A 245,362-nucleotide genomic window follows, 5' to 3' on the forward strand; every position below is an offset into this window, starting at 1 on the left:
AAGAGCCAGATGAGGCGGAGAAGCAGCTCAGAAGTAAACCAAAGTCTAGTACCTGAGCATTTTTAAGAACTCGACTATGAAAGCTTGGAGTGAGTCTGTACAGACAGGAATCGAGTGTGAACATGTGGGCATGGGGTTCGGACTGGCCACTGAAAAGAGGGCAGCTGAGCAGCCTGGACTTGACCGGCCGTCAGGACGCACAGTTGCCAGTGCTGCTGGTCAGAGCCTAGGCTCCTGCCCACAAGCTGCTCCTGGGCGCCAGGTCCCGCCTGGCAGAGCTGGAGCCATTCACACACTCCCTTCCGCTACCAGAGGCTGCTCTGACTAGCCTGGCGCCCTCACAGCAGCCACCAGGGGAGTCCTTTTTCTTTTTGGCAGGCCTGGGGTGGAGGGGTCAAATCTATGCAGGATGACTGGCAGCTGTGCCCAGGGAATGGAGGAAAGGGGCTCCCTGTACAGCCTCACTGGGTGGTCCCTGAACTTCATCAAAGCTTATCTATCACTGACCGTCAAGGGCGGGACACAAGTTACATTCAGAATGATGGGCAGAGAGCTACAGCCCTCCAACTGTTTAACTTTCTCTGAAAAGCATTATATATGACAAAATTAGAAAATTACATGTTTTCTTTCCTTACAAATAATAGAGTTTAAGGGAAACAAAATGAGTGAGTTATCCATGCAGTTTTGAAAGCTTTCCAGCGTTCCATTATTGCTGATATTGCCATTATGACTAATCTAATATTCACTCTAAGACAAATGTGTCAGACAGGAATTGCATTAGTGCTTTTAAAAGCTCAGAACAACTAAATCCAGAGTGTGCTGTAATTTTTTTTGCATTCAGTGTGGATTAGCCTACCATGATGAAAACTGTTCTGAAGCATTTATTTAAAATTAAAAAATCATATTCACAATGTCGAACAAATTTATAAAACTGGTGCGCAGGTACTGTGAAAGGATGAACACTATTTGTTTAGAGACCAGCAGCCTCCCACGGTCACACTTCCTTATTCCTGATATAAACTGGAGGCATATACTATTTAAAAATAACACTTTTTAAATAGTAAAATATACAAGATTCCTGAGCATAACAAAAATATCTTGGAAATATGTGGCCATCAGAAGTATAAAAGAGTGAGTGTCATGATTGTAAAATTACGGTGGGAAGGGCTAGAAACAGTAGAAAACGCTCCGCCTTCCCGAGGACGTAATTACACGTCAATGCACACGAAGCGGCTTGTTTAATGGCTACACGGGGCGGAGGTGCGCGGAGGAGCGCAGGACGTGGAACTTCTTCAGCGTCATGCGCACCGAGCCCAGCTCGCGGTTAATCCGCTCCAGGCGGTCCTCCAGGGCTTCCTGGGCGGAAAGACGGGAGAAGTGTCATTAGAATGTGCACCAGGTTCACTGGCTCGTTACCATGAGATGGGCCTTCTTTTTGGCAAAAGAACAATCCTGTATATTAAAGGCTAATATGCAAATCAACCGAACAGCAAAACAACCGGTCGCTATGATGTACACTGACCACCAAGGGGCAGACGCTCAATGCAGGAGCTGCACCCTGGAGGGTGGTCCGTGTGCTCCCACAGGGGCATTACCACAGCCAGAAGCCGGGCTCACGGCTGGCAAGCGCAGCAGTGATGGCGGCTGCTGCAGTTGGACATCCCCCAAGGGCTCCTGGACTGCAAGAGGGTTGCAGGGCGGGCTGAGGGACCCCCCTGGAGTACATGAATTTCATGCACAGAGCCTCTAGTATAAACATAAAACTGACTATTTTATTCACATCTTTATGTCACTTTTTTAAAACTGCACAATGTGAAAACTTTTCCACCACCCGAGTAACTTCGGCTCCATACCCTCAGCATGGTCACGATGTGGGAGTTCTAGCAACAGTGACACAGGGATGGGAAGGAGCCCTAACCAACCATGCTGAGCTGAGAAAGCACAGCCCTCCCCGAGTTAACAGACACCCGGCGGGCCGGTGCTGGGTTCCAGGTGCTCACACAAACAGGTAACTTTCTTCTGACAAAAATGTCGAAGTTAAAAGGAAAAACAACATCTGGAGGAGACTTTTCCAAGGAACAGATTTCACAGTGAGTCGATGAAACAACTGTGACTATTAAAATTATCTGGAATATATAGGGTGTTCCCCCAAAATGTATCCACACTTTAGCAGTGGATAGCTCAATCCTAAAAAGGAAATATATTTAATAAACACTGCCTTTAGAATTATTCAAAGTGTGGGTCTACATTTTGGGGGGACACCTATGTACTTATTATGTTCGATACTTTATTTAGTATTAACTCCAATGGCATTCTGCAATAAAACTTTAGGATTTTCTCCTTAACGACTTTTATTATAAGAGGACTACTTGTTCCTTATAGAGTATTTAGCAGACAGATGAGCAAAAAGCAAGAAATGACTACTGTTCTCTTTACTCTTTTCCTGCAGATATACTCCCATCTTTAAGAAAATTTTAAAAAGAATTCATCTCTCCACTTCCAAATGTTTTGCAATCGAACTGGTCTTGTTATATCGTTCTACAACACTGTTTTAAATTAAGTGCAACATTCCATCCGATGGACCATATTTAACCTAGGAGCTTCTAGTAGAAATGTAGGTGACTTCTAATTATAGCTATCACAAACAAGGCAGCCATAAATACCCTTACACATCTCTCCTTGGTGTATCTGTGCGTACTGCCTTAGGAACCATTCCCAGACATGAAAGCGCCAGGTCCAAAGGGAGGCAGAGTCCCACCACTTAGGACAGCTGTCAGCCGTGTTCCGGGGAGTGGGACACCGCCCACTGCCCCTGCAGGGTGTGCCAACATGCTCTCCCCCCATCCAGGCACTGTTTTTAAAAAATACCTGCCAATGCTGGTGCTTTTGTTTAGATGTGTGGGTTTTTTATTCATTGCTGAGGCTGACTACTTTCCACATATTTTATTTTGTTGCCCAATTTAACTTTCTCACAAATCAGATACAAGCATCCTCAGCCCTTTTGGCTGCCCTTTGGCTTCACCTGGAGCTGAAAGAGCTCTGACATACGGGTGGGCAAAGGAGGCTTACAGCTGTTCAAATGGAAAATACAATAATAATAAGAGAAGAAGCTGCTCCGCATACCATCCCATATGAACAGAAACTGGAGCCCTTCGAGTCTCACTTTAAGAGCTCACGACCACTGCACAAAGATACATTAGGTAAACGTTTCAGACAGACTTAGGATCGGAGCACCAACGTTTCTCCCGCCTTCCCAGCAAACTATTTTAAGAAGTGTTTTGGCCGGGACCGGTTTGGCTCAATGGATAGAGCGTCGGCTTGGGGACTGAAAGGTCCCGGGTTCGATTCCGGTCAAGGGCATGTACCTTGGTTGCGGGCATATCCCCAGTAGGGGGTGTGCAAGAGGCAGCTGATCAATGACTCTCTCTCATCGATGTTTCTGACTATCTCTCTCCCTTCCTCTCTGTACAAAATCAATAAAATATATTAAAAAAAAAAAAAAAAAAAAAGTGTTTTGTGTGTTGCGTCTTACAAATCATTGAATAACAACTTTCAAGACAGCAAAACCAATAAAAAGACTTAAAAGTCAGGTAAAAGGAGAAGTTAGGGCTCCAGGCCCTGGAAAGAGCCCGTGGCTGTTCTGTGTCCAACTTCCTTCCGGTGTCGCAGTGCAATCTGGTGACGAGCTTCCCCTGAAGCAAGGCCCGGAGGAGCCGACAGGCCGCTCCACAAGGACACACAGTGCCTGCCGTGTTTACATGTTACAACGTGAACAGTCTGACTGCCCTGTGGCTCATGCACTTCCATTCTTGGCCACGCGCTGTCCACCTTCTCAGCGATGGAACCACACCACCCCCTGTGGCGAGACCATGTGCTCCCACATTCGTTTCTCTAAAACATACGTGTGCGGTTTTCTTGAAGTGCAAAGGTAAAATCAGTTTTTAATACTGAAAGCTAGCATGCAGATATGAAATATGCTATGATCACCAAACGCTTCCTGCAGAGGCTGAGTTCTGACCACCTATGTCCATGTGCCTAAAAGCAAGATTTAAAACCATCTGGTCAATGGGGCGGCCGGCCTCCGAAGCAGACTTAAGCTGAGACACCTCACCTGATTTAATCTCGTCTGCAAAGTGACTCGTCCTCCCATTGAAGGCATCCGACTGAGGGCAGCCTCAATCTGTCAACACAAAAGGCTTAATAAAGACCGGGAGAACTCGAATTGCTGACAGGAGCTTATCATAGAGCGAGGGCAAGACCTCAGCCTCCGAGTCCTTGTCCGACTCTTCCGGAGTCCCGCTGCCACGATGCGCAGCGCCACCTCGGCTCACAGCTGTGGCTTTGGTGTGAAATGCCCAGCAAATTCCTGGGGTGGGTGTCCCTCACGGACTCCTCTGACCAGACCTTAGCCACAAGCCTTAAGTTCAGAAAAAGAGGTAAGCAATATTTTGTTGCTTTTACCTGGTCTTTTTCTTTTGTAAGTTCATCAAAAAAGCGTTCTGTTTCCGCCAGGGTCCTGATCTTCGCGGTGTACTCGAAGTCGTGGGCGCGCGCTCCGGCAGCCGGACACTGTGCACCGCCCAGCTCGCCGGACCCCTCGGTGCCCTTCGCTCTGCTCGGCGGCAGGTCAGGGGAAGAGCTATGGCTTGCATGGGTGTCGGTGGCTTTTTCTGAATATTTTTTTTCTGTCAGAGAGAAAAGTGCCTTTGATTTCTTATCAAGTTTTCAAATAGCTTGTATACACACTTTCCCTTCACTTTCTGGGAAGAGCTGCTATGGGGCCAAGCAGCAATGAGGAGCCAAGCCCTCCACAGAAGGTTACTCAGAGCTGCTGCTCCACAGAAGCCAGAGCTCTGCCCTCGCTGGGCCAGGCCTCCTTAAACGAGCCCGGAGACTCCCTGTAACCCTAACTTCAGCACACTTCAGAAAGTTTAAAACTGAACAGCACACATATGGCAACACAAAAGGGCGAACCAGGTGACTCCATCTACACTATCTTACACCTTTACTCCAAACTAAGATATAAATGAGAAAAAGGAAAAGATTACCCAAAGCCAAAGCTGTCTTAAAAACCAGGCTCTCTGTGGAGAGGAAGTGAGGACAGGTAGCAGCCCCGCCCCTCCGTGTCCCAGCGTCTCACAGAGGACACCACACTGACACAGGTGAGCGCTGGGAATGCTTATCTTTACCAACATACTTAAAGGCAGGATATTATCGTATTAGAAACTTGGGAAGATACCAACACTCACAGAACGAATGACTAAAACCAAAACTAAGAATTTTGTAGGAAAAGATACCTTCCGAGTCATCTAGAGGAAGAAACTGGAGTTGTTTTCTTGGATTGGTACGTGGTAACGCAGACACGGGAACAGTATCTAAATCATCCAAAAGTATATCAAATCTATTGAATGAAGCAAGTTACTTGTGAGAAAACACTGTCAACTCATGTTCCCTATCGCCACTAGAGACGAGCTGGCATCCAGGTAATCACTCACTGACGTATTTTTAGAAACAAACTGGTCATATAATTTTTCAAAACTGAAATCTAGTTTGTTTTCTAGTACAAATCCTAGTGACATACCCAGACTTCCAGGATGGCCTCCTGTCTGACCTCTCTAACCCCCTCATGGAATCAGCAGGGCAGCTGTTATCATTCCTGTTCTACAGAAGAGGAAGCAGGCCCACTCGCTCGAGGAATTTCCCAGGAGCCTCTGGGGCGGGCTCAGCAGGAGCCAGTGGCCGCCCCAGAGCGCACCCTGCTGACCACATCAGTGAGGTCACCTCTCAGGAGCCCAGGTAAACTGACGCCCAGGGCCAGAGCCACACCGGGACAGCCCACGATCTTGTACCATAAACCTTTTCAGGAAAACAAACAAGTACTGTTCTACAGCCAAAGCCGGGAGGAAGGGGCTCTGAGATGGTGCTGAACTTAGGAGTAGCCAGTTTACACTGTTACAAACTGTAAACTGTACATAGTATTTTTAATTTTTATATGACATTCATTGATATGATTTAAAGCCAGAGAGTTCCCATTAACTGAAAAATTAATGATAGCTAGAGGTATATGTTGACATTTTTTTTAAAAAAAACACACAATATATACATATTTTATGCTACAATTTTAGAGGACTTACCGAATTGGACTGCCTTCGGTTTTGCTAAGCAGGTGGCTAAATCCTGGGGACAAATTTTCTTTAGGGGACCGCTTTGGACTATAAGCCACAGTCACTGGTGTTAACATAATCTCTCTTTTCGCTAGAGAAGAAAACGAAGAGGAAATATTCTTTTCCTTCTCTATAATACATGTGTCATATTGGCAGAACATATTCTTCAAAGAAATATCATTTCATTGAAAGACAAATAAGAGCACGAAGAATAAAAATGAAATAACTCCTGACCCTGACACCAAAGGGGCCCAGAGCCAGCATTTCCTACAGCAGACTGTAGCTGCGGCACGGGCTCAGAACTGGTTTTTCAGGATTTTGGAAGTGGACTGGAAATAAGATGGAAGCCAGAGCCCGGTGGACTTCCCCATAACATAGTTGCATAGCACGCTCCTCAGCTGCTATGAAAGTGAAAATTGAGGACGGAAATCCAGTGTTCAGACTTGACAATCATCCCTGTCATTGGCCGAAGAGAAAGGTGACTAGTGGGAGTAACCTTAGGTAAATGATGCAGAGAAGCATCACTCTGCGGTTGGCTTCCATTTGTGTTTGAGCTAATGTTTAATTAGATATTTATCAACTCTCTCAAAACTGTGCAGTGGCATTAGTTGCAAAAAATTTGCTGGACACTCCAACAATCTCACAAAATAAACTTAGCATTTTTTCAGGTACAGTCGAGATCTGTTATTCTTGGACAAGGTCACAGGTCACATTTAGGGACCTGTATTCAGAGATCTGGTGCAAGGGAGCGTGTAAAGGAGACGGGGAGTGTGCCCGAGTGTGCGGCCCGAGTGGCACCTGGCTCTTACTTGGAGTGCTGGGCTTGCGGTTGGAAGGCGGCAGGGAGGACGACCTCTGCGCGGCGCAGTGAGGCCTCCGGTGTCTCTGCTGGGCGCTTTTCTCCGGGGACCCACTCGCACCGACAGTCGTTTCAGTTTGCCGAGGATTCACCAGTTCTGAGACAAGAGTAAAAAAAATCAGCAAGATAAGCCCAGCTTCACTCATCTGCCTTTATTAACAGATGTTCACCGGCAACAATTCTTCTCACTGTGTAGGTTACAATGATTATTTGCAAAAGCACCACGTTATAAATAACAATGCCTGATGAAGAAAATGTGGGCGTTTGTAATGCATTCATTCTGGCTCCCTGTTTACAATTCAAGGTGATTTTTCAAGAGTTTATTTTTAGAAAGCAGGTCACTAATTTATTTACGAGGAGATACAGTTTTGGACGCTACACCGAAGATGTCAATGATGTGATTACCAGGCCTGACCAAGTGAGCAGAGAGGAAGCATGAGAGGAGCTGCAAGAACCTGGACCCATGAAAACCAGCATGAAGATGCTCTGGCCCCTCTGCTGGGTGCTCGGGAGCCTAGGAAGGCAGAGAAGGAATGGCCTGCTCACTATGAGCATCAGGCGCCTGTCACAGCTTCCTGACGTGTGCAAGTCAGACAAACTGATGCAGAAATTTTCCACGTCATTAAGAATGCCACAGAAATCTTTAATAATCAGAATATAGCACATAATCTGCTTTTATAAAAGGTAAATGTTATGCCATGACTGTGATAAATTATTCACTAGGGATTTTATTATCTATGAAATGGAGGTGAAGCAGCAATAAACTAAACTAATCTTATTTCATCACTGGGGGAAATCCCATTTTAAAGAGAAAGTAATATAGTTACAAGGAAAGGGGAAAAAAACTAAATCTCTATAATCTATCTATCTATATAAAAGCCTATGCAACCATTAGGACCAATGGACTGCTCAACTAATGGCTATGGTGATGCACTGACCACCAAGAGGCAGACACTCAATGCAGAAGCTGCCCTCTAGTGGTCAGTGTGCTCCCCCAGCCAACCTCCCACACGGTCCCTCCCTGACACTGGCCGCCCTGATCTGCCCCAATCACCCGCCAGGCCAAGGGACCCTGCCCGTGCACAAATTCGTGCTCTGGGCCTCTAGTATAAATGAGAAATAAAATACTTACTATTTGAAGTGTCCTCTCTCTCTGTCTGTGTGCCCCAATTTTTAAATATTTTTCCTTCTTCAAGTTCTTTTAAAGCTCTCATGATTGGTGCATCTGAAGTCTCTCTTTGTTTTTTTACCAGTAAGTTTGTTGGTGAACTTCCAGGTGAAGAATCCTTTTCCGGAGGAGAATGGTACCTAAATAATAATTGTAAGACACATAGTGCTATGGACAGAATATTGTGCCCCTGCCCCCCAACTCATACAGAAGCCTCAGTCCTCAGTGTGATGCTGTTTGGAGGTGGGGCCTATGGGAATTAATGGAGTTTAGATGAGACCAAGAGGGGGTCAGTGCGCCAGTAAAGAAGAATAGACAAGATCCCTCTCTCATGTGCCAGGAGCACAAGAGGGGAAGCTCTGTACAGCCCACAGAAGTGAACTGTCCAGAGGGCACTAGTCTCTCAACTAAAAATAAAAACCAGGTCCTTAAAACTGAGACATTAGGGGACAAGGAGAAGGCTCTAGGAAAACACCACAGCCCCAAAACATGACCTTGGAGAGTCATCTCACCCAGGAGCGCCCGTTTCCTCCGCTGCCGTCCTGTCCAGCACGTCCAGGGGCTGGCCAGTGAAGATCGAGTACTCCGCTCCCGGGATCAGCCACTTCCGCCTGCTGACGTCAGAGGTGGTCAGTGTGCTGTAGGGGGAGGAGTCTTGTGGGCGTTACAAGGTTTGTGCTTCCACTTAAGCTGAGTACAGATGGAACACCTGGCTTCAAAGAGTACTCCCATGCTTCCACGGAAACTTAAAAACCGCAGGTAGCATCTCTTGATACATGAATTCTACATCTCGGTTCTAAGACCATTTCACGTTTCTGTTATTGCTGATCATAACTGATCCTCGGTTGAGACTCAGGGGCTCGTACACCCACACAGCTCCGCACACCCCACCGGAGAGTGCCCTCTGCCTCCCACCAGCCCCGGGACAGAATTTCTGCTCCTACACTCTGCTACTGAACACCGAAACGGAGCTACTACGACTGAAAAACCAACTTTTAAAGGTGTCTTCATTTTAATGAGTTGAGTGGTCTCCTTTCTCCACACCTTCTCTGCCCTCGTTCTGGGAGGGCCACACGCACAGGCTGTCCTGGCCTTGCCAGGGGCCTGCTCTGCTCCTCCAGTGAGTCCAGCACCACCGGCCTGGTCTCCACAGGAATCAATCCTCCAAAGACTCCTCTGGCGCCCTGTGCGAGCTCGGCCTCCCTTCTCCTGTGTCTCAACCCCTCCCAGAGTCTCTAGTCCCGCTCTACCCACCCTGGGATGCATCCCGACTCCCTTCCCAGCTCGCCCTCAGTCACAGCTGACGGCAGCCAGCACCTCGGCCTGGGTGACGACACTGACTTCTCGATATGTGATATGTCGCTACAAAATCACTCTCACCATCTCAGCTGACACCCAACACGGCTGGCAACAGAGCTCCCTGTGATGGGCGACTGTCTCCCGCCCTCTCCTCTCTCCTCTCACTGCTCAGCCCAGCCTAGACCACCAAAGATAACCTCGCATGGCACTCCAGAGAACCCGAAACCGGGAGACCAAGCTGCCTTCCTCTCTCTGCTCGCCTCCCGCCACACTTTTTAGGAGTTGCCTCTTTTACCTATTTACATTTTAACCCCAGACACTCCTTTCCCTCAACTTTTTAATATATATATTAATTTCAGAAAGAAAGAGAGAACATCAAATGAGAGAGAATCATTGATCAGCTGCCTCCTGCACGCTCCACAGTGGGGATCGAGCCTGTAACCTGGGCATTTGTCCTCCTGGTTCACAGGTCCATGTTCAACCACTGAGCCATGCCAGCTGGGCAAAACTTTTACAATAAAAAACATGTCAAACAGTCTTAGAAGATTACAAAGAAAACTGTAACAAACACCCGCCCACACTCAGTTTTAACAAATGCTAACATCTTCCCCTACTTGTTTGTAGTTGTAAAACATTGATACATGGTATGCTTGTATTTTTTAAGTTACAACCAAGTTATAATGCACACATCCCTGAGTGCTGCTGTTTACTCGGTATCACCTTTGAGGCTGATCCCTGTGAATCAGAAGGCACTGTCGTCTTATTTACCCACAGGGTGGATGAACCACATCACGCATCCCCCCTCTTGGTGGTGGGTGCTTCCCTTCTAATGGATTCCTTCAACAATGCTACAGTTAACAGGTGTAAAAATTGTTCTCAGTCTGAAACAGGTTTGGCTCAGTGGATAGAGCGTCAGTCTGTGGACTGAAAGGTCCCAGGTTCGATTCCGGTCAAGGGCATGTACCTTGGTTGCAGGCACATCCCCAGTAGGGAGTGTGCAGGAGGCAGCTGATCGATGTTTCTAACTCTCTATACCTCTCCCTTCCTCTCTGTAAGAAATCAATAAAATATATTTTTAAAAATAAGTAAATAAAAATAAAAACATAAACAATTTCCAGCCTGCAGACAGTACTTAGGCACCAACCATACGCATTAGAAAACCTTGCTTCTTCACTTCCTCTCTCAGATTTTCAGAGTGGACTCTCCAGATACAAGTGGGATCCTCTGGTGCCTCTTCCGTCTCACACTCCCCAAAGCTGCTGTTGGTTCTCTCTCAATGTTCAACTTCAGTTATTTACATAATTTTTCTTTATTAATTCACTATGTTCTACCAGCAAAGATCTAGGAAAAGTTTCTCATTTGACAACTGACTTAGGTTAAAATTCACAATTTAACAATCTTTTTCAAGTAACCATAGTTACAAAGTTATGATCTACTCATTTTTAAAAAAACATATTTTATTGATTTTTTTTATAGAGAGGAAGGGAGAGGGATAGAGAGTTAGAAACATCGATGAGAGAGAAACACTGATCAGCTGCCTCCTGCACACCCCCTACTGGGGATGTGCCCGCAACCAAGGTATATGCCCTTGACCAGAATCAAACCTGGGACCTTTCAGTCCGCAGGCCAATGCTCTATCCACTGAGCCAAACCGATTTCGGCTGATCTACTCATTAACACACTTTATTTACCACCAAAATCATCAATTTAAAAAAAACACAATTCTAACATGGGAAACGTATTCTGTAAATGTATCAAGAGAATGCTGAGATGATAGCAAAGCTCATTTTGAAGAAGTAATAAGAAAAATTCACATAAGCTAATGAAAATCTACTGTCACAGGTCTCTCCACTAATGTGGGAAGAAAATACCTGTCTTTTAGGGCTAAAAGATGGTTTGAGATACTTCAATCCAATGTCCTTGTTTCCACAGATAATAAAATTGGGCTCAAAAAAAAATTCAAGGATTTGCCTAAGGTAAATTTCCCTAAGCTGGGCGGAGTGAGAAACAAGAAACAAAAAAAAAGTTGTTACAATGGCAAATTAAAAAAAAAAAAAAACATAAAAAAAAGAAGAAGAAGAACAGCCTCCTCTCCTCGCTCCCAGAGTCTCTCCCTCCTCCTCCAGGAAAGGCATCTGCAGGAGCCGGTGCGCTGGCTGAGAATGAGACGATTTTAAACATCAAATTCTCTGTGACATCAGCCCCAACGTCCTCATGGTTCCGGCAGAGGAGCTTCCGAGGGCGACAGAAGGGCGCACCTGTTTCCAGCTCTGCAGAGATTGAACAAAGTCACTTACTTGCCACGTGTGGGTCCCACGGGAGCCCTAGAAGTATGACGAAGACTTAACATATTTTCATGCTCCACTTGCTTGACCTGAGCTTCAAGTTTTGAGATCGTTCTGATTCAAAGCAATAAAATAAATGTAAGTACATTTCAACAAATTTAAACAACTCAATTACAAATTACTGATGTAATAGGTCCTTCTAGAAAAGGGGAGACAAAGGAGCTGCAAGTCCATAAACCTTTCCCAGTAAAATTCCATTGTTTAACTTTACAAAGTTGACAAAGTAAAGGAGAGTAAGTAGAAAGGCAAGTGCATTCAACTCTACAGAGGAGCACTCTTCCTACACCTGAAGGAAAAGGAACAAAATAGATGGACTTAATTTAGCAAGTAAAAAAAATTATAAATTTAACTATAGATCAACACATACAACAGATAAATATAAATTATAATATTCAAATAAACTGCAATCCTAACATGTTTAATATGTACACATACAAGCACATGAAATATATATAGGTAACACTTCCAAGGAAGAGGAAGCAGGCTTAATTCCCAATAACAGAGCCACTAAAAAGAACTCCTAGTTTTGCCAAGACCGGTTTGGCTCAATGGATAGAGCGTCGGCTTGGGGACTGAAAGGTCCCGGGTTCGATTCCAGTCAGGGGCATGTACCTTGGTTGCGGGCATATCACTGGTGGGGGGTGTGCAAGAGGCAGCTGGTCGATGACTCTCTCTCTCATCGATGTTTCTAGCTCTCTATCTCTCTCCCTTCCTCACTTTACAAAATCAATAAAATATATTTAAATAAATAAATAAATAAATAAATAAATAAAAAGAACTCCTAGTTTTAAATTATGTATCTCATTGAATTTGTGCCATCTTCAGAATAAAAGCCCATTTTCAAATTACCACCAGAAAATAAATACTCTAGCCAATTTTTTTGAACATGTCTTAGTTCTTTTAAATTTTGCACATGTCCTCATCTTATCTTTTTTTCTTTTTTTAATCCTCACCCAAGGATATTTTCCCATTGATTTTTAGAGAAAGTGGAAGAGAGGGAAAGACAGAGGGAAATATGTTTCTCTCACATTGATTGGTTGCCTCCTGTACATGCCCTGACCAGGGCCCAGGCCAGGGAGGAGCCTGCAACAGAGGTATGTGCCCTTGACTGGAATCAAGCACGAGATCCTTCAGTCCACAGGCCAACGCTTTTTTTCTTTTTTCTTTTTCTTTAAATAACATATTTTAGCCGAAACTGGTTTGGCTCAGTGGATAGAGCGTCAGCCTGCGGACTGAAGGGTCCCGGGTTCGGTTCCCGTCAAGGGCGTGTACCTTGGTTGCGGGCACATCCCCAGTGGGGAGTGTGCAGGAGGCAGCTGATCGATGTTTCTCTCTCATCGATGTTTCTAACTCTCTCTCTCTCTCCCTTCCTCTCTGTAAAAATCAATAAAACATTTAAAAAATAAATAAATAAATAACATGTTTTGCTCAAGAGCTTTTATTTTATTTATTTTCATATATTTTTATTGACTTTGGAGCAAAAGAGAAATGGAGAGACAGACAAAAACATCAATGATAAGAACCATTGATAGGCTGCCTCCTGCACACCCTCTATTGGGGATCAAGCCCACAACCCAGGCATGTGCCCTTGACTGGAAACGAACCTCAGAACCTTTAGTCGGCAGGCCAACACTCTATCCACTGAGCCAAACCAGCTAGGGCTGATCTTTTTTTTTTATTTTTTAATATTTTATTGATTTTGTACAGAGAGGAAGGGAGAGAGATAGTTAGAAACATTGATGAGAGTCATCGATCAGCTGCCTCTTGCACACCCCCCACTAGGGATGTGCCCGCAATCAAGGTACATGCCCTTGACCGGAATCGAACCTGGGACCCTTCAGTCCCCAAGCCGACGCTCTATCCATTGAGCCAAACCGGTCCCGGCTGATCTTTTTTTTTTTTTTTTTTTTTTTAAGGTAAGAGTTTCGTACATTTAAAAAAAAAATTTTTTGATTTTTAGAGATAGAGGAATGAGAGGGAGAGAGATAGAAACATCGATGAGGAGAGAGAAACATCAATCACCTGCCTCCTCACACCCTCTATTGGAGATCAAGCCCCAAACCTGGGCATGTGCCCTGACTGGGAATCGAACCAGCGACCTCTTGGTGCTTGGATCAAAGCTCAACCACTGAGCCACACCGGTACAGCCTCATCTCATCTTTTAAACTCAAATTCTTACCTTTCCCATTGGAAGGAAGGTTTGAGAAAAACTTCAGATAAGGCCACTAACACTGGAACTGAATGAGCAGAGAAAGTCAGACAGCAATCCTGTCCTCTCTACAGGAAGTCCTGAAGAGTGAGGTAAAAATCTCCAAATGAGGGACATTACTATCCCCAAATATAGAAACATGCTTAAAAGCCAATTAGTAAGTAATATGGAATCATTTGCCACTGGGACAATTTGATTCTATTCCTACCTAATTAAGCAAATCAGATCATGAATATAGTCCCCAAGACAGGTCTTTAAGAAAGCAGATGACCACAAATAGGTGGAAATGCTGTTTTGGGGGAGCATAAAAATATTCAGAGAATTAGACTGCTTCTTAAAATTCTTTTCAATGTTTTAATATCAATTCGATGTTATCTAGCCTGTGAAAATACATAATATTTGGGGAAATGTGCACCTCTCAGGAAAAACCATTGATATATTCTAATCATTTAAATATCTTCGGCTACCTTGGGCAGTGTGGCTTAGTGATTGAGTGTCAACCTATGAACCAGGAGGTCACAGTTCGATTCCCAGTCAGGGCAAATGCCCAGGATGTGGGCTCAGTCCCTGGTAGGGGGCAGCCAATCCATGATTCTCTCTTCTCATTGATGTTTCTATCTCTCCATTTTTCTTCCTCTCTGAAATCAATTTTTCAAAAAAGTTTAAAAATATTTGGCTAATATCAAATATATTTCAATGTCAGAAAGATTAGATAAGATCTAATCTCAAAATGCTTGCAAATCCTCAAGAAAAACTTTATTTTCATCACTTTCAATATTGACACTTAGTTAAGTGCTAAAAAATAATCAGAGGTGTTTGGTTAGTAAGACAATGCATTTACCTTTTCAAATCAGAAATCTGAGTCTGTGCATCAAGCAATTTGTTCTCGGTTGTATTTAATGTATCCTATGAAAATAAAGGAAAAGTTCAGAAAACTGAAGTATTCCAATGTAGTCCTTTTATTTAAAAATGCAAAACACAGAACCAACCTAAGGCTGCACCAGAGAGCTACAAAGAAAATCATGCAGATACTCAGCAATGGCCTCCACCAAGCCAGGCAGACCTCCCGGAAGAGGAGGGGTGAGTGGATGCTGGTTCACAGACGGCTGTGGGGCCCGGAGGGCCATGTGCCCTGCTTGACTGGAAACCGTCCAGTGTTAAATGGACACATTTTAACCACAAACCTGACTGAAGTCTCAGTAAGTGGAAAAAATCCCTGTGATAATGAGGTTTCCAAAGTAAGGCCTGGCCCCTGACCCCCAGAATTCTTGGTGGCTGGGCTGGGCAGGCCCTTTCACTAGCCGTGACTAATCTCAAGCCGCACTTTCCGCAGCAGAAATACTGGGGTCCCACTTACAGCATCACTGTGGGTTTCACTGCATACAAATGGTAGTTCCCCAACAGAGCTTTAGTCAAGAGTTCAAACATAGTAAGTTCAACCCCACAAAAAGCCAATGCTTTGAGAAACAAAACTCTATATTTAAGTAGTATTAATTATTTGCATCTGCATGGCCTCTTACTCTTCTAAAAATTCCATCTTACCTCAAATGCAACAGCCATCCGATAAGTATTTGTTAAATGAACAAACCCACCAGACTGCAAGTTACAAGTAGATATCTAAAAATAAGCCTACTGACCCAGAGAAGGTAAGTCAGCGCCAACAGCTACGGGGGACAGGGCAAGGGAGCAGGGGGAGGCCAGGGCCCTTGGCTTCCAGACCAGTGCTCTGCCTCCACCACAGCCCAGAACATAAGCAACGAACCGCTATTACCTTTACTCTTTCGTGTTCTCTTCCCAGGGACTCATACTCTCCTAAAAGCTGCAGGAAAAACAAAGAATTGCACCAGAAAATTAACATAATATCCACTGAAGGATACGCTGTAACAGTGGCTCCCAATGTGGGATACACACTCCACAGGGGGGCAATTTGACTTTTAAGGGGACAATTTAATTTTAAGGGGGACAATTCAAGAATGAGTTATTAACAGTGATTTTTTTTTGCATTTCTTATTATTCTAGAGGCCTCATATAGAGTATATATCTATCTATCTATATATATATATATATATACATATATATACACATACATACTTACATACATACATACATATATACATACATACACACACACACACACACACACACACACATATATATATATATATACTACTAAAAGGCTAAGTAACTGTAGCTAGTAACTAATAACCGTCTGACCAGCAGCTTTGACATGCAATGACCACCAGGGGGGCAGACATTTAACGCAGGAGCTGCTGAGCTGCGGTTCCTTGGCAGTGGTGGTTCTTGGGTAATGCACCCGGAACTAGAGAAGAAGGAGCCTGTTTTTGGGGTGCAACAGCCCTTTCACAATCCGGGGATGTCAGAGAGCCAGTTTCGGCCTGATCCCCACAGGCCAGGCCAAGTGACCCGACTTGCCAGAGGGACCCCACTCACTCTGCAGACACCCTTCGATCCGGAGCACCGCTCCAGATGCCCATGGGTGGTTGGCTCTGGGGCCCAGTTCTCCTGGTCCCACCCCACCAGCCACCTTCTAATTAATTTCCTTTCAACGTGCATGAATCCGTGCACTGGGGCACTAGTAAATATATATTGTGACATATTTATACGTTTCAGTTCTCTATTGTTTTGAAACTTTATTTGCTATTTTTTCATATCACTTCATATTATTGTTTAAATGTTTTTATCACTGAAACCGGTTTGGCTCAGTGGACAGAGCATCGGCCTGCGGACTGAAGGGTCCCAGGTTCAATTCCGGTCAAGGGCATGTACCTTGGTTGCAGGCACATCCCCAGTAGGAGGTGTGCAGGAGGCAGCTGATGGATGTTTCTCTCTCATCGATGTTTCTAACTTTCCCTATCCCTTCCTCTCTATAAAAAATAAATAAATAAAATATTTATTAAAATAATAATAAATAAATAAATATGTTTTTATTGATTTCAGAGAGAGAGAGAGAGAGAGAGAGAGAAAGAGATAGAGAGAGGTAAATTTCAATGATGAGAATCACTGATCAGCTGCCTCAAACTGCTGCACAGTAAAAACAGGGCAACTATCACTCCTAGGAAAAAGAAAGGTTGTAAGAGAAAGGAAATGTACCACTGTACACGGCAGCAAAGATGTAGAAATGCTGAATACTGATCTAACTATAAACAACAACACACGTATTTCAAATTGAAGACAGCTAACTAGAAACCATACCATCGCTTGTTTACTACAGGAGGAAGAATGCTGCTGATTAAAATGAGACACGTGGGGTAAAACTGCCCAGTTCCAGAGCCGTTACCACAGGAAAGAGAAGGCGCCTTCGCATCAGTTCAGTATGTGAATCACATTGGGAGCAAATGGTGCAAGAACGCTAAACTGTCACCGTGCACAGAAGGAAGCCATATACTGTCTGCTTCGACAGGGGAAAAGCAAGAATAATCTAAGTTTCCTATTTAGAAACATGGAGGAAAGTGCTGGAAGAAACAGCTAAAAGAGCTGACGGTAATGGCCTCCAGGGGACGGAACTCCAACGTACAGAGAGGGGGGAGGACTTGTTTTTCATTTCCAATTTCGCTATTTAAACCATTTACCCGTGTCTCATGAAAATAAAATTTAAAACCAATTTGCAACAGCATGGATGGACCTAGAGAGCATTATGCTAAGCGAAATCAGTCAGTCAGAGAAAGATAAATATCATATGATCTCACTCATTTGTGGAATATAATGAACAACAAAAACTGATGAACATAAACAGATCCAGAGACAGAGAAGCATCGATCAGGTGGTCAAACCTCAGAGGGAAGGCAGGGGAGTGTGGGGGTAAAGGGAAGAGATCAACCAAAGGACTTGTATGCATGATATAAGCATAACCAATGGACACAGAGACCAGGAGGTGAGGGCATGAGCTGGGGGAGAGGGAAGGGAATGGAGGGATAAGGACACATATGTAATACCTTAATCAATAAAGAAGAAGAAAAATTTTTACACCAAAGCAACAAGCATCAAACCTAAAGCTACCAGGAAGAAGTTCAACAGTCAAAATACTTTTAGATTTTTAGGTACCATGACAAGGGATATTAAGAAAAACTTAGAGGGGAAAAATACAACCTGAAACCTACTCCCACATCAGTGCCACACAAATGCAATTTTAAGTGAAATCAGAGTGAAGAAGTGTCAGCAAACCGGTTCTCAATCTTTGCCCTGCCAGACAACAGATGTTGGTTTCAGACTGCTCCCAGTGGGCCGCCAGAGACAAAGGCATGCGTGGGAGGGAGTGACAGCATGGTCTCAGAGTTCACTTCCTGCTTTGAGACAGACCCACCCTACACCGTGGGAAGGTATATATTTGCAGCAAAAGCAAAGTTATGTAAAATAAACTAAAATCACAAGAGCCTGTAAAAGACACCACCTAGTTACTTTAGCGAGCACATCACCAAGCACTTACATCTTGAAACATTTTGTTTTCCTGTTTCAGTCTGGCATCTTTGTCATCTGAGAGTTTGTATGCGTTCTCAAAGGCTTCCTCCAGATCCTGCAGCCTACACTTCAGTCGCACGATGGTGTTGTCCTTTTCTCTGTTACTTGTTCTCATTTCCTCGATGCGTTCTTGCAGAATTTTAGAGGCACTGCTGGCTGCACTGAGGCGCTCTCTGAAATCACTCTACAAAACAGACAGGATAATCAATTGTCTTTAATAAAAAACAGATGTCTCACCTGTTGGCATAGCTCAGTCGACCTATGAACCAGGAGGTCAAGGTTCGATTCCTGGTCAGGGCACATTTGCCCAGATTATGGGCTCGATTATATGCCCCAGTGTGAGGCATATAGGAGGCAGCCAATCAGTGATACTCTTTCATCATTAATGTTTCTATCTTTCTCCCTTTTCCTTTTTCTCTGAAAAAATTTTTTTAAAAAATATAATATATATATATATATATATATATATATATTATATATAAACTAAAAGAAAAAGAAATATATATATATTTCTTTAAAAGAAAAAGAAATATATATATATATATATATATATATAACTAAAAGAAAAGGAAATATATATACTATATATATATATATATATATATATATATATATATAAAACTAAAAGGAAAAGAAATAGATGTTTCAATAGCAGCTAATAAACTGTGGGCATTAAAATATAATAAGGCAGCCGAAACTGATTTGGCTCAGTGGATAGAGTGTTGGCCTGCAGACTGAAAGGTCCCAGGTTCTATTCCAGTCAAGGGCATGTACCTTGGTTGCGGGCACATCCCCAGTAGGGGGTGTGCAAGAGGCAGCTGATCGATGATTCTCTCATCGATGTTTCTAGCTCTCTATCCCTCTCTCTTCCTCTCTGTAAAAAAGTCAATAAAATATATTTTAAAATATTTATATATAATAAAGCAAAACATAAAATGGAAATCAGCAAATTTAATTTTTTAAAATATTTTTATTAATTTCAGAGAGGAAGGGAGAAGGGAGAGAGATATAAACTTTAATGAGAACCATTAATCGGCTGCCTCCTGGATGCCCACCACTGGGAATCAAGCCAGTAACCTGGGCATGTGCCCTGACCAGGAATGGTACACAGTTTGATGCTCAACCACTGAGCCACCCTGGCTAGGCAACAAATTTACTATTTTGCTATAGCCTGGGGTGGAGACCAGAAAGAATTACGCTACCATGAGTTGATCATAAAATGTGAACTGATGCCCTAACCTGTTTGGCTCAATGGATAAAGCATCAGCCTGTGGACTGAAGGGTCCCAGGTTCGATTCCAGTCAAGGGCATGTATCTTGGTTGCAGGCACATCCCCAGTAGGCGATGTGCAGGAGGCAGCTGGTCGATGTTTCTCTCTCATCGATGTTTCTGGCTCTCTATCCCTTTCCTTTCCTCTCTGTAAAAATTCAATAAAATATCTTTAAAAAATAAAATAATAAAATGTGAACTGAAAGCCACTGTTCAAGGCATTTGGATTGTAGAACTTACCTGTGGATCGCTTTAGTGAGGAAAAATAACCATGGCTATTAGAGAAATGATTCTGAAAGTATAGCTGAAATTTGTTGCCCTACATTCACAGTTAAAGGTTAAAAAAGTGCATTCCTTAATAGGAAAATAAAATTCAAGATGTATGTTAATATTCACTCAATCATTTCTTGAATACCCACTAGGTACTTCGCACCAGAGTGACTAGAAATGAAGATTAACATGAAGGACAAGTTCTGACTTCATGAAGTTTAGAGTGTAGGAGGAGACAAAGATGACTAACAAACATCAAAATCAAAGAAACAGCATGTAAAATATAACCGACACTTTCCACCAAAACAATGTTTATAAGGTTGTGTGTAGAAGAACAGAACTTGGCACTATATGAAAAAAAATTATATAGTTAAAAGCAAAAGTTTATGCATTTCTTATTATTTATATAAGAAAATGAAACCCTGGGCTCAGCTGGTTGGAGCATCGACCCATTAAAAAAAAAAAAAAAAAAAAAGGCTATGGATTTGAATTCGGTACAGGGCGCATACCCAGGTGCGGGTTCGATCCCTAGTCAGGAGAGTACGGAACACAACCATTGATGTTTCTCTCTCAACTGATGTCTGTCTGTCTGTTTCCCTCTTTCTCTTTCTCTCTCCCCACCCCTCCTCTAAGCATGTCCTTAGATGAGGATTAAAAAAAAAAAAAACAGCCCTAGCCAATTTAGCTTTGTGGACAGAGCATCAGCCTGCCATTGCTCTGGTTTTGGGACTCAATCCCCAATACGGGGTGTGCAGGAGGCAGCCAATCAATGATTCTCTTTCATCATTGATGTTTCTCTCTCTCCCTCTCCCTCCATCTCTGAAATTGATATATTTTTTAAAAAGACACTAGAACAACAAAAAATAGAATACTTACTTACCACTTCTCTTTCTAGTAGGTTATTCTTATTTTCAAGTGTCCTCACACGGCTGGTGGCTTCATTCAGAGCACCATCTAACTGACCACATCTAAGACCATAAAGTGAAATGAAACAGTTGGAAGGTCAAGCCCTCTGCCTGACAAGTGTTCCATAAACCTAACCGACTCCCTCGTGCATACAGCACATAACAAACACCCGCTCTCCACGTCAGCCGAGACTCAGGATGCCGTGTTAGTAAAACGCATATGTGACCTGATGACAGCACAGTGTCAGAGAAGATAACGACGTAGAAAGACCCCTAAGAAATATTAAGTCTCCAAAGCAAGGCATGAACAGATAGCTCCTTGCACACCCATGTTCACAGCAGGAGCATTCACATGGCACCAGGAGGAAGAAGCCCAAGTATCCACCAGGGGATGGATGTAAGCATCCCTAGAGCAGGGCCATTCTCCCCTGTGTTCCTAGGATAATTGTCTGGGTACCATTAACAGGATAATTGTCTGGGTACAAAAAAGGGTTGAGCACTGCCCAAGGGCACTAGTCATCCACCACCTTCTCATCAGGGATCCAGGTGTAGCACTAATTCCCCACAGTGACATTCCTTGACACATACAGTGTCTGCTCAATTGTTTTTAGCATTCAGCCCATAGGAAGCACCTGCGTGCATGTCAGTTGTTAGTGTGTTCTAAGAGGATGGTTCAAATCTGTAAAAATAATTACTTAGGAAAACATGTTTTTGGTATTAAATTTTTAAAATCTGCCCGGCCAGTGTGGTTCAGTGGTTGAACGTTGACCCATGAACCAAGAGGTCACTGATTTGATTCCAGGTCAGGGCATATGACCGGTTTGTGCTCAATCCCCAGGAAGGGGTGTGCAAGAGATGGCCAATAGATGATTCTCTCTGATCAGTGATGTTTTGATCTCTCTCTCCCTCTCTCTTTCTCTTTGAAATCAATAACAATAAATTATTTTCAAATCTAAGGTACATGATTTAGAAATGATTTATCATCACAATATACTATACTTTGAGGAAAATAATATATCCAAGTTGGGGAAGCACTAACAGTTAAATTATATTTTTAAAACTATAGTTAAACTTCGTTTTACCTGTCTACAAGAATTTGATTGGTTTTCTTCCAATCTTCAACTGCAGACATTTCTTTTGCCTCCAGCTTCTGTTTCAAGCTACTTATTTCTGATTCATAATAAGCTCGAAGATCTGCTATGTGCCGGGCCTGCTTTTCCTTCAGGTTCTGCCTGACGCTGTCGGCAGGAGGGAAAGGCTTGTTAGGAGAGTGTCTCCTCACTCTCTGTCCCAAAGGAGCAAGAACAGTCATTCTCATGAGCAAAAACACAGTCTTTTCCCTCTGCACTCAGAAAATATAGACAATACACAAGTTGACCACTAACGAAGTAAAGAAGAAAACAGACATGGATTATCTACTTTTTAGATGGTCTACCTTAGAAATGCTATCTCTTTTTTTTTAACTTAAGATTTTATATATTACTAAAATTCAATAAAAATCACTTTCATCATTTAAGCAGACACTACAGAAAATAGATTAGCATTACAGGCCATCCACTGAAATACATACTTAGACAATAGCACAGGATCTTCCAGGGAAGTCAATGAAATGCATTCTGGGACACTGTTGGCTGTACCTGGAAGCTGGGACTGACTGACTGAGGCTGCAGTTACCATGACAGTGTTTTCTCCTTCCGCGGTGCTGACCGAGAGGTCGTTACTAGTGACAGTATAGACTGAGGGGAACGTGGAGCTGGTCCTGCTCTCGTTTGGGAATGTGTGATTTTTCCAAGAGGCCATTGGCGAAGCTTTTGCACGTGAAGGGCATTTGGGCAGCCCAGACAGCTGGGAGGTGGCATTACTTGCTTGCGAGAACGAGTCTATGTCAGAGTGACTGGACACACTGGGCTCCAGCACAGAGTCTGGCGAGAAGGAGATCCTGTCCTGGAGGGTGTTCAGAAAGCCCGGCAGCTGAGTCCCCGCCGTCTGCTCACTTGGCTTCATGTGCAGCGTTGGGTCCAGAGTCAGCACCTGGAAAGAGGCAGAGGGACGGTGGCTCTCCCTCCGCACGGCTGCTGTGGAGGTGAGCGGCCAGACCTCCGGGAAACGCGCTAAAGCCCAGGGGGGGGAAGCAGCTTCGCTCCACCCCGCAGTGCTGACCACGTTACCTCGGGCGGATGGTTGGGGCTGGAAGAAGTGAGATTCCTCTCGGGTAACTGCTTGTTTTCCCTTTGCTTTTTATGATAAATATCCTTCAGTGACGGAAGCTTCATTTCATTACTAGTATTAGACTTGAAGACACGAAACAAAATTATTTCAATGCTATTAGCAAAGAAGAAAAAGTTTTCTGAAATCAAGATCAGCACCATAAGAGATTTTTTAAAGATTGTCAAGAAACTGAGCTTTGTGCTGTCAGATTTATAAGAAAGGTTTGGAAGTCAAAACCTATTACAATGAGTCTCCCTCACAATGAGAAAGTTTTCCTATCCCGCCAATAATAAATACTAAGGGGATCATCTGAACCTAATTACTTAATGGCCTAGAATACTTTCAAAGAATAAAATCATTGGAGAGCGAGGTTCTGAGATAAGACAAGACTTCAGAAAGAAGGGATGAGGCAGGACAAGGACCCTTCTCTCCAGACTGGTTTCCTGTGGCTCACGGGGACAGCTGCCAAGAGGTGCAGCTCCTGTCTGTGTGGTTATGTCACCGTAGGGGCTAGCAGACAGGAAAAGGGTGTTTCTACAGCTTGACATCGGGGCAGCTGATCGATGATTCTCTCTCAATGTTTCTAGCTCTCTATCCCTCTTTCTTTCCCTCTCCCTTCCTCTCTGAAATCAATAAAAATATGTTTTTTAAAAAGAGTATTTTTTAAAAGAAAGCATTGCATCAGTTTAATTGATAAATTCTTTTCTTGATACCCTATCACACAGAAAATCTTCAAATGGGTGGCATCTTAGAGTCAACAAATACAGTGTTAATTACTGAGGTTGAGATAAGGAACCAGGCAGCCCTGTGAGCAGAGCCCACTCAGCCTCCCAGCCCCTCACAGTCACAAGCTCCCACCCTTCTCCCTCCCTGGGGCATCTGGCTTTTTGCTCCTTCCTCTGAAGATCCCGTCCGCCACACTATCGATGGCTGTCACTCAGGCTCAAGCTCTCCTGTTACTTTAATGGTCCCTCTCCTTTCCCCAACCTACTCTGCTCTCATCACCCAATCAAGACAAGAAGTGAGGTGTGTACCTCCTTGTGCACATATTGGAGAGTTGTATTTCTTTGCTCTGAAATAAACAAAGCATTTACATTTCTTGCTCAAAGAAAATGAATACCAATTAAATTGTTCAGAATTAGAATACAAATAGATTAGTGGGAGGGTGTAATAGGGTACAAAGTCAAACCAGGCCTGAGAGCAGGAGAAGTTTATCTATGGACTTACTGTATTTAAATAGTAGGCACAAAACCACTTCATTTAATTTCACAAAGCACTCACTGGGCTTTTTTTTTAATCTTCACTTGAGGACATGTTTTGTTGATTTTTAAAAAGGACATGTTTATTGATTTTTAGAGAGAGGAGAGAAAGAGAGAAACATCAATTGGTTGCCTCCCACATGTGCCCCTGCTAGGGATCAAACCCAAAACCTAGGTATATGCCCTGACCAGGAATTGAACCCTGGACCCTTTGGTGCATCTGATGATGCCTAACCAACTGAGCCACACCAAGCAGGGTCACTGGGCATTTTTAATCCCGCTCTTAAGTAACTTTCCTAAGATCACACAGGCAATGACAGACAGAATCTGAGAGCGGATGACTGTGATTTAATGCCATGCTTTCTTCTCTGCTTCGGACAGTGGAAAACACAAAGTGTATAATGAAACCGAGTACTTATCCACCATGGACAATGCAAACACACACGCTCTGACTTACCGGGCTGGCTGACACTTGCGGGCAGGAGGACGGGGCAAAGGGCTTGTCTGTGACCTCGGGCAGAGAGGGGTACGTGTCCTTCTCCTCCAGTCTCCAGTGCGTCAGGCCTGCGCAGGCACACGGAAGAGAAGTGAGGAGAGAGAGAACAAATGTGTTTCTAGAGTAACATTTCTACCTCAAGAAAATGAAATGCGGGAAGTAACTAGCCTTTGACGAAAACAGTTCACATGGTAAGACACATGCCTTACCATGTAAGAGTCCTGCCTTCATGATCCAAGTATTTAAAGTTGAAATATATTACAAGTCAAAATTAAGTAGCACAATTTAAAAAATTAAAAGACAACAATTTCTTTGTGAATAGTACAGGCTTATATGAAAGCAATGTAAAGAATTCAATAATTTAAATATTTATTGAGCATCTACTGTGCCAGGCTGCGCACAGGGAGATTGAGACCAAACAATAGGAAAGTCACAGAAGTCAGAGGGTGGTGAGACTCTAATTGGAAAATTTAAAAATCAGATAGAAGGGAATATGAAATTGGGGGAGGGGCAGGTGCTAGTTTTGGACAGGGCAGTCAGGGTTGGCTCACCTCAGAGTACCAACTAAGAAGGAGGTGGCCATTTTAGCCACATATGAGGCAGTTCCCATACAGGGAGCAGAACATTCCAAGTTCAGGAAGCAGCCCATGCAAAAAGCCCTCCAATGAGAACTCTGTGGACCAACAGCCTCCCTGCCCCAAGCAGAGAAAGGCAAAGAGCGGAGAGCATGAGGAGAGGCCGGAGCGTGAGGTCAGAGTGTGCAGGGCAGGCTCTCGTGGGCCTCCATAGGCCTCACAGACACTCCAAGGCCTCACAGAGGTTAGCGACGAGGAGTCAGTGCTCTGACTCATCTGTAACAGGATGAAGGAGCAGGTGGCTGGCTACTCGCTGAGCACAGATGGAAAGGTGAGCGCGGGGAGGCTGGGAAGAAGCTGCAGGAGCCCAGGTGACAGGTGATGGGGCTCCATCAGGGTGACAGCGTGAAGGTGGTTGGGACAGCACAATTTCCAGAAGGCAAAGCTAATTCCTCCCGATGAACTGGTGTCGGAGTGTGGAAACGGAGCCACTATGTAAAACCATTAGAACTAAAGGAAGGCTACCACAGCGAGTGGAGAATGGCTCCCAGAGTTTGCCTTTCATTCATTTTAAGGCACTGGGAAAACGCTGAGGTCATTTCTGCGCTATTTGCAAATACCTGCAGGCTCTTCCCCTGGCCCCAGGCACACGTGGCGTGTGTGGGAGGCAACCAACCCATGTGTGTCTCTCCCTTCCCTTCCACTCTCTCTGAAAATCAATGGGAAAATGTCCTCTGGTATGGATTAACTACAAAAGAACAACAAAAAAAGAAAGAAGGAAATACCTGCAGAAACACATCTATCCTGACAGCATGCAACCAAGTAAGGAAGCTACAGCTACCACGTGTTCACTTACAGAAACCACTCTCACCCACTGCACGGGAGTCTCCCTGCTGGGAAATGCAGTTGTTAAAAAAGAAAAGAAACTGTTAAAAATGTAAGTTTCATACCTGTTCCTGAATCAGACATCCACAAATTCGGGCTTTCATCTGGCTTACTGAGGTAAAAAGCACGAGGTGGTGTAGCAGCAGCGAACTCCAACTGCAATTCAAGAGGACAACTGTGAGCCGACAGCTAAGCACCCGGGCTCACACTGCTGACCAGGCGGAAGGGCACAGAGACCCTCCAGGGGTCCGTGCACATCGCCTGGCTGGCCCTCTGGTTGCAAGAATGCAAAAAAATGGGAATTAAATGGCAAATAATTCTCTTTTCCTACATAATTTACAAACGTTAAATTGGGTTTTCGGTGGAGTCTAGAGGAGAAAACGGGGAGCAGGTGTTATTCAATGAGTTTGGAACAAAAATGTGTTAATAATTTGCCGTCTACTTGCAAAAGAAATGTGAGATGCCTAGAATTAAAGTCCTTTGGTATAAAAATGAATGCAAAAGCTATAATAATTTGTCTTATCATTCAAACTACATTAAATCAAATCAACTCTGAAAACCACAATAATTAATATGAACTTCAAATAGTAGACTACATCTTTTTTAAAATATATTTTTATTAATTTCAGAGAGAGGAAGGGAGAGGAAAAGAGATATAAACACCCCTACTTGGGATTGAGCCCGCCAACTAGGTATGTGCCCTGACTGGGAATCAAACCGGGACCTCCAGGTTCACAGGTCAACGCTCAACCACTGAGCACACTGACCTGGCTGAGGGTTTTTGAGAAACAATTAAATGAATTACTCTCTGTTTAAATGTGACATTTGCAGTTGAAAAAGAATTAGGGCTTTTAAGAAACAGTTCATTTTTTACTAGTATTTTTCCCTTATTAGTTTTGTTTTCTGGGAAAGAAGCAAGACTGAGGGCCAATCCCTGTTCCCCTCCTCTGTGCCTCCAAAGGCAGAGATGGCAATGGGACAAGCTGACCGTGAGCTTGTGCGGATGAGCGGGCAGGAAACCCGGAGTGCCGTGCGCATCACCCACCTTCTCCACCGGCACTCTCTGGGGCTGCTCGGTTCCTGGTGTGGACCTGGGACACTCCTCTTCGGCATGGGCTCCCTTTGGGTGGTTCTGCTTCAGCTTCTGCGCCCATGATGTTATCGCTTTGCTACTTAAAAAGAGAAAACCAAAATGACTCTTTAGATGTCGACCTTCCATGTGAAAATACACGACAACACCGCATCAGGGGAAAGGGCTCTGAGTTGTTTTCTAAGAGCAAAGAACGGAGGGACATTATGGATTCACCTAATTTCTTTTTCCAGTTTCTCATTCCCAAAGGCAAAATGAACTAAAAGACCGACAGCAACCAGCGTGCATACAGTCAATAGCGTCAGCCAAAGCAAAACCACGCAGATGCTTCAAGCTCTCTCTCTCCACGTTTATTCCCGTGGGCTCATTACTGCACTGTGTGTGCACAAGACACCCTCTCTGTGGCAGATTTCAGAGATACAAAACTGAAATTGAGGGGAATCTACATAATTTTCAATGGTTTTTTTGTTTTACGAACATTCAGCTGCAGTTTCCTTTACTAAAAAGACCCTGGGTCGCCAAAACGGGTTTGGCTCAGTGGATAGAGCGTCGACCTGTGGACTGAAAGGTTCCAGGTTTGATTCCGGTCGAGGGCATGTACCTTGGTTGCAGGCACATCCCCATTAGGGGGTGTGCAGGAGGCAACTGGTCGATGTATCTCTCTCATTGATGTTTCTAGCTCTCTATCCTTCTCCCTTCCTCTCTGTGAAAAATCAATAAAATATTTTTTTTAAATAAAATAAATAAAAAGACCCTGAGTCAATCAAAATGTTGTTAAACTTACAAATCTCTTCTTATATATAAAAAGGCACACAAAAGCAAGTATGTTTGTGAATGGTTTTTTTTAATAAGATATAAACTTTATATCTTATATTATGCCTGGAAGCAAGATCTCAACAGACGCAAAAATGCTTCTTGCTTGTGTATAATTTTTTTTAATATATTTTATTGATTTTTTACAGGGAGGAAGGGAGAGGGATAGAGAGCTAGAAACATCAATGAGAAACATCGACCAGCTGCTTCCTGCACACCTCTTACTGGGGATGTGCCCACAACCAAAGTACATGCCTTTGACCGGAATCGAACCTGGGACCTTTCAGTCCACAGACTGATGCTCTATCCACTGAGCCAAACCAGTTTTGGAGCGTGTGTATAATTTTTTTATTTCCAATTACATGAACATGTGTAATAAAATCCCACTGTTGGCACAGTCATATCCTGCCATCTGAGCAAGTGGTTGAACATTGACCTATGAACCAGGAGGTCAGGGTTCAGTTCCCAGTCAGGGCACATGCCTGGGTTGTGGGCTCAATCCCCAGTGTGGGGCATGCAGGAGGCAGCCGATAAATGATTCTCTCTCATCATTGATGTTTTTCTTTCTCTCTCTCTCTCTCCCCCTCTCCCTTCCTCTCTAAAATCAATAAAAATATGCTTTAAAAAAAATAAAGGAAATCATTAGTATATACTGTGGTTTGTTTATTCCAACTTCCACAGGCACTAAATGAAAGACTTTGGTAAAACAGATAAAATGTTCAAATGCATCTCATTCTATTACAGTCCAACTAAAAGGAGCTTTGTCTGCTAGATTCTAAGTGTATTAAATAAGTAAACGCCTCTCCAATGATGCAGAAACTCTACTTACCTATTTGTTTTTCCGCTGTATACTTCCAAAATCTTACTTTCACCGAGGAACTTGTGTTCAAAATCACCAGGAAAAATGGGAATGTCTTCCTTCATCGAGTCACTGAACTCCTGGGGAGAATGGATGTAGAAACGCTTGTGCTTTCCACCATCCACAGGAGACGAGGTCTGCACGGCCGGCGCCCCGCGCTGCCCCGCCGAGGCCTCCGTGTGCTCCATGAACTCCTGCGGGCCCTTCGACGTGTAGGTGTTTAACTCGGAGACACAGAAGGTCCCATAGCCGCTGCTCACTGAGCTGCTGTCCGCGTTGCAGTCTGGCTGGGACGGCGAAGTTTCCTGCTGCATTTCAGGTTCTTGAGACTTTGGGTAACGGAGGACAGATTCATTTCTGTCACTGTTTTCAGAGAAGAACCCCATCTGCCTTTCTGAAGAGCGGTGTTCACTTAGAGAGCTTCTGTCATAGGGAGCCCACGAAGCATTGCTGCTCTGTAACTTGACTAGATTCTTTATTTCCTCCTGTACCCGCTAAAAATAAAAAGTAACAGGTTTAGGTAAGAAAGTATATTAAACATCACACTGTTATAAATGGTATGAAAATAGTGTTCAAAAAATGGTATTACTCTAAAGACAATCCTTATGTTTTACCTTCAGTTTATAAACGAACTTGATATAAATACTAATTGGTTCTACAGATCTCCCAGCTAATGAGACGCCTGGGGTAATAACAACTTACTTGGACTTGGTTGTGGAACTGCTCCTGCTGGGCCGCTATGTGTTCTTGGCACTGCTTTTCCACCAAGTTGAATAGCTGTAACCACCTGGCCTAATAATTACACAATATTTTAGTTAAAGATCATTTTTAACCTAATATTTCACAGAAAAATTGCTCCAGTAGGAAAGGGTCTTTTTTTTTAGTGTAAAATTTGTAAGTGGAATTAAATAGTTGTAAAATCATATTTAATGCAAAAATACAACTTCATAGGCGTGGGGATCCCTTTCTTATGGGATAAATCTGTTTTCCAACTGGCATCTTAATCTGATGTTCTCTGTTATCATTTTGGATTAAACAAGAATGGGTAGAGGCCACCTTACAGTTGTCTCATAACAACTAATGATTTTCTTAAACAGTGACTTATACCTCCAAAAATGAATCCAACATCTTAAAACAATAAATTATTTGGTATTATGATATTTTAACCCCTAATTTATTTGTTCTTAAAGTAAAGACACTGTCTTCAAGTCGGGTATTGAAGAATTTAAAGCTGTACAGCTGAAACAGGACTAAAAACCCCCGAGCTGGCCTGCGACCCCTTCCCAGCCTGTTTAGTCCTGACCCACCCCCCTCCGCAAGCAGTTAGTGCTCCTGTAACTGAACGGCGCTGTGCTTTCAGTCACGGACTACATGCAATAACCTACAATGTCACAGGCGCGGCCATGAACGCGGGCTGCCCTGGGTACAGCCTCCAGTGTCTTTCCTACCATTCCTTCCCGGCCCTGCAGGATCTAGCTCCCACACCTCCACCTCTTCTCCTCCTCTCTGCCCCTTGCTCAACACACTCCAAGACATTGGCTTTTCTGTCTAATCACGAATATGTTGTTAAGCCACAGTTCTGGCTCTAGCTAGTTTGGCTCAGTAGATAGAGCTTCGGCCTGCAAACTGAAGGGTCCCAGGTTCGATTCCAGTCAAGGGCATAGGTATGTCTGGGTTGTAGGCTCGATCCCCAGTGGGGGGCGTGAAGGAGGCAGCCATTCGATGATTCTCTGTCATCATTGATGTTTCTATCTCTCTCCCTTCCTCTCTGAAATCAATAAAAATAAAAAAAATAAAAAAAGACTCACTTCTGACCGTCTTTTTCACACTCATTCAATATCCGGTTAATCTGTCCAGTCACTTTAGCACTAACTTCAGTGTCATGCTCTACAGATATCCATTTCTAACAATTCAGACTTAAGTAGAGGCAAGTTTATAGTTACTTTAAATTTCCAAAAAATAAAACAAAACTAGATACCTCGCAGTTCTTCCAAAGTTCCGAGTCAGTCCTTCCGCTGTGCTGTAGCTCTTGCATGAAAGAGGTGAGGGCTTCGCCGGTGCCTTGAATTACAGCCAGTCTGGTCTTCCCTGAGAAAGAGGATACCCCATTTGTACTAAGGTGGGGGCTACTTCTGTTGAAACATAAATAATTCAAATGGTTTTCCTCATTCTACCAGAGTGGTGAATAATTCAGCAATTCAAGATTTAGCAGAGCAGTACAAACCACTGATATTTAATCCTTCTTAATGGCACTTCATTTGTTGCAAATCTGATCACAAGTTTACCCATGAAAGAAAAATAGCAGTAAAAAAGACAGACAGCATTTAATTTTTTTAAAAGAACACAACAAAAAGGCCTTTTTCAAAAGGGAGAGGATACTCGGAAGTCGCAGCGGAAAACAAAAGTTTCTCTTAACCAATAATAAGCAACACCTCAGCCCCTCTGATCTGAGTTATTGCAGAGGACTGTCTGGCCCTTTAAGAACAGCCCTCCGGTGTAATGAAATTCTCTCCCCGCTGCCCAGAACGACAGTGGAGTCTTGTTCAGTGGATCCCTCTAATTTGGCGTGATAAGCGGATGCTTATCTCTGCACATCTTTGAATAAAAGTTGTGCCAAGCAAATTAGCACCCAATATTGAGGCCGAATTTAGCCTATTCAGTGTGTAAAATACACCGATTCTCTCCAGGAGGACGGCCTTTCCAAACTGGAGATGAGTTCGTTTCAGATTTGTTTCAAACACAAACAGCATAATTAAGGACATTAACATTTATTTAAATTCCCATCGCTGAAAGGCCATTTTCACTTCTTCACTGGTACTCTGCTTTGTTTCACTAAGAATGTGTGAGAGAGAGGACACTAATGAAAATAACAGCAAAACAGAATTAGAAGCAGAGAAAATATTAATGAAAATTCAAAGGAGAGGAGGACAGAACCTGCTGTCCATCGAGGATTTATAGTAACCCAATTTAGATGTGGCCAGTTGGGCTGCAGTCACAGGGAGTAGAGGTAACTTTCACTAGAAAGCCACATGTGGGTTCGGGCAGCAAACCCAGCACCAGGCTCCGGAGTGGCTTCCCGGGCCGGGCGGCACCGGAAACCAGCACAGGCCAGCTTCTGGCGGAGGGACTGGCTTATCCCGCAGACATCTCTCTGGACCACCTCCCAGGCCCGGCCTGTTTCCTTTCGCCCTCCTTTAATTTATGCTTCCGCCTATTGTGGTGAAGGCATTCGCCCCTTACCAGCAGGCCCCGGACTGCCTTTTACACTTGGTTGTGCTGCTTTTTATAGCTGACCTCCTCTGACAGCCCCTGCCTCTTTGTTGGTTTTCAGGTACTGTGAATTTAGAAACCAAGTAATCAAGCTTGTCAGACCATGTACACAATCAGAGTGAACAGGCTCTGATTAAAAACAAACCAAACATGGGGTCGTTTTAAAAATAAAATGCATTGTTTGACGGAATCTATTTTGTCTGCTTGGTATGAGGTGTTTTGTTTTGTTTTTTCTTCCTAGTATTCAACTTTAATTGCTACTTCCTTTGCATTGTTAAACATTATTGATCATGTTAACTTAAAAATGTAGAAATAGCCCAGCCAGCATGGCTCAATGGTTTGAGTGACAACCTTAAACCAGGAGGTCATGGTTCGATCCCTGGTCAGGGCACATGCCTGGGTTGAGGGTTTGATTCCCAGTGGGGGTCGTGCAAAAGGCAGCTGATCAATGATTCTCTCTTGTCATTGATGTCTCTATCTCTTCCTTCTCTGAAATCATTTTTTTTTTAAAACTGAAATAATATTTAGGCAACTAAATTTTAAAGATATTCTCGTAATTTACTGAAAACCAAAAAAGGTATAAAGATCAGTGCAACTAGCAAAAACAAGTTCTTTCTCACAGTTCCCCATGCAAAAGCACATACCTACCTCTGGCAAAAATAAAAAACATGGAAGCGCTAAAACTATTCTTATCTGTCCCTGAACAGTTACTGATCATAATTGTTCTATTTTTTAGTGCAAATCAGTAACTATACTATTTGAATAAATTGATAATCTATGCAAATAAATTTATTTTTGTTAATACATTTTTTTAAACATATCTATCCCATTCTTACCTATTAGTACTTAAGTTCAGTCCAAGAGAATAGGGAGAATTTTTTATATCAGATTCTACAGAAGATGAAGTTTTTTGTAAGGTTTTCACCAGGTCAACATCTTCCATAGTGTACAGAAACTGTTATGCTCTCTCATTTGAAAGTGTAGGTTCTGTCACTGTCTGAAGGAAGTGAATCCGGGTCATCTTCAGAAGCTTCATCGCCTACAGGCATTTTCAGTTGCTAACATTCAGAACTGTGAAATATCCTAAGTTCCCAAGACTCTGAAAATGAATGGGGGAAAAATACTACTAAAAAGCCACTAAACCTGGCAACTATCTCTTCATGACTTCGGCAATTGTGATCCTTTATACAGGTCTGCACTAAGGAGAGCAACATCATTTCCAATAGCCAAAATGCAGAAACTCAAATACCCGTCAACTGATGAATGCATAAGCAAATGTGGTATGTCCATATAAAGGAATCTTTGTAGCCATAAAAAGGAATGAAGTGCTAAAAAAGGAATGAAGTATGGAGATATGCTACAATATGGATGAACATGCTACAATGTGAACAATGAAAACATTACTGTAAAAAGCTCAGTAAAAGACCACATATTGTATGATCCCATTTATACAAAATATCTAGAATAGTCAAATCTACAGAGACAGAAAATAGATGAATGTTTGCCAGAGCTGAGGAAAGGGGAGAGTAGGAGAGACCAAAACAGGTATGGGTGTCTTTTGGGGGCAATGAAAAGTTCTGGAATTAGATAGTGGTGATAATTACACAACTCTATGAATATACTAAAACCCAATGAACTGTATACTTTAGAGAATGAACGCTATGGTATGTGAATTATATCTCAATAAAAATTTACAATAGGGGTGGATTTGCAAAACAGCATCGTCTTTTCCAGGTAAGAATTCAGAACTGTATGTGTTTAATAATCAAGGTTCTAGACACAATGCTACTAGGTTACAACTTACATGTCCATTTGTTTAATAAATTCTGCAAAGTATCTATGTATATGGATTTACACAGTGAGTAGATGAAAAAGAACTGCTTAGTATGTAACTTGGTATTAAAAACAGCTGAGCCGAAACCGGTTTGGCTCAGTGGATAGAGCGTCGGGCTGCGGACTGAAATGTCCCGGGTTCGATTCGGTCACGGGCATGTACCTTGGTTGCGGGCACATCCCCGGGGGGGGGGTGCGGAAGGCAGCTGGTCAATGTTTCTCGCATCGACGTTTCTAACTCTCTATCCCTCTCAATTCCTCTCTGTGTAAAATCAATAAAATATATTTTGTTAAAATAAATAAATAAATAAAAACAGCTGATCAAAAGGCTCACCATGCTGGCTGGAAGGTGAGGTGGAAGGAATGCATTTTGCGCTCCACAGCCTCCTGTACCCTGTGCATGCATTACTTCTTTAAAAATAAACTATTTGCCAGATCACCTAAAACTGAGCTGACACTAGGTATATAGAGTCAAACAATATGCCTCCTTCTTGGGAAATTCGAGTATTTTAAAAACACCAAGATAAAAAGATATTCCTTGCTGCTTACAAAATGTTAAGTTGAGGGAGTGAAATAGAGAAAAATGACCTAGGATTCTGGTTCCTCTAGGTTCCCGCCTCCTAGGGCCTGGTGTTTACAAAGCACAACCTCAGACACATCATCTCATAGAGGAACCACATCCTTGGAGGACAGGTGTGGAAGCCACGGGTAACCGGACCTCACTCGCTGGATTTCTCCCCAGTGGCGGCGGCCCATCACCAACGACAAATGGGGCATTGAAAACCTCAGGGGCCGCACCTTTCCACCTGGCAACGAAAGCTCCTGGATTCAAATCACCTCGCTCTTGTACCAGGAAGAACCACAAGCTCCCTGGGGACCGGGACCATCTATTCTTCCCCCGCTGGCTGAGATCATCCGGATGCAGGAGATCCAGACGGAAAACCACTTTGAATGCGAGGATGCTTCTCCACCAGCGGGGTGAGGGGTGAAGATTACAGGGGCGGGGCGTGGGGGGGAGGGAGGGGAAGAAAGATACCCCGATATACAATGCAAAAAAAAAATTATTTTTTAAGAAAACGTCATGGGGAATAGATAGTACAAAGACAGTTTTATATTTCACAGCAACAAAATATCATGCTTTTGGTCCCCCCGACCCCTAGCAAAAAAAGAAAAAAGAAAAAAGATTTGGGGGAGAAGCGAAGGGCTGATGGGGGGTCTGATGCTGCTATAAAAGGGAACGTGCAGTTTTGCTTTGCTGCGAGCCCGAGGCGGGAAGGAAGGAAGGAAGGGGGAGGATTACAGAGGTCGGGAGGCCAGACCCCAATGGCTGGTGCTGGCTCTCGGGTCAACGTGAGGCGGCGAGGGAGGACGCACGAAGCCGCCTGCATGCAAGACCATCCATCGTCCCGTCCACGACGACCGTGATTGCTCAAGTGAGCCACGAAAAGGAAAAGGGGAATCCCCCAAGCCCCCCGCCCCTGGGGAGAGGAACTCCGCCCCCGGGCCGCGCGGGTGTCACTCAAGGGCACCGGAGCTGGAATGGGCGCCGGGCCGCAGGCAAAGCCCCCACACGCCCGCCCGCGGGCTGGGGGAGGGCTGCGGCGTGTGGCCGCCGTCCCCCTGTACCCTCGGGGCCGACAGCCCGCGCAGGGCTCCTCTAAGGCTGTGTCCTCTAAGTCTCGTCCCCTCTGTCCCCCCCCGAGACCGGCAGCTCCTCGCAGGCGGACGCGGACGGCCGCTTACCTGGCCGCCGACTCAATTCAGCGTCGGGCGAGCGGGCGGGCGGCCTCTCGCGACCGTTAAACTTCAGGGAGCGTGCGCGCGCCCGGCGCCTCGCCGGCGATTGGCCGCCTCGGGAGGGGGGCGGGGACACAGGGCGGCTGCGCGCGCCGCCACCTCCCCCTTCCCTTCCCGCGGCTCGCGCGCGGATAAACGGCGGTCGGAGGCCTGGGAACTGGTGCGGGGCGTGGCCATTGTCAAGCCCTCTCGTCTGATTGGTTCGCTGGCCTCAGCTTCCCGCATGCGCAGTTGGTAAGCAGGCGGTTCGGAGCCGCGGCTGAGGCACGGCGCATGCGCAGACTCGAGACCGCCGTTGCGATTCCCTCCTTCCTCGGTGGTGACTCGGGTTCCCACCAGAACTTTGGGGGCGGAGGCCAATCGCGGGGTCGGGTAAGTGTCCGCGGAGAAGTCAGGCACCCCACACGGTTACCCACGATTGTCAAGGGCTCCGGAAAGGGGACGGCGAGTTTGCGACCCTGAGTCGCACATCCTGTTGGCCTGAGTCCCTGCAGCCGGTCCAGGCACCTGAGCTGTTTTCCCTGGACCTGGTGTGTCCTAGGCTGCGGGGCTTCTGCGCTCTTCAAAGGGGGATTTGGGGGACAGGAGAGGGAAGCCCGTGCCCTGGAGAAAACAGGACAAATGGACCGATCCCCGTGGACTTGTCCAGCAGAGTCTTATAGCGCCCGTAGCACGCAGCAGGGCTGTTTGAGGCCTGGCACATAGCGGGTGTCCGCGTCGCTCTTGTCAGATCTTTCAAAGGACTAGAGAGATGCCGCTCCATGGGCCCCAGGCCCCTCTCATTAGCTCCGTCCTTGTTCTTCAAGCTAGTTCAACCTCTCAGGTACCCGCAGCTTTGAGATTTCCCTCCAGGTGCCCCGAGAGCTGTACACAGCACAGGGACTTTGGTTGTCACTTAGAGGTGCCTGTGCAGGCAGGACTTTGGAGGTGTGTTTGCCCTTGGCATGGGGCAGCCCATGGCATCCGAGCCTCCCAAGAATCCCTGGCAATAATGTCTCAACTGTAAAACATCGGTCTCTCTCCAAGACCTCATGCGTGCCTGGAAGATGTCAAGCTTACCTAAATCGAGCCCACCCACCCCAAATTATGTTAATCCACCTGTGGAAATTATGCTCATGTGATACCCAACCGAAGTCCAATTATTTTTTTATTTCTTTAATATATTTTATTGATTTTTTTACAGAGAGGAAGGGAGAGGGATAGAGAGTTAGAAACATCAGATGAGAGAGAAACATCAGTCTCCTACTGGAGATGTGCCTGAAACCAAGGTACATGCCCTTGACTGGAATCGAACCTGGGACCTTTCAGTCCGCAGGCCGACGCTCTATCCACTGAGCCAAACCAGTTAGGGCCCAATTATTTTTTTATCTAGAGGCCTGTTGCACAATATTCACGCAAGAATAGGCCTTCCTTCCCTGGCTTCAGACCTCTCTCCCAGTGGAACCTCACTCATATTGCTTCCTCCACCACCTCCCCCTCCTCGTCATAGCAGGTGTCCAGCCCCTCTGCACCTGAATATGCAAATTAACTCACCATCTTTGCCTGGTTAATTTGCATACTCCTGATTGGCTGTGGGCATAGCATAAGTATGGTCAGTTTACATTAGGTAATATGGTGCTTTTATTTCATTCTTTTAAATATGTTTTTTTTTTTTTTAATTTGGGGGAGAGAGGAAGGGAAAGGGATAGAAACATCAAGAGAGGAACATGGATCAGCTGCCTCCTGCACCCCCCCAGGTATGCGTGGGACTAGGAATGGAACCAGCAACCTCCTGGTTCATGGGTCCATGCTCAACCACTGAGCCACACTAATAGGGCGAAGTCTTTAAATTGACAGCTTTATAGCGGAGATCTTTCCATCTCGTACATTGACTGGGATAAGATCAGGCTATTCAGTAACAGTGGCCGCTAATAGCTTGAAAAACTTAGTGCCTTTTATCCGGGGGTTATTTTGTGTTGTTGGTTTTTATATCCAGAGTTTGTCATCGGGGGACCAGTTCTCCACAGCAAAAGAGGAGGAATCTAAAACTTTACATCTAAGTTTATCCATTAAATACGGAAGGAAGTGATAAGTTATACATTTAAATATGGATTTTTCTCATCTTTCCCGAGCTTTGTGACTTTTCTTACCATATTAGGTAGCCCCTGAAGATCTCTAAGTTTGAAGCAAGGCTTGTTTGATGAGGTGGGTTTTTATCTTTCCATTTGAACCTGCCGGGAAGTCCAGCTGTGCCCTTGACATCACAATTTGTTCCTTGGCACCTGCTTTCCTGGACCAGAATTATGACCTCACCAAACAGTATGTCTTTGGTTCTTTCAAGGTTTCCAACTACTTCTTGAATGGGACCATCCCCAGTAAAATAACTAGCAGGTCACTGTTCTAGAAGCCTTTTCACTATGACCTCTAATCAGATAAACGCCCATGAAATCGTAGGTTTGCAGAGTGGGTCTGAGCTCTGAGATCACAGTGTGTGTGGTGTGTCAGAGGTTCCTGAGCTCCATAGTTTAGGGATCCGAAGTGCTCACTGCTTCACATTTGTCGCAACATGGGATTTTTCTCACCCCAGCTGTTATTATTACTACCTCCATTTACAGATGAGCAAATGTGGCCAGAGTTGCATAGAGAGTTGAGACATTGACACAGGTCCCGTTGACTACAAAGCAATATAGCCTTTCAGGGGCCAAAAAAAATGAAAGGAAGTGTCAAGAAGAGAAAGTGGAGGAAAATGAGCTACCACTTTAAGAAGCTCGGGAAAGATAAAGAAACAAGCTGTTGAAAGGACCAATTTAGTTTTAAAAATGGACCAGCTGCCCTAGCTGGTGTGCTCAGTGGTTAGAGTGCTGGCCTTTGAGCCCACTCAGGGTCGGGAGTTCGATTCCCGGTCGAGGAAGCGTACCTGGGTTGCAGGTTCCATCTTCTGCCCTGGTCAGAGTTTGTGCAGGAGGCAACAAATCAATGTGTTTCTCTCACACTGATGTTTCTCTGTCTTTCTTCCTCCTCCCTCCCTTCCACTCTCTCTACAAAATCAATGGAAAAATTATCCTCAGGTGAGGATTGAAAATAAAAGGGGGGTGTGGGGGGGGAGTACCAGCTAATGTTCTTCCAAGATAAGTATGAAATAGCCCATGTAGTAGGCATCACTTTATTTGTATCAAGCACACTCCTACTTGGAAGTGCTTTGAAGACATTTGAGTCCCAAACATTAGCCATCATTATGGCAATAGTGGCGGGGAGAATTTTTTAGGAGAAAATGTAGAGGATTGTTATTGCTGATTTTTCATGTGCTTCTGTCATTTTAATATCCTGGGTGTCAGTTATAAAGTTCCTGTCAGATGCCATAAATACAAGACCATCATGGTGATGCTCATGAACAGGATGGGTGTTCTTCTCCATGGGTTCAGAGTTTTCTGCTTAAAAGAAAAACTGAACGGATGTTAAGGGATGAATGGAAAGTTTTTCTCTTTGTCTGCTTTCCTTGTTGCCTCTTCAACTGGGCAGCAAGAAGCCTATTAAGCTTTGACCGGACCTCTTTCCCCCCCAAATCCAAGATAACTCTGCATTTCCTGCTCAACCCATTATGCTGGACTTCCTGGAGAACCAAGTCTCTGTGAGCACTTCCTGTGCAAGAGGGGCTTCATCCTCTGGTAAACCGGCCTGAGCCAGCCCAGTGGCTCCATTGGGCGGGGTTCGAGCCCAGAAGGGTCCCAGGCAGCTAGACCAGGAGAATGAGCGCGGTGGGAAAGGCAGAGGGAGGCTGCTCTCTCTGACTCCCATTCTGCAGGGAGCACAACACCCCTTTGCCACAGGAGTGAGGATTAAGCATTTCTCAGAATCCTCCTCCTCCCACGTAGCCTCTGGTGCCATCCGCTGGCCATTTTGACGTTTTAAAGCTGCAAGGTTGCAATCAGCCTTTTCAAGCTCACTGAGCTTGGTCTTTGCCCATTGTTCTGAGACCTGTTTTTTTTTTTTTTCTTTTTCTTCCTTTTTTTTCCCCTTCATTGATTTCAGAGAGAAAAGGAGAGAAATAGAGTGATAGAAACATCAATGATGAGAGAATCAATGATCAGCTGCCTCCTGCACACCCCCTACTGGGGATCGAGCCTGCAACCCAGGGCTGTGCCCCAACTAAAAACCAAATGGCAGCCTCCCAGCTCGGGCTATTTCACTGTTTGAATGGGATTACTAGAACATTAGCATGTCACACGTGGCTTGCGTTCTGTTCGTATCAGGCCACGCCATGCTAGCACGAATGCAGTGGGAGCCAGCGTTCCAGGTTTTCGTTCTTCGGGTGACCCAGCTTCTCCATCCCCTTGTTCCCATCTCACCTTCTCTGTGAATTCAAATCCATATTCATTCATTTCTTTTCTCTAAGTAGCTTCACCCAGCTCCCTCCTTTCCACCTCCTCCATCTCTAACGTCCTGATCCTGGGGTTTTCACCCCGCAAATGGGACACTCCGACAAGTGCTCAACGCCCTTAGCTGGCCCTCGAAGTGGCCAGCAGTACAGCCTTCCCGGGAGCTGGTTAGAAGGTCAGAGCCTGGCCCGGCCAGAGCAGCTCATCAACCTATGAGCCAAGAGATCACGGTTTGATTCCGTCAGGGTACATGCCCTCACTGCGGGCTCAATCCCCAGTGTGGGATCAATGATTATCTGTCATCATTGATGTTTCCCTCTCTCTCCTCTCCTTTCCTCTCTGAAATCAAATGTTTAAAAAAAACAAAACACATTTTTTAATGCAGAGCTTCAGGCCCTGGTGACCAGTACCCCCTCTAACAAGGTCCCCAGGGAGTGTGTGCCCCCAACAGGTTAGTGGTGAGAACCATAACCACCTTCTTTCCTAAAGCCCCCATCTGGGTCCTCTCCACACCTGCTCCTCCGGTTCGGTTCGAGGACACTCTGAGGTCAGGCCCAGGGGCACCTACGAGGAGCAGGTTCCGAGGCCCCGTCGCAGGCCCCGCAGGGGACTTGGGCCATAGAAAACGCGTGAGAACCACAGCTCCGCAGCAGGTCCCCCATCCGGCCCACCCGATGGACATCTCACCTTATCTCTTATGGCTCCTGGTAGACACTGACACTGTTACTGAACAAATTACCATTTCCTCTGTCAGGCCTGGCACCTCTTATCTCCCTGGGCCGAGCGGGAAGGGGCTGGACAATGAGAAGCTTTCACCTAACCTGCCATCAGCAGTTGCTGAAGCCGCCGGAAGTGCGGGTGGGAGCCAGCCGCGAGCTGAAGCTGCCACTCCCAGGAAGGAATCAGAGCCGAGCTCTCCCCACCCCGGTGTCCCTTACTGGCACTCCTGTCACCTTTTCTTCTTTTTTAATGTCACCACGAGCTCCGATTCCAACGGCTCTCATTGTTCACTGAAGATTTGGGGTTGCTCTTTGGTATCACAGACGCTGAAATCCAATCCGTGATGGTCGGAGCTTTGGGGAAGTGGAACCGGGTGTTTGTCACGTTCAGCTGTCCCTGGAGGAGCGCCAGGGCCCCGGGAGAGACCAGTATTCAGGCTCGCCGATTGGCTGGGCATTGGCTGGCAGACAAAGCAGCAGTCCCCGCGCGGGGGCCTTCCTGAGCTCCAGTTGGTGGGAGCCCTCCAGTGCGGAGTCGCTCTGAAAGTGGGACAGAAAGGTGGAGATGTGAGCCACACTGGGTGACAAAGCAGCCCCCCCCCCCTTTGTCTGGGGGGTTCGCCTCACCTCCCGCTCGCTTCCTCTCTATCATCAGCCCCACCCCAGCGCCGTTCCACCCGGCCATTCACTCACTCTTGGGAGAGAAACCCCAAGAGACGCGCTGGCTGGTGTTCCGTAAGGAATCTAATCCAGGGACCGAGCAGACGCCGTCTGAGGCACAAAGGAATCCTGTCCTGCGGCTCGAAAGCAGAAAGGAGGGAGGAAGGGGGTCTGGACGGGGCCTCGGTCTGGAATCGCTTCTCGGAGGCGGTTCTTTGTTCCGCGCTGTCGGGCAGAGTGCCCGGTTATGGTCTGTCGTCTTTCCGGGGGAGACTCCTGAAACCGCCCACACGGCAGACAAAGGCCGTGGGCAAAGGGGCATTTGGTGGGCACACTGCTTCCCAACAGGCCTCTTCCCGCCATGGGGCCCTCTCCACCAACCTCCCTGCCCCCGCGCTGACCAGGCTTCTCACACGGTCCGAGGTGGACCGCGCAGTCATGGAGGTGAAAACTAGCACTGGCCTACGCCTAGCAAAGAGTTCTCTATTGAAATAGTAGAGATAGAAAAGAAGGCTATCGCCCAGCACTGGCCAGGTAGCTCAGTTGGCTAGAGCATCATCCCGATGCACCAGGATTGCGGGTTCGATTCCCCAGCCAGTATGTAGAGGTATCAACAATGAATGCATCAGTAAGTGAACCACAATGGATGTTTCTCTGTGTGTGTGTGTGTCTCATCAAATTCTTTGTTTTTTTCTTTTTATACTCATCGTTTTTAAAATATATATATTTCTATTGATATCAGAGAGGAAGGGAGAGGGGGAGACAGAAACATTAATGATGAGAGAGAACCACCGACCGGCTGCCTCCCACACGCCCGCATCTGGGGATCAAGCCCAAAACCCAGGCATGTGCCCTGATGGGGAACCAAACCTAACCTCCCAGCTCATAGGGCAGTGCTCGGTGAGCCATGCCGGTCAGGCTCAAATCAAGCGGCACAATCATAGTTCTCATACTCCACCGGCAACCAATCTCATGCCTTCAAAGGAGCTGCAAGAGCGCCCGCCTCCCCGCCCCTCCAGCACTCCGCTCCGGCTCCGGGCCTGCCTGGGCCTGCCTGGGTGGGGCGAAGCTTGTCCTCCATCCTCCAGATGAGAAGGCCGCCCGCCAGGTTGTGACTTGCCCCTGTCCACACGCAGATCTCTGAAGAGATGACACCTTTCAGATCCCTGCCTCCCTGGCCTTCGAGAGAAAAGGAAACCAGAGCCCGTGTCTCACTGTGTCCTCACAGCCGTTATCCTCCGCGCTCGTCAACGAGGCACTTCCGCTCCTGCTGCCTCCGGAGCAATTCTTTAAATCTTACCCTCAACACCGCTCTCTTTTTGACTGTCCCCCTCTGGTTAGACTGAGCTCCGTGAAGACAGCCTGGCTCTCTCACCGCCCGTGGCTCAGAGCACCTCGCCTGGTGTTTGGAACCTGCCAAGCGCCTCCATGCAGGTCAGCTGGCTCGGCGGGCCTAACACCGCGGACCGGTTGGATCATGTCATTGGCTGCGCGGCTGAGGCACAGGTGTTCCTGTTCAGCCCAAGAAACTGGAAACACTGGAAAACAACCACCTGACGTTGATCGATAGTGAGTTACAGCGGCCCACTGTCTAGCTCAGCCATTCACAGGCGACTGCTCACTGTCCTATGTTTGGATTTCAGAGACTCCCCAGCATTCACATAATGTCACCAGACTCAGCTCCCACTTCTGCCTGATGTGCTGGTTAACACTTCAGCAAATCACAGCCCCGGTCTGAGCTTCACACGCAAACCCTCCCCTTCCTGAGAGAACGGCACCTCCGGGCCTTGAAGATATTTCTGGTCCAGCCTGGCCGGTGTGCTCAGTAGTTGAGCATCAACCTATGAACCAGGAGGTCCCAGTCTTATTTCCAGTCAGGGCACAGGCCTGAGTTGTGGGCTTCATCCCCAGTGGGAGGTGTGCAGGAGGTACCAGATCGATGATTCTCATCATTGATGTCTCTCTTCCTCTCTGAAATCAATATATATGTTTACACACACACACACACACACACACACACACACTGAGTGGCCCAGATTATTATGATCTCTGAATGCATAATAACCTGGCCACTCAGTATATATCCTATATAATAAAAGGTCAATATGCAAATTGTCCCCTCAGCCAGGAGTTCAACCATCAGGCAGGCCAGCCAACTGCCCATGTCCCTCCCCCGGTTAAGCTGACTGGACCCCACCCATGCATGAATTCATGGCCTCTACTATAAATTTTATATACACACACACAGTGGCCAGATTATTATGCATTCAGAGCAGAGATCATAATAATCTGGCCACTCAGTGTATATGTATGTGTATATATTAAAAGTCCATTAAAAGATATTTCTGGTCTGTTACAAGAAAATATTTACCGGTGGGCAGGGTACAGTCAAGTCACGTGTCTTCACTCACTCCCCAACACCCTTCCTACGAGATGGGTCCTCGTTGTCTGAACTGGCTTGTCAGAGTTGCCCGGGGGCCTGAAGGGATGTGGGAGCAGGCCTCTCCCTGAAGGGCTGTCTCCTGTCTGACCAGGTCTTCGCTGTCCATGGGCGCCTTGGGATCCTTCCGCTTTCCTGGCCCGCTGACCAGGATGTGCCCCGTGCCGTGGGCATGCCGGCCTGGGGAGAGGTCGTCGTTGCTGTCCCTGGTGGCAAGGGTCCCTGCGGTCCAGGCGGCAGGCAAGAAGGACCGGCTGGCCCCTTTCTCCCTGGAGGAGAGTGACCTTGAAGAGCAGTTTGTGAAAGGACATGGTCCAGGGGGCCAGGCAACCAACAAGACCAGCAACTGCGTGGTGCTGAAGCACGTGCCCTCCGGCCTGGTCGTCAAGGTAGGGCAGAAGCAGGGTGGGTTTTCTGGTCCCCTGCTCCGAGCTCCTCCCCGAGAGCCTCCCAGCCGCAGCAGCCTCCTCCCAGCCTCTGGAGCCAGGTGCTGCTGCCCTCCTTGAACTTGGCAGGCAGCAGAGTTCTTAAAACCACGGCAGCCGGCGGCCGCAGCACTGCCGTGGGGCCACCTCCCTGGGCAGCCAGCAGCCTGGAGGTCTGCCGCAGGGGCCGCGGCTGCCCTCCGTCTCCTTGGAGGCCCGTGACGCCCACCCTTCCGAGCATGACCTCAGACAGACCAGCCATTCTCGGCGCCAGGAGCATGTACGGCTGCCTGTGGGAGTCTCCCTTCCCTATAGAACCAAGCTCCCATGTCCCCAGCTGTCAGCACACCTGACCCTAGGAAATGGTGGCCTGGGGCAGGGCACTGTCCCTCCAGGCTGCGTGGCCAGAGGCCCGAGGGGCAGCGGAGCCTGGAGATACAGCCCGGCCGAGGCCTGTGCTTTAGCTCAGTCCGCACAAGCCCCTGCACCCCTTCCTCCTGGCGGGACAGGTAGGGACGGGAGGCTGGGAGCGGCTAATGGCCGCCAGGCCCTGCCCGCTCTCCCGCCACCGAGCACATGGCTCGGTCTCACCACTGCTCCCCCTTCCCTGACAGCCTGTCATTCAGGAGCCACAGAAAACCCGGAAACCTGGCATCCTTTTTGTCTCACCCGTTTTATGTAACTCACCCCGAATCCTCTCTGTGCCATGCTCACTGGCATCTCAGAATGCCTATCAGCTGTGCCAATGCTGGGCTGATGGTAAAGAGCCCTTTCCCTCTGACAGACGCTGGCCTCTGTGCACAGTGCTCGTGCCCTGCCCACACTAGACATTTCCGCTTGTCTTCAAAATTATTTAAAGGCTACCGTGGCTTCTAAACAAAACGGCACTCCCAACTCTGAGACAGTGGCTGTGAAAGCCACCTCAGACGTGGGTGTGGGCCAGGGACACGCCCTTCCTGGGATGCTTGCAGGGTGTCCTGGCCTCCTACTCCCCGCCGCCACGTTGAGTCCTGGGGTCCCGAGAACCAGCCTGCGGCCTCAGGTCATGAACCCCCTCTCCCTCCGCAGTGCCATCAGACGAGGTCCGTGGAACAGAACAGGAAGCTGGCCCGGAAAATCCTGCAAGAGAAGGTGGACAGTTTCTACCACGGGGAAGAGAGTCTCGCCTCCAGAGAAAGGCGCGCAGCGGAGAAGAAGAAGCAGGAGAGGAAAAAGAGAGCGAAGGAAACCCTGGAAAAGAAGAGGCAGCTGAAGCAGCTCTGGGAATCGAGTAAGAGCTCCACGGCGGAAACAGCCGGCCCCGAGTGAGGAGCGCCGGGCCCTTCGAGGAAGAACGGGGTCCCTCACCCGTGGCTGCAGGGCTTCAGAGGCATTTTGTGGGTTTAAAGCGTCAGATTGTTTGACGTGGCAGACTAAATAAACTGGATAGAGACGTGCTTACAACAGACCTGAGAAACGCAGGCGGTCCTTGCGGAGGACAGTGGCTGTTGGGGGAGCGGGTGGGGGAGTGGGGGTGGGGACTGCGTCGGCGTCAGGAGAAGCAGCTCCGAGGGCTGCAGGTGGCAGGCGGTTGGATTTCAGGGCCTGGGCTGTAGCAAGAAGGGTGTCGCCTCTTGTCTTTATACCTTATTTTGCTATCAAAGGTTAGAAATAAAAAGTAGGACTATTATTTTAAAGTATGACTATTAAAAAGGTCCATTTCTATGGAGAACTGTGAAATTGAGACAAAGATTAATAACCTGTAGGATAACCTCATCATCCACTGGGAGGTCACTGCTCAATGATATGTAAAGGTCAGTTTAAGAGAATAAAAAACAAGACAGTGCAGTGGTCAGCAAACCGCGGCTCATGAGCCACATGCGGCTCTTTGGCCCTTTGAGTGTGGCTCTTCCACAAAACACCACGGCCTGGGCGAGTCTATGTTGAAGAAGTGGCGTTAGAAGAAGTTTAAGTTTTTAAAATGTGGCTCTCCAAAGAACTGTCAATCGTTGTACTGTTGACATTTGGCTCTGTTGACTGATGAGTTTGCCGACCACTGCCCTAGCCAGTTTGGCTCAGTGGATAGAGCATCGGCCTGTAGACTGAAAGGTCCCAGGTTCGATTCCAGTCAAGGGCACATGGCCCGGGTTGTGGGCTCGATCCCCTGTGGGAGACTTGCAGGAAGCAGACGATCAATGATTCTCATCATGGATGTTTCTCTCTCTCCCTCTTCCTCTCTGAAATCATTAAAAATATATTTTTAAAACAAGACTTCCAAGACTTCCAGGTTAGTAAGTCGCTGGCCCCACTAGCCAGTTACACCACGTGACCAAGTTACCTCTCCGATGTGGAAGGAGGCGCCTTGTCCCGCGTGTGGATTACAGGCAGGTCTGCAAGGGATGAGCGTCCCGAAACCTGATTTGCTTGCGAGTTTGTTCGACACCATCACCCTCCTCTGCCCTTACCGTTGTTTGGGGCTGTTCAGGCAGGCCCACAGCCTGGCTCGTTGGAACGCTTCTCAGGTTCCCGTAGAAAACCAGCAGGGGAGCCTCCCTCGCTCCTGCATCCAGAGAAACTGACCTCTAAGGCGGTGACCTCGTCCAGCTCAGGTGTCCTGCACAAGGCTCGCTAGGCCCTGGTGCAGCGGGCAGACCTTCCCCGTCCACCTTCCCCCCGAGGTCGCCAGTAAGGCAGAAGCCGTAGGGCGGGAGGGCTGCAGACAGGAGCTTCCCTTTCCATCGCCTGCCTCCTGGAGACAAGCTCACTCCCTAAAGCCCTTCCTAGGGCTCAGAGCCTGCAAAACTGCCCATACCCCGGCCAGAGTGCTCCCCCGCGGGGACTCCTAGTACAACTGCCTCCTCCGCTCGGATTCTCGCACGGCCAGCACCCCCTGGCGCTGACCCACGCCAGAGCAGCGTGTGAAGTGGCCACGCTGCATGGAAAACAGGTTCCTGCAGCACCCGGGAACGCTCACAGGATCGGCACCTAAAAACAGAGGAGATACTAACGGCAGGGGACGGGGAGGGTGAAGGGCAGTGAGGAACAGCTCTCACGCCGCCCCCCCTGGAGGCCACTGCAGTTAAATCCACCACAGCTCACTGTGCAGCCCCGCCGTCTCCCTGCGTGACCGCAGCACACGCCTCCCAGCCCGTGGGCTAATCAGTCACATACGCCCTGACCCTTCTGGGTCAGGCGGGAAAGTGCCACCTTTGACAGGTCTCTCCTGCCTCCCCTGGAGGAGCTGTTTTTTGTTTTTGTTTTTAATATATTTTATTGATTTTCTAGAGAGAGGAAGGGAGAGAGATAGCTAGAAACATCGATGAGAAACATGGACCAGCTGCCTCTTGCACATCCCCGACCCCCGACCAGGGATGTGCCCACAGCCAATGTACATGCCCTTGACCGGAATCGAACCCTGGACCTTTCAGTCCCCAGAACGACGCTCTATCCACTGAGCCAAACCGGTATCGGCTCAAGGAGCTGTTTTTAAAAATGCCAGGAGCCTGGCTGGTGTTGCTCAGCGCTTGAGCACTGACCTAGTAACCAGGAGGTCACAGTTCCAATTCCCTCACAGGGCACATACCCAGCAGGGGGCGTGCAGAAGGCAACTGAACCATAATGCTCTCTCACCGTTGATGTTTCTCTATCCCGTCTCTGAAGTCAATCAAAGGAATTTCTTAAATGACACTTGATTCAAGGAAACCACATCTTGATACCAGTTGTTAATGAAAATAAGCTTTATTACATCAAGTAATAAATACATACAAAGATGCAGACAGTATTAGTCACTTCCTTCCAGATGTTTGGGTCCACGGCTGGGAAAGGCGGGCTGAAATCTAATACATCCTCAGGGGAATCTCAGGGGTCCTTGTCAGGCGAGGCTCGCGGTTCAGTCAGTTGCTCTTTCTTCTGTATTTAAAACTTGTGCACTTAAAAGATTGACTTCAAAGTACTAAGAGTCATGCAAATGCTTAAGCAAAAAAAAAAAAAAAAGGAAAGAAACTTACATTGAGCAGAATCTATACTCTGTGGCGAACGGGACTGGCTACTAAAGCGCTGCCTCGGACTGGCTGACACACACCTCAGAGCGGGATGGGCTCAGAGGAGAAACAGAAGCACTTGAGGAACAGAAATGTATCCAGGAGAGACAGACGGGAGGGGCCCCGGGGGGCCAGCTAGTTTGCCTGATAGGTAATGACGTGCATCGTGGAAATCAATGCTTAGAAAAACACAAACGCCCTGGGAAGTTGCTAACGAATATGTAAACCTAAGAACTGCGAACCCTCGTCTCCATCTCGGCGACGGGAGGCTCGGAGCCTGACGGACCGCGGGAGGGGCACGGGGAGGAGAAACGGAGCTGTGACCGAGTTTCCTCCGAGCGGGGACGGGAGCTGTCACTTCCGGGAGGAGGATGGAGGGCCTCGCATGCCGCCGGGGCGGCTAGGACCTGGCGTTACGCTCCGTCTCGGCCAAGCACTCCCGGACCAGCCCTCGGGCGTGGATGATGCCTGCAAGGGAAGAGGCAGCGGCTGGGACCGGGACCGGACCCGGACTGGACCCGGACTCGGACCCGGACCCGGACCCAGACCGGGACAGGAAGGAGGAAGAGGAGGGTCCTTCCACCAGCAGCCAGAAGGCCCTCGCACTGGACTGGGACCCGCATCCAGCCACCCGGCCTCCACGTGGTATAAAAGGCACTGACGCCCCAGCCGGTTTGGCTCGGTGGGTAGAGTGTTGGCCTGCAGACCAAAGGGTCCCCCCGGGTTAGATTCCAATCAAGGGCACATGCCTCGGTTGCTGCCTGGGCCCTGGTTGGGGTGTGTGCAGAAGGCAACCAATCGACATGTTTCTCTCACATCAATGTTTCTGTCTTTCCCCCTCTCTTCCACATTCTCAAAGATCAACAGGAAAATATCCTCAGGTGAGTATTAACTGACTATATTATTAATTTCAGAAAGGGAGAGAGAGAAACATCGATGATGAGAAAAAATCATTGACTGCTGCCTCCTGCACCCCCCACCCTGGGGACCGAGCCTGCACCCGGGCATGTGCCCTGACCGGGAATTGAACTGTGACCTCCTGATCCATAGGTTGATGATGCTCAACCACTGAGCCACGCCTGCCCCGGCTCCTTCCCCCCTCAAAGCCCTTCCCCACCGGGGTCTCCCTAACCCCTTCCTGTGCACGCAGGGTGCCCACCAGCCAGCTCCCAGACGGGACTCCACACCACGGCGTTCCTGGTGGCACAAGCACCGTCTCTGAGCCCAACTCACTCTGAGGATCCCACACCTTAAAGTTGTTGCTTTTCTCTTCTTGTTTTTTTTTTTAAATATATTGATCTCAGGAAGAGAGAAGGGGAGAGATATAGAAACATCCATGATGAGAGTCTTCTGTCCATCGGAAGGTTTTGCGTTGGAATGCTGATCAGGGCACATCCCTAGGTTGTAGGTTCAATCCCCAGTTGGGGCGTGTATGGGAAGCAACCGATGTTTCTCCCTCTTTCCCTCCCTCTCCCTCCCCTTCCTCTGACAATTAATGAAAACCTGTCCTCTGGTAAGGATGTTTAAAAATCCCACAAAACAGCCGGGACCGGTTTGGCTCAATGGATAGAGCGTCGACTTGGGGACTTAAGGGTCCCGGGTTCGATTCCGGTCAAGGGCATGTACCTTGGTTGCGGGCATATCCCCAGTAGGGGGTGTGCAAGAGGCAGCTGATCGATGACTCTCTCTCATCGATGTTTCTGGCTCTCTATCTCTCTCCCTTCCTCTCTGTACAAAATCAATAAAATATATTTTTAAAAAAATAAATAAAAAAATAAAATAAAATAAAAATCCCACAAAACACCCAGGGCTCACTGGCTGTCCGACGCCGACCTATGGACAGTGCGCTCACTCCCTGGTGCCCACTGCAGCCTCCCGCTGCTCCACCTGCACTGGCCGCTGGGCAGGACGCTGCTCACCCGACTGTGCCCAGAGTGGGCCCTGGGTGTGTCCACACGCTGACTTCACGCGGCTCCCGATCCCCTGCCAGACGCTCAGGGATTCCCGTTCAGGTGACCAGCGCCTCCGTCCGATCTGACCGAGGCCCGGATGGCAGCACTGTGCCCACCTGGCCCCGGGCTGGAGCGGGGTTCAGCCCAACCCGCCCCAAACCCTCTCCGGTTCCAGCCTCTGACCACCAGTCCCCTCCCAAACCCTCTCCGGTTCCAGCCTCTGACCACCAGTCCCCTTCCCACAACGCCGTGCCTGTCTCACCCCGCCCGGCCCTGCCTGTCCCCGGGGACCCCGACCCCGACCCCCACGGCGGCCCCCGCGGGTGCCTCTGCTCATAACCCGGCTGCTGCTCTTTCCTCCAAGGTGCTCCCCGAACCCTCTGGAGATCCTCACACCCCTCCTGAGATGAGCTTCACACACACACACACACACACACACACACACACACACACAGCCACCTTCTAAACAGTCGTCCTCCCTCCTCCTCTCACCTCACAGGGCAGCCAGCGGCTCCCGTCCTGAGACGCCGGGTGCTCACAGAGTCACTGAGTCGCCTTTCCCTGTGCTGTCACCTCCATCACAAAAGCATCCAAGGCACCCCGTCGCCTGCCCCGGACTCGCACAGACCCCCCCCCACTCCCACCCCCACCGTCACCCGTGGCCCCAGGAGGGCAGCAGGGAGGAGGCAGACGGACCCTCCTGCAGCCACAGGTGGGCGAGGCTCACGGCGGAGCTGCCTCCCGTCCAGCCCCCAGCCCACACCCCAGAGCCGCTCACCCTGCCGATGCCTCCCGCCCCCGGAGGCTCGGCGCCCCCAGCCGCCCAGGGGCCCCTAGAAAACCCCCCGCAGTGACGGGCCGGGCCTCGGGCCTCCTGCGGACGCACCTCGCTTTAGCCTCTCCATGGCGCTCTTGCTGCCCGCGTACGTGGGCCGGATCTCCTTCCCCAGCTCCTCGATGATGGCCAGCAGCTCGGCGTATTTGCTCTGCGGCACCTGGCTGTTCCCTGTTCCCTGGAATCGGAGAGCAGGTCAGACGGCTGACGGCCCGGCTCCGGCCGGTCAGGGCCCCGCGTCTGCGCGGCCAGGACGGTGTGGCGGGCGGGCGGCGGCCCAGAGGGCCCTCCCCGCCGAGGGGCCCACAGAGCAGGGAGGGGCCGCCTGGCCTCCGCCCCCGGAACCGCCCAGCAGCTCCCAGAAGCTTCCAGCATCCCCACTGTCTGCCTCACGGCAAAGGCTTCACTGCGAACGCCCCAGGGCCCGGGGGATGAGCAAGGATCACCCAGGGGCTGAGGGTGCCGAGCGCACGGGCGAGACGGAGGCCACGCCTGGGGTGGGCAGGACTAGAAAGCCACCAAGGCCATCTGGACGGAGCCCAGCTCCCCCACTGGCAGGCTCGCCCCACAGAAACCCTTTTCTCCAGACACCTCGACAGCCCCATGGGCCTCTCCCTCCTCCTCCTCCTCCTCCACTCCCTCCTCCATCTCTCTCTCTTCCTCTTCCTCATCCTCCTCCTCCATCTCTATCTCCTCCTCCTCCATCTCCTCCTCCTCCATCTCCTCTTGCTACTCCTCTTCCTGCTCCATCTCCTATCTCCCCCTCCTCCATCTCCCCCCCCTCCTCCTCCTGCCCCCCCTCCTCCTCCTCCTGCCCCCCCTCCTCCTCCTCCTGCCCCCCCTCCTCCTCCTCCTGCCCCCCCTCCTCCTCCTCCTGCCCCCCCCCTCCTCCCCGGTGGCACCAGGACCGGCCTTCCCGCCTGGAGGCCCTCGCCTGCTCCTCCCTCCTCCTCCGCTGCCTCTGCTGCTGAGTCTCCAGGTCCTTCCTCTTCTCCTGGCCCCGGTCCTCGGCCTCCTGCCGCCACCGCCTCATGGCCAGGGCGTTGCGCCGCCGCTCCAGGCCGCGCTTCAGCCCATCCTCCCGCCGCCGCCGCTTCTTGAGCCGGTCCCTTTCCCGCGCCCGGGCCCGCTTCTCCTCCTGGGACAGGACGGCCCGGCGGGGCATGGCCGGGGGCCGCACCTCACCCCGCGGACGGTGTCCACGGCGACCCCAGAATGTGCCAGTTCCGGCCGCGAGAGAGAACCTCGCAGCTGGCAACCGTGGCCGCCCCCCCACCCCCCCGCAGGCCATGTTTCCCCGTGGCGCCACGGCGCTGCCTCCTCCACGCTCCTACCCGCCCCGGGACCCACCCGACAGGGAGGAAACCAGGTCTCCGAGGGGCTGCCAGGGGGCGTCCTGTTCTCAGACGTGGCAGGACCAGAGCCCGGCCTGCGTGGCTCAGTGGCTGAGCGGCGACCAAGGAACCAGGTCAGGGCACAGGCCCGGGTGGTGGGTTCGATCCCCAGTGAGGGGCGTGCAAAAGGCAGCCCATCAATGATTCTCTCTCCTCATTGATATTTCTCTCTCTCCTTCTCCCTTCCTCTCTGAAATCAATAAAAAAATTTTTTTTTTTTTTTTAAAAAGAAGTGGCAGAACCAGCTATGAGCCCAGGTAGCCCCCCGCTCAGGAGCCACCGGCTCCTCACCACATGCGTCTGGGTCCCCTCTGCTGGTCAGACCCACAGCCAGGCCAGGCCTTCTTCCCCGGGCATCAGGCACAAGACCACCCACTAGGGACATACAGGGGGTGGCGGCCCCCCCAACAGAACCGCAGCCCCCAGGGCTCCCACCTTTCCCTGCGCCCCCCCCCCCACCGCCCACCCAGCTCAGTGTCCCCAGGAAGCACCCTGCCACCCTCTGAGACACCTCCGGTCCTGAATATGAGTCCAGCCGGGGCCTTGACCTGAGGAAGCTCAGGTGACCTCCATCCATCCATCCATCCATCCATCCTCTCTCCTCCTTCGTCCCTCCCGCCGCCCATCACCCCCGCCGCCGCCATACCTGCGTGTAGCCCAGCGATGGCGGTCCGTAGTCACTCAGCAGCTGGCGGTACTGGGAGGACACGGCCATGCTGGTGGACGGCGGGTGGACGCTCCCCGCTGGGGTGGAGGAGAGAGCAATCAGGAACCCGTCGCTGTGACCAGCCGTCCCCGAGGCGAGGACCCAGGGCCAGCCACAGGCCCTCTGCCCGGGCCCCGTGCCATCAGCCGTAGCCCACCCTCTCCGCAGGCAGAGACCCCCTCCTGCCCTCTGGTTTGGCCTTGGCCGGCCCCTGGCCTCGACGACTGGTCGTAAAATCTAACTAACAGGCCCCTGCCTGGGCTTGGCACCCACCGCAGCCGCAGACACCACCACTCCCGTGGTCCGTGACCTCCCTCCCATCCCTGGGGTCCGGAGGGCACCAAAGACGAAGGTGCTGCGATGCTCGGCCTAACCCTCGCCGTCTCCGTCACCCAGGGGCCGACCACCTCCAGCCACATCCCTGCCACAACCGCCCGCTGCACCCAGGATGGCCACCCAGGGGCTGCGACATCCCGTGGGCTTGGGTCTGAGCCCCACCCCTGGCCGGCGAAGGGTGCACGGGCACCAAGCCGGGGATCTGGAGCATACCACGGCCCGTGTGTCTGTCCTCAGACAAGCCCTCACCCTCTGAGCCCATCACCCCTCTCCAGAGCGGGGACAGGACTCCGGGGAGTCCGAGTCTACGCCCGGGTGACTTGCACCCGAAGAGGGAAGGGGCGGCCCCCCTTATGGACCCCAGCTCTCGGAGACACTGTCCCTCGGCCGCGAGGGATCCCTGGGGCAGGAGGGCGTCTCCTGAACGGGGTGGACCGGCAGCGGGGAACCCCCCAGCTCCCGGCTCAGGAGCTCAGGAGCCGGAAGCATGCGGACCTGTAATGGCGTCCGAGTGGCCATTAGCGGGGAGAGGATGTCCTGTGGGATGACAAACAGCGGTGACCATGGAGAATGGACCTAGCCCTCCTCGGCAGCTGCCCGCCCGCCTGCCTCCTGGCCCGGCCCAGGCGCAGCTCCCCCGCCCGCCCGCCACCCCTCACACGCAGCCGGCGGGCTCGGCAGACTTGGCCCCGGGGAGGGACAGCTGGTGCCAGGCCGGCCAAAGCCACCAGCTGCTCATCTGGTGCGGGCAAGAAGAGGGCCGGGAGGCGGGAGCTCTGGACTCTGTCTGGCTGACGGGGCTGGAAGGGGCCCTCGAGAACCCGGGAGCTCCTGGCTGGAGAGAGAAACAGGCCAGAGAGGGTGGGCACTGCCCCGGGCCACACAGCACAGGGGAGGCTGACCCCAAGGCCCGTCCCTCGGTCCGTCCACGCTCAGGCCCACCCTGGATTTACCCGCCGGGACACTGGGCTGCCAGCGTGGCTCAGGGGCGGAGCGTTGACCCATGAACCAGGAGGTCACGGTTCAGTTCCCAGTCAGGGCCCATGCCTGGGTGGCAGGCTCGATCCCCAGGGTGGGGGGCGTGCACAAGGCAGCCGATCAATGATTCTCTCTCATCATTGGTGTTTCTGTCTCTCCCCTTTCCTCTAAAATCAATAAACGGATTTTTTTTTTTCAAAGCATGGGATGCCCAGTCAGGCAGGACCCATGGACACTGCCACTCCAAGAGGGTATCTATCTGGGCACATCCCTGGCAGCTCTGAGCCTCTAAGGCGGGAGAATATCGCACGGTGGGACCGTGCTGCTCAGCAGGGGGGGGCTCACTCCACCCAGGGCACAGGACTGGGGCAGGGCGGCTGCCCTGAGCTCCCCTCACCCCCTCCGCCAAACCCCAACTTCCTGCCCTGGCTGACATGGGCACCGAGTGTGGTCTGTGAGCTCAGGCTCTGCAGCTCCAGAGCTGGATGCTGAGCCCGCCCGCCGCTGCAGGCGGTGACACCTCCCAGGGTGCTCAGGGTGAGGCTGGGGCGCCCGGAAGACGGGTGGGCCGGCACCCCCAGGCATCCTCCTGGTGTGCTCTCGCCGAGGAGCCAGCCCGGCTGTGCCACACCTGGCTGTGTGACCTCACACACGCCCTTCCCCCTGGAGGCCTCGGTTTCCCCATCCGCTGGAGGCAGTGTTCCCACCGGAAGGTCTCATGCTGCCAGGCTGGGTATCAGGGGCGAAGGGAGGAGCGGGGAGAAACTGCTCAGTAGCTCCGGGCAGGTGACCCCCACCGGGTGCCGAGCATCCCTCACTGCGTTACAGGAGGGGAGAGGGGGTGCCTGTGGGCCTGGGGAGTTGGCACACGGCCCTGAGTTCCACTCATGCCCCCTGCTTCCTGCAGACCCAGGGTCCGGCCGCCCGAGGCCGGGCAGAAAGCTGCCCGGGTGCGAGCTGGTGCCCGAGCCGCAGACAATGCCCGCGGCGAGCGTGCGGGGACCAGGCGGCCGGCGGGAGGGACTCGGGGCCAGCGCCTCCCCGCCCCCACGCCAGACAAAGAGCGGCCTGGGCCCGGGGAGCTGGCGGCCTTCCCGCCACTTGGGGCGCCTGGGGGGGGGCTCCCCGGCGGGGAGGGAGGGAGGAGGCGGAGGCTTTGTCTAACTCCTGCCGCTGCTGCCACCGCGGGCCGGGCCGGGCCGGGGCTGGCAGCCCGCGCGGGGGGCAGGGCCGGAGGGCAGGAGGCAGGATGACAGGGAAGCCCGGAGAGTCCATCTTGGATGCAAATGGCAGGGGAGCTGGGGCTCCGCAAAGGGGTGCACGGGCAGGGGTGCCCCCCCAAGCCCCAGAGATCCGGGCACCTGGCACTCCTCCCGGGTGTCGCCAGAGAAGAAGAAAACCCCGTACAGGTGCCGGCAGCCCAGAACCGGCTTCAGGGCTCCTGAGCGGGTGCCTGTCACTCATGACCCCGGACCCCAAAGGTCCCAAACCCTCCACACCCCCCCCACCCCCCGACCCCGAGGATGACAGGAGGGAAGGAGGGGAAAGGGGGGGGGGCCCACCTGGCCCACAAAGCCTCTCTCTTTGAGGCTTGCAGACCCCAGAGCAGGTGAGGACGTTTGAGAAAATAGCCCTGTTTGCTCTTGAGGCTCAAAACCCACCTTCACCTTCACCTTCACCTCCCCCCCCCCAAATGCACACCCTGGATCTTAACCCTTTTTCATCCCCAAGGCTGCATCCAGAAAGTTGAGTACACGTGTGTTCCCCTGTGTGTACACACGCCTGCACAGACTGCTGCTGTGGGTCCCTCCGCAGACGCTGGGAGCTGAGGAGTCACATTCGGAGACAAGGCCCGAATCCGCGCGGCTGCCAGCGCCAGCGTGGCATTCTGACCGGAGGCCAGCCCCTCCCGGCCCCTGCCCCCCCCCCCGCCCCGCCCCGCCAAGGCCCCAGCTTTTGGGGAAGTCTGTTCCCAGCCAACTGCCTGGAGGAGCAGGACCCGGGGCGGGGACAGGCTGGCCCCGGGGCGAGGCCCTGGGCACAGCCCCGAGCGGCCTGACAACTTCTGCGGAGTTTCCCGGGACCTCCCGGCGGCAGCCCCGGGGAGGGGAGGGGAGGGGAGAGGGTGGCCCCTCCCGACTGGGGCTGGAGGAGGCCTTCTCTGTCCAGACTTGGGGGCCCCCCCGAGAGGTGAAGGCCGGCTCCGATGCCCCCATCCCCCCACCCCGCCTGCCAGCACCCAGAGGCGCCCGCTCCTCTCCAACTTCCTCCCCAGCGCGCACCCAGAGGGGCCTCCCACGTGTCCCGCTCCGCCGACCCCGCTCCGCGCCAGGCGGAGCCCCATTCACTGCGCCCTGCGCCCGGGGCCCCGTCCCCCCTGCGCCCCGCCTGCCCCGGGCCGGCCCCGCGCACGTGCGCCTCTGCGGCCGGCGGAGCGCCCGGCCCCGGCCCCCGGCCTGCAGCCCGCGCCCCGGGCCGGCCCCGCGCCCCGCGCCCCGCGCCCGCCGCTCCCGCCTCCCGCCGGCAGGGGCCGTCGCCGCGCCGCCCGAAAGCGGAGGAAAAAGGAGCCGCGGAGCCTCCCCCGCCCCCGCCCGCCCGCCCGCGGCCGCCCGCAGCCCGAACCCCGAGCCCCGGCCCCGGCCCCCGCCCGGCCCCGCGCGCAGCGCACCCGCCAACTTTGGCGGCGCGGGGCCGGGATCGGGGCGGCGGCGGCCCGGGACCCGGCGCCCCCGGCCTGGCGGGGCCCCGGGGACCCCCCCCCCGAACCGGGCCCCCCGGCGGCACCGGGGCGGCGCGGGCACTCACCGGCGTTGAGGGCGGCGGCGGGCATGTGCGCGGCCAGAGCGGGTTTGTACGACATCCCCCCGGCGGCCGGCGCGGGCCGAGCGCCGTCCGTGCGCCCGCCGGGCTCCCGCGCACTTGGGCGGCCGGGCTCGGGCCGCGCCGGCAAATATGGCCGTTCGTCCCCCGCCGCCCGGCGCGCTCCCTGCACCGGCGGGCGCGGCGGCCGCAAACTTTGCGCCGAGCCAGCGGGCGGCCCGGCCGGAGGGGGCGGCCCGGCGCCAGGCGCCCCGCCCCGCGCCCCGCCCGCGCCCGCGCCGCGCCCGCCGCAACTTGGCAAAGTTTGGGGGGCGGGGGGCTGGGTCCGGGCGGCGCCGGGCCCCGGGGTTCCTTTCTTCTTTTGGCGGCCAGCGCCTGGAGGTTTCTTATTTTACCGCTTAAAAAAACATCTATCTACCTACCTACGTATCCTTTCATTTGAAAGAGCAAGATTTCAGCGTTACTTTTGCGTCCCCGGCCGGCGGGGGCGGGGATGGAAAATTACCTGGAGAAAATGGTGGCGGATGGTATTTTGTTGGAAGCACGTAGATCCTTCCCAGACGCCCGGGTCTGGCTCTTCCCCGGAATCACAACCACCGAGTCTTGACATTGATTTCAAATAAATCGCACGTCCCTGTCTGCAGTCAGCGGTGTTTAACCCTTTGGGGGGCCAGGAGTTTCCTCCCGGGGAGAGGCGCCCCTGTGTTTGCATAACGGTGCGTCTGAGCTCGGCCAGGTGTTGCAGGAGCAGAAGCGCCTACTACGCGCCGGACGCGGCGCCGGGGGGACAGGAAGGAGCGCGGCCACGTTTCTCCTCCCCTGGAGTTCGCCTCGCAATGTGGGTCCTCCGAGGACCCCCGGCCCAGCCCGTCCTCCAGGCTGACTGCATCAGGGGTGGTTGGGATGAGGGGGTGAAGCTTTGGAAGGTGCTCTGTCCCGGTTTTGTGCTTCAATAAGTGAAGCTCCTCAGCGTGCACAAGAGATGCCCACCGGGGGCCCTCCCTGTGGGGAACAGCGGTTTGGGAACCTTTAAATGAGTCACAGACTTGGAGACATCCGGGCCTGGTGCGGAAGGGTGATCCGCCAAGCCTGCCTTCCTCCCCACCGTCACCGGCACCCCTTGGGATCCCCGTTAGGCTTGTCCAGCCAAGGATGCTGCGGGACATTTTATTTCATCAACCAATGAGTGACACCTTCGCCTACCCTCCTTCCCGGACCCCCCTCTCCCCGCATACACACACCAGGGATCCAGTATCAAAAGTAGCCACAATTCAATTGTTTCAGTAACCACTTTAGAAAGTAAGAAGAAACCGATGAAACGAATCTTTAATACATTTTAACACAATATATCCAGGACACTGCGTTTTCCATGTGGAAAGAATGTAAAGAAGTTAAGATATTTTGTATCATACAAAGTCTTCAAAAACACAGCTGTGTATTTTACACTCATTGTATCAGAATGCAGACCCTTCAGTTCACAGGCCAGCGCTCTATCTACTAAGCCAAACCCGGTAGGGCTTTATTTATTTTTAGAGAAAGAAACAGGGAGAAAGAGAGAAACATAGATGCGAAAGAGAAACATCAATCAAGTAGCTGCCTCCTGCACGCCCCTACCAGGGACCTAGCCGGCACCCCAGGCATGTGCTCTGGCCTGGAATTGAAACAGCAACCAACCCTTCAGTGCATGGGACACCCCACCATCTGAGCAACACCGGCCAGGGCCATTTAGTATCATACTCTCAAGGTTCATCCACATTGTAACGTGTACCAGTATTTTGCTACTCTCTTAGTCACCGCAAATACTGTTCCACTGGAGAAACAGGAAACACCACCAGTTGATCGACTGTTGGATTGTTTCAATTTTTTGGCTGTTATAAGTACAGCTGCTCTGAACATTTGTATACAGTTTTTTCTATGGACAACAGCTTTCAATTCCTTGGGGTATAACCCAGGACTGGAATTGCTGAGTCTTATGTTTCACTTTTGGGGGAACCACCGAACTGCTTTCCATAGTGGCTTCACCATGGTACATTCCCACTAGCAATGCATGAGGCATCTAGTTTCTCCATATCTTTACCGACACTTGTTATTACCTGACTTTTTTTTATTTTCCTAATGGGTGTGAACTAGTATTTCCTGGTTTTGATTTGCATTTCCCTAATGAGCAGTGATGGTGAGCATCTTTTTTTTTTTTTTTAATATATTTTATTGAGCTTTTACAGAGAGGAAGGGAAAGGGATAGAAAGCTAGAAACATTGATAAGAGAGAAGCATGGATTAGCTGCCTCTTGCACACCCCCTACTGGGGATGTGCCCGCAACCAAGGTACATGCCCCCGATCAGAATCGAACCTGGGACTTGAGCCAAACTGGTTTCGGCTGCTTGTCCATTTTTAAATTTTATTATTGGTCACACAAGAAAAGGCAACTGGAATTTTTTATAGGACTTGTATTATATTGGTGTATCAATTTTAGGCTCTTCAGTTCACGAACCCAAGTAGCTTTCAATTTATATAGGTTTTTGTGTGGGGTTTTTTTTTTTGTGTGTGTGTGTGGGGGGGGTTGTTTTATTTTGTTTTGTTTTGTTGTTGTTGTTTGTGGGTTTTTTTGTTTTATTTTGTTTTTTTGTTTTTGCTTAATCACCCGAGGACATTTTTCCCATTGACTTTCAGAAAGAGTGGGGAGGAAGGGGGAGAGACAGAGAAACATAGATGTGAGATACATTGATTGGTTGCCTCCGGCATCTGCCCCCACTGGGACAGGGATCCAGCCTGCAACCCAGGTTATGTGCCCTTGACTGGAATCGAACCCTGGACCCTTCAGTCCATAGGCTGATGCTGTATCCAATGAACCAAACCAGCTAGGGCTAGGTATTATTTTTTTATTGATTTCAGAAAGGAAGGGAGAGCAAGAGGCAGAAACATCAATGATGAGAGAAAATATTGATCTGCTTCCTCCTACATGCACCACACAGGCCCCATACTGGGATGGAGCCCAAAACCAGGCATATACCCGGACCAGGAATCGAACCTTGACCTCCTGGTTCATAGGTTGACACACCGGCCGGACTAGGTCTTCTTTCTTTAATTTCAACAATGTTTTCTAGTTTGCAGTGTGCAAGTCTTGTACTTCTTTTAGTTAAATTTATTCCTAAGCATTTCATTATCTTTGATGCTATTGTAAATTAAATTTTCTTTTTTAATTTTTTAATTTATTGATTTTTAGAGAGACATCAATTTGTTATTCCACTTGTTTTTGCATTCATTGGTTGATTCTTGTATGTGCCCTGACCGGGGATCAAACCCACAACCAACAAAAACATAAAAACTAGCCTTAACCGGTTTGGCTCAGTGGCTAGAGCATCGGCCTGCGGACTGAAAGGTCCCAGGTTCGATTCCAGTTAAGGGCATGTACCTTGGTTGTGGGTATATCCCCAGTGTGGGTGTGCAGGAGGCAGCTGATAGATGTTTCTCTCTCATCGATGTTTCCAGCTCTCTATCCCTCTCCCTTCCTCTCTGTGAAAAATCAATGAAATATATTTTTTTAAAAACATAAAAATTAAGTATTGCAAACTCCATTAGCATCCACCCAGCTCTTTGCCTAAACCTTGCTGGTAGTTCTTCACAACAGTGACCTGGAGCAGCAGAGCAATAGCGTGCCACGTGCGTCTCCTAACCCAACGGTGCACTCGCCACCCGGGGTGGGCAGCTTTCAGAGGACAAAGCCAACTTCCCGGGAATTGGACTCTAAAAATAAGCATCTTTGCACATTTTTAAAGCCTCCTTTCTCTCCCTAAAGGCCTGCCCAGATGGCTTCTTTACATCCTGCTCTCAAATGACTAGCTGATAAATATTCATATGTATGGAACTTGCACATTCTCCAACCCCCAGCCAATTAACATTTGTACTTTCCCCATCTCAGGGGTATTTGCCTTGTCCCCGGGCCCTGTCCTCTGTCTCACACACACACACACACACACACACACACTCCTGCTCGTGTGCAGAGACCCGTTCTTTGGCTACCTTATGGCTACTTTGCCGAGGGCAGTGGTTCCCTACCAGGGGTGAGTTTGATCCTCAGGAGAGATTTGGCAATGGCTGGACACTGGAGGGGGGGGGGGGCAGCTCGGGGGCGGGGTAGTGTGCCCTCCTGGCATCTAGTGGGTACAGGCCAGGGGTGCTGCTAAATGCCCTCCAATGGCACCGGACGGACAGCCCCACCCTGCAAAGCATGGCCGGCCCAAATGTCAATAGTGCAGGGATCCAGGGCACACGTGGCGGGGCTGACAACAGACTTGAATACACAAAAAAAACAGGAGCAGAACAACTCAGGATGTGCAGGGTCTACTGGAAGCCTGGTCTCTCATGTCTTATTCAAATTACTACTCGACTTGTTAAAGCTCTACATTTAAAAACAAAGTTTCTCTTCAGTCTTCAAGCTCGAGGAACCAATATTTTAGTCAAAATGCAACGCACACCCTTTTCACTTGCTCTTCAATTAATGCTCAATTATCTTATGTATTTGACAAGATTAAATTCCCCTAAACATTAACACCATTTACAAATGATTAAATTCCCTTAAGTGCTGTGTGCTACAAATAGGAGGACTCGCTGGAGCGTTTCAAACCCCGCAGAGACGACTCATAAAGCCAAACCCTGAACATCTCAGAAAGCCCGCCCCCCCCCCCCCCCCCCCCCGTGCCGTCCTCCAGGGCGAGGGCAGGGTGGGGAACATCTGGTCTTCGGCTGGGTAAGGCCCTCGACATCATTTGGTCTGGCCCGGCCAGGCATTTGTGGTGGTGAGTTAATTAAATGTCTAACCAAATACAGCGGCTTTTTAAGTTGATAATTCTGTGTGGCTTGGGAATGTTTTTAATATCCAAATGGCCCTTGGCAGCAAAAAGGTTCCCCACCCCTGCTCCAGAGGGAGCAGTCACCCCTGGCCCTGATCACCTTGGGGACAAGGCCCCCCACCCCTTACTGGCTCCCGACCTCAGTGCCTGTCACCTCGTCTGTGAAGTGACGGTGAAGGTGCCCCCATATGGGAAAGGGATCTAGTCACTTCCTGGGCAGCTAACCCCTCTCCTTTTGAGCTGTCCTCTCCCCCATTCATTCCCAACTTCTCTGGTAAGGAGCTTGGACCAGGCTTCCTGGCCAAAACTCACTTCTCCCCCCGTGAGCAGAGCTCAGTCCTGGCATACAATCACCCCCCTCCTCTCCACCCTCAGGGCAGAGGGGCCGCCCGGACCTCCACCCGTGGGCCGCACAGCCGTCCTGACCCCAGGACCACGTGTTGACCGTCTGTGAGACTAGAATTACTACCCATGAGGAGTCACCTCCGGGGAGAGCATGTGGCCGGATGCTAGACACACAGCAGTTGCTTATTAAACACTCGCTAAATAAATGAGTATTACGTTCGGGCACCAAGTGCATAGAAATGAGAAACTAAAAGGCCTGTCAGAGCTTACGAGCAGAGTAACTTCACCTGAAAACGAGGGGGCTGAGGGCTGTGGAGGTGAGTCCAGAAAGCAACGGACTGCGCCGGGCATACACCCAGCCGAGCTCGCCACTGCCTGCGGCTTGTCTGCATCCGTTTCTGTTGTCGTCTCGTGAGCCACAGGCTGGGTGGCTGGCTGTTCACCAGCAGGGATGGATTTTCCACAGACAGCCTCATGCTCCATGTCTTCCACTCGTGGCTGCCCTTGTTCTGTGGCCTCTTTCAGAGAAGAGGCTGGGCGACCTGTCTCAGCAGTGGGAGCAGGACCTTGGCCAGACCCAGTCCTGACGGCTCCACAGTGTCCCGGCCTCCATCCCACCCACATCCCAAGTCGTCTCCTGCAACTCATTTTAGAGGCACGGACACGTAAAAGCCGCTCTCCAGGAGAGCGTGTTGGCACTGTTACGGCCCAGAACCCGGACAAGGAAAACACGGAGAGAGGGGAAGTGTATTAGCTGGTTTAATTTATTTAAGAATCTTACAAAGAAAGAAAACCAAAGGAAACAAAACAGAACAAAACAAGAAAACCCACAACAACGAGACACAGAGTTTGTTACGCTTCGTGGTTGATCGCTTTTCCTGGCGAGGGTCGGCCTCGCTCGATGCAGCCCGATACGTTTTTATTGCATGAGACCCAGTGTGGAGAGCGACACCTCGGAGCGGTGAGAACAGTCGTGTCCGGACACCCGGTGGGTCCTGGTGACCACGAAGGCCGGGCCACGCAGTGCAGTATCAGAACAGTGCGGACCTTCACATACAGACGGACATTCACACCGAGTAGCCATATCAAAGGGGAGACTTAAACAAAGAGAAGGAAAGAAAAACAACGCCAACAGTCCACACATCCACCTTCATTGTCAAATTGTCTTTGGACTCCATCGCGTTGTCTCAAGACGCACCATGTCGGGTCGGCGAAGGAGGAAGGTCTACGCCTACGTATAAAAGTATCCTTTGCTCAGCGGAGGTAGAACCTGGTGGAAGTTTTATTGCGGAGATACCACGGGCCTCTTCCCACCTCCCGGGGTCGATGGTAGACACAAGTGGTTATTGAAAAATAACATCAGTAGTTTGCAAATTCGGTATAAACCATGGACAGGATGATTTGTGTGTCTGATGATGAGACGTCAACGTGCTACGTAGAAAACAAGCTCTCTGCCCCCCCAAGGCGGAGTCAGAAAGAAGGTGGAGCTCCTTTACCCTCTTCAGTGCCACAATGCTGCCGCAGCAAGGAAGGCCCGGGGCGGGGCCTGGGGGCGGGAGAGCCGGGCTGACCTCCAGGCCTTGGCTTCCCCAGGCTGCCCCCTGGGCTGACTACACTGAGGGAAACCTCAGCCTGCCTGTGCCCTGCCACGTGGCTGCAGAGGCCATGGCTGCTGCTGCAAAGCTCGGTTCAACGGCATCAGAGGAAGGCTGGCCGGTGGCTGAAGGGCATTCGTGCTGGAGCACGTCCCACAGCAGGACACACTAAGTCTCCCAAGGCTTCGCCAAATGCAGAGAACTTTGAAATTTTCAACAAGTCTACCAAGTTCAACAGGAATGAATGAAACGTGTTCACGAAAGAAAGGCCCATGAAATGCTCATAAAAAGCCCTCTGTTTGCCTCCTGGGTGACGGACCCCGCCCTGTGGGCTCACCAGTCACCTGCCTCTCTGCCGGCAGCACTGACCGAGAAGGAAGCCTTGGTCCAGCTCGGCCCCCGGTGTGTGGTCAGGAGCAGTTCACCAGCACCGTGAGGTGACAGGACTGCAGGAGAGCCCGCGGCCAGCCCTTCCTCAGGGAATGCCGGGCTTACCCTCGGCACGGAATCCCCCAGGAGCCGAGGGCTCCCGGGAGCCTCCTCGGCGGGTTTGTTGCTCTCTGCCCAATGCCACCCGTCACCACCAACATAGGCTGCACCCGGTGCCTCCCTGTCTGCTGTCCATCTCTCCAACAGGCGACCTGAGCTCACTGCAAAGTACATCTCTGATGGTCCCTGGCAGTTAGAAAACAGGCCCAGGTTCTGGGAGAAACACGGGGCATTTGCAGCAGCAGCAGCAGGACATACCTCCGTGTGCAGGTCTGCAGGCTCTCCCCCAGCGGGCGGGCCTGGAACGGCTGGGTTGGCTGCGGAGCGACATTTGATCCCAATGCACTGAAGAAGTTAGAGGAGCTTAAAGGAAGTCTCGGGAAGAATTTTTTTTTTTTTAATGTGAAAATATCAGGCTCACTATAGCTTCCAAAGAGCAACATGAACGAGCATAACTAGTCATATAATGACAGTATCAGAAATTGCACTCAAGTTCACCCCTCCCCCAATACAATGCATTGCACACAGTAAATTGGTAATAAAAAGGCAAAACACAATCGCACATTGGAAAATATTAACACAAAACACACACATTGGAATTCAAAGCAAAGATGCAAAACTGAATTCTAAAATATGCGAATAAATTCAACTAAGTTTTCATACTTTTCTACATTAAAAAAAAATTTTTTTTTTTTTATACAATGCCCCGTTATAGGAAGTCAAGAAAAGAATAAATAGGATTGAAGGGAAAACCAGTTGGTAATGGTCTCAATTTACAAGAAATATTTACATTCAGAATTCGAAAGAGCTCAACGTTTCTATATATACACCCTTATGTACACATATATAAGTACAACATAAAATTAGAAGGTGGGTACTGATTTCACCTTAAGGACTCAGGAAAGCATGACTAGCTAGCTTGAGTGGCAGGTGTCTAGATGTGCTTCCTCCACCTCCATGCCCTTAAAAGACACTGCTTTTGTATTAGACATTGGCAGCCAACGAGGAATTTCTGCAAATGGATCTTGCTCACAGCTGTGGCCAGGTAGGCGTGGACTGTGAGCTGCATAGACTTCGAGCAGCCAAGTGTGCACGGTGTGTGTACATGGGTGCGGTGTTAGCAGGGAGACCCCAGACGCAGGGAGCGGAGTCAACAAGTGCCCGTCATCCCAGTGGTGACCGCTGTCACCTCACGGCCTGAACTAACCAAACATGTGATTACTGGGTCGCCTACCAGCGACTCTCAAGCAGCACCATTCTTAGGAACTACTGAATACCCCTCAGGTACATTTTAAAAACCAGGTTTCAGATGGGAACCTTCCTCTTCATCTCACCAAGAAAAGGACCCAAAGGGAAAATGCTTGGCCTCTACTCCTACTCCATCACCTGGGATGTCATTTCTGTTCTAGGCTTTTCCCTCTCTTGCTCAAAAGGCTCCCGTGACACAGCTGTAAAAGCTGAGCGGGTACCCTCCCCAGTCAAGCCTGCCACAAGCTGTCTAATAGCATCACAGCGGTTAGCGAGTGAATGCCCGGGGCCCCGGCCAGAAAACTGTCTCTAAAAGAGTCTATTTCCCTGGAGTTTGGTGTTCTAGACCTTTCACTTTTACAGATGAGGCAAAATAAAACGAAAAGGTGCATTGTTGCAACTCAAAAAGGTTTCTGAAGGGCTAATTGGACTGCAATAAATATATATACATACACGCACCACTACATCGCTTTGGATGCAGGATCTTGCTAACTTATATACTGGTGTAAAGATACTGATGAAAGGATCTGCAATTTAGCAGCACAAAGGGAAAACTGCTTAAGATGTTTACTTTTTGATCAAGTTGTGTTTAAAGTACTTGGTTAATACCTTTAGGAATTCACACCATTGACACCTATCCGGATAACCCACCAAACCTTGCAGTGCGGACGGAGGGTGCTGACTTAGGGGAACACTGATTCCCCCGAGGAACCGTCTGAGCAGCTCTGGACACTGTAAACTCTGAATACACCCCGTGACTCACAGGCCCAGCTCTGTGCTCAGAGTCGTATTGCTAAAAGGGAGAAAAGGCATTGCGGAGGCCACGTGGGCTCACACGGAGACCACAGGGCCCAGGGGTTCAGACAGGCATTCAGATCCTGAAATACACGGGCGGGCTTCAGACTTGATGTTCTGGTAGAGAAGGACCTTGAATGCCGGGTTTTCCCGTCATTGGCCAACCTGAACTTGCTGACTTGGCTAAGGGCACAGTGTAAAGGTCATATGCTCGCCTCCAGGAAGGGGGGCGGGCAGAGGCCCTGGCACGCCGCCCTATGCGGGGGTGTGAACGGCACCTCAGCCCCCGTCCACTTACGCTGAGTGCTGCCTTTTAGTGTCTCTTCTATCTGAGCGTTTTCAGAGGCCTTATTTCTGGACCTTATTTAAAAAGCAAAACAAAGCTGTTCTACCGAGAACAGAACACCTGCCTGCCTCTGCATCAGGGAGCTATTCCACAAGCAAACGTTACCTCATGAACCGTGGGGCCACCAACTGCAGCTAAAGAATCCCCGTCCTGACGCTGCCCGGAAGCACCGTGACCTGCTGGTACCCACACAGCACAGGGAAGCTGGCCTGCAGCCCGAGTCTGCCCTCCTCCCCAGCCCAGCCATTCGGTCGCACTGGAGGGGCCGGTGGTTGGGCTTCCTGTCCAGCTGCTTCACCTTAGCACGGGCGACAGTTCACACCCGGACGCCTGGGAGGCGCTGCTGCAGCTCCAGGCCGGGGCGGATCTACAGCCCTAACACGGCCTGGCCGGCAGTGGTGTGGACCGCTGCCTGAGGCACAGGGACCTGCCTGAAGATAAAAGTTGCATCCACTAGGCGAAATATGCCAAAGAACAGAAAGTACTCTCCATTCGTCTCTTAGGCATCAGGAATAACTGAATCCAAAGAAAGCACACCTGTGGTAAAGGCGACACAACCGAACTGACAGCCACGCTCAGGCGGGAAGAAACACAGAGGACGAAAGCCCCGCCTGCCACCACCATCACTGCCTCCCCGGCTCCGAGGCGTCTAAGGTCACAAAGGCAAACAGCTCAGCCGGAAGGATCCACAGGCACCACATCTCAGCCCTCAACACCTTCTCACCCTAAAGCCCGAGACACGCCGAGCAGCACCCGAGTTCTGCAGAACCCCGCAGACTGCCTCTGGAGGTGGTGGGGCCTAAACAAGAGTCCACTGCCGGTTCGGATAACAACTTTTTATTTGACATCTACAAGATGGTGGTATCTTGCAGCTTCTGACCAGGTTTATACAATCTCAGTTTTTCAATAGTGCAACCTGTGCAAGCAAAGAAAAAGGGAAGGAAACAAAAAGACCATTGTCCCCTCACTTGTTTGTATAAAACATCTATTATAGGCGAAACAAAACTTACCCATATTATAGATAAGTGTCTATTCACATTTGTACATTACCATTTTTAACAGCTTGAGATAAACTCTACAATGTCTTACAACACATTAAACAATATTCAAGTTACTAGGTAACAATAACAAGAAATAAACATACAGCAGAAGCCTCAAGTGTTTCCTCATTGTCTACTTTACAGCTCAAGTATGGTTTCCTTTTTTATGAACGACCAACATATTCCGATAATAAAGTAAAAAAAAAGATGATTTGCAAAATGGAAGCCAAGTTGTCCTTTTTTCTACAACCTATCTTAAGTTAAGGAAAATGGAATTTTGAGAAAAGCAGGCTTGTAGCCGTTTTTTGCAGCACTCATTAGGAATACTATTAATACATTAAAATCAACTTTTTTAAGAGTTTTATCACACACAAAAAAATGTTTGTACTTATCACCTTAACAAGAACCTGGGCCAGGGAGGATGGGGGTCGGAGAGGAGTCACGGGGTTAGAAGCAACACCCAGGTATAAACGTTATAAAAATGCAGTGACCAATGCTATTCACCTACAAATGTTTCTCTCCGTCACGTGACATCTGCTAATCTTGTTTACGCATGCTTTCAAAGACATGCACTGTCAGAACAGAAACTAGAAAAGAACCTGAATGTGTGATGTGCAACCTTTCGTTTCATGCTTTAATAGACCTAGTGTTTAATAAGTTGGAAAAAGAAACCAATACATATTTTCAATATTTATAGACCCAAAACACATGCATCCGGGGAGAACCCCACAGCAATGGCACGGATGACCTGCGTTAACCCTGAGCACTGTAGAACATTAAGTAAAGCCAGTTGGGAAGTTCCAAGCGTTTTTAAACCAATTGTGGTTCGTAGCCTTTAACAAACTCACAAACAAACAGACAGACACACGCACGCGCACACACCCTTTCTGCTCCCCAAAGTAGGAGCATATGGGAAGTACCATGGGCAAAGCAAAAGGAAAGACACATGTACCACCATCGGCACTGTTGATTTTCAGTTTTGCTATCTATTCCAGGTTTGTCCTTATTCCCAAAAAAATTAACTAGAGAGAGCACAACTGAAAAAAATTATAATTCTTTGGAAACTGTCCCTGATTTTTATGCAAATGATATGCTTCAACAGCATTTCAGATACATCCATGTTGAAACCTGTCTGTTCTTATGCGTTGCTCAAGCTGGCAATGCTCTGGGGGTGGCGCTGCTGCCAGAGCTGTTTCTGTTGGACCGCAAGCTGTTGAGACTGGTCTGAAGTTGACAGGAGATTTACAAGAGGAGCCACACAATTTGCAGGGATGATCAGACCTGCCATTAGAAACAAGAATTTTTAAAGGTTGCATTCAGGAGCAACCACACAGTATTTTACACTGCACAGCAAATTCCAAGTGAGGCATAATATTAAGTGTAACTAAACACCACTCCACACAAAACCTAAACAAATACCTAACAACCAAAATGGCTCTTTCAGAGAAACCCGATTCCTCGGCAGTGTTACCCACAAACACCTGGGCGTATGTACGGTCTTCACGCACACTGTCTCTTTGGGGGAAGCACAGACAGGGAAGCACCGGACCTTCCTCTCCATTATCTTTCTCAGCTCCCAACACCGCCCTCCTTGGCAGGTACAAATGCAACAAAAAGACTACAGAATTGTGGTCACAAACTCCAATGCTGACTGAAGCAGGCAGATGCTTGCACACTGGGCAGCAGAGGCCCTGGGTAAGAAAACTCTAGAGACTTCTCCCTGGTGGGAGCGGGAGGGCTCAATATCCCAGAGAAGCTGCTGTGTGTTTTGAAAAGATGAAAATCCAGGCTTTTGGATTTTACATTTTGGCAACTAATTCAAATAAATGAAAACTTGCAACCAAAAATACTTTGTGAAAAAAATGTTCACAGATTGCCTTTGGCCACAGGCGACCACCAATCTGCAGAGAGGAAGGTTCCTGCAAGTAACACAGAGACCAAGGAGCGGGAAAGGGGAAGGACTGGGGGAATCCCGGAGAGCCTGGGACAGAGCAAGTGGTGGCATCAGCTAGCCCAGGCCTGCAGGACCCCACCCACCCTCTGGGCAGTGGCTGAGTGCCATCATCTCAGCCTAGATGATAACCGTGACAGGGTGGACTTCAGACAACGTGGGGCAGGAGGCTGGGAACCTGCACAGACAGCCAGGGAAGAGGAGGAGGAGGGAGAGCAGGAGCAGCATAAAATAAAAGATCATCCCAGAACTTTAACCAGAATCAGCAATGTCCATTCAAGGTATAACTTCTGTTCAACTCTTTAAGAACATAGAAAGCAAGTGCTACCCCATTACAAGAAGAGATGGTAAGATTCTAAGGTGTAAAAAGCAAAATAAAGTCTTTTCCCCAGAACTCAAACAAAAACAAACAAACAAAAAACACTCACCTACAATCCGCTGTCCATCCTCTGTTCTCAGCCGAACTATCTGCATTTTCACGTTTGTGCCACTGACAGATGCTAGAACACCCTCAACTTTTGTCCAGACGCTCAGTACTGAGCCACATAATACATAATACGTGCGGCAACGAAGACCTATTTCACAAACTAATCCCAAGCTTGCTTTTTTACAATTGCCACGCCTAAGAGAGAGGGAGAGGGGAGATATTTATGAACACATACTCAAACAAAAGGCTAGCAAGGTCTACCCAAATTTCAAGTGGCAAAAACCTTGCCTTTACTGGCAGTTCCTTAGAGTATAATCCTTTCAACATACTGAATTCTTTCCAATGTGAACTATCACTACTGATTTTTAACATTAGTTATTTCTGGGACCTAACTCCCTATACAATGGCTGATTTACTGGTTTTATAGCCACTTAAGCACTTGTCATTTTCTATCCATTAGTTTACTTTGGATAATTACTATATTAATGCAAGCTAATAAAATAATCCTGCCAGTTATTTCTATAGTATTTCGGGTAAGTGGAAAAGGCCTCAGCAAACAAAATAAAAACATAGATTTACTTTAAAAGCTATGAAAAAAAGACATACAAGAATTACTTTCACAATTCATCGATAAAAATATCTTTCCAGCCGAAACCGGTTTGGCTCAGTGGATAAAGCGTCGGTCTGCGGACTGAAAGGTCCTGGGTTCGATTCCGGTCAAGGGCATGTACCTTGATTGCAGGCACATCCCCAATAGGGGGTGTACAAGAGGCAGCTGGTAGATGATTCTCTCTCATTGATGTTTCTAACTCTCTATCCCTCTCTCTTCCTCTCTGTAAAAAAAATCAATAAAATATATTTTAAAAAATATATATCTTTCCAGTATTAATTCAAGACAAATATACAGTATTGGGACACTTTTCTTGCTAAAACTCAAAGCAAATGTTTGAGAGGATTTTTGTAGGCTAATATTTAATATATTTTATCTAAAGTTTTCCTAAGAGAATTTCTAATACCACTAATTTATTCTCAAAACAAAAACACTGTTGCCTGGTTGGTGTGACACAGTGGTTGAGCATCGACCTATGAACCAGGAGGTCACAGTTCAATTCCCAGTCTGGGCACATGCACAGGTTGCGGGTTTGATCCCCAGTAGGGGGCGTGCAAGGCAGCCAATGATTCTCATCATTGATGTTTCTCTCTGAAAGCAATACAAATATATTTATTTTTTATTTTTAAAATATATTTTATTGATTTTTTACAGAGAGAAAAGGAGAGGGATAGAGAGTTAGAAACATCCATGAGAGAGAAAAATCCATTCAACTGCCTCTTGCACACCCCCTACTGGAGATCGTGCTAATCGCCAAGGCTACAGGTCAGGGCACATAAAAGAATAAACCAGGGGAGAGTCAACTGGGGAATAAGGGGCATATGTAATACTTTAAACCATTAAAAAAAAGAAAAATCAACCATACACCGCCCCCCTTATAAGCATTGCTGACTGAGAGCGCCACACCAAACAGCAAACAATGTGCTCATATATTTATAGACAGCACTAAAGTAAAGGCATGTTTAATTAAATCTTGATGACATTGAAGTATGTCATGAGAAACACGAAATACTGACCAATAAGCATGAGTACAAGTGTCGGCAGATGAATTATACTGATCTAACCAGTGAACCAGGGCATCATCCGAGACGACCTGTTGAAAGTAAGACAAAAACTCTGTTGGAAAGAATTGTTGTACACAAACTGGTTGCCTAATCTGGTCTGTAAAGCCAACTTAAGATGACTTCTATACAGAATACCTGACCCTTGCTACAAGCTGCACCTGAGGGACATTATCAACATTACCCACAGTTCCTCAAGGTATACGAATTTGTGCACTGGGCCCCTAGTAATAATGATGTTAGGAAAAACAAAGTCATTCACTGTTTTTCTAGAAATCACTGCAAAATATAAACAGCAGCTCCTAATGAAGCCAGAGTTGGTGGGAAGGAATTTCAGTCTTGCACATCTTCCCTTTATTTAAAAACTTCTAGTTTCATGGAAAGCTTTTTTCCTAACACAAGCTATTTTAAATCATCACCTTACAGGTTTCTTAATAGCAGATAACATCAAAAGTGGGTATAAACATATTTTCAATCTTACTATAAAACAAGTTATTTATAAATAGCATTGTGTACAAATGAAAAAAAAAGTACCTTCTTATATTTCTTCTTTAAATCAGCATAAATTTCTAATTTGAGTTGTTTCCCAGTATTTGGTCTGTAGACTAAGAAAAGCTTCTTTTTTGGGTTCACTTCTTTAACTAAGATGGCAGTCTTCTTGTTGTTTCTTATCTATTAAGAAAGTGGGGAAACACAAAGACCGGTGACTGCTCACTCTGAGACACACTGGTTGGTGCCATCACAATGGCAAGTGGAATCCCTGGACCACAGCAAAGCCAACACAGGAAACGGAGAAGGATGACACGCTGCAGGACAGTTTCACACGGTCCCTCCAAAAGGAGGGCTCGGGGACCTGAATTCTGAGGAGGCTGAAGACTTTCCTTAGAAAATGGTTTTGAATTAGCATTAAAAGCATAAATGTCCAGTGGAGACACTTCACAAGTTCCAGTCCACATACCTGACTCAGAACCCAAAGAGCCTAGAGACAAGTGAGGCAGAGGTCAAGGGAGTGGGCACGAAGGGACTTCACAGGAAAATTCTGTTACCTCTGAGATGTGGCTAAAACTTTTCATAGTCAAATGCTGTAAAAAATGTCACCCTTGCCGAAGCTGGTTTGGCTCAGTGGTAGAGCGTCGGTCTGCGGACTTAAAGGTCCCAGGTTCGATTCCGGTCAAGGGCATGTACCTTGGTTCTGGGCACATCCCCAGTATGGGGTGTGCAAGAGGCAGCTGGTCGATGTTTCTCTCTCGTCGACGTTTCTAACTCTCTATCTCTCTCCCTTTCTCTCTGTTAAAAATCATAAAATAGATTTTTTTAAAAAAATGTCACCCTCCTTCAAGTTACAATAAAACATAACCTCAAAGATAATGATTTTGATTACCCACAGGCCTCTGAGTTCATTTCATCCTTCGGTGCCACCTACCCCACGCTGCCCCAGGGAGATCCAGTGAACAAGAACCACATAACTACATATGTAGAAGTGGAAGAAAAGAATGCACCTGACAAATGACAGTACTTACATAAATTTTTTAAAGTCAGAATTATGAAAGAAATCCTAGGAAAAAGGAGTTATAAGAAGCCCCATTTAATTAAGGGAAAAGTAAGATTGGAAAATTAATATCTCCTTTAAAGCAGAGGTCACCAACTTTTCAGACCTCATGGACCACCAGAGGTCCTCAGACCAACGATTGGGGACCGCTGCTTTAAGAATGGTTAATGATGACTAAGCAATAATCTATGACAGAAAATTGAAAGAAAAAGAACAGTTTCAAAGTGGAGACATTTCACCAGCTGCTCTACAACAGTTACAATTAAGGTCATTCTTACACTGATAAAAAGACAACATTTTACTTTTCATGGATATTAAAGATCCTTTGTCTTTTACTGGCTCAAATGATTTGAAACATTGTTTATATAATTCTGCAAAGTCAATAAAACAATGGTAAAGTGAAAATTACACTTTCAAATTTTTTTAATCAGTTGAAGTAAAACACTTGATAAACTTATGAAAGTACAATGTTTCAAGCAAATAACAGTGTGATCTGACTTGGTAGAGTCAAGTTCACTGTACTGTAGCCCAGTGTTCTAAATTCTGGCAGTAATTTAAAATGAAAAACAATAAGCAATACCCTTTGTGGACTAAGCAAAATCCATCTAAGGGAGAAATATGGATAAAACCTGGCTACTGTATTGATATCGTGGTTGATATTATAGTTCTGAAAACTGTTACCATTAGGGAAACTGGTGTACAAGAAGGTTCTCTGTATTCTTTCTTATAACCTCATGGGAATTTATAATGATCTAAGTAAGGTTTTCAAATAAGCAAACAAACAAGGAGCCAGATCCCATTTGAGAGCTTTTGCTCTTGGATCGGGGATCAGTAAACCAGGCTTGTGGACCAGTGTGGCCTGCAGCTCCCAAGTGTAACAGTGGTAGCAGGGGAGGGAGGGAGGGAGCAAGGAGGAAAAGCCAAAACAGAGACGATATATAGCCTGCAAAACCTGCAATATTTACTCTCTGCCCCTTTACAGAAGGCAAGCAGGACTCCTGCTTAGATAGTGTCCATGTCTGGCACTGCCTGCAGCATCACAGACACTCCACTGCACACAGTAGCATCTTGAACCAGGCGTCACTGACAGTCAATCACTCCATAAACATCAATGTGTGTGTGTGTGTGTGTGTGTGTGTATGTGTGTATAAAAGGCTAAGTGACGGGTTGGTAAGTATGATGTGCAATAACCACCAGGGGGCAGACACTCAACACAGGAGCTGCAAAGCAACAGCAACTTTACAGAGTGCCCTCTCCCACTCTGGGGCCTCTCAGGGGATATTGGACTGCTGGCTTTGGCCCAATCCCGACAGGCCAGGTGGAGGGACCCCACCTGTTGGAGGAACCCCGCTCACTCTGCAGACCCTTTCGAGCCCCAGCACCGCCCCAGGTGCAGCTTGCTGGAGAGGGACCGCGGGAGGTTGGCTCCAGGGTGTATCTGGCCCATCTCGCCCAGTCCTCCCCGATGGCCACCTTCTAATTAATTTTCTTTCAATATGCATGTGTCCATGTACCGGACCTCTAGTTTACAAATAAAAAGCAAAAGTGGTAAACCCACCCCGTGGAATATGATTCCACTACAAAAAGCAAGGTTTTCTGAAACAGGCCACAGCACAGACAGATGAACCTAAAAACATGTCGAGTGAAAGAAAACACAAAAGGACAAAGAATGCTTCCACTTAGATATGAAAATGCAGAGACAGAAAACAGACTAGAGGCTTCCAGGCGGCATGGGAAGGGGAAATGGGAGTTATAGTTTAACGCTTTTTTTTTTTTTTATTGATTTTTTTTACAAAGAGGGAGAGAGAGGGATAGAGAGTCAGAAACATTGATGAGAGAGAATCATCGATAAGCTGCCTCTTGCACACCCCCTACTGAGGATGTGCCTGCAACCAAGGTACATGCCCTTGACCAGAATCGAACCTGGGACCCTTGAGTCCGCAGGCTGACGCTCTATCCACTGAGCCAAACAGGTTTCGGCTAGTTTAACGCTTATAGTTACTATTTGGGATGATGAAAAGGCTTTGGAAATAATGGTGATGGTTGTACAGCATTGTGAATAAAATTAATGCCACTCAATTATACACTTAAATATGGTCAAAGTAGCAAATTTTGTTATATAAACACTTATGTGGATAAATTGTATGGTATATGAATTATTCTATATAATAAAGCATAATATACTAAGTGTCCGATTGATTGATCAACCATTCAGTTGACTATTCAACCAGTGGCTATGATGCGCACTGACCACCAGGGGGCAGATGCTCAGAAAGTAGGTTAGCTTGCTGCTGGGGTCCAGCCAATAGGGACTGGGTGAGAGGGCTGGACATGCCCTGGAGCTCTCCCACAGTCCCTCCCAGGCCTGCCGGCCCCCATAGGACCTGATAGCCGCCAGGCCAAGGGACCCAACCTGTGCACCAATTCACGTACTGGGTAACTAGTATTTTAATAAAACTGTTTAAAAAAAAAAAAAGGGGGGGGGGGCAGAGATAGATAGAAGGTATTAGAAAAAGGCAAAATCTGCCCTGGCCTAGAAAAGCTCAGTTGGTTAGTGTATTGGGTGTTTGATCCCTTGTCAGGGCATATACAAGAATCAACTAATGAATGCATAAACGAGTGGAACAAGTCATTGACTCTCTCTCTCTCTCTCTCAAAATCAATAAAATAAATTTTAAAATTGCATCTAATAACATCTATTCAATATACTAAATTAAATTGTACATGAATAGAAAAACCCACAATTACAGTGATAAATTATCAACCAGAGAAGGCTAAATATAATTGGGAAATATGCTCAAAGGCAAGATGAGAATCATAATGCTGGTAATGAAAACACATATCTAGATAGTTCGCATCTAAAGGAAACGAGTCTTGCCGAAACCGGTTTGGCTCAGTGGTAGAGCATCAGTCTGCAGACTGAAAGGTCCGGGGTTCGATTCCGGTCAAGGGCATGTACCTTGGTTGTGGACACATCCCCAGTAGGAGGTGTGCAAGAGGCAGCTGGTCGATGTTTCTCTCTCATTGATGTTTCTAGCTCTCTATCTCTCTCCCTTCCTCACTGAAAAAAATAAATAAAATAAGTAAATAAATAAAGGAAATGAATCTTGCCAACGTGGCTCAGGGGTTGAGCAGCAAACCATGAACCAGGAGGTTGGGGCATATGCCCAGTTTGTGGGCTCGATCCCCCAATGTGGGGTGTGCAGGAGGCAATCAATGATTCTCTCTCATCATTGATGTTTCAATCTCTCTCACCATTCCTTTCTGAAATAAATATAAATTTTAAAAAGTAAATAAATACAATAAAAAACAAGTCTTACCTGCAGTGACAAGTAAAAGCCATCGTCTGGTCCTGTGAGCTCAGCCCAAATCTTGGTTGCTTCCTCCCAGGACATCCCTCGCTCCACACTAATCTATAAGAGAAACAATGACAGTTAAATTAGAGTCACTCTGGTGAGTGCCTATCACAGAAGGACAGCACACTAGTGTCACATGACTGCCAGACTTACTGTATATAACTCTACATGACCAGAGGTTGAATATCCTGGAGTCAGAAACTTCTTAACGTCACTTTTCCTCACTTTCTCATCTCCAGAACCCAGATCTTAAATAAGAAGAAAGCAGCATATAAATGTAAAAAGAACATTTTATCAGGAATACACGTTTAAAATTTTTCCCACTGCTCTCTCTGGCTGGTGTGGCTCAGTTGGTTGGGCACCGTCCTGTGAACCAAAAGGTTTGGTTTCCAGTCAGGGCACATGCCTGGGGTGTGGGTTCAATCCCCAGTAGGGGATGTGTAAGAGACAGCCAATCGATGTTCCTCTCTCCTTCTCCCTAACCCTCCCGAAAAATCAATTAAAAAAATTCCCCACTTACCTAAGATTCCCATATCGTATCTTCCATTTTTTTTGGCATTTTGAACAACTGCAGTGAGTGTGTCTGCAAAATACTGAAATAACGCATTCTGTTGGTGCACCTCCATACCCAAAATTCTATTTAGGAATTTCCCAATGTTGTTATAATCTGCAATGACAAGATTATAGGAACCAATTTAATGCACAAAATGTAAGCTTAGTTCAAAGTCTCGCTTTCTCCTCTAAAGTTTTCATCACACTTCCTGCACTGTTCCCAAAACAGCTTCAATCAATTTCTACCTCAAGCAACTAGCATGGCCATAGCCCATGATAAAAGGATGTTTGCTGAACTGAATTTTTGCATCTTCAACTTCACTTATTAAAAGTACGAACATAATTTAGCACGAAAACGTTCATTCTCCAACATCAAGTGTCAGCTAGTCAAGTGTTAAGTGTCAGACGTCAGTGAAGCTCAACTTTGGCTGCACAATTAGGATGTCTCAGAGCTTGGGCCCCGCTGGCATGGCTCAGTGGTTGAGTGTCGACTTATGGACCAGGAAAGGTCACAGTTCAATTCCCGGTCAGGGCATATGCCTGGGTTGCAGGCTTAATCCCTAGTGTGGGGCGTGCAGGAGGCAGCTGATCAATGCTTCTTTTTCATCATGATGTTTCTCTCTCTTCCTCTCCCTTCCTCTCTGGAAGGTAACCATGCCTGAGCTCTAGCCCTGACTTCAGTATTTTTTAAGAACTTGGCAGCTGATCATATGCGCAACCTGGGATGAGAGTTGTTGCTATTTAGACAGAAGTTGAAGCTCTTTTGAGTAACCAGAGAAGAAAAACACCACCCAGAGTGCTTTGTGAGCACTCAGTAATGAGGGATTAAAAATTACAAACTGAGGCACATCCCCAGTGGGGGATGTGCAAGAGGCAGCTGATCAATGATTCTCTCTCATCGATGTTTCTAACTCTCTATCCCTCTTTCTTCCTCTCTGTAAAAAATCAATAAAATATATTAAAAAAAAAAAAAAATTACAAACTGTGTTGGCCTGCAGACTGAAAGGTCCCAGGTTCGATTCCAGTCAAGGGCATGTACCATAGTTGCGGGCACATCCCCAGCAAGAGGCAGCTGATTGATGATTCTCATCCATGTTTCTAACTCTCTATCCCTCTCCCTTCCTCTCTGTAAAAAAAACAATAAAATATTAAAAATAAAAAAATAAAATTACAAACTTGAGCAGAAGCCGGTTTGGCTCAGTGGACAGAGAGGTCTGCGGACTGAGAGGTCCCAGGTTTGATTCTGGTCAGGGGCATGTACATTGGTTGTGGGCACATCCTCGGTGGGGGTTATGTGGGAGGCAGCTGGTCGATGGTTCTCTCTCATCGATGTTTCTGGTTCTCTGTCTCTCTCCCTTCCTCTCTGTAAAAAAATCAATAAAATATATATATTTTTTTAAAAATTACAAACTTGAACCTCCCCCTTGGAGTTGATAAAGGCATAAATAACAAAATGGGCTTTACGAAAACAGCAACAGCTTTGTGTATATACAAAACTAATACCAGTACCTTTATCTAGAGTTAGAATTCCTGAGCGGTCTTCTACATTTATCAGGCCAACCCCTATCAGTCCTTGCCGAACATCTGTAAGAAAATAAATTAATAAAAAATCTCAAAACCCAAATGAACCGTCACGTGCCTAATCAAATTAGATCAAGTTCTAGCACTAAGACAGAAGCTATGTATCTTCCACAGTTCCTATTAGCCAAATTAAATGGAATCAACAGGACCAAAGGTCTTTAGACACTCAGAACTCCTACAGTACATAAGCCTCACACTCTAGTTTAGTATCGATATTTCATTTAATATCTTATGGCCCTGGCTGGGTTGATTAGAGCATCATCCTGATACACCAAGGTTGCTGATTCAATTCCTGGTCAGGTTACATAAATACAAGAGTCAACCAATGAATACATAAATAAGAGGAATAAAAAAATCATGTTTCGCCGAGACTGGTTTGGCTCAGTGGATAGAGCGTCGGCCTGCGGACTGAAAGGTCCTGGGTTCGATTCCGGTCAAGGGCATGTACCTTGGTTGCGGGGACATCTCCAGTAGGGGGTGTGCAGGAGGCAGCTGATCAATGACTCTCTCTTATCGATGTTTCTAACTCTCTGTCCCTCTCTCTTCCTCTCTGTGAAAAATCAATAAAATATATTTTTTTAAAAACAACGAAAAAAATCGATGTTTCTCTCTCTAAAATAAAATTTTTAAAACCTCATCTTCCCAACAGTAATCTTTGGCAGTGGATATCTTTGACTACCAGCTGTCACCCATAGAATTTGCAACAAAAAACAACATCTGTAATAGTAAGCATGTTCTGAATTTTGTTACTAAGAGAGCAGTTTCTGGACCTTTAAAAAACACTGGTGTCTTACAGAATAAAGAAGTGAGGGAAAGGTCAACAGGAAGCATGACGACATTGTTTACACACTTCATTCTGCATGGTCAAAACTGTCTAGATTCTGCAGATGACAACTGTGTGGCCAGTGACCTCTACTGCAAAAACTTCTTTGGGAACCCTTCCTGTCCCCATAAATTACTTGTATGGGGGGGCAAATGTAGGTTTAGTTGTTCCTATGAGAAATCACATTAAATACAAAAATTAAGTACCCACAACTGTAAACCTACTTTTGCCACACCCTGACCAAAAGGATATAATCCCAGAACTGTCTGTAATGGCAAACACAGGAAAGCCTACTAAATGCCAGTTATTAAATAACTAGAAAAACTTATATGAGCTAGCTCCTAAAAAGGTACTAAAGAACATTATGCAGCTCCTAAAAAAGTTTTATTGTTACAGTTAGTGGCTTGTAAGAGATGCCAGCAAGGTATTCAGTGAGAAGTACTTTGTAAAAGCAGTATTAACTGCATTTAAAAAATAAGATGTAGTTAGATGAAAATGGGAGAAAATATGCTGGAAGGCTGTCACTGTTTAGATTGTCAACATCTGTAACCTTGATGGTGGAAATGAAGGTGGGAGTTAAGTCAAGACTGACTCCTCACCATACACTTTAGGTTTCTTTCCTTACTTACAATGAGTAAGTAACATGTAATTTTAACGAGAAGGGGAGAGGAAGAGAGACAACAAGGCCAAGACTATAGAACTGGAAATGCCCTTCCAGTGAAAACTCTAACTCTACAATGATACATCTTACTACTTCTTACATCTATTTTCCAAAATATATTCATAGTTTCCTGAGCTACTGAATCGATCTGGACTACTTACATTTATGGGGTAGAGTCTATACTACAGATCTGAGAGATAGGTCTAAGAATTTCCTTAACACTACCTAGAATTTTCTTTTATTTAATATTAGTGGCCCATTGCATGAAATTCGTGCACATCAAAAGGGAATTAATTAGCCGAAACCGGTTTGGCTCAGTGGATAGAGCGTCGGCCTGTGGACTGAAGGATCCCAGGTTCAATTCTGGTCTAGGGCATGTACCTTGGTTGCAGGCACATCCCTAGTAGGGGGTATGCAGGAGGCAGCTGGTCGATGTCTCTCTCATCGATGTTTCTATCTCTCTCTCTCTCCCCCTTCCTCTCTGTAAAAAATCAATTAAAAAAAATATATATATATATATATATTTTTTTTTAATATATTTTATTGATTTTTTAAAAAATCAATTAAAAAAAAATATATATATATATATATATATATATTTTTTTTTTTAATATATTTTATTGATTTTTTACAGAGAGGAAGAGAGAGGGACAGAGAGTTAGAAACATCGATGAGAGAGAGTCATCAATCAGCTGCCTCTTGCACACCCTCCACTGGGGGGATGTGCCTGCAACCAAGGTACATGCTCTTGACCAGAATCGAACCCGGGACCTTTCAGTCCGCAGGCCGACTCTCTATCCACTGAGCCAAACTGGTTTCGGCTAAAATATGTTTTTTTAAATATTAGTAAAATGTATATGAAAATCTCCCCTGTCAAGAGTCTGGGGTGCACCACGGGGCCCAAAGTCAAGTCCCCGCTGACCCACTTGCGCCTTGAAATCTTATAATACCCAGCCCCAGCCAGTCCCTCCCATCAAGCCCCACAGGGAAGGGGGTCCAGCCTCAGGTCCCCCGACCCTGGCCCTGGGGGCATGGCTTCAGGTGCCCTGGCCCTGGCAAAGGGCATAATGACCATTTGTATATTATCTCTTTATATAGGATTAGAGACCCTCTGCACAACATTCGTGCACTGGTGTGTGTGTGTGTGTGTGTGTGTGTGTGTGTGTGTCCCTCAGCCCGGCCTACAACCTCTCACAGCCTGGACCCCTTGCTCCCTACAGTCCACCTGCAGCAAAGACAGGAGAGGCTCCCGCCACCACCACTGCACTCACCAGCCATGAGCCTGGCTTCCGGCTGAGCGCAGCTACCCATGTGGGAGCACAGTGACCACCAGGGGGCAGCTCCTGCATTGAGCGTCTACCCCCTGGTGGTCAGTGCACATCATAGTGACTGGTTGTTCCGCCATTTGGTCTATTGCATATTAGCTTTTTATTATATAAGGATGAACATTTCCAAACACGTACATATGTAAATAAAATGCTGTGACCCCCCCACATTCTCATTACCCCATTTTAACAACTGTTAACACGTGGCCAATTTTATCTACCCCCCACCAATCTCCACAGATTATTAACCAAGGTACTTTAACTTTCAAATTTAATTATAAAAGCTATAGGACATAGTGATTTCAAAAGAACCTAAAAACACTTTCCTCCATCAATCTAGTAGTAACACACAGTACATTAGCAAGAGCAAAAACATCTTCACTTGAATAAAATTTAATAAATCGACTGCTTATTACAATTGATCAACTTAGGTGTCTAATAACTTTCAATTTCTAAGTTTTATAAAAAGTAAAAACGACACTGCACGTTAGAACAGGTTTGAGTACCTCATCAGTACTCATTTTCCTTTGTTATGATTATTCTTAAAATTTACCTTTGGCCAAAACTGGTTTGGCTCAGTGGTAGAGCGTCGGTCTGCGGACTGAAAGGTCCCAGGTTGGATTCCGGTCAAGGGCATGTACATTGGTTGTGGGCACATCCCCAGTAGGGGGTGTGCAAGAGGCAGCTGGTTGATGTTTCTCTCTCATCGACATTTCTAGCTCTCTATCTCTCTCCCTTCCTCCTCTCTATAAAATATCAATAAAATATATTAAAAAAAAAAAATTTACCTTTGAAGAATTCTCCAGGGTAGTCTGGAGGTGGTGATACCATAGGAGAATCTAGGTTTACAATGGATTTCATGACAATTTCTAATGCATTTCTTCCATACTGCAATAAAACAAATAAACAAACCAATTTTAACATTTGGGTACTCTTTAGTCACACTGCCAAGTCAATACTATAAAAATGATAATTATATCACAGAATCAAAAACAGCAGAAATAAATTAACTTTGTATATATTCTGCACTGCCTAATGCCTACTTCACATAGCAGACATTCAATCAAGAACTTCTGGGAACTTACATCTCATTCATTCACAAACAGGTGTTACAGTCCTATTTTCAAGAGGAATAAAAAGATAACTATATTGCAGAGCTGATCACTGAAGACCTGTGAAATCTTGTCTTCCTGCCTATGGGAAACCATGATTTTACAGCAAAACACGGAGCGGTAGCACTGCTAGGTTTTCAACAGCCCCCACCTTCCGAGAACCCAGCACACTACTGCGAGACCAGAGATGGAATCTGAAATGTACCTTATTGTCAAAGTTGAACCTGCTCAAATCTCTGGATTCTGTTGCTCTTCTGTCACCATGTGTAAGTGCCCCCTATCAAAACATAAAATTTCCAATCAGACAGGTAACATACACCAGACTTTACATACATCTATACAATTCCTAAACTTACCAAACTCTCAAGTCTTTTAGCAACAATAGATGCAAATCTTTGTTCTCCCGCCAATTCAGAAATTAGAAAGACATATTCAGGTGCAGTAACTTGGTTTGATCTATGCGTTCGTCCTGTAACCACATTAAAAAAATAAATCAGATTGTATTCACTAGAAACAGAGAATTCTGAGATCTATTCCTAACATTTAACACTAAGATGGGATTCAGAAACCCTGAAACAAGAGGGAAAGTATAGAACTGTTAAATGTGAAACATATCACTATTGCTACCCCAGTTTGGTTAACCACAATGTTGCTGATGCACAGCTGCTCTGGATTCTGCCCAGATTCTTGTTTATAATCACCGGGTCCCAGGGACATGAAGATGGAAGGAGGGGAGGAGCAATGTGCCTGAGTGAAGGGCTGTGGGGATTGAAAAGGACATGAGCAGCAGCTGCTCTGACATGCCCTGACCAACCTAAAGGTCTGTAATGAAGACACGCCTGAGAAACCCTGTTCTAGGAGAGAATGGCACAAGCCCAATGAAGCCCCACTGCAGATCTTTTACATCTTTTTATTTTTATTGATTTTTTACAGAGAGGAATTTAGAGAGATAAAGTTAGAAACATGAATGAAGAGAAATACCTATCAGCTGCCTCTTGCACACCCCCCACTGGGGATGTGCCCACAACCAAGGTACATGCCCTTGACCGGAATCAAACCCGGAACCCCTCAGTCCACAGGCTGATGTTATATCTACTGAGCCAAATTGATTTCAGCTCCCTTACATCTTTTAAAACAGGTATGAAAGAAAAAATATTAAATAAGTAAAACAAGCATAAATTCATGATGTAGTACATAAGGTACATGCTACACACAACACTTCCAAAATCTACATGTATGTGGAGTTTAAGATGTCCCTTACCAAACTGCTGAATGGCTCTGTCTGCACTCCAGGGCAACTCCAAAGTCATGTGAACTCGCCGTCGTTGATTCTTGGCTCTCCGATCTGCTTGTAATGAAATACCTGAGCTGGCAGCTTCCGAGATGATAGCAATATTCTGTATCAAATATAAGAGTAAAACAAGGTAGTCTTTGCACAAAGACAAGCAGGGAAGTGTAAATAAAGTCCTTAGGTAGATTACTGGGGATCCATCAATACCAGCTCTCCTCTTCCTAAACTACAGAAACCCCCGGTTTAGCTGGGTGCATGGAGGCCCAGAGTGAAGATTACATTTCCCAGGCTCCCTTGAAGCTAAGTGTGGACATGCTCCAGCCAGTAGGCAGTGATAATGTGAACAAGGTCCAGGAAATGTCCTTAAAGTTTAGAACATGCCAGTATGGCTTAGTGGTTGAACAACAACCCATGAACCCGGAGGTCACAGTTCATTCCCGGTCAGGGCACATGCCCAGATTTCAGGCTTGATCCCCAATTGAGGGTGTGTAGGAGGCAGCCCTTCTATGATTCTCTCTTATCATTGATGTTTCTCTCCCTCTCCCTCTCCCTCCTCTCTGAAACGAATTTTAAAAATATTTTTGAAAATATATAAAACATGTAAATGTTCGATGTTTGTGTAAAATTACTAAAAAAAAAAAAAAGGATAATATTCAACAGGGACAATTCATATTAAAAGAAAAAAACCTTCTAAAGATTAATCTAGGGGACCCTTTCCCCCTCCCCCTGTGGGAGTCTGTACTTGTTCTTTAATAAATTTCCACCTCTGCTATACAAAAAAAAAAAAAAAAAAAAAAAAAAAAAGATTAATCTAAATGTCTAACTATATGGACAGTATTCTTGTCGCTGAAAAGCATTCCACAAAAGGAAGGAAAAAAAGAAAGCATCCCAGGAAAACATACCTTATCTCCATCCATAAACCTTTGTTTTTCTGTGATATTTAATATTTCCACGGGGACGTCAAGTTCAGATCTTGACTCATAAGATATGCTTCCATCATCGTTGCTTACGACCCTCCCCTTGCGGCCCGTCATCTGAAAAGCCAAACAAACCGTGCCACTTACAAATTGCCACTTAAAATCGAGGTGCCTGATTCAGACCCAGGACTCCTTCCCCGCAGAAACCTGGTGCGAGGCAAAAGGGATGATGAGCCAACCTGGGTTGCACAGCCTGCACTGCACCAGGCACTGCGGGAGAGACATTGCAACATAGCCCCTGGTTTTGAAAAGTTCAGATTCCAGTGGAGATAGCAGACATGTGGCAACGATCAGATGCCGCCTGCGGCGCAGGGACAGAGGGGAGTGTCTCAAGACAGACAGGCAGATACTAGGAGCTTGGGATGAGAACAGAATAAGAACAAGGGCCCTAAGATCTGCGGAAACTATAATAGACAGATCATTATGTGATGATCCCCAAAATATCACTCATTCTTCAGGGTTTTAAAGGTGGCAAAAATTACCAAGGAGAGACACAGCCCTGCTCAAATCCTACATACCTCAGCAACATTCTCAGGACCGCCAAGTTCATCAATCAGCTCATCCAGGGTATTAGGAGGGAGGTCTTCAGCTAATTTTTCTAGTTTATCAAGTAGGTCTTTCTTCATTTGCTGGGCCCTTTCCACGGCATCCTGACTTGTTATAAGGCTGCTGTTGCTGTTGGTATTGCTGTTAGCTAGATAAAGTACATTTGTTAAAAACCAATAAAGTTTAAACATTTGTTTTGTTTAAATAAAAAGTACATTTCACAGACAAAGCAAGCTTTCACATGGATACCTGGTGCACTGTTAGGAGCAGGTGAAATAACTGGTGTGGACGAAAAACTAGGTCGTTTTGATCCAAGACCTGATGCTAATAAGGCACTTTGAATAGAATCTGGATCTATACTTTTCTTTCTTTTTTTATCTTTGTTTTTCTTGTGGTCTTTTCTGATTAACCAAGGATCTGAAAGTTAAGAGAAGATAGGTGTCAAATCATTTGTTAAACAAGTGGGAATCTTCAAAGGACAGGACCATTGAGCTTTTTTGTATTGTTAACAGATAACTTGTAAACGGTCTCCAACCACAATGTCCAGTGCATCCTCACACAAGTCCATGGTGTGAGGTTAAAATAACTGCAAAACTAAGATCATCTCACCTAAGTGAGCTAACCCTCCAGATGACAGACAGCCGAGGAGCTCTCCACCAAGCAAAACTATAGAATCTGTGTCATGTGTTTACTTCACAGAGGATAAAAGGTGTTAGTTATTACAATATCCCACGTCAAATACCCAGAAGGAATGGCCCCTCAGCTTCCGTCCGTCACACTGATGAACTCACCATCCTCATCGTCCTCACTGGACTCATCTCTAAACGGGTTGAAGTCATCGTCATCTCCAGAACTCAGGTTCTTGGAACTCGCATAGTCACTCTCTTCGTTATCAGAGGCATCGGATTCGCTCCCGCTGTCGTCAGAGCTGCTCCCAGTGAGGCCTCCCACTTTCCGTGCTTTCTTGGCTTCTCGAGTTATTTCGTCACCTACCCTCAAACCCCGGACAAGACAGTCAGCCAAACAAACACAATGTCCTCAAAATCCAAGAAATCACATTTAGTTCATGAGTTAATTCAAATGAGACCGGTAGCAGAGAAGCATTTATGTAAATATACAAGAAGAAATAAAATTTACAAAAAAGCGCTAACCTTTTGGACTACCAGAAATTAGGTTATGTTCAATTTATTCTTAAGAAAAAATTGCAGACAAATGTAAAAACTTAAGACTGCCTTCAAGTGCACAAGTTTCAAATGAAATCAGAACAGAGATAAAAAAAAGAATCTCTGGTGCTGTCACAATTTGTTTATCAAGCTGAGAGAAAAAGTCTAAATAATCAGTTTTACAGAATACTTAAAAAAAATATATTAAAGCCCTAGCCGGTTTGGCTCAGTCGATAAAGTGTCGGCCTGCAGACTCAAGAATCATAGGTTTGATTCCAGTTAAGGGCACATGCCTGGGTTGTGGGCTTGATCCCTCATGGTGTGTGTGTATGTGTGGCAGCGAGATTTTCTCTTATCATTGATGTTTTTATCTCTCCCTCTCTCTTCCTCTCTGAAATCAATAAAGAGATATATATATACACACACACACATACACACACACACACACACACACATATAAATTTGCTGGAATACAGCTGACTCTTGACAGCATGGGTCTGAACTGCATAAGTCCACTTATGTGCTGATCTTTTTCAGTAAGTACTGTGTCATTATTACAATCTAATGCTTTTAATAAACATTTCCTTTTCTCTGTCTTAGTTTATTATAAAGATACAGTATATAATACACAGAATATAACACAAAAAATGTGTTAACTGTCCGTGTTATTGGTAAGGCTTACAGTCAACAACAGGTTGTTAGTAGTTAGGTTTTGGGGGAGTCAAAAGTTGCACAGATTTTTTCACTTGAGGGGGGTTGCTGCTAACTCTTGTGTTGTTCAAGGTTCAACAGTACAAACAATAGATAAAAATGTTCTTTTAAAGCCACAGAAGGTGCCGATTTGAATTATGTTACTTAATATTCAGAAGATATCTGAAACAGCATTACTTTTCATGCCATGACACTAAGATAATAAAAACACTGCCAATTATACTATAATAATCAAGCCACTTTCAGGCACATTAGAAAATGTATTTCTTAGAATGAATGAAACAAGGTTAAATTATCAGGCATTGTGTTTTGAGTTCACAGCATCAGGTTTCACAGTAAGTTATCACCCTTTATAAAGAGCCCGAGAAGGCAACGTCTCAAACAACTTAGTAAGCACCTTAACACAAACCCATGTTTGTATTACTATAAAATGTCTAACAAACATTGGCTCATGTATTTCAATTATGAAATAATAAACTAACAGAAGCCTCTTTAAATAAGACTATAAATACACATATGTGCAGTTTTGACAACATAAAGGCCTGGATTCTGCTTCCCATATATCACCCACTAGCTGTTGTGAACCTGAGAAACCTCCTTAACCTGTTTGCCTCCCTGTACCTTAATTTCCTGTCTACAAACTGAAAACCTAACTGCTTTCATAAGGATGCCAGTGCTTAGTACCAGGCTAGCACTATTTTTTAAAAATAAATTTTTATTGATTTCAGAGAGGGAGATGGACAGATAGAAACATCAATGATGAGAATCACTGATCGGCTGCCTCCTGCACACCCCACACTGGAGATCAAGCCCACAACCCGGGTCTGTGCCCTGACCGGCAACTGAACCGTGACCTACTGGTTCATAGGTCAATGCTCAACCACTGAGCCTCGCCAGCCGGGCCATGACAACACTATTCAAATGGTTCAAGCCATGATTTCAGAAGGGTTTCTTGTGCACTGGAAACTACATGAGGGACACTGAAAATATGTAGCCACTTGCTGATTCAATGAAAGTAGTTAATTCCCAAAATGTATCTGCTTCAAATGTGTACTATTTTTACCAACATTTAAAACAACAGCGCGTGCACACACACACACACACCTTTCCGCTTCTTTATTTTGTTTTCTTTACAAGGACTGTCCCTTGGTGAACTGTTGTTACTTGGAGCTGTCAAATCGATTCCCAGCAAACTATAAAGCTTTTTCCTGTCTGGAGCGGGGAAGTGTTTTTCGATGAGTGACTGCAACACTCCTCTGTAGAAGAGAGAGAAAGTGACAATGAGCTGTTTGGTTGTTTTGTTTTTTATTGATAATTAATATGCTTTGTTCAATCTTTCAAAATACTGATAATCCAACTCAAATGAATTTATTCTAAGCCAAGGCTGTCCAACTACAATATAATCCAATTGCAATATAATGCAAGTAAAAATTACTTTCCAGTTACTACATTAAAAAGTAAAAGAAAACGTAAAATTTTAACAATATATTTTAACTCATTATATATCATTATATATCATTTCAACATGTAATCAATTAACTATTTTGTTATTTTATCTGAAATCTTTGAAACTTGGTGTGTATTTTATACTTACAGAACAACTTAATTTGAACTAGCAAAGTCACCTCAATATCCACACATGCCTCGTGACTATCATTTTAGAAAGGGCAGTACTAGGCACTCAAGCACAGGAAAACACAGATTAGCAAGGGCATATTTTGCCTTTAAAAGTGTTTCTTATTTATATCTTTTTAAAAAGGAGCCATTTGAATGTATCCTCTAAAGTAGGGGTGTCGAACTCAATCAGAGAAGGGGCCAAAATCTAAAATCCAGCCTAAATCGCGGGCCGAATGGTTTACTGAACAGTCATAAACTGACAATGTCATAAACTGACAGCGGAGTGCAGTGATGACAGCGCGGTGCGGGCCACATTGCAAGGCCTGGCAGGCGGGCCTTGTGTTTGACACATGTGCTCTAAAGCTATGGTTGGCAAACTGCGGCTCTCGAGCCACATGCGGATCTTTGGCCCCTTGAGTGTAGCTCTTCCACAAAATATCACGGTCTGGGCGAGTCTATTTTGAAGAAGTAGCGTTAGAAGAAGTTTAAGTTTTAAAAATGTGGCTCTCAAAAGAAATTTCAGCCCTAACCGGTTTGGCTCAGTAGATAGACCATCACAGTCTGTGGACTCAAGGGTCCCAGGTTCGATTCCGGTCAAGGGCATGTACCTTGACTGCGCCCAAGTAGGGGTTGTGTAGGGAGCAGCTGATCGATGTTTCTCTCTCATCCATGTTTCTAACTCTCTATCCCTCTCCCTTTCTCTCTGTAAAAAAATCAATAAAAAATATATCTTTTTTTAAAAAAATTTCAATCGTTGTATTGTTGATATTTGGCTCTGTTGACTAATGAGTTTGCCGACCACTGCCCTAAAGCAAGAGATAGTATGGTGGCAAAAGTCATTTTGCTAATTTTATTACCACAGTAGGAGCTGGCAGGATAGGCAAACAAAATGAAATACAATGCCAAGACATTTTTCTAAAACTTTCAATTTCATGACTATTTGCAATTATTAGAGCTTTCTAACCTGGGACAAACTATACTTGTTGCTTATATACTTATTGAAATTGCAATTTCAAATATACAAATGTGAAAGTAAAACAGAAACTAGACCCAGCTGTCACATTTCCAAGAGGTGCAAAATAAACAAAAGTCAAGCCCTTTTATTAATCATCCAAACACTTGTATGATTAACTGCTGTCAAAATGCTTAACATTTCAGCATTTCTGTTGTTTTCCAATAGATACAATGTATGGATCCACAAAGAACTGCAAAAAATAATATCAGGAAAACTTAAAAAGATATAGGTGAATCAAAAATTTTAGCTTCAGGAAATGCCAAAATGAAGTTAATCTAAGCCAGTGATTTTCAACCAGTGTGCGGCAAGAATTTTTAAAACATCCAATACCAATGTTTAAAACGTAGGGGCACCGACCTCTTTTCCCTTAGGTTGTCAAATAAAACAATGGCAACAGCCAACACAACAGACATCCAGTATGAACCTATGAAAATTACACGTTTTTTTGGTCAGATTGGCAAAAATATATATATATTTTTTGATGTGCCACAGAATTTTCATTAGTTTATGTGTGCCATGAGATGAAAAAGGTTGACAATCTAAGTAAAAATTAAAAACTAAAATAATTACTTGGCCGTTGAAACAAAATCATTCAGCTCTCCCCCGCCCTCTTCCAAGGCTTCTAATGTTCTGGCTTCTCCTGTAGACTGCAGGCCAATTACAACACACTGGAGAAAAAGAAAATATAGTGATTATAAATAACAGCATGCAGCACATGGTTTTAAAAGACATTTTACATAATAAAATATTTCAAACAAGAATGAGGATTATTGTACACATGTGCTCATTTATTTAGTCTACATGTATTTGAGAGATGCTGCGTGAATAGAACTTAGCTAGGAAATAGCATACAGCAGTGGACACACTGGAAGCCCCATCCCAGATCTTTGTGTTTTAGGTAGAGATATATTCATCAAAAAGAAAAAAACCTGAATAAGTATATATCAGCAGTTATATCAACAGATGGCCAAATTATAGTCATGGTTATTTCTTTAGATTTTTTGAATTATCTAATTATTTATAACCACACGTTGCTAGTGTTATTTTAAAACCTGTATTTTTTAGTCTTAGCTGTATTAATACTTTACTACTATCCTTTAAAAAGAGCAAGCTTTATAGGAAACCTCAACACTCAAAAGGTTTAATTTAAAAAAAGCGAAACACATAACCAAAGAAGAAATCTCTTAATATGTTTTCCAACTTACTTTTCCATTCTTGATTTCCTCTCGAGCCAGCTGCACAACTCTCTTGACTTTGGATGCTATGCACAAGTATTTGAAAAACCTCTGGTGAGCAGACCAGAACTGACCCCACATGGACTTCTTCATGCGCTGCTCAGCATCAATAAGATCCGCAGCTTGCTGAAACCGCTCTCTTGCAATGACCCACTGAAGATGCACAACCAACATTTTAAGTATTTCAACTTTGAGTGCAAATTATTTTAAAATAACTGGTTCAATCAAATAATGCTATAAGCAAGACCATTTAACATTAATTTAATGAAGTATATTCAGTAATTTTGGGATCTCTAGAAAGGATTTTTAGAATGCTTACATAGCTGTCCCAAAATTCTTAAGAACTGATAAAGGTATTTTAGGAAATAATTACATTGATTTTTAAAACCATGCAACTTAAATAAATGGCTATTTCTAATAAATTAGGAAAGAGAAGACTCGGAATATTGGAAAATAAGGATATGGTGATGTGTTTTTTTTTCTGGGAGATATATATTCTCATGGGCTCACCCACATTACACTGAACAAAACTGACTAACAGAAACATTAGCAGGTGCATTAAAAATACTAGGAATTAAGGGGGGAAATCTCACCAGCTTGACTGCTTTGTTGTACATTTTTACATAGCTCTGAGAAAGAAGAACTTCCTCAATTTTGAAGGTCACTCCAGTAAAGCTCAGCTGTCGAGCAATGTACATTCCTCTAAGCTTCATATCCATAGCAACTATTTCCATGGCACCAACACCTCTGAATAAAATTAAAACACACAGTAACTATCATCAAATATAGTAGGGCTTTAACATATGGGAGAGAGGTTTTAGCAATACACATCTTTTAGACTGCTTCTGAGAGCAAACAGTGTACACTGTCAAGTTGCATTACCTCCGTTCCACTGCTTGAATAAAATCACTGAATTCTCTAAATGGAGTTCCTTCACCCCATATTCCAAGACGGTTCATATAGGCCATGTTTCGTGGTTCGGAAGCACCTGAAAAAGACCAAAATAAAAAGACCAAATATTACAGCTGAAAAAGACCACAGCTATCTTTTAAATAGTCAGCTACTCACCAGTGGCACTAGCATAAACAACTCTGGCTTTTGGCAATTTGTTCTGAAGCTCTAGAACTGCTAAGCCTGTCTTGGTTGGCTTTGAAGAACCAACAGGACATAAGTTTTTTGCTTTATGACACTCATCAAACACTATCTGTAAGGAATGAGTTAAGGAATGTATCACATTAGTAGCATGTGTCTTCAATCTCCCAGGAAGTTACCTTTTATTTCCCAGGAGCCTTTGGATACATCCAGGATTTCTAGGGTGGTGGCCCTGGCATAAAATTCATGATTATTATTAGGGGAAAGGATGTGGGTGATAAGCTCCTGGGTAATACGTTTTTTAAATAACAGCTAAATGCCTATCATCCAGCTTTGTCCAATCTTAGCATTTTGCCCTGTTCAGATTGTTTTCTTTTTCATTATTCCAAACATCAATGAAGCCCTCTATGTGCTTCTCCTTCACTTCAACGCCTCCCTCCGGCCTCAGAAGCACCCACTGAATTTGGTATTCAACTTAACCGGATACTTAATTGTTAATTAGAATGAAGGAAAAGATCCATGCAGCAAGTAAGTCCACCACACAGATAATCTTGTCAAATTCTGTCCATAGAAGCACTACTAGTAACCCACTTAGTCGGCCTGTGGAATACTGCTGTCCCCGTTTAGGACAGTGAGGGTGGGCTGTGAGCAAATCAGTCAGGAAGGCACGGAGGCACCAACGTCACCTGTCTGCTCAGGTGCTGTACCGTGTAGACATCCATGTGGGTCCCAAAGGGAAACAGTACTCAGCATTGCCCACACCTCCGATCACTTTCCTAGCTAGGGACTGCAATGCTGGCCGCCTCCACAAAGCAGAGCCAACTTTCTGACCCGCTGGACTCTGGGTAATCATTAAAGCTGATGTCCCAGCAATTTGTTAATTTCTTCTCAGGATTCCTGTTTTCCAAACGTTCCTCTTTACATTAACTTTTGCGCCATTAAAAAATACGAAAACACTTGTTGCAAAGGATACCACGCCATCAAAGTCATCGCCACACCAATGCAGAAGCTGCTTCAGCCTTGTTTTGTATTTACCGCCGGACTGACTCTCTCCAATAAGGGAGGAATAGGTGGCAAAAATCACACCCTTTTTCACACTCCCATTATGTTTGGAAGAAATTTTTCCATACTTAAACTAAAAAAGAAAGAGAAGAATTTAATAAATACGCTTTTCTCTCTGAAACATGAATCCCATCCGCATGTTTGAGAGTTATTTGGTGGTCCACAGTGGGCTTCAGGGGAGTTAAGGACTTCCTAAGAGCATACACAAAGTTTCTTACACATATGAATATACATACACACACCCACATATATGTATACACAGCTTTATGCTATAAGGGTACAGTTTTTAAAGTCTATCACACAAAAAATATTACAAATCAAACTCCCCTACAAAAGTCAGTATTCATTCTACAAATATTTACTGTGCACTTACTACTATATAGAAATCACTGTAAGTAATGAGGGAAATACAAGAATTGAGATTAATAGTTAATGCTCCCTTCTTCAATTACACTGTCTCAGAAATAAAAAAATAAAAAATAAAAAAAACGTTTTGGGTGCCAGTTACATATTTTTGTTTTGAATAGTTGGTAGTCATTCAAGCCCTAGCACTTTCCCTGCCAATCCAGTCAGGAAGGCCCACCCTGAAAAGCACCGGGAGTAGGACAACACTGAGCCCACCGGGGCTTCGTGTGGCAGGTAGACTCATGAGTACTTATTGTCAAAGGGCTACAGGGAGAGGTCTACTCCACCCTGTAACTGAGCAATTGGTGCAGAGATGGAGGACAATGAAGATTTCTAAAACCTAAGATTCTAATCACATTGGACTGTGCTATAGACGCTGAGACACACTTTCTTCCACTTGACAGAACTGTCCTAATATGAGCACAGGTCTGTACACAGTCCACTGATGCACCAGTCTCCAACCGCAGTGATCGCCTATGGTGTGATGGGCACACCATCTGCCCAGCTTTATTACACTGTACCCTTTAGAAGTTAATTCAGCTCTCACTAGGTTTCATATGAAGTAACTCACTGAATCCTTACAACAACCCTCTGAAAAAGAAACTTATTATTCCCGTATCACACGAGTCAATATTTAGTGAAGGACCAACTGAATAGAAAACTTTCATACCTTATTTAATGAATGGACCAAAATGTTTTTTGCTCCAATATCCCTCAAATCTCTTTCAGCATCATATTTCAAATCATTAGAAACACTGAACCTGCCACAAAAATAAATAAATAGTAAGTAAATAAATACATACAAATCCCACCATTCTGCCAGTTTTCAGAAATAAAGCTAGACTATAACCCTTCAAAAACTATATACCTATCACTAAATCCCTACCCCCATGCAATGTAACTATCCACATCGGAAAGCTTCCACAGACAGTGTTTAGCACTTACCACAATGCTCGTTTTCTGCTCAACAAATAATTTTCATAGATGATTCCTGCTATTGTCCTTCCTTTCCCCACGCCAGCACCATCACCTATTAAGAAGCCCGCACGATCTCCATTAGGTAGGAATGTTTCATGTTGCTGAGAGGAAAAAAAAAAAAGCAAGTAATTACTACTTTTTATATTTTGGTGATCTGTCTTTCATACATTACTTTAGGGTTATATTAACATGACCTATGTCCATATAAATGGCATACAGCTTGGCGTGGCATGGATACTTTCCTTTTATTTACTAGCTAGTCAATCTTGCTACCTTTGCATGCACCAGGTTAACTAAAAATAAGAATGTAACACGAATTCTTCCATGCCCCTTTCAACACCTGCACAACTTTCAGCCACCGAGGGGAAAAGCTGCAACAAATAGTCATGTATGTTCTTATCCAGTGGTTTTAATGGGATAGACCTCCAGCAATGGAATCGCTAGGTCAAAGGACATTCGAATTTTCAGTTTTAATACGTATTCCCACTGAATTCCAAAAAGGAATAGCATTTGTCATTTTCACTAGCAATGCACTCCGCACACCTTTGCTACCCATTTAATTTCCTAACACATAAAATTATTATGAAATTATTATATTCACAAGTATTTCATGCAAAGAAAACTTACCTCTGGATTGAAACAACTACATTATATAGACTAAGATTAAAGAATAAGTACTGGCCCTAACCGGTTTGGCTCAGTGGATAGAGCACTGGCCTGCAGAGACTGAAAGGTCCCAGGTTTGATTCTGGTCAAGGGCATGTACCCTGGTTGCAGGCACATCCCCATTAGGAGGTATGCAGGAGGCAGCTGATCGATGTTTCTCTCTCATCAATGTTTCTTTTTCTTTTCTTTCTTTCTTTCTTTCCTTTTTTAAAATATATTTTATTGATTTTCCACAGAGAGGAAGGGAGAGGGATAGAGAGCTAGAAATGTCGATGAGAAACATCGACCAGCTACCTCCTGCACACCCCCTACTAGAGATGCGCCCACAACCAATGTATTAATACATGCCCCTGACCGGAATCGAACCTGGGACCCTCAGTCCGCAGACCGACGCTCTATCCACTGAGCCAAACCGGTTTCGGCTCTCATCAATGTTTCTAACTTTCTATGACTCTCCCTTCCTCCCTGTAAAAAATCAATAAGATATATTTTTTTAAAAAGAATACTGTATAAAAGATTACTGCTTACCTGGGCTGCATATGTAATTGCCTCAAGCTGTAATGCTGACAACCAGCCATTGTCAATGGTTTCTTCAGAAATGGATGCTTTGTACCAAACATCAGGAGGAGTAACACTGGATAAAGAACTAGTTTCCACCACAGCATCAGGGTGACGTAGCCCAATTTTTACTAAATGAAAATTTAAAAATATTTTTTAATCATGCTAGGTAATAATACTTCCATTTATATTACAAGATATTGCAGTATTTTACCTATGAAAGAAATGTAAGTAAGTAACTAACTATATAGAGTCACTGACTGATGGGAAAGTAATATTTAAGTTTGACTAAAATGACCAATTTATCAACTATCTGTTTTAAATAGGGACTTGGTTGATTAAAAAGATTTAGAAAAGTAAACTTAGTGCACACATCAGGTACTCCAGTAGTAACAGAACATAACCCTAGATTCAGGGATTTAAGTGAATGGATCATTCACTTCAATCAGTGGAAAGGGTTTGCAATGTAATTTTAACTTGAAAGATATTTCAAAAGAAATCCCTGGCTATAAAATTAAACAATAACGAGTTCCCCAAAATGTATAAAGTGAGTATAATTTCAGATAAGGGTTGGGCCCTAGTGGTTTGGCTCAGTGGATAGCGTCGGCCTGTGGATTGAAGGGTCCTGGGTTCGATTCTGGTGGGGGGGAAGGGCACATGCCCGGGTTGCTGGCTGGATCCCCAGTGGGGGGCATGCAGGAGGCAGCTGATCAGTGATTCTCTCTCATCAATGAGGTTTATGTCTCTCCTCCCTTCCTCTCTGAAATCAATAAAAATATATTTTAATAAAACAACAATATAAACCCAAGCTTTTATTCTTTTTGTTGTTGTTTTTTTTTTCTTTTCTTTCTTCTTTTTTTAAGTATCTTTATTGATTTCAGAAAGGAAGGGAGAGGGAGAGAGAAATAGAAACATCAATGTCCCTTGTAGGTAATCGAACCATGACCTCTTGGTTCATAGGTCGACCACTAATCCACACTGGCTGGGCAAAGTTTTTATTCCTGATTTTCAACCTAAAACAAAGTTCTAACTTTGTATAGAGAGAAAAAACAACACAGTAAAAATGTATATATTTTCAAACATATTCTAGTTTAAAACATTACAAAGCTGGTGCTTGTCAAATCCTTAGGTGCCCACAAATCCTAACAGATAACGTGTGTGGGAAAGTTCTTAAGTTCAAGAGGAACCTGGGAGTCTTTTATTACTTTGGCAAATCCCAGACATACATTTTATTGGCATGTACTCTGCGTAGGTTTCTGCATGACCCATTTCTTCTTCATCTTCTTCCTCTGGTTCATCTTCCTCTTTTACAACAGGAACCTTCTGTAACACAAGGAGAGCATAATCAATTCTAATTCGAGAGACTGGAGGCCTGGCCAACACATAAAACTCTTCTGCAGGAATACCCACCATCTTTGGTTCTGGAAACATGACCTATCACTGCCACATTCTCTGACATCGGGATTCCTCATGGCTTCCCTGCTTTTCCATTGAGCACAGACCATCCGTGACTGCTCTCATCTCTGACACACAAAAGGGCCACCACTGGGCTCCACCTGCCTTTCATTTGTGTAGCCTTGGGCAAATTAAAATTCGAAGTCCGCCCATCTCCACTTTATCTCAACTATAACAGAAATACATACTCTGCTAAATGACCAGCCTCCTTCTGTCTCCCTCTACCTTAGCTCTCCTACTTAAATTTAATTAGAGGATAAGATGGTAATACCAAAGGGTCACAAAATCCAGGGACTACACAGGTAATATTTCTAAGCCAGTGGGATATACTAGTAAAATGGCAACTGCCACCAAGCTTAAAATACAGGAGACACACTGGAGCCACGGAGACTGTGGGACCTGGGCAATGCCTGCCCAACACACAAAGTAGATGTCCCTTAGTCAGCTCCAGGCACATTTTACTGGGTGAGGAATGTGAGCCTGGGGTTCTCAGGTACTCCTATTTTTTAAGAGAACCTAGAAATCACGATTTTTATGTGTTAGCAAAAATTCACTAATTTTCAAAAACTTGGGGAGGCCACATAAAACACTTGTATTCACTGGTTTTGGTCCATTAGGCTACCAGCTTGCAATCTGTTGGATGTTCCCAAACTACAACACAATATAAACTTAGGCATATTATAGGCAAACATGGGTTGACTGTAAACCTGAGCGCTAACTACATATATTTCTCGGAGAAAAATGCCGTTAACTTTCCAGAATCCGCTTAGGTAAGCTGTTGATGCACAAACATCAAGTCCTGGGACTGCCAGCACCTGTGCTCCAGGTCCCCGCACACAGCCTCAGGCACAGCAGGGCTGCCGTCTAATTCCTACTCCATCCCCAAGTCCCATCAATCCTCTCATACTGTTGTGTGTAGTTGTCTTGTACCGTTTTCCTTTTTCCCGTTCCCCTCATCCTTTCTAATGCCAAGTGAAATTACTTAACCAAGCTCCTCCAAGCTGTCTTCCCTACCCGAACTCACCCTGAGTCATTAGCAGGTCCCTCCACTTCCAGGCTGCTGCACCAAGACCAAGGACCTTCGAATTCAAGTCGGAACCCTCCAAATCAACCACTCCATCTTCTGCAAGCCATGTCTTGGCTAAGTGTCACCTAAGCACTTGGCTGCCACCATCTCCTCTGTGCCTATTCATGCTTTAGTTTCGCTCCCTTCCAAAAATGCCCTCTTGACATCTTTCCATACCCAACACCCAAGCCCCGTTATACCTTCTCTATAAAATGAAGTCTTCCCACGCCCAGAGACCTCACCTCCTCCACACTCATAACCCTTGTTGTGAGCATCACAATGTACCTTTTGCTGTGCCTTGTTAGTTAACATGTTTGTCACATTGCATGTTTATTCAAGGGGGAGCCGTGCAATGCCGTACACTTCTGGTAGAAACCTACCACACACCCTCAGTATTATACGTAGCACAGTTTTTACATAAATGTACAGAATTGATGGACTCTGTACACTGGAAGCATATAGCATTTCCAAAATGTAAGAAAAAGGTTATCAAATTAGTTATTCATACCTAGACCATTATTTGATCTGACAGCTCACAAACAGCTATCTATTCATAGTCAATCCTAAATGAACAGTTACCAAATACTTCCCTGGGATTTTTCCTCGATTAGAGGAGATCCACAATAAAAAAATGTTGTCCTGCCTGGTGTTGTTCAGTGGTTAGAGTGTTGGCCCACGCACCAAAGGATCAAGGGTTTGATTCTGATCAAGGGCACCTCTATCTCGGTTGCAGGTTCAATACCGAGTCCCAATTGGGGTGCATGCAGGAGGCAGCCAATCGACGTGTTACTCTCACATTGATGTTTCTCTTTTTCATTCTTTCCTTTCCCCTCTCCCTCCCATCCTTCTACCCGCCCCCCCCTCCAAAACTCAATGGAGAAAATATCGTCTGGTGAGGAGTAACAAAACAAACACAACAAAAAAAGATGCCAGTACTTCATATATCATTACACCCATCTTATCAACTATGCAAGTTTAACCACCTCATTCAGGGTTTGTTTGTTTTTTCCAGTGACATTTAATTCTGTTTCATTAGTTTATGTAGCTGAGTAGCCCACCTTCACCCAAAAAAGCTTCCTGAGGATTGTTCTAGAGCACTTTTAGGCAACTGTCTTTCACATGACACAAAAATACAGATACAGCTCTGAAACTCACCATGGTCGGAGAAAAACTCCTCATCTTCATGTCATTTATCCATATTCTTGCTACTTCTTTATTAGAAGACTCTTTCTTTACTGTGCCGTTGCTTACATCAGCTGAAGGGGAGAGTCAATTTACATTTTAGAACAAAGTCTCAATTCCTTTTCTTGCAGTTTTTAAAAAATTCAGTAAAGTTTACCCACTTCATAAACCCAAATACACCAACCTGCTTATCAAACTAACTTAAAGTTTGTATTAAGGTGAAAACATTCAAAGTTGCGTCCCATTTTGGAAGAATTAACCTTAGAAAACAAGAAATTTAAAAGGAAATGTGCACAAAAAACTTGAAAGCTATTTATCAAAAAGAAAGCTTGAACCAGAACTATTTGATAGTTCATTTCAATACAAATGCCAAGGGCCAGCATTTCTTTAAGATACTTCACTTGGGGACCTGGCTGGGGAACTCAGAGGTTACGAAGTCATCCTGTTTTGCCAAGGTTGTGGATTAGGTCCCCGATCAAAGCACATACAAGCAACGAATGAATGCATAAATAAGTGGAACAACAAACTCATATCTTTCTCTGTTTATCCACCGCCCTTTACTCACTAAAATCAATTTTTAAAAAAGATACTTCAGCTGAAACCGGTTTGGCTCAGTGGATAGAGCGTCAGCCTGCGACTGAAAGGTCCCAGGTTCGATTCCAGTCAAGGGCATGTACATTGGTTGCGGGCACATCCCTAGTGGGGGGTGTGCAGGAGGCAGCTGGTCGATGATTCTCTCTCATCGATGTTTCTAGCTCTCTATCTCTCTCCCTTCCTCTCTGTGAAAAATTAATAAAATATGTTTTTAAAAAATATTTTTTAAAAAAAGATACTTCACTTGGTTCATTAAAAACCAACAAAGAAACAACAAAACCTAGTATTATCACCAAGATAGAATCAATTTCACTGGATCTGAAGGTACCTACTAACTTTCAAGGCAAAATAATTATTTCCAGAAAGAAAAAAACAATTGGGGACTATCTGCCTCCTTTCCTGAGAACAAAGAAAACAAGTAATTTAGGCTAAACCTTGTCTTCTCTTATACCGATGCTTTGCATATTTTTTAGATACAGCAACAGAAGCCCTCAATCCGAGTGCCAAAGTAGAAGTGCTTGGTCAGAGAGGCCAGAGCACCTGTAACTAGTCTACATCTCTGAGTATTCGGGAAGCATCCTTGAGATCACAGTGTGAAAATCACACTAAGGGCAATGATTAGCGTCTTGTTTGTTCTACCAAAAGATGGGGAGTATTTAGGAGCCTGTCACAGGGAGTCCAAAACAACTATGATTAAAGTGCTGACAAAATAATGCTGAACAAAGATAATAAAGTTACTTTGGGTTCCAATTTGTGTCACAGAACTGTAGGAGAGCCAGTGAACAGATCTCCAAGTGGCAGGACTGGAGCTCAAGTGAGAGATGAGAACCCCTAAGGGCTAAGGGCTCCAAATAGGGCAGCAGCCAGAGAGAAGAAATACAAGAAGAACATGCAACACCTTGCTCTGTGCAGTTTCATACTTTTAATGTTCTTCCCTTTCAGTGTAAACATGACTCTCTCCTGCAACACAAACATGTGCTTATCTCCAGCATTCTCTCACTGTTTCTTTCTCAGCCCTGGCCTGGTCTGACAGAGTTGCTCAGGCTTCCACACTAGGACGGCCTTGATTTGCAGTCTTTTGTCTTTTAAAATTTCTATATTGGATGTGGGAGTGTTACTTGTACAGCTCCACTCAGAGGTTACATTTCTCCTGCTTTCTGATCTCTCTAAACTTTTCCCTCACATGGCATATACCCTCTCTTTTAAATTGTGAAAACACATACTGACTTGAAGGGTGGAGTGGAATACTCAGAGAGGCACTCACATAAAAGCAGCAATCTCTTCATTAAACCCCAAACCTTTCATGAAAAGCAGCTTCCACTAACTGCTGATGACTCCAAGTTTCCCAGGAGCCATTCAGATGTTGCCCTGCACCTCAACCAGGTGCCAAGGTTCTGCTCTCCAAAGCAGAAAATAGAAATCAGTCCCAAGACAGTAAAAATAATTTATCAATGGGTATCTAGCTGCCAGATTACAATTAGTTCAACAGAGTGACGTTGAGAGTAAGATATAGTGATAAAGGCCCAATAGTTTATACCCAAACATAAAGATTATATTATCTTATATCTTTAATAGCATTTGTCCCTGAAGACAGTTAGTTCTACATCAACTTACAAACTTTGCCCCTTCCTTTGGAATGTCTCTAGTCCCTACTTTATAAACCAAGCACGTCACAACTTCTAAGCAGTCAATTCTACCACAAAATTATACATTATTCAAGCGTTTTTCAACCGCTGTTCTGCGGCACATGTTGCCTGGTGTGCCGTAGGTGCAGACAAGACAAGAATTTTATAATTTTTCACTATTTTGTTTACTTAATATTTCATAATAAAGTAATTATAAAATACTTTCTTTGTGTTTATTTGATTCCTATTCAAGAGAATTACTTTATATATAGTCAATATAGGCACAGAGTTAAATTTTTTAACATTTTCTAATGGTGGTGTGCCTCGTGATTTTTTTCATGAAACAAGTGTGCCTTTGCCCAAAAAAGGTTGAAAAACACTGCATTAGTCTACATCAGGTATTAAAACTTATCTTCTGCGACTCAGTGATCATGATTCGATTCCTAATCAGGGCTAATCCTATATTACATACTGGTCAGCTCAGGATATAACTGAAATTAGAGTTAGCATCTCCATCAGTCAACATAGTTTATATATAAGACAGGGACTAAAATACTGTTTAGTTCAATGGAGAAGACAAGGAAAAAATACCCCTCTTATGAAGTCACGTTTTCCATTTCTAAAGATATACTAAAAAATTTTTTTAAATGTTTTATTGATATTTTACAGAGAGGAAAGGAGAGAGATAGAGAAACATCGACTAGCTGCCAAGGTACATGCCCTTGACCGGAATTGAACCTGGGACCTTTCAGTCCGCAGACCAATGCTCTATCCACTGAGCCAAACCGGTTTCGGCGATATACTAAAATTTGATATAACCAAAATTAAAAAGAGACAGATTAATTCTATTTTACCTTTAAAAATAACCGTACTATACTAAACACGAAGCTTGAGTACTCCACTTAAAATTATAACCTCTTCCTGCCCTATACAACATTTTCAGCTTCTTTCCATCACACTTATCCCTGACATATTATGTAACTTACATGTTTTGAAATGCCACTAGAATGCAAGCTCCATGTGGGAAGTGATTTCAACAGTTTTCATCTCATCCATAGCCTCAAAAATCCCAGAACAGTGCTTTACATATAGGCACTCAATAAATATTTGTTCAATGAGTGAGCAACAACAAAAAAAGCAACTCCAGAGCAGAAAAACTAACTATAAAATCTACATTCTTTATGCATAAATGAATTCCTAAAAAGGTGTGATCAAAGTATTATTGGGCTGTTTCCCTTTAAATCTAAACCTATCATTAAAGTATTATGGATTAGCTAGAGGTAATGATTGTACAATCCTGTGAATATATTAAAACCCACGGAATTGTACAGTTTAAATGGGAAAATTTTATGGTATGTAAATTGTATCTCAATAAAGCTGCTATAAAAATTTACGTGTTGACTCTTCAAAGAAAACATAGTGAATTATTTTATAATAAGAATATATGTACTTTAAATGAGAATTTACTAAAAACACAACTGTCCATAAGTAATGAAGCCAATGACAGGCAAAATCATAAAACTGTAAAGGTCAGAGTTCAAGTATCAGACTATCAGTTTAAAACTTGTTCACTTCAAACATTCCAAGGACCACCAGTAACAGCAACTCCAAAATGCAGAATCTTGGGCCCCACCAGACCAGACCTACAGAATCTGATTCTGTTTTTTGAAAAAGATCCCTAGTGATTCACAGGCATATTAAGTTTGAGAAGCACTGATTTAAAGCATTGAGAAAAATATTAACCCGTTATTCACCCTATATAAAACTGAGGTATCATGATGTCAATGAAACTACGTGGCAATTCCACACCTCATTTCAAAGCTTAATGCTAAATCTCCTAAATTTTTGCTTCACTTAAATTGTGTAAATACGCCGAAACCGGTTTGGCTCAGTGGTAGAGCGTCGGTCTGCGGACTCAAAGGTCCCAGGTTCTATTCCGGTCAAGGGCATGTACATTGGTTGCGGGAACATCCCCGGTAGGGGTTGTGCAGGCAGCTGGTCGATGTTTCTCTCTCATCGACATTTCTAACTCTCTCTCCCTCTCCCTTCCTCTCTGTAGAAAATCAACAAAATATTTTTTTTAAAAAATAAATAAATTGTGTAAATACTGTAAGTATACAGTCATAAAATTATTACCTCTTTCATGTCCAGTTCTTTTAAAACCCAAGAAACCCTTAAAAACACGCTGATATTTCTTATCAAAGGCAGACAACTGACACCACTGAAGGCAGACTTACTAGCTGCTGTTGCCACTGGCTGAGCGATATTAGCTGGTGGCTTCAGTTTCATGAGTTCATTCAGACTATTATTTTTCAGAAGGTCCTTCAGTTGAACCTGGTCTTTTGAAGGTGCAGAGGGCATGGCATTTCGTACTGCTGGTACTGAGACCGAAGGGCGTGTGTTTGCAGAGGTCTGGATAAACTTTGTTAAAGTGATGGTTTGCCTATTCGTTGTTACGGGTGGTGTTTTAGTCATTACAATTGTAGATCCCAAGGTCGGAAGTTGATTTATTTGATTCAGCACAAATGTTGTTGTAGATGGAGGCTGTTGCTAGAAAAGAAAACCATACACATCACACCACTGAAAAATGCTGTCTCCACTCTCATAAACGCAGTAGTCCATTTAAAACCTAAAATTGACTTCTATTCTTACCTAACCACTGGCATTTCATTTTTAATTAAATATGATTATAATAAACTATCAACTAGAACACACCATTTTGAGGAAAAGAAGGTACAGTAGTGTAACGTTTTATATAACTGTTGGGGAGAGCAAACATAAAATGGGACTCTTCTGAGCAAGCTGTGATGTACAATAACCTTGTAACACAGGAACAGAAGAGAGAGCGTATAGTCTCAGCACTGCCCCAGCTAGGTACATCACTTCACCTCAGAGGCCCAAGCTCTCTGAGGACCTTTTTCCCTTTCTAAGATTCCAGGCCTCCTGTCCAATGTTTGCTATCACACAGATTCTACTAATGTTTAGGACTTAATAAGACAAATCTACCAAACAGAGCTCTAAATTCCCAAGTCACACAAATGGTCAGACTGGTACTTTTCAAATAATCGGTGATCATGTCACCAATTAAAAAAAAGTCAAGATTTGAGATAACAGTATGTCTGTGACTACAAGCAACTAAAGTATAACTGAGATACTTTTATAAATGTAAGTTATATTTCTACTTCCTTTTCACCTGAAACTATGTTATTTCTCCATGCCCCCGTAACAAGAATCTTCCAGATACTACTTATCACCTTTAAATAAAACTTAACAACAAGTTTGCCCAAACCGGTTTGGCTCAGTAGATAGAGCGTCGACCTGCGGACTGAAAGGTCCCAGGTTCGATTCCAGTCAAGTGCATGTACCATGGATGCAGGCACATCCCCAGTAGGGGGTATGTAAGAGGCAGCTGATCGATGATTCTCTCTCATCGATGTTTCTAACTCTCTATCCCTCTCTTCCTCTGTGTAAAAAACCAAAACATTTTTTTTTTAAAAAAACAACTTAACAAGTTTATCACATTACCAAACTTTAAACAGTTTGTCCAATAATTTTATACTATTAGGCTTAAGTTAATAACTGCTATGTTTAAAGCACAATTATAATCACATAAAAATTACATACCAATGGACAATAACTTAAGTAAAAATGGAGAACAGTGAGATAATGCAGTTTATCTTTTACTGCATGAATTTTGTATCATTTGCAATAAAATTTCTGTTTTGTCCAAATTATCTTTTGACCAATATAAATAAATAATAATGAAACAAATGTTTTACAAAATAGGTGAGAGCAGGATATTGGGAAAGAAGTAGCAAAAATCAGAACTACTGAGATAAAACTGCTTTGTATGAAAGGTTATTTCCTTACTATATCCTAAACCCGTGATCGGCAAACTTCGGTTCACGAGCCACATGTGGCTCTTCCACAAAACACCACGGCCTGGGCGAGTCTATTTTGAAGAAGTGGCGTTAGAAGAAGTTTAAGTTGAAAAATTTGGCTCTCGAAAGAAATTTCAATTGTTGTACTGTTGATATTTGGCTCTGTTGACTAATGAGTTTGCCGACCACTGTCCTAAACTATTTCTGTAGTAATGCCAAATCTAAATAATTCTTACCCTAACATTTAACAGTGCTGGAGTAGGTACCGTCTCTGGTTCTTGTTTAACAGGAACTTCTGCTTCAGTCTCCAAACCTAGTTCTAATGTACTAAGTGGCACTGACTGGAGAGAAAACATCGAGAAAAAGAAGGACGCAGTGAATTCCGTTTCAAGAACAAGAGATGTATGTATTTTATTAAAACAAAAAATATTAAGCTTTACACTCAAATGGAATGTAAAATCACTAGTGCCAAAAAGCAACAATCGCTGCAAGCATATCAGCTTCAGAAAATTTCACTAACACCAGAATCTCACTTTTGCTTTCAGAAAATGTGTATAGTAAAACCTCAGAAAAACGCCCTATAAAATACATAGAGACAACTAGTAAGATTAACCATTCTCCCAGAAAAATAAACAATTATCTCTTACTTTTATATATACAACGAAGCAAAAAATGTTTTGATTTTCATTGCAAATGTTTTCCACCTCATGAATGAAGACTAATACTCAACATAAAAATAACCTTCACATACATGTTAAAGTTAAGCCTTAATATTACCTACTTTTATAAATAGAAATTAAAATTAAGGGGGGAAAATCTACGTTTGTGAGGCTTTGGAGGACTCTTACCTGGTGAACTGAAGGGGTAGGGGCTGGAGTTGCAAGCCCCGCATCTCCGCCATCGATATCAAAGAGGTCATTTGGACTAATTCCACTCTCACTCAAAGCAGCAAGCAGTAAATCTTGTCCTGGCTCCACCATCTTTAGAACAAAATATTAAATATTAACATAAAGAAGTAAAATTATAATTAACTCTCTTTTAAATATAAAACCAGCATTTCATTTTCTACCAGATCCATTCATTCAATGTTTATGAACTGGCTGCAGGTCAGGCAAAAAGGAGTAATAGTCTCTGATCCCCAAAAATTCAAATCTATAATAATAATAGCGTAATATGCTAATCAGACTGGCTGTCCTTCCTGACCAAGTCAGGGCTGGGAGGGAAGCGCAGGTTCCAGGTGCCTGCCGGTGGTCAGAGGGAAGCCCGGGTCCCAGGCGCCAGAGGAAGCCGATGCTGCAGCTGGGGGAAGGCAGGCCTACTTTTGCACCAATTTCATGCATTGGGCCTCTAGTTAAGATATAAAGGAAAGCAAAATATGTCAATCATAGCAAGAATACGTCCACAAAATGCTATGGGAAAATCAAAGGAAATGCTGAACTTTGCTGAGGGAGAGGTTATGAAGATGACATTGGAGCGGAGAATCAAGGAAAATTGCCAGGTGGACAAGGATCTCCTGGACGAGTGTATGCAAACCCATGGACGCATGAAAGACATTGGCACTGCTTAAGACCAGAAGCAGGAGGCACCTTAGGAAACTGCCACAGCTGACCAGGAGAGTTGATGTGCGCGACAGCAGGAAATCAAGAAGCAGGTATGGATTCCAACATATTTAGGAAAAAGAATCCCTAAGACAGGTTTAAATAAAAGATCAAAATGGAAGAGAGAATATGAAGTAAAAATGAAAGAAAAAAAAAACCCACAAGTTGATGGATAATTAAAATTAAGCCAAGAAAGAGTAATCAAAAGTTGAGCCCAGGAGACCTGAAAGATGAGTTATATGGATCTTAAAGGGGAAATGCCCATTTAGGAGCAAGCAAGTAGGTTTTAGATTGGGGTTTCCCAATTGGACTCTTGGGAGTGAGATCAAAGTATTCTACCACGACATGCAACAAAAGCTTAACAGAACTTGCTCAATTTTAACTTTTCTCATTAATTTATCTGAAAGAACTAATTTATATATACAAACATACTTATGGGAAATCTGTATGTTTTTCTCAGAAAGCTAATTTCATGTTATATAAACATACTAATTTTCAACTAGTCCATTTGTTCTCAAACTATGCAACAGAAAAAAAGAATTGATGGCCAGCAGTTCAGTGACCTACTCAAAATTCATTCATAGGAATCACAAATTGAGACCTCTGATTTGAGTAGTGACCTAGTATTGACAATGCCTGTAAAAGATATTTTCTCTTAGGAGCTATTAATAAAAGACATTTTAATTTTATATACATGTTACACACAAACAAATCTAGGGATACTTTCTCTTAGCCAATTGAATACAAATTCTCTACTTGTACGTTTTTTGCAGTGAGGAGGAGGAAAAGGGATAGAGAGGGAACATCTGTGCCATTCTCTAACTCCATTAGGCAAACCCCTTAATATTTAATCACATTCCTATTCTGAAATTATTACAGACTCATGGAATTTCAGTGCTCAGCTGAGAGAGCCTTTAAAAGGCTATATTGTCCAATCTTCTCCTCGCTTTATAATACTAGTAAGTAGGATTTATTACTGAGAGGGAAAACATTTTCACTTTGAACCATCTAAATACAATATAAATGCAAATAGTGTTAGGTGTAAGAGAACTATGGTACATTGTGTCTACTAAGGATCACATAGACCTTGGATATCATGCAACATGTAGCAATCTAACAAACCCAAAAGTTAGTAACAACAGCAGTGATTCTCTCTCAGACAATGGACAACAAAATGGCTCCATTTTTATCATAAATAAATTTGAAAATAATCACTTAGTTCAAATAATACACTATAAAAGCGACAATGATAACTAAGAAACAAGGACACAGTAGTAAAGAGAAACTAAGAGCCATCCTTGGCAGGAAGAGAATCCTGAGGAAACAATAACCAATCGGAAGAATGAAAGGATACAGTTCCCACAGAGAATACCAACACTGAAACCTATCGAGGAGGACAAGGTTTCTCTTGTTGAGACCTAAAACAGATCTTTATAGCTCACAGCTCAGGCCAGATACGAGGGATGTGTCTGCAGCGGCAGCCGCACACAACAGAGGTTGAAAAGACCAGGGAGTCAAGCAGAATATCTGGGTTCATATACTGGCTACATTACCCACTTAGTAAGTATAATATGGTCAAGTAATATACTATGACTCAGTTTCCTCATCTTCGAATAGAAATAAAAGAGAACTTGCCTAATAGGAATGGCTGTACTACTTGAAACAAAAGTTAGCTATCATTTTGATAAACATTAGTATCATGTCCAAAATATCTTTTTTTTCCTATATCACTAATGCAACATTTTATTTCCCAGAATACAAACTATTTGTTGGAAACCTATCCAATAATTAATTTCCAAATTAGTTCTATAAAATACGAGTTCCCTCTTTACCAAAAGTGTCATGTATCCAATTAATCAGAGTCTCGGACACTGATAGATATCTTTAAGTGTGCACAGAAAATATCACTTAGCAAGTTATCTTTGCCAGAACTAATAAAAGGTTTATTTCTCCTTATTTAACAGTGCTAAACATATCTGTTTTTTGACTCAGCTTCAATTTTGCTTTCATGCAGCCCAGATGTGTGACTGACATACAGTTTAAGAATTTGTCCCTGTCCAGTGTTTTCAGTGGTTAGAGCATAAGCCCACGAACTGAAGAGTCTCTAGTTCAATTCCTGGTCAAAGGCACATACCTGGGTTGCAGGTTCCATCCGCAGCCCCCGTCAGGGCACCTGCGGGAGGCAACCAACTGATGTTTATGTCTATCTCCTCTCCCTTCCTCTCTCTGAAAGTCAATGGGGAAAGTATCCTTGGGTGAGTATTAAAAAAAAATTTTAAGGATAATAAGCCACTTAGAATTTAGCAGATATAGTCCATCAACAGACATTCATTTTTAAAATATATTTTGATTTCTGAGATGAAGGGAAAGGGGGAGAGACAGAAACATCAACGATGAGAATCATTAATCAGCTGCCTCCTGCATGCCCCCTACTTAGGACCGAGCCCACCATCCGGGCATGAGCCCTGACTGAGAATCGAAAAGAGGACCCTTCAGTCCATAGGCGAATGCTCAAACTGCCTAATACAAGAGGTATTTATTAAGTGACCACTGAGTGGTTCATTAAGAATACAAGGAGAGCCCTGGCTGGTTTTGCTCAATGGATAGAGTGTCAGCCTGCAGATTCAAGGGTCCCAGTCAAGGGCATGTACCTTGGTTACATGTGGGGTGCAGGAGACAGCTGATCGATGTTTCTCTCATAAATGTTTCTAGCTCTCTATTCCTCTCCCTTCCTTCCTGTAAAAAATCAATAAGATATATTAAAAAAAAAAAAAAAATACAAGGAGAGCCCTCGCTAGTTTGACTCAATAGATAGAGCATTGGCCTGTGGACCGAAGGGTCCCAGGTTCGATTCCAGTCAAGGGCACACACCTGAGTGGCAGGCTCAGTTCCCAGCTGATCAATGATTCTCTCATTTATGATGTTTCTATTTCTTCCTCTCCGAAATATATTTTTAAAAAAGAACCCGAGAAAAATGGTCAGTATAAAGAGAGTTTTCTTTACCTAAAAAGATATTAGTTGTATTTTTATTTTTTTTAAATATATTTTATTGATATTTTACTGAGAGGAAGGGAGAGAGAGAGCTAGAAACGTCGATGAGAGAGAAACATCGACCAGCTACCTCTTGCACACCCCCTACCGGGATGTGCCCGCAACCAACGTACTACATGCCCTTGACCGGAATCGAACCTGGGACCCTTCAGTCCGCAGGCCGATGCTCTATCACTGAGCCAAACCGGTTTCAGCTACTTGTATTTTTTAAACACCTAATTCTCAAGGGAACAACTGCTCAGTTAAAGAGCCCTCCTCCCCGTTCTTATTGCAAAACCTAGAGGAAGAAAGGATTCACAAAGGAATCTGTAGATTATAAACAAAGTTTCAAGCCCTGGCTGGGTAGTTCAGTTGGTTGGAGCTCATCCAAATACGCCAAGGTTTTGGGTTTGATCCCTGGTCAGGGCACATATAAGAAACAACCGGTTTGGCTCAACCATTAGAGTAGGGGTGTCTAACTCAATCAGAGAAGGGGCCAAAATCTAAAATCCAGCCTAAATCGCGGGCCGAATGGTTTACTGAACAGTCATAAACTGACAATGTCATAAACTGACAGCGGAGTGCAGTGATGACAGCGCGGTGCGGGCCACATTGCAAGGCCTGGCGGGCTGGATTTGGCCCGCGGGCCTTGTGTTTGACACATGTGCGATAGAGCATCGGCCTGCGCACTGAAGGGTCCCGGGTTCCATTCTGGTCAGGGGCACGTGCCTTGGTTGCTGACACATCCCCAATAGGGGGCATGCAGGAGGCGGCTGATTGATGTTTCTCACTGATCTTTCTGGCTTTCTATCCCTCTTTCTTTCTCCCCACAAAAAATCAATAAAATGTATATTTTAAGAAAAGAAAAGAAAAACGAAGTTTCAAAAATCTTCACAAGAGAAAAAAAATGCTTCACAAAAGAAACCTAAGAATCAGGTGAGGCCCTAGTCTGCGCTCAGTGGTTAGAGCATCCGCTCCTGTTAGGTTCTGGTCAAGGACACGTACCTTGGTTGCAGGCTTGATACTCAGCCCTGGTGGAAGTGTGTTCAGGAGGCAACTAATTGATGTGTCTGATATTGATGTTTCTCTCTTCCCCCCTCCCCTTCCATTCTCTTAAAAAAAAAAAAAAAAATCAATGGGAAAATATCCTGTGAGGATTTAAAAAAAAAAAGGGGGGGGGGGATCAAATGCAGAAATGAAACAACTTTCTTGATCACCACCATCAAATTCACATGGCTAGCTTTATTTTTTTTAATATATTTTTTATTGATTTTTCACAGAGAGGAATGGAGAGGGATAGAGAGCTAGAAACATCGATGAGAGAGAATCATCGATCAGCTGCCTCCTGCACAACCTGTTCAGGGGATGTGCCCGCAATGAAGGTACATGCCCTTGACCGGAATCGAACCTGGGACCCTTCAGTCCGCAGGCCAACGCTCTATCCACTGAGCCAAACCGGTTTCGGCGGCTAGCTTTATTTTTAGTATATGGCTGGATTTTCTTTCTCTTTCAACCTTCAAAATTTCCCTGAGTAAATGCTATCCATTATCCCCTTGTCACAGATGAGAAACTGAGCCCAGAGAGGAAGTGTAGCAAGATAACAAAAAAAACCAGAGTGGAGCAGAATTACAAACCCAGGAGGTCTCACACCACATACCTCCAAGAGTCTATTCTCTTAACCTTTTCCCAGTATTTTTCAAATTGCTGGCCACAACACAGTGGGTTGCCCAAACAGTTCAGTGCACCATAACCAGTATTTTTAAACATCTCAGCACAGAACAGAAAATTAGAAAACATTACTTCATAAGACGAGTTTTTCAGTTCTGTGTGTCTATATGCACTAAGTCACAATGTAAAATGTATTTTTTACTGTGGTATGCAGTAAAAAGGTGGTGGGGGGTTAGCACTATCGCAAGGTGGTCCTTAATATTTAGTAAATTCCACCACAAAGTGGATCTGTCAATTAGCACTGAAAAACAAAAACCATTCCAAAAACATTAAGACGACACCATTTTGGTTATTAATTAGCTATTTAATGTGAGAGCAATTCCTCCCAGAAATTATCTTTACTTTAGGCAGACAAAGCATGGGAACCCACAGAGCCTCATGAAAAGTCAGATTACTCGGATCTGGGTGTTCATGTCTTTCACAGGTGGCAGCTCTGAAATCAAAGCTCAATTTAGAGACTAAGAAATGCCAAAGTGAAGCAAGGTGAATCATTTTAAAAAGCATGTAAAGCTCTGGCTGGGCAGCTCAGTTGGTTAGAGCGTTGACCAGATACGCCACAGTTGTAGGTTCAAACCCATCAGTGCACATACAAGAGCAACCAATGAATGTGTAAATAAGTGGAACAAGTCGGTATTTCTCTCAGATCAAAATTTTTAAAACTTAAAAAAAAGTATATAAAAATCTCCATTCTGCCTATTTCTTTTTCTAATTTTAACTTATTGATTGAATGTAGAGAGAGAAAAAGAGGGATGGAGGAAAGGGGAGAGAGAGGGAGAAAGGGAAAATGAGGGAGAGTGAGAGAAACATCGATTTGTTGTCCACTTAACTTAGGCTTTCATTGTTTGATCCTTGTATGTGTCCTGACGGGGGATTAAACCTGAAACTCTGGCATTACCAGGGACAACGCACTAACTGACGTCCGGCCAGTGCCCATACTACCTATTTTTAATTAGTAATTTCAGCAAAGCCCTTAAAACATGTAAAATTGCCTGACATAGCAGCATTCAATGAGTGAATGAACAGCATGCCACTAAGCCTCCCTTTTTAATGCTTACCCAGCAACTAATGTAAAATTTATTTAAAATTCTGAAGAGAATCATGTGGCATAAAGTTAGTTTGGGAGATACAAAGAAGTGGGGGGCGGGGGTGTCACTGCTCTGGAAAGGTAAAGCTTCTTTTAAAAAAACATGAACATAAAATGTTCCCTTGCTTGCAAAATGAATGTGCCACTCAAGGCACTAGTAGCAAATCCTGCATTTTACCTTAAAAAACTCTGGACAAACTATGTTTTGTGCAATAAGGTTGACCGCCCCCCCCTTCCACATCCCGTCCCCCAGCTTGAAAACCAGTTCTGACTGCCCTAAGCAACTGGGGGAAATGGAATCGGTCAGCGCTGGTCGCCGGTTGGAGTGTGTCTGCAAGCGCGTCCAGCCCGTGGGCGCGGGTGCCGCCTGGGGCTTTGACAGCGTCTGCGACCCTCCCGGCCGGCCCGCGAGAAGAGAAGCCCCATTCGGTCTCTAGCGCCGGGCGTCTGGAGAACACGAGACATTTAACTGAACATAAACAGGCTAACCATCCACTTTCAAAGGTCAAAGGGGACCCAGGTTTTTAACCTTCCCTCGTCAACACGTGTTCTGCACAAACTTCCGGGTGCAGTTGCAATTGGCTGCGCAATTCAATGGACAAAAAACACACACGTAGCTTCATTCTCGCTTTTCTCGCCCAGTCCTTTCCCCACGTTTCTCTACGGACGACCCCCCAAACACACACACACACACACACACACACACACACACACACACACACGCCTCCCACAGTACTCGGAGCACGCCCGGAAAGGGGGGGGGAAAAGAGCTTTTCTGTGCGAGGATCAAGTGAGTGGTCCGCAAACATGAACCAAACAGAGGCACAAAGCCGGGCTGGGAAGGGGAGGAGCCGGGTGCCCGGGTCAGGAAAGAAACAATCACCAGCGCAGGAACATCCCGATCTCCCCGGCGGTTAAACAGACCCCAAACCACCGCCCCTTCTGGGAAACCACCGCGTCCCCTGGTTTGGGGAACTTTAGGGGCTAGTTACGCCAAACTCTCTCAAAGTACCAGCACATTCCTCCACCGCCCTTCCCCTCCGCAGACAGATGCTCCGGGGCACGGGCGACACCGCGGGGAGACGCACCTCCAGACCGGGCGGGGCGTGGAGGCGGGGGTCCCCCCACGTGTCCCGGACCTTCCCCACCGCCCCGACAGCGAGGAAATGAGGCGCCGCGAGTGCGGGGTCCGGTTTGGGGGTTCGACCCGGCAGCCTCCCCGCACTCTCGCCCTAGAATACCGGGAGCAGCCCCTTGGGCGGGAGGACTTTTTGAAGGATCGCGGAGCTCACTTTCCGACGGGTCCGGGACCTCGCAGCCCCGGCGTAGACAGCGGGGTGGGCAGCCAGGGAGGCGACCCCAGCGGAGCCAGCGCCGGCGTCCGCACACCCTGCTTCCCCGCCCAAAGGGGTGCCTCTGGCCCGGGACAGCGAGGCCCCCGGGCCCGACATTCCCCACGCGCGGCGGCGACCGCAGGGCCCGGCGCTGACGGGCGGAGGAAGCGAGCGCGGCGGGGCCGCCGCCGGGACCGTGCCCCGAGGGCTCCGGGGCGAACCGCTCAGGGGGCGGTGAGGGAGGCCCCGAACCGGGGTGAGGTGGCGGCGCCCCCCCTCCCCTCAGCCCGGCCCCACACGGCCCCCTGAGGAGGGTGGGAGTGGGAGGCTGTCCGGCAGAGCGAGTGTGGAAGCTGGAGAAGGTTCAGGGGAGGACTTACTTTCCTTGCGGGATGCCGGCACACCTTCTCCCGGGCGGCGAGAGTTTGAAGAACCACAGGCGACAGGAGCGGAGGCGGCGGTGGCGGCGGCAGAAGCGGCGTCCGGCTCTGCCTACCTCCCCGCCGCCATCTTGACGCCCCTCCCCCCTGTCCCCCCGCCCCGCCAGGAGGGGCGGGGGCGGGGCGAAGGAGAAGGCGCAGCGCGCGCAGCGCGCCCCACGTGACTTCCTCCCTCCCCCACCGCGCTCCCCCGCGCCCCTCTCCGCCCCGCCTCCCTCCTAGGGGACGGAAGATGGTCTGCCCCCCCCATCTTGACCGCCCCCTGCCTTCGCCGCCGAGCGCGGGCTCCGCCGACTCCCGCCGACCCGGTACCAGTGGTTGGATCCAAGGGAATTCCGGAACCCAAACGGTCCATTACTGCGGCTCCGGGGTGGGCGAAGGGTGAGGGGGCCGGGTTTCCGAGAAGGGGGAGGGGGAAGCCGAAGGCCGCTTCGGAGAGTCACGTGTCTACTGCTTCCGCCGGCGCTCGAGAGACCTCGCGAGAATTCCGTTTGCCCTCCCTCCCTGTCTATCCCGCTGGCTGCCGGGAAGAAGGTCTGAGCTCCGGGTGCCAGGAGCAGGTCGGCGGGTGGGCCGGGCGCATGCGTCCCGCACCTGCTTGCAAAGTCGCGCTAGGAGGGGCCCGGAGCTGTTTTCAGATCCCTTTTGGTGTGTGGCTTCGGCCCAGGAAGTTACCTTGTGGCTTCTCGGGTACTTTGGAAAGCTCTTCGTTACATATGGAGTCCTAGATGAAAATGTTCGCACACACATTGCTCGTTCCAAGCACTTTATTCAATACGAAACCGCAAATAACTCGGAGCCCTTGGGCAGATCCGATGCTAGTAGGAGCGTGAGCACCATCAGCCCCACTTATTTTCCGCGTACACACCCAATAACCCGAATAAACTATCGTAAAATAGGTCTGTCGCTACCACCTCTCACTTCCTTATAATATTATATGACCTAACACAGAGTAAGTTAATTTATTGGTAACCCTTTTGTAAAGTCATTCTGAGAACGCTGTTGGACTCCGTTGCTTAGGTAATAGGCACGCCTGGTTGGCTCTTGCCCCCTACTGGCGGCGCGGCGCACTTGCCTGGGAGTGAGAAAGGAAACCTACTAGTTGAAATGCTTGGAGGTTAACGTGTGAGCTCTTCAAAAGGAAGTGTAGGGTGGGGAGTAGCCATAGCAAAAATAATTATGAATCTTCCAACATAACATTTTTATACATAAACGTGTGTTACATATGTGTGTCCACATAAATAAACATTTTAAATTGCCAACTAAATGCTTTGTTAAAACTTTACTTCCATTGTTTCATTTAATTAAAAATATAAAAAAGGTAAAAATAGCCGAAATCGGTTTGGCTCAGTGGATAGAGCGTCGGCCTGTGGACTGAAGGATCCCGGGTTCGATTCGGTTCAAGGGCATGTACCTTGGTTGTGGGCAAATCCCCAGTGGGGGGGGGTGCAGGAGGCAGCTGGTCAATGTCTCTCTCTCATCGATGTTTCTAACTATTCCTCTCCTTTCCCCTCTGTAAAGAATCAATAAAATATATTTTTTTTAAAGGTAAAAATAGTTCTATAAGAACAAGGCCTATATCTGTCTTGTTCACTGCTACCCACTAGACTAGTGTATTCCCTAGAAGGTAATAACAAGAAATTACAACTCTGAAACATAAAAGGAAAAAAAAAGGGGGGAGGGGGAAATGCAGCAAAGAAATCTAAAACACTGTAGTTAATACATCAGTATCTTTGGAGCTTGGTTGAAACAATTCAAAGTGGCCCCTACATTCTCGCTGTATACAAGGACTAGATGAGTACTAGATGCTGAAAACAGGTCTGGCGGAAACCGGTTTGGCTCAATGGATAGAGCGTCGGCCTGCGGACTGAAGGGTCCCAGGTTCAATTCCGGTCAAGGGCATGTACATTGGTTGCGGGCACAACCCCGGTAGGGGGTGTGCAAGAGGCAGCTGGTCGATGGTTCTCTCTCATCGACGTTTCTAGCTCTCTATCTCTCCCTTCCTCCTCTCTGTAAAATATCAAAAAAAATATTTAAAAAAAAAAAGATAAAATGCCCTTCCCAGCCAGCCTGGCTTAGTGGTTGAGCAATGAACCAGGAGGTCACAGTTCAATTCCCGGTCAGGGCACATGCCCAGGTTGCAAACTCGATTCCCAGTGTGGTGCATGGAGGAGGCAGCCAATCAATGATTCTCCTTATTGATGTTTCTGTCTCTCTCCCCCTCTCCCTTCCTTTCTAAAATCAATAAAAGATATATATTTTAAAAAGACAAATGCCCTTACAGTCTAGTGGGCACTAGTAAAAAAAAAAAAAAAAAAATTCCACAAAGTGTAAACTCAGAGTGTGCCAATATTACAAAGAAGCTAACAGAGCCTCTTAAAAAGGCATCAGACCTCATCAGGGAAGTCAAGAAGGCTTCCTCGAGGCAGTGATGACTGAGCTGAAATTCGGGTGTTATCCAGGCAAAGGGCAGAGGCACCTGCATTTCTGGGAGAGGAGACAGCACCCCCTGAGAGGGGCTGGAGCAAAGTAAGGAGAAGGCACAGTAACAAGGCAAGTCCATCCCTGTGTTTCTCAGAGTTGATGTTTCTAACTCTCCCTCTCCTTTCTTCTCTGTAAAAAAATCAATAAAATATATTTTTTTTAAATGGTGAGGATTAACAATAACAAAAACTTTGTATTTTTATGGACACCCTGCTACTCATTTTTGTAAACTCTCCCTTAGAAGCATTTAAGATACCTAAAATCATTGATCGCCTGCCTCCTGCACGCCCCCTACTGGGGATCGTGCCAGCAGTCCGGGCAAGTGCCCTGACCGGAAATTGAACCAGCCACCAATCTTTCCGTGCACAGGACTATACTCAACCAACTGAGCAAGGACTAGGGTATAACTTAAAGCCATCAAGTCAGAAAGAATTTCTCTCACTTCACCAATCTCTCCCCACATTTTACCCCATTTTCATTGTACTCATAGCATTACTATGTAATAATTATCGTCTAAAAAGTGGCCTCTTGTTTCTTCCCTAAAAAATATGGATGTGTTGCTGAAACCGGTTTGGCTCAGTGGATAGAGCGTCAGCCTACAGACCGAAAGGTCCCGGGTTTGATTCTGGTCAAGGGCATGTACCTTGGTTGGGGGCACATCCCCAGTAGGGGGTGTGCAGGAGGCAGCTGGTCAATGTTTCTAGCTCTCTATCCATCTCCCTTCCTCTCTGTAAAAAATCAATAAAATATATTTTTAAAAAATATGGATGTGTGTCTTATTTGCCACTGTATTATCTTTGAGGGATCAGACAATGCCAGGTATACAACTCAAGAAATGTTGAATTCATAAACTTTAGAGAAAGTAAACACCGCTGTATATTTGTGGAAGCTGGGGAAAAAACCTTGGAGATCCCCCTTTGCTCAACTCCAAAAATCATTTGACAGCTTGAGGAAATTGAGGGCCAAAGAGCTGACTGACATGCCAACGCCACACAGCAACTTAGCAACTACGTCTCCCGGTGCTTGCATCTACCTCCCTTTGTTTTGCGTTCCTACTTTCCTGGTGCCCGGGTAGACTCCTTGGGCAATGGCTGGGTCTCTAACATCTTCTTGGGGAGAATGGATGAGTGAGTGCCGGTATTTGCCTACATCCCCAGGAAAGAGCGGTACCTGGATACCGTCCCTTCTTTCAAAGCAAAGAATACCCAAGACACGCGTGCTTCTCTGGGACCACACCCACAGTGGCTCCCCTGGGTGGGGAACCCTATAGAGTTGTTTCCCTGGGATTAAGGTCATGATCTAGTGGACTAGCAGTCCAAAGATTGATCCAAGCCCTGCAATTAAACTGCTGGGTGACCATGGGCCAAGTTAAGTTACCTGTTCCCTCGGGTCCTCTGTTTCTGTGAAATGGATGGGTATGGTGGGCTGGGATCGCTGAGGTTCCAAGTTTAACCTACTGCCCCAGTTGGTAGGAGCTGTGCCAGCGGTTTTGACTACTGGGATAATGGACCGTTCCAATAAACCTTTCGAACCTAGGAATGAACGGATTATTAAACCGCCGAAGGGAGGTCCTGGTATTGGAGATGCCAAACCACTGGGAGTTAGGCTTCCCAGGTCATAAGGGGAGGCCGCGGGTCAAAGGTCGGGTTCCAGTCAAGTTGGAGAGGGGGAAAAAATGGTCCGCTCTGAGCTGGGTCCTCCAATCACGTGACCAAACCTCCCGAGGCGGAGCTTCAGCGCCGCGAGGGGGGCGGAGTTTGGGGTCTCCAATGGGAACACGGATGTCCTTCCACCGCAGCCAATCAGCGCAGGGAGACGGTACAATTTAAACCCCCGCCCCCCCGCCCCCCTCCTTCCGCCTCCTCCACGGGGACCTGTCCCGACAGCGTTTGTAGAAAGTGCGGCCGCTAGCCCCGCCCCCCCGGTCAGGGAGGAGGGGAGGAGGGCGGGCTTTCCCTCCCGCGTCCGCCTATCACGGCGCGCGGCCAGGGGAGCGGCGGGCGGCGGCGCCAATCAGGGCGGCAGCCGGCGCTCCGGGCAGCAGTTGGCTACAGTTGTTGTAACTTTTTTTTCGAAAGCTGCGTTTCCCGGGAGATCCCAGGCGGTGACAGACCGGCACCATGGGGAGAGGTACGTGCCCAGGCGGCCGGAGCCCGGGCGGCCCGGGTGGGAGGTCGCGCTGGAGGAGGGACTTGGGTGGCAGGAGCGGCGGTGGGGAGGCACCCTCCTGCTGGCTGCTCCCACGGGGCGCGGGAACGGGGTGGGGGTGGGGGTGGAGGATGGGGGTTGGGGGTGAGGGACACTGCGGAACCTTTTATGCCCGCAACCTACCCCCTCCTGAAGCATCCAGAAGCCCCTCCCGAGCCTCGGTCTCCCCAAGTGTCGGCACCCACTGACCTGCCTCTCCAGAGGCAAGGGATCCATCCATATGTCAAAGCTCTTTGGGAATTAAAGCGCAGGTCCCCTCCAGGGGATGGTTGTTATTCGTGATAAAGATGGGCGAGGGCGAGGCTTTGCCACATCGGGGCTCCCTTCTCGTTGGGAAAGGAGGGGACTCCGAAGCGAGGGCGCGGATCGGTAACCCACATCATGCAGAGCGGGTAGGGGTGGACCGCGCGGCAGGCGCCGTCCTCCGCTCCCCGCGCCCTGGGCCAGCTCCGCGCCGCCGCCGGGCAGCGGGCAGGGACCCGGGCCCGCTGGCCGACCTCGGGGGGAAGACGGGTCCCCTGGCACCTTCTGGGGCAGCTCTTCGTCCCGCAGCTGGTCAGGACCCCTGCCCATCAGAGAGGCCGGGGTGGGGGTGGGGGTAGGGGGGTGTCCCTGCCCGAAGTCCTTTGCACACTTGCTTCGCTGTCAGGACAGGAAGACCCATGTTATGCGGCAAAGTGACTGGCTGGTCCAGCTGCTGTGTCTCCTTCATGCAACAACTTGAGCGTGACGTTTGACTAGCATTATCATCAAAAACAAACAAACAAAAAACAACAACAAAAAACTAAGCTGAGGTTTTACATTTTTCTCTATATATCCCAAGGCACTGCATTTTAATAGGAATTTGCCTCAATGCAGAATGCTCCCAACAGCAATGATAATGAATAAAAATAAGGACTCGTTCAGCAAATATTTATCGGGCCCCTTTGTTTTCAGTTCCTGCGCCCAATTGCATCATTTATTCTCCCAGCCATCCCTCTAGGGTCTTTAGGGACAAGGCTTACCCAGATTCTGGTTTAAAAATGAGGCACAGTGAACTTCAAGCTGAAGAGCTTAATAACTCAATCCACAGAGGAAATTAAGAGGAACCTTTTTCTTCAGAAAAAGTGTTAAGCCTCTAAAAGTGTATTAATAGTACCTGACTAATTTGTCTGACAAATCTTAAAGGTACGCTTCCCTGATTCATTTTACCATCACAGCAAAATAATGTATACTACCTATTTCAACAGTAGTGCATTTAAAAAAAAAAAATAGTTTGCTTTTAACTGATCTATAGGGGTGGGCGGCTAAACTAAGCACTTTGCTATTGAATTACTTAAATACTTAATAATTACCACTAAGGGCCAGGCACTTTATTATCTCAATTAACAAATTGTTATTTCCATTTAAAAAAAATATGTTTTTAAATTCATTTCAGAGAGGGAGAGGGAGATGGAAACATCAATGATGCCTCTTACTGGGACATGAGCCATAACTAGGAATCTCACCCTGACCTTCTGGTTCATAGGTCAATGTCCAACCATTGAGCCACACCGACGGGGCTGGTTTTTCCATTTTTCAGAGGTGACTTCTGAAGTCCGAAGCCATGTCTAGACTCTGGCCATGCTGTCTTGGCTGGTTCCACTGTATCTCTCCTATCACGGCAGGCCCACCCTTCACCTTGTGGCTTATTGGTCAGTGATTCTCACTGTCTCACCTGACCCCCACGTTAGTAGTTACTTATTTCTTAGGCTACATTATTCTTGCAAACTATTAAATTGGGCATTTGGTAGCATAAACATCAAGTTATTTACAGCCCTTCAAACGAGGAGTCCGTTTTTTGTTTTGTTTTTCTAGAAAAGTGGTCTTTGTTTCAAACTTGAAGTTCACTCAGCGAGGCTTGCTGGGTCACGTGAACCAAAGGTCAGACACCAGGCGACTCCTCCCTGGTTTTGAAGTTTTACAATCAGGTGAATATTTTCAACCTTGAGTGTGTTCCTCTGAGGATCAGTCCCTTTCTCCTGCCACTGTCAGCCGGCCTCCTCTTTGGTCTCCCTCTTTTCACTTTTGCCATCTCCAATGTGTTAGCCCTCAATGGCTAGAATGCTTCCCAAGAACACAGGTTTTGCCCTGAATGGTTTGGCTCGGTGGATGGAGCATCGGCCTGCGGACTGAGGAGTCCCGGGTTCGATTCCGGTTGGGGGCAAATACCTTGGTTGCAGGCACATCCCCAATGGGAGGTGTGCAGGAGGCAGCTGATCGATGTTTCTCTCTCATCGATGTTTCGAACTCTCTCTCCCTCTCCCTTTCTCTCTGTAAAAAATCAATAAAAAATATATTTTTTTAAAAAAAGAACACAGGTTTTGGTCATACGACCTTCACTATTCTCCCTGCCCCCAACTTCCCCTTTGCTCTTAGGATCAGATCCTCGGTCCTCACCGTGGCCTCTAGGGCCCTGCTCACCCCCGTCCTCACTGTGCCCATCGGCCTCTATGTCCACCCTGTGTCCTTACCACAGGGCCTGACTCAAAGGAGGTGTCAGTGAGTGTTTTGCTATGTTCGTGTCTGAGTCCCATAGATATTCTTCATTGCAAAGAACCCTCATATAGCAGAACTGGGTTCAGAAACCTTAGGCAAGTGAGGGTTCTCTCCCCCGAGCCTCCATTTCTACATCTGTAAAAACTTCTCATAAATAGTTGGGAAGGCTCCATGTCATAACGCCTTATGATAGGGCCCAACTCATAGTAAACGGTCAATAAGAGTTAGCTCTTCGTATCACTGCTGTTGAATACTGTTGCTAGGAGATCTAGGAGTTCCTGCCGATGGGTGTGTTTGCTGTAAGTATATATGAACACCTGACGTACGGAGGAAGGAAAGACTGTTTTGAAACTTATCCCGGATGATTTATGTTACAGTTTCTAGGTACTAGAGCTGCGGAGTGGAGAGGAGCAGGTGCTAGACTTGTGCCTTAATGTATCCCCTGCACTTGCCTGAAACAGAGAACTCTGTGGCCATGAGGGTGTGTGTGTGTGTGTGTGTGTAGGGTGGGGGGTTAACACACTATGTGACGTGGAAAAGGTGGTCTGAGCAGCTGCCCTCAAACCACGGTTCCCGTGAGAGAACTCTGCCCTGCCCCCGTGACGGAGGACGCTGTCTTGAAGACTCGTCCCCCTGGGTGTCAGCGTGTCCCTTCCCAGTCCTCTTTCACTGCCCCGCGGCCTCTTGGGCAGAGTTAGCGATCCGGAGGGTGGGGGCGGGATGGGATGGGGGAGCCCTGAAGGGTGCGGAAGCCTGAGCTGGTTTGAGAGGCTTTTCCTGAGCTGGGTCCTGCCATTTAATCCTATTCAGTCTTGTTTCTTTTTAAGGAGAGGGCAGCTACTTAAAGTGACAGTGGGCTGTTGAATCTGTGGATGTTGGGAGGTGCCCTGGGTGGGTTATGCTTTTCACCCACGGGGACACTGAGGCCCTAGAGTGACTTGGGAGAGTGACTTGGCCATGGTCACAAACACCCTGGCGCCCTGGGAGAAACCCAATCCCTGCTCCCAGGTCATGACCCAAGCAGCCGGAGTGCGTTGCCCCAAGGTGTCTTGTTTACATCTGACTTTGCACAGATACAGGGACTCTTTGGCCTCGGCCCTCAGGCCCTGATGACTAAGGTAGAGTGAGACAGGGCACTGAGCTCTGCGGAATGAGACACCACAGTTCCTGGAACCGCTGCCTGGCCAGTCCTGGGGTGGGGGTAGGGACAGGAGCCCCGGGTGACTTGCTAAAAAAACCTTCTGCAGCGCCATTTGCTCCTCCCAGCTGTAATTTCCTCTTCTGTAACCCGGATGGGTAGTGGCTGGTCTAGTTCTGAGAGCTTGGGCCAGCTCCTCACGTCTCTGATCCTCAGTTTTCCCGTCTGTGAGAACGAGATAACCATATCTGTCTTCCTAGGGTTTGTGAGGTTTGAAGGAGGTAGTCTGGGCAAGAAAAGCTACCCGGCAAACTTCCCGTTAGAACCCTGGTGCGCTCGCGCTCGCTCTCGCTCTCTCTCTCTCTCTCTCTCTCTCTCTCTCTCTCTGTCGCCCGGGTTTCTCACTTTACATTCCGTGGCCTTGGGTCAGACCCTCGCCTCCTTTGAGTCTCAGTGTCCTCGCAAACGGGTTTGCACAGGACCTGCGCCCACGGGCCCGGGAGATCACTGAATGCCCACTAAGCCGCCCCATGCGCCCGGGCCCGGGCCCGCCGGGCTGATCGCGCTTTGCACGGCCGGGTCTCCCAGAATCCCGGGGGCCGGCGGGCGGGCGGGCGGGCGGGCTGTCACGATCGCGTTTCCCACCCGGTGCCCGGCGAGTGGCGGAGGACGGCGCGAGGGGGCGTGCCCGAGCCGGGATCCGCCGCCCCGCGCGGCCGGCCCGCCTCCTCCCTCCCCGCGGAGCGCTCCGGCGCCGCCCCCGGCCCCTCCCCGCGCCGGGCGCCGGACGGTGGGCGGCGGCGGCGGCGAGCGGGCGGGCGGGCCGCGGAGGAAGCGCCGCCAGCGCCTCCTTCCCTGCGGCCGCGGTCCCGGGCCGAGGCGCGCGGTGCGGGCCTGCCTCGGGGCCATGGGGGAGGGGGGCGCCGTGGGGCGCCGCCGGCCCTTCCCCGGGGCGCCGCGGCGGCGCTGGTGGCGGCGGCAGCAGCAGCAGCAGCGGCAGCGGCAGCGCTGGTGGCCGGGCCGCGCCGCCATGGGCCTGGCGGGGCTGCAGGTGGGTGTGTCGGGCCCGGCCGCGCGGGGGGCGGGCGGGCGGGCGGGCGGCGCGCGGGGCCCGGCGGGAGGGCGACGCGGGCCCCGGCCGGCCGGCCCCTGCCTCCCGGCGCCGCGGGCGGCCCGCCGCCGCCGGGCCCTCGGAACATGGCTGCGGCCCGGGCGGCCCCGCTCCCCGCCCCGCCGCGCCCTGAGCGCCCCTCCCCGCTTCCCCGGGTCCCCCTCTCCAGGCAGGAAGATGTCCAAGCCCCGCGCGGTGGAGGCGGCGGCGGCGGCGGCGGCGGCGGCGGTGGCAGCGACGGCCCCGGGCCCGGACATGGCGGAGCGGAGGGGCCCGGGGAGGCCCCGCGCCAACGGGGTAAGCAGGACCCTCCCCGCACTCGCTCGGCCCCGCGCCCCCGCCCGCCGCCCCGGGGCCGGGATGCGGGCGGGACGCCCGGCCGGGCGGCTTCCTTTCTGCGGCCTGCCTGGGAGTGGCGTCCACGCCCGCGCCGCCATGACCCCGGCAGTCTCCGACCTCGGAAAAGTTTGTGTCTTTATGGCCTTTCCACCCGAGACCCGGCTGCCCCGGCGGTGGCCGCCTCCCCAGGGGTGCGGGGCCTACCCGGGCCTCGCCGAGCCGGGGTTTCAGGGCTCCCCAGGCGGAAAGGCCCCAGCAGGGCTTCTGGGGAAACCCCCCTCCCGCTGCTTACTCACTGGAGGCCCCACACCCAGAGACACCCGCAGTGACCTGGCTCCCCTGCCAGTCCTGTGCCATTTGCAGTAGAGGGGCCGCCCTAAGTGTGCTGGCATGGGGCCCTGCTTTTATGAGCTCTCCACCCCCACCCACCCAGATACCCCGGGAATCCTTCCACCTGCAGCCAGCCCCAGGTCCTGGGAGGTGCTGGGCCGCCGGGCTTGGGCACTCACAAGGCTCAGACAGGAGTGCGAGTCCTCCCAGCTGACCTTGGGGCCCAGAGGTGGTTCATCAGGTTCCCTGAGGCCTGCGGCTCCTGCCAGAGTTAGTCCCTGCCCCCTGCCCCCTGGCCGCAGGCCTTTCAGCGTCCGCATTTCCAACCCAGCGTCCCTGCTAGGGTAGGCGGGCTCCTGCGTACGCAAACCTTTGTGTGCAGCTGGTCCTCCGGCGGCCAGGTGTCCCCTTAGAGACCACACGTGCTCACCAAACGGCCAACTGGGACCCGGGAGAGCTGCAGCCTTCCACCGCTCCCCCGGGGCTGGCCCCCGGCCGCCCTGCCTGGGGAGATGATGGTGCCGGTTCTTTGTCTTTTGCGGCCTCCTCGCTCCTTCTCCGCTGAATGCGGTGGCGTCTTCTCCTCCCAGCCTCTCAGAATACGCGTTTGTCGTTGTAGGAGAACGTGTTCACCGGGCAGTCCAAGATCTACACCTACATGAGCCCGAACAAATGCTCTGGAATGCGTTCCCCCCTTCAGGAAGAGAACTCAGTTGCACATCGCGACGGCAAATGCCAGGGGAAGCCATTAGCCGGAGTCTACAGGAAACGGGAAGGTAAGCCTGGGAAGCAGCCCTGCGCTGGCCACAGCGGGCGCGGGCCACAGAGGCCTCTGTCCTCCATAATGGTGCGCCTCTGCTAGGTTTTTATCCAGCCTTTTCATACCCAAGTGGGGAAGGAGCCACATTCTGTCTTGCTGCTAAGAAACAGCAGACACACGGGAGCCGGCTGCCTGTCCCAGGGCGTGTGCCCTGTCGGCCTAACAGGTTCTGCCGCTTTCACAGGGGTTGGCGTGTCCTTCGGGCTTGATTATCTCGCTGGATTGCAGAAATAAGGCCCCTGATTTGCAAGGAAAGAGGCTCACAGGTGCCGAATGTGCAGAAATTAGGAGTCCGGCTTGTTCAGAGCAGCCGCTCGCAGGCCTGACTGTTTGTGTGAGCACCAGGCCCTGACTTCCTTCCCTTTGGTGAGCCGGCCTTGACCTCCTTTCTAAAGTTTCTTTCCACTCAAGTGTTCAGAGCTCCTCTCACGCAGCATAACCTTCAGTGAGTTTAAATATTGAACCAGAAAAGTGTGCGGTTAGTGAAAATTCTGCCTGGACCCGCAGAACAAGCCGAACGAAATCCTGTTCTAATCCAAACATCCGCTTTGCACGTGGCATTGGGGAGCGTGTGCGAGTCCCAGGTCACCACGCTCCCTCCCTTCTGGTAACAGCTCTGACCACTGGCAGCTCCATGTTAGCAGAAAGCACCGCAAATGGGGGGTTAGCCCAGGCTCTGCGGCCAGAGCTGAGAACCAGGGGCGGGAGCCAGCCCAGTCTTTATTTTATTTTACTTTTTAAAATATATTTTATTGATTTAAAAAAATTTTTTTTTTTTTTTTACAGAGAGGAAGGGAGAGAGATAGAAAGCTAGAAACATCGATGAGAGAGAGACATCGACCAGCTGCCTTCTACACATCCCCTACTCGGGATGTGCCCGCAACCAATGTACATGCCCTTGACCGGAATCGAACCCTGGACCCTTCAGTCCGCAGGCCGACGCTCTATCCACTGAGCCAAACCGATTTCGGCTATTTTATTTTTTTTAAATATATTTTTATTGATTTAAGAGAAGAAGGGAGAGGGAAAGAGAGATAGAAACATCAATGATGAGAAAGAACCATTGATCAGCTGCCTCCTGCACGCCCTCCCTCCCCCCTCCCCACTGGTGGCCAGGCCCACAACCCGGCATGTGCCCTTGACTGGAATCGAACCTGGGACCTTTCAGTCTACAGCTTGATGCTCTTTCTACTGAGCCAAGACAGCCAGGGCGCCAGCCCGTTGGGGATCCATCCCAGTGCACAGCTAGGGGCCGTGCTATTTCATTGCTCTTCAGATGACCTGGGTTCTAACCCTCATCTATCAGTGACGTGGAGGAGGCTCGGGCAGATGGCTCTAAAGTGGGAGAATGTGGCTGCTCTGAGGATCAGTTAAAGCACGGATGCTCCCTCCGACAGTCCTTCCTCTGCAGGACCTCCAGCGTCCCAGCCTGCCCCTCCCTGTGTAGCCAGCACTTAGGGTAGCTGCGGCCCCACATAGGGATGGGTTCTCGCTACGTGTGGTCAGCCTGTCTCACGTCCCTCCCTGGATGGCGAGAGAGTAAATGGTTCTCAGTGGTGACCCAGCACACAAGCATGCGTGTGTAGCTCACAGTGTCACTAAACGGCAGCGAACAGAATTTGGGGCCAGATATACTTAGGAGGAGACCCAGAGGCCAGGCTCTTACTCCTGATGTTCAGCCTTGGTGTGAGAGCCGGTGTCCCTGAGCTCCCTGCTCCTGGCCTCACCTCCCTCCGGTTCCACTCAGAAAGGCCCGTAAGGGAGCGAGAGCGGCCTGGAGGGGGTTCGCTGTGTATATTTTTCCATCACCCCCAAAGAAACCCAGGATTGGTAGTCACACCCCATTCCTCCCTCCTCTAGCTCCAGGCAGCTGCCAGTCTGCTTCCTGTCTCTCTGGACTTGCCTGTTCCGGGCATCGCCTGTAAATGGAATCAAACAACACGCAGCCTTTGTGCCTGGCCCCTTTCCCTCAGCGTTTTTAAGATTCATCCATGTTGTTGAGTGGATCAGTACTTTACTTATTTATTTTAATATATTTTATTGATTTTTTTACAGAGAGGAAGGGAGAGGGGTAGAGAGTTAGGAACATCGATGAGAGAGAGACATCGATCAGCTGCCTCCTGCACACCCCCCACTGGGGGTGTGCCCGCAACCAAGGTACATGCCCTTGATCGGAATCGAACCCGGGACCCTGCAGTCCGCAGGCCGATGCTCTATCCACTGAGCCAAACCAGTTAGGGCGCAGTACTTCATTCTTTTATGTGACTAAATAATATTCCCTCATGTGGCTAGACCACGTTTTATTTACCATCCATCAGCTGATGGACGTGTGGGTGGTTTCCACTTTTGGCTATTCTGAATAAGCTGCTATAAACACTCATATACAGGTTTTTATGTAGACACATGTTTTCAATTCTTTTCATAGAAGCCTAGGAGTGGAATTGCTGAGTCAGGTGGTAACACAATGCTTAACTTTTTAAAGAACTGCCAGCCCCTTATGCACCATTTTACATTCCTACCACCTGTGTATTATTTACTTTTAAAAAGTTGATTATTTTATTGTTGAGAGCATTATAGATGTCCTCTTTTATTTTAAAAATATTTTAACTCATTTATTTACTTTTATATGTCTTTATTGATTAGGGAGAGGGAGAGAGAGATGGAAACATCAGTGATGAGAGAGAATCATTGACCGCCTGCCTCCTGCACACCCCCACCAACTGGGGATCGAGCCTGCAACCCGGGCCTGTGCCCTCACTGGGATGGAACTGGGACTTCCTGGTTCGTAGGTCGACGCTCAGCCACTGAGTCATGCTGGCCGGTATAACTTATTGATTTTAGAGCGAGAGGAGGGGAGAGAAACATCTATTTGTTCTTCCACTTATTTATTGACTCGTTGATTGATTCTGATTGGCGATCAAATCTGAACCCTTTACATATCAGGACGACGCTCTAACCAACAGAGCCACCAGCCAGGGAAGTCACTGGCAGCTCAGTAACGCTGAGGACCAAAGCTCTGCCAGGGCCTCTGTCACAGGAAAGCTAGGTGCCTCGCCTGGAAGCCATTCGTGGGCATGGGGCTTGACAGGCGAGGGCACACACCCACGCCCCCCTCTTTCCCAAAGCCCGCCTTCGAATGCAGCTGGGGGTCTAATAGGCGCCTAGAACTAACCTCTCTCCCCCTCCTCCTGCAGAGAAAAGAAACACTGGGAACGCACTACGAAGCTCCATGAAGTCCGAGGAACTAAAGATCAAAGACGCCAGGAGAGGTCCCCTGGCACCTTTTCCAAACCAAAAATCCGAAGTAGCAGAACCTCCAAAAACTCGGACCTCGTCTTGTGACTCCTCTGGTGCCGCCATCGCCAAGCAGGCCCTGAAGAAGCCCGGCAAGGGCAAGCAGGCGCCTCGGAAAAAGTAGGCGCCTCCCTCCCCCGCCCCCCATTACCCCGCACGCCCTGCAGCTTGGTTTCCCGGAGCTGGTTAGGGCTGAGCAGGCCACCCCCTCCCGCTTCACACACTGAGGCCACGCCCCTGAGTCACCCCCCAGGGACCCCATCCTTGGCCAGCATCCTGGTCTGCCATGTGTGCAGAGCTCAGGAGCCTCCCCTCCCCACGTGGCGCCCCCTCCTCCCCCCACCCCCCGCAGAGAACAGCTGCTCCTGATACTCCCTCTGAGGCCCCCACAGCGCGTGAGCCCATGGCCACAGGCTGCGGAGCACACAGGTGCTTAAACGACCTGGTTTCCAGGGAGCCGCCCCTCAGGAGCCGTGTGCCCCCCTGGGTGCCAATGTGGTTTTCTCTCCTCCCCCCAGAGCTCAAGGAAAAACGCAACAGAATCGCAAACTCACAGACTTCTACCCTGTGCGAAGGAGCTCCAGGAAGAGCAAGGCCGAGCTGCAGGTAGAGTCCCGTGGTTTTAATTCCAGCTCTTGCGGGGGGGGGGGGGGGGGGGGGGGGGGAGGGCTGCCCAGTGGGCAGTGCTCAGCATGTGGACCCGAGCTCTCTGTGTGTCTCCCGGGGCACGTCTCTGCTTCTGTGGCTGCGGTATCCTCCAGTGTTCTCTTTGGCCCAGTGGGGGTCATTCTGCCTCTCTGGATGGTTAAGATGCCTCTGGGAAGAGGCCTCGGAGCCTGTGGCTTGGGAGCCACTCACTGGGTGTATCTCCTCCGGCCAGGAACTTAGGCACTCTGTGCCTCGGCTGCCCTGGCTGTAAAATGGGGTCACGGAGCATCTTAGGGGGTAGCTGGGAGGATTAATCGCCTTCACACACACAGAACAATCAGAGCCAGGCCTAGCACACAGTAGGTGCTGTGTTTCCCCGGCCTTGTCCCTTCCCATGGCTCCTCTCTGCTCTCGGCCAGGCAGCCACGGTCCCCGAGCCCCTGTGAAAGCGGCAGGCTGGCCAGCTGGCCCGGGCCTCCGCCCGCTGAGCTGGCAGATGCCGGGCTGTGCGGCCGTCCAGCGGGTCAGTGTCTGATGCAGTGGGTGTGGCTACTGCCTTCCTGAGGGGGACAGCCGGGCGTGCTCTGGCCCTGCTCCCCTCGCCCTCCACTCGGGCCCCTGAGCAGAGGGGAACTGGGACCCCGCAGCCCCCCTGCTCTCTCACACCCACGGCAGCCGGAGGGAAGAGAGGCTACGGATCGCCGCCCCACTGAGAGGTGGGGCCCCGCTGCAATAGTCAGGCATTTTTTATGTCATACCTCCGCGTACAGAGAAGGTAATTGGTATTTTCACTGCATTGATGAGGCTCCTTTAAAAGAAAAACAAAACAAGGGGTCCGCTTTCCCCTCCGGAGAGCAGCCTTGGCTTGGTTTCCTGAGAAAGGCAGTGTCCCTCGGCCAAGAAGGAGCTGCTGTGAGGTGTTTGCCTGCAGGGAGAGGCCGCGTGGGGTCACCGTGAAAGACGGCATTGCAGAGGGCGAGGCGGTGCCAGGCCGGCACGCAGACGCTCCCCGTGCGGTCGGAGCCGCAGTGCGCCCACACGGAGGCCGCGCTCGGGCTGCAGGGTGGGGCGGCCGGGGCGGCCTTACTGTCTGTCTGGGGAGTGAAGGCCGCCATGGGCCGGGCTGTGGTGCTTGTCTGCGGAGCCTGGCACCGGGCATGCAGAGGCGTGCAGAGGGGAGTGGATGCTGGCCCTCCCGAAGCCTGGCCCGCAGCAGGTGGATCTGCTCGGTCCCCGGTCCGAGAGCCGCACTGTGTCCCTTGTGTTCGCGTTGGTGCTGCTGAGGGAGCGCCATGGCCGGTGGCGGCTGGCCGGGCGGTGGGCCGGGGTGGTGTCTCGCCCTGCCTGCCCTTCCCTCCGGGCAGCAGAGCCCGGGGCCGCGGTGGGTGAGCCGTAAGAGAGGGTGTGGGGAGCCAGCGGTGTAACAGATTAAAAGCCGGGCAGCCACGTCACTGAGTCTGAAGACTGTGGGCAGGGCTGGTCCAGGGTGCAGGCAGGAGGGTGGGAACCGGGCCTTCGAGACGCCCCAAACCGCTCATTGCTTCCCGGTGGCTGGTTGGCCTGTTGTGGGTGGGGTGACGGCCAGCACTGGGGCAGGGACTGTGCTGGTTGGCAGGGCCCTGGCTTCATGCCCAGCCCAGCCCCGGCCTGCTGTGCACACACAGCTTGCCAACTCCAGTTCAGGGATGGCTCCTCCTGCTCAGTCTGCCCAGGGGACCCCTGTGGCCCAGGGAGCCTCGAGCTGGTTGGTTGTGGGCCCCAGACCATGCAGCCTTCACAGTGAACTCGGACGCTTTGGCTCTGCATTCAAGGCACTGAGCTGGTCTAGTTTTCCTCACTCACCTCCTCGGGGCCATGTTCCCACCTTCATGCTTATTAGCTAATGATTCCGTGTGGGGTGTGTGTGTGTGTATGTACCCGTGCATGCATGTATGTGTGTGTGTGCGTTAGTGTGTTGTTGCTCTGAGGGCTTCCTAATGTGCCAGGCTCTGTTCTGGGCCAGGAGACTCCAGTGAACCAGCCCAGTGCTCACGGAGCTTATGAACACGTAACCAAAAAGCAAGCTGACTTGGGCCAGCGCTTTTGCATGAACAGACAGAGTAGCCTGATAGTCAGCCAGGCCAAGGTTCCACTGGCCACAGTAGTCAGGGAGATTTCTCTCGGAGGATCCTTGGGGGTTTGGGGGGCTTGGGCATCCCTGGGGACCTATGTCATGGAGGCCGACTGTGGGTGACCCTGTGGCTGGTCCAGAGCGGCCTGGGAGGAAGGCTGATGCGCCTGTTTTCTCCCCAGTTTGAAGAAAGGAGAAGAATAGACGAATTGATCGAAAGTGGAAAGGAAGAAGGCATGAAGGTAAGGTGGCGGGCTGTGGGCCAAGGTCACAGTGACCCCTCATTGCTTAGTCCTTTCGTGGTTACTGACTAGCTGCACTGTTAGTTGTCAGGGGTGAGACTCATGCGGAAACATAGTGGACTCTGTGTGAAATGTTAGCCCAAGGAAACGTTTTTAAAATTACGGTGAGCCCCAGCCAGTTTGGCTCAGTGAATAGAGAGCATCAACTTGTGGACTGAAAAGTCCCGGGTTCGATTCTAGTCAAGGGAACATGCCCAAGTTGCAAGCTCGATCCCCAATAGGGGGTGTGCAGGAGGCAGCTGATCAATGATTCTCTCATCATTGATGTTTCTCTCTCCCTCTCCCTTCTCTGAAATCAATACAAATATATTGAAAAAAAAATTTTTTTTTAATATATATATATATTTTTTGTGAAATACATATTGCATAAAGTTTAGGGTTTTAGCCATTTCAAAATGCACCATTAAGTGGCATTGAGTGCATTCACAGTGTTGTGCGCTGATTACCCCTGTCCACTTCCGAACCTTTTTATCTTTTCAAACGGAACTGGAAACCCCGTCCCCATTAGCTGGCGGCCCCAACCCCTGGCACCCACCAGTCAGCTTTCTCTCTCTCTGGACCCGCCTGTGCCGGACAGTCCTACGGACGGGATCATAGGATAGGGAGCTGCTGTGTCTGGCTTCCTCTATTTAACACCATGTCTAGGGACTCTTTGAAAAGGAGAAACAAATACATTTTTCCTAAACTCTGTTTTCGCCCTAGCCGGTTTGGCTCAGTGGGTAGAGCATTGGCCTTAGCACCGAAGGGTCCCAAGTTCGATTCTGGTCAAGGGCACGTGCCAGGGTTTCGGGCTTGATCCCCAGTAGAGGGCGTGCAGGAGGCAGCCAATCAATGATTCTCACTCATCATTGATGTTTCTCTCTCTCCTCCCTTCCTCTCTGAAATCAACAAAAATATGATTAAAAAAAATTTTTTTAAACTGTTTTCCTGGGAAGTGGCAATGCCCGAGAAACTTGCTTTTCTGCTGGTATTTTTCTGTCACAGTTGGGTGGATGAGAGGAGAGGAACTCTGGTAGCCAGATGGTCTGGGCTGGGATTCAGGGCAGAAAGCTACAGTCCCCACCCACCATGTAGGGAGATCTGGACGTAAGCCTGGGCCCCTGAAGGAGAGACTCAGCGCTGGGTCCTCCTGCTCTCCCCACGAGGCTCGCTGCGTGGGTCTGAGTCCGGGCTACACCACTTCCTGGCCACAAGGCGTGGACGTGGGTCTGCCCCCTCTGAGCCTCCGTTTGCTCACCCGCAAAATGGGCCACACCCACCTCGCAGATTTCTCAGGAGACGCAGGACCCTGCTTTGCAAACGGGCACAAGGGGACCTTCTGAGGCGCTGGATCGTGGCGATAGTTGCACCCCTGTGTGCGCTTTAATGTGCTGCGCACTGAACTCGGCCGCGGCGTCCCTCACGAAAGCTGTTCCCACGACGGCGGTCCCAGGCCTCCCGGGCCGGCCTCGCCGTGGTACCTCTGGCTGTTAGGAACTAACCCTCTCGCTCATCGCCTCCCGACAGATCGACCTCATCGACGGCAAAGGCAGGGGCGTGATCGCCACCAAGCAGTTCTCCCGGGGCGACTTTGTGGTGGAGTACCACGGGGACCTCATCGAGATCACCGACGCCAAGAAGCGGGAGGCCGTGTACGCGCAGGACCCCTCCACCGGCTGCTACATGTACTATTTCCAGTATCTGAGCAAAACCTACTGGTAAGTCCCCGGCTGCCGCCGAGGCCAGGAACACCTGGTCCTGTGGCTCTGGCCTCCTGTGGCTCTGGCTGCCTTTTCTCAGCTGTGAAGCCGCTCTCCCCCACCCCCTTCTCGTTTTCCGACTTTGGAGCAGGCTCGGGCTGGTCACGTGGACACGGCTCCGAGGCTCACCTGCCGCCTCCTCTCGGGGCACTGGGCCAGGGCGGCTCTGGAGACGGCTGGCTGCTCCGTTCTCCAGATGGCCATGCAGGGGGTTGCTTTTTGTTGTGGGTTGTTTTCTAACAGACGATTTTTTAGAGCAGGTTTAGGTACCAGCAAAACCGAGGGGAAGGTACAGAGAGTTCCCATACTCCCTGCCTTCTTATCACACACACACACACACACACACACACCCACCCCCCCCAACACCAGCTTCCACAAAGAGCCCTTTGCATTCCTGTCTCCTCCCACCCCTGCCGGAGACACCCCACCCCACCCGCAGCCTCACCCCACCCGCAGCCTCTCTAGGCTCTTGAGATTTTTTTTTTTTTTTTTTAGTTGAATTGTTTTCCCAAAAGGCGTGGCCATAAATTGCCATCCTACCAGAGCTGAGGGCATGGGGGACTCCGGCTGGCTGGGTTCAAAAGCCTCTTTATCAACCTAACAACCCTCCGTTGCCCTCCCTCCCTCCTTCCCCGCCAGCGTGGATGCCACCAGAGAGACAAACCGCCTGGGGAGGCTGATCAATCACAGTAAATGTGGGAACTGCCAAACCAAACTGCACGACATCGACGGCGTGCCTCACCTCATCCTCATCGCCTCCCGCGACATCGAGGCGGGCGAGGAGCTGCTGTACGACTACGGGGACCGCAGCCGGGCCTCCATCGAGGCCTACCCCTGGCTGAAGCATTAACGCCCGCCCCCCCTGCGTGGACAAAGTGCCCTCAAAGGGAATTGATTTTTTTTTTTTTTTTACACACACTTACTATTAGATTACTTCAGATGTTTTTAAAAAAGTATATTAAGATGCCTTTTCACTGTAGTATTTAAATATCTGTTACAGGTTTCCACAGCGGACTTGAACAGATGGCCTTATATTACCAAAACTTTTATATTCTAGTTGTTTTTGTACCTTTTTTGCATACAAAGCCGAACGTTTGTGCTTCCCGCGCTCGCTCGCGTGCATGCAGCCAGGCCAGGCCCGGCGGCGCAGGTCTCGGAGGAGAGAGCCTTCCAGCCGGAGCCCAGGAAGCGGGGGGCCGCGGAGCCAGGCCTCTCCCCCGCACCCCGGACGCGCCCGGGCGCCGAGCAGCACCGGACGGCCGCGACGGCGCCCGCCGACCGACCTCCTGCCGGCCCCCACGGGATGCCCCCAAGCTCTTGTTCTCCTGCGTCCGGACAGGCGCGCACGGACGCGTACGACTATTTTTTAAAAAGGGTTTCGCAGTAAGTTCGTCTTCCCCTCTGCTTTCCTGAAAGCTGGCTGACCCAGGGCCCGTGGGCGCGGGCCGGGCCCGGCTCCCTCTTCCACGGCCCCCGGAGCCTCGGGCGGGCGGGGAGTAGGTGCGGGCAGGGAGAAGCTCCGCTCTGCCGGCCCCGCCAGGGCAGCGCTTCCCGGAACGGGGGTTTAATTCTTTATAGAAATGTGAACACTGAATTTATTTTAAAAAAATAATAATAAAAAATCAAAAAAACACAAAAGGCAAAAAAAAAAAAAAGAGAAAAACCACAGAAAACAACTTACATGTACATAGGTCATACAGTGAGTGGCGTGGCTGCGTTTTTTTCTTTTTTCTTTTTTTTCCTTTTTCCTTTGGGTTTTATTTTTTTTTTTTGTTTTTGGTTTTTGGTTGTTTTTTTTTTTTTTTTATAGAAGAGATTTGAGATGGTACTCTATTCTAATAAAAAATAAAGTTTTGTAGTGGGACCAGAAATTACTTATCCAATTCTCCCCGCCCCCGACATAGCCACCCTCACCCCCAACCCTGTGGCCCGATTCTGCCGGGTCGAAAGGTCCAGACCTGCTGTCACGCTGTTTGTCAGACCACCTGGCGTTCTCCCCGCACCCCGCAGACCGCGCAGCCGGGAACCGAGGGTGAGCCCGCGAGCCCTGGAGTGCAGGCCCCACCCCACAGGGAGGGGGCAGGTGCAGCACCCAGGGATCAAGGCTAAGGGTTACAGTTTTCACCTTGACTGTGATGCCTGTGACGGCAGGAGGTAGCTGCCCCCTCCCTCCCGAAGGGGGACCGATGCTCACTCTGTCCACCTGCGGTCCAGGGGGCCTGGGCTCTGGAACCACCACCCGGGGTCCCCGGACCCCCGGGTCCCAGGTAAATGTGAACGGAGACAGGTGTGAGAGCCTGTGCTCGACCTTGGTGCCCCCCCAGCCCCCGCCCCACGCACCCCAGCCTCACGACGGTGCTACCTAGGAAAGTCTTCCCCCCGCCCCACACTTGCCTGGTCAGAGGTCAGCCAATTGGAGGAGGATCCGACGGAGCGTGTCAATGTGAAGTAAAATGTCTCGGTTGTACCTGTTTGTGGTTTAGCTTTGTATTTAAAAAAAAAAAAAAAAAAAGGAAATAAACTTGAAAATTATTTGTCACCATAAAAATGAAACAAAAATTAAAATATTTATTGCCAGGCGAGGCCACCTGTGTGTGTGTTTCTTACGAGGCGGATGGAGGGGTGGGTTTTCGGGGTTTTGCCGAGGGTCACCCCCCTCCGTCGTCGGTTTCAGTGCACGTCCCCCTGAGGGACGGTCGCTTCGTCTGCAGACGGGGTCACGGAGCCTGAAGACAGATTTGTGCCCAGCACGCGGTGGGCACACGAGCCTGTGATGGTCGCTGAGGCCCTGGGTTTGGTGTGGGACCAGCCACGCTGCTTGGAGTCCCTCCCGCCAGCCCCCCGTGGGCTGTTGGTTCGCGCAGTGGGACTGGGCGGCGGCCTTGGTTTTGCAGCAGGACACGCTTCCAGCACCGTCTGCGAGAGGGGGTCAGCGGTCCCCCGGACAGGTCCTCTGAAGCCTGTCTGAGCGGGAGCCGCCTCTGCCTGCCTGTCTGCGGGGCTCCTGGGGGTACACTCCGTGGTCTGTTAAAGCCTCGGCTGGGAGGTCAGCGGTGCAGTTGGGGTTCAGGGATGTCAGGCTGATGCCGCCCATGGAGGCTGGGTCTGCCCGTGGAGGACAGATCTCAGCTGGACTCCACACTCAGTCCCAGGAGCCGCCCCTCCCCTCTCCTCTGCTCTCGCTGTCCCTCCGTCTGGCCCAGGGGGTTCCCCAAGTTGGCCCTCACCCCTGAGGTGCAGGAATCCCCCCAACACTCAGAGGGGAGCCCCCAGTCAGGGTGGCGGTGTCCTACAGAGCTCGGAGTTGGGGCCTTGACCTGAGACTGCCGAGATGGCATCCTCGACCAGACTCTGAAAGGTGGCAGCCTTTTCTCAGGACGCCAAGGGGGTGAGGCCTGGGCTGGGAAGTCTGCACCTGAGCCCCTTGCCCATCACTTCCGAGCTGGGACCTTGGCCGAGTCCCTCAGCCCCGCAGTGCCGGGGCCTAGGCGGCCGTGGGAATGACCACCGGCCCGCAGGGGAGCTCGGACGGCGCAGGCCAGGCCTGCCACGGATTGCGTTTGTGATTCACGTCAGGGATTTCCGGAGAACTGGGCTTGCACAGCTCCTCGGTAAGAACCAGGCCTTAGGCATTTACGTCCTGGGCAGCCAGCTCCTGGCTCCGTGACCTGTGACTTACGTCAGCCTCTCGGAGTCTCAGTTTCCTGTTCTGTAAACGGAGGGGGGGGTGAAGGGGGGAGTACCAGCCCCGGGTTGTGACGGAATGGAGGAGGAGGTCCCTGCAGCAGTGCGCCAGCCGCCTTTACCAAGGACACCGCTCTCCGGGCTCATTCGTTTCTCTGCCAAGGGCAGGCACCCACTCCCTATACCCTGTATTTCGTCAATTCCTAAATGCACATCTTTTTCGCATTGAACATCTCTGTAATCATAATGAGCCTTAAAATCCATAGTGCCTCCATGTTATAATCTGTAGTATTTTCTCTCTCACACCGACACACAGAATTGTGGTACGTCGCTTAGAGTCAATGCGCCAGAGAGACACCGGATACACACACACACACACACACAGCTGACAGGCGTGGAACCCAGACCCTGAAAGGAGACAGTGCCTTACACAAGGTCACGCAGACTAAGAGACAACTCTAACATACTTAGAGCAGGGAAGTCGTCTTACTTTAATATAAAAATCTCCTCGTAAAGAAAGTCAGGTTACCGAAGTCGGATAGTCACTAAATGTCAGTGAAGTCCCCGGAAGGTCAACTTCCACACCTTCCAGCTTTCTCCCCTCTCCCTTTGGGCTGGTGAGCAAGGTCAAGTGTGGGACCGGAGAGGCGGAGCCTGAGATCCTCGAGGGCTGGCGCGGGCAGGTGTGGCCCCTGCACTTTCCTTCTGTTTCGTTTTTTTGTTTTGTTTTTTTCATGTTGTGTTTTTTTCTCCTTCTGCTTTCTTTCCTTTTTTTTTTTCTTTTTTTCTTTTCCTTCTGCTTTCTTGGTTCCTGGGTGCCACTTGCCCTGCCCTGGCCAAGCCTTCGGGGGGTCCAGTTCGGCAGCCAGGCAGACAGTGATGAGAGAGAACCTCACCTCCTCGCCCCTCGGACGGCGTCGAGGGGAGACACATGGGCGAGGGCAGTGGGTCCGGCGGCCCTGAGCAGGCTGGGAAGGCTTCCTGGTGGGTTGTCTTCTAGGATCTGAGAACCGCCGCCTTACGTCGATGGCTGCTTCCCAGACCGGAAGGAGAACCTGGGTGGAGAGAGAGGGATCAGAGGGAGCAGACAGACAAGGCAGGGGCATCGGACCCGCTAACCATTGGGCATACGAACAGATGGACTCTGCCACCTTTTTTTTTTTTTTTTTAAATTTTAGGTGGTTTTTATTGCAGAGGAAGCATTAGCTTCTCAATGCTACCTACGACTGTAAAACGGGTCTCTGCAAAAAATAAGAGACTAGCATGTGAATTCTTGGATAAGACAGACATAAAGCACACAAAGCTGTCTGAATACCAGACTTTCAGTGTTTTCCTGCAAAGTTTGGAAAAGGAACAACGATGTCTGGGGTTGCCGGGAAAGCACAATCTGGGCGCTATTTCCATTTATGAGAATGTAGCAAAGATCGCCAGGGCTGGGCGTGGCAGGGGAGGGGGAGGCTGAGAGGTCAGGATGGGATCAGGCTCTTGCTTCTTGTCAAAGAAGGAGTCCCTGAGAGCTGCTGGCAGCCCTGCCAGCAATGGCTGGTGTGAGCCCTGAGCTGGTTTGGAGCCAGGCCCCAGGGCTCTGCCATCCTCCCCTCCCCGCCCCAGTGCCCTCTCTCAGGAAGTGACATCATCCCTGCCCAGTCATTCGAGCCAGGAACCTGGGAGTTTTTCTCAAGTCCTCCCGCGCCAGCCCCCACCATCTGCTACGTCTTAGTCATCGTGCCCCAAATATGTCCCTAACCCCACCTCGTTCATCTCCCCCACTGCCACCCCCAGTCCAGACCTCAGCAGCCTCCCTGCCGCCCCCTACAATCCATGCGTAGCAACCAAATGTCTCTGTCACTATGCAGAGCTGTCTTCCCCCGGCTTCCGCCCTTCCATGGCTCCCCATTGGTTCCATCCACTGAACAAAGACAAAAATCCAAATACTGTGTGATTCCACTAAGATGAGGTGCCGAGACTCATTAAATTCGTAAGGTCAGAAAGTAGAATAGCCAGCCAGTGTGGCTCAGTGGTTAAGCGCCAACCCAGGAACCAAGAGGCAGCCGGCTGTCTCACGGTCAGGGCACACTTCTGGGTTGGAGGCTCGATCCCCAATAGAGGTTGTGCAGGAGGTAGCCCATCAATGATGTTCCTCTCTCATTGATGTTTCTATCTCTCCTTTTCATTCCTCTCTCTCATAATCAATAAAAGCATTTTTATTTTATTTTATTATTATTTTTTTAAATATATTTTATTGATTTCTTACAGAGAGGAAGGGAGAGAGATAGAGAGCTAGAAACGTCAATGACGAGAGAGAAACATCGACCAGCTGCCTCTTGCACACCCCCTACCGGGGATGTGCCCGCAACCAATGTACATGCCATTGACCGGAATCGAACCTGGGACCTTTCAGTCCACAGACCGACGCTCTACCGCTGAGCCAAACCGGTTTCGGCAATAAAAGCATTTTTAAAAAGAAAGTAGATTGGTGGTTGCCAGGGGCTGGAAGAAGGATGAATTGATGAGTTAGTGTTTATTTATTTATTTATAATTTATTTTTATAATCTTTTTTTTATTGGTATCAGAGAGGAAGGGAGAGGGAGAGAAACATCAATGATGAGAGAGAATCACTGATTGGCTGCCTCCTGCACACCCCCCACGGGGCATTGAGCCCTCAACCTGGGCATGTGCCCCCGACCGGAATCGAACCCAGGACCCTTGAGTCCACAAGCCAACGCTCTATCCACTGAGCCAAACCAGCCAGGGTGATAAGTTAGTGTTTAATGAGCCCAGAATTCCAAGATGGGATGATGAAAAAATTCTGGGAATGGGTAATGGGGAAGGCTGCACAACAATCCAAATGTAGCCCTGACCGGTTTGGCTCAGTGGATAGAGCCTCAGCCTGCGGACTGAAAGGTCCCAGGTTCGATCCCCCTCAAGGGCATGTACGTTGGTTGCGGGCACATCCCCAGTGGGGGTGTGCAGGAGGCAGCTAATCAATATTTCTCTCTCATCAATGTTTCTAACTCTCTATCCTTCTCCCTTCCTCTCTGTACAAAAAATCAATAAAATATATTTTTAAAAATGTAAATGTACTTACTACGACTAAACTGTACACTTACAAATAGTTAAAATCATAAATTTTATGTTATACATATTTTATCATGATTTCAAAAATTTAAAATCATCAAAGACAAAGGATCATATCATGTACTGTTAAAGCCCTGATACCCAATACGGTGGCCATTAGCTACATTTCACTTTTGAGCCCTTTAGAGAGGCTGGTCTTACTGAAATGTGCAGCAAATGCAAAATATACATCAGATTTCGAGGGCTCATACATATTTTTACATTTTATTTCTTTACTTTAGAGAGAGGAAAGGAAGAGGGAGGGAAGCATCCGTTGGTTGCCTCCCACACACACCCTGAGAAGGCTCAGGGATGCACCCAGGTACGTGCCCGTGACCAGGAATCGAACCTGAGATCCTTTGGTCCTCAGGCTGACACTCTAACCTAGGGGTGTCGAACTCAATCAGAGAAGGGGCCAAAATCTAAAATCCAGCCTAAATCGCGGGCCGAATGGTTTACTGAACAGTCATAAACTGACAATGTCATAAACTGACAGCGGAGTGCAGTGATGACAGCGCGGTGCGGGCCACATTGCAAGGCCTGGCGGGCTGGATTTGGCCCGCGGGCCTTGTGTTTGACACATGTGCTCTAACCACTGAGAAGCACTGGCCAGGGCTGGAACTGAGTTTTCTTATTGGCTGCGGCACTACCCCCGGGAGAGCAGACCTGCCCCCCCCCGGGGGGCTGGCCGGCCTCCCTTCCCCCAACTCCGCTCCCCACTCGATCAGCGGCAGCAGCGGGCAGCGCGGTGACTCACAGCTTCCGTATGATGGTCTTCTCCTCCTTGTTTCTGCCGGCGCTGCTGGCCCTGGCAGCCACGGAGTCCTTCCCTCTCCTCCCCTCGGGGCCTTCTCGTGCTGGAATCAGGCCGCTGGGAAAGGGAGGGCAGACAAATGGGTTGTTTTATTGCGGACCTCTTACTGGTGCAGTTCTGAAAGTGAAGAACCTTCATCATCATTTTTTTTTTTTTAATAATAAAAAAGACTTCCCAAATAGTTTATCCCAGATCCTCCAATTATTTATGTTTATCCCATTTATCTTATCTTTCCATCCACCCGCCCACCCACCCCACCCTTCATGCATCTACCTTCTTTCTGAACCACTTGAGAGTTGGAAACAGCTTACACCTTTATTCCTAAAGAACTCAGTGTGTATTTCCAAAGGACAACGATATCCTCTATAACCAAATAGTTCAGTTATCAAAATCACCTCACCGATCCTTTAAAACGGTACATCAGACCTTGTCATTCCCTCAACTAAACCTTCCCCACTTACAATAAAATCGGAACTCCTGCCTGTGGCGGACAAGGCACCAGTCCCCAGTCCCCAGTCTCTTCTGGACCACCCTCTCCTGCGTTTCAGGTTCCCCCCTGCTGGGTCTCTTTAACTGGCCACGCTGGTTCCCACTTGACTTTGAACTTCTCTGAACTTCTCACTCCATTCTGGTCCTACCGAATCTATACATGGTTGTCTGCTTCCTGTCCTTCACCCCAGAGGGGTTGTCCCTAACTACCCAATCTAAAGCAAGTCCCTCCCTACCCCCAGTGTGGCTCTGTGGTTGAATATAGACCTATGAACAAAGAGGTCACTGTTCTATTCCAGGCCAGGGCACACGTGCCTGGGTTGTGGGCTTGATCCTCAGTGTGGGACATGCAGGAGGCAACCAATCAATAATTCTCTTTCATCATTAATGCTTCTATCTCTCCCCCTCCCTTCCTCTCAAATCAATAAAAAAGTATTTTGCCCTAACCGCCGGTTTGGCTCAGTGGCTAGAGCGTCAGCCTGAGGACTAAGAGGTCCTGGGTTCAATTCCTGTGAAGGGCACATGTTGCAGGAGGCAGCGGATCCATGATTCTCTCTCATCGTTGATTTTTTTTAAAAATTATATTTTATTGATTTTGTACAGAGAGGAAGGGAGAGAGATAGAGAGTTAGAAACATCGATGAGAGAGAGTCATTGATCAGCTGCCTCTTGCACACCCCCTACTGGGGATGTGCCCGCAACCAAGGTACATGCCCTTGACCGGAATCGAACTCAGGACCTTTCAGTCCCCAAGCCGACACTATCCATTGAGCCAAACCGGTTTCGGCTCATCGTTGATATTTCTATCTTTTCCTCTCTCTCCCTTCCTCTCTGAAATCCATAAAAATATATATGTAAAGAAAATAAAAATGAATAAAAAAATAAAGAAGTGTTTTAAAAATAATAAATAAATAAATAAAACAAGTCCCTCCCCCCCAACTCCCTCGGCACTTGGGTCTCTGTCACACCCCTGGTGTTATCTTCCTGAGAGCACTGACGCCAGGGTCCTGAGTGCTTATTTCAGGCTTCCTTGCTGCCAGCCTGCCTGTCTCCCTAGATGGCACGCACTTGCTCTGCTTCGGTCACGCTACACCCCACCGCTGGGCACCATGGGCGTGGATCAGCTGTCTGAGTGGCGCCGGGAACAAACACGGGGCGAGGGAAGGGGCGTGGGAAGGCGCCCTTGCCGGTGGCAGAGCCCACCTCTGGTAGCACTGCAGCTCCTCCTGCGCCAGCAGCAGCTGTGCCTTGAGCTTGTTGCGCTCCTGCAGCACGTCCCGCAGCTCCTGCAGCGTGAAGCGCGGCCGGTTGGGATCGGTCAGGTCCACCACCATCTTGTCTGGTCCCAGGCTCCCCTGGAGAAGAGATGTCACTGATGCAGCTTCCCTCGGGAGGAGGGACTGTCCACCCCAGAAAGCTACGGCCTCTGGTTTGGTGACTCCCAGGGGCCCTGACGAGAGGGGGTGTGGCCTGGTGGGGAGTGTTTGGCTGGTGGGAAAGAAGCAAAGGTACCATTCTCCAAGAAAAGTGCCCGGGCTCCTTTGTCTCAGTGGATAGAGCGTCGGCCCGTGGGCTAAAGGGTCCCCGGTTTGGTTCCCGTCAAAGGCGTGTCCCTTGGTTGCAGGCTTGCACCGTGGCCCAGGTCAGGGCGCATATGGGAAGCAACCAATCTCACATCTATGTTTGTCTCTCTGTCTCTCTCTCTCTCTCTCTCTCTCTCTCTCTCTCTCTCAGCATGTCATCCAGGGAGGATTTAAAAAACAGAAAGAAGACCGAAACCGGTTTGGCTCAATGGATAGAGCATCGGCTTGGGGACTGAAGGGACCCGGGTTCGATTCCAGTCAAGGATATGTACCTTGGTTGCGGGCATATCCCCAGTAGGGGGTGTGCAAGAGGCAGCTGATCGATGACTCTCTCATCAATGTTTCTAACTCTATCTCTCTCCCTTCCTCTCTGTACAAAATCAATAAAATATATTTTTAAAAAATAAATAAAAAATAAAAATAAAAAACAGGAAGAAGGTTGTGACACATGGATGAACCTTAAAGACATTATGCTAAGTGAAAGAAGCCAGCCACTAGAGGACAAATATCATATGAGTCTACTTACAGGAAGTACCTAAAATAGGCAAATTCATAGAGATAGAAAGTAGCACGGAAGTTACCAAAGGCTGGGGGGAGGGCGAAACGGGGACTTGCTATTTCACGGGCACAGAGTTGCAGTTTTGCAGATGAAGAGTTGCGCAGAGGATGGTGTGATGGTCGCACAACCATGTGAATGCACTGAATGCTGCTGATTTTTAAAATGGTTAAAGCGGTGAGTTTTATGTGTACGTGATCGCAGTTGAAATAATAATTTAGAAGAATAAATAAAAAATAAGACCTATTTGCATGAACTGTCTAATGGAACTAAACATTCATTCTCTGCCTTTCCCCCACCCCCGTTCTGAAGACTGTGGTTTGGGAGCAAAATGTGCCATCTCAACTGCCGGCTGACGCAGCCTGTCCACTGTGCCCCCACGGGAGGTCACACTGTCCGCGGTCCCTGGTGGGGCCTCCTCCGTGCCCTTGTGCCTGGAACTGAAGGTGTCGGGAGGAGGGCGCAGGGCATGAGCTGTGATGCTGGGTGAATCCCTGAACTGCTCTCGAGCCTCAAAAGCCAGGCTGCTCATCATGATTTTCAACCACCTCCTACGATGACACAAAAGTAGAGCCTTGCCCTAGCCAGATTGGCTCAGTGGATAGAGCATGGGCCTGCAGATTCAAGGGTCCCGGGTTCGATTCCGGCCAAGGGCGTGTACCTTGGTTGCAGGCTCCTCCCCAGCCCAGGCCCTGTTCAGGGCTCGTGCGAGAAGCAACCAATCGATGTTTGTTCTTCTCTCACATCAATGTTTCTCTCTGTCTTTCCCTCTCTCTTCCACTCTCCCTAAAAATCAATGAAAAAATATCTTCAGGTGCCGGGACCGGTTTGGCTCAGTGGATAGAGCGTCGGCCTGCGGACTGAAAGGTCCCGGGTTCGATTCCGGTTAAGGGCATGTACCTTGGTTGCGGGCACATCCCCAGTAGGGGGTGTGCAAGAGGCAGCTGATCGATGACTCTCTCTCATCGGTGTTTCTGACTCTCTATCCCTCTCTCTTCCTATCTGTAAAAAATCAATAAAATATATTTTTAAAAAATATATATCTTCAGGTGAGGATTAGCAATAAGGTATATATATTGTAGAACGATATACACGGTATATGTATTAGGCCTTATTTGTAAATGTCATTGCGGCTGCGGCTAAGGAGTAGGTGAAATTCGAGTGCAGCAGGAGAAACCTTCACGCTTCCCTGGGAATTTCAGTGACCCTGGCCGATGGCCTTTCAGGGCTCGCTCCTCAGTCTGTGACCTTGGATCCCAGCTCTGGAGGAATGTGTGTCTTACCCCTCCCACCAGCTGTGAGCCTCCAGAACGCAGGGCCCTCATTTGATCTACTTCCATGGCCCCAAAGCACACAGTGCAGCCACTCAACAAATGCTGGTGCAGCATAAGGTCCAAGCACCATTTCAGTATGGTGTGGCTAAAACCAGCCCCTCTGAGCTCAGACCCTGCCTCCACCTCCTACTTGCTCCAAGTCCTTAATAAATTATTTGCCTGTTCTATGCCTCCATTTCTGTCAAATGGGTATAATCCTATATAATAAAAAAACTAATATGCAAACTGACTGAATGGTGGAATGACTGGTCGCTATGACATGCTCTGACCACCAGTGGGCAGACGCTCAACACAGGAGCTGCCCCCTGGTGGTCAGCGCTACTCAGCCAGAAGTCCGGCTCCCGCCTCCACAGCAGCGCTCAAGATGTCCAACTGCCGGCTTAGGCATGGGGAGCGGGCCTAAGCCGGCAGTTGGACATCCCTCTGAGGGCTCCCAGACTGTGAGAGGGTGAATATCCTGCACAGGCCTCTAGTATAGTATAAAGATTAAGTGAGAGAGCCCTCTTAAGGCAGATCTTATTTTTAAAACTCTGGCTGAAGACTCTACACTGAGTATGATATTAACTTAGTGAGTTGGCAACAAGAATTTAAAAACTCATAAAGTAGAAAATATGACAGTGCTTCATGTTGAGTTGGGTAAGTTGATTCCTGAAATGTAATCCTGTAAAATGGAGGTATAACACACATGGAGTAAAACATATTACTCATGAATTTACTGCTTGATCTTTGCCATGTGTTTATAGCCACAAAGCCACAGTACATTTCCTCCCTGCTCCCTCTTACTGTCCCCGCCCTGGGGTTAGGTTAGTGCCAATCTGTCCTCTGTAAGGAAAGATTATTCTGCCTGTCCTCAAATCTCACATATGGTAGGCTGTCTTTTGTGCCTAGCTCCTCCTGTTTTTCTTTTTTTAAAAATATATTTTATTGATTTTTTACAGAGAGGAAGGGAGAGAGATAGAGAGCTAGAAATATCTATGAGAGAGAAACATCGACCAGCTGCCTCTTGCACACCCCCTACAAGAGATGTGCCCGCAACCAACGTACAAGCCCCTGACCGGAATCGAACCCGGGACCTTTCAGTCCGCAGACCGACACTCTACCACTGAGCCAAACCAGTTTCGGCTCCTCCTGTTTTTCAATGCAACACCTGGGAGGGTCATCCACACGGTTGTGTGTATAAGCACTCTGTTCTTTTTCGGAGCCGTGTAGTGTTCCATTGTATGGATACACCAGCATTTAAAAACCCACCCATTTCTCCGGTGCATTTGGATTCTTTCCAGTTTTGGCACAATTATGAATAAAGCTACTCTGAATATTCTCACACAGGTCTTTTTTGTGGCCATAAACACGAATTTCTCTTTAGTCAAACTTTATTTCTTCATCTAGGTCGAAGACACTCACAGTGTGATGCCTGCACCAATAGCATCAGCATTATCTGGAAGCTCGTTTGAGACACATATCCTCAGGTCTCAGTCCTGACCTACTGAATCAGAAACTCTGAGGCTGGGCCAAAACCGGTTTGGCTCAGCGGATAGAGCGTCGGCCTGGGGACCGAAAGGTCCCAGGTTCGAATCTGGTCAAGGGCATGTACCTTGGTTGCAGGCACATCCCGAGTGGGGGGTGTGCAGGAGGCAGCTGATCGATGTTTCTAACTCTCTATCCCTCTCTCTTCCTCTCTGTAAAAAATCACTAAAATATATATTTTTTAAAAGAAACAAAAAACAAACAAACGAACAAAAAACTCTGGGGCTGGGGCCCTGCGGTCTGTGTTTTAAAGAACACCAGGTGACGGTGATGCTCGCTAAAGCGTGAGAACCACTGCTCTCCATCATGGTAAAACATGCTAGCGGCCACTGATTTACAACTACCCAGGGGAGGGCCCAGCACCTGGTAACTGCTCCACAAATGTTTCCAATCACAGTGTTTCCAATCTGAGGACTGGATACTCGCAGTTGCTCTGCTTGTAGGGGCTTTGATAGTCAAGAGAGGAAAGGGGCCCAGCCGGTGCTGCTCAATGGTTGAATGTTGACCTATGACCCAGGAGATCATGATTCCTGGCCAGGGCATAAGCCCGGTTTGTGTGGGATGTGCAGGAGGCAGACAATCAACGATTCGCTCTCATCATGGATGTTTCTAACTCTCCCTCTCCCCCTCCCTCTCTAAAATCAATTTAAAAAAATGAATTTTAAAAGAGAGAGCAAGCCCTGACCGGTTTGGCTCAGTGGATAGAGCGTTGGCCTGCGGACTGAAGGGTCCCAGGTTCAATGTCAAGGGCATGTATGTACCTTGGTAGCTGGGCACATCCCCAGTAGGAGGTGTGCAGAGGAGGCAGCTGACTGATGTTTCTCTCTCATCGATGTTTCTAACTCTATCCCTCTCTCTTTCTCTCTGTAAAAAAATCAATAATTGTTTTAAAAGGGGGGAGGGGTAGGGGCCTCCGTGCCAGCGGGCACTGCCCCCCGCGCCCCCGGCCCCCGCACTCACCTCGGGGCCGGCCGCCGCGCCCCCTCTGCGCAGCGCCTCCACCTCCTTGCGCAGGCTGTCCCGCTCCATCCGCAGCGCCTCGGCCGCCAGGCTGCCCTCGTCCACCAGCGCCTCCAGCATCTCCAGCACGCGGACGATCTTGAACTGCAGCCGCGTCACCCGGGGGTCGCTGCCCAGCGCCATCAGCTCGCGGCCCACCACGTAGGAGATGTCGTACACGTCCTCGGCCGTCAGCTGGAAGGGGCTCTTGCCCAGGGCCCCCTCGGGCCCGGCCTCGTTCTCGTCCTCCTCCTCCTCTTCCACCTCCTCCTCCCGCAAAGGGGGCTCCTCCATGGCCGCGCACAGAGCCCCGCAGCCTCGGGAGCTGCTGCCTCCGAGTCTCCGAAGGTCCAACTTCCCCCGAACACAGAGAACTTTCCGCCGGAGCCCGCCCGCCCCGGCGGGGACGGCCCGGAGCGGCCAATCAGCGCGGCCGCGGGGGGGAGCGCGCGGCTCGGGCCCCGAGGCCCCGTGCGCCCCGGCGGCCGAGGACCCGGCGAAGAGCGCCCCGAAGATGTGGTTTGGGGAGGACGGACGTGGTCGGGAAGGGAGCGCAGCCGAGAAGAGCGACGGAGAGGATCGGGGTGGCCGCGGCCGCTCCCCGCCGGGCAGCCGTGGCAAACTCTCCTCGGGGAGGAGCTGCGGCGCGGAGCTCCGCCCCTGGCGACCGCGGCTACGGACGCCGAGTTTCCACGGAGAAGGGGGCGGAATTTCCGAGAGAGGGAGTAAAAAAAAAAGCACCCAGCTTTTTCCTTTCTGCACTCAGGCTTTCCAGCCGCAGAACTGGCCTTGCACCTGGAGGGAGATCGGGACTCTGATGTCTGCTGAGGTCTGCATCAGGGCGGAAAGCGGTCGTTGGGGGTTGCGAGAAGCGCCCAGGCCCATGGTTGCCAGGGCCTGGGGCATCGGACCCTCAGTTAAAATGAGGAACCCCTGCGCCGTGCGCTTTGCCCATTCTTGGGCTCCTCCAGGCAACCAGCATTGTGGCCTTGGCCAAGTTACTAACTCCTCCGAGCCTCAAAGTCCTCCCCAGTGAATAACAGACAGCACCGAGGTGGAGGGGTTGAATATACCTGGTGATGTTTCTATCTCTGGTGCATTTAGACATCAAGTCCTTAATAAACGGATGAGATGATGAGATAATGAGCGTGACAGAAAGCACCAGGAGGCGCTCAGAAATGCCAGCTGGTATTCTTCCTTCCCAGAAACAAACGTGAAGTTTGCGTGCCACGCGGACACTTGGCACGTGGGGTGGGGTGGGCACATTCTCCAGAGACACTGGTAGGGGGTATTCCTGATCCATCAGCAGTGGGGCTTGCAAAGAGAATTACTTCTGTTTTGCTGAGAGGTTTGTCACAGAGGGAGAGAGCTCAGCAACCGAGCCTACCAGCTTTCTTTGTAAGAAGCAACATAGACACTATTTCCAAGAGCACGGTGTTCCGAGGATCAGAGGCAGGATCCTAGGCAAGGGCTCGGATGTTACAATGCCCAGTGACTCAACACCGAGATAAAATATAAATAAAAACGGTACAGTCGCACAATGGATTAGTGTTCAGCCATAAAGCAAGGAAGGAATAGGGAGCCCGGAAATAAAACCTAACATATACAATCAAATGGTTTTCAACAAAGATGCCACAGCCATTCACTGGGGAAAGGACAGTCTTTTCAACAAATGGTGTTGAGAAAATCGGATATCCACATGCAAAATGTGAAGTTGGATTCATACCCTCATACAAAAAAAAAAAAAAAAAAAAAAAAAGAACTCAACAGGGATCAAAGACATAAACCTAAAAAACTCTTAGAAGAAAACATGACATAACGCTTATGTCATTAGACTTGGCAATTTCTTCAAAAGCACAGGCAACAAAAGGAGGATACATTGGGTTACACCAACATTTAGAACTTGTGCATCCAAGAACACAATTACCAGACTGAAAAGGCAATCTACAGAAGGGGAAACATTTGCAAATCATATCTGATAAGGGGTTAATATCCAGAATATATGTAGAAGGCCTACAATGCATCATCAACAACAACAAAAACCCAAGTAATGGGCAAAGTAAAAATCAAGGCAAAATCCTTAGCAAGATATTATAGCAAACAGAATCTGATACAACATAAAAAGTGTTATATATGACTAGGGGCCCGATGCATGAAATTCATGCAAAAGCAGGCCTTCTTCTCACAGCTGCTGGCACACTAACTGCTCCCCTGCCAACCCGATTGCCCCTAACTGCCCTCCCCTGCCAGCCTGGTCCCCCCCAAACTGTCCTCCCATGCAGGCTTGGTCTTTCCCAACTGCCCTCCCCTTTTGGCCATCTTGTGGTGACCACCTTTGACCACATGGGGGTGGCCATCTTCTTTGTTAGAGTGATGGTCAATTTGCATATTACTCTTTTATTAGATAGGATAACCAAGAGGGGTTTATTCCAGGAATGCAAAACTGGTTCAAAAAAATCAGACTAGCCTTGGCCAGATAGCTCAGTTGGTTAGAGCATCCTTTGATAGGCCAACGTTGCAGGGGTAATCCCTGCTCAGGGCACAAACAGGAATCAACCAATGAATTCACAAAATAGGTGGAACAAGTGGATGTCAAGGCACATACCCTGATTGTGGGTTCAATCCCCAGCTGTGGTGCCTGTAGGAGGCAACCAATGTTTCTCTCGCGCTCTCAAAATCAATTTGAAAAAAATTCAAATTTTATCTTATGTGCTCTTGACAAAAAATTTTTTTAAATACTTATTTTTAATGAGTTCAGAGAGGAAGAGAGAGGGAGAGAGATACATCAATGATGAGAGAGAGTCACTGATTAGCTGCCTCCCATGCCCTGAAAAGGGATCAAGCCCACAATCCCGGAATCCAGCTGTGACTTCCTGGTTCATAGATCGACACTCAACCACTGAGCCACATCAGCCAAGCTCAGTCCACAGCATTTTACTTGTGTATATATTTGTTTGACCTCCACTGAGATCAAGGGATAGCATGTTTTCAGCACTCCAGAGAGCTCTCTTAAAATTCTGGTCGAGAACTGCTCAGCTGGGGTGGCTCAGTGGTTGAACATGGACCTGTGAACCAGGAGGTCACTATTCCATTCCCAGACATACCCACCCAGGCTGCAGACTCAAATGCCAATAGGGGATGTGCAGGAGGCAGCTGATCAGTGATTCTCATTCTCTCTTATTGTTGATGTTTCTCTCTCTCTTCCTCTCCCTTCTTCTCTTAAATCAATCAATAAAAATATATAGTATTTTAAAAAACCATTGTGAAGCTGTACACACTATTGGTGCATTTCCTTTGGGTAAATCATACCTTGATAAAGTGCTGGGGCTGGGGCGGGAAGGGAAAGAATGAGGCACTGACACTCACTACAATGAGGATGCTCTCTGGCAACACTTTGCTAAGTGAAAAAAGCCATAAAAGACCACAAATTGGCCCTAACCGGTTTGGCTCAGTGGACAGAACATCGGCCTGCGGACTGAAGGGTCCCAGGTTTGATTCTGGTCAAGGGCATGTACCTTGATTGCAGGCACATCCCCAGTAGGAGGTGTGCAGGAGGCAGCTGATCGATGTTTCTAACTCTCTCTCCCTCTCCCTTCCCCTCTGTAAAAAAATCAATAAAATATATATTTTTAAAAAGACCACAAACTGTACGATTCCATTTATGTGAACTGTGCAGGACAGTTCTGTAGAGACAGAAAGTCTCCGGTCGTTGTCTGGAGCTGGGGGAGAATGGACGGCAGGTGTCTGTGAATGTGGACAGGGTTTCTTTCTGGCGTGATGAAAATGTTCTAAAGTTAGAGGTGGTGACGGTGGCACAATTCTGTGAATACACCACAAACCACCGACTGTACACGTGAAGCGGGTTAATTTTGTGATTTGTGAGTTACGTTCCAATGCTGTGAAGTGGAAGTAGCCTTCCCAGAGCAACCCTGTCAGAAAGAACTTAGTGTTGTTGAGTTTCTTTTTTTACCTCCAGTGTCCCCAGCCACCACTGCTGGTGTCAATCTCGTCCCCACCGCAGTGGCTGTCAACAGTCTGTTTGAAATTTCCCTAGAAATTCACCCTCTAAGGCACTGGATCTTCCTTCCTTCGTGCTTTACACCCTTTGCTACACAGGGAAACCTAGTGACTCATGCCTTTAAAATGTCAAGAGGTCTTCCATTGAGTAGCTATGCTTTTGATATAAAAGAGCATCTTTAGTTCATTTATTTACTGAACATTTACTGTGCAAAGTCTGTAGTGTCTTAGTCAATAAGGGCTATTGAGTTCAAGCAGTCTTTTTTTTTTTTTTTTAACCTTAAAAAGAGGAAGAGAGAAAGGACAGAGAAACATCGATTAATTGTTCCACTTATTTATGCATTTATTTATTTATTTAAAATATATTTTATTGATTTTTTACAGAGAGGAAGAGAGAGGGATAGAGAGTTAGAAACATCGATGAGAGAGAATCATCGATCAGCTGCCTCTTGCACACCCCCCACTGGGGATGTACCCGCAACCAAGGTATGTGCCCTTGACCGGAATCGAACCCGGGACCCTTCAGTCCGCAGGCCGACGCTCTATCCACTGAGCCAAACCGGTTTCGGCTGCATTTATTTATTGATTCTTATAGGTGCCCTGACTGGAGGTGGAACCCACAGCCTTGGTGTATTGGGATGATGATCTAACCAACTGGCTTGACTTGGACCTCACAAATTCCTACTTGCTGGTATATAAATCGGATCAAATTCCCTAATCTCTCCAAATCCCATGTCCTCACTGTAAATTGGGGGGAAAGTAGTCCTTAAGGCTGGTATAGGACTGGATGAGATAAGGCATAGAAAGTGCCTATTCCAGGGTCTAGCACATCATAAGAACCAATGGATGTTGCTCTTTATTACAAAGTGTTAATGACTCCTAGATTCCTCCTACAATTAACTGCACAATCTGTTGGCAGGTAATCATGACCCTTCTTCCTCTCTTGGGAAATTATGAAAACAGTTACGAGTTGTTGTTTTTTTTAACATGTATGTTTTTATTGATTTTAGAGAAAGGGAGAGAGATAGAAACATCAGTGATGAGAGAGAATCATCTATCACCTCCTACACGTGCCCTGCTGGGGATCGAGCCCGCAACCCGGGCATATGCCGTTGGCCAGAATTGAACCTGGGACCCTTCAGTCCGCAGGCCAACACTCTATCCACTGAGCCATAGGGCACAATTATAAGTTATTGTAGAGGCTCTTAAAAGTATGCTCCATGGAAATAACCCAAATGTCCACCCACGGAAGAATGGATAAACAAAACGGCTCCAGCCCACCCACGGAAAAATGCATCACCTGGAAACTTTTTAGAAATGCAAATCCTTGACCCACTGAATCAGAAACTCTGTGTTTTGACAAGCCCTCTAGGGAATTCTGATGCACACTCAAGTGTGAGAAGCAATGAGTGGTAGCATAGTGTTCAGCCACTTGCAAGCTGTGTTATGTTAGACGAGTAAATCAGGCCTCTCTCTACTCCAAGCTGTTTTCCCCGTTGTAAAATGGGGCTGAGGACAGAAGAGACCTTCCTAAGATTGTTGTGAGGAGCTTTACAACTGCGTCTGGCACACAGTAAGTGCTCAGTAGATGGCGGCTATTATAAACTCCTTTTGTCACTAAAATGAAAAATATAAGAAATTTCCCAAGTTCATATCATTACGTGGAAACAAGAGACAGAAAGTTAGATCAGTAACACCCACAGAATGTCTACAAAAAGTTTAAAAAAAAACTCCAATAGGCCCTAGCTGGTTTGGCTCAATGGATAGAGCGGCAGCCTACTGACTGAAGGGTCCCAGATTTGATTCTGGTCAAGAGCACATGCCTGGATTGTGGGCTTGATCCCTAGTATGGGGTGTGCAGGAGGCAGCTGATCAATGATTCTCTCTTATTATTGATGTTTCTATCTCTCTCTCCCTCTCCCTTCATCTCTGAAACAATAAAAATATATTTTAAAAAAATAAAAAGTCCCAATTAACCTGGTGGTGTGGATCAGTGGTCACAGTTGGATTCCTGGTCAGGGCACATGCCCCAGATTTTGGCTGCATTCCCAGTGTGGGATGTACAGGAGGCAGCCAATCAATGATTCAATGGTTCTCTCCCATCATTGGTGTTTCTCTCTCTCTCTTCCTCTCTGAAATCAATTGGGGGGGAAAAAAGAGTGTGTGTATATATATATATATATATTCCCAATGATACGTCATGGTAACGAGGTTTTTAAAAATAATTTCAAAACCAACTTTTCCCCAGAGATTTAAGACGGGCATGCAGCCATAGGCAGCTTTTTTTTTTTCCTTTTTGTAGAAACCAAAGTGACTGTAAAAGCGAGTACAAAGTTAGGTCATACCTTACTCATGGTTAAACTAAGGAAAAAGTGAACTGGGAACCAAAAAGAAGTGGGTGGGTCGCACTTAATAAAAATGGAAGCGTGAGTGTTTGGGGACTAAATTGGTCCATCAATAGGGAAGTCCCACTGGCTGCCCACTGGGGGTCCTATTTTGGTACATCAAGCACAATAAGTCTGATGCCCTTTGGTGGCACCCTTTATTTCCTGAAGGGCCCGTTCACTCAATATGGCCCTCTTCCTGTTCTCTAAATTATTTTCTGGTCTTGTTACCCCTTCAGTCCCGCAGGGACACAGCAAGGGTTTTGGAGATGTTCCAAGTTTGGGTTAAATGCATACAATTTCTGGGTCATGACTTCATGTCTTGGCGTGAAAGGTCTTTAGAAAAGAATCTGGCTTCAGGAAGGGTGGTACCCAGGGCACTTTTTTTGAGTTCCTGTTTGCACAAGAGCACACTTAAAATACACACACAACTGCGGTGATGCCCTAGCCGGTCTGGCTCAGTGGATAGAGCATCGGCCTGCGGACTGAAGGGCCCCGGGTTCGATTCGGGTCAGGGGCACATGCCTGGGTTTCGGGCTCAGTTCCCAGTGGGGGGGGCGTGCAGGAGTCAGCCAATCAATGATTCTCTCTCATCACTGATGTTTCTATCTCTCTCTTCCTTCCTCTCTGAAATCAATACAAATATATTAAAAATATAAAACCAAAATGTTTATTCACCATAAAGAGTTGGGGAGGAGCAATAAAGATTATGGTGGTCCTCCCGTCACCACCGACCCTCCATCCTGTTCCACCATGGAATACAGCAATACACTCCTCCGAGAGTGGTTAAGAGAATGAAATGAGCTCAGTTCAGTGCCCAATGCTTGGTGGTTCCTTTAATACCAATCAGAAAGAATGTTCATAGCATCTCTTTTTTTATTGATTGATTGATTGATTTTAAAAATATATATTTTTATTGATTTTTTACAGAGAGGGAGAGGGATAGAGAGTTAGAAATATCAATGAGAGAGAATCATCGATCAGTCGCCTCTTGCACATGCCCACAACCAAAGCACATGCCCTTGACTGGAATCGAACCTGGGACCTTTCAGTCCACAGACCCACGTTCTATCCACTGAGCCAAATCGGTTTCAGCAGCATCGCTTTTTTTAAAAAAAATATTTATTTTTATCGATTTTTTACAGAGAGGAAGGGAGAGGGATAGAGAGCCAGAAACATGGATGAGAGAGAAACATCGATCAGCTGCCTCCTGCATGCCTCCTACTGGGGATGTGCCCGCAACCAATGTACATGCCCTTGACCAGAATCGAACCTGGGACCTTCCAGTCCGCAGGCTGACACTCTATCCACTGAGCCAAACCGGTTTCAGCAGCAGCATCGCTTTTAAAAAAATACTTTTTTATTGATTTCAGAGAGGAAGGGAGAGGGAGAGAGACAGAAACTTCAATGATGAGAATCATTGATTGGCTACTTCCTGCACACCCCACACTGGGGATTGAGCCCACAACAGGGGTATGTGCCGTGACTGGGCATCGAACCGTGACCTCGCTTCATAGGTCAATGCTCAACCACTGAGCCACAAGGTTCATAAGTGGATGCTCACCCACTGAGCCTCACTGGCCAGGCAGCACTGCTATCTACAATAGCTAAGATTTAGAAACAGCCCAAGTGCCCATCAGTAGATGAGTTGATATAAAAGCTGTGGTACATTTACACAACGGAATACTATGCAGCTGTGAAAAAGAAGGCTCTCTTACCCTTTGAAACAGCATGGAAGGACAGAGACTATTATGCTAAGTGAAATATGTCAGTCAGAGAAAGATAAATACCATACAATCTCACCAATATGTTGAATCTAATGAACAAAAGGAACTGATGGACAACATAAATTCAGAGACATAGAAGCATGGAACAGACTGTCAAGTCTCAGAGGGAAGGGGAGTGGGGTGGGAAGAGATTAATCAATGAACTTATATACATATACCCATAACCCATAGACACAGACAGTAGTGCGGTGAAGGCCTGGGGGGCAGTGTTGGGTTGGTTGGGGTCAATGGGGAGGAAAGGGACACTGGTGATATTTTCAATGGTAAAGACACAATAAAAAACAAACAAACAAACAAACAAAAACAAAGACTAGAAGACTAGTAGAGCAGGCCATGTTGCCCTCCAGACCTTCTGCTTGGTTTATAAGGTGTTTTGTTAAGTAATTAATTTTGTATATAATTTTAAAAAATATATTTTATTGATTTTCCACAGAGAGGATAGGAGAGGGATAGAGAGCTAGAAACATCGATAAGAGAGAAACATCAACCAGCTGCCTCCTGCACACCCCCTACCTGTCATGTGCCTGCAACCAATGTATATGCCTTTGACCAGAATCAAACCTGGGACCCTTCAGTCCGCAGACCGATGCTCTATCTACTGAGCCAAAAACGGTTTCAGCAATTTTGTATATAATTTTTATTTGGAACAGGGTGTCTCAAAAAATGTATACACACTTCAACAGCTGATGGCTCAATTTTGAAAGTGAAATCTACTTTAATAAGCACTGCCTTTATAATCATTCAAAGTGTGCGCATACATTTTTTTTGGGGGGGAGGGGGAACCCCATAGATGTGGCTGTCATGGGGATGGTTTCCAGATGACCCTTTGAGAGGCTAACAAGCCTATGAAAAGATGCTCAACATCATGGAGAAATGCAAATCAAACCTCCAAGGAGTTGGCCTTTTGCACCCCTTAGGAAACCCCACGGTGACAAATTCCCAGGCGACTCTCAAGTTTGGCTTGTGTGAAACGGGAACTTACCAAATCAAGGGGTTAGGGCACTGGTCGGCAAACACATTAGTCAACAGAGCCAAATATCAACAGCACAACTATTGAAACTTCTTTTGGGAGCCCAATTTTTTAAACTTAAACTTCTTCTAACGCCACTTCTTAAAAAATAAGACTCGCCTAGGTCGTGGTATTTTGTGGAAGAGCCACACTCGAGGGGCCAAAGAGCGGAGTGTGGCTCGCGAGCCGCGGTTTGCCGACCACGGGGTTAAGGAAACTCTGGGAAAACGTACCAACTTTCACTCGAACCAGCATAGGCATTTCCAGAAGAAGCCATAATTTAAAGTTGAAACCATATTTCATGGTCAAAGGCAGCCTGAAAATAAACTCTCCAGACGCTGAGGGAGCCCAATGCAGCGCATAGGAAGCCCGCGGCTCTCAGACCCCTAATTGCAGATTCGATAATCTTTCAACTCAACGGTGCAACCGAACAGGTTTTGTCTTCGTGGGGAAAAAATATTAGAAATTTCATTCTACTCGTAAATAATACGTCTTCGATGCTCAACATAAGGGATTACATTTTTTTTTTCTAACAAAAGCGGAAACAGCGCCCGTGACGAATCTGCTGTTGCCAATATAAAGGTCCGGTCGGAGTCGACACCAAGAATCTTCCATCCTTAGGAACCCGGCGCCGGTATCCGTGCGAGAGGGAGCCCCAGCCTGGGTGAGGTGAGTGGGAGCGGCGTGGCGGGAGCGGCGCCCGCCTGGCGGGAAGGACTTAATTCGGACTGGACGGCCTGTTCGCGCGCGCGCGCGTGTGGGCCGCCATGTTGGAACCTGGCAAAGGGGCGGGGGGACCATTCGGATTGTGTCTAGAGGAGCTGGGGCGGTAGCTGGGTTGGAAAGATTGCCCTTTCCTCTCTACGTCCACCCGGAAGGTGAGGGGCCGACGGCCAAGGCGGAGGCGCTTCGGGGTGTGAGGGGAACAGGTCTTTGCAGGGTCACTTCCGCCTTAGCGCCTGCGTGCCACTGCGCATGCTCGGCAGGCCTGCGGGTCCCGCTTTAAGTCCACCTGGGTGGGAAGCGCGGGAAAGTACTTTAAGACTCAGTGAGGACTTACTTTGATTGCTTAATAATAATTTTATTTGTATAATAATGTATAATGGTAAAGCAGTTTCAGAGATATTTATCTAATCTTCGCCGGTAAAGTGGCTTTTAGCTACATTTTATAGACGATTTACATTTTGCCCAACATAGAATGAGGTCTTTTTTTAGGATAAGGTCTTAAACCTGGGTGTTCCTGATGCCCAGTCTCATGCTATTCCCCCCCCCCCTCTTTCCTCGACTTTATCTCTAACGGTTAACTGCACCGCCCACCTTTACATGACACCATTCATCTCTCACAGCCTGTCCCCATTTATGAAATATCGAGAGGCCCCGTGCACGAAATTCATGCACAGGTGTGTGTGGGGAAGTGTCCCTCGGCCCAGCCTGCACCCTCTCCGATCTGGGACACCTGGAGGGATGTTAAACTGCCGGTTTAGACCTCTGGGAATCCACTCCCTTCCCTAATAACGAAGGGCTGAGTGGTGGTGCCTGCTGCACAGGGTTGCTGTGAGGATCAATGGGTAGCGCACAGTAGGTGCTACATCACTGCTCGCTGTGGTCCTTCCTAGAACATGAACGACTGGATGCCCATCGCCAAGGAGTATGACCCCCTCAAAGCCGGCAGCATCGATGGCACGGACGAGGACCCCCACGACCGCGCCGTCTGGAGGGCCATGCTGGCGCAGTACACCCCCAACAAAGGCGTCACGGGGGACCCCCTCCTCACCCTGTTCGTGGCGAGGCTGAACTTGCAGACCAAAGAGGAGAAGCTGAAGGAGGTGTTTTCCCGCTACGGGGACATCCGGCGGCTTCGGTTGGTGCGGGACCTGGTCACGGGCTTTTCCAAGGGCTACGCCTTCATCGAGTACAAGGAGGAGCGGGCCCTGCTCAAAGCCTACCGGGACGCCGACGGCCTGGTCATCGACCAGCACGAGATCTTCGTGGACTACGAACTGGAGAGGACTCTCAAGGGCTGGATCCCTCGGCGGCTGGGAGGAGGGCTTGGGGGGAAAAAGGAATCCGGGCAGCTGAGGTTTGGGGGGCGGGACCGGCCTTTCCGGAAACCCATCAATCTGCCCGTTATCAAAAGCGATCAGTACAGAGAGGGGAAGAGGGACAAGAGGGAGCGGTCCCGATCCCGGGAGAGACACTGGGAGCTGAGGACCAGGGAGCGAGACCATGACCGGGGCAGGGACAAGAGGCGGCAGGAAAGGGAGCCGGCCAGGGGGTGGCCGGGAAATGACTGGGAGAGAGAGCGGGACTTCAGGGAGGACAGGGCCAAGGGGAGGGAGCGGAGGGACAGGAGTAAGTAGAGGCTCAGCACCAGCACCAGCAGAGCCCAGAAGAAGGTAGAACGGAAGTAAAAGCACAGAGAGGTCCGCATTGCCTCATACCACGGTAACCAGTGCTAAATGAAGCTCCCTGACGATGCTCTGGCTCAGGTGGCGCAGTCAGTGGCTGTGGTCCCGTGCACTGAAAGGTGCTGGTTCGAATCCTGGTCAGGCCACATGCCCGGGGTGATGGATATTTCTCTTTCTCTCTCCCTTCCTCTCTAAAAAAAAAATCAATTAAAAAATATTTAAGAACAAACAAAAAACCTTACTGATGATAAAGCGTTTTGGACAAGTATCCTTTCTAATCTGAAACCCAGGGTCAAGCCGAACACACTGATGTCAGGAATTTCTCTCCTTCATCTTAGAGTTCTGCGGGCACGTTGTTTAATGAGCTCGAGAAACAACTTTGTAGCCGCCAGCCTCTGTACCGAAGGGTGTGTGCAAGGAGCCACAGGGGATTGGTTCTGAGAATTTTATTTTCTCCCATCCATTAGAAATGGTCATTTTGAGGGCCTGGTAGAAAGAAGCTATGGCCCCAAATCATTTGTGTTGCCCTGTGACTCCTGGGAACCCGGATCTGATCAGAATATGTTGTATGTTTTCCATCCTTACGTCTATCGTACAAGGAGTTGCTGAACTGAAATAAAAATGGGGTAGAAAAGTGAATCTGGGGGAAAATCCCAGAGGCTTCATGCTAACCACATCACTCCTTCCTGCCAAAACTACCCAGCAGCCCCTGGCTCCTGGCCCTGTGTCCTTTGCACTGAATGTGGTAAAAGTCTCAGCAGAGACAAGCAAAATACCCCACCCCCCTCTAGTCCTAGTAGTGGAAGAAGATCTGGGGGTCATCACCCCCCCTTGGGGCCCCCCACCCTGCCGTACCGGAACGTGTCTTCCTAGCAAGCCCTGGGGTCTCCGCCGACAATGAGGAGGTCTCCTGGGCTCCTGAGGAAGAAGAGCAGAGGCTGCTGGGCACCCAGGCACAGGCGGCCGCCAGAAATAGGGCCAGGCCTGTGGGCCACCCAGAAGCTACCTGGGGAGACAGGAGAGACTGGGCCAGTGCCTCCTTGCAAACGCCCTGGCCCTGCCTCCCGGTTCCCCAGAGGGCAGAGGTGCTGCATGTCCCATGCCTCTTCCTCACCAGCCCTGGGTCAGGAGGGGGGCCCCAGTGAGACCCAAAAGAGGGCCAAGTGGGGGAGGGAGCTCCTCTCTCAGGGGATGTACCATTGCCCAGGGGCCTAGCCCAGGCCCTCCCTGGCTCGCAATAACCAGCTCTGAGCTGGCACCCTCCCTCCAACCCCCACCACAGGCAGAACACAGGATTTCAGGGCAGCGAAACTACTCTGTATGGGACCTTATGGTGGGAACATAGAATTAGACATTTGTCCAAACCCATAGACTCTACAACCCCAAAAGTGAACCCCGGTGTGCATTATAGACTTCGGGAGACAGTGCTTTGTAGGTTCATGGATTGTAACAATTGTCCCACTCTGGTGGGAGATGTTGATCATGGGGGAGGTGCTATGGGGGGGGGGGGGCATGCAGGAGGCATGTGGGAAATCTCTGTACCTTTCACATTTGCTGTGAACTTCAAACTGCTCTAAAAAATGAAATCTTAAAAAATATAATAGATGAAATATTGGAACAGATTCTTCACAAGAGAAGATAGATGAATGGCCATACTGAGCAGATGAAAAGATGCCCAACATTGTGAGTCATCAGGGAACTACCCCAATTAAACCACAATGAGACACCAATTAAAAAGATCGCCAGTACCAAGTGCTGACAAGGATTTGGAACATCTGGCATTCGCACACATTGCCAGTGGGAATGTCCAACAGGATAATCACTTTGAAAAGGTTTTTCTACAGCTAAGCCTACGTTCATTATTTTTTTTGTGTGTGTGTGTGTGTGTGTGTGTGTGTGTGTGTGTGTTTTTGTGTGTGTTTTAATCCTTACCCAAGGACATGTTTATAGAGAGGAAGGAAGAGAGAGAAGGCAGTGAGAGAGAGAGAGAGAAAGAGAGAACATCTATCGGTTGCCTTTTGTATGTACCCCAACCAGTGATTGAACCTGAAACTCAGGTATGTGCCCCGACTGGGAATCGAACCATCAACCTTTCAGTGCACAGGACAACAATCAACCTACTGAGTCACTCTGGCCGGGCTACCTTCATTATTAGACTCAGCAATTTACCCAAAAGAAATGAAAACACTGTCTACACAACAGCCTGTGCAGGGATGTTTGCAGCAGTTTTATCATGGTGGCCACGAATCAGAAACAGCTCAAATGTCCACCAGCAGGTAAACGGATATGCAAATTGTGTTATAGCCATGCAGTGCAATACTACTCAGAAATACAAAGGAGTATATATGAATACATGTAACAACCTGCATGACTTTTAAAACTTTATCTGGAGCAGTGCATTCATACAGCATGGATTTATGTCAAATTCAGGATAGAAAAGGCCAATCTGGGCTATAGGGACAGAAAACAGGTCAGCGAGCGGTTGTTTGGGGCTGGAAGGGGTGGTGGGTTATTGATCACAAAGGGAGATTTTTGGGGGATGTGAACGTTCTACCTTGATTGCTGTGGCTTGGTGGTTTCATGGGTGGATAAATCTGTCAAAACTCACCCAATGTATACTTAATGTGGATACATTTTATTGTATGCAAATTACACCTCAATAAAGTTGACTTTAATTTTATTTTTTATTGAGCTTTAGAGAGAGAGAAACATCAATTTGTTGTTCCACTTATTGATGCATTCATTGGTTGATTCTTGTATGTGCCCTGACCGGGGATCGAACCCACAACTTTGGCTTATCAGGACGACACTTGAACCAACCGAGCTTCCCAGCCAGAGCCAATAAAGTTCATTTAAAAAAAAAATAAAAATCCTTTTCTGACCATGCATGCCCTTCACACTAGGCCAGCCCCTCCTGCACCTCCACCCCCAGGCTATGCACGCCTTTCACAGCCTGTGTTTTTCTCCCGCCGCATTCCCTGAGTTTGTAGTTATGTTTTCATTGGTTTCCTGTTTGTTCACGGCCTCTGGGTGGGGAACACCAAGAGGCCCAGGACCCGGTCTCTCTGGCTCGCCGCTGTGGTTAGGCCCCCGGCCCTGTTCCTGCACACAGTAGATGCTCATTGAACAAGCCCTCGTTAGATGGACACATACAGTCGATGGAGAGGACGCGAAGGGCGGAGCGGAAGCGAGACCTGGGCCCCAGCCACAGCCGCGGGGCTACAGCTCCGTGGACTGGGTGACCTTCGGGCCCCTCCACGTGGGGCCCGGGCTCCGCCCGGGGAAGTTGAGCCGGTGCAGTTCCTCGGAGATCTCCAGGAAGGTCTTGCCTTTGGTCTCGGGAAGGAAGAAGCCAGTGTAGAGGGCCCCACAGACACAGACGACGAGGAAAGGCACGTAGAGGAAGTAGGACAGTCCCTCCTGGAGGTGAAAAGGAGGACAGTCCCTCCTGAGACCCAGGTGGCTCTATACTCGGCCCCAGGAGGCAAGGCCCCAGGACAGGTCTGAGAGAGGGACTCGTCTGTCTTTCTCTGCTTAGCTAAGCCCCACCCCCTTTGGGCTTCATCTCCTAGGGTGGAGGCCTCCCACTGGGGTTCTCATGGGGGGGAGGGGCAGGCCTACCATCATGAAGGGGAACCCCAGCCCAACCAGGAAGAGCATGGTCCACATGAGCGCCCCGCAGACCATGTAGGCGGCAGGCCGTGCCATCTGGTCAAACAGCTCGGTGGCCAGGATCCCTGTCACTCCGGCTGTAAGGAGGGGCGGGGGGACAGGGGGCTGCCAGCCAGGGAACATCCCCAGATGTGGCAGTGGGGACCCCTCGGCGTTCTTCCAGAAGCTTCCGAACGGGTGGGGGCGGGGCATGCGGGTGATACCGCATTCACACCCACCCACCGTCCACCCAGGTAGTGCCCACGTCCCTTCGGCAAGTCCCCTGGAGCCCACTCACCGGGGCCGATGCCAAAGCTGAGGATGAAGGCGAAGATGCAGGACATGGCCAGGTAGGGCATCCAGGCGAAGGAGCTCTGCAGCGGGGGCTGGGGTGAGAGGGGGAGCGGCCGGCACCCCGCCGCCCTCCTCCTCCTCCTCCCCGCCAGCTACCTGCAGGCACAGGGCCACCGTGAAGATGCTCCCCCAGCAGGTCATGAGGCAGTACCCGCCGATGAGCAGCACCCGCCGGCCGGCCCTCTCGATGACCATGCACTGCGAAGGAAAGGGCCTGGGTACCTGCCTGGGGCCCCGGGCCCCGGTCCCCTTGGTTTGGGGTGGGCAGTGGGGAGAGGCCTCGGGAGGAAGCGGAGGACGGGGTAGGGAGCAGTTGGTTGCTTCAGTTGATTAAGAAATTCATTTCCCGCCGAAACCGGTTTGGCTCAGTGGATAGAGCGTCGGCCTGCGGGCTGAAGGGCCCGGGTTCGATTCCAGTCGAGGGCATGTACCTTGGTTGCGGGCACATCCCCAGTAGCAGGTGTGCAGGAGGCAGCTGGTGGATGTTTCTCTCTCATCAACATTTCTAGCTCTCTATCCCTCTCCCTTCCTCTCTGTGGAAAATATCATTAAAACATATGAAAAAGAAAAAGAAAAGAGAAATTCATTTCTCACAGCCACCCAACCACACGGAGTTCCCTCATCTCAAAACAGTGGTTGGAGTGCCCAGCCAACAGCAGGTGCCCAATACAGGCTGGCTAAGTCCGAGTATTTTAACAGAGTGACCTGGAGTGGGAGATGGCTTAAAGCAGAGGACTGGAGCCCTCGGGGGTCAGCACCCCCCCCCCACACACACACACACCGGTCCCCCCTCTCCCAGGGGGCTGGGGGCGGCCGGCGGAGCCACACTCACGCTGATGCACGCCGTGAGCAGCTCGCAGCACCCGGTCCCGATGATGGCGTACTGCACCTTCTCCCGGGGCACTCCCGCCTCCCCGAACACGGAGGACGCATAGGCGTACACCTGGGGAGGCGGGCACGGGCGGCTCTGAGCACTGGCTCCCGGCAGCCGTCGTGGCCCCCAGGGTCCTGCAGCACAGAGTGTGTGTGTGGGGGGGGGCAGGGGCAGGGGGGAATCTCACCGAGTCATTCCCGCAGAGCTCCATGGCGCTGGCCAGGACCACCAGGCTCACCACCTGCCGGTGCAGGGTGCGGTCCTGGAACAGCTCCCAGGGGCGCCAGGCCCGCAGGCCCTGGCAGGCCGCCCGCTCCTCCTCCAGCTCCGCCAGCTCCGCCGCCAGGTCCTCCGTGCCCCGCAGCCGCTGCAGCGCTGGGGCGGGAGAGGGGTGCTGAGCGCTCTGCCCCCTGGCCTCTCTCTGGTCCCCCGCCATGCGCTTCCTCTCCCCAGCTCCCCCCTCTTCCTCTCTCTCTGGGCCCCGGGGGGTCAGATGGGGTGGGCCTTCCCGGCCCTGTCCGTTCACAGCCTCATGGACCAGGAAGGACTGTAGAACCTGGGGATGCGGTGGATCCATCCAACAGAGAGCAGAGACTGGGGAGTCTGTAGGGAGGGCAGGGCCCGGTCCCAGCCCACGCCTTCAGGGACCCGGCTCATTTCTGTTTCGGCATCATTCTAAAAACGTGCTAGCCCTAACCCGTTTGGCTCAGTGGATAGAGCATCGGTCTGCGGACTGAAGGGTCCCAGGTTCGACTCTAGTCAAGGGCATGTACCTTGGTTGCGGGCACATCCCCAGTGGGGGGGTGTGCAGGAGGCAGCTGATTGATGTTTTTCTCTCATCGATGTTTCCGACTCTCTATCCCTCTCCCTTCCTCTCTGTAAAAAAATCAATAAAATATATTTAAAAAACAATAAAAAAAAAAAACACCAAAAACGGACTAGGCTGGCCCAAGGGTCCCAGAAGGAACCGAGATGGCCCAGCTGGTACCGCGCAGATGGGCCGATGCCCGGTAGACCTGCATGAGTGACCGAAGGGGGCAGAGCCCCCAGCCAGAGCCAGCCCCGCGTCGGCCAGCCCCAGAGAACTCACAGGGGCTCCAGCTACGCGGCTGCCTCGGCGGCTGGCCACGGAGACGCAGCGATTGTCAGGCAGGAATGGAAAGCCCATCGGTAAACTGGTGCCCGGAGTGGGGGCCACCAGAACCAAGACCTGTATCTTATGGGATTGGGTCCAAAATCAGACAGAGGATGGGGAGGAGGCCGGACAAAGGCAAGCATGTGCCTGGGTTGCAGGCTCCTCCCCGGCCCGGGCCTGGTTGGGCTCATACAGGAGGCAACCGATACATGTGTTTCTCTCACATCGATCTCTCTCTCTGTCTCTCCCCCTCTCTTCCACTCTCCCTAAAAATCAATGGGAAAATATCCTCTGGTGAAGTGTGAAAAACAAACAAACAAACAAACACATGAGCACAGAAAGACCCTCAGAGGGAACAAATTGTAATCAAATTTAACTTATTCCAAACTTGCTAGGTTCGTTTAATAAAAAACAACAACAACAAAAACCAACCCCTTTCTTTTTCTTTTTTTTTAATAAATATATTTTTATTGATTTCAGAGTGGAGGGGAGAGGGAGAGATAGAAACATCAATGACGAGAATTATAGATCGGCTGCCTCCTGCACGCCCCCTATTGGGGGTCATGGTGGCAACCCAGGCATGTGCCCTTAACCTGAATCAAACCCAGGACTCTTCAGTCCGCAGGTTGACACTCTATCCACTGAGCCAAACCAGCGAGGGCTATTAACACATTTTTAAAGAGAGAGAGAGACACAGAGAGAGAGGCATGTGCAGCAGAGCGGAACTGCTCCAGCCCAGCCCAGCCTGCACTGGCCAACCCTCAGCTGCCTCTGACACCAGCCCAGGGCAGCCAGCCCAGGGAGTCAATGAGTAGAAAGTAAAGTAAATGATTGTTGTTGTTTTTAATCCTTACCTGAGGATATGACTATTAATTTTTAGAGAGAGCCAAAACCGGTTTGGCTCAGTGGATAGAGTGTCAACCTGTGGACTGAAGGGTCCCGGGTTTGATTCTGGTCAAGGGCACATGCCTTGGTTGGGGGGACATCTCAGGAGGCAGCTGGTTGATGTTTCTTGATGTTTCTCTCTCATTGATGTTTCTAACTCTCTGTCTATCTCCCTCTCTGTAAAAAATCAACTTTCTAACTCTCTATCTCCCTCTCTGTAAAAAATATACTTAAAAATAAATAAAATTTGATAAAATTAAATTTTTAGAGAGAAAGGAGAGAGAGAGAGAGAGAGAGAGAGAGAGAGAGAGAGAAACATTGATCGGTTGCCTCCCTGACCAGAATCGAATTGAACCTGGGACGATGCTTCAATCAACTGAGCCTGGTTGGGGTACGCGGTTGTGTTTTAAGCCAAAGATGTGGGGATCGTTCCTGGGGCGTCATGACTGTGGCCACAGCCAATGAGGAAGGCCGTCCGCACCCCGCTGGCCGCGGGCCAGGGAAGTCTACGTGGTATTTCATCCTGCGCGTGTGCGGGAGCTCTCCCTGCGCCGGTCTGGGGCTCCGAAGGGACTGACAGAGGGCACCAAGGGAGGGACCACCGTTCCCGGAGCAAAGGGACCCGCGTGCTCCGGGCAGGCGCGCCCGTTGGCGGGCGGGGACTCACCCGCCAGGCAGGCCTCCGTGTCGCCGCGGTCGATGAGGAGGTAGCGTGGGCTCTCGGGCAGCAGGGGCAGGGAGGCCAGCTGCAGCAGCCCGGGCACCAGGCAGCTGGCCAGCAGCAGCGGCCAGGACTGCCGGCCCCCCAGGAGCTCCCTGGAGGAGAGGCAGAGGAGAGGCCAGCCAGACACCTCCCGGCCAGAGCCCCGCCCCGTCCACCTGCTGCCCGCCCCCCAACATGCCTGCCTGCCCTTTGGAGGCAGAGGGTCTGCAGGGCTCTGTGCTTCCTCACCAGCTCTGGGCCTGGACACCGAGCCCCCTCCCACCAGGGAGGGACCCCAGCCCGGGCAGGGCCGCGGCCCCACCTTCTCCCTACCAACTCCTCTCCCAGGAAGCCAGGCTTCGCCTTCTCCTCTCTGTTCTGGAACGACCAAGACAAGCTCCCCTTCAAACGCCCAAACCTCCCCCCTCTTGTCTGCCAAGACCTGCTTTCTGCTTCCTGATCTGGAGAGGAGGAGAAGGGTGGCTCACACTGAGGTGTGCCTCCCTGAGGCCCGTTCTGTGTACCAAGTTTCTCAATACAGAGAAGCAATGACCTGCCTTAGCATATCATTAGCATATCATTAGCATATTACACTGTGACTGGTTATTCGGTTGTTCTGCTGTTCGGTCTATTTGCATATTACCCTTTTATAATAAAAGGATTGGGGGTCACCTGACCCAGAGGTAGCCTCACGTGACACAGGATTGGTCTAGGGGAAGGCATGTGATCCAACCAGATGTGAGGGAGCAGGTCAGCCTAGTCTCTGTCCCAGGTGGGGAGGGGTCCAGGCAGAGCAGGGCTTTTCCTGGTCCGGGGGGGGGGGGGCTTACCTGAGTCCCACCACCTGTCCCATCACGATCCCCAGGGCAGTGAAGATGGCTGAGGTCATGGCCACGGCTCCTCGGAACTCCTTGGGGGCGCTCTCCCCCAGGTACATGGGCTGGATGCTCATGCTCACTCCTGGCCATGTGCACGCGGACAGTCAGACCGCAGGCTGGACCCCCTCCCGCAAGGCCCGGGCCTGCCTCCCCCGGCCCTGGCACCTCACCTGCTGGATCCTGGCCCAGAGCTGCTCCCTCACCCCATATGCTTAGAGGCCAACCCCCCGCACCTGCTGTAGGGCCAGCAGGACCCCAGGTCCCCCCACCCCCGCCCCCAGGTCCTCTGAGACGGAAAGAAGTCTTTCTCAGACCAGCCCCATCCTGTTCCCTCGCCCCAGTCCCACTCCGGTCATCGAATCTCTCTAGACCCCGTCCCTGGGTGGATGTAAAGGGCTCCCAGCGGGCGGGGGGAGGAGGGAAAGGCGGCACCCGCTGCCCAGCTCTCCCAGCGACACTGTCACCGGCCACCACTGCTGTCCACTCACCTTCCCGACTCCTGCAGGGACACCGGCACCAAGCAACCGGCCGGGGAACGGAACCGGACAGCCCTCCCCCTGCCCACCCCAGGTGGCAACCGCTGCCCAACGCCAGGAGGCCGTACATCCTCCACCCGCAGGGAGCGCCAGCCCTCCCTGCCCGGCCCGGGATCAGGACCCGGGTCTCAGCAGGGGCCTGCGTCTCTGAGCACGGGGTGCAGGGAGCTGATGGCCAAAGCCTCAGAGGGGCCCTGCTCTCCCTCCGCGCAGGCAGGGACCGGGCCAGTTCCTTTTCCCTGGAGCGTGGGCTGGTCCCGTGACTCACTGCTCACCAGCAGCCCGGGGCAACACCAACCGGGGTGACTTCTGAGATTGGGACATAAACAACAGCCCCGGGGCCTGACTCAGTGGCTGAGCATCGACCTTTGAAGGCCATGGTTCTATTCTCGGTCAGGGCACATGCCCGGGCTGCAGGCTCGATCCCCAGTAGGGGGCGTGCAGGAGGCAGCCCATCAATGATTCTCTCTCATCATTGATGTTTCTCTCTCTCTCCCTCTCCTTTCCTCTCATAAATCAATTATATATATATATATATATATATATATATATATATATATTTAAGATTTTTTTAAAATCACAGTTACTATCTTATTTATTTATTTAATATATTTTATTGATTTTCCACAGACAGGAAGGGAGAGGGATAGAGAGCCAGAAACGTCGATGAGAGAGAAACATCGACCAGCCGCCTCCTGCACACCCCCCACCAGGGATGTGCCCGCAACCAATGTACATGCCCTTGACCGGAATCGAACCTGGGACCCTTCAGTCCGCAGGCCGATGCTCTATCCACTAAGCCAAACCGGTTTTGGCTAAAATATATATATTTTTAAAAATTGGGACTCCCTCCTTGAACATGCACACATACACACACATACACTTCTTCCTCTCTGATCACTTACACTGGAGGAAACCAGCCACCACGGGTGAGACCCACAGGCTGAGGACTGTGCCCCCTGCCCACTGTCACCCTGGAAGCAGACCCTCCAGCCTCGGCAAACCCTGAGTGACTGCAGCCCGGCCTGCCAGCGTGATCCCAGCCTCCAGAGAGGGCGCAGCCAGAGCCACCCGGCGGAGACACGCCCTGGTCCCACAGGAACCATCAGACAAGAAGAGTTGACAGATTTTGTTTTACTGGACTAGATCCCTCATACAGACAGTTACACCTGGCCATTACACAGGAGGGGGTCCAGAGGGGATTTGCTGACGGGAACCCCTAAGAGCCCAGATGGATATACTAAAAATTCTGCTCCCTCACATGACAGCCTCCCCTGCCCCCCAAACTGAGGAGCCCCTAACAGGCTAGTCTGCCTCGTCTGGACGGTCAGAGAACTCATCCTAGATGCCTTTTCACCTTGGCCGCCAGGAAGCTCATGTCTATCAGCGCGTTACTCAAACCCAGGACCCCGGGTGGTGTTAGGGCAGGTCTGGGAATGTGTGTCCTCACATCCCTATGCGACTTTTTAAAATTTTCCTATATCCACTCTCCATGGCTAGTTACACGAGCCTTTTAAGAGAAACCATGCCTTATAAGTACAACCAATGGACATAAAACTCTAGGAAGGGAGGGTATGTATGGGAGGGGGGGCAATGTTAAAATATGTACACAGATAATAAACTAATAAAAAAGAAAAGAAAAAAGAAGATAAACCATGCTTCATCTTATTTTGCAAAATTAAGGTAGGCATGCGTGAAAAGTAAATCCGTGGATAAAGAGAATGAATGAACGAATGAAGAGAATGAGTGAACGACCGAGAACGGGAGGCAGGGGAGATGCCCCCCCCCCCCCCATACCTGCGCTGACTCCCACGAGCAGCCGGCCCAGCATGATCATCTCGAAGGAGCCTGCCCTGTGGCTGAAGCCAAACAGGATCGCTGCGGCGACCACAAACACGTTGTTCACCAGGAGGGACTTCTTCCTTGGGGAGCGGGACACCGGCCGGAGGGGCGCAGGTCAGTCCGGGGGATGATCCCCAGCCGGCCAATCAGACCCGTGTGTGTGTGTGTGTGTGTGTGCGTGTGTGTGTGTGTGTGTGTGTGTGTGTGTGTGTGTGTGTGTGTGAGAACCGTGCTAAGGGCTCTAGCTAGCGACTGGGTGGTAATGATCACCAGCCATTGTACCTGGGTCACATGTGGTATGCCCCAACGCCGTGATCGGCAAACTGCGGCTCTCGAGCCGCATGCGGCTCTTTGGCCCCTTGAGTGTGGCTCTTCCACAAAATACCTCGGCCTGGGTGAGTCTGTTTTGAAGAAGTGGCATTAGAAGGAGTTTAAGTTATATATATATATATATATATATATATATATATATATATATATATATGTTGATTTTTTATAGAGAGGAAGAGAGAGGGATAGAGAGTTAGAAACATCGATGAGAGAGAATCATCGATCAGCTGCCTCTTGCACACACCCCCTACTGGGGATGTGCCTGCAACCAAGGTACATGCCCCTGACCGGAATCGAACCCGGGACCTTTCAGTCCATAGGCCGATGCTCTATCCACTGAGCCAAACCGGTTTCGGCAAGAGTTTAAGTTTAAAAATAATTTGACTCTCCAAAGAAATTTCAATCGTTGTCCTGTTGATATTTGGCTCTGTGGACGAATGAGTTTGCCGACCACTAATGCACTTCAAACCATTCTCCTTCCTGCCCGTCCACAGCTTGAAATGACAGATTTACATGCATGCCTTTATCCCTCAGATAAGCACCCCTCTCCTCAAAATCCTTTGTAAAAAAAAAAAAAAAAAAAAAAGGGAGCCGGTAGCCCTACTGGCATGTCTCAGTGGTTGAGTGTCGACCTATGAACCAGGAGGTCACAGTTCTATTCCTGGTCCGGGCACATGCCTGGGTTGTGGGCTCGAACCCCAGTGTGGGGTGTACAGGAGGCAGCCCATCAATGATTCTCTCTCACCGTTGATGTTCCTATCTCTCTCTCTCTCTCCCTCTCTCTCCCTTCCTCTCTGAAATCAATAAAATATATATTTAAAACAAAAGAAAGAAAAGATTGGTCACAAAGGGGGAAATGAGGCTACTGTTTACAAGTGGCCTTTGTTGGCAGAGGTGGAATCAGAGACGGGAGTCCTCCCTCTCACCCAGCGGACTCCTCCCTCTGCCACATCCGCTGGGAACTGTGACTCTCACGGTGAAACTGTGAAACTGCAGGCAGAGCAGGAGGCTGGGGCCTGCCAGGAACCTCCCTCCTCCCACGTTCCTCGGCCTGCAGACCGACCGACCGGGGTGACCTCACCCTCCGTGAAGGTCACGGGGGGGTGGGGGGGGGTGTTCCACAGGAAGCACTCACCTCCCCAGCATCACGGCCAGGGGCCCCGCCAGCAGCGCTCCGAAGAGGCCCCCCAGCGGGTACAGGGACACGATGAGGGACCACATTACCAGGATCAGGTGGTCGGGCGGTGGCTGGCCAGTCCTCGCCTGCCACGTCTGATTGGTGAACTCTTGGATGTGCTGCGAACAGAGAGGCCGCTCAGCCTCCCAGGGAGGGGACCGCACACGCCAGGGGTCTTCAAACTACGGCCCTCGGGCCACATGCGGCCCGCAGAGGAGTCTGATCCGGCCCGCCAGGTTTTTTGGGCAGTGAGCGCAGCCGAGGTGTTACAGTAGAAATTAGTAGTTCATATAGTCCGGCCCTCCAGCTCTCTGAGGGACCGTGATCTGGCCCCCACTTTAAAAAGTTTGAGGACTCCTGCGCTAGGCCTTCTCCCCACAGGGAGAGTGAGACCACAGACAGAGCAGGAGGCCAAAGGACCCCGTCGCGTTCAAGGGGGGCTGTGCCACATGCTCCCCCCCCCCCCATTTGTGCTACTGAGTCTGCATTGCTAGGCCTCACGCCCTCTGGCTGTGGCTCTCAGCGCCCCGCTCGGTCCTGTGTGGAATCTAAACCTGCTCGGCTTCTCCGGAAGCTGTGTGCCTCCTCGGGGGCCCCGACTGTGGCAAATGCTGGTCGGTGAGAACACCTGACTCTGCTCATCGGTAAGCTGGGAATTGGGCCCAGGGAGGTGCAATGCCGTGCCCACTGCCTGAGCTACAGGTGGTTCAGACACCCCAAACCCTACCCCCTGAGCTGCCACTCGGGAACCTGAACGGAGGCCACGTGGTTAGGGATGCCTGTGCTTGGGAAAGACACCACAGGGGACACCTGTCAGCCCTCACCCAGCACCCGCTCCGCCGGCGATCGCAGGCCCGGGAGGTACATACCGCGGTGGGGGCATTGATGATGGAGAGGTTGTAGCCAAACTGGAAGGTCCCACCAATGCCAGCCGCACAGACGGTCTGCAGCAGGACCCTGCCCTGAGTCTGAGGAGAGACGGGAGGACATGGTGTGAGTCGCAGCAGCCTCACCGCCCTCCCGGGACCAGAGCCTGTCAATGAGAACAGTGCCGGGCGTGTGAGCCGGGCACACGAGGAGACCGAGGGCAGAGGGGAGGAGGCGCCTAGGCCACGTGGCTGGCCGAGAGCAGAACCCCACCCAGCCTCCTGCTCTGCAAACTCTGACGCTCTCTACTCCTCCAAGCTATAACCAGGAACACTTCCCTCAGCTGTCTTCCTAGGCACTCACAGAGGAGCTGACTGTATACAGATCAAGTCATTGATCTTTTCCACGTAATTCATACTGCCTTTTCTTTTCTTTTTTTTTTTTTTTAAATATATATTTTATTGATTTTGTACAGAGAGGAAGGGAGAGAGATAGAGAGCTAGAAACATCGATGAGAGAGAGTCATCGATCAGCTGCCTCTTGCACACCCCCACTGGGGATATGCCCGCAACCAAGGTACATGCCCCCGACCGGAATCGAACCCGGGTCCCTTCAGTCCCCAAGCCGACGCTCTATCCATTGAGCCAAACCGGTTTCGGCTGCCTTTTCTTGTTTTGGCAAATTTGTCTGCAAATTTAAAATGCTACAAATCAAATTTATGTTATTTTTTTAAATAAGTAGAGTTCAGCCAAAACCGGTCTGGCTCAGTGGATAGAGCCGTCGGTCTGTGGACTGAAAGGTCCCAGGTTCCATTCCGGTCTTGGGCATGTACCTTGGTTGCGGGCACATCCCCGATAGGGTGTGTGCAGGAGGCAGCTGGTTGATGTTTCTCTCTCACTGATGTTTCTAGCTCTCTATCCCTCTCCCTTCCTCTCTGTAAAAAAAAAATCAATAAAATATATTTAAAAAAAAAATAAGTAGAGTTCATGGCAGAAGGATATTTGGCTGAAAGAGTTTCTGAAGAATTCCCCGAGGAATTCATTCATTCGTCAGTCCAATTCCAAGTGCCTGTCCCATCCAGGCACTGCGCCGAGGACAGAGGCAGCCAGGGAAGAGACAAGCATGCATTGGCCATTTGGCCAGATACTGTGCGGGGGTGCTGGGAGGTGAGGGGGGGGCGGCTGGGCGTGGCTCCAGAGGGCAGGATTCCGCCAGAGGTCTTGCCACAGATCTGCAGGCAGATGACAGGCACCCTGGCTGCCCACAGCTCCTATAAGGCCTACGTAACTTCCCCCCAAGCTGCGAGCCACAGGAGAAAGCCAGGTGAGGACCCAGAGGTTTGGTCTCACTGTAGCCACATCACAGCCCCTGACGGGCTGCAAGAGGCACAATGCCTGATGGTGACAAGTGAGCCCAGGGGGCAGGAGATGCCGGCAGGTCTCCGAGGCAGCAGGAAATGGTTTAGTCCACTGAGATGGCTTGTGGAGACGGCCTAGAGCAGGCATGTCAGACTCGCAGCCCGGGGGCCGCATGTGGCCCACAAGGAATAGTTTTGGGGCCCAGCCAATGTAACGGTATGTAGGCAGCATTTTAATAAAAGTGTGGTAACTTAAATTTTACAATATCCTGTTATACAGAATTATTAACAACGAATTACAATATTCGCTTATGATGCCTGATTTGTGTTGCATTCATTTCCCTTACGCACCTTACACGCAGGCGCACTGTCTCTCTCCACTATTACTACCCCGGAATGTTTTAGCAGCCGACTGCCACATCATTAGTTTTATACTGACTTGTTTGGTGTGTGCAACGGGAAGTATTTTGCTTTCAGAGAACAAAAAAAAATAGGTTTACTTGCGTTATGCTTATTAATGTGAGCAGTTATTCAATGTCTGGTAAGTTAATGTTCAAAAAAATATTAATTTTTATTAAAATGTTCTATTATTTCATGTTAACGATTACTCATTTATTTCACCCTTTGTACTCAGCATGTCTCTATCGAAATAAGCCTATGTTTCTATGAAAATTGAAGCTTTTGGTTTTTTTGCAGCTCACATAAACTTTAAAAAATATATATATATTTTTATTGATTTCAGAGAGGAAGGGAGAGGGAAAAAGAGATATAAACATTAATGATGAGAGGGAATCATTGATCGGCTGCCCCTGTACACCCCCCACTGGTGACTGGGCCCAGGCATGTGCCCTTGGGTGGATTGGAACCTGAGATCCTTCAGTCCATAGGCCGACGCCCTATCCACTGAGCCAAACCAAGCTAGAGCAAGCCCACATAAACTTACACCTTGTTTATTTGCCCCGTGTCAGCCTTTGAGTTTGACATGCGTGGCCTAGAGCCATGGCTGGTCATGAAAAGCCATCAGACACTGATGGTGATGATGAATTCAGTGGACAAATACTTCCTGCCTCCCTATTATGGACCATAAGCCTACTGGGTGCTGGGGCTAGAGCAGCGAACAAGAGAGACAAAATCTGTGACCTCATGGAGCTTTTCTCCCAGCGTGGGAGGCAGGCAGTAAGTAACAACACGAACAAGGAAAGTGTATAGTAGGCCAGCTGAGGCGACTGAGACAGGGAGCAGAGACGGCGAGAGGGGGGTGTTGGAGAGGGTGGTCCAGGATATGCCCCGAGAAGGTGACATCTGCATAGACTTAACGGAGATGAGGGGAAGCCCCATGCAGGGAGCTCGTGGAAACCAGTGCAGGTTGTGGGGAAACCCAGAGATGAGCGGTGTGGGCTGCCCCCACTCTCTCTGTGAAGCAGGACAAGACAGGGTTTTACGGGAGATGGAGGAGATGAAGGCTGGGGAGAGAGGTGAGGATGGGACACACTCCAAGAAGGGGCGGAGGTAGCCAGAACCGGGGCGTGTCTGGCCCCGCAGTTGAGGACACAAGACAGCGCAGGCATCACCAGGGATGCTAGCCTGGGCGGCTGGGGTCCGCAGGTCCTGCAGATGTGCGGCCACATGCAACCCTGCACCAGCCCCCAGGCCATACCTGCGCGCGGACACCTGCACGCTCTTCTGAGCCCACACACCTAACGCCACTGTGCGAGCAAGCACGAGACAGTGTTTGCACGTCTGACGTCTCCGCTAAGCCTTCCGGAGTGGCTGCGCCTGTGCAGTGCACGCCGAGCTGCAATTCCGCATCCGAAACGCCAGGGCCAGCGGGCGGGGTTTGGAGGAATGCCGACCTCTCCAGATCGCAGGAGGGCATCGGGCACGGGCACATTTCCCCCGCATTCAGGAGAAGAGGGGCCTGCGGGGTGGGCTTTGGCCCCGCGAGGTCGCGGCGCGGGGGGAGGGCTGTGCAACCATCCCCGGGGGAAAGCCAGCAGGGCGCGCCGCGGAGCCAGGCGGAGGCGCATGCGCAGTGGGGGGCCTCGAGAAGTGCCAATCATTCCCGAAGCCCAGGCGGGCGCGCAGGCGCAGTGCGTGTGGACCGAAGCGGTGGCGGGCGCGCAGGCGCAGTGCGTGTGGTGAGGGTCGGGGCGTCTGGGGCTGCTGGAGCGCGCGGCCGGGGTGCAGGCGCAGGGGGCGCAGAGCAGGAAGGGGAGCGGGGGGCCGAGGGGGAGAGCAGGATGTCCCGCCAGCAGGTCACCTGCTTCCGGGGCTGCAAGGGCGGCTCCTGTTCGTCTTCCATCCCTCCTTTGCGCAGCGCTGAGGTGGAAAGGCCACGGGCTCCTCCTTACTCAGCAGAGCCTGGGGCTCCCCTCTGCAGACGGGAAGGGGTTCTGGTCCACGGTACCCCGGCCCGGCCCCTGCATTCGTCCCCGCCGGTTGTAACCGAGGCTCAGATCCCCGCCGCTGCAGACTCCCTGGCTCCTCCGTCCCCTTCCCCCGCCGCGGCCTCCGGGGGAAGGTTCCTGCCTCTCCCCCCTCCCCGCTCGGACCTCCACCCCGATCCCTCCTAGCCCCTCGGCCCGGCTCCCTTTTATCCTGATCGGGCGTCCCCAAGTCCCCTCTCCCCCGGGAGGCCGCTGTCTGAGGACCCAGCCCTTCCTTCTAAGCAGACATCCCCAGGCTCACCCCTCTCCCCGGAGGAGGGGAGCCCCGAGGAGGGCCCCAGGGCAGACCCACCGGGCTCCGGGGCGCTGTCATCAGTCCGTCCGCAGAGCTGGCGGCTCCGCGCGGAGCAGAGCCCGGCTCGGGTTGCCGCCAGGAGATTTATTACGTGGGAGGCCGGTCCGGCCCCGGTCCCGGCGCGCCCCGAGGTCTGGAACCACAGGGTTCGCTGCCTGGATTAATCTTTTCTCTCCTCGGGCCCAGCATGGAATAAGGCCAAGCCTTAACCAGACTTTCCAAAGATACTCCCCGTGGCCATGGAAACGCAGCCGGCACAGTAACCTTAGGAAGTCAGCAAAGCCTGGGGCGGCGTACCCTGGACACACACCCGAACGGATCCCGCAGCGTCTCCGGGGCTCATGTTTGATTCTTGAATCTTAAAAAGCATGCCGTGAGCCGGTGCTGATCCTGGACCCGGAGGGTTTTCTTTATGAGCTCAATGACATCCGCAGTGTCTGAGGGCAAACTATCCTTGAATTCTTGGGGTCAACACAACTTGCTCATAATGTTGTATGAACACGTGGCTGGTTTCAGTTGCGAATATCTTATTTAGGTAGATGTATTGTTTCAACACAACTATGGTGTGTTCTCTCTCAATTAATGGAGAGCCGGGCTGGGCTGGCTCAGTGGCTGAGTGTCAACCTATGAACCAGGAGGTCACATGCCTGGGGTTTCAGGCTTGATCCCCAGGACGGAGTGCAGGAGGCAGCTGATCAATGATTCTCTCATTATTGATGTTTTTCTCTCTCCAAAATCAATAAAATTGTATTTTTTTTAAATAAAAATTAGTGGAGAAACAATGGGCTAACAACTGGTAGTGGGAGGGGGGGGAGAGTGAAAATGGATCCCTGCCTCACCCCATACAAAAGAAAATTATTCCAGGGACACAAAAATCTCCTGCAAAAAAAAGCAAAGTTTAAACATTTTAGAAGAAAGTAAAGAACACCTTTATAACTTCAGGATAAATAAGGACAAACCACATGGATTCCCTATAAAGATTTAATATCGCTAAAATTAAAACTATTGCCCTGGCTGGTTTGACTTAGTGATTAGAGCATCTGCCCAAGGACCAAAGGGTCTCAGGTTCGATTTCCAGTCAAGAGCATGTACTTCAGCTGAAACCGGTTTGGCTCAATGGATAGAGCGTCGGCTTGGGGACTGAGAGGTCCCGGGTTCGATTCCAGTCAAGGGCATGTACCTTGGTTTCAGACATATCCCCGGTAGGGGGTGTGCAAGAGGCAGCTGATCGATGACTCTCTCTCATCGATGTTTCTAGCTCTCTATCTCTCTTCCTTCCTCTCTGTACAAAATCAATAAAAATATATTAAAAAAAAAAAAGAAAAAAAAAGAGCATGTACTTCAGTTGCAGGCTGGATCCCTGGCCCAGTCAGGGCACATGCAGGATGGGGAGAGGGAGAAGCAAGGGAGAAGCAATTGATTCTCCCTCTGAGAATCAATGAAAAACATATTTTCGAGTGAGGATTTAAAAAAAAAAAATTTAAAACTCTGTGTCACCAGAAAAAGGTGAAGCTACAAGCTACCAGCTAGTGCCCCTGGCTGGCGCAGCTCCGCTGCTGGAGCCTCACCCCGTGCACTGAAGGGTCAAGGGTTCAATCCCAGGTCCGGGCACACACCAGGTTTCAGTTCGACCCCCTGGTCAGTGCGCCTATGATTCTCTCTCTCCCTCTCCCTCTCCCTCTGAAATAACTTCTTGAAAAAGAGAGCGAGATAAAAGCTAAAAAACATAAAGAATTCCTGCAATAAAGAAAAGAAAACGGGCAAAAGCTGTGAACAGGGTGTTTACAGGAGAGGAAACTGATGTGGCAACCAGCAACAGGAATAAAAAGATGCTCCTTGTTATTAGCAATCAGGAAACGCAAATGGAATCCACAACAGCGGACTGTTCCGCACTCAGCGGGCTGGCAGTGCGACTCTGGTAACACACTGAGGTGGGAAGAAGCAGCTGGGAGGCTCTTTTAAAAATATATATATATTTTTTTATTGATTTTTTTACAGATAGGAAGGGAGACGGATAGAGAGCTAGAAGCGTCGATGAGAGAGAAACATCGGCCAGCTGCCTACTGCACACCCCCTACTGGGAATGGACCCGCAACCAAGGGACATGCCCTTGACCGGAATCGAACCTGGGACCTTTCAGTCCGCAGACCGATGCTCTGACCACTGAGCCAAACTGGTTTCGGCCAGCTGGGATGCTCTTACGATTGAAAATGAAAATATAAATCGGCCGAGACCGGTTTGGCTCAGTGGATAGAGCGTCAGCCTGTGGACTCAAGGGTCCCAGGTTCTATTCCGGTCAAGGGCATGTACCTTGGTTGCGGGCACATCCCCAGTAGGGGGTGTGCAAGAGGCAGCTGATCAATGATTCCCTCTCATCGATGTTTCTGACTCTCTATCCCTCTCTCTTCCTCTCTGTAAAAAAAATCAATAAAATATATTTTTTTAAAAAGAAAAGAAAATATAAATGGGTGCAGTGACTGGAGAATCCTTTGGCCGTATCTGGCCCTCCCCCGTTTGCCTCGGAGAAACACTGAATCCCGGGCTCAGGAATGTCTTCTGTTCACAAGGGCAACATTGTTTCTATCAGAAAGCACCCCAAATGTCAATATTCAAGAAAACAGAGAAATAAATGGTTACTATCCATGGGAAGGCCGCTCTGGGGGGAAGCAGTGAAGGAGAGGAGCCACATGAACACGGGCAGACCATAATGCTGTGTGACTAACGATGTATCAATAGAAAATGTCATGGACCATAACGCCTTTGTATGAAGCTTGGAAACATCCCAAACCACACTTATGTCTCACATGGGGTAGGCATATATACATAGGTAGCAAAAACTAGAGAGTGATCATGGGAGGTTAAATGCCAAATTCAGAACCAGGTTTAGCATTCTGCGTCCAGGACCCGTATGTCCCCTCTACCCCCATCGCTGCTATGGACATGTGGGCCAGCCCTCCCCGAGGTGCCCCCTGGGCCCCGTGCTGGCTCAGTCCCCCTGGTGGGTGGGTTTTCCCTTCATCATCCTCAAGCTGGGAAGTTTCTCTTCGGCAAATAATAACTTGAGTCTCTGAAAGTCATGGCTGTGTTTGTGGACCCAGGGCTGTTCACCTCTCAGCCCACAGTGGGAGTCTCAGCCTCCTGCGCAGAGGAGTCCCTGAGACTCCGCAAGGTCAGGCCTGTGCCGGTCCATCTGCCTGCAACCCCCCTGCTGGACGGGGAGCTGGTCTTTCTCAGATTTCCAGATCCAGCGGGCGCAGCCTGGGATGCGGCCTGAGCCTGCCCAGCCCCCCCTGCCCAGCCGGGACGTGTTGAAAGGACCGCCACCGACTCTCCAGCCCTGGGCGGGCCGGGAGGAGGTGGGGCGGCCGCCAGCTGCTCCGGGACTGCGTGGCCTGTGGCCAGTCCGAGGAGGTGACACCCCGCCCTCGTGAGCGGCCACGCCCCCCCATGCTCCTTCCTACGTGCTAGGGCCTCTCACTCTGCAGATGGGGAAACTGAGGCCCGGCAGGAGCGGCAGGAATCTGCCCCTGGAATCCAACAGGAAGCAGGGCTCACACTAAAATAAAATAAAATAAATAATAAAATCTAAAATCTAAAAAATTAAATTAAATAAAAAATAAAAATTAAATTAAATTAGAAATATAAAATATAATAAATAAAACAAAATAAAAATAATAAAATAAAACAAGATAAAATAATAAAAATATAAAATAAAATAAATAAAACAAAACTAACTAAATAAATAAATAAATAAAATAGCAAAGCGGCTGGCACAGACTCTCACTTAGTCTGCCCCCACCCCCGGGCCGGCCCGCTCTTCTGCTCCCTGCACCTGCAGAAGTGGGGGTCCGCCCGTCTCCCCGACCCGGGCCTAAAAATGCCTCTGCTGTTGCCCGGGCCTGGAGACCCGGGCTCGAGCGAGGGGCGTCCCAGAGTCCGGTCTTCAGATCCTCGGGAGTCCCATTTGGTCCGCCCAGACTTCACCCCGCACGCGCACCCCTCAGTTTCCCGCTATTTATCCGACGCCGCCGATTCCGGCCCCGACCACGAGGGGGCGACAAAGCCCAGGCTCTGAAGGATCCTGCCCTGCCGAGCGCCATGCCTCCCGGGGAACCAAGGGGCCGGTGCCAGCGCTGCCCAGCGCCTTGGAGGCTGCACAGCAGCCCCGGGTTCAAGTGCCCCCGCTCCACCCGCTGCGGGCGATTCCACTTCCTTCGTCCAGCGCAGCCTGCCAGTTAGGCGCCAGGTAAGCTGGGAGGCCTGACGTCCAGGCCCACCATGCCTCTGCTCCAGGGCAGGTGGGGCACTGGTCTCCAGAGGTGTCTTCCCCCTATAACCAGGGCTCAGGCTGCACTCGAGGCCCCTGGCATCACCTCTGCCTAGCAGCTGGCGGGCCCATCATTGGGGTGAGTGGTGGGTAGGCCCCTACCACAGAATGGGGTACCTAGCACCTGAGGCCAGTAGGCTGAGAGGCTCGGGGCTGCCTCTGCCTCTCTCAGCCTCCGTTTTCTCAGCTGTGGCTCCGTGGGCAAGCTGCTCAAAGGCCCTGCTTGTAGCCCTGTTCCTCCCGTTTGGACTGGCAGCCTGGCCCCACACCAGGGTCCTCCCCAGGCACACCTTGGTGGGGGTCAGGAGGCCTCTGACCTTAGGCACCAGGCTTCCAGGCACCTCCAAGCCCAGCAGCCCGGCTACAGCCGACACCAAAGAGGCTCCTGCAGTTCTGCAGGCACACGCTCTCTCTGAGCCTCCAGCTGCCCACCTGTGACCCGAGGGCATCGGAACCTTGTGGGCTCTGTGCCCTCAGCCCCCTGTGAGTCTGTGCCAACAGCCCCCTCCAGCACCAGGCATCCTGAGGGCGGGCACAGGCTCTCTCTTGGTCCCTTGCCCTTGGGTGGGTGAACATGGGGGGCTACAGCCTCGCTGGGCATCCTCAGCCCAGGCAGGAGGGGTGCAGGGCGCCAGGCCCTGGAGCTGCTCCTGCGGGCTCCTCCCCAAACCATGCTCTGCCCTCCCCCCGCCCCAGCGCTGGCATGTGCTCCGGCTCTGGGTCACATTTCCAGCTTAATGGCTCAACAGAAAGAAAGAAACCCAACCTGCAGCCGGCCAGGCAGCCCCTCCTGACCACCCTTTGATATTTGAGGACTGAATAACGGGCTGATTGCGGATAGGAGGCTTGCCGTCATCTTAATTAGGAGGAAAGAATGTCCTCGTGGTCGGCTGTTCTAAAAATACAGCTGCACCCACATCTGGACGGGGAAGGGGGGGCGGCGGTTACTCCGGAGTCTGAAGTGCTGATGCCTGCATTCCACGGCGGGGGGGGCCCCTCTGAGCAGACCCCGTGGCCGGGGAGAGGGGGGGACATCTCAGGAGAGAGGGGGGGACAGCTCAGGGGAGAGGGGGGGACAGCTCAGGGGAGGGGGGGGACAGCTCAGGGGAGAGGGGGGGACAGCTCAGGGGAGAGGGGGGGACATCTCAGGAGAGAGGGGGGGACATCTCAGGGGAGGGGGGGGACAGCTCAGGGGAGAGGGGGGGACAGCTCAGGGGAGAGGGGGGGACAGCTCAGGGAAAGGGGGGGACAGCTCAGGGGAGAGGGGTGGACAGCGGGAGGCGGTCCTCCTGGCTGGGCCACCCGGTGGGTCTTTGGGACGGAGTTGAACAGGAAGCACATCCTTTCTTGGGTCCGCCTTCCCCCTTCCCCGTGTGCTCCCCACACTGCAGACTCAGTTTCCCCCGCTGTACAGAGGGGCTCTCGGGGGCCTGGTTCATGCATGCTGGATCTTTTTTTTACATAAATATATTTTATTGATTTTTTACAGAGATAGTTAGAAACATCGATGAGAGAGAATCAGCAATCAGCTGCCTCTTGCACATTGGGAATATGCCCGCAACCAAGGTACATGCCCTTGACCGGAATCGAACCTGGGACCCTTCAGTCTGCAGGCTGACGCTCTATCCACTGAGCCAAACCGGTTTGGGCTGCATGCTGGTTCTTTTACCAGCCCCTGCCTGGCCAGGGCACAGTGGGCATCCAGCCACAGGCTTTAGACCAGGGAGGTCATTTTTTCTAGATTTTATGATTTGGGGTAGTATTTGTCAGCTTTTATGAACTTTAAAAAATATATATTCTATTAATTTTTTACGGAGAAGAAGGGAAAGGGATAGAGAGTTAGAAACATCGATGAGAAAGAATCATTGATCAGCTGCCTCCTGCACACCTTGCACTAGGGATGTGCCCGCAACCAAGGTACATGCCCTTGACCGGAATCGAACCTGGGACCTTTGAGTCCTCAGGCCTGACGCTCTATCCACTGAGCAAAACCGGTTAGGGCTCCCCCCCCGCCTTTTTTTTTTTTTTTTTTAAATATTGATTTCAGAGAGGAAGGGAGAGGGAGAGAGAGAGAGAAAAAAAATCAATGATGAGAGAATCATTGATCGGCTGCCTCTTGCACCCTCCACACTGGGGATCGAACCCGTCACCCGAGCATGTGCCCTGACCGGGAATCGAACCATTCATAGGTCGATCCTCAGTCCCTGAGCCACGCCAGCCAGGTTCCTGGCGTTGGTTTTATTCTTATTCTAACAATATAGTCACTTTTGTGCCTCATCTTGCATCTGTTTTCTTAAAGAGGCCATGAGCACCTCGTGCACGGGAAAGGCCTGTGAGGGGTAGGGTTTCTTGAACAAAATGTGCAGGCAGGAGTTCCAGCGGGTCACTGGGGAGGACAAGGACGCCTGGGTTCCTGTCCCAGCTCCCCATCCGGGCAGCGGGCACGCACTGGCATGGGGAGAGCCCGCCGGCTGTGGGGCAGGGCTGGGGCTGCAGGCGGATATGTTGGCGATGAGCACAGGCTGGGAGGTGAGTGAACCCTGACATCTGGGAGCCTCGCCATCGCTGCCCAGAGTCCCCAGCCACGAGTCCTGGGCAGGGAGGGACTCCCAGAGCAGCGGCCCCTGCCACTCCAGGTCCCTCCCTGCCCGGCCTCCGGGCAGAACTGCCCGAGCGTCTGGCCGGCAGGGGACCAGTCGGAAGAACTGCCCGAGCGTCTGGCCGGTGCAGGACGGTGTGGCCTCAGTCCCACAGCAGCGCCCCGGCCCCACGGCCCAGGCCTGTGCGCCCCAGGCTCCGGGGGCCTCTCTCCGCGTCTCGCATTCTGGCCCTGCCGTCGGCCGAGTCGGCCAAGCGGATCATCTGCTTCTCCCAAAACACAGCCGCGTGCTGAGCCCCAGAATAGCTGAGGGGGCGGGGGAGGGAGAGGCCCGCTGGGCACAGGCCTCCGGGGGCAGGCCGAGGTGGCTGTGACATGCCGGCCACGGCGGGAGCAGTGGCTGCCGGCGTGAGAGGCCCGTGCTCGGGCTCGCCGGCAGCTGGGGCTGGAAGGGACCATCTTGTCCGGGCATCAGGGATCAGAGACAGTGAAACAGGCTCACACGGGGCCACGCGCCCAAGCTGCTCAGCAGAGGATCGTCACGGGAGCAGAGCCTCTTTGTAAAAATATTGCTATTGATTTCAGAGAAGAAGGGAGAGGGAGAGAGAGATAGAAGCTTCAATAACGAGAGAGAATCACTGAGAGGCTGCCTCCCGCACACCCCACACTGGGGATTGAGCCTGCCACCCGGGCGTGCATCTGACCTGGAATCGAACTGTGACCTTCTGGTCGGGCAAGGGAGCAGAGTCTTGAGTCAGAGCCGCTCCAGGAGCCGGGCGTGGCAGGGAAGGCTGGCCTCCAAACCACGGTGGGAGCAGCATCTGCGTCTGCCCGGTGCTGGCCGGCTGGTGACGCCCCCCGGGGGCTCAGGCTGGTGGTGCAGCCCCTCTGGGCCCAGCAGTGAGGTGGGGGGGGGGGAGGCACCTCGCCCCCTCCCCGCTGGCTTCTCCCATCACCCTCCTGGTGGCAAAGCCCGGATTGGCACGCTGGCGTCTGGGTACCTCTCTGGCCGTGTGTCCTCTGGTTTGTTACTCTAACTAACCTCTCTGAGCCTGCTTCCTCATGTGTGAGGCTTACGTAAGGTCAGCGAAACCGTGGTACCCGGCCAGCGTGGCTCAGTGGTTGAGCGTCAAGCTATGAACCAGAAGAAGGTCACGGCTCCAAGCCCAGTCAGGGCGCATACCCAGGCTGAGGGCTCAATCCCCAGTGTGGGGTGTGCGGGAGGCAGCCGATGGATGATTCTCTCTCGTCATTGATGTTTCCCTCGCTCTCCCTCTCGCTTCTTCTCTAAAATCAATAAAATATATTTAAAAAACACACACCCAGCCCTGACCGCTTTGGCTCAGTGGATAGAGCGTCGGCCTGGAGACTCAAGGGTCCCAGGTTTGATTCCGGTCAGGGGCATGTACCCTGGTTGTGGGCACATCCCCAGTAGGAGGTGTGCAGGAGGCAGCTGATGGATGTTCCTAATTCTCTCTTCCTCTCCCTTCCTCTCTGTAAAAAAAAACCAATAAAACATATTTAAAAATAAAATAAAACACACACACACACCTGTGGTGTCTGGTGAGAGGCCCCAGGCAGCTGTTACCACCGTGGGGACTGGCTCTGAGCACCCCCACTCCGCAGGGGCCCCTCCTCCCCCGAGGCAGAATCATTCCTGCCTCCACACCTTGGCTCCAGCCAGCTTCCTGACTAGCTTAGCGTGCCCTCCTCTTCCCACCTCCTCTTCCCACCCCACCACTGTCTGTGTCAAGAGCCTCGCGCCTACAGACCGCCCCCCCATCCCACCCCCCCCCCCCACAGAGGGCCTGTGGTTCTCTGTCCTTGGACCCCTCACCAGTCAAGCTCCCCTCCCTGCTCAGCCTGAGAGTCTTCGTTTCCCCCCTGGCCAGAGGAGCCCCTGCCGCCCTCCCATGCCTTCCGGCTTCCATGGGGGTTCCTGACCCCAGGCAGGTGAGAGCTCGGATCGGGAGGAGGCAGGTGAGCACACAGGTTCTAGAGACAGGCCTTCCCCAGGGCACTGGTCGGCAAACCCATTCGTCAACAGAGCCAAATACCAACAGGACAACGATTGAAATTTCTTTGGAGCCGAAACCGGTTTGGCTCAGTGGATAGAGCGTCAGCCTGCGGACTGGAAGGTCCCAGGTTCGATTCCGATCAAGGGCATGTACCTTGGTTGCGGGCACATCCCCGGTGGGGGGTGTGCAGGAGGCAGCTGATCGATGTTTCTAGCTCTCTATCCCTTTCCCTTCCTCTCTGTGTAAAAAAATCAATAAAATATATATTTAAAAAAAAAAGAAAAGAAAGAAATTTCTTTGGAGAGCCAAATTTTTTCAACTTAAACTTCTTCTAATGCCACTTCTTCAAAACAGACTCGCCCAGGCTGTGGTATTTTGTGGAAGAGCCACACTCAAAGGGCCGAAGAGCCGCAGTTTGCCGACCACAGGGCTAGTGCATTCTCCCTCACAGGCCTTCGCTCATTCCCAGCGGAGGCTGGCCTTGGAGGGGGGGTCAGCCGGGGCTGTCACAGGAAGGGACCCTGTCCGGAAACCTCCAGTGTCCCCATCGAGGGGTCAGCCTTCAGCTAGAGGGAACTCTACAGACTCTTCCAACCGACCCCCTGCCCTGGGGGAGGGGCGTGGGGGTGCCGGGCCCCCCCCAGCCTGAGGCGGCCCATCCAGCCCTGGAGTCCAGGTCTGAGGCTTGCCTGGGCCCAGCGCTGGGCGGCCAGGGAGAGAGAGAACATGGCACAGAGCTTCTGGGGTGGACTGGGGTGGCCAGGGAGCGCTCCCCTGAGGCGGTCATGTCCCCACTGCACCCCCAAACTCAGCCTGCGCCAACCCAGTGGGTGGTCTCCCTTCCAAACCGGCCTCTCCCATGTCTCTCTGCCTCTCTCTCTCCCATGTCTCTCTGCCTCTCTCTCTGCTAAGGTCTGTGGCTTCCTCTCCTTGACCCACTCACTCCCTGTCTGTCACGTGCCCGACACTGTCCACGCCCTGTGGTCAGAGGTCACAGCCTGCATGGCCCTGTTCGGCCTGGTCCCAGCCTTCTCCAGCCTCACACGCAGCTCCTTCTCATGGCCCCTGCCTTCCCTGTCCTCCCATGCTGCCCCGGGACCTTTGCACATGCCATTCCCCTGTTGGGTCTGGCTAAAGCCTACCCAGCCTCCGCCCCCTTCCTGCCCATGCCACTCAGAGTGCCCCCGATTCCCACCGAGTCCAGATTCTGCTCCCGGGCTCAGAGGGCCAGGCTCAGGCCGCCCCCTCGGCTGCGCAGGCCGAACACAGCCCACCTGGGTCGTTTGTTATTCTCTGCGCTCGGCCACAAGCAGCTGCTGCCGAGTGGGTTCCGGATTCGGTGCTAAAAATACCCGGTGACCTAGACAGGAAGGTGACCAACGGCCGCACAGCTGCTCCGCGGAGGGGCCGGCGGAAGCGGCCGTGGAGGCCCACCCGCCGTGGGGCTGGGCACAGAGCTCGCAGCCCCTGGAGGAAGGCCCTGCATAGAGGGTGGTCAGGGCCAGCAAGCGGTGCCATGCGTTGGCCAAAGGAAAACGCAGCTGCCTCTAACATGCACACAAAAATTCCTGGTTTCTGATTCTTCTGGTTTGTTACCACGGGCATGTGTGCTGCCTTTGGAATAAATGACACTTAGAAATTAAGTGTCAGAGTCTACGGCCATACCACCCTGAACGCGCCCGATCTCGTCTGATCTCGGAAGCTAAGCAGGGTCCGGCCTGGTTAGTACTTGGATGGGAGAAGTTAAGTGTGGGGGCCTCACAGAAGATAGATGGGCTCTGGTCCCCTCCGGGAGGGCTTCCTGGAGCAGGAGGCATTTCTACCACCCTCCCTTGCTCTCCTCTTATTTTATTTTTAAAAATTAGGTTTATTCTCCTTTTTTAAAAAAAATAAAAATAAAAAAACATGTTATTTATTTTATTTTATATTTTGTTAATCCTCACCTGAGTATATTTTCCCCAATGATTTCTAGAGGCAGTGGAAGGGAGGAGGAGAGACACAGAGAGAGAAACATCAATGTGAGAGAGACACATTGATTGGTTGCCTCCACATGCACCCCCATCAGGGCTGGGGATGAATCCTGCAACTGAGGTTCATGCCATTAATTGGAATCGAACCCAGGACCCTTCAGACTGCAGGCCAATGCTCTATCCACTGAGCTAAACCAGCTAGGGTGATTTTATTTAAAAAAAATTATATATATATAATTTTTAATATATAAATCAATTATACATATATATATATAATTGATTTCAAGGAAGGAAGGAAGAGATAGAAACATCAATGGTGAGAGAGAATCCTTGATCCGCTGCCTCCTGCTCTTCCCCCATTGGGGATCAAGCCCACAACCCAGGCAAGTGCCCTGACCAGGAATTGAACCGTGACCTCTTGGTTCATAAGTCGATGCTCAACCACTGAGCTATGCTGGCTGGGCTTGCTCTCCTCTTTTAACAGAACATATAGGCTGACAGAAGGAAAATGAATGAATGAATGAATGAGCCAGAGATCAGGAGAGAGGCTGAGGCCTGAATGAGAGGTGGTGGCGGCCATGAGGTGTGTCGGAGCGGAGAGGGGAGGGACTGGAGAGTTCCATGGGAGCATCAGCCTCGAGGTGGGGCTGGCAGTGGGACGGCATGCCCAGGTTTCCGGATGGTCACCGACTGGCGGGGTCTCTCCTAGTGAGGCCAGTGAGGAGGAGGCAGGCTCGGTGGGCACTCGCGGGTGCTGTACTGCCTGTGGGCACTGGGCACCCTGGAAAGGGGACCCAGGGGTCCTCTGGGTGTCTCCAGACCTGGGGGTCCGGGGCCCAGTGCTCTGCAGCAGCAGGCGGGTTCCCGAGGCCAGAGAGTCGGCTTGGGAGCAGGCCCGCTGACCCCTTGGCAGGGAAACACAGGCCTCCTCCCACCACAGCCCTCAGCCCAGGAGAGGAGGTGGCCAGCGGGCAGGCTGAGGACAGACAGCTCAGGCAGCATCCCGCACTGCCTGCCTGCACCTCCAGGCCCCTGGGAACATGTGGTCCCCAGGGCTCCTTTCCATAAATAACCGTCTAACGGTGCCAGAGGGTCAGAGAAGAGGGAGACCCGGTGTCCCTAGGCTTGCCTGCCCTGTCCAGGCCAGGAGAAGCCTGGATTGGACCCCAGGTCCTGCTCTGCCTCCTCCTGGGCCTCAGTTTCCCTACCTGAGAACATCCCAAAGCTCTGAGATGGGAGCGTCTGTGGTAGAACCAGCAGCTGCTCCCTAGACGTCTGGCCCAGCTGGCTGCCCCCACCCTGGGCTCCAGGAATGCATCTCTCCCCCCCCCCCCCAAACGGGGCGCCTGCCTTATCAGCCCCGTCTGGGGAGAGACAGACCCCCCTGTTGGTTGTGACAGCCCCTTCTGTTAGCCCCAGCCTGACCCCGAGTGAGCGGAGGGCCAGCCAGCGCCTGCCGAGCGCCTGGAGGCAGGAATGCCTCCCCTTCCCCAGCAGACAAGAAACCCGACCTCCCTCGCTGGCTCCCTCCTGACAGGGAGGTGCCCGCCCTGGCGTCAGAGGCCCTGGATCCCCGCCCTGCTGCCATGCCTCCACCGCGATGGCATCTCCTCTGTCCAGCCCCCTCGAACATGACCTTGGCCTGCTTCGCTGGACCATGGAGGCTGGCTGAGGGAGGGGGGTGGGGGCTCTCAGCCCCTTCCTTGGTCCCATTCCTGCTGTATCAGGCTGGCTCTCTCTTCACTGCTGAACCAGATGAACCTCTCCCTTCAGTGCCCCCAGCGTGTCCTCCGGAGTGGGGGCTCCCTGAGCCACGCTGCAGGGGTCCCTCCACTTGGGATCCACCTGCATCCCGTTGTCCCTGGATTTTTCCCTGCTTTGCTTCCGAAGCCCTTTCCTGGCGGGGCTCTTGCCCACCCCCACACTCCCAGCCTCCCCTAGCCTCCCGCCCAGCTGGGTCTGCCTCTCTCTGCGCAGGCCCGGACTCTCCTCTCAGTCTAGCTGTGCCCCTTCGGCATTTCCCACGGGCCCAGGGCTACACACGCCATTGATGTGCTGATGAGTAACACCCACGGCTGGATCCCTTGCCGGACCTCTTCCCCAGCACCACACTGGATTTTTCCTGGATGTCACACAAGCTCAACGAGGCCAGAACAGAGCTCCATTTACCTGCTAGTGGGCCCCATTTGGTGCTCAATAAACAGCTGACTTTCTTAAAAAAAAAAAAAAAAAAAGGAAGGAGGGAAGGAAGGAAGGAAGGAAGGAAGGAAGGAAGAAAGAAAGAAACTTAAGCTGAAACGGTTTGGCTCAGTGGATAGAGTGTCGGCCTGCGGACTGAAAGGTCCAGGGTTCGATTCCAGTCAAAGGCATGTACCTTGGTTGCGAGCACATCCCCGGTGGCGGGTGTGCAGGAGGCAGCTGGTTGATGTTTCTCTCTCATGGATGTTTCTAGCTCTCTATCCCTCTCCCTTCCTCTCTGTAAAAAGTTAATTTAAAAAAAAATATTTAAAAGAAGTTAAAAATATTTTTATTGATTTCAGAGAGGAAGGGAAAGGGAGAGATAGAAACATTAGTGATGAGAATGATTGATGGGTTGCCTCCTGCACGCCCCTCACTGGGGATGGAGCCCACAACCAGGGCATATGCCCTGATCGGGAATCTAACTGTGACCTCCTGGTTCATAGGTCCACGTTCAACCCCTGAGCCACGGCTGGCCAAACAGTTGGCTTTCTTCATTAGAGTGAATAATGAGGCCTTCTCCAGCCCGGCCACTTGCTCCAGCCCATCTTGGCATCCTCGGGTCCCATGGGGTCTGCACGCCCCCCACCTGGGCCTCCTCCCGCGGGCCCCCAGAGGACTCCCCACAGGAGCTGACGTGTTCTGGCGAGGCCCCGGACGGACGCGCGGAGAAATGGGGACCTGCTGCCGAGCGCCTCCCCTGCTGTGGGCGAAGGGGCACCATCCCTGGCTGTCAGGCCCGCAGCCAGCCCAGGTGGGCTCCCGGCTCCCGCCCCGCCCGCCCCGCCCGCCCCCTACACTCCGCCCCTCCCAGTGAGGCTGTGCAGGTCCCGTCTTTTCTCCGCCAACAAGTCACCTCAGGCCCGGCCCCAGCGTCCCCGTGGGCCTTCGCCATTGGCCTTCCCCGCGGCTAAGAAGCTACCGGCTCCTCATTGGCCGCACATTCTCCCGCGCGCGCCGCAGCCACCACAACAACCGCCACGTGCTCCACTGTGAGGCCTGCTCATTGGCCCGCAGTCTCCACCCGTCCCGCCCCCAGACTCCCGCTTCCTCCTTCTATTGGTTATCTGGCCGCAGGCCCCACCCCAAGGACCTGGGCACGAAGCGTCTTCCACGCGGATTGGTCGGAGGCGGGAGGGCGGGGCTCGGAGGCGGTTTAAAGAGCCCGCAGTCGTTGGGGCCACGTGTACCTGCGGAGGTTCAATGGCGTGGCGGGGGCTGGCGGCCGAGTTCCAGCAGGTGCCGGCAGTGACCCGCGCTTACACCGCGGCCTGCGTCCTAACCACAGCCGCCGTGGTGAGCCTACGAGGCGGGCAGGGCGTTGCCATGGTTACAACTGGAGGCGGAGGTGCAGGTGGTTAGGGTTGGGTGCCCCGGGCAGCACCTAACGGGTCCCCTGGCTCTGCAGCAATTGGATCTCCTGAGCCCCTTCCAGCTCTACTTCAACCCGCACCTCGTGTTCCGGAAGTTCCAGGTGAGGTCGCCCTGCCCTTGCTCCCTGTCTGCCCAGCCATGTCCGCCCCGCGTCTGACCGCCTGCCTGCCTGCCTGCCTGCCCACCCCTCGCAGGTCTGGAGGCTCCTCACCAACTTCCTCTTCTTCGGGCCCCTGGGATTCAGCTTCTTCTTCAACATGCTCTTCGTGTATCCTGTGCCTGCAGGGCCCGGAGGGGCGTGGGCGGGCCTGCCTGCCGGGCTAAGGCGGGTGGGGAGCGGGGACACTGAGACCCAGCCAGGTGGCACTTCCTATACGGACGCCGCAGGTTCCGCTACTGCCGCATGCTGGAGGAGGGATCCTTCCGGGGCCGCACGGCTGACTTCGTCTTCATGTTTCTCTTTGGGGGCGTCCTTATGATTGTATCCTTCCTGGGCTCCGGGACCTCAGGCCAGGCACTTCTGCGCCTGGTCCTGGGGCATGGCATCAGTGCCCAGGCCCGGAGGGACAGTTTACTCTGGCATAGGATGAGCAAGCATGGTGTGCTCAGCCCCAGGTGCCGATCCAAGCTAGATCTTCAAGTGTGTACAAGAACAACAACAAAAACCCCACACCATAGGATGATGGGAAGGAGAGCCAGGTGGGGGCTGGGGGCTGAGCCCTGAATGCCAGCAGCAGGATGGGCAGTGGTGGGAGGCTGAGTGAGGCGGAGAGGCAGGGCCAGACACGTGGGGCTGGAAGGCAGGAAAACCAGCAGGATTTCAGGGACTTAGCCAGTCAGGGGAGGCCTGGGCAGGGCCTCCCAGCACCTTGACTCTGGCCCAGCTGCTGGGGCTGCTGGGCAGCCTGTTCTTCCTGGGCCAGGCCCTCACGGTCATGCTGGTGTACGTATGGAGCCGCCGCAGCCCTCAGGTGAGGGTCAACTTCTTCGGCCTCCTCACCTTCCAGGCGCCGTTCCTGCCCTGGGCGCTCATGGGCTTCTCAATGCTCCTGGGCAACTCGATCCTCGTGGACCTGCTGGGTGAGCTTCCTGCCCATCCAAGCTGGCTGCTCTGCCAGAGCCCTCCCGCCCCTGCCTCCAGCACCTCTGTCTTACAGCCCCCGAACAAGCCCGCAGGCTATGGCTTCACACCTGCTGGTGCTTGTGTGATCCCGATGGTGGTGGGATGGGTAGGTCAGTGTTCCAGCCGTGGCGCCCACTCCACTGTCCTCAGGGCCAGCCAGCCCCACGCTGGGCTGGCAGTCTGTGCGGGACACTGGGCACTCATGCTCTGAGGCCTGAGGTTGCTCTGGGCCTGGCTAGGCCTCTGAGCTGCAGAACAGGCTGTGCTGGCCCCGGGCTCTGGACCAGGGAGGCAGTGGCCTTGGCAGTCCTCCGCTCGCCCACAGGCATTGCTGTGGGACACATCTACTACTTCCTGGAGGATGTCTTTCCCCGCCAGCCTGGAGGCAAGAGGCTGCTGCTGACCCCCGGCTTCCTGTGAGTACTGGAGGCGACGGCCCTGGCTGCTCTGGTCACACAGCTCTTGACTCCTTTGTGGACCCATGTTGGCCTCAGCTCAACCTGGGCCCCTGCCCACAGGAAGCTGCTACTGGATGCCCCAGAAGAGGACCCCAATTACCTGCCCCTCCCCGAGGACCAGCCAGGACCCCTGCAGCAGTGACCCCACCCAGGGCAGGGCCAGCCCCAGGAGCCCGTTCCCCCAACGTCTGCCAAACCCGTTCTGGAGGCTGGCCGTCCGAATAAACAGGATGACTTGCAGCCTCTTTGCCCACGGCACTGGCTCCCCTTGCCTCGCCTGGCCACACCCTCCCATGCCCTGCCCGGCCTGAGGGAGGATGTGCCAGCAACTAAAGGTGGCACCAGCCAGTGCGGGGCCTGGCGCTCCGTCCTCAGCAGGCGCAGCTGTGTGCCCAGTTCACCAAGCAGTGCTTGACTTAGCGAGACCCACACGTGCCCCATGTCCCTCTGTAGAGTGGGAACATCTCCACATTGGAGATAAGGTGAGGGTGACAAACTCACTGAAGGTAGAGCTGGGAAGAGGCCCAGGGCGTGCCTCCTCCACATCCCCACCCCACAAGCCAGCGCCCGGCCAGGTGTGCTGCTCCACAGGCTGCCATCCTCACACCAGCCTGGGAGGGCGGAGCCGGCCCAGGCCATGTGCCAGCCAGGGGTGGACATGGGTCCTAGGCCACGTGTTACATGCACACTACTGGGAAGTGTGGCTAGCCTGCTGCACGCCTGCTGGAGCTGGAGCAGCTGGACACAGGCACGCAGGCTGGGGGGCCCCTGCATTGTCTACATAGGATGGGGCCTCTGCAAGGGACTCCAGAGAAGCAATGTCCTGGCTGGGATGGCCTGGTCACCTTGACCCAGCAGAGCGGAGGGTGTGGGGGAGGGCTGCCCACTGAGCATCATGACCACCCTTCCATTTCTGCTGCTCTACAAAGACCCAAGCATGGGTGGAGTGGGGAAGCTGGAGGGCCCAACGGAAAGCGAGGATCAGACTCTGACTCAGTCCTGCGGGGGCTGGGGTGGCTGGGGTGGAGCCATAGAGTCCCATCAGCCACCTGGGGATGGGAGGCGGAGCAGGGGAGGCCTGGCGCGCCAGCCTTGGCCACACCACCCCCACCGGCCCCGGCCCTGCTCCCTGCTCTCCATTTTTATTTTATGCAGCCACTTCAAAGAAATGGAACACCACCGGTTGCCTTTTATTTAAAAAGTGTTGCTAGCCCTTCCTGGGGCGCCTATGCAAAAACAAAACAACCCAAAAGGAAGCCTCTTCCTGATGGAGACGGGTGGGGACTGGGCTCAGCAATGGGAAGTGTGCGGGGGAGGGCTGCCTGGAGGCCTCCCGCCGGCCCATGCTCCTCAGGATGGCCCGGCTGCCCCCGCCTCCCTCTGCCAGAAGATGGAGAGGCAGGTCGGTCTTCTGAACGCTGTGTGGGAGCCGAGCACTGATGGGCTGGTTACCAGGCTGGGGCAGTGTTGGCGAGACGCCTCATCCGCCTGCAGGGAGGAAAGGGTGGTGACCCGGGGCCAGCTCCCAGCCTTGGGCCCCTGCCATCCCCAGGGCTCTAGGGCAGCCGGGGAGTGGAAACAGAGACAGGACATGGTGGGTGGGTTTCCGAGTCCCTCCCCTCCTGTGGCCTTGACTTTGGCCCTGACACTGTCCTGTCGCCTGCCTGCTCAGTCCCTGCCCACCCCCTCAGGGGTCCGGAAACCTGGGTCTGGGCTGTGGTCAGGCCCAATCTCTTGCTTTTGCTCCTACACCCTAGGGGCACACAGGCGCCCCCAGAAGGAAACGGTCAGGGGGAGTGATGGTCTGTGCCTGCGGGAAGGTGGGGCCTGGGGCAGAGCCACTGCGGGGTTCTGGGGGCCGGGGAGAGCACCTTGTGTTCCTGTCCTGGTCCCGGATCTTCTTCTCCATCTCGGCATCCGTCAGGGTCTCCAGCAGCGGGCACCACTGGTCAGCGTCCCCCGTGTTCCGGATAGCAATCTCCACCGTGGGCAGGGGGTTCTCACTGGGAAGGGGAGGGGAGAGAGAAGTGCTAGTTCACAGAGCAGCTGGAAAGGCCCCCAAATGACTGTCTACTTTTTTTTTTAATTGATTTTTTACAGAGAGGAAGAGAGAGGGACAGAGAGCTAGAAACATCGATGAAAGAGAATCATCGATCAGCTGCCTCTCCCACATCACCCACTGGGGATGTGCCCGCAACCAAGGTACACGCCCTCGACGGGAATTGAACCTGGGACCCTTCAGTCCGCAGGCCGACGCTCTATCCACTGAGCCACACCGGTTTCAGCACGACTGTCTACCTCTTGCCCACCAAGAGGGAGCGCTGGGCCAGGGCACAGTGGTAAGGCTGGGCCTTTCCTGCCCCCCCCCCCAGCGGGCCCATCTCCACGCTCAGCTCCTAAAGCAGCTCTCCTGACGGCAGCGGGAAGCTCCCGCCGCCCGCGCCTCCAGGCAGGGATGCCAGGACCCTCCCCTGGCCACAGCAGCTGCCCCACGACCTGGGCTTCTCTTCAAAGCTCTCGGCCGCCGCCTCGGTGTCTCGGTCTGGGAGACTGAAGAGGGGCGTTCGCTGTGGAGGAGGTTCCCTGGACAGAACTGTGCGGCAGGCCAGCTGCCGTCACCGGGCGGGGAGAGGGCGGGCTGCTGGCACTGCGCAGTGCCCAGAGCCAGGGCCACCAACCGGGAAGACAGATGGAGGGTGAAAGGAGAGAAAAAGCAGGGGGCTACCCAAGAGTCCGGACACCCCTCACTGCGGGTGTCAGCCTGCTCCTGAAGGTTCCATCCGCTTGGCGCTCAGCTCACTTCACAGGTGAAATCAACTCCAGAGGCTGGACTACTGGCTGAGGGCAGAGAGCTAGGCCCCAAACTATATCACCTGTGCGTCCTTTTATCCTTTTCCACGTGGACATGGGGTGGGGGTGGGGTGGGGGATATCAGCCTAGGCTAGGGGTGTCGAACTCAATCAGAGAAGGGGCCAAAATCTAAAATCCAACCTAAATCGCGGGCCGAATGGTTTACTGAACAGTCATAAACTGACAATGTCATAAGCTGACAGCGGAGTGCAGTGATGACAGCGCGGTGCGGGCCACATTGCAAGGCCTGGCGGGCTGGATTTGGCCCGCGGGCCTTGTGTTTGACACATGTGGCCTAGGCAAAGGCTCTGAAGACACGGGGTGGGGAGAGGAGGGGAGGCGGGAGGCACAGGAGCACCAGGGGAGGGGGTTGTGGGACAGGAGCCTGAGGAGGTATGGAGGCCACAACTGCCAGGAGCGGCTGCGTGCCGCCTCCCAGCTGCCAGGAGCCTCTCATCAAAGCCCGGAGCCTGCGGGGCACCACCAGCTCAGGAACAGGGCAGGGAGGCCCAGGGAGTGCCTGGTGGGCAGGGATGGGATAAAACAGGATAGGCCCTGAGGGCGGCCACGGTTTTGATACTTCATCTGGAAAATAGGAAAGACATCGGAGGGGTTTCAGAGGATTTTGCTTGTTAAAGCAGCCAGCATACATCCCGAGGGAGCTTCCTAAGGGCCCAGGGCCTTCTCACACAGCTGAAGCCTGTGCCCAAGGTCATGTGACTGGTTGGCTAGAGGGGTGTGTCCACCAAGGCCTGACTGCAGAGCCCTCAGCCTCACGAGGGGGCAGCCTGGGGTCGACCCCCCTCTTCCCCCCCCCCCGCTGCTCTCCTGCCTGGGGTCTTGGACACCAGGTGCACAAATGACACAGCTCGGTGCAGGCTGAGGCCGGCACCACAGCCCAGAGCTGGCCCTGGCTCCCTGCGGAAGTGGGGCTCACCTCTTGAGTCAGGCCCAGAAGCCTGAGCTCCTGCTGCTGACTCTGAGGCCAGTGACAGCAGCGCCAGCCCCACCCCTTGGTACCCTGGGGCCCGTCTCTCCTCATCACTCCTGACAGCTGCCGTGCAGCCTGAGCTGGCCGTTGGACAAAGCAGGAACCCCCAGTCACAGACCCAAGATCACTCCTCACCTCGTGGGCTACCAACTGACTGCCTTTGTCAGGGGGCAGACATGAAAGGCGCCAAGCCCACACGGAGGGAGGAAAACATGCTTTCCTCTTAATTTAAACAAGAGCTGGTGCGGCGGTCCTGGAGTCCCTTTGTTTACCCCCTGGGCTTGGGAAGATTCCACGCCAGTGGTTGTTCTAAAATAAGAACTGCTCAAAACAAGAAAGGGCCGGGAGCCAGCAGGCCTGACTCCGCTTTGGGGGAGGACACAGCCACAGACCCACCCTGCCTCCCACCCCTCTAAGGGAACTATGACTCATGGGCCCTAACGCCCACGGGGTCCAGGTGGGGACCCAGAGCAGGCGGGCAAGGTCATGTTTGAGGCCCCAGAGGGACCAGGATCTTGAGGTTAATTTTCAATGTGGTCGCACTTTTATGACCTCACGTGACACAACAGACCAGCTGAGAAGCATTTCTACGCCCCCTGGGTAAAGGAGACAGAGGGAAACGGCCTGCCCGCAGCCACTAACTGCGAGGGGGAGGAGGACACAGAACTTGATGTTACCCTCCTCTTCAAGATCAACTGACTTTTGACAAGGGCGCCACGCCACTCAATGAGGAAAAAGCAGGCTTCCCAACAAATGGTGCCAGACAACAAGACCTTAGGTTAAGCCAGTGGTTGGCAAACTGTGGCTCTCGAGCCACATGCGGCTCTTTGGCCCCTTGAGTGTGGCTCTTCCACGAAACACCACGGCCTGGGTGAGTCTATTTTGAAGAAGTGGCGTTAGAAGTTTAAAAAAATTTGGCTCTCAAAAGAAATTTCAATCGTTGTACTGTTGATATTTGGCTCTGTTGACTAATGAGTCTGCTGACTACTGGGTTAAGCAATGGTTTCTTACATGTGACACTAAAAGCACAACAAAAGGAAAAATAGATAACAAAATGTAAAACTTGTGTACTTAAGAGCACAATAATACAAGTGAAAAGAAAAGCTACAAAATGGGAGAAAATATTTGTAAATCATGTATCTGATAAGGGACTTGTATGTAGGCTACATAAAGAACTCTTAAAGCTCAATTACAAAAACAACAAAAACCAACTGGAAAGGAAACAAATGACTGGAATAGCCATTTTCCCAAGGAAGATACACAATTGCCAATTGTATGAAAAGGTGCTCAAGATCACCAGTCATTAGGGCAATGCAAATCAAAATCTCCTCACTCCCACCAACAGGACGGTTAGAATAATCAATTCAGATAACCTTGGCCGGTGTGGCTCCGCTGGCTGAGAGTTCTCCCATGCACGAAGAGGTTGCCAGATGGATTCCCAATCAGGGCATATGCCCAGGTTGTGGCTCAGTCCCCAGTAGGGGGCGTGCAGGAGGCAACTGATTGATCTCTCTCTCTCCCTCTTCCTTCCTCTCTCTCTCAAATCAGTAAAGTCAATAGAAACATTTTTTTTAAAGTCAGATAAATGTTGGTGAAGATGTAGAGAAGCTATGATCCTCACACTGCTGGTGGGAAAGGAAAATGGTGCCGGTACTTTGGAAAGCAGTCCGACAGATCCTCAGAATGCGAACATGGTCACATGACCCAGCAATTCCGCTGCCAGGGCAGGTGAGCAGAGCTCTAGGAGTAACCCCAGTGGCTCATAGTCAACCAATCGCAAGTGACTCTGGAGTCTCCAACCCTGATGCTGCTCTAGTAACTATCTGTTTCCCATCAGGCCTAGCTGCCAGGTCCCACCTATTGACCTGTCCTGACTTCCTCTTGCCAGCACCTCACCCTAGTTCTACACCACCCCCACCCCCCACCCCCGCCTCCCTCCCTGGGCGTGCGGCCTCTGGTGCCTCCTGACCACGCACACAAGTCTCCTCGGATAGGACACCTTACTTCGGTGTCCAGCCTGGGGCACAGGGCTGGCCTGGCGGTGCCAGTTAACTCTGCTGGATGCAACTCTCCTTACATTCTCGGTGAATGTCTGACACCCTCACACGCTGTTCAGCCCTGTCCCCTTCCTGTTACTCACATATCTTCGTCCCCATGCTGCTGGCTTCCAACATCTATGACAACCTAGGTTAGCTCTGTCCTCTAGGAGCTTAGGAGCCCCAATCCACCTCCCACACACCGTGCCCCACGTCCCCCCCGCCCCCCCACATTCACCCACATCAGGTCAGCCCATCCCACTTGCTGAAGGGAAGCAGCCTGTTCTGCCCTGGTTCCCGACTGTGGGCATCTTGCCCCTGGTCTCCCATGGACACGACTCAATGCCATCACCGAGAAGGGCACCATAGCCAGGCCCTGGCAGGAGGCCAGGACTCTCCGGGCTCCTTGCAGTTCTGTCCCGAGCGATGAAGCCTGTGACAAGCCAGCCCTGGCCAAAGGCACCTCTTCCTGTGGTTGAGCTCCCTGCACACTAACCAATAGGCTGGGCCCAAGATGAAGAGCTCACAGGCTGGTGAGCTGGACAAACACACCAGGACACACCCCTCCCTCCAGCTTGGCTGCCCAGGCTGCTGCAGAGGAATGTGCCCCCCTGGTCCCCAGTGGGGTGGCCCTGCCTTCAATCCCGAGGATGTGGAACCTGCATCCTAAGCACCAGAGACTGAGGTGGGACGGAGGTCTGTGACGGGATCAGTTAACTGGCTGCTGAGAGCAGGGAGGGATCTGTCTGTCAGTCCTGACCTGCCACCACCATGGGCTCCTGAGGGACACCTGCTCTGGAGCTGCTTGGCACTCTGCTGACACCCTGAGGCTCAAGGGCTTTGGGTGGACAGCTCGGTTCACCTGGAGGTCAGAGCAGGAGGATGGCGCAACATGTGTCGACACCCTCAGGGTCCTGCGCTGGGAGCGTGACACGCCCGCCCCTGCACCTGCCAGTCGGAACGTGTGTTCTGACTCAGTTAGCATGTGGGGAATGAGGTCCTCGGTGTTGATGTCACTCCTAAGACCTGCAAAATGTCACTGCCTCCCAGGACCTCAGGGTCGGCTCTTTGAAGCAAGGCCGGGCCAAACTGGTCTTAGACCCAGTGGCCTTGGTTCCCGAGAAGAGTGAAGAGACGGGACTGACACACCTCGGGCAGGCCTCCCACCGGAAGAGGGGGAGGTGGGCAGACGCCACCTCCCTCTCCTCCTGGGCCGGGACCACCTGGCTGGCAGGGCTGCTGAGGGTCACGGGAGGTGACGGATGTGCCTTGTCAGCCGGGATGCTGGGAGCACAGACCCCCACAGGGCTCAGAGTCTCCAGGCCTGGAACCTCAGGTCCTGTGGTGTACGATCATTCCTTCGCTCTTGCTCAGATTTACGGGAAGCCATAAGAAAGCCGTCTCTTGGGAATTCTGGGAGAACCAGCTGACACACAAACATACTCACGAGCCCCATTAACTGTTATGTCTTTGCAGAAAGACCTTCATACTTGCTCCTCATGCAGCGTTTAAGCTCAGCCTCCGAGTAATGACCACCACATGTGGATGATGACAGTTTCATGAGCAGAATAAATTCTAACATCCTGTTTTGATGCAGGGATACTTAGGCACCGCGTCCCCCACCCACACACCATCCAAATGTGAAAGGAGCTCAAGGGACGGGGCTGGCTGACGGCGCAGTCCTGAGGCAGCAAGCATCACTGCTTAGTTAACACTCCCAGGTCCTACCTCCTGCCAGGTCTGATCCTCACTTCAGGGCCCAAACCAGCAGGAAGCCATGTCTGTCCACCCCCACCCTAGCATGCAGGACACTGGACTGGAATGTCCTCTTTACACTGCCACCTTCGCAGGCAGCCCGAAGTTGGCTCTTTACTTTCCATGGCACCAGTGCGGGGTCTGGCCAGCGTGGGTGCTCACCAGCTGGCGCTGACTGCACGATGGCAGATGCAACGGTAAAAGCAGCAGCGGAAGGTCCCTGGCTCTGTGAGCCAGGAGGGAGTGTGGAGGAGCCCGTGTTTGAGACAGAAGGCGAGTCCATCAGATGAAGAATTCTGGGGTGCAACCCTGACAGAGGCAGTGAGGGCAAGAGTGCAGAGAGGAGGACGGAGGGGTATGAGGGCCGCAGAGGGGCTGCTGGCCCGGAGTGCGGTCCAGGGCAGTGCGGGGTGGGTAGAGCACAAAGGGGGAGATACCCCATCTCCTTAGATCCCCCTCCATGATGGGCAGGGGTTGGGGACATAAGAGGTGGCAGAAGGAGGAAGGCTGTCCAACGCCAGGCCGTACCGCGAAGCTCGGAAAATCCCCGTCATCACCGTGCACAGGGAGAGAAGTCTTTTCCCAAAAACAGGTTTGCAGAGGAATGACAGAGAGACTCATCGCCATCCTACCTGAAGGCGTAGGTCTTCTGATGCCAGCTCAGCTGTCCTCGAATGCTGTAGGCGATGGTGGTGACAAACTCCCCGCCCAGGCCCAGTTCCGAGCACAGCTTCAGGGCGAACTTCTCGGGCGAGTTCTCCTTCTCGGACATGTCCCACTCAAACTGGTCCACCAGGGAGATGTTCCCCACATGGATGTTCAGCTGCGGCCAGAACCCAAGAACCCAAGTTAGAACTGCCAGAACCCGCCCAACAGAGGCACTGCGAGAAAGGGGACAGCTCGCTCTGCGCCGACGGTGTCTGACCCCGGAGCAGACAAGCCCTCACACCGCCAAGCCAGGCAGGAACCCAATCTGGGACAGACTCCCAGTAGCCCACCAGATGGCAGCCCGTGGGTAGGGATCATAGTGGGGTGGAGCACCTGAAGGGCTCCCACAGCTGACAACTGTCCAGTCACCAAGAAAGCCTCCAGTCAGGGAGCAGGTGGCAGCCCAAGCGGAGTTTGAACTGTCTGACCACTTTCCGTACGGCTGCCCACAAGCCCCATCAGGACAACAGCAAGAAAGCACCCAATTCTGAGAAATATACCAGGGAAGCCAGCTGGTCACACTCATGAGGACCCTGGGGCCTCTTGGCTGACCTTGGCCACTTGGAGCCATGTGGTTGGATGTGGCTAACTCCATAAGGTCATGTCCTCACTAAAGTTATAGGACAAAGATGCAGCACGGAGCAGGGTCCTCGGGACATGCTCCAGAGGTAACAGGCTACACACAGGAACACGGGAGAGGCTCCTTCTACTGTACCCAACACTCCCCCGATTCTCGCTCATGACCGTGGTCGGCAAACTGCGGCTCGTGAGCCACATGCGGCTCTTTGGCCCCTTGAGTGTGGCTCTTCCACAAAGCACCACGGCCTGGGCAAGTCTATTTTGAAGAAGTGGTGTTAGAAGAAGTTTAAGTTTAAAAAATTTGGCTCCTAAAGGAAATTTCAATCGTTGTAATGTTGATATTTGGCTCTGCTGACGAATGAGTTTGCCGACCACTGTCCCATGACATCCCCCTTTTCCCAACTGTGCCCTTTTTCTGGTAGTCGGCCATAATGTGAAACTGAAGCAGGCTAAGAACAACAAATTCTCTCCAAAGTAATTAACTAGCTAAGAAACTTAATCAGTAATCAAAACCCTGACACAGAAAAGCCCTGGACCTAATGGCTTCACTGGTGAATTCTTAAATAAGAACTTCCATCAGCCAGTGGGAAACAAAGACAGGTGGAACACAGGCAGGGGCAGACATGGCACTTGGAGCAGCCTAGCCACAGGAGCCAACCGAGCTGAAATAACAGAATGTTTTAGACTCAGAGCGGGAGGCATGTGAAACTAGGGAAGGACTGCAACAATGAGGTGACCTGATGCACAGCAACAGGGAAAGTTTAGGCCTGTTGCCTGGCAAGAACAATTGAGAGAATCAATCAGAAGGCAACATGGGTAGATACAGAGCAGGCTTAGCCAGTATAAACCCCTGGACCACAGGCTTCAATGGAAATCCATTATTGGGCCCCTCCCCATGCAGGAGTCTGAATCTTCTTGTAATAAAATTTTCCACACTTTTGCTTAAAAAACAAACAACAACAACAACAAAAACTACCATCAATCCTCCTCAAATTTCTGCCAAGAAAAAGTGAAGAACAGGCAACGCTTTATAACTCATTGCCCTAATGCCAAACCCAGACCCTGCAAGAAAGGAAAACTATAGAGCAATCATCCTTATGAGCACTGATGCAATAACCCTCCACAAAATCCTAGCCAACTGAATCCAGCCGCATATTAGAAGGATTACATACCACCACCACATGGGATTTATTCCTGCAGTACAAGATGGGTCAATATGAAAACTGACCAATGAAGAATAAAACCACATGATCATCTCATTGGATACAGAAAAAACCTTTGGCAAAATTCCACACCCTTTCAGGACAAAAACACTCAAGAAACTAGAAATAAAAGGAAACCACTTTGTTGTTGTTGATCCTCACCAGAGGATAGTTTTTCCATTGTTTCTCAGAGAGAGTAGAGGAGAGGGGTAGTGACAGAGAGAAGGACATCGATGGGAGAGGACACATCAATTGGTTGCCTCCTGCACACGCCAATTGGTTGCCAGCTGGGGCCAGGGGTTGAGCCTTCAACCAAAGTATGTGCCCTTGACCAGAATCCAACCTAGGGCCCTTCAATCCTTGGGCTAATGCTCTAATTACTAAGCAAAACTGGCTAGGGCAGAAGGAAACTACTTTAACATAATAAAATCCATACATGGAAAACCCACAGTGAATATGTATTCAACAGTGAAAGACTAACAGGGGTCTTCAAACTACAGCCCTCGGGCCACATGCGGCCCGCAGAGGAGTCTGATCCGGCCCGCCAGGTTTTTTGGGCAGTGAGCGCAGCCGAGGTGTTACAGTAGGAATTAATAGTTCATATAGTCCGGCCCTTCAGCTCTCTGAGGGACCGTGATCTGGCCCCCACTTTAGAAAGTTTGAGGACCCCTGGACTAAAAGCTTTTCCTCTAAGACCAGGAACTAGACAAGATGCCTGCTCTTACAATTTCTAGACAGAGCAAGTAGGCAAGAAAAAGAAATAAAAGGCACCCAAGGCCCTAGCTGGTTTTGTTCAGTGGATAGTGTTGACCTGCGAACTGAAAGGTCCCAGGTTTGATTCCAGTCAAGGGCACATGCCTGGATTGTGGGCTCAATCCCGTGGGGGACTTGCAGGAGGCAGCCTATCAATGATTCTCTCTCATCATGGATGTTTCTAGCTCTTTCTAGCTCTTCCTTCCTCTCTGAAATCAATAAAAATGTGTGTTTTTTTTTAAAAAGCACCCAAACTGTAAAGGAAGGAGCTGTCTCTGCTCGCAGATGTTATAATCTCATATGTAAAAAACCCTAGATTACATTTAAAAAGTTAGAGCTAAAACGTAAATTCAGCAAACTAGCAGAATATAAAGTCAAAACACAAAAATCAGCTACATTTCTATACACTAACAAAGAACCATCTGGAAAGAAAATTGAGAAAACAAATCCATTTAAAATAGCACTGAAAAGAACAAAATACTTAGGAATTAACTTAATCAAGGAGATAAAAGACTTATACAATGAAAACTACAAAACAATGCTGAAAGCAATTAAACAAATCATAAATAAAAGACATCACAACAATTTATTTTTGGAGACGTAGAAAAAAATCCATCCTAAAATTCATATAAAATCTAAGCCCTGAACAGCCAAAACAATCTTGAAAAAGAACAACAAAGACTCACACTTGCTGATTGTAAAGCTACAGTAATCAAAACAGTGTGATGCTGACACAGAGACAGACATGTAAGCCAATAGAATAGAGAACCCAAAAATAAACCCTTGCATACATGGTCAAATGATTTTCCACGAGAGCACCAAGAACCATTGAATGGGAGAAAAAAAACAGTCTTCAACAAACAGTGCTGGAAAAACAGGATATCCACATGCAAAAGAATGAAGCTGGACCCTAACCTTACACCAAGCATGTCAAACTCAAAGGCTAACATGGGTCAAATAAACAAGGTTTAAATTTATGTGGGCCACAAAAAAACAAAAGCTTCAATTTTCATAGAAACATAGGTTTATCAATAGAAATATGCTGAATACAAAGGGCTGAATTAAATGAGTCATCATTAATGTAAAATAATAGGTACTTTAATAAAAATTAACTTTTTCTTTCTTTTTTTTTTTTTTAAATATATATTTTATTGATTTTTTACAGAGAGGAAGGGAGAGAGATAGAGAGCTAGAAGTCGATGAGAGAGAAACATCAACCAGCTGCCTCTTGCACACCCCCTACCGGGGATGTGCCCGCAACCAAGGCACATGCCCTTGACCGGAATCGAACCTGGGACCCTTCAGTCCGCAGACCGACGCTCTACCACTGAGCCAAACCGGCTTCGGCAAAAATTAACTTTTTCTTAAACAATAACTTACCAGACACCGAATAAGTACACAAAGTAATAAGTGTAACGCAAGTAAACCTATTTTTCTTGTTCTCCGAAAGCAAAATATTTCCTGTTGCGCACACCAGACAAGTCAGTACAAGACTAATGATGTGGCAATCAGCTGCTAAAATATTCGCTGCTAGTATTACTGGAGAGAAAAGGTGTGCCTGCGCGTAAGGTGCATAAGGGAAAGAATGCACACGATTACAGGAATCAGTCATTAGCAAACGTTGTAGTCCGTTATTAATAACTAGAGGCTCAGTGCACAAAATCCACGCACTGGTAAGGTCCCTAGCGGCTGCCGGCTGCTGGCCAGGTACTCCCTCCCTTCCCCAGGTTGGCCTCGCTCTCTGGCTGAACTTCTGGGCAAACCCTCAGTTGAAGGGACAATTTGCATACTATGCTTTTATTACATAGGATTATGTATAACAGGATATTGTAAAGATTAAGTTATGAAAATTTTTTAATTTATATATTTTTAAAATATATTTTATTGATTTTTCAGAGAGAGGAAGAGAGAGGGATAGAGAGTTAGAAACATCGATGAGAGAGAATCATCAACCAGCTGCCTCTTGCATACCCCCTACTGGGGATGTGCCCACAACCAAGGTACAACCTTGACCGGAAACAAACCTGGGACCTTTCAGTCCGCAGGCCGACGCTCTATCCACTGAGCCAAACCAGTGCCGGCTAAGTTATGAAATTTTTATTAAAACATTTCTCACAACCGTTATATTGGCTGGGCTGCAAAAATATTTGTTATGGGCTACATGCGACCCATGGGCCGTGAGTTTGACATGCTTGCCTTACACCTCACACAAAAGTTAACCCAAAATTGATGAATGACATAAATGTAAGAACTAAAATGATAAAACTCTTAGAAAAAAATAGATGAAACAGGCAACAAATGAGAAAAATAGAAAAACTGGACTTCATCAAAAAAATAAAAAGGTAACTCACAGAATGTGAGTAAATACTTGCAAATCACATATCTGATAAGGGATTGATATGTAGAAGGTATAGAGAACTTGTAAAACACAACTAAAGAACAAACCTGATTAAAAGTTGGGCAAAGGTCTTGAATAGACATTTTTCTAAAGAAGATATACAAATGGCCAATAAGCACATGAAAAAAATATTCAGCATCACTAAGCAACAGGGAAATGCAAATCAAAACCACAATGAGATCCCACTTCACACCAAGCAAGCTTTGTAGCAGGCAGGCCTGGCCCCAAATCCCAGGTCTATCACTTCTCAACGGGGCAGTTTGGGGCAGGTGGCCCAACCTTTCCATGTGCCCACTTCTTCTTCTTCTTTTTTTTTTTTTTTAAATATATTTTTATTGATTTCAGAGAGGAAGGGAGAGAGACAGATAGAAACATCAATGATGAGAGAGAATCATTGACCAGCTGCTTCCTGCATGCTCCCTACTAGGGATTGAGCCTGCCACCCAGGCATGTGCCCTTGACTAGAATTGAACCTGGGACCCTTCAATCCGCAGGCCAATGCTCTATCCACTCAGCCAAACCGGCCAGGGCTATGTGTCCCCTTCACCTGTAACACAGCGGATGAGGCAGCATCTACCCCAGGACTGTGGTGGGTTACTGAGCTAGAAGGGGGTGTGCTCGATCCAACCAGCCTCTGGGAAGAGTAAGGCCGTGTGCTCATCTGTGGGCTTCCGCCCTCTGCCCATCAGCTGGCTTCGTCTCCTCTGAACACGCCTGGAATGTGACACCGGACTCAGAGAAGCCAGGCCCACCCTTCCTGGAGGAGTAAGCAGAGCCACGTGCTGTCTCAGACAGCTTTCCAGGAGCGCCGTCCCACAGGCTTCACTGACGGCTCCATGCACCATCAGTGCCCCAGGCCCCTCCACACACAGGGTAAGGAAGGGCCCCGCACACGGAGAGGAACTGCCTACCTTGATGATAACACGCTGGTCTGACTGGTCCTCCAGGATGCTGTCTGTGGGGTAGGACTCAATCTGCTGTCTGATGGCAGAGGCGATAGCTGGCACAAACGTCAATGGATTCAAATCTAGATCATCACAGAGGATCTCGGAGAACATCTCCGGAGTCATCAGCTTCTCTGTAATCAGGTATGAGGGCAGAGGTTGTCAACAAATTGCGGGGCCTAATCTCAGCCTTCTCAGCCCTGACCTCCCCCATCCTTCCTCCTCTGCCAAATCTCGGATGAAGGTAAGGATAAAGACGAGGACGGGTGGCCCACCTGATATGTCAGGGAAAGGAAGCAGAGGATGAACACTCGTTTCTGTCCATCTTTCCACATACACTACCTCCTTCACACCCCAGGGTGGTCAAGGCCCCAAGTATCCCCCATACCAGGTTCTCCCGCTCCCAGGCACCCCTACGCCACTCCACACTCAATCAGTTCTAACCAAGGAGATGTCTGGGAAGAGGGGAAGCAAAGGCACTTCGGAGCTATGTGTCATGTCCACACTCTCCCTCCTCTTGACCCAGCAAGCAGGGCAGCCCCCCGTGAAGAGAAGACAGCTATCTACACACCAAGGCGAGGCCTCAGAGAAAACCAATGCTGCCAACACCTTGATCTTCAACTTGTAGCTTCCAGATCTGGGAGAACATACATTTCTGTTGTTTAAGCCCCCGGTGTGGGACTTTATGGCATCCCTGGCAAACGGACACAGGTTTCTTTTCTTTTTTTAATTTTAATTTTATATTTTTATTGATTTTTTACAGAGAGGAAGGGAGAGAGATAGAGAGCCAGAAACGTCGATGAGAGAGAAACATCGACCAGCCGCCTCCTGCACACCCCCCACCGGGGATGTGCCCGCAACCAACGTACATGCCCTTGACCGGAATCGAACCCGGGACCTTTCAGTCCGCAGACCAATGCTCTACCACTGAGCCAAACCTGTTTCGGCAGAACACAGGTTTCTTCTGGAGAAGGCACTGTGAGGCCAGTTCCCACTGGAGGATGGAGCAGATGCTCGTCCATCCACCTCTTCCTCACCAGTAGAAATATCCCTGAGAGATAGTATTAGGCCGCTTATGGTTTTTACAGACCTTCCCCCTTCCTAACTCTATGGGTAGCATATACACTCAACAAGTTGACAAGCACAGAGGTGTGTGTGGATCCTGGAAACGTAACTGTGCCAGGCATGAGCTCACAGGGACTATCTGTGACTGGCCAGGCTATAGCAAGGTACTGTGCAATCAAATCCTTTTCTCGCCATCCTCCTTTATTCTCATATCCCAAACCTTAGTGATCATACAAAACTCTGGGATGATCCATAGACAAAAAAAAGCCAAGAATGAATTCCCTCATGAGCAAATAGCATGATTCCATTATCAAGAACCAGCTCTGCTTAACAGATATTCAACCCCACTATTTCCTCACGAGCCCAGGAGAAGTGCTGGAGACCAAGTGTCCTAACAGCACCATCAGGACAAACCTGGAGCTCAATAACTCAAAAAACAAGCAAATGTAGTTTATTTTGAAGATTGCAGCAGAAACCTAAAGTGCTCAGGCTAAGTAATCTATGAGTACATTGTCAATAGCATTTAAAAAAATCAACCTTTTGCCCAACCAGTGGTTCAGTGGTTGAGCATCGATCTATGAACCAGTAGGTCACAGTTGGATTCCTGGTCAGAGTATATGCTTGGGTTGCAGGCTCAATCCCTAGTAGGGGGCGTGCAGGAGGCAGCCGATTGATGATTCTCTCTCATCAGCGATGTTTCTATATCTTCCCCCTCTCCCTTCTTCTCTGAAATAAATAAAAGTAAATAAACTGTGGTAGAAAGAGGATTTGAACCTAAAGTCCACACCTCCTAAAAGCCACATGCTTTGATTGTTGGGTTCAGAATCCATAACACGCCCAAAAGGCATCAGGCATGAAAGGGGGTGTTTGTACGGGGGCTTGTCTGGCTACTCGGAGCCCCATGTACCATTCATGTTCCAGGTAAAGGCATCCCTGAGCTTCTGCCCGTCAATCTCCATGTCCAGCCGGATGGGGACTAGCACCTCGGGCTGGGACGCGTTCTCGTGGATCACGGCTGGGTCGTGGTCATCAAAGCTGGAAGCAAATGGCAGCAAAGTCAGCAAGGGGCGCTGTGCGTCCCCCAGGGCTCCCTCTCTACACCATGGATCACTGCGAACCTGGCCCAGGGGGACCAGGACATCTCACACACACCCTTGTCAACTGAGGGCTGAGTCAGAAGAGACCAGGGCAGAGGGGTCATGCGCCACAGGGGCCGAGCTCCACACTTCATGAACACGGGAAAGAGGGAAAGCTGCTGGCCTGGGCCGGGCCCAGGACCTAGGCATCCTCTGAAAGAAGGAGATGTAAGCCCCGAAGCAGGCAGGACCTTTACAGAAAGCTGTGGGAAAGGACAGGTATTTCCAAAAGAGGAAACAGCTGAGCAAAGGCCAAGGAGCAAGGAGAAGCAAGGAGGTGCTGGGCAGCAGCAGCCAGAACATGGAAGGGGGGCTGGAGGTTAGGTGGGGGAGCAGCTTTTGAGGCACCGGAACTACGGGGTCAAGGTGCCAACAGTTCGGCTGCGGAATCCAGCCTCTCCCTAAGGGAGTTCCAGGAGGACTGAGCGAGGGCTTTGCATGGTCACGTCTGGGTTTTAAGAAGACAGAGGAAAGAGATGTGGGATGCTGGAGGACACGGGAAGGCAAAGGCATCTGCAGAATACACAGGGCTGGTCTACGGCCATACCACCCTGAACACGCCCGATCTCGTCTGATCTCGGAAGCTAAGCAGGGTCGGGCCTGGTTAGTACTTGGAAGGGAGAATACACAGGGCTGAGAGCTGCTCTCAGAGCTTGGGGCAGGACCACAAACAAACAAGAGCAGACCATGCGCCTGACATAAATGCTCTGGGAAACACAGAAGAGGGACGGGGAGGAGTGGCCATTCGAAGGGTGGAAGGCAGCCCTGAGAAAGTGACGTTCAAACAGAAATGGGAAGGATGGAAAAGGAGGGAGTGAAGGAGGAGAGAAGGAGACGAAAAGATACTGGCGAGCAGTGAATGAGGCTGGGCCGTAGAGGTGAATGTGGGGATAATGCTTGAAAAATAACCCTCAAAAGATAGCTATGTGCTAATCCTTGGAACCTTGACCATTACCTTATATGGCAAAAGGGGTGTGTGTGTGCTTTGCATAGTGATTAAGTGAAGGATCTTGAGAGGAGATTAATTATCTTAGAGGCCTACATTATAGCAGGAGTGTTCTTATAAGAGATGGACAGGGAGAGATTTCACACACACCCAGAAGGCCATGGGACCACGGAAGCAGAGACTGGCACTGTGGCTAAAGCCGAGGAATGCCAGCAGCTGCCAGAAGCTGGAAGAGACAGAAGCAGATTCTCTCCCAGAGGCCCCAGGATTGCAACCCAGCCAACACCTTGATTCTGGCTCAATTAAACTCCTGGCCTCCAAAAACTATGAGAGAATAAATCTGTGTTGCATTAATTCAGTTTGTTGCGATTTGTTGCAGCAGTCACAGGGAACGAACACAGCAGGAGTCACGTGAACGGCCTGTGAAACCATGAGAAAAGGTCTAAGAACTACGGCCCCGGGAATTCTACTCAAGGTCCTTGGGAAGATATGAGACTGGTGAGACGAAAACAGGCCCAGTTGGGGGGCTGGAGCAAGCTAGAGACTAGCACCCTGCAAGCTGAGGGCAAACAGTTTCATGGAGAAGGCAGCGTGGCATTTTGGGGAACCAAAGTAAGAGTGTTTTTCGGGGGGGGGGGGGGGGATGAAAATACACTCGGGCACTAAGGCGGACTCGGTGGAGCGCGCTCACCAGAGGGGGAAGGTCCTCTTCTTGTCCCGGCCCATGCGGTTCCGGTTGATGGTCGTGGAGCACGGGACAGCATCCAGGTGGTGGGAGCTGTTGGGCAGGGTGGGCACCCACTGACTGTTCCTCTTGGCTTTCTGTTCTCTGGAAAGACATGGGAAACCTCCCACTCAGTCTCTGAGCCCAGTGCCACCACCAGGTAGCAAGTCGAGGTCAGCAGACGCCCTCTGCACCCCTGCTGGGCTCCGGGCCCCAGTGGGAGCTTCTGTGCACCCAGACTCTGCGGGTGTCTGTTCCCTAAGCTCCCACCAGCACCTGCTTGGAGGTAACAAAGCTAGGAGAAGGGTGCAAAGGGGCCCCAGCATGGCAGAGCAGCGCCCGGCCCGGGGCACGAACCATAATCTAGCATGTTATTGCTATGTGCTGGGCATGGCTCCACGGAAGCACTGTAAGGAGGCGGCTTCCCCGAGGAGTAGAGCCTTGAACACTAAGGGTTCACTGGGGTGGGGTGACTGGAGGGGAGAAAGCGTTCCAAGAGGAGCAGACAGCAGCAGGGAACAGGCAGCAGGTTGCGGGCCTGAAAACATGAGACCCAGACAGGGTCCCAATTCAGGGGCTGAGGAGTTCTGTGTGAGACTGGCTGTATTCGGCAGACGGCTGGGAGCCCCAGGGTTTGCAGCAGGAAGAGACATGATCGGACTATTATTTAAACATGCAGGGCGGCCTGAGATGGCCGAGGCAACCCTGCTGGCCTCCGGGCTTCCAGAGCAGCAGACACTCAGAATAACGTGAGTAGCCCATGTCTACAGAAGTCTGCATGCTGGCGTTCCCACTGTGCTCTGAGCCCCTCTACCATCCTCGGGGCACCTTCCCCAATGAGATGACGAGCAAGGTGAGGGCAGTGCCTGGGTGTAATTCCCCCCGTGGGCACCTGCACCATCTTCTTCACCATCGGCTACGACGCAGAGAATACGGCACCCGCTGCATTTCCTGCTGCTTTGCCAGTGCCCTCTCGGGAGGGCCAGAGACACAGCTGGCAGTCCTTCCCTTCCTCATGGGGCGTGGAGGGCAGAGCTGGTGGCCGTGACCTGCCTGGGCCCGGGCCCTTTAACTCTTTTATCTTCTGACACTGGGACCACTCACACTCAGATGCTGAGGTCCAGGAACATCCCTGATGGAGGGCAGGGCCAGAGAGGGAGTCACGGCACCTGGGCCAGGACTCCACCAAGCCTCCCGTAGATCTAATGACCAGCCTTCACCTTATATGAAAGAAACGTCCTGGAAAATGGGAAACACGGAACTAATGTGGGCGGGGCTTAGAGCTGGGGCAACAAGACTGGCATCCCCACCACAGCCCGCCTGGGCCCGCTGGCCACCCAGACTCACTCAGAGCACAAAAATGTCAGTAATATTGATAGATTCCTGAATCCCCCCCAGATCAAACAATCCCCGTCTCTGGAGAGGGCCTGGGAACACAAATTCTTATCGTCCATGGGCAATGCTGGTGCCACGGGCCTGTACTGGGGAGCCTCGGGTCTAGCACCCCTCTTTTCTGAGCCTCCTAGAGTCAAAGCCTGCCCCGACTCAGCAGCAATCTCACTCATTTCCAGTCGGGGCTGCTCTGCCAAGTCATGTCACAGACACAGAGAGCATGCATCCACAGCCCTGCACAGACTCCGAGGCTCTGAGTCATGTAATTCAAGCTCCTTCCACCGCCTGGAGGTCTGCCTGAGGGGGGCCAGCCGGCCGCTGCCTGCCTGCTTGGTGAGGTGGGGGGGGAGGGGGGGGCTCGCCAGTCCTCCTGTGGGGCTGACTAGACAGTGAGAAGGTGCTTCTTGAGCACAAAGCCTGACAAAGCGCAAAGCAGCCTCCTTCAAAACTTCACCTCCTCCCCCGCCCCCCAGTTCTTCCTCCCTCAGCTGCTCCTCAAATGACACGATCATTAAGAAAGTGTTTATCGCCTCATAAAAGTTTCCCAGCTGATGTGTGCAGACTTGAAAGTCCCATCCATGTGTACTCAATTTCCTTCTGCCACTTCCCTGGGAAAGTCTAGCCATCCTTATGTTTTACCACATCCCCGAGGGGGGCGGGAGGGTGGGGGAGAAATCTGTAGAGCACACATCCATAACGCTAGCTGGGTTGGATGTGTGCCACCATTTTCCAGGGGCAGTGGGGAGGGAGGATTATATAAAGAATCCAGTAGGAAAGTTGAGAGCAAATTGGAAAAGAAAACCGTATCACACAAAACAATCCAGTCCTGCCAGTGTTGCCCAGTGGTTAAGCATCAACCTATGAACCAGGAGGTCAGGGTTAGATTCCGGATCAGGGCACATGCCTGGGTTGCGGGCTTGATCCCCAGTGTGGGGAGTGACGGGAGGCAGCCAATCAATGATTCTCATCATTGATGGTTTTTTTTTTCTCTCTCTCTCTCCCTTCTTAACATCAATAAAAATATATTTTTAAAAAACAAATAAAATAACACTCTCACCGAAACTGGTTTGGCTCAGTGGATAGAGCGTCGGCCTGCAGACTGAAAAGTCCCGGGTTCGATTCCGGTTGGGGGTATGTACCTTGGTTGCGGGCACATCCCCAGTTGGGGGTGTGCAAGGGGCAGCTGATCGATGATTCTCTCTCATCGATGTTTCTAACTCTCTATCCCTCTCTCTTCCTCTCTGTAAAAAATCAATAAAATATATATATATTTTTTAAAAAAATAACACTCTCCAACTCCCTTAGTGCTTCTGGGGTTTGGTGCATATGAATGCAGGTTTATTTGAGAACTGCAAGCACAGGGCAGGCATCTGCGGGGCTCAGGCATGTAAACCCCGTCTTTGGTTGCTGCAGTCTACTTAATTACAATATACAGTTACATCGTAGTTCATTCCAGTGAGCATCTTCACTCACTCAGCCTCTCCCTCAGGCTGGATACTCTAGTGGTTCCATATTTCCCATTATCGCTCCCAAGGGTATCTCTGTGTCTATATGGTTTTTGTTGGTAGTGGTGTTCTTTTAAATTATTTTTCTGGGACAAATTCCCAGGGGTGAAATTAACAGGTCAGACACACACACAAAAAAGTTTGATGTCGCAATGCTTTACAAAAAGGTCATGCTGAGCCCTATCTGGTTTGGCTCAGTGGATAAGAGCATTAGCCTGAGGACTGAAGGGTCCCGGGTTCGATTCCAGTCAAGGGCATGTACCTTGGTTGCAGACTCAATCCCTAGTCCTGATGCGGGCAAATTCGAAATCAACCAACCGATGTGTCTCTCTCACATCAATGTTTCTTTCTATCTCCCCCCCGCCCTTCCGCTCTCTCTAAAAATCAATGGAAAAATAGCCTCAGTGAGGATTAACAACAACTATATATATATATATATATATATATATATATATATATATATATATATATTTTTTTTTTTTTTTAATTTAAATTTAGAGAGAGGAAGGGTGGGAAACATCAATGCAAGAGCACAACATCGATTGACAGCCTCACAGGGCATTGAGCCCAAAACCCAGGCATGTGCCCTGACCAGAATTTTGAAGCAGCAACCTCCTGGTGCATGAGCCAACACCCAACCAACTGAGCCACAGTGACCAGGGTGCGATTTTATTTTCTTACTTTGAATTTTTTAAATTGCACATGAGGACAAACATCATTCCGTGTTTATTTATTCTTTGTATTTCCAGTGTGGACCACCCTTTACCTATCTATCTATTGGGGTATTCAAGTTTCCTTATAAATCTGAATGAAGAGAGTCTTTCTACAACGTAACAAGTTTCCGATTACTTTCCTGTTAAAATGTTACCATAAACACTCTTTTAACTGTTCTAAATTTATACATTCAAATCTATTGTTTGTTTGTTTTGTGACTTTGTCTAGGTCACTAATTTTTCTGACAGATGAGTCCCACTTTTAAAGCATTCTTGGCCTCTCTCCACAATACAAGACTCGGCTTAGGTTTTTTAGAAATTCCAAAGACAAAGAAGAAACTTAAAAACCCGGCCAGGGTGATTTATAAGCACAGTGGGTAAAGTGTAGAAAAGTATTTCAGTACCTGGCTGGCATGGCTCAGTGGTTGAGCGTGAACCAGGAGGTCACAGTTTAATTCCTGGTTTGGGCACATGCCCGGATTGTGGGCTCCATCCCCAGTGTGGGATATGCAGGAGGCAGCCAATCAATGATTCTCTCTCATCATTGATGTTTCTATCGCTCTCTCTCTCTCGCTTCCTCTCTGAAATCAATAAAAATATATATTTTTTATAAAAAAGTATTATGGTTTGACTTAACACCAACTAGTTCTGGAGTATAAGAATAGTCCTCGCAGGTGTCACATGAGCACGCCTGGCCAGGGGTTTGTTACCTGAGGTAGGTGGGGGGCTCCGTGCTGATGGACACGGCCTTGTACTTCTCGTCATTGCCGTCCAGAATCTCTTCCACCTCTGAGGCTTTCAACAGAGTCACGCTGGTGGCCAGGGTCGTGTATCCATGATCTGTAACCAGAGACACGGCTGCGGTCACCCCGCCGGCGGGGCAGCGACCAGCAGTAGCCAGTAGGTGCAGCACATCAAGGTCCTCACATGCAGGAGGTGAGAAAAGCAGGTGTCACCCTTACTACTGCTGACTGCGGCCTCTTCCAACAGGGCGGTCTGGGCTGAGCGCCTGGCTGGGAGGTCCCGGTGGATAGACACTGAGGGTGTCTGTGGACATGTCAGGGCCAGGAGCACGGGCTCCGGGCAGAGGAAAAGTGGCGGCAGGTGCAGCAGCACAGCCAGCAGGGGCTCAGGAGAGAAGGAGGCTCCAGAGGATAACACCAGTGGGAAGAGGTCTGACACCACCGCAGGCACAACACGAAGCAGAGTGGAGAGATGGAATGGAAGATGAAAAGGACTTTTCTTTTAAAACAAGAGCCCAGAGGGTTGGAGAGAGCTGCTGCACACGAACAGAACTCTGGCCCTGGGCCAGGCAATGCTGTCTGGGAAGCGGGACAGAGTCTAGGCAACTCGGCTCAGAGCTCTCCAAGGGAACCTGGGTCAAGAGCCGCTACCTGTCTGCGGTCCAGCCTGGCTTCTCCTGGGGAGAAACAAAGCAGTTAAGGGGCAGGAAGCACAAGGCAGAGGAGTCACCGAGGCTTCCTCTGAGATTTGCGGAGGGCAAAGCCAAGCGGGGATTCGCTGCGTTAGTGCCTGCCACTCCACTGGGGGCGGAGGGGGGACAAAAAGGAGGCTTTTTAAAGTGAGTGGAGATGTTAAAGCAGCAGATTAACAAAAGCTCCGGCTCCTGCATTAAAAGAACCACTATTTTGTCCGCAATGGACAAGTCCACAGCAGCACCTAGAAACACACCAACAGGACAGACTGCAAAGCATGCTCTCGCTCTCTCTCTCTCACATACACTTACACACACACGCACACGCACACGCACACGCACACGCAGCTCTCTACAAGTGGGAAGCACGTTCACCATCTGCCGAACACTGTGCTGTGTCCAAACCCAAAGGGACCGTGAGCCTCTCCTGGGAGATCGAAGAGCATCCTCTCGCCCTGCACAGAGCTGCCGCGGCCGAAGCTCGCCAGTGCCTCTCCCGTCACTGGAGCCGGGCTGCTCACCTCGCCAGCCCCAGGCACACCGCAGGCACAACAAGCAGGGACATGCACATGAGCTCAGCACGCTGGCTGCCGGATGAAGATGAAACGCTACGGGATGGAAGTGCTCTAGGAAGCGAAGCGGTGAAAGCCCCAGAGGGGAGTGGGAGCCGGGGTCGCCACCCGCCGCTCGGGCTGCATGAAGCATGACTGTGGCGGTACGCCACGGCAGATGGCAGAGCATCACAGCATTCCTAAAACGTTTTGAGACCAACATGTCTTCACAGCACCCGCTACTGTCCCGGCCCGACCCCCCTCGTACACCCTCTGGTCCCGTTTAGAATACCTGGTGAAGGGCCGCCACGCCCTCGCCTGAGCTGCACGCGGGCCCCGCCCCTAGGATGCTCCTTGCCACGCTAAGGTCAGGGCTGCAGTGAAGACACTCTGGAGTGAAAACGTTTTATCTTCATGACAGAAGCGAGTGGCTTTGAAACAGGTTTACAAACCCTCGTGAAGACGCACCCTTAGTGTTAGGTTTTGTTTTTTTACCATGTGACGATGCAACTATTTTCTTCCTCTCTTCCACAGTGGCTAGTCGCCTCCAGAGTGAGGGGTATCTCTTGTACAGAGAACCTCGGAACATACGGAGGTAGTTTCCCACCTATGGGTAAAGCAAGAAGGCTCGTTATGAGGGTCAGGTCTCCACGCGGAGGGCAGGGTCCTGGCGCGGAGGCTCCGCCGCATCAAGTGATGGACAAACAGGCCCTGGGTTGGCCATCAGGCACCAGGCTTTCGGCAGCAGTAAAAACGGATCCTGCTGACATCAAGGGTTCAACAGCAGTGCACATCTGGCCCACATCTGGGGCCAATAACATCTGCATGCTGACGACAGGACCAAAGCTCGCGAGGCAGGCCCCCAGTGCTCACCAAGGAGCCCCAGAGCTCGCGGAGAAGCTTGCAATGATTTGATTTTGGACTCGGGCGCTCTGGCACTTTCCAGGAATGTAAGGCCTCCGTGACTCTCTTTTATCTTTAAAATAAGACTTTGATATTTTTACGATGCAATAAACACCAAAAAGGTCTCTTAATTTTAGTCAGATGCAGGATAATTTCCCCCATGACCCCTGTTGCTTTGTTTAGTAACAAAACTCAAACCAGGGATACCAAAGGAATTTTCCGAAGAGTTTAAAAAGCACTTATCGGCAATCACCAGCGTGCTATATAAATCATTGCTTTCCCAAACAATAGCTTCAGACTGCTTGTGCCAAATGCTCAAAGTATGACTTCCTCGATAAAGGGGAAAAAAATCTAGGCCCAAAGTTTTTATAAAGAAACCCCAATGTCTCACTGACTTTTCCAAAATGATCACTTCAATCACATGGCCAGAGGCGGCCGGGGGAGTGAGTGCCAGGTGCTGGCTCCACCGGACCAGGAGTCACATTCCCTGTCTGGGACAATTTACTTATCTGTCAAATTTACCCCACAAAGGACCACATCTGCTATTTTCCCACTTACCTACCCATCACAGTACATTTATTAAATAAAACTGTTTCTCTGGCCGAAACCGGTTTTGCTCAATGAATAGAGCATCGGCCTGGGGACTGAAAGGTCCCAGGTTCGATTCCAGTCAAGGGCATGTACCCTGGTTGCAGGTACATCCCCAGTAGGGGGTGTGCAAGAGGCAGCTGATTGATGATTCTCTCTCATCGATGTTTCTAACTCTCTATCCCTCTCTCTTCCTCTCTGTTAAAAATCAATAAAATATATTTAAATAAATAAATAAATAAATAAATAAAGTTGATATACTGGTAAAAAAACAAAAACAAAAATGTTTCTCCGTTTTTCATGAGTCAAAGATTTCTATGACTGACAACCAGAGCTGTTGAACAGCGGGAGAGTAGGTAACCACAGGTCCTCACCTGCCACACAGTAGGCACAGACCCCTGTGTGTTACTTGGCTTGAGTATTGTTACCATTCAAGAGTAAACATAGTTTCCATCAGGTTCTGAAAACACTTTGATGATAACTACCCCTCTGGGCCTGGTTTTCCAAATGTAAGATGAAAACAAAGACCTGGGATTTTCCTAGTGTCCTTTCAGGTCTGTGACTCTAACCTGGTGGACAGCTGCTGGCAGATGGCAGGACAGTGGCGCACTCACTACACCTGCAGATGCTGTTCCCAGGCCGCTTCACAGACGTGGTATGGCCAGCCCAGCTCTCTGAATATGGTGCCTGTCTCCCGCGGGAGAGGGGTCTGGGGGCCACCCACCCAATGCTGTCACAGGAGCTACAGAATATCAAAGAGCAGCATCCTGATCTTGAACCTTTCCCAGACCTCAAAGGTCCAGCAATTGTCCAGTCAGGCCCCAGAAAGCAAACTGCCTCTCCCTTCTTCCCTCTGGGTGTCTACGGACTCAGTCTCAGGACAATGTTCTCACGCAACAGGGCTCAAAGAGAAGATTGCCGTTAACTTTCTAGAAACTAAAATGTATTACGTAAAGATCTCACGAGGCCATCTAGTCTAAGCAACTAATTGTACACGAGAAATGTGACACAGAGCCAAAACCGGTTTGGCTCAGTGGATAGACTGAAAGGTCCCAGGTTCGATTCCCGTCAAGGACAGGTACCTTGGTTGGGGGCACATCCCTAGTAGGGGGTGTGCAAGAAGCAGCTGATTGGTGATTCTCTCTCATCGATGTTTCTAACTCACTATCCCTCTCTCTTCCTCTCTGTAAAAAATCAATAAAATATATTTAAAAAAAAAAAAAAAAAAAAAAGAATAAGAGAAACGTGACAGAGGCAGAGCAGAGCTGGGACCTGACGTTCTTCCCACCTGGCTGCAAACTTCTTCTCAATTTGCTCCACCCAATAAATGAAAGCTTGCTTTTCAACAGTTCCACCCTCTCAGGGTCAAGGCCGAACTGACTGCTTTTCCTGCCCATATAAAGGGTCATGGTTTCCTGCTATGAAACCAGGTAAAGGTTTCTTTAAACAAGCTGCCTATTATCACATACGGAAACTCCTCAACTGCCTTTTGTATCCTGCACTCACTGGCTCAATTTCCCCAGCACAGCTATCTTGGAAGAGCAGCATTTATGTGAGAATGTGAAAAATGTATCGCATCCTGCCCTTTTTGTCTTCTAAAAATGGGTGGGAAATGATAACACTATGTTCTGATGCTGACAACATTGGTGTCATAATTCAATACAACTAAGATAAGCCAGGAATCAGAGGGTGTCTGTCCTGAAAGCCTGAGTGTGACCATCATGAGGCTTAATTCATGTTCAAGTGTAAAGAAAAGCAACAAAAATTGCAAAAACGGGAGTGGAATGCAATTTTGGCGTCCGATACTAACATCTGCTACACGCGGTAGTAACCCTGGGCATTTTGTAACGGCTTTGCTCTTTAGCTCTCCGAGATCAGCACTTACCTTGTTACCTTGTTACTCGAGAGAGGCTCTACTGCTTGGGATATGCACATTGGGATTGCATAGCCATGACTGTTTCTTTTTTTTTTTTTTTTTTTAAATATACACTATCAGGGGACTTCCTTTAGACAAAAAAAAGGCTAGTTTGAGGTAATCTGGAAAAACAATATATTTAGTACAAACTACCACCTAGGACCAGTTGTAGGGTTTTCCTTAAGTCAGTGGTGCAGCTGATTCAACAAAGTGCTATCACTTCTAGTAAGAATTAAAGATCTTTAGCATTGCCCTGGCCAAGTGGCTCAGTTGACTGGAGCAAAATCCAGTACACCAAAAGGTTGGGGGTTCGATCCCGAGTCAGGGCACATATCCAGGTTTTGGATTCAATCCCTGGTCCAGAACATACCGGAAGCAACTGATCCATCTTTCACATCGACGTTTCTCTCTTTCTCTCTCCCTTCCTCTCTCTCTAAAATCAATAGAAACATATTCTGAAGTGATGATTAAAAAAAAATCTTTAGCCCTAACTAGTTTGGCTCAGTGGATAGAGCGTTGGCCTGCAGACTGAATAAAAACAAGTCTTTAGGCTCTTTCCCCAGAAATAATAATAATTCAACCAGTTCAAGATATGCAAAGCATCGATTGCTTCTGAGCTACTGATAGACCTAGCTCAGGGACTGGGTGGGGTGGGGTGGGTTGGGGGGGAGGACCGGCCTTATCCAGCCAAAAGCAAGCATCGTCCTCCCAACCTACAATATTTCCTCCGCCGTAAACTGGTAAACAAAGGTCAAAACACCTCCCTCCCACCTCAAAGCAACCAACACAGTGAATGAGCCCTCACTAAGCCTCCCCTCTACAACCTGCCATTTCGGGATCCCAGATAGACCCATGGGGGAGGGGTGCATGTGAGATTTCTTTCCAACATCTCCCTCCAAGAGTCTAACCAAGACACCCAGTGTCTTTTCCGTTTGCCTGGTGTTGCACCAACTTAGCGCGAAACCAGTGGTTGATCGGGCAGCCCTAGCCCTGACAGCAAGGTGCGTTCCCCGACTACCAACCAAGAAAAGGGGAAGAGATCAACCAAAGGACTTGTGTGCATGCCTATGGGCCCAGCCAGTGGCCATGGACAACAGGGGGGTGAGGGCATATGTAGGGAGGGGTTTGGGATGGGAATGGGAGTGTGAGGACAATTATGTGATACTATAATCAATAAAAAAAAAAATTTTAAATAATTTTTTTTTAAAAGGGTGGGTAAGAAAACCCAGAATCTCAGGTGTGCCAGGGGCGGGGCCTAGTCGATCCCGCCCTCCCGGTCCCGCCCCCTCGCGCGCGCGAGCGCGCCCTCCCGCCGCGATGAATGGAGACGCGCGTCCCCAGCGCGCAGACCCGCCCGGAGACTCCCGCGGGCGAGGGCCCGGAAGGAGGGCGCGCGGCTCGGTACCTCGGAGCCGATCATGTAGAACTCGCCGTCGTCCTCGAGCTGGAACTTGACGGGCTTCTGCCCGAAGGTCTTGCTTAGCGCCATCATCATCATTGCGGCGGCGGGGGCGGGCGGCCAAGGCCGCGATGCGAGGGATCGGGAGGGCTGAGGCGTGTCCGGGGCGCGCCCAGTCGAGGGAAGTCGAAGCCGCGAGGCGAAGGGCGGGCCGGGCCGGGCGCTCGCGCCGCCGTCGCCGCCGCCGCCGGGCTCCTGAGCCACCGCCGCCGCCGCCGCCGCCGCCGCCGCCGCCGACCAGGCCGCCCTCGGTGCGCATGCGCCGGCGTTTGACGCTGACGCGCGCGCTTCCGCCGCCCAAACAAAAGGCCCGGGCGCGTGCCCGCGAGCCTCTTAAAGGAGCCGAGACCCGTTTTTCTCCTTCCAGGCTGCTTCCCAAATCGAGATACCCAGGGAAATTCCCACTGATGGAAATAGTAACGTAACCGAGGCCCAGACTCAAGCGGTGGCCTTTCCAAAAGTCTCACAGCTGGGACTGGCACTCTGTCCAGTGGAGGAGAAAGGAAGTGAGGCCTGAAGGCTGGGAGGAGGCCCGAGGTACCTATGCCTCAGTTTCCCCACCCAGAAAACAGTGCCGCTGAGCACCTAAGAGGGCACCTAGGAACAGTTCCTGCTGTGGGAATGGGCAGCATGAGCAAAGGCAGGGTTCCAAGGTCCAGGCGGTTATTTGGTTTGGCTGGTGCATCAGATGAGTGATGGAGGGGAAGGATCCTTCTCCTTCCCTTTCTTAACTTTGCGATTTATGCCTGACAATAAGCTGAGCCTTGACCATAAGACAGCCCTCCCATCTCCCCTAGCCCAGCTCTGTCCCCATCCCGGCCTCCCCAGCACAGAAAACACTCCAGGCAAACAGGTAGAAAATTATTATGACCATGTTTAATGAGAAATCTCAAATTTAAAAAAAAAAAAAAAAACACAAAAAAAGGCTTTGTACACATATTTACATGGCTTTGGAAGGTCTCAGTGCTAGGATGAGGGGGGATGGGAGGATCTGGCCCATGAGAGGATTGAGGTATGTTGGGGCCTCCAGGGCCCTGGGTCTCCAGCAGGGAGCACCCCGCTCCCCAGCTGACGTCTCAGGAAAGGGCAGGAGGCCACGGGGCCGCCGGATCCATGTGCTAGCACCCTGCAGGAACCTCGGGGCAGGGACAGAGCAGGGGCTCCAGCTCCCGCCGATCCACTGAGGTGCTTTCCTGAGGGACAGGGATAGAGAGCCAGGACAGCTCTCTGAGGTGCAACTGTGGCCTGCACAGGTTGGGTAGAGCAGGCCCAGTCCCGCCCCACCTCTACTGCCGAAGCCTCCCTGCCCGGCCTGAGACAGTTGCTGGCAGGTGACCACGACCTGCATGGCCTTCCCTGCAGTTGTCATGGTGGCAGGACCCCTCCCCACCCCCTGACAGGACACAGGTTCTGTCTCATGCCTGATGCCCACAGTCAGCCACAAAGATGGCCACAGGTCTCTTGGTGAAGCCAGTGGCCGGGCAGGGGTCCGGAGCCCCGAGGGCATCCACGCCGGGGCTAGTGGAAGGTGTTGGCGGGCTCTGCGCAGCCGAAGAAATCGGGCCCCACGAGGCGGGGAAAGCCTTCCAGGACCTTCACCTTCACGGGGTCGAACTTCCAGTAGAGGCGGCCGCGCAGGAAGTAGGCATAACCTGAGGAGAAAGGAGGGTCAGTCCTGGGCGAGCGGACACTGGGCCTCAAAACCTACTGCTATCAGGCTGTGCTAAGGGCTGGGCACAGGGGGAGGTCCAGGTGGCGGCAGGCCTTGGCCACTGCTGAGTTCCCTGAAACCCGCAGGCCTCCAGAACCTCTTTTCCCTTGGGTAAGGTGACCAGACGTCCCGCTTTTGGCGGGACAGTCCCCGATTCTTAACAATTTGTCCTGCAGCATTTTATTATTTTTAAAAATATATATATTTTATTGATTTTTAACAGAGAGAAAGGGAAAGAGATAGCCAGAAACGTCGATGAGAGAGAAACATCGATCAGCTGCCTCTTGCACACCCCCTACCGGGGATGTGCCCACAACCAAGGTACATGCGCTTGACCGGAATCGAACCTGGGACCTTTCAGTTCGCAGACCGATGCTCTACCACTGAGCCAAACCGGCTTCGGCTGTCCCTCGGCGTTTTAAAAAAGTCCCGATTTTTGTCCAAATATCGGGACTTTTTTAAAATGCCTCGGGACACGGGACACATTGTTAGAAATCGGGACGTCTGGCCACCTTACCCTTGGGGGACCCTTTCAGCCTGACAGATGGGTGTGCTTTGGAGGCCCCGTTCCTACCTGCCAGAAAAGCAAGTCCCACTCCCCTCCCTGGCCCTCACTCCACTCTTGCACCCACCAGCCAGATACACACGGGTATCTTGAGTCCTGAGGGCCCTACGGGCAACCTAGCGTCCGAGGCCACCACATGACGGTTCTCCCAACAGGTGCGACCGTGGGAGAGCACAGAAGCAAGGGGAGAGCACGAGAGGGAGAGAGCGAGCACTGGACTGTGAGTGCCCAGCCCAGTCCGTGGAGATGGCAAGAGGCCGGATGGCCCAATGGTTGGGAGCAGGGACTGTCTGGGTGGTGGTCCTAGCTGCTCACTGTCCACCTGGGTGGTCTCAGCACCTGAACCCCTGATCGCTCCTCTGGAATCTGGGTTCCTAACGGGTACAACACCCGAGAAGTGCATGAGACATTCAGGGAGCTTAGGAGCCTGGAGGAGCATCATCAGTAACCAATAAAGTGGGATGGTCATACTTTTTTTTTTTTAATATATATTTTATTGATTTTTTACAGAGAAGAAGAGAGATGGAGAGTTAGAAGCATCGATGAGAGAGAATCATCGATCAGCTGCCTCCTGCACCCCCCACCCCCCGTCTCCCCACTGGGGATGTGCCCGCAACCAAGGCACATGCCCTTGACCAGAATCGAACCTGGGACCCTTCAGTCCGCAGGCTGATGCTCTATCCACTGAGCCAAATCGGCCTCAGCACGATGGTCATTCTTTCTTTATTTTTTATTTTTATGGATTTTTTTTATAGAGAGGAAGAGAGAGGGATAGAGAGTTAGAAACATCGATGAGAGAGAGTCACCGATCAGCTGCCTTCTGCACACCTCCCACTGGGATGTGCCCACAACCAAGGTACATGCCCTTCCTGGAATCGAACCTGGGACCCTTCAGTCTGCAGGCTGATGCTCTATCCACTGAGCCAAACCGGTTTCGGCACGATAGTCATTTTTACCAGCCATGACCAGGGGGCCTGGGCGAGTCCTTGCACCTCTCTGACTCTCAATCTTATCTGAAGCCCTAGTGGTGCAGCACTGCCCTGGCAGGAGAAGGGGGCCTGCTGGGGAGGGTGCCGGACAGAGGACCAGGGATGAAAAACCGATGCTCAGGCCAAAACCGGTTTGGCTCAGTGGTAGAGCGTCGGTCTGCGGACTGAAAGGTCCCGGGTTCGATTCCGGTCAGGGGCATGTACCTTGGTTGCGGGCACATCCCCGGTAGGGGGTGTGCAAGAGGCAGCTGGTCAATGTTTCTTTCTCATCGACGTTTCTAGCTATCTCTCTCCCTTCCTCTCTGTAAAAAATCAATAAAGTATATTAAAAAAAAGAAAAAAGAAAAAACGATGCTCAGGCCGCCCGGGGTGGGAGATGCAGCCGCCGCACCCTCCCCCCGCCGCCCCTCCGCCCACGCACCGTCCGCATCCTGGAAGGCGGCGTCCACCTCGGAGGGCACTCCTCGCCAGTCCGTGGCCCGGCGGGGCACCTGGCTGTTCACGCGGCGGGTGCTGGCGTGGAAGCGCCAGTAGTATCCGTTTCGGAAGAAGTAGATCTTGTTCTTCTCGGAGCCCCAGACCAAGGCTGCGTGGACCGGGGACCACAGCAGGCCCAGCTCGGAGAGGGGGGCGGGGCCTACCACCCGCTTCTCGCCGTCGTACATCCAGTACTGAGCCCCTGCGGAGAAGGGAGGCTGCGATGGGCCACACTGCAGCCATCGGGGGCCTGCCCAGCGGCGGCCGCCAGGGCGAACATCCCCAGCCCGGTGCATCCCCAGCCCGGTTCATCGTCCTGCTTGGCGCCCCGCGTGCAGGGGAAGTTGGAGCCAGCAGGAGTAAGCTGGGGTGGTGCAGGCTCTGGGACGTACCACGTGAATGAGGTTATTCTCGGTAGCGGAGCGGCGCCCGCCCGTTCCTTCCCCTGGCATCTGACTGCTCACCACCCCCTGGCCTTAGCTCCGTCCCGGCAGGTCCTGGCCGGGCCTTGGGTTATGAAGTCCCGGCTGCCTGGAGTGCTCAGGCTCTCTGCCAGCTGGAAGTTAACAGCACAGGCACCAGGGTCGCCAGACCTCGATCACATCCCTGCTCTACCTTTTCCAAGCTGTGTCTTTTTAATATATATATATATACATTATTGATTTTTTTTTACAGAGGGGAATGGAGAGAGAGAGAGAGGAATAGAGAGTTAGAAACATCAATGAGAGAGAAACATCGATTCAGCTGCCTCCTACACACTCCCCACTGGGGATATGCCCGCAACCAAGGCACGTGACCTTGACTGGAATCGAACCTGGGACTCTTCAGTCTGCAGGCCGACGCTCTACCCACTGAGCCAAACCAGTTAGGGCCCAAGCTGTGCCTTTAGGCGAATCATTTCCCTGCCTCTGAGCTGGAGGCCAATGTGTGGCCCGCTGCGCAGTACCTTCCATGCTGCGCCCACCTTGAGAGCCACGCCCTCCGGGAAGCTCCCAGCTGTGTCCGGAGCAGTGAGCCTTGCTCCCCCTCGACCCTGAGGACTCAGAGCACCCTCTCCCTGCCCACATCTGTCTGTTCGGCCCTTCCCTTGGCCGTGGCGCTCCCGGCCCACTCTCCCGAGCACAGCCCCCGCTCACCCTGGAAGAACCAGATGTGGCCCTGGGCGTCCTCGAAGGCGGCGTCCACGGGGCTGGGCAGCCCCCGCCAGTGGCGAGAGGCCAGCGCGGGGTAGCCAGGCTGCAGCCGGCCGCCGCGCAGCCGCCACACGAAGCCGGCCTTGAAGAAGAAGAGCTCGCCACGGATGGTGGCCGCCGCGTCGAAGGCGACCTCGCAGACGTCCGGCGGGGCTTCCGGCTGGCATGGGAGGGGGGGGGAGGCCCGGGAGAGGGTCCACGTTGGAGCCACAGAGGCCAGGGGTCGGAGGAGCCGGCGCAGGGCCTCACTTCCTGCCCCCCCCCCTCCGGCACCTCACCTCCAGCGGCGCGATCTCGTTGGTGTCCACCCCACCCCGGGGGCCGGGAGCCGGGGGCCTGGCGCTGGGGGGCGGCCGGGGCCTGCTGGTGTCCACCCCACCCCGGGGGCCCGGAGCCGGGGGCCTGGCGCTGGGGGGCGGCCGGGGCCGGCCGTACAGGTGCTGGATGCCCCTGCGGTCGTCCGGGCTGAGGCCCGGCGGGTAGCCGAAGGTGTAGAAAGGGGCCATCAGGGCCTTGGCAGCCGTCGTGTGCTGTAACCCGAGCACGTGGCCGAATTCGTGGGCTGCCACGAGCAGGAGGTCGGTGCCTGGAAAAGGGAAATGGCCTCCTGCAGCGGGTGCCCCGGCTCGGGAACTCGGAGGGTTTCCCCGTCCTCTCTGCTCGTCAGCTGCCCGTCCTGCACAAACCGTCCCCAGGCCGTACCCTGGTCGTCCCCGACAGTCCAGGTCTCATCGTAGTCGAAGTGGACGTCCCCTTCCCGGTTGGTCTTGGGGAAGAAGGCGTGGGCCAGGACCCCCCCGGGCCCGTCGAACGGCAGGTCGTCCCCGTGCCAGTACCTGCGGCAGGGACAGGGAGTGGATGCGGGGGAGGGAAGGACGGGTGGGGTGTGCAGAGTCGGCGGCCGTTGGCAGCTGGGGCTGTCCCCGGAGGGCTGCAGGCCCCCGGTGTACCTGGTGAAGTCGATCATGATGTCCGCGCGGCCCTCATGCACTTCCGTGAAGGTGAGCGGGGTCACGTCGCTCCACACCTTCAGGGCCTCTGCCATCGTCCGCTGCACCTGCCCCCGCACCAGCTGCCACGGGTACCGGAGGATCCTGGGAGGGGGAAGAGGGGAAGCCTGGGCCTCACTCAGGGCAGGGGCAGCCCTGGTGGCTACTGGGCCAGCGTCGCTCAGCGGGGGTGGCAGGACGCAGGACACAGGCCAGGTGAGCTGCAGGCGTGGTGCACACATGTGGGTTCGTGTCCTTGGCGCACACAGGTGTCCGCATTCAGTGGGACGAACACGGGACCCGGGAGCCCCCAGACCCACCTGTAGACCCGACTGTACTGCTTGCTCACTGTGGGGTGAACTTGACCCTTTGACCTGCCCCCTCGCAGTTCCCAGTTCCCACCCGTGACATTTCTGAGGCCCCCAGCAGTCACGTGACACCGCAGCGGTCTCCGTGTGCCTTCTCTCCCCAAACAAGTCCCGGTCTGCACGAGGCCGTCGTCCCAGCTTCTGCCTCACTCCCAGGGGCCTCAGGTCACCTGAGCTGTTCCCTGTCTGTCCCCTCAGCCCTGCCCCCCACCGCATGGATCCTGAATCAGGGTGCTAGATTGGAACCACAGCAAGGTCAATGCCAAGCTCCCCCAGAGGACAGGTTGTGGCCGCCTCATTTCCCACGGAGCCCTGGGGCCTAGCCCTTAGCAGGTGCCCACAGAAGCTGCCTGTATGTACCCTGAGAGCTGTGTGCCAGCAGGTCGGCGGGGCGGCCGGCCACGGGCTGACCGAGCTCTGTCCCTCTGCCGTGGGAGGGCACACGTGTGGAGGGGTGCTGTCTATGTGTGCCGCTAACCTGTGGTTCAGGTTTGTTAGCCACAAATAGCTAGCGTGCCTCCCGAGGCAGGCGTAAGCGGGACACACACACACACACACACACACACAGACACACACCCCGTGTTCTAGCTTTCGCTCATGGCGGAGGCCCTACCTGTAGGTGAGGTCCGTCTTCTCCCAGCGCCCACCCGACAGCACGAACCGCTTCTTCCTGTTGCGGGCACTCAGCCCATCGGGCGGGTCAGGCACACCGCAGCGGGGCGGCCTGCGGCCCCCGGCGGGGCGAGGAGCCTCCTGTGCCGCGGGGGCAGGTGCCAGGCTGCTGGGGGAAGCTCCATGCCAGGCCTGCGGCCCCCTCCTCAGCAGGCGGCGGTGGTGGGCGTCCTGGGCAGGAGAGAGAGGATGGGGCGGGGGGGGGCGGGAGCAGGTCAGGCCTCTACTCCTCATGGCTCCCTGTTAGGGCTGTGGGCTGTCAGCCTCACACTCAGCCCCAGGCCGCTGTGTCTCACTGTCGCCCTGCAGGCCCTTTAGCATGAGAGGACTGGTTTCCAGCCTCCTGCTGCCTGCCATCCCGGCCTGGAAGGGCCCAGGCTGCCTGTCACCTGCTGCGGCCATTTGGGCTGATGAGGTCTGAGTGCTGGCACAGAGACTATCCCCAGCAATAGACCCCACAACGCTCTGAGGACAGGCAGTGCCTCCTGCTTCCCCACTTCTCCCCCATCACCTACCCCCCTGCCCCAGCAAATGCCATCTACCTCCCTCTCTTCCGGAGTCCCCTCCCTTCCAGTCCCAGCCCCCACATCCCGTAAGCTACCCCTGCCCAGACGCCCACCGCAGACACGTGTGGAGCGGCTGCAGCTCTGCCTCGATTTGCTCACCTGACAAATGGGGCTATTTCCTCCCCATCGTGTTGGTCTGAGGATGAGCCAAGGTCATGCATTTAAAGCACACAGCCTGGGGCCGGGCACCCAGGGCTGGGTGCACAGCAAGGCTGGCTGTGGTCTGCCTGCCCCCTCCATGCCTGAGTGTGTGTGTGTGTGTGTGTGTGTGGAGAGAGAGAGAGGGAGAGAGAGAGAGAGAGAGAGAGAGAGAGAGAGAGAGAGAGAGAGAAAGCAGTTGCCAGCTGTCCGGCCCCAGCCAGAGCCCCAGGTGATTCTGACCTGGAGCTGCCACCCTCTGGAAGTCCCAGGGTTCATGAGAAAGTTCTATGTAGTTCTATAAAAAAGCGGAAGCTCTGAAAGGCTGGGAGACCCTGTGAAACCCTCCACCGAGGGCGTGGGGGGCCAGGTGAGGACTCTGGCTGCGGACCCTGCAAAGCTGGAGGAGAGGCGCGTGGCGCTGTTCGCTGAGATACCCGGTGGCTGTCTGGTCTGGGCAGCCGTGGCCTCCCCACAGCCATATTTGGGGTGGGAGCTGGGCCGCCCAGGCCCCACCCTCAGCCTTGGCCTCGGCCTCAGCCTCTGGCAGCTCTCCCAGGCCCCGGGCTCCTGATCAGCATTCTCACCCCCTTCCCTCAAGCTCCCAGTTATGGAGCCACCAACTCAACGCCCCAGAGCCGCCCAGACTCAACCCCCCAGAATACCCCACTATGAAGGGGTCTTCCGAACCCCTAGGCAGGCGGCTATGGGGCTACTTGGTATGTGGGGCCCGGGACCAGTTTTCCCTCGATCAGAGCTTGCTTATTAAATGGTTGGTTCCTGCCAGAACCGGTTTGGCTCAGTGGATAGAGCGTCGGCCTGCAGGCTGAAGGGTCCCAGGTTCGATTCCGGTCAAGGGCATGTGCCTTGGTTGCGGGCACATTCCCGGTGGGGAGTGTGCGGGAGGCGGCTGATCGATGTTTCTCTCTCATCGATGTTTCTAGTTCCCTTCCTCTCTGTAAAATATTAATAAAATATAAAAATAAAAATAAAAATAAATTGTTGGTTCCTGGGTTGTGGGTACCATCCCATACTGGGCTTCCTGCCATTAAGTACTCATCACTGTTGCAGTTCACCTGTATGGAGGCCAGGTCCCCCCTGCCCACAGCTCCACGGGCATGCTCTCAGCCCCTGCTGGGGCCGCTCACCAACCCCACCTTCATCACGCCCATTTCTCAGACGAGGAAGTGGAGCCCAAAGAAGCTCAGCGATCTGCCCCGGTAACGGCTGGCAGACCGCAGGCTGTCGGGGCTGGAGTCACCCTCTCCTGGAGGAGGGACCCAAGGGCCTCACCTTGGTGAGGAAGAGAAGGCGTGGGGAGATAGGAAGCACCCGCTACTTCCCTGGCACCTTGCAGGCGGCTCATTGGACCTCCCGCTCCTCCCATAAGGCGGGGATGAGACATGTGCACCTAGGTTTGTGTGAGCAGCCATGACGGCCTGCCCCTGCCCCTCCCACACCACGCCCTTGACCTTCAGGGTACAGTTTCCTTCACACTGGGGCTGGGGTAAAGGACCCTCCCTGGGAAGGGCATGGCCAGCTCTGTGTATGCCCCTGGGCAGGAATCTCTCTCTCCCTCCCTCTCTCTCTCTCTCTCTCTCTCTCTCTCTCTCTCTCTCTCTCTCTCCTCCAAGCCCACCCCCAGAGACTGTACTCTCAGTGCAGTAGAAAGAGCCACAGACTGAGATTCACAAGACCCCGTTCTAGGCCACGGCAGCCCGGGACAGAGTGGGCCTGGGCAAGCCACTGTCCTCTCTTAGCCTCGATTTCCCCAGCTACCCAACGGGAACAGCGCCAGGGGCACGGGCGGCACGGCCTGCTTCTGTCACGCCTGCTGCAGCCCCTGGCAGGGCGTCTTCCTGGCTCCGCTCCTTGCCTCTGGGGGCCCTCCTGTCGTCACCAAGTTCCCCGGCGCCCCACCCCCCACCTGGCATCAGCTCCCCCAGAGTCTCCTGCTTTCCGTCGTGAAACGGGGGTTGCAGTCAGAAGGGAGCTTGCAAACCCAGAGAAGAAGAGTGACCTCTGCAGAGTCTCCCCCCAGGCAGAGGCCTCCCGCTCCCTCTCTGTGTGGCCGTCATGGGCCTTGGAAAGAGAGTGAGCAGAAGGCTCCAGAAGGAAGGCCTCCAGCCAGTAGGATCTTTTGGGGGGAAGCCCATCACTTAAGAGCTCTTGGCCTCTTTCCCCCGCCCCCCATTCCTGGGATGGGACACAGGCTCCCTGCCCCGCTGACCTCCCACACTGCACCTCTCCGAGTCCTTCCTGGCCCCGGGCCCACAGGGCTTGGCTGTGAGGCCTGGCCCCAGGCAGCCCACTGATTCCTCAGGTGGTCAGGCTGGTCCTCCCCGGGGCTGCTGGGATGCAGAGAGCTGGGTGCTGGGCCCTGGGGGTCAGGGATCAAACAAGCCTTTTCCAGAGCCCAGAGAGGTCAAGGACTTTACCCAGGGTCACACAGCAAGTGCGGCAAGAGCTGGTCCTAGATGCAGAGCTCACCCTTGCCCACCTCCCCAGCTCCCCTTGTACCCCCTTAGCTCCCGGCCTGTCTCCAAACCCCACGTAGCTGAGAAGCGTTTGGTGCGCCCCCTCCTCCTGCGCCGGCATCCACCCGTGGCCCGCCCGTGTGCCGGGAGCCCAGCTCGCTCACGCCGTCCTCCAGCGGCGGCACCAAACCACAGCCTCAAACATCCTCGAGGAATTTCTCCGGCTGACTCAATCTCTTGGCTGAGCTCAGAGGCTCAAGGTCAACCCCCCGGGACAACTTCCAATCAGGAAAATGGGAGGCATCCGGTAGAGGAGAGATAAAGGAGGACCCCAGACTAGGAGGCTGCTGGGTAGAGCCAGACGAGCGGAGCCCCTCCATGGGCCTCAGTTTGCTCCTGGTCCAACAGAGATCGTTAACCACCGCTGTGCCGTCTGCTGTTGGCAGGAGGTGACCCTGCCAGGAGGCGGTGAGGAGGACAGGGGAGCATCACCACGCCGTTCTATTTAGCATCGAGCCCCTCTGAGGCTCAGAGAGGCCAAGCAACCTGGCCAGGTCACACAGCCAGTGGGCAGGCAGGTCCGTCTTCTCCCCAATGCTGCAGCCTAATCTTCTCCTTCTCACCCCCTCTGCCCCCCGCCCCCCCCCCCAGCTGGTCCCAGGGGCTTCGGGGCTTTCATCAGCCCTGAAAGCGGCTGAGCTGCGATGGATAAATATTTACATAGCTTCCCTGGCCCTGCCAACAGCGGCCTGCGGATAAACACATCGGGGCGACCCCAAATGCTCTCTGCATATCTGCAGGGACAGGCAACAGCCCGGCTCAGGCCTGGCCCCGACTGACCCTGGGCAAACATCCACGGGGGCAGCTCCAGGTGACGGAATGTCTCCGGAGTGCCCGGCTGTCCCACTCCCCAAAGCGCCTCATCTAACGATCAATGCCCAGTGGGCACTGTGACCTCTCACCCGCTTCGCCCAAGACTGGGAGGGTGGGGTTCAGAGGCACAAGAGGGCTCACCGCGAGTCACCTGGTTCAAGCCCAGATCTCGCCCATTATTTCTGACCCCGTGGGTTCAACTGCCCCAAGATCTAGGGGGCTGCGTGTGAGGGGCTGGGGAAGAGGTAAAGCTTCCAGGCTGAGGTGCCTCACACTCACCCTGCCCCATGCATCCCATCTCCTCAGCCAGCGAGGGCAAGGCTGGCCAGGGCAGAGCTGCGGGGGAGGGGGGCTGGACAGAGGGGCCCAGCCTGGTCAGCCTTCCCTCCTCCCCAGGCCACACTCCTGCTTAGCACACCTCCTCCTCCTGGTTTCCTACCTGCTCTGACTCCAGGCTCTGCCTGGCCACCCCTGTCACTGGTCCCTCAAAGCCTCAGCTTGAGGGGAGCATTCAGCTTTCTGGGCACATGCAGGCTGTGTGTCCCCCCTCACCCCCCCAGGACTGGCCCTCCTCTTCTCCTCTCTCACATGGACTCGCTTCTTTAGCTCACACATCCTCCCACTTCCCTTGCTCTCCCACCCCTTTGCCCCCTGAGGTTCTCAATTCTCCTTCCTTGCTTTCTCTCAGTCCTGCACACACACTGCGGCTCTCATGCTCAGGCTCCCAAACCTGCCGCCGGCAGGTGCCTAGGCTCAGACACCAGTCCCCTCCAGTTCTCCCTGGATCCTCCAGCCCACTGCTCACCTGCCACACGCCTAGAGGCTGACACCAGCCTGGGACCTGCCCTGCTTTGTCCCTGATAGAGTGGCCCGTGACCCCGCCCCTCTGCGGCTGCCCCGGAACACCCCAACACCTGCGGCTGGGGCTGGGGCGCCGAGGAGCGGGTTCCCACGCTGCCAGGGGGCGTGTGTCCAGCGCCGAGTCCCGCCTCGCCAGCAGCGCCGAGGCGGGATCCCCATGCACGCTCCGCTTGCACACCTCCTGGGGACGGGCAGCTCACTCTCTATCCCGCCCGCAGGGGACCCAGGAGAGGGTTTGGATAACGGGCGGCTCCGGGCGGGGGGAGGGGGGTTCCCCGGGGCGCCCCGTGGGTCCAGCTGGGTCTCTGGGCCCGGCCCGCGTGCCCGGGGCACCCCTGGCCGGGAGCGGGCGGCCGGCGGCGGGGGCGGGACTCACCGGCGGCCGCGGGGCCCCCGCCAGCGGCGGCGGCGGCAGGAGCAGCAGCAGTAGCGGCAGCAGGAGGGCGCGCGGGGCCGCGCCGCGGAGGAGCCGAGTGGCCCGAGCCATCCGCCCCGGGGCTGCTGGGCCTGCTGGGCCGCTCCGGCCGCCGCCCCTTATAGCCCGCGCCCCGCCCCCGCCCCGCCCCCCGCGCCTTTTGTTCCCAGCGCGCCCCGCCGCCCGCCCGGCTGGGGGAGGTGGAGAGGGAGCTGCCGGCCCCGGGTAAGGGGCCTGGGGCCCCAGAGACACCCCCTCCCTTCCCCCGGACTAACCAGGGGGCGGGCTGAGCCTGTGGGCTGAGTTGGCCTGGGGCTTGGTGACCCTGGCCAAGGGGTACTTGCTCCGGGCCTCAGTTTCCCCACAATGTGCGGCGGGGAGTCAGAGAGGAGTCGAGGTGCCTACCCCCGTCTTTGGGAGGCGCATCCGCGGCAGGTCTCCCTGGTGGCCTGGCCTCTGAGCTCCCGGGAGCCTGCGACAGGTGGTTGTACCCAAGGGCAAGTCCCAACTCAGAGCCTTGCTGAGAAAAGGAGTAGTGAAATGTGGCCCAGGGCCGAAACAGGTTTAGCTCAGTGGATAGAGCGTCAGCCTGCGGACTGAAAGGTCCCAGGTTCGATTCTGGTCAAGGGCATGTACCTTGGTTGCGGGCACATCCTCAGCGGGGAGCGTGCAATCCCCGCAAGAGGTAGCTGACGGATGTTTCTAACTCTCTACCCCTCTCCCTTTCTCTCTGTAAAGAAAATCAATAAAATATTTTTAAAAATGTGTCCCGGGGGAAACCGAGGCATATGGAGACGGCCAGCCCCCCCCCCCTCAGCTATGGGACATAGACAATTTATAATCAATCTATCGATCTGGACACGAAGGTTCCAAGAGTTCTCCAGACCAGTGTGAGCAGGCGTTCCCCTAGGGAGGGAGGTGGGAGGTACTGATAGAGGAGAGTGGGGCCCTGGGGCCCTGGGGGTGGACCAACAGGCTCTTCGGGGCTCCTGAGACCCAAAGCCGGGGGTGGTGTCCACACCCTGGAAGGGGCTGGCCGGTCTTCGGCTCCCTGTGATGACCAGGCCTTACCATCGCACCAGGCTGCCTGCTCCATCCCTGGCAGCACCGCCGAGCCAAAAAGCAGGCGGTGGCTTTTGTCCTGGTGGGCAGGGTCCCGGTGTCACACGGTGAGGCTGTGGGCACCCAGCCTGGGGAGGGGAGGAGGCCGGGAGGGAGCAGAGGACAAGCAGATTGATTGGTGGGTTGAACCCTGGGTCCTGGTCCCAGCCCCCTGGGAGCCTTCACAGCTTCCCCAGGAAGGCTCCACAGCGACGCCCAGAGGACGAGGAGGTGGCTGACAGCAGACCATTTTACTACGTCCTAACGGTTAACAATATTTTGTTTCAAGTGACTCACTTTTAAAAATTGAAATACTTGCTGGGACCGGTTTGGTTCAGTGGATGGAGCGTCAGCCTGCGGACTGAAGGGTTCCAGGTTCGATTCCGGTCAGGGCATGTGCCTTGGTTGCGGGCACATCCCCAGTGGGGGGTGTGGGAGAGGCAGCTGATCGATGATTCTCTCTCGTCAATGTTTCTAGCTCTCTAGCCCTCTCTCTTCCTCTCTGTGGGAAAATCAATAAAATATATAAAAGAAAAAATCTTAAAAATTGAAATACTTACTTCAGCCTCCTTCTTAGCAATATTGGTCAAGAAATCATGGATTTGGTGAGAGAATTGTACATTTCCCTGATAGGCATGAAAGGTAACTGTTTCAATAAAAACCTTTATTAAGTGGTCTCCAGGGCATTTGGGAGCCTGAAGTCCACCATTCATGAGAGCGGAAGTAGCAGCCACCTGCAGGGCAGGCCCGGGGGGGGGGGGGGGCATGGTTACAAGCTAACCATGCACTCAGTAAGGTGGTCTGGTCACTGAGGGCTCCCTGCCAGAGGACCCTGCTAAGCCTGGAAGGAGGAGCCCATTTGGCATATTGGAACAGGTGGGCAGGGAGCAAAGGAGTAGGGGCTGGACCAGGACTGGCATGTCAGCTCTGCCCTAGCTGGTTTCGCTCAGTGGATAGACCATCCCAGGTTCAATTCCAGTCAAGGGCACATGGTTTCAGGCTCCATCCCTAGTAGGGGACGAGCAGGAAGCAGCCGATCCATGATTGCTGTCCTAGGCTGCCTGTGCCTGGCGTGCATTTTGGCCAGGAAAGAGTCGAAGACGGGTTCCGGACGCCCCCTGGCGGGGTTTCTGGATTCGGGTCCCACTAGGCCTTCTCCCCTCCCGTCCCCCGCCCCCCCCCCCCCCGCACCTCTTCGCAGCTCTAATCCGACCCCCACCCCCACCGCCGCGACCCTGGGACCGCACAGAAGTCCGAAAACCGGCTGGCGCCCCGTGCCCGCTCCCAGGCGGGCCTCCCCAGCTCGCATCTCTGCGTCCTCCCCCTGGCACGGGACAGCACCCAACTCCGCTCCCGGCGCCTCGCGATCGCCCCGCGAAACCCCTCTGCGCCCGGCGACATTGGCGCCGGTCCCCGGGGCGCACACAGCTCGGGACAGGCGCGGGGAGGGCACGGAGCCGGGTTTCCAGCTGAAACGGCCGCGGAGAGCCGGGGGGCAGGCTGCAGGAGGTGAGCCCGGGCCCCCGGGAGCGAGGTGCCGCCGCGCGCTCCGCCCCGCCCCTGGGGGCGTGTCCCAGAGGGTCGCCCGCACCGCCCACTAGAGGCGTGCCTCTCCGAGGCCCCGCCCCTCGCGCGCAGCAGTGACCCGCCGTGCCGCGCGGGCCGCGGTGACAGAATCGCCACCCGCGTTGCGGTCTCTGGTCAGCTTCGCCGAGTCCCCCCGCCACGACCATGCCCCGAGGGAGCCGCAGCGCGGCCGCCCGGCCGGCCAGGTGAGAGGGGCCCGGGAGGCGCCCCTGGAGGAGGAGGAGGAGGAGGAGGAGGAGGAGGCGGCGGCAGCGGCTGGGGAGCGCGTGCTCTCCAAGGGCGCGATGGTGTGACCTTGGGGACGCCTGCGCCATCTTAGCGGGGGTGCGGGTGGGGTGGGGGCGAGGGAATGCCGCCACCACGTGTTTTTAAGACGCTGTCACCTACCCTACGGAGGAGGGAAGGGGGCCAGGTCCAGGGGCTGCAGGCCCCTCGGGCCCCCTGGCCTGGGCTCGGGCCAGGATTAACCCCGCGTCTCCTCCCCCCGCAGCCGCCCCGCCGCACCTGCCGCCCACCCGCCCGCCCACCCTCCGCCCTCGGCCGCCGCGCCGGCGCCCGCCCCGTCGGGCCAGCCGGGCTTGATGGCGCAGATGGCGTCCACGGCCGCCGGGGTGGCCGTGGGCTCGGCCGTCGGGCATGTCATGGGCAGCGCCCTGACCGGAGCCTTCAGCGGAGGGAGCTCGGAGCCAGCCCAGCCTGCCGCTCAGCAGGTGAGCATTGGGGTTCCCCTCCCCTGCCCCCCGAGAAACTGAGGCCCACCTCTCTGAAGGCCGCAGAGCAGGGAGGCAGCTGGAATGTCCACCGAGTAGTGTCCGGGCATTTTCCTGATCTGCCTCAGGCTCAGGACTTTGCCCAGCCAGGTTCCTATTCCTCACTCCGCTGTCGCCCTTCTCTGGCTCACAGGCTGGCTCTCCCAGACCCTCCCCCCAAGGCCAAGGTCCCTGGACTCCCAGGGACAGGTGCCAACGGGCCCTTTAGGGATGGGGAAACCTCGTGACGCTAGGGCCCAAGGTCACCGGACACCGGTCAAAGGAGGGATGTGGAAATTCCCGAGTCTTCCCTCTCCCCATCCCACGTCAGGCGCTGTTGTCCGATGGTGACTCTGGGGCCTGCTCCCTGCTGACCCGTCACCCACTGGGCACCCCACTAGCCCTGAGCCAAATGCAGATTTCGTGGCAGGGTCAGAGGTCACAAGGATCGGCATGGCTGAGCCGGGAAATTGCTAGAACTTATGGGGGTGGGGCTCATACTCGCCGGGCTTTTCGAGATTCTTCTCCTGCCCCTCCCACCTGCCCCACATGCCCCTACCAGGCAGCAGGGAGACGCTGTCTAGCGTCAGCCGAGTGGCTCTGAGAGGGCTGTGGGGCTCACCCTGTCTAACGGATGGGCCAGTCAGCCTGCCTGGAGCTTTGGGGCTCCCGGGCTGGGGTTGTGGGGAGGGGGAGGGGGCACCCAGCTTTGGAGCCCACTTCTCATGACCAACCTTGAGCTGACCTTGCTGCCTCCTGCGTCGCCACCCACCGCAGGCCCCTGCCCGTGCCACCTCCCAGCTGGGGCCCTGCGCCTATGAGATCCAGCAGTTCCTGGACTGCTCCACCACGCAGAGGGACCTGACCCTGTGTGAGGGCTTCAGCGAGGCCCTGAAGCAGTGCAAGTACAACCATGGTGAGCGAGCCTTCAGCCCCCGTCCTGGGGAGGGGAGGGTTAGGGGGGGCTGTGAGGGACATCCCCTCTCCCTCTGCCTTTGGGCTGACCACCCGTCCGTACCACTTCCCCCCTCACAGGCCTGAGCTCCTTGCCCTGAAGAGACCAGGGGGCACAGTGGTGCGGATTGGAGCAGATTTGGGTCCAGCTCTGCACTCAACTCCACCCCTTCACCGACAGCCAGACCAAAACGCCAGAATGTACCCACGTAGCTCACCCCATAGATGGCCCGAGACACAAATGTGCAATTAAAAGTTTATCTTAGACCAGAGCCCGCTGTGTGCCATCTCACTGGCCGGTCTGCCCGGGAGCACGGTGATTGAAGGGGGCGTGGGGGGGGGTGGATGATTCACACGCCGCCTCCTGCGTGGAAGGAGGAGCCGGTGTAACCCCGCAGCCCTGAGCCGTCAGCGCGGGCAGTGAGGCCTTGGCAGGTGACTTAAAAGGTGTCTGACTCCGGGAGCTGGAATTCCCAGTCGTCTACTCTCCTAGGGATGCCTACCCCCCCTCCCCCGACCTTTTTTAAAATTTTATTTTTAAATATATTTTTATTCAGAGAGAAATGGAGAGGGATAGAGACATCCATGATGAGAGAGAATCATTGACTGGCTGCCTCCTGCACGCCCCCTGCTGGGGGTGATCGAGCCCACAACCCCGGCATGTGCCCTTGACCCGAATTGAACAGGGGACCCTTCCGTTCATAGACCAACGCTCTATTCACTGAGCCACGCCGGCCCTCCACCTTCCTTGTCTCTGCACCCACACCCGAAGGGTCCGCGGCCGCCTCGCAGCCTGTCTGTGATCTCGCTCCTCTTGCTGATACAACTCCATCGTCCCAGACTTCCTAAGAGGCATGCTGCCCGGCTGCTGTCTGTCTGGGCCTGATTCACCCAGGCAGAGGTCACGGCCAGCCCCCTGGGATCGGGGCCTAGCGGGGCCTCTGGGGTGTGGTGTGCCCGCCGTCACGGGGCTGCTGGGACAGAGGAGCGCGCGCCCCGTCCCACGTGCTGTGCTGTTGCCTTCTGGGAATTCACTCAGCAGCTCTGCGTCGAGCCTTTCCTGAATGTCAGTCCCAGGCCCCATCCCCTGGGCCCTGAGGATGTCCCTGCCCTTGGGCACTCCCACTCCCGTGGGGTGGTGGGTGCCCGCCTCCGGGTGCACTGCGTCCCGCCTTTCATGTGATGGGGGTGGAGAGTGGGGGCCTGTTCACCTCTCTCGGGACATGGGTGTCTGTCTCTGGGGAAAGGGTCCCCCTTCTGGGTGCGCATGTCCCCCCGGGTACCCGTGTCTCTCCCTTACCCGGCCTCTGCCCCCAGCTAGCGGGGCCTGGGCAGCAGGGAGCCCAGCCGCTGGGACCTTGACGGACGGCCTGGGTCCTGGTGGCCACGCCGGGTGCCGGTACGGGTGCCGGTGCGCCTCCTCCGGCCGTTGTCCAGCGGGGGCAGGCCGGACAGGCCGCGCAGCACCTCTGAGAGGCCCAGGAAGCCCCGCCTGTCAGGCTGGAAGATGCTCCCCCCCCCCGCACCGCCCCTCGGGGCTCGGCCATAACACTCACCGGCCAGCTCCGGACAGCGGCCCTCCAGGTCCTCCAGCAGGGACTCATAGCGCGTGGGGGCCCCCCCCTCCCCGCCTGTGGGCAGAGGAGGAATTGCTCCCCCCTGGCCCCTACTTCTCCCCGGCTCAGGCTGGGGTCAGGGCTAGGTTTTGGCCAACGTGGGGAGCTGGGTCGGGCCTCGGGTGGTCCCCCTCTTACGTTCCAGCCTAACCGCAGGGGGCGGGGAGCAGGCCGTAGGCCCCACTTACAGATGATCTGCACGAGGACGTAGGTGCCGCGCTCCTGCAGCAGCGGGGGGCTGCCTGGGGAGGGGGCCTGGGACAGCCCCTCCTCCGGGCCATCGCCCAGACTCACCAGGTGCCCATCCTCAGCCAGGAGGGCGATGGTTGCTGGGAGGGTAGGGAGGGAGGCAGGGCGGGGCTGGCACCCATGGCTGGCACCCAGCCCTGGGCCCCCACCTCATCACCCCTCCTTGCCCCTCACCGTCGGGAGGCGCCCGCCCCCTCTGCCGCAGGTGGGCGGTGAGAGCCACCGGGCTGCACCGCGGGTTCACCAGCTCCCGGCAGCCAGCTGTGGGGGAGGGGCAGAGGTGAGTGAGTGGGACCCTCTACGTTCCCCCACTCTGGGACCCTCTGCCTCCCCCATTTCTCTCTCTCTCTCTTTTAAAATATATATTTTATTGATTTTTTACAGAGGGGAAAGGAGAGGGATAGAGAGTTAGAAACATGGATGAGAGAGAAACATCGATCAGCTGCCTCCTGCACACCTCCTACTGGGGAACATGCCCTTGTCCGGAATTGAACCTGGGACCCTTCAGTGGGCAGGCCGACAATCATCCACTGAGCCAAACCAGTTAGGGCTCGCTCTCTCTCTCTCTCTCTCTCTCTCTCTCTCGTTTAAGTGATTTGTTTTATTGAGATAAAATTTACATCGTATTAAGTCCACCATTGTAACCAAATGACGATGCAGTGGCATTTAGCACATTCACAGGGTTGTGCGACCATCACCGCTGTTGCGTGTGGGTTCTTTTTAAACCTCACGTGAGCATATGTCTCACAGATTTTAGAGAGAGGGGGAAGGAGAGAGGGAAAGGAAGAGCAGCATCGACATAGGAGAGACACATTGATGGGCTGCCTCCCGGTGCGCTCAGACTGGAGATGGGACCCGAAGCCTAGGCAGGAGCCCGGACTGGGAATCACACTGTCTCAGTCTTCTGGTGCGTGGGACAGCGCGCCAACCAGTGAGCCACACCAGCCCGGCATATCTATTTCTAAAATATTTCACCCCCCAATAAACAACATACCCACTAAGCAGTTACTTTTAATATATAATTATATATATTAAAAGTAAATATATATATATATATTATTGATTTCAGAAAGGAAGGTAGAGAGAGAGAGAGATAGAAACATCAATGATGAGCTGAAACCGGTTTGGCTCAGTGGTAGAGCGTCGGTCTGCGGTCGATTCCGGTCAAGGGCATTTACCTTGGTTGCGGGCACATCCCAGTAGGGGGTGTGCAAGAGGCAACAGGTCGATGTTTCTCTCTCATCGACGTTTCTAGCTCTCTATCTCTCTCCCTTCCTCTCTGTAAAAAATCAATAAAATATATTTAAAAAAAAAAAAAAAGAAAGAAACATCAATGATGAGAGAGAATCATTGATTGGCTGCCTCCTGCACGCCCCCTACTGGGGATCAAGCCCACGAACCGGGCATGTGCCCTTGACTGGAATCGAACCCCGGGACCTTTCGATCCACAGGCCCACGCTCTATCCACTGAGCCAAACCAGCTAGGGCTTCTCTTTTCAATTAGAGTTTACATTCATCATTATTCTGGGTTAGTTTCAGGGGTACAGCAGAGTGGTTCTCCCATCTCTTAACCGGAGCAGGGACTGGGACGGTACCCCACCCCCAGCATCTCCGGAGAGGTCAGTGATGGGTGCACAGCTCATGCCGCCTGCACCGGCCGCCCTCCCCGACGGGCTGCCTCCCGCACAGAGCTGGGAGCCTGCGCCGCGGCTGGAGCGTCAGGAGCCCGCTGCACCCTGAGCTGCAGGACCACTGCCCCAGTCCACAGCCGAGGAGCTGTCCCTTTAAAACATCTCCATGGTAGCACGGCGGCGGCGGTGTCCTGGGAGCGGGGCGGGCGAATTTCCGGGTGCCCAGCCAGGGTTTTCCCCTCCAGGGACTCACTCCAGGAACCAGCTCTGCTTCCTCACGGAGCTTCCTCCCCGAACTCCTCACCCCCTTACCCCCTCACTGCCTCCCCCTCCCCAGGGCAGAGGGAAGCAAGCTGAGGGTACCATTCCCTGACCCATCTGCAGGGACACGGGACCCCACTTACCCCCAAACATCACGGTGATGAACATGGCTGCAGGGGAGTACTTCTGGCTGCCGGCTGAGGAAGGGCCTGGGGCTCAGATCTATTCAGGGCTCAGGCCCTGCTGGGAGGTGCCGTGTGGGGGGTGGATCCGTGGGTGATACTCAGGCTGAGGTCCCTACTTGGCCATCCTTGGGGCCAGGCCCTTGGCCTCCTCTTCCTCCCGCTGGCCGGGGCAGAGTAGCGGGAGGGGACAGAGCCCCTCCCAGCTTCCACGCTGGTCTCCATGGCCCTGGGAGCCGCCGAGACCTCCAGGCCGGAAATGCCTTCCCCCCAGTCTCCTGGAAACGGGAGCTGAGGCAGGGCTGTGGTGGGGCTGGAGCCTCTGTTTCCAGGGATGGCCAGAGACCACATTCTCCCACAAGTAGAAACAGCGCCGGACTGAAAGCGGGCGAGGTTCCGGGGGGTGGGGCTCCGGCCCTGTGAGCTGGCAGCTGGCAGCTGGCCAGGGGGCCTGGCAAAGCTTGGGGTCCTCGCCAACCTTGCAGATTCCCCTCCACCTCAAAGCCTCACCTTCTTTCCTCTCCCTCCATCTTCCTCCTCATTCCGTCTCCCCTTTTCCTCTGTCCTTGTTTCTTTATTTTCTTTATTTTTAAAAATGTATTTTATTGATTTATTACAGAGAGGAAGGGAGAGGGAGAGAGAGCAAGAAACATTGATGAGAGAGAAACATCGACGAGCTGCCTCCTGCACACACCCCACTGGAGATGTGTCTGAAACCAAGGTACATGCCCTTGACCGGAATCGAACCTGGGACCTTTCAGTCCGCAGGCCGACACTCTATCCACTGAGCCAAACCAGTTAGGGCTATTTCTTTTCTTTTCTTTCTTTCTTTCTTTCTTCTTTCTTTTTTAAAAAAATACATTTTATTGATTTTTTACAGAGAGGAAGGGAGAGTAATAGAGAGCTAGAAACATTGACCAGCTGCCTCCTGCACACCCCCTATTGGGGATGTGCCTGCAACCCAGGTACATGCCCTTGACCAGAACCGAACCTGGGACCCTTCAGTCCGCAGGCTGACGCTCTATCCACTATCCACTAGTTTCAGCAGTTTTTTTTCTTAAACTATGTTTTTATTTATTTCAGAGAGGAAGGAGAGGGAGAGAGAGATAGAAACATCCATCATGAGAGAGAATCATCAATTGGCCGCCTCCTGCATGCAACCTGGGCATATGCCTGACCGGGAATCGAACCGTGGCCACTGAGCCACACCTGCCAGGCTTCCTTCTTTTTTTTAAGTTTATTGAGGTAAAATTTATGTACAGTAACATGCACCATTTTTAGTGTTTTGAGTTTGTGTTTTTTTTTAAAAAAATATATATTTTATTGATTTTTTACAGAGAGGAAAGGAGAGGGATAGAGAGTCAAAAACATCAATGAGAGAGAATCATTGGTCAGCTGCCTCCTGCACATCTCCCACTGGGGATGTGCCGACAACCAAGGTATGTGCCCCCCACTGGAATCGAACCCGGGACCTTTTTTTTTAGTCTGCAGGTCAATCATCCAACTGAGACAAACTGGTTTCAGCTGCTTCTCTTTCTTTCTCTGTGTTCTCATATGAACAGTGTCTCTGCCTCTCCATCTGCCTTTCTCTTTTTCTCCCCCCTCTCCTCTCCCATCATCTTGCCTCTTTCTTTCTTTCTTTCTTTTTTAAAAATATATTTTATTGATTTTTTACAGAGAGGAAGGGAGAGAGATAGAGAGCTAGAAACGTCAATGAGAGAGAAACACCGACCAGCTGCCTCTTGCACACGCCCTACCGGGGATGTGCCCGCAACCAATGTACATGCCCTTGACTGGAATCGAACCTGGGACCTTTCAGTCTGCACACCGACGCTCTACCGCTGAGCCAACCCGGTTTCGGCCATCTTGCCTCTTTCCTTCTCCCTCATCGACTCCCCTTTCTCTTCTCTGCAGTTCTGTCTCCTGCCCCCTCTCCGTGAGCCCCAGCAGACCCCTCCAGCCAGGGTGCCCAACCTTTGCCAGCTCCCTTTCCCCCAAGGTTTTAGAAATGCCTTGCACCCTCCCCCACCCCATGGTCACAGCTCTGGGTGCCCGGAGACTAGGCAGGAGGAGGAGGAGGAGGAGGACGGATCCTCCTCCAAGCTTGCCTGCTCAGCCTGCCTCTGAATAAGCATGATCCTCAGGGAGCGAGAACAGGACCCTGGTGAGGACTAAATTCCATGACCCATCCCAGGGCTCAGCAGGAGCACGTGCTCAGGATCCGCACTGTGGAAACAGACAGTGTTTCCCAAGCTTATCGGACAGCGCAGG

At 50.8% G+C, this 245,362-nt stretch overlaps 13 protein-coding genes and 1 long non-coding RNA gene across 36 annotated transcripts; 5 read left to right on the forward strand and 9 right to left on the reverse strand.

Moving 5' to 3' along the window:
• Nucleotides 1-863: 863 nt before the first annotated feature.
• MPHOSPH9 (M-phase phosphoprotein 9) lies at nucleotides 864-36,125 on the reverse strand. 6 transcript variants are annotated; one of them, XM_084867777.1, is made up of 24 exons: nucleotides 35,996-36,125; nucleotides 33,256-33,518; nucleotides 31,128-31,237; nucleotides 29,852-29,941; nucleotides 29,120-29,643; nucleotides 27,433-27,559; nucleotides 26,453-26,543; nucleotides 24,889-24,995; nucleotides 23,133-23,255; nucleotides 22,535-22,995; nucleotides 22,047-22,202; nucleotides 20,940-21,027; nucleotides 18,489-18,704; nucleotides 15,816-15,863; nucleotides 14,886-14,950; nucleotides 11,788-11,889; nucleotides 8,704-8,829; nucleotides 8,156-8,331; nucleotides 6,974-7,120; nucleotides 6,135-6,255; nucleotides 5,298-5,401; nucleotides 4,462-4,685; nucleotides 4,112-4,180; nucleotides 864-1,356 (listed from the first exon to the last, which is right to left on the reverse strand). In XM_084867777.1, the coding sequence occupies exons 3-24, from the start codon at nucleotides 31,182-31,184 to the stop codon at nucleotides 1,246-1,248; spliced, it is 3,333 nt and encodes a 1,110-aa protein (XP_084723903.1). In that variant the 5' UTR covers nucleotides 31,185-31,237; nucleotides 33,256-33,518; nucleotides 35,996-36,125; the 3' UTR covers nucleotides 864-1,245. The 6 variants fall into 6 exon arrangements, with proteins under 6 accessions (XP_084723903.1, XP_084723902.1, XP_084723901.1 ...); XM_084867776.1 differs by having other exon boundaries at nucleotides 27,433-27,556; nucleotides 31,128-31,281; XM_084867775.1 differs by having other exon boundaries at nucleotides 31,128-31,281.
• A 157-nt stretch (nucleotides 36,126-36,282) lies between these two features.
• MTRFR (mitochondrial translation release factor in rescue) lies at nucleotides 36,283-48,629 on the forward strand. Of its 3 annotated transcripts, none has more exons than XM_084867815.1 (4): nucleotides 36,297-36,421; nucleotides 43,125-43,352; nucleotides 44,318-44,612; nucleotides 45,717-48,629. In XM_084867815.1, exons 3-4 carry the CDS (start codon nucleotides 44,331-44,333, stop codon nucleotides 45,954-45,956), a joined length of 522 nt encoding a protein of 173 aa, XP_084723941.1. In that variant the 5' UTR covers nucleotides 36,297-36,421; nucleotides 43,125-43,352; nucleotides 44,318-44,330; the 3' UTR covers nucleotides 45,957-48,629. The 3 variants fall into 3 exon arrangements, with proteins under 3 accessions (XP_084723939.1, XP_084723941.1, XP_084723940.1); XM_084867814.1 differs by lacking the exon at nucleotides 36,297-36,421 and adding an exon at nucleotides 41,604-42,411; XM_084867813.1 differs by lacking the exon at nucleotides 43,125-43,352 and having other exon boundaries at nucleotides 36,283-36,421.
• CDK2AP1 (cyclin dependent kinase 2 associated protein 1) lies at nucleotides 48,347-57,907 on the reverse strand. 2 transcript variants are annotated; one of them, XM_084867806.1, is made up of 4 exons: nucleotides 57,674-57,907; nucleotides 53,495-53,592; nucleotides 51,506-51,632; nucleotides 48,347-49,135 (listed from the first exon to the last, which is right to left on the reverse strand). In XM_084867806.1, the coding sequence occupies exons 1-4, from the start codon at nucleotides 57,726-57,728 to the stop codon at nucleotides 49,068-49,070; spliced, it is 348 nt and encodes a 115-aa protein (XP_084723932.1). In that variant the 5' UTR covers nucleotides 57,729-57,907; the 3' UTR covers nucleotides 48,347-49,067. The 2 variants fall into 2 exon arrangements, with proteins under 2 accessions (XP_084723932.1, XP_084723931.1); XM_084867805.1 differs by lacking the exon at nucleotides 57,674-57,907 and adding an exon at nucleotides 56,649-56,743.
• LOC311613665 lies at nucleotides 50,459-51,486 on the reverse strand. The gene is made up of 3 exons (XR_014793497.1): nucleotides 51,061-51,486; nucleotides 50,882-51,030; nucleotides 50,459-50,822 (listed from the first exon to the last, which is right to left on the reverse strand). It is a non-coding gene; the product is annotated as an uncharacterized lncRNA (long non-coding RNA).
• A 5,722-nt stretch (nucleotides 57,908-63,629) lies between the features above and the next one.
• Nucleotides 63,630-116,210, reverse strand: SBNO1 (strawberry notch homolog 1). 2 transcript variants are annotated; one of them, XM_084867773.1, is made up of 32 exons: nucleotides 115,678-115,936; nucleotides 107,372-107,503; nucleotides 106,760-106,864; nucleotides 104,880-105,192; nucleotides 100,397-100,497; nucleotides 97,947-98,043; nucleotides 96,691-96,851; nucleotides 95,464-95,597; nucleotides 95,189-95,279; nucleotides 94,025-94,186; nucleotides 93,028-93,163; nucleotides 92,842-92,947; nucleotides 92,553-92,706; nucleotides 91,930-92,112; nucleotides 91,295-91,392; nucleotides 89,197-89,348; nucleotides 87,010-87,207; nucleotides 86,468-86,635; nucleotides 86,191-86,366; nucleotides 85,598-85,729; nucleotides 84,666-84,801; nucleotides 83,761-83,873; nucleotides 83,610-83,681; nucleotides 83,081-83,180; nucleotides 79,412-79,486; nucleotides 77,871-78,017; nucleotides 77,504-77,598; nucleotides 77,315-77,407; nucleotides 72,980-73,117; nucleotides 72,401-72,477; nucleotides 70,776-70,969; nucleotides 63,630-69,677 (listed from the first exon to the last, which is right to left on the reverse strand). In XM_084867773.1, exons 2-32 carry the CDS (start codon nucleotides 107,501-107,503, stop codon nucleotides 69,535-69,537), a joined length of 4,182 nt encoding a protein of 1,393 aa, XP_084723899.1. In that variant the 5' UTR covers nucleotides 115,678-115,936; the 3' UTR covers nucleotides 63,630-69,534. The 2 variants fall into 2 exon arrangements, with proteins under 2 accessions (XP_084723899.1, XP_084723900.1); XM_084867774.1 differs by lacking the exon at nucleotides 106,760-106,864 and having other exon boundaries at nucleotides 115,678-116,210.
• Nucleotides 116,211-120,281: 4,071 nt separating this feature from the next.
• On the forward strand, nucleotides 120,282-137,364 carry KMT5A (lysine methyltransferase 5A; the record flags this gene model as incomplete). 3 transcript variants are annotated; one of them, XM_084867802.1, is made up of 8 exons in its annotated part: nucleotides 120,282-120,351; nucleotides 125,365-125,492; nucleotides 126,484-126,640; nucleotides 129,879-130,098; nucleotides 130,497-130,584; nucleotides 132,919-132,978; nucleotides 134,545-134,735; nucleotides 135,417-137,364. In XM_084867802.1, 8 exons carry the CDS (start codon nucleotides 120,342-120,344, stop codon nucleotides 135,625-135,627), a joined length of 1,065 nt encoding a protein of 354 aa, XP_084723928.1. In that variant the 3' UTR covers nucleotides 135,628-137,364. The 3 variants fall into 3 exon arrangements, with proteins under 3 accessions (XP_084723928.1, XP_084723927.1, XP_084723929.1); XM_084867803.1 differs by lacking the exon at nucleotides 120,282-120,351 and adding an exon at nucleotides 125,002-125,135; XM_084867801.1 differs by lacking the exons at nucleotides 120,282-120,351; nucleotides 125,365-125,492 and adding an exon at nucleotides 124,992-125,135.
• Nucleotides 136,533-149,538, reverse strand: RILPL2 (Rab interacting lysosomal protein like 2). The gene is made up of 4 exons (XM_084867816.1): nucleotides 148,838-149,538; nucleotides 144,084-144,235; nucleotides 142,336-142,449; nucleotides 136,533-139,516 (listed from the first exon to the last, which is right to left on the reverse strand). The coding sequence occupies exons 1-4, from the start codon at nucleotides 149,168-149,170 to the stop codon at nucleotides 139,480-139,482; spliced, it is 636 nt and encodes a 211-aa protein (XP_084723942.1). The 5' UTR covers nucleotides 149,171-149,538; the 3' UTR covers nucleotides 136,533-139,479.
• A 9,063-nt stretch (nucleotides 149,539-158,601) lies between these two features.
• Nucleotides 158,602-163,351, forward strand: SNRNP35 (small nuclear ribonucleoprotein U11/U12 subunit 35). The gene is made up of 2 exons (XM_084867804.1): nucleotides 158,602-158,742; nucleotides 159,690-163,351. The coding sequence occupies exon 2, from the start codon at nucleotides 159,693-159,695 to the stop codon at nucleotides 160,431-160,433; it is 741 nt and encodes a 246-aa protein (XP_084723930.1). The 5' UTR covers nucleotides 158,602-158,742; nucleotides 159,690-159,692; the 3' UTR covers nucleotides 160,434-163,351.
• Nucleotides 163,352-163,422: 71 nt separating this feature from the next.
• On the reverse strand, nucleotides 163,423-178,005 carry SLC2A11 (solute carrier family 2 member 11). Of its 9 annotated transcripts, XM_084867791.1 has the most exons (13): nucleotides 177,810-178,005; nucleotides 177,331-177,444; nucleotides 173,716-173,814; nucleotides 172,805-172,965; nucleotides 171,295-171,419; nucleotides 168,914-169,043; nucleotides 168,048-168,196; nucleotides 165,548-165,735; nucleotides 165,319-165,429; nucleotides 164,583-164,684; nucleotides 164,431-164,506; nucleotides 164,103-164,230; nucleotides 163,423-163,901 (listed from the first exon to the last, which is right to left on the reverse strand). In XM_084867791.1, the coding sequence occupies exons 2-13, from the start codon at nucleotides 177,370-177,372 to the stop codon at nucleotides 163,701-163,703; spliced, it is 1,512 nt and encodes a 503-aa protein (XP_084723917.1). In that variant the 5' UTR covers nucleotides 177,373-177,444; nucleotides 177,810-178,005; the 3' UTR covers nucleotides 163,423-163,700. The 9 variants fall into 9 exon arrangements, 8 of the variants coding, with proteins under 8 accessions (XP_084723917.1, XP_084723914.1, XP_084723915.1 ...); XM_084867788.1 differs by lacking the exon at nucleotides 164,103-164,230; XM_084867789.1 differs by lacking the exon at nucleotides 164,103-164,230 and having other exon boundaries at nucleotides 177,331-177,490.
• A 13,779-nt stretch (nucleotides 178,006-191,784) lies between these two features.
• Nucleotides 191,785-194,941, forward strand: DERL3 (derlin 3). Of its 2 annotated transcripts, none has more exons than XM_084867812.1 (7): nucleotides 191,785-192,260; nucleotides 192,373-192,438; nucleotides 192,533-192,606; nucleotides 192,726-193,037; nucleotides 193,346-193,418; nucleotides 193,787-193,877; nucleotides 193,980-194,941. In XM_084867812.1, exons 1-6 carry the CDS (start codon nucleotides 192,168-192,170, stop codon nucleotides 193,862-193,864), a joined length of 696 nt encoding a protein of 231 aa, XP_084723938.1. In that variant the 5' UTR covers nucleotides 191,785-192,167; the 3' UTR covers nucleotides 193,865-193,877; nucleotides 193,980-194,941. The 2 variants fall into 2 exon arrangements, with proteins under 2 accessions (XP_084723938.1, XP_084723937.1); XM_084867811.1 differs by having other exon boundaries at nucleotides 192,010-192,260; nucleotides 192,726-192,819; nucleotides 193,223-193,418.
• A 147-nt stretch (nucleotides 194,942-195,088) lies between these two features.
• Nucleotides 195,089-222,720, reverse strand: SMARCB1 (SWI/SNF related BAF chromatin remodeling complex subunit B1). Of its 2 annotated transcripts, none has more exons than XM_084867800.1 (9): nucleotides 222,414-222,720; nucleotides 218,098-218,209; nucleotides 216,327-216,456; nucleotides 211,974-212,111; nucleotides 210,108-210,235; nucleotides 208,103-208,269; nucleotides 202,184-202,374; nucleotides 195,791-195,922; nucleotides 195,089-195,407 (listed from the first exon to the last, which is right to left on the reverse strand). In XM_084867800.1, exons 1-9 carry the CDS (start codon nucleotides 222,504-222,506, stop codon nucleotides 195,368-195,370), a joined length of 1,131 nt encoding a protein of 376 aa, XP_084723926.1. In that variant the 5' UTR covers nucleotides 222,507-222,720; the 3' UTR covers nucleotides 195,089-195,367. The 2 variants fall into 2 exon arrangements, with proteins under 2 accessions (XP_084723926.1, XP_084723925.1); XM_084867799.1 differs by having other exon boundaries at nucleotides 218,071-218,209; nucleotides 222,414-222,714.
• A 601-nt stretch (nucleotides 222,721-223,321) lies between these two features.
• On the reverse strand, nucleotides 223,322-234,874 carry MMP11 (matrix metallopeptidase 11). Of its 2 annotated transcripts, XM_084867794.1 has the most exons (9): nucleotides 234,723-234,874; nucleotides 229,373-229,602; nucleotides 228,353-228,496; nucleotides 228,105-228,238; nucleotides 227,805-227,988; nucleotides 227,681-227,738; nucleotides 227,346-227,562; nucleotides 226,154-226,411; nucleotides 223,322-224,119 (listed from the first exon to the last, which is right to left on the reverse strand). In XM_084867794.1, exons 1-9 carry the CDS (start codon nucleotides 234,831-234,833, stop codon nucleotides 223,986-223,988), a joined length of 1,470 nt encoding a protein of 489 aa, XP_084723920.1. In that variant the 5' UTR covers nucleotides 234,834-234,874; the 3' UTR covers nucleotides 223,322-223,985. The 2 variants fall into 2 exon arrangements, with proteins under 2 accessions (XP_084723920.1, XP_084723919.1); XM_084867793.1 differs by having other exon boundaries at nucleotides 227,681-227,988.
• A 2,601-nt stretch (nucleotides 234,875-237,475) lies between these two features.
• CHCHD10 (coiled-coil-helix-coiled-coil-helix domain containing 10) lies at nucleotides 237,476-239,424 on the forward strand. The gene is made up of 4 exons (XM_084867818.1): nucleotides 237,476-237,634; nucleotides 237,940-238,159; nucleotides 238,976-239,114; nucleotides 239,234-239,424. Exons 1-4 carry the CDS (start codon nucleotides 237,594-237,596, stop codon nucleotides 239,251-239,253), a joined length of 420 nt encoding a protein of 139 aa, XP_084723944.1. The 5' UTR covers nucleotides 237,476-237,593; the 3' UTR covers nucleotides 239,254-239,424.
• A 921-nt stretch (nucleotides 239,425-240,345) lies between these two features.
• Nucleotides 240,346-243,543, reverse strand: LOC311613663 (uncharacterized protein C22orf15). Its single transcript, XM_084867817.1, has 5 exons — nucleotides 243,053-243,543; nucleotides 241,192-241,278; nucleotides 240,957-241,097; nucleotides 240,709-240,783; nucleotides 240,346-240,621 (listed from the first exon to the last, which is right to left on the reverse strand). Exons 1-5 carry the CDS (start codon nucleotides 243,075-243,077, stop codon nucleotides 240,470-240,472), a joined length of 480 nt encoding a protein of 159 aa, XP_084723943.1. The 5' UTR covers nucleotides 243,078-243,543; the 3' UTR covers nucleotides 240,346-240,469.
• Nucleotides 243,544-245,362: the final 1,819 nt, after the last annotated feature.

The sequence above is a fragment of the Pipistrellus hanaki genome, assembly GCF_964339955.1.
Source record: "Pipistrellus hanaki genome assembly, chromosome: 19".
NCBI lineage: Eukaryota > Metazoa > Chordata > Mammalia > Chiroptera > Vespertilionidae > Pipistrellus > Pipistrellus hanaki.

Excerpts from the sequence above, each read along its gene's own strand:
- MPHOSPH9 (XM_084867775.1), bottom strand. The coding sequence starts at position 33,362 with ATGGAAGATGTTGACCTGGTGAAAACCTTACAAAAAACTTCATCTTCT. Across the intron at positions 22,996-23,132 it reads GCCCCAACCATCCGCCCGAG|GTGCTGACTCTGGACCCAAC; the intron begins GTAACGTGGTCA and ends GCCTCTTTCCAG. Across the intron at positions 4,181-4,461 it reads TTACAAAAGAAAAAGACCAG|ATTGAGGCTGCCCTCAGTCG; the intron begins GTAAAAGCAACA and ends TTGTGTTGACAG.
- MTRFR (XM_084867813.1), top strand. The coding sequence starts at position 44,331 with ATGGGCGCCTTGGGATCCTTCCGCTTTCCTGGCCCGCTGACCAGGATG. Across the intron at positions 44,613-45,716 it reads CCTCCGGCCTGGTCGTCAAG|TGCCATCAGACGAGGTCCGT; the intron begins GTAGGGCAGAAG and ends CTCCCTCCGCAG.
- CDK2AP1 (XM_084867806.1), bottom strand. The coding sequence starts at position 57,728 with ATGTCGTACAAACCCGCTCTGGCCGCGCACATGCCCGCCGCCGCCCTC. Across the intron at positions 53,593-57,673 it reads CGCCGCCGCCCTCAACGCCG|CGGGGAGCGTCCACCCGCCG; the intron begins GTGAGTGCCCGC and ends CCTCCACCCCAG. Across the intron at positions 49,136-51,505 it reads CATGGAGAGGCTAAAGCGAG|GCATCATCCACGCCCGAGGG; the intron begins GTGCGTCCGCAG and ends CTTCCCTTGCAG.
- SBNO1 (XM_084867773.1), bottom strand. The coding sequence starts at position 107,503 with ATGGTGGAGCCAGGACAAGATTTACTGCTTGCTGCTTTGAGTGAGAGT. Across the intron at positions 106,865-107,371 it reads CTACCCCTTCAGTTCACCAG|TCAGTGCCACTTAGTACATT; the intron begins GTAAGAGTCCTC and ends TTTTCTCTCCAG. Across the intron at positions 69,678-70,775 it reads GGATGGACAGCGGATTGTAG|GTCTGATCATCCCTGCAAAT; the intron begins GTGAGTGTTTTT and ends TTCTAATGGCAG.
- RILPL2 (XM_084867816.1), bottom strand. The coding sequence starts at position 149,170 with ATGGAGGAGCCCCCTTTGCGGGAGGAGGAGGTGGAAGAGGAGGAGGAG. Across the intron at positions 144,236-148,837 it reads GCGCGGCGGCCGGCCCCGAG|GGGAGCCTGGGACCAGACAA; the intron begins GTGAGTGCGGGG and ends TCTCTTCTCCAG. Across the intron at positions 142,450-144,083 it reads GAGCTGCAGTGCTACCAGAG|CGGCCTGATTCCAGCACGAG; the intron begins GTGGGCTCTGCC and ends TCCCTTTCCCAG.
- SNRNP35 (XM_084867804.1), top strand. The coding sequence starts at position 159,693 with ATGAACGACTGGATGCCCATCGCCAAGGAGTATGACCCCCTCAAAGCC.
- SLC2A11 (XM_084867785.1), bottom strand. The coding sequence starts at position 176,961 with ATGTGCCCGTGCCCGATGCCCTCCTGCGATCTGGAGAGGTCGGCATTC. Across the intron at positions 173,815-176,727 it reads GTGCAGGTGTCCGCGCGCAG|ACTCAGGGCAGGGTCCTGCT; the intron begins GTATGGCCTGGG and ends GTCTCTCCTCAG. Across the intron at positions 164,685-165,318 it reads TGCTCACGGCGTGCATCAGC|TGCATGGTCATCGAGAGGGC; the intron begins GTGAGTGTGGCT and ends TTTCCTTCGCAG.
- DERL3 (XM_084867812.1), top strand. The coding sequence starts at position 192,168 with ATGGCGTGGCGGGGGCTGGCGGCCGAGTTCCAGCAGGTGCCGGCAGTG. Across the intron at positions 192,607-192,725 it reads TTCTTCAACATGCTCTTCGT|GTTCCGCTACTGCCGCATGC; the intron begins GTATCCTGTGCC and ends CGGACGCCGCAG. Across the intron at positions 193,419-193,786 it reads GATCCTCGTGGACCTGCTGG|GCATTGCTGTGGGACACATC; the intron begins GTGAGCTTCCTG and ends GCTCGCCCACAG.
- SMARCB1 (XM_084867799.1), bottom strand. The coding sequence starts at position 222,506 with ATGATGATGATGGCGCTAAGCAAGACCTTCGGGCAGAAGCCCGTCAAG. Across the intron at positions 212,112-216,326 it reads GAGCCCCCCACCTACCTCAG|AGAACAGAAAGCCAAGAGGA; the intron begins GTAACAAACCCC and ends ATGTCTTTCCAG. Across the intron at positions 195,923-202,183 it reads CAGAAGACCTACGCCTTCAG|TGAGAACCCCCTGCCCACGG; the intron begins GTAGGATGGCGA and ends TCCCCTTCCCAG.
- MMP11 (XM_084867793.1), bottom strand. The coding sequence starts at position 234,833 with ATGGCTCGGGCCACTCGGCTCCTCCGCGGCGCGGCCCCGCGCGCCCTC. Across the intron at positions 228,239-228,352 it reads ATCATGATCGACTTCACCAG|GTACTGGCACGGGGACGACC; the intron begins GTACACCGGGGG and ends TCCCTGCCGCAG. Across the intron at positions 224,120-226,153 it reads CGCCTTCCAGGATGCGGACG|GTTATGCCTACTTCCTGCGC; the intron begins GTGCGTGGGCGG and ends CTTTCTCCTCAG.
- CHCHD10 (XM_084867818.1), top strand. The coding sequence starts at position 237,594 with ATGCCCCGAGGGAGCCGCAGCGCGGCCGCCCGGCCGGCCAG. Across the intron at positions 237,635-237,939 it reads GCGGCCGCCCGGCCGGCCAG|CCGCCCCGCCGCACCTGCCG; the intron begins GTGAGAGGGGCC and ends CTCCCCCCGCAG. Across the intron at positions 239,115-239,233 it reads GCAGTGCAAGTACAACCATG|GCCTGAGCTCCTTGCCCTGA; the intron begins GTGAGCGAGCCT and ends CCCCCCTCACAG.
- LOC311613663 (XM_084867817.1), bottom strand. The coding sequence starts at position 243,077 with ATGTTCATCACCGTGATGTTTGGGG. Across the intron at positions 241,279-243,052 it reads CATCACCGTGATGTTTGGGG|CTGGCTGCCGGGAGCTGGTG; the intron begins GTAAGTGGGGTC and ends CCTCCCCCACAG. Across the intron at positions 241,098-241,191 it reads GGGGCGGGCGCCTCCCGACG|CAACCATCGCCCTCCTGGCT; the intron begins GTGAGGGGCAAG and ends CTACCCTCCCAG.